The 288,358-nt window shown below is 44.0% G+C and overlaps 5 protein-coding genes across 6 annotated transcripts; 3 read left to right on the top strand and 2 right to left on the bottom strand.

Moving 5' to 3' along the window:
- The first annotated feature begins 19,347 nt into the window (after window positions 1-19,347).
- On the top strand, window positions 19,348-25,358 carry LOC144695915 (uncharacterized). The gene is made up of 2 exons (XM_078567002.1): window positions 19,348-19,681; window positions 23,562-25,358. Exons 1-2 carry the CDS (start codon window positions 19,348-19,350, stop codon window positions 23,666-23,668), a joined length of 441 nt encoding a protein of 146 aa, XP_078423128.1. The 3' UTR covers window positions 23,669-25,358.
- A 17,030-nt stretch (window positions 25,359-42,388) lies between these two features.
- On the top strand, window positions 42,389-51,932 carry LOC144695913 (uncharacterized). Its single transcript, XM_078566998.1, has 5 exons — window positions 42,389-42,538; window positions 43,949-43,975; window positions 44,881-44,916; window positions 45,758-45,919; window positions 51,266-51,932. Exons 1-5 carry the CDS (start codon window positions 42,484-42,486, stop codon window positions 51,370-51,372), a joined length of 387 nt encoding a protein of 128 aa, XP_078423124.1. The 5' UTR covers window positions 42,389-42,483; the 3' UTR covers window positions 51,373-51,932.
- Window positions 51,933-76,060: 24,128 nt separating this feature from the next.
- On the top strand, window positions 76,061-94,959 carry LOC144695908 (interferon alpha-inducible protein 27, mitochondrial-like). Of its 2 annotated transcripts, none has more exons than XM_078566993.1 (5): window positions 76,061-76,199; window positions 80,880-80,988; window positions 86,283-86,330; window positions 92,902-93,063; window positions 94,373-94,959. In XM_078566993.1, exons 2-5 carry the CDS (start codon window positions 80,937-80,939, stop codon window positions 94,558-94,560), a joined length of 450 nt encoding a protein of 149 aa, XP_078423119.1. In that variant the 5' UTR covers window positions 76,061-76,199; window positions 80,880-80,936; the 3' UTR covers window positions 94,561-94,959. The 2 variants fall into 2 exon arrangements, with proteins under 2 accessions (XP_078423119.1, XP_078423120.1); XM_078566994.1 differs by having other exon boundaries at window positions 94,100-94,959.
- A 4,771-nt stretch (window positions 94,960-99,730) lies between these two features.
- On the bottom strand, window positions 99,731-100,484 carry smim12 (small integral membrane protein 12). The gene has a single exon (XM_078566992.1). It carries the CDS (start codon window positions 100,454-100,456, stop codon window positions 100,172-100,174), a length of 285 nt encoding a protein of 94 aa, XP_078423118.1. The 5' UTR covers window positions 100,457-100,484; the 3' UTR covers window positions 99,731-100,171.
- Window positions 100,485-129,770: 29,286 nt separating this feature from the next.
- LOC144695906 (disks large-associated protein 2-like) lies at window positions 129,771-279,507 on the bottom strand. The gene is made up of 10 exons (XM_078566991.1): window positions 278,434-279,507; window positions 229,454-229,674; window positions 198,184-198,355; window positions 187,889-188,126; window positions 172,719-173,059; window positions 159,512-159,606; window positions 153,393-153,817; window positions 145,016-145,107; window positions 140,461-140,613; window positions 129,771-131,841 (listed from the first exon to the last, which is right to left on the bottom strand). Exons 1-10 carry the CDS (start codon window positions 279,463-279,465, stop codon window positions 131,623-131,625), a joined length of 2,988 nt encoding a protein of 995 aa, XP_078423117.1. The 5' UTR covers window positions 279,466-279,507; the 3' UTR covers window positions 129,771-131,622.
- Window positions 279,508-288,358: the final 8,851 nt, after the last annotated feature.

The following is a 288,358-nucleotide window of genomic DNA, read 5'->3' as shown; positions in this document are numbered from 1 at the left end:
ATGTAGTCACAGCAGATTTCCTCCCCTAAAGGGCATTAGTGAACCCAATGTATTTTTACAACAATCAACAATGATTTCAGGGTCATCATCAAACTTTTAATTCCAGATTTTTTTTTAAATCAAGTTCAAATTTCACAATCTGCTGTGGTGAAATTTGAACCTGGATCCCCAAAGGATTACCTTGGGTCTCCAGAACAACAGTCTAGCGACAGTACCACTATGCCACCACCTCCCCAAAGTCATCACAGACAAAAGGGCATAGCAGTCAGCACCTCCGCTGTGGCTATCAGGGATGCACCCAGATGCAGGGGTGGGGTTAGGGAAGTTAGAAAAATTTAGGAGCACAATTGTGGCATGGGCGTTCACAACATGTATATAATGTTCACAAATGTAAATAGAATTGCACCCATTTCACATCTCCTCCTTTTTATGATGAGCTATGTTGCTGTCAATCAGGTGTGATGTCTTCCCCCAACTGAACGCACATGTCGCTATCATGGGCCTCTTGTCTATGTAGCATGCTTCCGTGTCACCACAGTGTGTGCCCCTTTTTCAGATCATTCTCGATATCAGTGATGCCTCAACCTCAATGTTAAGTATGTTTGTGGAAGCAACCTCGTTCACATGCTTTGCAGGATCATGTTTATTCTTGGCTGTGTAAAATCGAGGCAGAGGTGTTCTCCTATCTCATCTGCATTCTTGAAAGGTGAAGGTGCGGTGTACAAGGAGTAATGTGTTTACGCATGGAGAAGGGTCATAGATCATGTAACTCCATGTGCTCTCTGTCATCCAGCAGGATTTTCACACTATGAGCCCATACTCAGAGCTCGTGTACACTGCTGTCTGCCAACCGCGTTTCTGACTTTCCAAGTGTACATCTGCTAATCTCACCAATAAGTGGGAGGACCTTGCCACCTCAAGGTGCCGAAGTTCTGCCCCTCTCAGCCACATTATTGTCCTAGTGCTTGAACCTGAAACCTTGAGCATTTCCCAACCTGTAATTGTCTGTATTGCGACCACAAGGCTCCCGTCACAATGTTAGGATGCAGCGCTGTGCATCCCATCACCTAAACATTTGCCGAGACGTGATGCTAATTGAAAATGGTGATTTTTGGCAGTCAACAGAGCCTTTGAGCATGCTCTGGAAGCGTGCTCTGGCACATTGCAGTTTTAGACAATGTTGAGGGAAATAATAGGGTAGGAGCGAGGGTGTACTGAAGCTGAATCTGCTATTTATTAGCAATAATTCTTCACCTTGAGGGTCTCATTGTGTCTGAGCATTTTGGAGTTCGCAAGGGCCAGGGCTGGCCACGACGGTACATTGTGTGTCGTAAAGAGGAGGCATTTTAACATCTGACACGCAAGTGATTGAATGTGGTCATCTTCAGGTGGTCCACATGCATAGTTAGGTGAGGATAAAAGAAGGCCAGCATCCCTAACTGAGAGTGCCAGGTATTAATGTGATAGAGAAGAAGGTGACACAGAGAACTGAGTCATCCCCAATTAGATGCACACCTGTAGAATGTCCTCGGCTGCCTTGCCCAAGTGTCAACTATCAGTTTCACCATCGAGGTTACACAGAATGCATTGACCTTTTGCTGGAGATGGACTTCCTTGAGGAACAATGTCACGAGCCCCCAAACTTTGTCATGATTCACTGGAGGTTGTGCGCTGCAATATCAAACCCACTGCTCCCTGAGCCGCGACAAATGTGAAAAAGTTTGATCAACCCACCCAATTGTTTAATTTAGGTTAACAGAAAACAAGCACCAAGTTTGTAAGCTTAATAAGTAAATAACTGTTTATTGAACAAATTGTCTTTAACCAGTGGCAAAAGAAAGAAATATGAACTGCTAATTTCTAACTCTACAACTTAAACTCTACCCCTTCTTAAATCCCTATACATGCACATAAAAGGCATATAAGACACACAAAAACATGGATTTTAGGGGTGGAACAAACCAATTCAATAGCACCAATTCCAGAGTATAGGAATCGATGTGTTGATTTTGATCGAAGTCTTCCAAGTTCCTTTCAGCTCTTTGTTGATGACATGAGGTGGTCTTCCAGCACTTTCAGTCTTTCAGCTGAGCACTTGCCATTCAATGTCTCTAACAGTGATTTTCCCCAGAGAGAGAGGGCAGGTTATAGAAATATGAGGAGGAAAAGCCAGCTAACTATTATTGTAGAATCACTGGAATCTTACACACACAGGAGAGCGAGAGGTTTTGAGTCTTTTTCCTTTCAGGCTAGGAGCTATTCTGCTGCACTGCTCTCACATAAAACCCAATCACCTGGTCAGGTGCCAATTAAAACATTGTTGCCAGGCAGTTCCCCATTAGTCCAGACTTCTCCTTGGCACAATCCTGTCTTTCATGGCACACTCTGTTCCAGGACAGCAACATTGTATATATCTCCCACACTGTTCCAGTAGACATATCCTTCAAACTGCAGCCATTGTAATTTTAATCCACACTCCAACAGAAAGAAAAAGATCTGTTCTTTACACACCACAAATTTCTAGAAATTCAACTTAATAACTGGGCAAATGGGCCTTGGGGAACAATGGCAATTTGTTTATCTCCTGAACCAAAAGATTTAAGGATGGAAATAAAAACAGATGAATGACTGAAAAGGAAATAGGGTGAATTAAGGGTCAAATTAGATATAGAAAGGTTGGATTGAGAGAGAGAGATAAAAAGACAAGAAAAGTAACAAAAACGTAAAAGTTATTTTTTGAAAGACATCCAGGGCTGTTTTACTACCTTTAGGATTGTTCCCTTTCTGAGATGGAGAGGTTGAGAGGCATTGCAGGAACACTAATTGCAACATGAAAAGGATCCTTATGTTGTTAAGCATGGGCACTAATTTTCTGCAGTCAGTTTAATTTGTTCTAACAGGGCTAATGCAGAATATTCCTAACACTCACAGGAGGCTGAGGGTAAGGTTTTGTTTTCACATGACTAAAGGCAGAGCAGCACAAAGTGTCTTCTAACTTGTGTCAACTCACACCTGACTTGTGACGGTCACATCATGCCTATAAAGATAATTGGACAGCAGACTCTGTATTTTCTTTAAAAAAAATGCAGAAAATGGAATAATGGACACTATGTCCTCTCAAAATGGCTGCTGGAAAGAGCACCCTGTATCGTTTCCAGATTGTGTGGTAACAAGGTCACAAGCTCACAGGTTGAAACAGGAAGGAAAGGAAGTTAAAAGGCGGGGAAAAGGTGTTGAAGTTCAATTAGCTGGCGCTGTCTTTGAAAAGATTGTTCAGGAAGAAAGAATAGAGGATAATTCAGTTGAGGTAGTTAGCTCAAGGCAGTTGGTGGAGTTGCAGAAAAAGGATCCACAAATAAAGCAGTTATATCAGACACCTTACTCAGAAACAGGCAGAATGTATTCCAGAATGTTATTACCTTAAGGGTGATGTGTTAATGAGAAAGTGGCAGCCGTATCAGGTTCAACACATGGGGCAGAATTTTCCCGTCGGGGTGTGGGGGAGGGCCACTTGACTCACCAATTGACACTGATTTTTCAGCGCCTGTGCAATCTTTGCACTGGTGCAACGGGCAGGTGGGTAGGACACATTTGTGTAAACCTCATCCACGGGCAGGATAAGAGGGCTCACTGGGGTCATAAGTGTGCTCTGTCAAGTACTGATTTTTCAAAGTTATTGAAACTTGCCTGGGTGATCTGCAATACTTCAACACACTTACCAGCTGCTTTGTCTGGACTCTTAACCTTCAGATCAGCACTCTGCAGTGAGGAATCTTTTTTGGGCCTGCAGGTTTCAGGAAGTTTTCCCTTAGCCTGGGATTAGGAGCTGAACTCTCCACTGGAGGCACCTCCTCTGAGGAGGGAGGGCTAGAAGGGGGAGGAGGCCAGGAGTGCACATTCAGTCTCCAGGGGAGCCACCTTTGGGAGGACAGGCACAGGCACAAGGGGAGCAGGGCCAAGAGGTAGACCGAGGCAGGCAGGGCAACAGAAGACGCCACTATCCTGCTGACAAGGTATACAGGCTTCGAAGCAGCTACCTCAATATGTCTGAGGTGCAGTGCCGAAGGAGGCTCCGTCTCTCAAGGGAGACAGTCAACTATATATTTTAGATGATTGGGCCTGAGATCTCCGCTAACTGTGTGGGTGGGCATCCCATGCCCGTGGGTCTAAATGTCACAGCTACCCTCACCTTCTATGCCTCTGGCTCCTTCCAGGGCTCGGTGGGTGACCTTTGCGGTGTCTCCCAATCAACTGTCCACACTTGTGTTAGGCAGGTTACAGACAGTCTGTTTAGGTGCGCATTGACCTTCATCCACTACTGTTGGGACCAGGCAAGCCAGACACAGCGAGCCAGAGGCTTTGCAGCGATTGCTGGCTTCCCCCGCGTCCAGCGTGCAATCAACTGCACACATGTGGCCATCAAGGCACCAGCAGGTTGAAAAAAAAAATTACAAGATATGAAATAAAGAGGAAAGAGGAAGTAAGCTAAGAAAATAGCCAGTTTCCCGTAGTCTACTGAAACACACAACGGACAAAAAGGAGGAATTCATGAAATGTTAACATCCTGACTGTGTTTAACTTGTACCTTACGTGCATGCAGATAAATGTTAAAATGAAATTGTAAGCTTTGTGTGAAAACCAGGAAAGTATTCTTGGAGCATAGCCAGAATAAAATGAACTTTCTGCATGATTAATTACATAAGTATGGTGGCCAGCTTGTTTTTTTAACTTCCCTGTTTTTTTGTGACTTCTCTATTCAATGTCTCGTAGGCTGTTGATTGTGTTCTAACTTGATGCAACATGTCTTGTAAACTATTGTCTTTGTAAAACTGTCTGTCTTGTACCTGATGTAATTACTTAGTTAACTTACCGATTACCTGACCTATTGTGAGATATAACTGCATGCATTGATAACGGTTGATGTATAACCTGATTGTTACATGATTATAACTCAGACAAAAAGGATCAGATGTTGTCTCATGGACTGAATAGTACATTGTTAGAAGAGATAAGGGACGATCAAGAAACTGTATGGGTAAACAAAATCAATTGGCTAACCTAATTATAAGAGAATAAAGAAGGGCAAGTTAATTGGATCACTGTGTGAATATGCTGGAGCCACATAATTGTACAGTATAAATACTGCTTGTTGAACATTGTAACGACAAGCAGATCCATTGTGATCTGCTCCCAATGGCCATTGTACGGTTCAGCGCTTAATAAATTGTACTCTTTCCTGAAGTAACCTGCAGTCGCTCTATTTATTCTTTGACAAGGTGAACCCGGTACCTTCGTCAACAGGAAGGGTTTCCACTCCATGAATGTACAGATAGTGCGTGATCACAGGATGCTGATTCTACAAGTCTGTGCAAGGTACCCAGGCAGCTCCCACGACGCCTACATCCTCAGACACTCCCAGATGCCAGGGCTCTTCAGTGCTCCAGCCCGGCTGGATGGATGGCTGCTGGGTGACAAGGGCTATCCCCTCAGAAGGTGGCTCCTGATGCCTCTCCGCCATCCAAGAACAGAAGCTGAGCAGCGGTACAATAGGAGCCACGGCTCCACAAGGGCTGTGGCAGAGAGAACCATCGCTCTTCTCAAGATGCGCTTCCGATGCCTGGACAGCTCAGGGGACGCACTCCAGTACCCCCCAGATCATGTCTCTGTGATAGTGGTTGCATGCTGCGCTCTCCACAATCTTGCGCTGAAAGTGGAGGGGGCGCAGTGGACGATGAAGACATTGATGCAGTGGCTTAAGCTGCACATGATGAGTCCAGCAGGGAGTCTGAGGATGAGTATGCACTGGTGTTCCTATACAAAGCAAATCATAAACATCTCATCTCGGGCCAACACAAAAGCACCAGTGAAAAACCCATGGTGTGCCTAAGGTGCTTTATGTTTATGTTTCCGGGTGTTACGTCTTGGTGCTGCCCCATCACTGGGAATGGCATCTGAGGCAGCCTGCTGACTCTGCTGTCCTGTTGGCCTTGATGACCTTGGCAGTCATCCTCTGGCCCGTGGAGCCTGTGCTGGCCCCGCCTGGGAGGGAGCTGCCAGTTCCACAGCTGGCATCTCCCCAGTCGTCGCAGCCTCACCAGATGCTACGGTCACTGGGAGAGGGGTAGACGAGCTGCCGCCCTCATCCAGAGCGCTCTGAGAGGTGCCCACAGAGATGACAGGCAGCTGCTGCTGAAACTACTGTCTCCATGGAGGACGCATGGCGCTCAGACATGAAGCTCATTGCTTCGGCGATAGTCCGCGTGGACTCCTCTACCATGGAGACCAAGCCAAGCATAGCTTCATGTATCTCCACCAGATGCTCCCGCGCACCCGGCCACGTTTCCTGCCCTTGCTGCGTCCCGGACAACTCCAGAGGCACAACATCAGGCACCGACTGAGCATGTGCCCAGTCCCCTGCAGTCCTCTGACTGCTGGCACCATGGGCACTCTCTGGCTCATCCAGTGACTGTGAAGTGCCCTCACCGCTGTGCCCCAGAACACTAGCTGATGTTCTAATTCCCACTGATGTGCTAGTATCTGCGCCAGTGCCTGCCTGGCAGAGATGGTGTGACACTGGTGAGACTTCAGGGCCCTCAGGTGAGAGAGGGGGCCTCTGCTGCTCCTCCTGCTGGCCCTGCTCCACTGATGCTGAAAGGAAGAACAAGGACAGTGGATCAGTTAATGTGGAGAAAATGTCAAAGTGCATCCCTGTCCCCCGGATCATTATGCACTCATCCTTCCATAAGCAATGGTCAAGCCATGTTCCTAAATTAAATTAATTAACATTAAGCACTGCTATATCTGTTGGCAGAACAATGTTGACCTCACTGTTGACGATCGCCGAAGCAATAAGCCTCATGGCCGAGTGCCATGCATCCTTCATGGAGAGAGTGGGGGCTCTTTTGGAGAGGCTCCTCCAGAAGACCCATCAGGTGACCCTGGGGATGCACTCTGACCAGCAAGCCCTCACATCAGCATTGACTTCATCTGGTCAGTGCCAGTGTGGGAGACGGTCTGGGAACCAAGTTTCCCAGCTCGGTGCACATCCACCCACGGTGAGCAGGGGGGTCTGAAGCGACCTCACATCGGCGCAGTAGCTGCCTATCATCTCTGTGGGCACCTCTCAGGGTGCTCCGGATGAGGGTGGCAGCTCATCTGCCCCTCTCCCAGTGACCATAGCATCCGGCGAGTCTGCGACGACTGGGGAGATGCCAGCTGTGGAACTGGCAGCTCCCTCCCAGCCAGGGCCAGCACAGGCTCCACGGGCCAGAGGGCGACCGCCAAGGTCATCGAGGACAACAGGACAGCAGAGTCAGCAGGCTGTCTCAGATGCCACTCCCAGCGATGGGGCAGCACCAAGACATAACACCCGAAAACATAAACATAAGGCACCTTAGGCACGCCACGGGTTTATCACTGGTGCTTTTGTGCTGGCCCGCAATGAGGTCTTTATGAGTTGTTGTGATTTTGAACACCATTGTCATTTTGTTTCCTAAAGTTTCTTTGCTTGTGATATTAAATTCAGACATGTCACCATGGCTGAGGGTACCACTTTTCTTCTGCAGGTGGATGGTTTCCAAAAATGTTATGAGTGTTTTGTGGAACCTTCAGCTTTATTAACAAAGCCCTTAGTTAATGTTCCTAACCAGGCAGATTTTGCACTTAGGTATCGAGTATGGAGCCTACAACCCAGGCTTGTTCTGGAGGTCCATCTGTGGCTCGCAGTGCCTGACTTGTCTGGTCCCAACGGTAGTGGATGAAGGTCAATGCACGCCTGAACAGAGCATCTATAACCTGCTTGACACAAGTGTGGACAGCTGATTGGGAGACACCGCAAAGATCACCCACCAAGTCCAGGAAGGAGCCAGAGGCATAGAAGTTGAGGGCAGCTGTGACCTTCAGAGCCAGTGGCATGGGGTGTCCACCCACACAGTTAGGGGAGATCTCAGGCCCAATCATCTGACAGATATAGTTGACTATCTCCCTCGAGAGATGGAGCCTCCTTCGGCACTGCACCTCAGACATATTGAGGTAGCTGCTTCGCCACCTGTATACCTTGGCAGGATAGTGGCATCTTCTGTGACCCCATCCGCCTTGGTCTACCTCTTGGCCCTGTGCCCCTCGTACCTACGCCTGTCCTCCCAATGGCTCCCCTGGAGGCTGTATGTGCACTCCTCGCTTTCTCCCCTTCTAGCCCTCCCTTCCTCCTCAGAGGAGCTGCCTTCAGTGAAGAGTTCAGCTCCCATTCCCAGGCTAAGGGAAGACTTCCTGAAACCTGCAGGCCCAAAAAAGATTCCTCACTGCAGAGTGCTGACCTGAAGGTTGTGAGTCCAGACCAAGCAGTTGGTATGCGTTTTGAAGTATTGCAGATCACACAGGCAAGTATCAGTAACTTTGAAAAATCAATATTTGACAAAGCACATTCGTGAACCCAGAGCCCTCTTATCCCCCCCCCCCGTGGATGAGGTTTATATAAATGTGTCCTACCCGCCTGCCCATTGCACCCGTGCGCCGACCCGAAGATGGCACAGGTGCCAAAAAAATCACCGTCGATTGGCGCCTCAAGGGCCTTAAGTGGCCGATTAATTAATGGCGGGCACACGTCAGACATCAACGCGCACCCACCCAACAAAATATCGCGATGGCACAAGGTGACGTCGAGGCGCTCACCAACGTCACCGTGCGTCATTTTACACGTGGGCGTGCGGGGTCTGCCCAAGCACACCAACAGGAAAATTCTAGCCTATGGGTCATAGCGTTCTCTGTCTTGCTCCCTTGGAGCCTCTAGGTCATCTGACACTGGGGCCAAGATTACATCGTCATTAACCACATTAAGATAACAATTAACACTTTATTCTACACAAAATTGAAACTAATGATCCAGGTTTGATTTCTTGAATCTCAGATTCATCGGGATCTTGATGAAAAAGCGGACAGTGAAGAAAATAAGTGACATGCCTTGACTTTCACTGCTAAACTGCAATTACGGAATACTGCGGGCAGCCTGTTAACGCTAAAAACATAATCTGTACCGTGAATGAGTCGTACCAATGAACTTTAGGACCTAGTAGACTCCACCCAGTTTGCTATATATTCTGCGATGCCACCGGTTATTGTATTGATACTGGATCCGGTTGAGTTTTTCTTTGGGTAAGTCTCACAGTTAAGATATCTAAGAGAAATTTGAGGTTGTAATTCAATGCAGTGTATCATTTTTATCAATGTGACTTTTCTATAACAGCAATTATTGCAACTTAACACCAATATATTTCAGAATAAACTGAAAACTCTATAGATTGAGTTGTTTGAAATTAGTTATTCGGATATTAACACGTTTCAGAATAAACTGAAAACTCTATAGATTGAGTTGTTTGAAATTAGTTATTGAGTGAGAATAAAAATATTTTATCAATTGTTTAAACGCATTTCGGAATCTAGTGAACAAAGGAATTGAGGGCAGCGGATTATGTCATCTTGTACAAACATTGAGGGGAGAGAGTTCAGCTCGAAGACGTAAGTACTTGCAAGTCATGGAGATGTAGGAAAGGGTCTTGGAATTGGGACGAGGATTGAGATATTGGTAAAGATTAGTGAATGTCACGGATTACTAGAAGCGTTTAACCCAAGGGGTGAACGGTGGGTACAGAAGGGGAAATGGTTCACCGATAAGAAAGTCACTTTGGTTCAAGATACTGACCATTGATACCAAGTGACCACAGGTGGGCAGGGTGGTTAAGAGGAAGCTTTTCTTTTTTGAAAAAACAGGAGTTACATTTTAAAGCAGCAAGAAGGTGTCAGGCACCTAATCAAATTGAGAGATACAGGAAAAGGAGGTTAGAAAGAATCTCAGCAACATAATAAACCATCATTTTCTGTCAAAATAACGTGCACCATAAGAGCACCAATGTTAGGCATGGAGCAAATGCATGTTTAAACTCCAATATCTTTGGAGTTGCATGTGCTTAGCTGTTAGCTTTATGAATGGCATCTTGCTGTCTGCCCCATGATTAAAATTCAGCAGCTTCATGCCATATTCAATGTATCTGCATGATGATTACAGACTTAAACCAATGGAAAATTCAATCTTGTTCATATTATTGTAAATAGTCTTTTAATAACCTGATTAGAGGATAGATGGCACAGTAACAGGCCTTTTGGTTCAAACCAGTCTATGCTGGTGCTTAGGCTCCAATCCATCTGAGCCTCCTCCATCTTTTCTCATCTAAATCTATCATAACCCTCTCTTCCCTTCTTCCTCATCTGTTTTTGATGCAGGTTTAGCAATACTTCGCAACTTTTCGATTCTGTCCCTCCTCGAAATAAAAGCCTAGTGCTTGTTTAATGACTCTACTAACATGTGACGCAACTTTGTATTTGTACTCCCCATATCTCAGTTTCTCTACCCACTTAGACTTGCTCCTAACAAATAATAAATGATTCATGTTAATTAATGACAATCAACATCTCTGATGCTGAAATTTAACTATTTGAGTGTGGTGTCAAATTCGTCCAAGGCTTTAATTGTTGGAGTTTTTGTTTTTTTTTACTTAGTTTTTATTTCTCTTTCAATTTCCCTTTTAATTTGATCTTCTTTCTCCTGCACCCCCTTTCTCTACCTGATTTGGCATTGAATGTACCCACACTAATGTACAATTCCTTCTCAGTCTTTGCCTTGTTCATTTCACAAGTGATTTGTTTACTCGGGTTCCGAATGTTCGCTCAGCGTGACGTCCACAGGTGGGGTAGGGGGATTTCCTGAGCCAAAAGGGTACTCATCTTCCTGAGGCTAAGTGCTGCCTCAGGGAGATAAGCTACACATTAAAAAATGTTAAACCAATGATAGCAATGTTTCCCTGACATGTCTCCATGTGTGACACCGTCACATGAGTTGGGACATGTCCACCACTTTTAGTTTTACTTTTATTAAATTTTTAAAAACCTGCCCGTGGATGAGGTTTCATGCTTTTCCCAATGCCCGCCAGGGCTCCCGGCCAACCTTAAGGTTGGACGGGCAGGTCCGCTAATTACATTAATTACTTTGTCAATGGCCTCAATAGGTGGGCGCACAGCTGATTCGGCTGAGCCCCCGCTGACCTGAAAATTGAAATGGGGTGACGTCGGGAGTTCCACCCAACGTGATCCTGTGTCATTTTACGTGTTGGCAAGAGGGCCCCGCTCGCCGCCCCGGGAAATCCTGGCCTGTCTCTCATTGCACCACTAGCAGCTCACACTCTGCATTTAAAAATAATTTTAAAACATAGATTTGCTCAGGCACATCTAATGGCAGAAGCCGTTAGATTAACACCAACAGCAAAATTTGGACCAATAATATACCGAAAGCAATAGAGGTGGGGTGAGTGAGTAAGCGAGATTGTAATTTTCAATAATGATGCTTGCTAAAGCAAGTTGTAGCGATTTGTTCTTAAAGTTGCCAATCACTGCTTTCCATTTTTCCAGGCTGTTTGAGTTCTTTGAAATCTGTTTATTGCCCAGCTGATCTAAATTAGATATTGACAGCTATGAGACCTCATAGTTCTGGGAGACTTTAAGAAATGCGCCACAGGGTTTTGATATTTCCAGCCAATGTCCCTCCTGAGAAGTTCTGATGGTTTGGGATGGTGGGGAGCCTCATTAAATCCAGCAGGTGGACTACCCACCCACCTCTTCCCTTACTGCAATTACACCAGCATCAGGGGTGATGTTGGACAGCCCATCCACCAATTAAGGTCCTTAAGTGGTCAATTAATGGCCACTTGGGGTCCTTATCCCATCACTACCATGATTTAACTGGCAGTGAGTGAGGCCCATGCAAAGCACCAGCTGAGGGTGGGTGCTGGTGGCAGGCAAGGAGGTCTCCCTCTTTAACAGGTCCCCTGGGCCCTTTGGTAGGCCCCTGCAAGATTTGCCCACCCCAACTACGCTCCCCCAAATGGGCTGTCGAACCCTGACCTCTCAGCCCCTTGCCTCGCTAGCTGGGACTACCAGTTTGGCACCTGACGAGACACCAAATCCTGATCGAATGCCACTTGCCAATTGGCTGTTATATAGCTGCAGAGCAACTGGTGTTCACTTGGTACCCCCTGATCATTTAGCTGGGTGGGGGCAGAAATCTAGGACTGTGTGTATAATGCAGCTTTATGTGTCAGCCATGCTCAGTTGGTAGAACCTGTGCCTCTGAGTCAGGTTGTGGGTTCAAGTCCTGCTCCAGGATTTGAGTGCAAAAAAAAATTGAAGCTATTGGTTCAGCAGTCAAACTGGAATGTCTTTTAGATAAGATAATAACTGGAGGTTCTGTCTGTCCCCTTGGATGGATGGGAAAGATCCCATGGTCATGGCACTATTTTGAAGAGGGGAGTTGTCTCCATTGTCATGGCCAGTATCTAGTCATTATTGTGTTGCTGTTTGTGGAAGCTCGCTGTGCATAAATTGGTTGCCATGTTTTCTACATTTTACCAATGACTTCACTTCAAAAGTACTTTATCAGCTGAACGGCATGTTAGGATGCCCAGTAGTTGTGAAAGGTGTTATATAAATGCAAGTCTTCCTTTCTTTCTTGTCTTTCCAAGATAATTGCCATGAACTTATAACATTGGGTACAATGTGTTGAAATGAAAGAACAATAAGTGTGCTTGTGTCAGGAGGGTGTGATATCTACAGTATTTCCCTTACAATGAGGTTTATAGGACTGGAAAGTTGAACATGAAACCTTATTCAGTTTGCAGAGTGAAAATCAGCAGAAAATCATGTTGCCGGAAGTTGGAGCTGCAGCTTCAGCTGTAAGTAAGTCCTGTTTTAAGCATACAGTCTATTGTTGTTTTAAAGTAATGGGCAACAAAGTCCTGGGGAGGGTGCCACTGAAGTGCATCTAGTTCTAGTAATGCCGTTTACTCAAATTGTGATAATGCTTTCAAAAATCATTGGTAGCTGGACATCTATGTCCAATCCCCACTTCAGAAACTTGGACAAATAGGATAGGCTGAAATATCTTTGCAGTATTGAGGGAGTTTGGAATTGCTAAGGATGTTGTCTTTCAGATGAGCTGTTCAATCAGGGTGCATTGAATAACCTGCTCACCAGTGCTCAGTTTAGGTTCTACCAGGGCCACGGCTCCAACTCATTACAGCCTTGATCTAAATATGGGCAAAAGAGTTGACTTTTAGCTCAAGCAAATTTGCCTGAGGTGTTATCAAGGAGCCCTAACAAAATTGGAATCTTGGGGGGAGGGGGGGGGGTGGAAATTATCCACTGCCTAGAGTCATAATAACTCACACAAAGCAAGATGCTCGTGGCTATTAAGAGGTCAGTCATCTCAGTCCCAGGATGTTGCAGTAGGAGTTCCCCAGGCCTAGCCCAGCTGTCTTCAGCTGCTTTATCAATGACCTTCCCTCCATCATAAAGTCAGAAGTTGGGACATTTGTTTGTTTGTGTTAATTCCTCAGATAATGAAACCATTTGTGCCAGCATGCAGCAACACCTGGACAACACCCAGACTTGGGCTGATAACTGGCAAATAACATTCATGCCAGGCAATAACTATTTTCAACAAGAGCCTAACCACCTCCCCTTGACATTCAATAGCACTATCACCACTGGATCCCCAACCTCAACATCCTGGGGGGGTCACCATTGACCAGAAATTTAACAGGACCTGCCATATAAATACTGGGCTCAAAAGCTGCTTTGGAGTGGGAATTCTGCAGCAAGTAACTCTCACCCCCTGACTCCCCAAAATCTGTCCACCATCTGAGGCAAAAGTCAGGAGTGTGATGGAATACTCTCCGCTTTTCATGGTTGAAATGAGGCTCCAATAATACTCAAGAAGCTCAGTCCAGGATAATGCAGCCTGCTTGATCTGCATCCCATCTACCACATTAAACATTCGATCCCTCCACCACCAACACACAGTGACTACAGAAGATGCATTGCATTTACTCGCCAAGCTCCTTTGACAGCACCTCCAAAAAGTCTGACCTCTACTACCTTGTAGGACAAGGACAACAGGCTCATGGGAACACCACCAGCTCCTAGTTCTGATGAAAGATCATCACCCTGAAAAGTTAACTCTCTCCACAGATACTCCCTCACCTGTTCAGTCTTTCAGCATCGCTTACTGGAAATCTGAAGTAAAAACAGCATCGGCAGGATTTTGCTTTTATCTGGTCATTATCTCATTGCGGTTTTTGGGACTGTGCTGTCAAAATTGGATCTCTTTACATTACAACACTGACTACAAAAAAAGTACCTCATTGGTAGAAGTGCTGAGGGTTTTAAAGTGCTAAATAAATGCACATTCTTTTTCATCAGTCCATATTTGTTACTATTTCACTTTCTCTCATTCTGTCTTTTCACTATCTCTCTTTTAATGTGCTTTTTTGCTTCTGTTCTTTCTGCTTACTTTCTTCTCCCCCAGAGGCAGTGGATAGTGGCAGCCATAGCCATTTCTTTCTCATCCCTTCCCCCAGATACTCCTGTCCCTTTTCCTCTCAGCATCTTGGAATGAAACTGGAAAACAGCAATTCTTGTAATATTACAGTACTTGGCACTTTGCAAGTGTAGCACTAGGCTCAGAGACTACCTACTGACCATAGGTAGTGGTGGTGGGATTGGCTTCGGGGAAAGTTTCCCTAATGTTCAGGAAAAGGGGTTTTGTGGAAATCTTAATGGGAGGCCAAAACTTTACTTGAGGTGTCCGGAGCAGTACTTTTTTATTCTTTAATAAGATGTGGGCATTGCTGGTAAAGCTAGGATTTGTTGCCCATTCCTAATTGCCCCTGAACTGGTGGCTTGCTAGGCTATTTCAGGGGTGGGGGGCGGGTGTCCAGTTAAGAGTCAACAACAATGTTGTGGGTCTAGAGTCACATGTAGACCAGACCCGGGTAAGGGTAACAGATTTCCTTCCCTGAAGGACATTAGCGAACTTGATGGGTTTTTCAGAATCACAGATTTGTTATGGTGCAGAAGGAGGCCATTTAGCCCATGTCTGCACTGGTTCTGAGTGTTATGACTCAGCGTTATTTTCTTGCCTTTTCTCCATAATCCTGCACATTGTTTCTATTTAAATACTCATCTAATACCCTCTTGAATGCTTCAGTTAAACCTGCCCCCACTGCACTCCCAGGCAGTGCATTCCAGACCCAAACCACTCACTGTGGAAAAGGTCTTTTTCTCGTATCGCTTTTGCAAATCACTTCAATCTGTGCCCTCCATTCTCAATCCTTTTTACGAGCAGGAACAGTTTCTCCCTATCTACTCTGTCCAGTCCCCTCATGATTTTGAATACCTCTACCTCTATCAAATCTCCTCTTGGCCTTCTCTTCAAGAACAGTCCCAACTTCTCCAATCTCACTTCATAACTGAAGTTTCTCGTCCCTGGAACCATTTTTTTTTTTTGTAAAACTCTTCTGCACTCTCCAATGCGTTCATACCCTTCCTAAAGTGTGGTGCCCAGAGCTGTGCACAATACTCCAGCTGATGTCTAACTAGTGTCCTACACAAGTTCAGCATAACCTCCTTGCTCTTGTACTCTATAACCCTATTAATAAAGCCAGCCTAGTATGCTGCATGCTTTATCAATCATTGCTCTCTCCACCTATCCTGCCACCTTTAATGACTTAAGCAAATATACATCCAGGTCCCTCTGCTCCTGCACACTCTTTAGAGTTGTACCCCTTTTATATTGTCTCTCCATGTTCTTCCTACCAAAATGAACCAGCTCTCACTTCTCTGCATTGAACTTCATCTGCCACCTATCGGCCCACTCCACCAACTTGTCTGTGTTCTTTTGAAGTTCATATTGTCCTCCTCACAGTTTACAATGTTTCCAAGTTTTGTATCATCTGCAAACTTTGTAATTGTCCCCTGCACACCAAAATCTAGATCATTAATATATCAGGAAAAGCATGGGTCCCAATACTGACCCCTGGGGAACTCTACTACAAACCTGAAACCTCTACTACAGCCTGAAAAATATCCATTAACCATTATTTACTATTTCCTATTATTCAGCCAATTTTGTATCCACGTTGCTACTGTCCCTTTTATTCCATGAGCTATAACTTTTTTTTTCTCAAGTCTGTGTGGCACTGTATCAAATGCCTTTTGGAAGTCCATGTATGCCACATCAACAGCATTACACTCATCAACCCTCTGTTACGTTTTCAAACTCCCAAGTTGGTTTAACATGATTTTTTCCCTTTAATCCATGCTGGCTCATCCTAATCAACCCACATTTTTCCATGTGACTATTTATTTTATCCTGAATAATTGTTTCTAGAAGTTTCCCAACCACTGAAGTTAAACTGGCCTGTAATTATTGGGTAGACTTATCCTTGCAACCTTTTTTTGTCAATCGACGACAGTTTCACCATTACTGAGACTAGCTTTCAATTCCAGATTTTAATTGAATTTAAATGGTTGAAGGAGAGACATGTTGAAGCTTTTGTCTTGCACTCATCAGTACAGGCACAAGTACCAAATTTCAAAGAGCATCAATTTAAACTGCAAGTGAAAAGGGTGCTGATTGTTGTTTGGCAAGTTGACTAGTCGAGAAATTTCTGTGGCGAATGCATCAGGGAACTATTGTTCCCCATTGCTTTCGACTAATTCAAAGAAAAATGTCTGAACATGTTTTTGCCTGCAGAGGATAGGTCCCTGTATGTGTAGCTTCGAGCAAGCATAAGTGAGCCACATCGCAAGCCCAACTGATGATAAATTGGTGGTTGGTATAATTCCTAGCACACTCAGCAAGTGCTGTTCAATCACAGAATTACAACTAATGTTAACCATTATGTTTTTGAATTTTGCAAGCGTGGGCTTGAGTCTGCTTATTGTGCCAGTAATTAAAGCATAAAGTCTATGTATATAGCTTTGCACTGGCACTGAAATTTGAATACCACATTCTGATGCAATATAAATTGTTGGCTCTTTTTGAAATTTGGCATTCTAACAGTTGTCCTGATAAGTGAAAGATGAAAATCTTCAACAGTGTCTCTTTTTTTATATATTTAAGCTCTGTATACCAAGTGACTATTTGACTTTAAATTCCACCAGCTGCTGTGGTGGGATTTGAAACAGTGTATGCAAAGCATTAGCCTGGGCCTCTGGGTTAACAGACCAGTGACATATCATTATGCCACTGTTGCCCCCTACATTGGGCCTCTTTGTCTGTAATTCATTCTCACTGTCTTCACCTCGCAGATAAGCTATAGGCCAGTAGTTGAAGTTGCAGATGGGGAATATCATGGCTAGTGGTAATGTCACTGGATCACTAGTAATTCAGAGACCCATGCTAATGCTCTGAGGACATGTGAAGAAAGTGTGGATAGGCTAGGGTTGTTTTCCTTAGAGCAGAGAATGCTGAGAAGGGAACTGATAGAGGTATACAATATTGAAGGGTGTTGATAGGAAGACGCTTTAGGTGTCAGCCAGGGGGCATAGATTTGAGGTAAGGGTCAGGAGGTTTAGAGGGGATTTGAGGAAATTTTTTTTTTATCTGGAGTACACTGCCTGAGGGGGTGGTAGAGACAGGAACCCTCACGACATTTTAAGTGTTTAGATGAACACTTGAAAGCGCCATAGCATAAAGGGCTATGGGCCAAGTGCTGGAAAATAGGATTAGAATCGATGTGCTTAATGGCCAGCATGGATACAATGGGCCAAAGGGCCTGTTTCTGCGCTGCATAACTCTGATTTTAAGACAGCTGGTGGAATTTAAATGCAATTCATAAAGACTAGAATTGAAAGCTAATCTCAGTAATGGTGCTTGATTTGTTGTTTAAGTCCAGCTGGTTCACTAATGTCCTTTAAGGAAGGAAATCTGCCGGGCGCCTGGCCCTACATGTGACTCCAGATCCACTGCAATATGGTTGACTTATAACTGCCCTCAGAAATGGCCTAGCAAGCCACTCAGTTCAAGGGCAATTAGGGATGTGCAATAAATGCCAGCTATGCCATTGATGCCCATGCTGTCCCATGAAAGAATAAATTGGGGGGGGGGGGGGTAGGGGGGGGGAAACAAACTTGGAAGTTATGAGCACAGATAAAAGCTTGGGATTTTTCAAAGTGATCAAGACCTGCTTTAAGCATATTTATTATGGGCAAGCAGCAGTGAGAAATGATTGAATCAAGATGCAGGAGGGGAAAGAGTGATATCAAAGCTTCCATAACACCTTGAAAGACATAGAATCATAGAACATCAGTTACTTAATTCTTTCAGATGGAAGTGCAGAAGGAATCAATATCCCAGTTGGGATTCATATTTTTTTTCTCAATGGGATGGAGTACTAATCTGTTTTGAAGTGCATCTTGTTAACTTTTAACTAATATTGAACATGTACAAAAGTCAGACACATGGCCTGTATGTTTGAATGTTAATGTGCCCCCTGATGTTGAGGGCCCACACTGAAAAGGAAGAACCCCTAGTGCACAAGTAGCCTGTAAACTAGTGGCAATTGATATTTAACTTGACTGATTTACCAATTTAATAAAGTAATCAAATGAGTAGCCTGTCTCACTGAATACTTGTCTAATGTTTGGCCCATGTATTTACAGGTAGGTCATCATTTGCCTGGTATGCAGGAGGAGCAGGTAAAGAAACAACTTGCATTGATATATTCCTCTAACTCTTCCTTGATGTCCTAAAGTGCTTCCTAATCAGTTGATTACATGCAGTCACTGCTGTTATATAGGGAAATGTGACAATCGGTGTACAGGAAGGTTCCACAAAAGTCAAATGACTAGATAATCTGATTTCAGTGTTTGCTGAATGCAAAATGTTGCCCAGAACAGCAGGAGAACTCGTGCTCTTTAAATAATGCCTAGCACCTTTTGCTACATCCACTTGTGTAAACAGATGGCAACTTGGTTTTGCATCTCTTCTGAAAAGTGGCACCTCTGACAACCTCAGCACACTCAGAATGCCACTAAATTCTCAACCCAGGTTGAGTGGTTTAGCAGAGACTTTGTTTGTATACACAAACTCATAAAATTAGAATTTGGACGTTTCTCCCTGGAAAAAGTGGTGGACGCTGATTCCATAAATAGCTTTGGAAAGGAGATGGATAGATACTTGAAGATGACAAACTTGTAGGTTATGGACAAAATGTGGGAGTAAGCATTACTGCTCTTCCAAAGAAATAACACCAGGCACAACAGCCCAAATGCAATATGTTCTCTGCAGTAAGTTTCTATTATTCTGTTCTGTGAATACAGGGCAGGGGTAGTCCCCTTTCTGTAAATTTGGAACTTGAAAGTGCAAGCTTGTGACATGATGATGAGTTATTTAAAAACAAGGACAGGGCTTTGTAATTACGCTGATGCAAAGTGAAGGGCTGCCTCCTTTCTTTCTGAATGGTTGCTAGGAGCATGGGTCATGGCGATCCCCTTTGCTCTGTTTCTTGCCACGTCATTTTTGGATTTGCTAGAGTTGTGATCTCTATAGCCACCAGCCCAAACAGGATGCAGTATCACTGCACACATTTTTGGTTCTCTTCTCAACTGAGTTTATTGTCCTATGTTTCAGTTGTTGCGGTGGTAGCTGCCCCAGCTGTGGTCGCTGCAGCTGGCTTTACTGGTGCTGGAATAGCAGCTGGATCCTTAGGAGCAAAAATGATGTCCGCGGCTGCGCTCGCTAATGGAGGAGGTGTAGCAGCTGGCGGTGTTGTAGCAACACTCCAGTGTATTGGTAAGATTCTACGTTTTTCATAAATCAAAAATGAGGGACAGCTATGAAGACTGATTTTAATAAAATCAATGGCCCAATGCCTTTAAGCCATCACGCCACGTACAAATGTATATAAAGTGGTGAAGTTCTGCATGTGGTTGGGGGTCTAAGGAAGTAACCTGTGGTTTCTCGGACAGGAAGTTTAGTCTTGACTGGGAGTAACATTGTAATTGCCTAATGGTTAATATTGGATTGCTATCATAATGCAACTCTAATGCTGCCAGGTTTGTTCAATTAGAAGTGAAACTGATCATTAAAGCAACTTGAAAAAGGTCTGCTATATTGTTTGTATTTTCAAATAAGTTCTAAAACTATAGGCAGAATGTTGAGATCGGCAGGCAGATGTGGTCGGCAGGAACAGAAACGACCCACTGCCCATGATCGGCTCCCAACCGTGATTTCACGTTAGCGAGCCAATTAAGGCTCACCCAGTGTGAAACGTGGCTCTTCACTGGTCGGGAAGGGCCGAGCGGGGGCGGAGGCCTGTTGGCTGCTGGGTCCAATGGCGACCCAGCGGTCACTGTAAAAACCGCTTTCTGGTGCGGGGCCCATAACTGGATGCAGTACTCCAGTTGAGGCTGAACTGGTATTTTATAAAAGTTCAACATAATCTCCTTGCTCTTGTACTCTATGCCTCTGTTAATAAAGCCTAGGATACTGTATATTTTATTAACTGCATTCAACCTGTCCTGCCACCTTCAATAACTTATGCACATATACACCCAGGTTCCTTTGCTCCTGCTTTAGAGATGTTTCCCTTATTTTGTATTGTCTCCCCATATTCTTCTGACCTAAAATGAATCACTCATTTCTCCACATTCCACTTGTCTATGTCCTTTTTGAAGTTCTATGCTAACCTCACAGTTCACAATGCTTCCAGCTTTTGTATCATCTGCAAATTTTGAAATTGTGCCCTGCTGCCCTTTGATGTCAAGGTCATTAATATATATCTGTAAGAGCAAAGGTCCCAATCCTGACCCCTGGGGAACTCCACTACAAACCTTCCAGCCCTAAAAGCATCCATTAACCACTACTGTTTCCTGCCACTCTTCTAATTGCGTATCAATGCTGCTTTTGCTTTTATTTCATGAACCTTATTCACAAGTTTGTTGTGCAGCACTTTATCAAAAGCCTTTTGGAAGTCCATCTACACCACACCAACAGCATTGCCATCATAACCAACCCTCTGTTACTTCTTTAAAACCTCCAAGTTAGTTGTAGTAACTGAAGGTATAGCCTATATCAGGGGTCACATGATGTTCTGGGAGGCTCTGACCAATGAGCTAAGCATGGGCAATCCAGGGGTGGGGCTTCCTTGACAAGAGTCCTGATTGCACATGTAGCACCGGAGAAAACCTCACTAATGAAGTTTTTTGTTTCTTGTTAAAACCTGTCTGCTCGGAGTCATTACATTAGTTAAACACAATTTTTTTCTTTTTTTAAAAAAAAAAAATCTGGGCTGCTTTCCTTAACCTACATTTGTCCATGTGACTGTTAATTTCATCCTGAGACTATTGTTTCTAGAAGTTTCTCCACCACCAAAGTTAAACTAATTGGCCTTTAGCTGCTGTTGAATAAATGTAATATTTGCAATTCTCCAATCTCCTGGAACCACCCCTGAATCTAAAGTCTGGAAAGCCATGGCCAGTTCCTCCCCAGTTTCCACCCTCACTTGCCCCAATATCCTTGGATGCATCTCACCTGGTCCTGGCACTTTTTTTTAAGTATAGACTGTTATGACATGGCAGGTGATGTGTGCCAGGTGGACCAAATCCACAAGGGAAACTTGTCACAATGGTTTTGCAATTTGTATTTATTATGAGAAGACTTGGGCACTGCATCAGAAGTAATGAGTCCACCACCGCCTTTAGAGATTTTAATAAATGTTTTTAATTTAGTTAAGATTTTGAGCACAAGATTACAGTTACTTGTTATAACAAATTCCTAATTAATGTGCCTCCCAATTACACACCCCCTTTAAGGCAACAGTCCCAAAATAGATTTAAAATTTAAATACACAAGCCAACAAGTTTACTGCAACACCCAGTTGACCAGCTTTTAGTTACTGGACACAGCAGACGTCCGCAAAAGTCGTTAGAGGCTTCCTCCAAGTCTGTCAGGCCTTTTCAGGATTCTACATGGCCACGCCCCTACATAGTCTTCCATCTGTCTTTATATATGTTTTCTCTCTAATCTGTAAATTCCATGGTTCTATATGTCTTTGGAAATTTCATTTTTCCATAATATAAAGAGCTTTCATGTTGCCAATATGGTCAGTATCTTTGTAGAAAATTAAACATACTGCTTGGCCTTATTAATTGTAACCATCTATCATCCCTTTGAAACCTAAACAGCCACTTCATTTATCTTAAATGCAAATTTCCTTCACACCCTACATGCTGCCCTCATCCATGCTTACTCATTACCATTTCGAGTGCCTTTTACCCCTAACTTTGATCATTTCAAACTTCCACTCCATCTGACTAATTCAATTAAATCTCGCAGACAGAACCACTCACACCCATAAACCTACTTTACAATAAACCACAACAATATAATGAAAAAATTGTTAGGCTGTTAGTAGGAAACCATCTAATACCTCATCCTCATCAATTTTTTGAATATTTGTAGTGCATTAATTACCACCTCTCACTGACCTGTGTAGCATCTGTCTTTACATAAATGAATACTTAGCATCTTCTAATACTTCAGCAATTCCCTCTTTCTCCATGCATAAATTCTCTTGGTCCCTAATTGGCCTTACTATTCCTTTTATCACCCTTTTACTATTCATATGCCTATAGAAGACTTTAGAATTCAATTTTATTTTGGTTGCCAGTCTCTTTTCACACTTCCTCTCTGGTTCTCATTTTCATTTTTATTTCCTCTTGTATCATCCACCTGGCATCTGTCATAAGTATCCCCTCTTCACCTTAATCTCTTTTTTTTTTATCATCCAGGGAGCTCTGAAATGGCTTGCCCTACCTTTCCCTTTTGAGGGAATATACCTTGACTCTGTGCAAACTATATCACCTTTGAAGATTGTCCATTGTTCAGCTACCATTTTTAATTATCTTTACTCTAGATTGTTCTTTGTCCTTTTTCCATAGCCAACCTAAAGCTTATGATACAATGATCACTGTCCCCTAAAATGTTCTCCTACTGATATTTGATCCACTTGGCCCATCTCATTCCCAAGAACCAGGTTCAGTAGTGCCCCTCCTCTTGTTGGACTGAACCTACCAGATTTTTGTGAACACTGAACACAGTCTTAACTCTCTGCCCAGATAATTAACATTCCCCCCCCTGCCCCATTATAGCTACTCTTATTATTCTTGCACCTCTCTGTAATTTCCTTAAAATTCCTCTACATCCTTGCCACTAGTTTGTGGCCTATAGGCTACACTAAGCAGTGAAATTGTACTTTTTTTTGTTCCTTAGGTCTAGCCAAATAGATTCTGTCCTTGACCCCTCTGGGATATCTTCTCTCCAGCACTGCAATGATCTCCATCAATACTACCACTCCTCCACTTTTTTCCTTTCCTATCTTTCCTGAACACTCTATCCAGGTATATTTAACATCTAGTTTGGTCCTCCTTTGAGCCCAGTCACAACATCATATTTCCACATGGCAATCTGCCTATAACTCACCAGTTTTATTTACTGTACTTCATGCATTCTCAGACATGCACAATATCCTGATTTAGACTCTATTACATTCTCCCCTACTCTAACCCCACCAATTAACTTACTATCACCTACTCTACTACTATCTATCACTCCCAGTATTCTGTGCACTTTGGTATTCCTTAATATATTTTTTTCTTTTTTATTCATGAAGGAGCTGCAGGACTCTCTACTGCTGGTACTGCTGTAGTTGGAGGTGTTGGTGCTGTTGCTGGCCGGGCTGCAAAAGCTGTTTTTGTGGGGTCGGGTAACAAACCCTAAAGTCCACATGCTGTTTTTAAAGTAGATACTCTGCAAAAGTTAGGCAGCTCATGAGGGTCAACTTGTGGAGGGGATGAAGTAGCATTTTGTGATTTATCTCCTGAATATTCTGAGTGGAAAATTTGCAACTGCTTTTGCAACTGCTTTTAATTTTAGTAGAGCAGGTTCTATCCTTTTGCTACTGTTTAGATACCCTGTTAGTAATCTTCTCAATTAGAATTGGATTAAACATTCTATACTGTTGCAGCCCTCGATGTTGGTTTCTGAGTGAATAGAAACATTCAGCTCTGTGACTACATTTCATAGAAATGACCAAGTGTTCTGTGGATGCTGTAAGTACACAGATGAAGGGTTCTCAAAATTCCCACATTTTTCATATCATCAACAAGGATATGACTTTTGGACTTTTACCTGAAACCAGACAATGAGAGGAGACAGAATATGCATTGTTCCCTTTAAAGCAATCAACCCAGAGAAAGACTTAACCTAAAGCCCATCAAAATCTTGCATAAGTAATTGCTACTAGCTACAGGGTTGGGGGAGGGGGGTGCAGGAAGACCACAATCAATGCAGTTATGTGAACCCATCAATACTCCACACATACATTGGCTTTCAGTTCAACACTAGTTACAGGGGTAGGAAGGCAATGATAAACATCACGTGAGCCCATTAAAAACAATGAGACATCAATCACCTGGGGAAGCCCACCAAAATCAAACAAAGAACAAACCTTGATTTGGACTGAGATAAGAAATTTAAAGAAAACAGTATAACTGGGCCAGCAGATCTGAAGTGAGCAGTTTTTTGGCAGTGACACAGAGGGGTGAGCAGTTTTGAAAGCTGACACAGGGCAGTGAGCAGTCTTTGGAGCGGTTTAAGCAGAGTTTAAGGAGGGAGCTGAGCCAAGCGGAGGAAGGAGATCTGGAGGTTTGCAGGCCCACAGGCAACATCATGGCAAGGGGCATGGCGTGGCAGGCTCAACCAAAGACAACAAGGCCGCCACCGTAGCCCTCCACGAAGATCGACCACACCCTCCACCCAACTGAAGAACCTTCGCAGATTCCACAGACCAGGACCACATGGGGACGGCAGGCCCCAGAGGACATGAAGAGTGTACCCCAAAGCTGCAACCGGCTTACCTGGCTGGATTTCTGGCTGGATTTCAAACTATCAAGGAACCCTGGTTGGTGAGCATGATCCCTGACCACCTCCCCTAGTTCAGTTTAGTTAGGTTTTGGGGTGGGACAAGGGTAAGGGGATTAGTAGTGTGATTTTTCCCTTGTTATGCCATGTGTTTCCCATTCTTAACTAAGTGTACTTTGTAGGTCTGTATAATCTCAGTGTAATCCTAACGTTATAAGTTCATTTGTGACTTCAGTAAACTCAGTTTCTTTTTCTTGCACCAAAACCTGCTGCACTTTGTCACAACCCCCAAATAAGTCCAAGGTCCAGAATCCAGGGAGGGGGAGCGATTCAAACCGCTCAGATGTCAGGTGAAGCTGGCACACACACCCTGCACAGAATATAACACCAATGCAGTTAAATTTTACCACAATATTTTTAAGTGCTCCTTAAAATGTACCTCCTTTGATCAAGCTGTTTCAATGTCTAAATGTCAAGTAGTGCCTGATTAATGCAGTTGTGAAGCCACATGGGATGCTTTTTTCCATTAAAAGTGTTCTAAGTGCAAGTTGTTGTTGCTGTGTCATATATTCCAACCCCGCCCCCCACCCCCTCAATTTAATACACTGCAACCTCTGCAGTCTAGAAATCGTGTTCAGAAACACCAGTTGTCCAGAATATTTTTCAGCAGACCCAAGCAACTTGTGCTGCCATTTTCATGCAGTAGTTTTGGAAATGGAAGATACAGTATTTGGATAAGTAGAAGAATTTTTATGATTTGATAATATTTTATATCTACAGCATTTTCCTATTCACACACTTGTGGTTAGACATTTTACCGTCATTCTCTAATCTAGAAAATTCAAAAATGACTTGGTCCCAAGCATTCCAGACAGGGAAAGTTAGTGTATTATAGGTTCCCAAACATTAGCAGTGTAGCCAAAAAGGCTAAGCAAGCTGCAACATTCATGGAGCATGATGGTAAAGGATGTCAACATAGCGCACATTCCATTCCTGCACCCTGCTTCTATCAGCAAAACGGGAAGGGGCGGTTGATTGCTGGGAACAGAAGGTACCCTTTCCCCCTTCCACTGGATGAATCAACACAAATGAGAAACTAGCTTCATCACAAGGAACAATGTAACAGATGTAACCTGTTTACACTTATCGCTAAGTAAACAGATGACCATGACTCACGTATGTGATTAGAATGTTCTCGATGTTGGGTGCAACTGTATAAACGAAGGAACTTTGGAGACATCGCCAGTGAACAGCCCTCTCAAAGTGGGCCCTGAGTCAGGGACTCAGTGACAAGGTCTGCTGCCAAACCAGAGACTGATCACCTCTCCTTGAATGGGTAGTATTATTACATTCCAAACTCTGTAAGCTTTGAATTATTTTGCTAAAGCGCTTTTGAGTAAATCTGTGATATAATAAAGTTGACTTAAAATGAACTACTGGTAGTAAGACTTGTTTGTCCATATGTCAGTTGTACTCCAAAGACAGAGTTAACAGCGGAGTATTTCTTTTGTCTCTAAGATTAACATTTTTATGGGGCTACTGAATGTTTTGGACTTTGTTGTTCAGTAGCATTTCAAACATGCTTGTACCTTGGACAGCAATGGGTTCAAACCCTCACTACAGCACTTGAATACACAATCTAGGTTTAAAAACATTTTAACTGCTTATTCATGTGGAAGAGGGGGAAAAAATAGCAGGGATGTTCCCCTGTTGGCTAACCAACACTTACTCCTAAACTAACACCATCAGAGCAACTTAACTAGTAATTTATCTCATTGTGGGATCTTGCTGTGCATAGATTTGCTGTCTTATATGCCAGCATAACCGACTGTGCTTCAAGATATTAATTAAATAGTTAAGTGCTTTGGGACATACTGAGGGCACAAAAGACGCTATAAAAATGCAAAGCATTTCTTGACTCATTTACTCACCTTTATTTATGATGCAATGTTTAATTGGTTGAGATAAGTGGACCTATGCCTTGCAATTGAAACAAACCCTACAAACAGTCCCATCACTGTTAGTTCAATACCATACTCCTAATTACAGTTAATGGAGAAAGATACATTGCTCAGTAAATTCATCTTAGTAATTCAAATTAAATGTAAGCTCCTTACTAACTTTAGTTTCTAAAATAAATATTAATAGTTGTTTGGTTGTACAGAACTTGAGCATAGCTGAAGAAAGACATTTTGTTGCAGTTTTTCATCTTGCACTCATCAGGACAATCGCAAGAATACCAATGTCAGGGGAAGCATCAACATTGTACTGTATGAGCAGAGAATGCTGATTGGTTGGCAAATGGACACTGGTAGAGGCGTTGCCATGGAGAATGCAGCAGTTAATGGTGACTGACTGCTTTGTTTGAAATTTTAAACCAGGCAGCTTGACTCTGGTCAAGGTAATGTCAAATAAATAATCATTCATTTAGATGAATGAAATATATCAATATTCACGATCAAACCTCCTAGATCTGCAGGCAGCAAAGATGGAACAGTGACTCAGTGAAACCTTTGAGCAGAGCACTTCTATTTCATCTTTGTGCTGTGGATCCGGCTACAGTCAGTCACACTCAGGCTCCAGCAAAGCAAGAGCCTTTCCCTCTTCTCAAGAGGACTGTCAAGAATTTTTTTTTTATATCAATATCACTTCTCCAGGCTGTGAATGATCATAGAATTGTGGTATCGTCACACCATTCGGCCCACACTATCTATGCTGGCTCTCCTAAGGAGCAATTCACAAATTGCCACTCCCCTGCCTTCCCCCCACATCCCTGCACAGTCCACCTTTTCAGATATTTAGAAAATGTTGAAAAATTTACGGCACGGGAGAAGGCCACTCTGCCCATCGTCTCTACACCGACTGGAAAATGAGCCACCCAGCCTAATCCCATTTTTCCAACCTTGGTCCACAGCCCTGCAGGTTAAAGCATTTCAGGTGCATATCCAGGCACCTTTTTGAATGAGTTGTGTTTCTACCTCTACTACCCTTTTCAAGCAGTGAGTTCCAGACCCCTACTGTCCTCTGGGTGAGACAAGTTCTCCTCATTTACCCTCTAATCCATCTACCAACCACTGTAAATCTATGTCCCCCTAGTCACTGGCCTCTCTGCTAAGGTAAATAGGCCCTTCTTCCATTCCAAGGAAAACAACCCCAGCCTATCCAATATTTCTGCAGCTGCAATTTTCCAGACCTCATAACATCCTAATAAATCTCCTCTCTAGTACAATTACATCCTTTCAGTAATGAGGTGACCAGAATTGCACACAGTACTCAAGTTGTGGCATGTTTTATATAATTGCAGCATAAACTCCCTGCTCTTACGGGGCAGAACTTCCAATGTCACCCCGCGTCATTTCCATTTTCAGGTCGGCGGGGGCACAGCCAAATCAGCTGTGTGCCCGCCGACCTGTCAACAGCCAATTGGGGCCATTTAAAAAGTAATTAACATAATTAATGGACCTGCCCGTCCAACCTTAGGGTTGGCGGGTAGGCCGGGAGCCCTAGCGGACTTAAGAAAAAGCATGAAACCTCATCCACAGGCGGGAGGGTTTTTAAATATTTAATGAAGGTTTCAGTAAAAGTGATGGACATGTCCCAACTCATGTGACAGTGTCACATGAGGGGACATGTCAGGGAAACATTGCTATCATTGGTTTAACATTTTTTTAATTTGGAGCCGATCTCCCTGAGGCAGCACTTAGCCTCAGGGAGATCTGTGCGCTGTTTTGTGCGCATGTGCGAAAGGGTGCACACTCAGCTGAGGAAACTCCCCCCCCCCCCCCCCCCCACCACCGGATCTGTGGACATGCACTCAAAGATCTCTCACTTATTGTGTATTCCTTTGCCTTGTTTGACTTCCCCAAATGCATCACCTGACACTTCTCCGGGTTGAATTCCATTTGGCACTTTTCTGCCCACTGGACCTGTCCATTGATATCTTCCTGCAGTCTACAGCTACAATCCTTATATGTCACAAACTAAAGACATGCCCCTTCAAGCCTGCCTTCAGGTCAGTGAATTTCACTGTTTTTGAACCTATCTGTTAACTCTTAATACTAGGTCCCATCATTGTCCACCCCATTAGCTCACCCTCACGCGCTCACGTGCTCACCCTCGTCCTGATACTGCTCACGACCCTTCTCCACCCCCGGGGGGAGCTGAGCAGTGTCAGGAGGGGGGTGAGCAGTGTCAGGGATGCGGGTGGGCTGAGCAGTGTTGGGAGGCAGATGAGCAGTATTGGGCATTTGGGGTGGATGGGCACTGTTGGGTGGGCAGTGTCAGGAGTCGGGTGAGGAGTGCTGGGGTATTGAGCATTATTGGGGTTCTGGAGGGGGAGGGCATTGTCAGAGGCGGGCAATGTCAGGAGAGGTGTGATCATTATAGGGGTTCAGGAGGTGGGTGGGCACTATCAGTGGGTGGCCACTTAGGCGGGTGGTGAGGAGTGTCAAAAGAGCGGCTGAGCATTATAGGAGGTGCAGGAGGGGAGTGGGCACTGTTGGGGAGTGGGCACTGTTGGGGGGTGAGCAGTGTTGGGGAAGGAGTATGATCAGTGTTGCGGAATAGGAAGGCTGAGCAGTGTCAGGGGATTGAGCAGTATCGGGTGTTCGGAGGGGGTGGGCAATGTCAGGGGATGGACAGTGTCGGGAGGGAGGTGGCTGTGTTCTCAAGTCCACTCTGCCATCCACTTTGACTCCCTTGTCTATCGAAAATCTGTCTAACTCTGCCTTGAGTAAATTCAATGACCCTGCCTCCACTGCTTCCTGGGGAAGAGGAAAAAACTCATTATGGAGTGGGGCCTTTCATCAGAAGACAGTGCATTTCTGTTCTTGTTTTAATCCTTTGTTTTCAAAGAAATTCTTGTACCTTTTCTAACAATGCAAACTGGATCTGAAGGAAATGTAGGAATGAGGCAAATCAAAAAGGAACTGGATGGGGGCTGACAAGAATTATCTGGGGCAATGTGACCGGGCATCCCTCAGCTCCATCATGACAATCCGCCCGGGTTACTCTGCCAACCCGGCAATCTCTATTGCCCAACATTGTGCCAGTCTGAAACCGGTGAGCTGCCTATTAGGGGTGGGTAGCTCAGTACAACTTAAATGAAGCCTGATAGTCTAAAATGGCTCCAGCTAGCTTGCTGTCAGGAAGCTTTGGCTTCTAATACCCTTTCACAGTAGACACAATGGGCGGAATTTTCCCAAATTTGCATTAAGTGCGGTAGTGGGCTTACTCACTGGCTGCAATGGTGGGTTTTCAAGCAGTATCGTCCCAAACCCGCCTCATTATTTATGCACTCCCAGGAAACGCGCTGTTTCCATGGTGGGCGGGCTCTCATTTGCCCACCCGCCATCACCCTACCGCTGCATCACGCCGGGCGCCATGTTTAAAGTCCAGCTGCAAGCACACATCTCACTGAAGACTGCAGCCTCCAGGATCAGCGACGCATCTCTCGAGCGACTTTTGGATGCCATGGAGGCCCGCCGGGATGTCATCTACCTACCCCCCCCCCCCCCCCACCCGGCTGCAGGATGGGCAGCAACAGCACTAACCCGGCTTGGGAGGCGGTGGCGGTGGTGGTCAATGCCAACGCCCTGCAAAAGAGGACAGACACTCAGTGCCGCAAGAGGATGAATGATGATCTCCATTCCGCCAGGATAAGTCACTCATCACTCAACTCACACACTCACAAACCTATCACACATCCACAGGGCACGCACTCACTGCTAGTTCAAGGGACATCACCATTCACTCTCACACGTCATTGTCCTCATCCTGTCCGTGGGACCACTCAACATCCACACAGGCCAGGTATACTTATCATCTGGCCTGGCAGGCACCCTACTTACACTTTCTCCATCTCTATTCATGCAGAACAAGCTGGCACACAACAAGAGAGAGAGGTCACAAGCTGGTGGCAGAATGCTCAAAATCAAGGTCCTCACGGACTTTGAAAACAGAGCCATCCAGCTGGCAGGGATCTGGACCTGTCCTGTGCTGATGGTGAGGTTGGCGCTGTTCAACCAAGTGAGGATCCAGCAGTGCAACATCCATCAGACAACCATGCTGTGAGTGATGTGTCCTCTTTCACAGGCCACTGCCAAGCGCTAATTCTGTCTTCTTGCTTTCGTAAGCACATCTGCCAAACAGCCGACAGAGTCCTTGAACCAGGGCCTCCGATCAAGCCCCGAAGGAACCTCTGAAGAGGAATTTGGAGGCACCCTCTCTGAAGTCCCATCACAGTGCTCACCCACACCCTCCACCAGCACACAGACATACATCTTGGTGGGGCCTGGCTTTAGAGTAACCCCAGGATCACAATCTGGTGAGCACATTGCACTGATCCATAGTAGGCAGCAGCAGGGACTTGTCTGGACCTTCAGACCAAAGTAATGATCTGGCCTCATACTCCCTGGACACATTACTGATGCCTGCACCTCAGTGGTGCTTGTCATTGCTGCCAGAATGTAGTGGGCAGGCGTCACAGAGTTCTCTCATTCTCCCAGTGTGCTCTCAGCACCTTGATGGAGGGGCTGGCCCCCATCTCTTCAGCATCTGTGACCACTGAGGCTGTGCTCCAGCTCCTCAAGGGCTCAGGTGCTGAAGGCAGACAAAGCAAGAGATGCTTCTAAAGTTTCAAGGCTGCGTCTCTATGACATGACCCTGATCACAGAACGCAAGCAAGCTGCCCTCGCACAGGAGTCAGACATTCTCAGAGGCTGTGTAAATATTTATGGAGCGTCCTCACTGCATGTCGTCATCATCCTCCACAAATCTAGCAGCTATGAGGGCCTCCCGAGTGTGCCTGCTTCGTGTAGCCAGTAGGAGGGCCTCATCCCTGTCATTGTCATCTCCAAGGAACCCCTCACCCTCATCCCTGTCGGCATCCTCCTCATCGGAGGAGATGTGCAGCTCCTCCATCTCCTCCTTAGCCAGTTTGTCTCCCCGTTAGAGCACCAGGTTGTTAGGGGCACAGCAGGCGATGATGATGCGTGACACCCTCTGCGGACTGTATTGCAGGGCTCCATCTGACCGGCCCAGGCACCGCAACCACATCTTCAGCATCTCGATGGTTTATTCCACCAAGTTGCAAGTTGCAGCATGAGCCTCATTATAGCGTCGCTCTGCTGCAGTCTGAGGCCGCCACACAGGTGTCATCAGCCACATCCTCTGTGGGTAACCCTTGTCCCCGAGGAGCCATCCCTGCAGCTTCTGTGGACCCTGGAAGACTCCAGGGATCTGTGACCGACTGAGGATGTAGGTGTCGTGCACACTCCCTGGAAACTGTGCACACACCTGCAGGATGCATTTCTGGTGGTCACACACCAGCTGCACATTCAGTGAATGGAAGCCCTTGCAGTTGATGTCGTCCACCGTGTGTTGCGACAGAGATCTGAGCAGCACGAGCAGTCCATCGCACCCTGCACCTATGGGAATCCCGAGGTCCAGGAGAACCCAATGGCCCTTGCATCCTGGCTGTCCTGGTCCCAGGCAAACTGCACAAAGTCATGTGCCTTCACGAAGATGGCATCTGTGATCTCATGGATGCATTTTTGGGTGGAGGCTTGAGAGATCCCACAGAGGTCACCTGTGGAGCCCTGAAAGGAGCCACAGGCATAGAAATGAGCGCCGCGCCAAATCCTGCAGTAAATGGCAGACATGAGCAACCAGTTCCCTACGGCAGTCTCCAGTGACACTGGATCTCGGTCATCTGCTGGAATGAAAGGCGGCGTCTATAGACCCTGGGTGTTACTAGGCACCGGCCAGCAACAGCTCACTGTGGCTCTTGGGCAGCATGTACGGGAGCCCCAGCCGCCCTTTCTTCATGAGGGCGCTGCTCCAGCTTCTGCGCAGCCAGGAGCCTCAGTCATTTTCTCCTCTGTCTTCTTCGCACTCTGTAGGCCATCAGGCAGACAGCCAGTTCACCAGGCTCCATGACCCTAATGTACTCTTCCTACAGGATGGAAGATAGAGACATGTGGTTAGCATGAGTGCACTAAGAACCTGTCCTGGTTAAGTGTCACAGCCCCTTAGTGCTTCCCGGAGTGTGCTGGCCACCACTTGGATGGTCAGAGATTAGTGCACTGCATGACTGCCCTGTTAGTTTGAACCATGAAGGAGACTGGTCCAAACTGGGATGCTGCAAGGGGCTTTGGCACCTCCAGCAGTGACTGCTACATGGCCAGCTTTAGCGAGGAGATTGTACAACGTGTGCAGTCGGGCCGGGGGGGTGTGTGGTCGGCGGGGTGAGCTCTGGAGAACTTGGTGGCACTTTGATGCTTCTGCGTTGTTTGAGTGGGCAGATAAACTAGGAGCCCGACCCAATCGTGTCAATGTGGCTGTGCCTGAACTGTCTCAGTTGCAGAGGAATGGTCATTTTCTACAGCTTTCCCGAATGTGTGGCCACTTCCCTCGCCCGCCCTACCCACCCCCCCACCCTAAATGCTTGTGTGCTATATTCAACAGCAAGGCTGCACTTGCACCACCCCCCCACCCCCCCTCACAAGTCACCCCAACGGCAAGGCTGCAGTTGCTAGTTGGGCAGGGCAGCACTTAACCCTGACCCAACCCCACCCCCTCCCAGTGCCCCTGAAGCCAGCAAAACAAAACAACATGGGACCCTGGTGAGCTCTGCAGAATGTTGTTGAGCACTCTCCTCCAGTTCACCCAAAGCTCAGGTCACCAAGTGCACGTCGCCTCTGTGCTGTTGCGAAACATGTCAGCGGGAAAGCACATCGACGTGGATCCAGCGGTGGGAGAGGGGTGGGGGGGTGGGGGGATGGGGTGGGGGGTGGGGGGTGGTGCAGGAGCCTGGAGGGATGCCCTGATAATGATATGTTGATGTATTATAATGAGGTGCCCGAGGACCGATGGCAGGAAACGCAGCTGAAGGGCTGAGCGGAAAATCGCGACCTGCCTTCCCGCCGTCGTGAAGCCGATCGTGCCGTATCGTCCGCTCACGCCGCCTGTCCCGCCCGCCGCCAGCGCGCATGGAAAATTCCGCCCAATGGAGTTGATTGTCGCCTGGGTGTAAATCTAAGCGATCGTGTTATTTAAACGGCCTGGTTTTCATTTCTCTTGAAATTATTGACCTCGTTTCACGTCAACGCGACAAATTAAAAACCGAGATAAAAACAAAAAGCTAAAAGCTAATGCGGATGCTGGAAATCCAAAACAAAAACAGAATTACCTGGAGAAACTCAGCAGGTCTGGCAGCATCGGTGGAGAAGAAATCAGTAGACGTTTCGAGTCCTCACGACCCTTCGGCAGATCTGAGTATAGTTAGGAGAGAGGTGAAATATAAGCTGGTTTAAGGTGGGGGGCGGGGGGAGAGAGAAGTTGAGGGTGGGGTGATTGTGGGGATAAGCAAGCAGTGATAGGAGCAGATAATCAAAAGATGTCACAGACAAAAGGATCAAAGAGGTGTTGAAGGTGGTGATATTATCTAAGAAAAGTGCTAATTAAGAATGGAAGGCAGGATACTCAAGGTACAGCTCTAGTGGGGGTGGGGTGGAAAGACTAACAAAGTTTTAGTTTTAGATTTAAAAATAATGGAAATAGGTGGGAAAAGAAGAATCTATATAAATTATTGAAAAAAAAGGGGGAGGGGGGGAGAAACGGGGTGGGGATGGGGGGGAGGGGGAGTTTAAGATCTAAAGTTGTTGAATTCAATATTCAGCCCGGAAGGCTGTAAAGTGCCTAGTCGGAAGATGAGGTGCTGTTCCTCCAGTTTGCGTTGGGCTTCACTGGAACAATGCAGCAAGCCAAGGACAGACATGTGGGCAAGAGAACAGGGTGGAGTGTTAAAATGGCAAGCGACAGGGAGGTTTGGGTCTTTCTTGCGGACAGACCACAGGTGTTCTGCAAAGCGGTCTCCCAGTTTGCGTTTGGTCTCTCCAATGTAGAGGAGACCGCATTGGGAGCAACGAATGCAGTAGACTAAGTTAGGGGAAATGCAAGTGAAATGCTGCTTCACTTGAAAGGAGTGTTTGGGCCCTTGGACGGTGAGGAGAGAGGAAGTGAAGGGGCAGGTGTTGCATCTTCTGCGTGGGCATGGGGAGGTGCCATAGGTGGGTTGAGGAGTGGGGGTGATGGAGGAGTGGACCAGGGTGTCCCGGAGGGAATGATCCCTACGGAATGCCGCCAGGGGGGGTGAAGGGAAGATGTGTTTGGTGGTGGCATCATGCTGGAGTTGGCGGAAATGGCGGAGGATGATCCTTTGAATGCGGAGGCTGGTGGGGTGATAAGTGAGGACAAGGGGGACCCTATCATGTTTCTGGGAAGGAGGAGAAGGCGTGAGGGCGGATGCGCGGGATATGGGCTGGACACGGTTGAGGGCCCTGTCAACGACCGTGGGTGGAAAACCCCGGTTAAGGAAGAAGGAGGACACGTCAGAGGAGCTGTTTTTGAAGGTAGCGTCATCAGAACAGATGCGACGGAGGCGAAGGAACTGAGAGAATGGGATGGAGTCCTTACAGGAAGCGGGGTGTGAGGAGCTGTAGTCGAGGTAGCTGTGGGAGTCGGTAGGCTTGTAATGGATATTGGTGGACAGTCTATCATCAGAAATTGAGACAGAGAGGTCAAGGAAGGGAAGAGAAGTGTCTGAGATGGACCATGTGAAAATGATGGAGGGGTGGAGATTGGAAGCAAAATTAATCAATTTTTCCAGGTCCCGACGAGAGCATGAAGCAGCACCGAAGTAATCATCGATGTACCGGAGAAAGAGTTGTGGGAGGGGGCCGGAGTAGGACTGGAACAAGGAATGTTCCACATACCCCATAAAGAGACAGGCATAGCTGGGGCCCATGCGGGTACCCATAGCCACACCTTTTATTTGGAGTAAGTGAGAGGAGTTAAAGGAGAAATTGTTCAGTGTGAGAACAAGTTCAGCCAGACGGAGGAGAGTAGTGGTGGATGGGGATTGTTGGGGCCTCTGTTCAAGGAAGAAGCTAAGGGCCCTCAGACCATCCTGGTGGGGGATGGAGGTGTAGAGGGATTGGACATCCATGGTGAAGAGGAAGTGGTTGGGGCCAGGGAACTGGAAATTGTTGATGTGACGTAAGGTGTCAGAGGAATCACGGATGTAGGTGGGAAGGGACTGGACAAGGGGAGAGAGAAGGGAGTCAAGATAACGAGAAATGAGTTCCGTGGGGCAGGAACAGGCTGACACGATCGGTCTGCCAGGACAGTTCTGTTTGTGGATTTTGGGTAGGAGGTAGAAGCGGGCCGTCCGAGGTTGGGCGACTATCAAGTTGGAAGCTGTGGGAGGAAGATCTCCAGAGGAGATGAGGTCAGTGACAGTCCTGGAAACAATGGCTTGATGTTCCGTGGTGGGGTCATGGTCCAGGGAGAGGTAGGAGGAAGTATCTGCGAGTTGACGCTCAGCCTCCGCGAGGTAGAGGTCAGTGCGCCAGACAACAACAGTACCACCCTTGTTAGCGGGTTTGATGACAATGTTGGGGTTGGACCTGAGAGAACGGAGTGCAGTAAGTTCAGAGAGAGACAGATTAGAATGGGTGAGAGGAGCAGAGAAATTGAGACGGCTAATGTCACGCCGACAGTTCTCAATGAAAAGATCAAGAGAAGGTAAGAATCCAGAGGGAGGGGTCCAGGTGGAGGGAGAATATTGGAGGTGGGTAAAAGGATCCGTTGAACGGGGAGAGGACTCCTGCCCAAAGAAGTGAGCACGGAGACGAAGATGGCGGAAGAAGAGTTCAGCATCATGCCGAGCCCGAAATTCATTGAGATGAGGGCGTAAGGGTATGAAGCTAAGTCCTTTGCTGAGCACTGAACGTTCAGCATCGGATAGGGGAAGGTCAGGGGGTATAGTGAATACGCGGCTGGGGCTGGGATTGGAAGATGGGGTTGGGACGGAGGGACAAGCAGGGGTGGAGGGTCCCAGATGGGTGTTGGTGTCGATGAGTTGTTGGAGCTTGCGTTCCTTAGCACTTGAGAGAAAGAGAAAAAGTTTCTTGTGGCGACGGATGAGGCGAAGAATAAAATGAAACTGGGGGCACGCGCAGCTTTGAAAAAGCTTTGCAGAAGACCTGCAGTCTGTCCGCAAGAAAGACCCAAACCTCCCTGTCGCTTGCCATTTTAACACTCCACCCTGTTCTCTTGCCCACATGTCTGTCCTTGGCTTGCTGCATTGTTCCAGTGAAGCCCAATGCAAACTGGAGGAACAGCACCTCATCTTCCGACTAGGCACTTTACAGCCTTCCGGGCTGAATATTGAATTCAACAACTTTAGATCTTAAACTCCCCCTCCCCCCATCCCCACCCCGTTTCTCCCCCCTCTCCCCTTTTTTTTCAATAATTTATATAGATTCTTCTTTTCCCACCTATTTCCATTATTTTTAAATCTAAAACTCAAACTTTGTTAGTCTTTCCACCCCACCCCCACTAGAGCTGTACCTTGAGTGTCCTGCCTTCCATTCTTAATTAGCACTTTTCTTAGATAATATCACCACCTTCAACATCTCTTTGATCCTTTTGTCTGTGACATCTTTTGATTATCTGCTCCTATCACCGCTTGCTTATCCCCACAATCACCCCACCCTCAACTTCTCTCCACCCCCCCCCCCCCCACCCCACCGCCCCCCACCTTAGATCAGCTTATATTTCACCTCTCTCCTAACTATACTCAGTTCTGCCGAAGGGTCGTGAGGACTCGAAACGTCAACTGATTTCTTCTCCACCGATGCTGCCAGACCTGCTGAGTTTTTCCAGGTAATTCTGTTTTTGTTTTGAAATTAAAAACCGACCCCCACACATTTTAAAGTCTTATATCTGCCAATTTAGCTGCACTTGTAAACAAAACTGCTCTGGAATTGCTAGTGGCGACGGGTGGATGAGACAGTTTCGTCCCTGATGAAACGAAACTGAAACGCAGGTTCAGTTTTCTTGAATTTCAGATTGCCCGATGTCTGGATTAAAAATTGAACAGTGAAGTAAGTGGCGTATTGCTTTTATCTGCTAAACAGCGGTTATTAAATACTAGGAATAGTTTGTTCTCACTAAAACAAAACTCTGTGCAGTGAAGCGAGCTGAAAGTTGAATGAGTCAAACCCACTGAGCTTTAGGACCCAGCAGAGTCCTCCAAGTTCGCTATATATTCTGCACTGCAGCAAGTGTAAAGCAGAACCAAGAGCGGCTGTCTTTCAGTTCACCTTTAGGTAAGCCGAATATTAGGTAATAACTAAGATATTTAAGAGAAATTTGAACTAGTGATGCAATGCAATAAGCTGCTCTGCAGTTTTTTAAAATCAATATTACTTTTCTATAATAATTATTGCAAGTATACAAAACACCAATATGTTCATAAAATATTAGTGTGTTTTCTTTGATGTTAGTTAGTCACTTGTGCGATGTTGATGCTGATAGCTGGCACTTTCCTGACAAACAGTAACACTCCCAGCTTTGTCTCTTCTTCAACTGCTATCTCCTGAAATTCCTCTCTTTGCAATTTCTGCGGAAGTGTTAAACCATCCGTTTCATACTCTGCGGATCTTGCGAAGAACGACGGCTTTAATCAGATAACAAAAGATGCTGATGGATATTTCAGAATAAAGTGAAAACCGTTCATCGATCAGTGACGTTTCTTTTATCAATTGTTCAAATATATTTCAGAATCTAGTGAACAAAGGAACTGAGGGCAGCGGATTATGTCATCTTGTACAAACATTGAGGGGAGAGAGTTCAGCTCCAACACGTAAATATTTGCAAATCATGGAGATGTAGGAAAGGGTCATGGAATTGGGACGAGGATTGAGATATTGGTAAAGATTAGTGAATGTCACGGATTACTCGAAGTGTTTAACCCAAGGGGTGAACGGTGGGTACAGAAGGGGAAATGGTTCACCGATAAGAAAGTCACTTTGGTTCAAGATACTGACCATTGATACGAAGTGACCACAGGTGAGGCAGGGTAATTAAGAGGAAGCTTTTCTTTTTTAAAAAAAACAGGAGTTACATTTTAAAGCAGCAAGAAGGTGTCAGGCACCTAATCAAACTGAGAGATACAGGAAAAGGAGGTTAGAAAGAATCTCAGCAACATAATAAACCATCATTTTCTGTCAAAATAATGTGAGGCTAATAGTGCTCACAGCTATTGCTGCACAATAGAAACACCAATGTTAAGCATAGAGTGGATGCACAGTTAAACTAACTTTCACCATTAGCTTCAGGAATGACATCTTGCTGTCTGCCCCACGATTAAAACATTGAGTAGTGTGAAGCTGCTGTATCTGCATGATACATACAGACTAAACCCATGACCATTTCAGTGAAAGTAAACTTTTAATCAGATAATTAGTGTTAATTACTGCCAATCAACCTCTCTGACACTGAAAAAACAACATTTACTATTACAAGTGTAGAGTCAAATTCTTTCATGTTTAAATTGGAGATTTTTAAAATGTAAAATTGAAACTTATTTTTTTTAACTCTACTTTTTCTTTTCCTTTTAATGCAATCATTCTTTCACTCTTTTTATTCTACTTTCTCTACCTAATTTGACATTGAATTCACCCACACTAATTTGCAGTTCCTTGTCAGTCCTTGTGCTGTTCATTTCACAAGTGAATACACAGTAACTTGTTTACTCAGGTCCCAGATGCTCCATATCTGTCACTGCGCCACTAGCAGCTCATACTTTTCATGTAAAACATAGACGTATAAGGGCAAATCTAACTAGTGGCAGATGCTGTCACTCTGACAGGAAAATTTGGACCAATAATGCACCAAAAGCAAAAGGCCTGGGGTAAAGGAGTAAGCGAGATTGTAATGGTTCAATAATGATGCTTATGAATGGCAAGACTAAAGCAAATAGGGTTCTTAAGGTTACAAACCATCACTTTCCTTGTAGAAAGTGGCTTTTCAAGTCCCTGTTTGTGCTGTTTCAAATCAGTTTATTTCTCAGTCTCAGCACCTAAAGCAGAACCAAGGCTGGAAAAGCTGATCTCTGTGCACAGATTGGACACCAGCAATTATGGGGACTTCAATTCCCAAAGATTGTAAGAAACGTACAGCAGGGTTTTGATATTTCCAACCAATATTGTTTCCCCTGAGAGGGCCTGTCGATCATTTTTTTCAAACACTGTTCCGAATGGTTGCACTGAATAGACCAGGAGACACACTACTAGTTGCAATAGATTATCTTACAGGAAATATGAAAATATTTTTCCACCTATCCAGTGACTTTCAGATTTATTAATATCCATGCAAATAAGAATAGAGCAGGTTCTGCTTGCATTTAGTTTTCTTTTGTCTCACAAAATGACTTGACATGGTACATGATAAATGGTAATCCAAATCTGCCTCAATCAAATCAAAGATTAACAATGGTTTCAAGATGATATGCTTTATTCTGGCAGTCACTTCATTATTGTGTGAAGAATCCCTCTGTCAAGACTATGACCATAAGAAGCTTACTATTTTACATACTTGGGGAGCTGTCAAAGTACAGTTGCTTACATAAAAAGCTTTTAAACTTCTGTTTAAATCTGTAGGAATAAGATCTCTTGAGGTTAATTAACCTACTGATGGATTAAGTTGTTGACTGATCCTGAAAATGATGAGTACTATTGAGACTTTGACCTTGTAGTCTCTTTTCAAAATCAGTAAGTGGTGACGGCCCCTGGCACTGTAACTAAAACAAAAACGTGAAAGGAAACTTACAAAATCAAATCAAAATGTCATTTCCAAGGGTGATGATGTACCCCAGCCCCTGCAGTGCCCACCAATTGTGGAAGGCCTCTTAGCTCACCGGTGGACATGCGTTCTCTCTCTCGCTTTCTCTCTCTCTCTCTCTCTCGCTTTCTCTCTCTCTCTCTCGCTTTCTCTCTCTCTCTCTCTCTCTCGCTTTCTCTCTCTCTCTCTCTCTCTCGCTTTCTCTCTCTCTCTCTCTCTCTCGCTTTCTCTCTCTCTCTCTCTCGCTTTCTCTCTCTCTCTCTCTCGCTTTCTCTCTCTCTCTCTCTCGCTTTCTCTCTCTCTCTCTCTCGCTTTCTCTCTCTCTCTCTCTCGCTTTCTCTCTCTCTCTCTCTCGCTTTCTCTCTCTCGCTTTCTCTCTCGCTTTCTCTCTCTCGCTTTCTCTCTCTCTCTCTCTCTCTCTCGCTTTCTCTCTCTCTCTCTCTCGCTTTCTCTCTCTCTCTCTCTCTCTCTCGCTTTCTCTCTCTCTCTCTCTCGCTTTCTCTCTCTCTCTCTCTCTCTCTCGCTTTCTCTCTCTCTCTCTCTCTCTCGCTTTCTCTCTCTCTCTCTCTCTCTCGCTTTCTCTCACTCTCTCTCTCTCGCTTTCTCTCACTCTCTCTCGCTTTCTCTCACTCTCTCTCTCTCGCTTTCTCTCACTCTCTCTCGCTTTCTCTCACTCTCTCTCTCGCTTTCTCTCACTCTCTCTCTCGCTTTCTCTCACTCTCTCTCTCGCTTTCTCTCACTCTCTCTCTCGCTTTCTCTAACTCTCTCTCTCGCTTTCTCTCTCTCTCTCGCTCGCTTGCTCTCTCTCTCTCACCACCTAGTTTTAGGTAAGTGTCCTCAGCCCAAACATCTTCAGCTACTTGCCTTTTTCATCAGGCCAGGGATGGGGATGTCAATGTTACTCATTTGCTAATGGAGCAAGTCATGCCAGCCCCCAACAGAACCTGGATAACATCCAGACTTGAGCTGAAAAGTGCAGGTAATATCCACATTACAAAGTGCTAAGTAATGACCATCTCCAGTAAGACCTTTAATGGCATCACCCTAGAACAGAAGCTTAACTGGTCCCACTATATTAACACTGTAGCTACAAGAATATAGCAGAGGCTGGGTACACCAAGTGGCTCATCTCCTGACCCTCTCAGTCCCTCTTCACTCTAAGGTTAGGTGGGTACAGCTATAGCAACATTAAAAAGCTTGACACCATCTAGTAAATGATTCACTTGATTGGCACTTGGGCTATAGATTCAATATCCACCCCTTTAATCATCAGAATCCTGTGGCTGCAGAATGTATGATTTACATGATGCATTGCATCAACTTACCAAGCTTACTTCAACATCCATCCTTGTGGCTTTTACCAAAGTTAAGAGCAGCAAGATTGGGAAAAAACTTCTGCTCCAAGTCACATACCATGCTGACTTGGATGCATACCCACCAGTTCTATATTGCTACTGGCTCAAAATCTTGAAAGTCAACCTAACACCATTTTGGGAGCACCATCATCCAAAGGACTGAAGCGGTTCAAGAGGAAGCATCTTGGGCAACTCTGGATAGATATTAAAAATTCAGTTTTTTCAGCATTGCTCACATCTCAGGAATGAATAAGAAAACACGACCTCTGACAGCAGCAGTGACTACATTATAATTGGAAGTTAACCACTGACACATCCCACTGAAAAGGAAGTATCATTTAGTTTTTACGTAGCAATCTCTTAATGAAGAGTTATATATTCTACTGAAGATTACTGTAGACAGAATTTTCACCTGATTTTTTTTTTCTCTTAACAATTTGAACCAACTCTACATGTATTTAGAAATTTGTTACCAGATGAAGTCACTACAAAGCACAGTCAGGACTTCCCTTGCAGCCTTTTTAATTGAAACTGCTTTTTGTCTTGATCCATGCAGGAGAGTCATATTGTATTCCAACTGTTATTGAAACGGCATTTCTTGTATCTGTCATTCTTGGAACTATCAGAATGATGTACCACCTGGCCTATATCACGTTGATCTTGTCTGCTTCTTTCAGCACAGGTGAGAGGTAGACTTATGTGGTCATGCTGATGAATTTTCAATAATTGCAATGTTATACTTGACCCTCCTGCAATCTTACTGAACCATCTTCTTTCTCTTAAGTAACTTTCATTTGAGAAACAATTGAGCAATAAAGGCTCATTAAGTTGCTAAGAAGCCTGAGAACTCTTGAATAGGTAGCTTTAGCCTCTGAGAACCAAAGCTAAACACTGCAGAAGGAAGGAAAGACACACATTTTGAGGATATGATCAGGGCTAGATACTTCCTTGGATTCTAGGGAGTCAGGGATCAAATCCACATGATGGTGATAAAACATCAAGTCAGTTGAACAGGTAGAAAAGATTATTGCTGAAAAAAGAGATCAAACTTTTAGTCTTTTATTCATCAGGACAGCTACACAAGATAAACCAACAGCAAAGGGAGCAAAAATTTATACTGCATGAGAAGAGAGTGCTGATTGGTTGGCAAATGGCTGTTCTATTTAGTGCAAGCTGAAAAGATAGTATGTCTCTTTTTCCAGCAATATTCACGTTCTGTAGTATCAAACTACTGTAAGCAGAAAAGAATGAAGTAATGGCAGAACGTTTTTTGACAATGACTTCAAAGATTAAAGTTGGTGGAGAAAATAAGCCCACAGTAGAGCTAGTGACTACACCATCAGCAAGGTGGAGTAGTGAAAAGAAGAATTCAGAGGTCATCAGAAAGTGGCTAGAAAGAAACACCCTGAAGTCTAGAAAGAACTGTTGAAGCTGCTTTTCCATTTAAAAAAAAATGCATTTAGCAATTGTACCAATTGACTTGGAGGTTATGAGCACAGATAAGAGCTTAGGATTTTTCAAAGTGATCAAGACCAGCTTTAAGCATAATATTCATTATGGGTGGGCAGCAGTGAGAAATGATTGAATCAAGGTGCAGGAAGGGAAAAAGTGAGATATCAAAGCTTCCATACCACCTAGAAAAACAGAATCACAGAACATCAGCTACTTCATTAGTTCAAATGGAAAGTGCAGGAGGAATCACAGATTATCCCAGTTGGGATTTATATTGATTTTTAAAAAAATATGGGATGGAGTACTAATCTAGTTTGAAGTGCATCTTGTTAACTTTTAACTAATCTTGAGCGTATGCAAAGGTCATGGTGGACACGTCCCTCTTGCTATGTATATTGTCTTTAAAATTAAATATCAGTGCCATTACAAAGTAATTCACAAATTGCAAAATGTTTTGGGTCATTTGAGGATGTAATAAGATGCTATATAAATGCAAGATGATAAACTCTGACTCACTGTAAGCAATAAGATGTGAGATCTGACTCTGTGTTTGCGTGTGTGTGTGTATTATGATTATGAAAATATTTTTAAAAGATAAAAATAAAACGTTCTCACTGTTATTGGTTGCATCCCTTTACAGGTTCATGTTCATCTTCACGTGATACAGGTAATTCCCCTCTACCCCATCCCTTTGCTCAGATACTCTCCACTTTGTACAGTGTGACCATAGCATCCATAAGGATTGTAAATTACCTCTATTATTTGTGTAGCAAGAGGAACTTCTTGTTTTCTCTTGAATGGTTTATCTTTTGCCTGTGTAAGATGAGGGATGGCAGAGCTGGGGGATGGAATATTTTCCTACTTTTTTTCTGCACCAGTATCGTTGATTGCATTGCAAAAGCATCAGTTGGACATTCCAGTTATTTTTGTACCCAGGGGCTTGAAAGAAAATGGCCCAATGCAGATTCTCTTTCCGAGCCACTAACCTTTGCCAATTAAGCAAACTTGCGTTAATGTTGCCTCCATCTGCATGAGACCTGGTGGCAGTAGCATAGCAGTTAGTAAAACAAAGTATCATAATCAGTGCCGCATTAAGGATTCTTGGGGATCTTTGGGGTCTGTCTACAACCCTGAACAACTACTTCCCCCTCATCTATTAAAACCTACTCCAAAAGGAGAAGACTGGGCTTCTTCCCTCCAGCACTGAGATTTGAGGGAATTCCTAATGAGTTTCTTCTCCAGTGGGATTGAGGATGGGGAAACTGCAGAGCTCCTTGAGTTGTGACAGATGGCTGCTTATTGGACATAGTTTGCAACCCCTGGAGGGACCCCCATATTTGGCCGAGATGGCTCGGGGCCTGTATGTTTGAATGTTAATATGCCCCCTGACGTTGAGGGCCCACATTGAGAAGGAAAAACCCCATGGCACAAGTAGCCTGTAAACTAGTGGCAATTGATATTTAACTTGACTGATTTCATGCATAACTGATTTACCAATTAAGAAAGTAATCAAATGAGTAGCCTGTCTCACTGAATACTTGTCCAATGTTTGATTGGCTGATGTATTTACAGATTGGTCAACAGCTGGCTGGATTGCAGGAGGAGCAGGTAACGAAACAACTTGCATTGATATAGTCCTTTAAGTGCTTCCTAATCAGTTGATTATATGCCGTCACTGCTGTTATATAGGGAAATGTGGCAACCAATCTGTGCACAAGAATGTTCCACAAATGTCATATGAAGAAATTACTAGATAGTCTGTTTTCAGTGTTGTTTGTTGAGTGAAAAATGTTTCACATCTCCTCTGAAAAATGGCACCTCAGACGACTCAGCACACTCTCAGAATGACACTAAATTGTCAAACCATATTGAGAGCAGTTTAACAGAGAGACTTTGATGTTCATATACACAAACTCATAAAATTGGAATTTGGAAATTTCTCCCTGGAAAAAGCTGATTCCATAAATAGCTTTGGAAAGGAGATGGATAGGTACTTGAAGATGACAAACTTGCAGGTTATGGACAAAAAAAATGGGGATGTGGGGGTAAGCATTACTGTTCTTCCAAGGAAATAACACTGGCACATCAGCCCAAATACAATATGTTCTCTGCAGTATGTTTCTATTATTTTATTCTGTGAATATATTGAGGGTGGGGTGGGGGAGGCAGACTCTTGAAAGTGCAAGCTTGTGACATGATGATGAGTTATTTAAAAACTAGGACAGGGCTTTGGAATTACGCTGATGCAAAGTGAAGGGCTGCCTCCTTTCTTTCTGAATGGTTGCTAGGGGCATCGGTCATGGCGATCCCCTTTGCTCTGTTTCTTGCCACGTCATTTTTGGATTTGCTAGAGTTGTGATCTCTATAGCCACCAGCCCAAACAGGATGCAGTATCACTGCACACATTTTTGGTTCTCTTCTCAACTGAGTTTATTGTCCTATGTTTCAGTTGTTGCGGTGGTAGCTGCCCCAGCTGTGGTCGCTGCAGCTGGCTTTACTGGTGCTGGAATAGCAGCTGGATCCTTAGGAGCAAAAATGATGTCCGCGGCTGCGCTCGTTAATGGAGGAGGTATAGCAGCTGGCGGTGTTGTAGCAACACTCCAGTCTATTGGTAAGATTCTACGTTTTTCATAAATCAAAAATGAGGGACAGCTATGAAGACTGATTTTAATAAAATCAATGGCCCAATGCCTTTAAGCCATCACGCCATGTACAAATGTATATAAAGTGGTGAAGTTCTGCATGTGGTTGGGGGTCTAAGGAAGTAACCTGTGGTTTCTCGGACAGGAAGTTTAGTCTTGACTGGGAGTAACATTGTAATTGCCTAATGGTTAATATTGGATTGCTATCATAATGCAACTCTAATGCTGCCAGGTTTGTTCAATTAGAAGTGAAACTGATCATTAAAGCAACTTGAAAAAGGTCTGCTATATTGTTTGTATTTTCAAATAAGTTCTAAAACTATAGGCAGAATTTTGAGATCGGCAGGCAGATGTGGTCGGCAGGAACAGAAACGACCCACTGCCCATGATCGGCCCCCAACCGTGATTTCACGTTAGCGAGCCAATTAAGGCTCACCCAGTGTGAAACGTGGCTCTTCACTGGTCGGGAAGGGCCGAGCGGGGGCGGAGGCCTGTTGGCTGCTGGGTCCAATGGCGACCCAGCGGCCACTGTAAAAACGGCCCAGTCAAACCCTGAAAGGCTGCCACAGAAGGACGTCTGTTCTGCATTGTCTTGATGGTGTCGAGAGCGGCTGGAGAGGCCAGGCGGGAGGGCAGGTGAGCATGTTGGCCTTAATGACCTTGGTGGGTCATCCTCTGGCCAGTGGAGTCTGTGCTGGCCCCGCCTGGGAGGGAGTGGTCAGTGGCATGGTTGGCATCTCCCCAGTCATCCCAGCCTCATCATATGCGACGGTCACTGGCGGAGGGGCGGAGGAGCTGCTGCCGTCATCCAGAGTGCCCTGAGAGGAGCCCGCAGAGACAACAAGCAGTTTGTGCGCCAACGCAAGGTTGCTCTGGACTTCCCTACTCACCATTGATGGATGGGCACCTAGCTGGTATACTGGGTGCTTCATCCATCTCCCACAATGGCACTGACCTCCTCAGGTCATTGCCTGTGTGAGGGCTTGCAGGTCCAAGCGCAAACTCAGGAACTCCTGATTCTGCCTCTCCATGAAAGTCGCTACTCTCTCAATCGAGGAAGCAGTGCGCTCGGCCATGAGGGTCAACACAGTGCTCATGCTCCACATGGACTGCTCCACAACGAAGACCATAGCATGCAGACCCTCATGGATCTCTGCCAGATCCTCCCAGATATCCCGCTGGACATCCAGCATCTACCGCCTAATGGACGAATCCAGAGGCTCATCATCTGTCTTCGACTGAGCATCGTCCTGGTCGCCAGCAGTCCTCTGACTGCCGTCGCCCTGGGCACTCTCTGCCTCCACATGTTCCTCAAGCAAGTATGGAGTGCCCTCACTAATCTACACCAACATTCTAGCCACCAATCTAATGCCCACCAAGGTGCTGGTATCTGCGCTGGTGCCTGGTTTAGAGAGTGGGTGTGACGCAGTTGCAAGTGAAGCCCAGTGATCCTCCAGTGTCAGGGGTGGCCCTTCGGGGTCCAGAGAGCAATCGCCTGCTGATGAACCTAAAAGGTAGAACAAGGACATGTAATTAGTTGAAGTCATCACACTGTCACTGTGCATGCCAGAAACCCTGGTGAGACAATGGAGATCTGCATCATGGTGCCATTGTCTTCCAATGATCACTGGGGACTCCAGGTTCGAGGCTTACATCAATGAAGAGACTACACTGGAATGGTTGCACAATCCAAAAGTTGCACCTCTGTGCACTGCACTTTTACCATCGTCTGGCACCCCCGCCTCCCCATCTCCGGTTTCACGGGGGCCGTGCTGGTTCTCGAGCTCTAGGACATACTGTTCGAGCCTGCTGAGCAGCAGCAGGTTGGGTGGGCCTCCACCTGTATGTGCCCTCTCTGCTTGGTTATATCCCGTCTTCTCCTGAAAGGACAGGAGGGCATTGATTAGTCCACTCTCTACCTGCAGCACCATTGCAGCCTGGCCAACCCCACTTGAGGAATACCTGGCAAGGCACATCCAAGTCATGGCCCTTGAGTCACAAGGCACTCAGTCCAAGCAGCCAGTTCATTTGACTGTTCCATTTCAAAGGTGAATTTGAGCGCAAGATGGAACCCTTTAAAACTTGCAAGGAAATCATTAAATGCAGCTACAAGGTGAAAAACTTCCACAAAAGTCTGTTTTCAGAACTACTCAGTTTTGTACTGACAAACGACTAATCACAGAATTCTTACACTGCGAAAGAGATCATTTGACCCATCATGTGCATTGACTCTCTGAATGAGAAATTCACCTAGTGATATTCCCCTGCTTTCTCCCTGTAACCCTGCCCATTCTTCCTTTTCAGAACAGTTTAATTCCTTTTTGAATGCCTCGATTGATCTTGCCTCCAGCGCACTCTCAACCCCATTCCAGACCCCAATCACTCGCTGTGTGAAAGCTTTATTTCTCGTATTGCTTTTGCTTCTTTTGCCAATTACTTTAATCTGTGCCCTCTTGTTCTCTGTTCTTTCACAAGTGATAACAGTTTCTCCCGATCTACTCTGACCAGACCCCTCAAGATTTTGATTCCCTCTATCAAATCTCCTTTTGCTTTCTCTTCTCCAAGGAAATCAGCCCCAACTTCTCCAATCTATCTTCACAATTGAAGTTCATCATCCCTGGAACCGTTCTTGTGAATCTTTTCTGCACTCTCGGAATGCCTTCACACCTTTCCTAACTCATGGTGCCCAGAACTGGACACAATTGAGGCCAACCTAGTGTCTTATACAAGCTCAACATAACCTCCGAGAAAAGCAAAATACTATAGATGCTGGAAATCTGAAATAAAAACAGAAAATGCTGGACAAACTTAGCAATCTGACAGCACCTGTGGAGAGAGAAACAGAATTAACGCTTTGAGTCTGTATGACCCTTCTTCAGAGCTAAAGAAAAGCAGGGCACTTCTACAAGTATTTCTCTTTAGGTCTGAAGAGTCATACAGACTCGAAACATTAACTCTGTTTCTCTCTCCACAGATGCTGTCAGACCTGCTGAGTTTTTCCAGCAATTTCTGTTTTAATTTCAACATACCCTATGCCCCTATTAATAAAGTCTAGGATACTATATGCTTTATTAACCATGCTGTCAACCTGTCCTGCCACCTTCAATGACTTATGCACATATACACCCAGGTTCATTTGCTCCTGCACACCCTTTAACGATGTTTCCCTTATTTTGTATTGTCTCCCCATATTCTTCTGACTAAAATTAATCTCTCACATTTCACCACATTGTACTTCATCTGCCACTTGTCTGCCCATTCCACCAACTTGTCAATGTCCTTTTGAAGTTCTATACTAACCTCCTCGCAGTTCACAATTCTTCCAGGTTTTGTATCATCTGCAATTTTAAAATTGTGCCATGCACATCAATGTCTAAGTCATTAAAATCTATCAGGAAGAGAAAAGGTCCCAAACTGACCCCTGGGGAACTCCACTACAAACCTTCTTCCAGCCCTAAAAGCATGCATTAACCACTACCTTCTGGCTGAGTGACAGGAAACAATCTCGTATCCATGTTGCTATTTTTGCTTTTATTTCATGAACTTTGCTCATAACTCTGTTGTGTGGCACTGTTATCAAATGCCTTCTGGAAGTCCATCTACACCATATCAACAGAATTGCCATCTTCAACCCTCTCTGTTACCTCTTCGAAAAACTCCAAGTTAGTTAAACACAATTTTCCCTTTTTTAAAACAAATCTGTGCTGCTTTCCTTAAACCCACATTTGACCATGTGACTACTAATTTCATCCCGAGATTATTGTTTCTAGAAGTTTCCCCACCACCAAAGTTAAACTGATTGGCCTTTAGTTGCTGTTGAGCAAATGTGTAACATTTGCAATTCTCCAATCTCCTGGAACCACCCCTAACTCTAAAGAAGCCTGGAAAACCATGGCCGGTTACTCTGCAATTTCCACTCTCACTTCTCCCAATATCCTATATAGCAGATGAGATGCATCTCATCTGGTCCTGGCACTTTATCAACATTAAGTAAAGACAGCCCATCTAATACCTCATCCTTATCAATTTTGAATCCTTGTAGTGTATTAATTGCCTCCTCATATGCTGTCACCCAGGTAGCACCTGTCTTTACATAGAAAGAAGATGCTAAGTACTCATTTAATACCTCAGCAATTCCCTCTTCCTCCATGAGTAAATCCTCTTTTTGGTCCCTAATTGGACCCACATCACCTTTTATCACCCTTTTACAATTTATATGCCTATAGAAGACTTTGGAATTCACCTTTTAATTTAGCTGCCAATATTTTATACTCCCTCTTTGATTCACTTATTTGCATTTTCACTTCCCCTCTGAGCCTTCTATATTTACTTTGGTTCTCCATTGTATCATCCACCTGACATCTGTCATAAGCCTCCTTTCTCTTCACCTTAATCTCTATCTCTTTTGTCATCCAGGGAGCTCTGAATTTGCTTACCCTACCTTTCCCTTTCGAGGAAATATACCTTGAATGTGCCCAAACTATATCATCTTTGAAGGTTGTCCATTGTTCAGCTACTGTTTTTCCTGCCAACCTTAGTTTCTAATTTATTCAGCCCTGGTCCACTCTTGCCCCATCTGAAGATGGCTTTCCCCAGGTGATTATTTTTAGTCTAAGTTGTCCTCTGTCCTTTTCCATAGCCAACCTAAAGCTTATGATACAAAGATCATTGTCCCCTAAATGTTCTCCTCCTGATAGTTGACCCACTTGGCCCATCTCATCCCCAAGAAGCAGGTACAGCAGTGCCTCCCCTCTCATTGAACTGGAAACATACTGCTGTAGAGATTTTTGTGAGCACTGAACACGGTCTTGAAACTCTTTCCCCTCTCTGCCCTTAACACTTCTACTATCCAGTCTATAATCAGATAATTAATGTCCCCCAATATAGCAACTCTATTATTCTTGCGCCTCTCTGTAATTTCCTTAAAAAATTATTCCTCTATATCCTTTTCACTAGTTTGTGGCCTATAGACGACACCAAGCAATGCAATTGCACCTATTTTGTTCCTTGGGTCTAGCCAAATAGATTCTGTCCTTGATCCCTCTGGGATATCCTCTCCCTCCAGCACTGCAATGCTCTCCTTAATCAATACCACCACCCCTCCTCCTTTTCTTCCTTTACTCCTATTTTCATACTCACTCACTTGTGGTTTTGGAAGTTATCCAGAGATGACTGTTTTTGAGGTTCACAACATAGAATGACCTGAATATAATCTGTGTGGGGAGGGAGGCTAAATTTAGGGAATATGTTATAGAAATTGTTATATATTAAACATTCTGAAGATTAATATATTTTTTTGTTTTTTATTCATGAAGGAGCCGCAGGACTCTCTACTGCTGGTACTGCTGCAGTTGGAAGTGTTGGTGCTGCTGTTGGCCGGGCTGCAAAAGCTGTTTTTGTGGGGTCTGATGATGAACCCTAAAGTCCACATGCTGTTTTTAAAGTAGATACTCTGCAAGAGTTAGGCAGCTCATGAGGGTTAACTTGTGCAGGGGATGAAGTAGCATTCTGGTGATTTACCTCCTGAATATTCGATAGAGTGGAAAATTTGCAAATACTTTTAGTAGAGATGATTCTATCCTTTTGCTACTGTTTAGATGCCTTGTTAGCACTCTTTTCAATTAGAATTGGATTAAACATTCTATACTGTTGCAGCCCGAGATGTTGTCGTCCTATAACTGGTCACTGAGTGAATGGAAACATTCCGCTCTGTGACTACATTTCATAGAAATGACAAGTGTTCTGTGAATGCTGTAAGTACACAGAATATAACACCAATGCAGTTAAATTTTACCACAAAAATTAAGCTTGTCTGCTGGAGATAAGGATGGGGTATATATTTCCTCTTTTTAAGGTGCTTCTTAAAATGTACCTCTTTGATCAAGTTGTTTCCATGTCTTTAAGTGTCAAGTAGTGCCTGATGGTGCAGTTGTGAAGCCATATGGGATGCTTTGTTACAATAAAACTGTTCTATAAGTGCAAGTTGTTATTGTTGTTTTTGTTATATATCCCCTCTCCCTATAACTTTTCCGTAAAGCATTGAGATGTAAGTGGACTATCATGTGAAGTGCGTGAGATTTTTGTGGGAATGTAGGGCTACTTCATAGTACACAGCTCAAAATACAAGTACCACATGACACACGAGTCTCAAACTCTACACCGACAATATCTCATGTCAGAATGATTTGTGACAGTAAAAGATTTTTAAAAAATCATTCATGGGATGTGGGCGTCGCTGGCTAGGCCAGAACATTGCCCATCCCTAATTGCCTTTCTTCAGGGGGCATTTAAGAGCCAACCACATTGTTGCGGGTCTGGAGTCACATGTAAGCCTGACCAGGCAAGGACAGCAGATTTCCTTCCCTAAAGGACATTAGTGAACCAGATGGGTTTTTACAACAATCGACAATGGTTTCATGGTCATCATTAGACTTTTAATTCCAGATTCTTATTGAATTCAAATTCCACCATCTGCCATGGTGAGACTCGAACCCAGGTCCCCACAACATTACCCTGGGTCTCTGGATTATTAGTCCAGCAACAATACCAGAATATTTGAGGATATACTTTTATATTACAAAAAACAAATCTTAGTAATTTTATGGAGCTAAATCTCTGTCAAATTAAACCTAAAATAGCACTTGTTTTGGTATTTTCTTTTCCCTTTAAACCCACCACTTTTGGTCCACTCTTAATATTTCCTTCTTTGGCTCTGATTATACCTCAATGAAGCTCCTTGGGATATTTTTCTATATTAAAGATGCTGTATAAATGCAAGCTGCTGTTATTTCATCTGTCTTGGAGGCTAACTATCCTGCTTAACAAACAGGCCCATCTCCCGCGCATCCGCCCTCACACCTTCTTCTCCCTCCCAGAACCATGATAGGGTCCCCCTTGTCCTCACTTATCACCCCACCAGCCTCCGCGTTCAAAGGATCATCCTCTGCCATTTCCGCCAACTCCAGCATGATGCCACTACCAAACACATCTTCCCTTCACCTCCCCACCCCCGGTGGCTTTCCGCAGTGATCGTTCCCTCTGGGACACCCTGGTCCACTCCTCCATCACCCCCTATACCTCAACCCCCTCCCACGGCACCTTCCCAAGCAACCGCAGAAGGTGCAACAACTGCCCCTTTACATCCCCCCACCTCACCGTCCAAGGGCCCAAACACTCCTTTCAAGTGAAGCAGCACTTCACTTGCACTTCCCTCAATTTAGTCTACTGCATTCACTGCTCCCAATGCGGTCCCCTCTACATTGCAGAGACCAAACGCAGACTGGGTGACCACTTTGTGGAACGCCTTCGGTCTATCTGCAAGCATGACCCAGACCTCCCTGCCACTTGCCATTTCAACACTCCACCCTGCTCTCATGCCCACAAATGTCCGTTCTTGGCCTGCTGCAATGTTCCAGTGAAGCTCAACGCAAACTGGAGGAACAGCACCTCATCTTCCGACTAGGCACTCTACAGCCTTCCGGACTTAATATTGAGTTCAACAATTTCAGATCTTGAACTCTCTCCTCCATCCCCACCCCATTTCCGATCCCCTTTTTTCCAATAATTTATAATTTTTTTTACAATTATTATTTTCTCTTCCCTCCTATTTTTAAATTTATTTCGATCTATTGTTTCATCTCCACCTTTTAGCCCATTTCGATCCCTTCCCCCCACCCCACCCCCACTAGGACCATCTGCCACTAGCTTGCTTCCCTTAATGTTTCCATTAGCACATCCTTTAGATAATATCACCATCGTCAACACCCCTTTGTCCTTTTGTCTATGACATCTTTGGCAGTCTCTTCTTGACCTCCACCTATCACTGGCCCCCTATCGAGCTCTCCTGTCCCACCCCCTTCTACCAGCTTATTTCATCTCATTTCTATATGTCTTAGTTCTGATGAAGGGTTATACAGACTCAAAACATCAACTGTATCCCTCTCCGCAGATGCTGTCAGACCTGCTGAGTTTTTCCAGGTATTTTTGTTTTTGTTCTAGATTTCCAGCATCCGCAGTATTTTGCTTTTATCTTAATGTACTGAAACCTCTGCAGACTGAAAATCTATTGTTTGGAAACACCAGTTATCCAGAATAATTTTCAGCAGACCCAAGCAACTTGTGCCATTATTTTCGTACAGTACTTTTGGAAATGAAAACATGGAAGATATAGTATTTGGATAAATAAAATAATTTTTACAACCGATTTATAATGTTTTATGGTTTAGGTAAATATTTATTTCCACAGTGTTCTCCTATTCACACACTTGTGGTTAGACATTGTAACATCATTCCCTAATCCAGAAAATTCAGAAATGACTTGGTCCCAAGCATTCCAGACAGAAGAAGTTACAGTGTATTACAGGTTCCCAATTTCTTTTGTCTCTAAGGTTTACCTTTATGTGGGGCTACTGAGTGTTTATTTGGGGCTACTTAGTCTTTGAACTTGGTTGTTCAGCAGCGTTTAAAACATGCTTGCACCTTTTGAATAATTTTGTATTAGCTGTCAGCCCATTACAAACGCTAGCATCAATAACAGAAGACAATTTAGGAGATTCACTAGGTGGTGCGTAGTTTAGAATAACACTGCTGAACATCAATGATCCATGTTTGAATCCAGAACAGACTGATAAGCCAAAGCAATGTGGAGGGAAAGTACTGTCTGTGCACTGGTGATGGGGAAACCAGCCAACCTGGTTAATTGGTAACATTCCCACGTCCAAGTCGGACAGCTATGGGTTCAAACCCTCACTACAGCACTTGAGTGCACAGCTTAGGTTTTAAAACATATTAACTGAGGTTCCATCTGCTTACTTAGATGTAAGAAAAAATGGCACTATTTGGGAAAAAATAGCAGAGGTGTTCTCCTGTTGGCTGACCAACCCTTACTCCTAAACCAATACCATCAAAGCAACTTAACTGGTCATTTATCTCATTGTGGGATCTTGCTGTGCATGGATTAGTTATTATATTTGCCAGCAAACTGTGACTGTGCTTTAAAATATTAATTAATTGCTGAGAAATGCTTTGGGACATACAGGTATATAAATGCAAAATCTTTCTTTACTCAATAAATTACCCTTATTTATGATGCAATGTTTACTTGGTTGAGAAAATTGAGATAAGTGTGCCTGTGCCAATCCTATGAACAATTCCATCACTGTTAGTTCAATACCATACTCCTAATAATAGTCATTGGACTAAGACACTTTGCTCAGTTAATTCATTTTATTAATTCAAATTAAATGTAAGCTCCCTACTAACTTTAGTTTCTAAAATAAATATTAATAGTTGTACAGAACTTGAGTATTGCTGAAAAAATACATTTTGTCAAAGGTTTTCGTCATGCAGTCATCAGGACAATCACACTGAATGGCAGAGGTGTTGCCATGGAGAATGTACAAGTTAAGGGTGACTGACAGTTAACTGCCAAGCATTGTTTGACATTTTTAAACCAGGCAGCTTGACTCTGATTGGTCAAGGCATTGCCAAATAAATATCCATTCATTTAGATGAATGAAATACATCAATATTCACAATCAAACCTCCTAGATCTGCAGGCAGCAAAGTGGAACAGCAACTCAGTGAAACCTTTGAGCAGAGCACTTCTATTTCATCTTTGTGCTGTGGATCCGGCTACAGTCAGTCACACTCAGGCCCCAGCAAAGCAAGAGCCTTTCCCTTTTAAGAGGTCTGTCAAGAATTTTTTTATTAATATTACTTCTCCAGGTTGTGAATTATAATAGAAGTATAGAATTATTACACCACAGAAGGCCATTTGGCCCAATCCTATCCATGCTGGCTCTCCTAAGGAGCAATTCACGTACTGTTACTCCCTCTCCCCACATCCCTGCATATTCCTCCTCTTCAGATATTTAGAAAATATAGAAAAATGTACAGCATAGAAGGCCACTCTGCCCATCATGTCTACACTGGCTGAAAAATGAGCTAACCAGTCTAATCCCATCTTCCAGCAATTGGTCCTTACTGCTGCAGGTTACGGCACTTCAGTTGCATATCCAGGCACCTTTTAAATGAGTTGATAGTTTCTACCTCTACTACCCTCTCAGGCAGTGAGCTCCATACTCGTACCATGCTCCGGGTGAGAAAATTTCTCCTCAATTACCCTCTAATCCTTCTACCAATCACTTTAAATATATGCCCCTGTAGTCAGTGGCCTCTCTGCTAAGCTAAATAGGCCCTTCCCATTCACTCCATCCAGACCCCTTGCAACCTCGTACATCTCAAGCAAATCTCCCCTCACCGTCCACTGTTCCAAGGACAACAACCTCTGCCTATCCAATCTTTCCTCATAGCTGCAATTTTCCAGTTCTTGCTGCAATATCCTCATAAATCTCCTCTGTACCCTCTCTCGTGCAATTATATCGTCTCTGTAATGAAGCGACCAGAACTGCACATAGTACTCAAGTAGTGGCAGAAATAGTGTTTTATATAGTTGCAGCATAAACTCCCTGCTGTTATATTCTATGCCTCAGCAATCTACAGCTACCGTCCTTACATGTCACAAGCTGAAGACATGCCCCTTCAAGCCTGCCATCAGTGAATTTCACTGTTTTTAAACCTATCTGTCAATTCTTAATACTAGGTCCCATCCTTGTCCACCCAGTTAGCCCTGATATGCTCACCCTCCTCCTGACACTGCTCATGATCCTCCTTCGCTCCCAGAGAGAGCTGAGCAGTGTCGGGGCAGGGGGGTGTGAACAGTGTCATGGATGTGGGAGGGCTGATCAGTGTTGGGAGGGAGGTGAGCAGTATTGGGGTTTCGGGGTGGGTGGGCACTGTTGAGGAGTGGGCAGTGTCAGGAGGTGAATTAGCATTATTGGGGTTCAGGAGCAGTGTCGGCCAGTGGGTGGGTAGTGTTGTGGGGTGGTGAGGAGTGTCAAAAGGTGGATGAGCATTGCTGGTGGTTCAGGAGTGGGGTGGGTACCGTCGGGGGTGAGCAGTGTCAGGGGAGGAGGGTGGGAGCAGTGTTGTGGGTGTGGCAAGGCTGAGCAGTGTTGGTGGGGTTGACCAATATTGGGGGTTCAGGGTGGGTGGGCACTGTCAGGGAGTGGGAAGTATTGGGAGTAGGGGAATGAACAGTGTCAGGAGAGTGGGGTGTGAACAGTGTTGTGGGTGCAGGAGGGCTGAGCAGTGTCAGGGAGATGGACAGTGTCATGAGGAAAGGTGAGCAGTGTCAAGGGGATGGACAGTGTCAGGAGGGGGGGTGAGGAGTGTTGGGGGTGAGCAGTGTTTGGGGGATGGACAGTGTTGTGGGGGATTGAGCAGTGGAGGGGGGGTGATCTGTGTCGTGGGGTGGACAGTGTTGGTGGGGTGAGCAGTGTGGGGGGGAAGGGTGAGCAGTGTGGGGGGGTGAGCAATGTTGCGGGGGTGGACAGTATTAATGGAGTGAGCATTGTGGGGGGGGATGGTGAGCAGTGTGGGGGGGGTGGACAGCATCAGGGTTTGGTAGGGAGGGGGCGGTGAGCAGTGCCGGGAGGTGGTGAACAGGTCTGCATGGTGGACTTTGTTGGGGGTGGTGAGCAGTATGGGGGTGGTGGACATGTTGTGGGTGGGGGGTATTGGTGAGCAGTGTCAGTCTCCTAGCAATGGCCTTACACCTGGTAGAAACAGTGGTAATAATTCAGGGTAAAAAACAATGTTATAACCAGGCAAACAGCCCTAGTGTATACGTTGATAGGTCACTTGGGGACCATCAGTGCGGGCTCCCATGGAGCCATTTCTGCCAAAGCTGAAGGTGGAGTTCCTGCATATGTCACTTCCCTGGAACTTCCAATGCCATCACAACCTAACAGCAGCAGACATCTCATTGTTTGCCACTATTATGATTGGAGGATCTAGGCCATTATCTGAAAACTTTTAAACACAACTCTCTTTTCCCTCATCCAAGTCATTGATATGGTGAAAACTAAGGACACTGTACAGCTCCCTCTAGGACACCACTTGTCATTTCCTGACACTTCATTCCGATTTTCTGTTTCCTACCTCACAACCAAATCCTAACCCATGTTGCAAAGCTGCTCCAATTCTATTGACTTTCATTTCTTCCACTAATCTCTTGTGAAGAACCTTATCAAATGCCTCTTGGAAGTACATGTAAGGGACAGCCATAGACAATCTCTTATTTGTGCCAGTGGCCTCCTCAAACTATGCAACTAGAATGTTGGACATGACCTACCGTTCACCAATCCATGCTGACTCTCTGACCTTTGGTCCTTCTGTCCCTCATGAATCTATTACTTTCCTACAACTAACATTAGACTGACAGATTTTTCCTTCCTGTCTTAAATAGTAGAGTGATGTTTGCAATTTTCCAATGCAATAGCATAATTTATGAATTAAGAGAACTTTGGAAGATAATGACCAACAGATCTGCAATTTTCTCATCTACATCTTTTAATATCCTGGAACGGCCAGGTCCTGGTGATCACTCCAAGTCACAAGAGGACAGTCACATCACTTTCACCATTGTCACTTTTTAAAGAAAATTCAGTAAGATCCGCCCTTGGTATATCTTTCGTTCCCTTGTACCAGTGATATTTTGTCCTCTTCCTCTCCTGTGAAATCAGATAAAAATTACTCATGATGATTTGCATTTTTGTATGTTAATTTAATTTAGCACAAAGTTACCTCAAAGCTCAGGTCTGCTTGAATCTTGGCCACAGTATCATCAAGCTGTAGAGTCTGTGCATCTGCAAGAAATGTTTCAAAACATATTGGAAAATCCAGAACTTCATTGGGACTGTGACTAGGGAGCTTCCTGTGCTCTGAATGGTTGTGTGCCATGCTGGACAAATTGAATAGAATAGCATCTTAAGCAGTGAAGTGTCCCATGTAGCACTGTCAGCTAATGTCAGTTATCTTTAACAATGGGGGTGGCTATACACCACCCCCAACCCCTTGCTGGCACATTTGAAGGCGGGGGGCATGTAAAATAAGATGAGTGGCTAGCATACTGCCTTCCCACCCACCCCAAGGTGTCCCCCATATTATGATGGGCGGGTAAGGCATCAGTCAGCCCATCCGTCCTTAGGCCTATGGGGGCCCTTAATTAAAACCAATTAGGGGCCTCTTTCCACCTCTGTCACCATAATACAGTTGGCAGGGGAAGGTGAAAAGAAAGTGGCCAGCCCGCTACTTTCCCAACTCAGAGTAAAAGGCGTGAAGGAGGGGGGGTACCTCCTTTGAGGAGGTCCCCAGTACCCATCAGGGGAACCCCCTCCCAAGTTTGTACCCCCACTTTGTGCCTTTTCCTTGGCCTCTTTAACCTGAAACCCCCTCTCCCGCCCCTTGCTAGTGAACAAACACGCCGGAATTACTTTTCAGTCCGGCATCCATGATCTTCTTCTCAGGATTCCCTTGGAGTCCCTGCAACACCCTATCGAGGGTGGGACTTTCTGTCTCCTTCTGGAAGTCCGAGTCTCACCTTGAGGTACCCCCAGCGTATTACTGCTGTGGGGCAGTTCTTTTTAAAGTCGCTGAACTACCAAATTTCAAACAAATGCAACAGTTTATAGTACAGGAGGAAAATGTGCTAATTGGTTGGCAAGTCAACTCTGATTGGCCAAGGCATTGCCATGGAGAAAGCAATGGTAAACTATAGGCTCCCCAAGCTCCTGGGTAATTTAAAAAAGACACAAGACTTGAACATCTTCCTTTCTCTCATAATAGGCAGAGTACAGACCGTACTCAACCAACCTGCACTTGCAAAGCCCAAAACAAAATATCTACTGCTAGATGTGATTCCACGATTGGACAGCACTTTCTGAACAATCCTGAGTGCACTAATAAGTACACGAACAACCAATTTAAGATAATCAGTCATGCTTGTAATGTGGCTCATTTATCCTTGTTAGAAACAACATACATTCATACATGTGGACCCACTCTCTGCAAACAAGAGGATTATGTTCAAGCATTGCACCTTTTGTAAATTACCTGGGAGCTTGGGGAGCCTATATTCCCTGTTGCTTTCGCCATAGCAATGCCTCAGCAATCAGAGGCAACTTGTCAACCAATCAGCACACTTTCCTTGCATAGTATAAATTGCAATAATTTGAAATTTAACATTCTTGCAATTTTTCTGATGTGTGTAAATCAAAAAGCTTCAGCAACATGTCTGTCCTTTTAGCAATATTTATAAATACAAGTAATTTTTGTTGTAACTCCCAGCAGGTTGTTCCATAGCAAAGAGTGTCAAGGTATCTAACTGGAAGGTCTGAGTGCCCTCTCACAAATTGCTATAACCTCAATACTGGAGTTTGATACTGGAGTTTGCTTTCAGTGCACTACAATCACTGCATTTCACATGGAAACTGATGCACAATGAAGTATTTGCACTGATGCCTATCTTGAGTGAGCCTGTCAGCAGCAAATGTTGGAGAGAAGCAGTTTGTGATTGGAGGAGCAGCAACACTGGTGGCAGCAATTGTGCTCCGGAAAAAAGAGGTATTGGCAGGGAGAAAGAGAGAGAAAGCAAGGAAGAGGCTGGCTGTAGGGTCAGGTGGGGGAGGAAGACGCTGCAAGGCCGACCAAAGGAGTTGGATGTGGTGGTGCGGGTGGGAGTGGTGAGGGTGAAGAGACTCGCTGCCTGGTGGCATGAAAGAGAGAGAGAGAGTGAGTGAGTGAGTGTGGGAGGGAGAGAGAGCGTGAGGAGTGTGTGTGTGAGAGAGAGTGAGTTAGTGTGGGAGAGAGAAACTGATAGAGAATGAATGAGTTAGTGTGGGAGAGTGTGTGTGTCTGTCTGGCTCACTCAGTCTCAGGATTCCCAATCATCCTCACCCCCACACACAATCACACCCACTCACACACTGAGTGAGGGTGAGTGAGTGAGCATCAAGAGATTGGGAGTGAGCCAGACAAACAGACTCTGTCCCGTTCACACTCTAATGTTGTTCTTTATTAATTGCTCTTTTTTAATTATCAATTTATTGCTTTGACATTGTTTTATAATTTTGCTTAGCAAGTTGTTTCTTTTCTTCATGCATAACTTCATTTTGAAATTCATGTTTAATGTTTTGCCAAATGTTATCTTTCCGAAATTTGCTCAATGGCCCCCTGAGTGTGAGAGAAATTGAAATGTGCCCCCCCCACCCCCCATCTCCCCACCTCCACACCTCTCCCCCCCCCCCCCCCCCCCCCCAAGTGAAAAGGTTGGACAAGCCTGTGCTACACTGAGAGACTGAAATTCTATGGAAATTAGCTCAATTATCTACAATTACTTCTGTGGTAGAATGACAGGAAAGTGGCATAAACAGCATTTCTGCTTTTTCCCAGGTTCCCATGGCTCCTCCATCAAAGTTACCCTGAACAGTAAGGACAAGCCATGTGGAAATTCCCTATCTCCATTTTCAAGCTGGAAACAGACTGGTGCTGCTCCCTGCCACCATTCATAACTGATTAGTTAAGAGCTAACTATTTGAAGTATTGATTGTTAAAAGTCACACCATCAACGTGAGGTCAATACGTCAAGATTGCATGGAAAATGGAGTATTCAATACTGTAGTGGCTTTTTAATCTCTCCCCTTCATTTTTACCTTTTATCTCTCTCCTTTGCTTCCCCTTTCTTGTTTTACTTTCTCTCCTCCTACAGTTCACTCTCCAACGAAAGTAAGAAATCACTGAAGCTTCAAATCCTGCTTTCAATTAGATGGAATCAGGCCACTTCTTAAACATTGCAACCACAGAACATGTTTAGAGAATAAACAAGGAGATAATTACAACGTTTCATTACTTCCTTGTGCAATCTCCAGCTGACAATTCTGTAGGACCAGGATATTGAAACTGCATGGATTCAGTTTCAAGAGGCTGTTGTTAGTTTCGTTTCTTCAGAAAACTGCTATGAGTCACTGACTGACTGTAGGGATCAGATTACATGTGGCAATATCATTTCACGTTCAGTAAACAGTCTAATCACATAAATTGCCAAACAGCTGTTGGTTTGTTTTTTTATCTGTATATTTTCTTGCTTCCTGGGGGTTCACCAGAAGGAGTACGGACCAAAATAAACCATTTCAATTATTTGAACAAATAGATCTCGCGTGGTATTGCCCAGGACTCCTGCCACCTGATGTTTGCATTTCCCTAATTTTCCCAGGCTCCCTCCACTCTATCTCCCATGCTGCATCCCTCTTTTCTCCAATCACTCTCGGGCCCCAGTCTGTCTCTTCTCCTCTTAATCTATTTTTTATTCTTCCATGGGATGTGGACATTGCTGGCAAAGCCAGCATTTTAATTGCCTTTGAACTGAGTGGCTTGCTAGGCCATTCCAGAGGGCAGTTAATAGCCAACCACATTGCTATGGGTCTGGAGTCACGTGTAGCACAGACCAGGTAAGGACAGCAGATTTCCTTTCCTAAAGGACATTAGTGAACTAGATGTTCGTTTTTTTTAACAACAATCAATGATAGATTCATGGCATCATTACTAACTATTAATTAATTGAATTTAAATTCCACCAGCTGCCATGGTGGGATTTGAACCCATGACTCCAGAACATTAGCTTGGGCCTCTGGATTACTCGTCCATTGACATTACCACTACATCACCATCTCCGCTAAACCTTTATTTAACCTGCGCAGATTCATCATAACCAGACATTGTAGAGCATTGCCATCACCAGTACACAAAGTGTGAATGCCATTAGATAGTTTTGCTAAGGGACATTACTCAATGATGGGAAATTGTTTGCATTGACCCCCCAAGGACATTTGTCATTTCACGAAGGTCTCATAGGTGACATCTCCAAACATAGCATGAATGGGCCTTTCTCCAATGCCCCAGGGCTTATTGCCATTTATCTTCTGGCAGTCTCTAGTACAGCTGGTAGTGCTAGCAGGAGACCAAAGGAACCCACGGTCCAGCCACTCCTCGATATATGTTATACGCAGGGGAGCAGCGAATATTGGCCAGCAGTCTTCCCTATGATACAGAGGAAAGGAGGGTTTAATTTCAACACAAATTCCATTTCTCTGCCTCTTTCCCTGGAGGTCTCTACCTGTCCGAGGGTTGCTTTTTCATTCTTGATTGCCTGCAGGAGCCCGAGAAAATGAAGACCTCTAGAATGAGTTTCCTAGAAAGGTTGCTAAGACCAAGAGACTGGAATCATTTAAGAAACAAATGGAAAGGGAACACAGTATGGTAAGTATTCTGGATGGATGTGATCAAGTGAGCTGAAGAGCCTGTTTCACTCAAATCCATCTTTTGGAAAATGTCGTCAAGGAGTTTAATATTCTGTTCTGTAACTAACATTTCTGTTCCCCTTAATAACTCTTACTCTCTACAAAGCTCAATCAATCCAAGATTTGATTACTACAGTATCATAAGTACGTAAGAAATATGAGCAAGAGTAGGCCATTCGGCCCTTCAAGCCTGCCCCGCCATTCAATAAGATCACGGCCGATCTGCCCCAGGCTTCAACTTCTCCTTTGTGCCAGCTCCTCACAGCCCTCAGTTCCCCAATATTTCAAAAATCTATCTACCTCCTCTTTAAATACTTTCTGTGATCTAGCCTCCACAACTCTCTGGGGTAGAGAATTCCAGACATTCACTACCCTCTGAGAGAAGAGATTCCTTCGCATCTTAGTTTTAAATGAATGTCCCCTTATTCTGTAACTACGTCCTCTAGTTCGAGATTTCCTCACTAGTGGAAACATCTTCTCAACATCTACCCTGTCAAGCCCCCTTAGAATTTGTATGTTTCTATAAGATCACCCTTCATTCTTCTAAACTCTAATGAATAAAGGCCTAACCTGTTTAGCTGTACCTGATGGGCTGAATCTTCTGCCTGTTGGGCGGGCTGGTTGGGAGCGGGCATGGACGGGCGCGGAGCCGATCGCCGTCCGCGATTGGCTGCTACATGTGCGGGCGGAGGGAGGAGGGAGAGTCAGGGCATGCGCGTGAAAGAGCACAGAAATCTCCCTGAGGCACGGAGCTGCCTCATGGAGATTAAGTTCAGATCGAAAGTTTGAAAAAAAGAAAGATTAAAATTATTCAGACATGTCCCCTCATGTGAAAGTGTCACATGAGCTGGGACATGTTTATGAAATGAGCAAAATTTATTTATTAATTTAATAAAACCGCCATGAAACCTCATTCCACCCGTGGATGAGGTTTCATGAAAAACACGATGACCGCTTGGGCTCTTCGCCTGCCCACCAACCTTAAGGTTGGACGGGCAGTGTTGATAATGATGTTAATTGGTTTTTAAATGGCTTAACAGGCCTTTGACAGCTTGGCAGGCACGTGCCCGCCGAATGAAAGATCTGAATGACACGCGGTGACGTCGGGATGCACACCCGATGTCACCGTGTGTCATTTTACGTGTCGGTGTGCAGAGCCCGCCCCACACGCCAACGTGAAAATTCTCCCCCTTAAGTCAACCCCTTCATCCCAGGAATCAGCCTAGTGAATCTCTTTTGAACTGCCTCCAATGCCAGTATATCCTTACTTAAACACAGGGGCCAAAACTGTACACAGTAATCCAGGTGCGGCCTCACCAACACCTTCTACAGTTGTAACAAGACTTCCCTACTTTTAAACTCCAACCCCCTCGCAATATAGGCCAAAATCCATTTGCCTTCCTAATTACTTGCTGCACTAGCATGCTAAATCTTTGTGTTTCATGCACAAGAACACCCAGATCCCTCTGTGCTGCACTTTTTTGGAGTCTCTCTCCATTTAAATAATAGTCTGCCTTTTGATTTTTCCTACCAAAATGCATGACCTCACAATTTCCTATATTAAACTCTATCTGCCAAGTTTTTTTCCCACTCACTCTACCTATCTATATCCCCTTGCAGATTCCTTATGTCCTCATCACAACATGCCCTCTCATCTATTTTGGTATCATCAGCAAATTTGGTACACTACACTCTGCCCCCTCCTCCAAGTCATTAATATAGATAGTAAATAATTGAGGCCCGAGGACTGATCCTTGTGGCACTCCACTGGTTACGTCTTTCCAACCTGAAAAAGACCCATTTTAATCCTGACTCTCTGTCTTCTGTGTGTTAACCAATCCTCAATCCATGCTAATACATTACCCCCAATATCATGAGCTCCTGTCTTATGCAATAACCTTTTATGTGGCACCTCATCGAATGCTTTCTGGAAATCCAAATACATCACATCGACCGGTTCCCCTTTATCAACTCTGCTTTTTATATCCTCAAAGAACTCTAGAAAGTTTGTCAAACATGATTTCCTGTTCACAAAACCATGTTGACTCTGTTTGATTGGGTTAAGCTTTCCTAAATGTCCTGCTATTTCTTGCTTAATAATGGACTCCAGCCTTTTCCCAACGACAGATGTTAGGCTGACTGGCCTTTAGTTTCCTGCTTCTTGTCTGCCTTCCTTCTTGAACAGGGACATCACATTAGCGGTTTTCCAATCCACTGGGACCCTCCTGGAATCCAGTGAGTTCTGGAATATTTCAACCAATGCCTCCACTATCTCTGCAGCCACTCCCTTTAAAACCCTTGGATGCAGGCCATCAGGTCCTGGCAATTTGTCTGCCTTTAGTCCCATTACTTTGTCCCTCAGGATAGAGACTGTTATAAGATCTTTTCTCCCATTAGCTCCTTGCTTATCTGGTCTCTTTGGGATGTTTATGGTGTCCTCCACCATGAAGACCAATGAAAAATATTGGTTTAAGTTATCTGCCATTTCCCTGTTCCCTGTTATCAATTCTCCAGTCGCATTCTCCAAGGGTCCCACGCTCACTTTAGCCACTCTTTTTTATATACCCATAGAAGCTCTTGCTGTTTGTTTTTATATTTCTTGCCAATTTACTTTTATAATCAATTTTCTCCCTCTTTAGTAGCTTTTTAGTCATCCGCTGCTGGTTCCTAAAACATTCCCAATCCTCTGGCCTACCACTAGTTTTTGTGGATTGCATGCCTTCGTTTTTGATTGGATACTTTCCTTGTCCACCTTTGTTAACCACGGGTGGTTCATCCTTCTCAGCGAGTCCTTCTTTTTGACCGGGATAAATTTTTGCTGAGCATTATGAAATATTTGCTTAAATGTCTGCCACTGATCAGCCACTGACCTTCCCCTTAGTCTATTTTCCCAGCCCACTTTAGAGAACTCTTTCTTCATACCTCTGTAATTGCCTTTATTTAAGTTGAGGACACTGGTTTGAGACCCGAGTTGCTCGCCCTCAAACTGAATTTGAAATTCTACCATGTTGTGATCGCTACCCCCTAAAGGATCCTTAACTAAGAGATCTCTTATTAATTCCATCTCATTACACATTACTAGATCTAAAATTGCTTGTTCCTGGGTAGGTTCTGCAATAAAAACAAAAATAAAAATACCTGGAAAAACTCAGCAGGTCTGACAGCATCTGCGGAGAGGAATAGAGTTAATGTTTCGAGTCCGTATGACTCTTCAACAGAACTAAGGAAAAATAGAAGAGAGGTGAACTATAATCTGGTTTAGTGGGGTGGGACAGGTAGAGCTGGATAGATGGTTCTGCAACATATTGCTCTAAGAAGCAATCCCTGATGCACTCTACAAATTCACCTTCCATGTTACCCCTCCCAATCTGATTTGTCCAGTCAATATGCAGATTAAAATCACCATGACAATTGTAGCACCCTTCTTATCCACCTCCATTATTTCCCGATTTATACTTTGTCCTACAGTGAGGCAACACTTTGGGGGCCTATAGACGACTCCCACTCATGACTTCTTTCCCTTGCTATTCATTATTTCCACCCAAACCGATTCCACATCATGATTAAGTGGGACCTGAGTCTGAGTCTGCAGTTGTCCATTAGGCAGATATCCAGCGTGAGGTGCATGGAGATTTGGCGGGTATACCAGAGGGGCTGCTGGACTGTGGAGGTGTCCATCCAGGCCATGTGCACTGTGATCACCCACTCTTAGGAGCGCCAAGCTTCTTCCATGGACAGACTGGTGACTTGACATGAATCCTACATTCCCCATGGAATGATGTTGAGACACATGCAGTGCACACATCTCTGAGGCTGGGACATCCTAACCTATTGGAACCTCTGCCTTATCAAGGCATCCGTTGTGTCACGGCTATCCATGTGGTCACATCCAGGGCCTTGAACCCCTACATCAGGTTGTTCCCTCACGTTGTCTCCATCCTCATCCTCAGATGAATGGCCACTATCTGGCGTCCCCTCTTCCTCAAAGGCATCCCCTCTCTGAACGGCGAGGTTGTGGAGGGCACAGCACACTATGACCATGAGTGACACTCGCAATAGAGCATACTGCAATTCCCCTCCTGACCTGTCAAGGCATCTGAACTTCATTTTCAGTCGCCCAATTGTGTGCTCTATGACAGCCCTGGTGTTTCCATTGTAGCTCCTCTCCAAGTCTGTTCTTGAGGCCCTCACTGGAGTCATGAACCATCTCTTCAAAGGGTAACCCTTGCCACACAGAAGCCAACTACCTAGGGCATCAAGGTCGTTGAACAGGTCTGGAACCTGAGAGTTAAGCAGAATGTATGAGCCAGGGCTGCTACTTGGGTACCTCACGTATACCTGCATAATCCATTGATTGTGGTCACAGAACAGATGGACATTCAATGAATGAAATCTCTTTGTGTTAATAAATGTACAGGGCTGGCCAGATGGAGCATTTATGGCGATGTGAGTGTGTGGTCATTTGCTCTCTGGGCTCTGGGGAAACCAGCGATTGCTGCAAACCCTCTGGCTCTTGTCATTCGTTTAGATTCTTTTCTCAGCTTTAACCCCCAACTGCTTCCTTACAATCTTTCTTTCTCCCTTTATCAGATCGACACTACTGTTATCCTCTGAACTTCCTTCTTTTTTCCTTTACTGAGAAAATGTTCTTCTTTCTCCTGCACCTTGAAATCAGGTCTCATTTCCCAGTATCTGACTGTAAACTTCACTTCCTGGATTCCAATGTCTTGGAGCTCCATATCTTTCCTAACTCCCACAATCTTGAGACTTTTTTTAAACCTAAGATGGCAATTATTAAATCATTGCTTCCCGATTTATCTGCCTGAAATTTGATATGATCTTTTTTATCTTTTTTATCCATTTTTAAAATTTACATTGAATTGTTGAATAATTAAATTTTAGTTGTGGTACAGCCATGCACATTAGCTTTTTACCTGAAATAGATAGTGAACATATAAACTGAAATAATGCTGGTTCAAAATGAGAAGCGGTTGGAGGGTGTTTCCACATGCAGATCAAAGTTTCCTTTCCAACTAATGGTGTTAAGCCATATCAAGAGGAAGAAAAATTATTCATCTGTTCAATATGACTAGCCAGTAGATTTTTGCACAAGTGATCTAAAATCCCCCAGAGTAATCAACAGCATGCTTTGAACTGTTTGTCTTTTCAGTGGTTTGTGCTTGCTAACAAGGACTTCTTGTGCATTAAGCCAGTTTCACTTCATTCATTTCGAAACAGTAGCATGTGAGTTCAGAGGAAATCAGTCCAAAGTATAGTTTCTTGCATTATTCAATTCCTCCTAGACCTGTCACCGATAATAGTCTGAAAGAAAGTTTCAGGAGGAGGTAGACATTGCAGTCAAGCCCTCTGCCAGTCATAAAACCAACCAGACTCTTGCTCCAAGGAGTCCTAGAGACCTACTGAGGCGGCAAATTTGATTTTACAGTAGGAATTCTAAGGGAAGTCTGATTTTTGTGATTCATGGAGAAGCATTGACCAACAAAAGTTATTTGTAATTTACATTCGTTTAAGCTGTGCACAATATATCAGCGCAACAATCTGGAATAGAAGCATTATACCTTTGTTTATTCCAAGATCCTAATATGATTTATTTTATTACATTCTTACCCTTGTATATTTTTTTCTAGTAGCATGGGCCAAATCAGCATGAAAGATTGTAGAATTTTAAATGTAAATGAGTTGCAGTAAAGTCCTGCAGTTTGCGACTTCTTCCGTGATCATGTTTACCCACGTGAAAGTTCTTGTTAAACATGAAAACAAATCTTTGCCTAGCGGCAATTTAATTCTTTTGCATCCAACCAATTAGACTAAAGTAACAAAATGAGGGATAAAATAAATGCAGCCCCTTAAGTTAGGGAGACTGCAAAACCAAAAACAAAATTTAAAGGAAACTTACAAACATCAAATCAAAATGTGTTTAAAGGGATCAATAAAGCACCCCAGTCCCCGCGGTGCCCCTATCCGCGATTTAAGCAAATTAAAAACAAGTACTTGTAACAAGCCAGCTTTTACAGTGAAACATTAACTGTGTTCCTCTCCGCAGATGCTGCCAGACCTGCTGAGTTTTTCCAGGTATTTTTGTTTTTGTTCCAGCTTTTACTGCACGTGTGAGTGTATGACACTGGCAGGGGAAAAAAACAGATGCAGGTTAGCAGTTTATGTGCATACGTTTATATAGAGATGTTTTTATAAGCGAGAGAAGGTTAGTTAAACAGTGTATATGTCCCCCAGTCATTACAGTCTGTCTCTTTGGTTTCTCTCGGCTCTTGCTTGGGCCTGGCAACCAATGATGGTCCCTGTTGTAGTGGCAGCTTCTCACCCTCATCCGAACAGGAGAGAGAGGAAGTATGAGAGAGAGAGAGAGAGAGAGAGAGCCAGCAAGCAGCAGCAGCAGCTTCTCCTTCAATCCTTCTTGACTGTCACTTGCACAGCAACAACCAGCGACAGAACAATAAGTAGCAAATTTTTAAACAAACAACTTCTCTCATCCCAGCATTTGGCCATAGTTAATTGCTGGGGAGAGGAGAAGTAAGACGGTTAAATGCCGGGATTACAGGTGGTGAGCTATCTCCATAACAGACAATAATGTGATGTCAATAACTTAAGAAAGAGAGAGAGAGACCTAGTCATATTTTCATCTCTCTCGCTGTAATGTTGGAGTGAAAGGAATCAGCTCGGAGCTCAGACCTTGCTTTTTGCTTTTGGTTTTCTGTCATGAGAAAACAAACAAGCAAATAAATAAGGAGAAAGGGACGGGGGGAGCTGGATCGGAGAGAGAACCATGCAAAACGGTGAAGGGATCAGCTAGTGCCTTCAGCACAGGAAAGTCTCTCAGTGAGAGAGATAAAACCCGATTAGCATCCAAATTTTGGGATGGCTGGAGCCTATCTAATACACTCCCATTATAAAGTATGTTCACCATTCGCTGTTTCGCCTTTTGCAAGAATTTGCAGGAACCTAACGCCGCAAACTGCGGGACTTTACTGTACTCCCAAAATGTCACACACTTGTGTTTGTGGCAATCTTTTCCAGTGGTTCAAGATTCAGTTTGCCCACAAAACTGACTATGATGCGAGTTGAAATTGTAAGATTCTGCTGAATGCACTGGTTTGGGAGGGCTCTTCAAATTGCACCCATTGGGCAGGATATTACTCTCTTTAAAAATAACTGCTGGTCAGGACCGTTTCAAGTCCGGACCTCGCACTTGTCAGCAATGCACCTCCCAAATGGGAGGTGGCCTCCTAATTGTCATCCTCTGCATCTGCTGTCCAATTATGGGTGGTGGCTGGGTTCCTGAGGCTGCAAGCCCAATCAGAGGCAGCTCCACTGGCAGAAGTGCACGCTGGCGCTGCAGCATAGAGACCGTGAGGGTGCCTCCATCTTCAGGAGTCCTCTGAAGTGCTATTTAATATTTTAAAATAAACTGTTCCCATAGGTGACAGGCCATTCCTGTGGTGCGGCAGTCCCTCTGCCGAATGGCCTGTGACTGCAACCATGGCCCACTGATCCCTGAGCCTCCAGATTGGGGCGGGGGCGGGTGGGGGGGTGGGGAAGCATTGAGTTGAAAGGGGCCTCACAGGCCCCCCAGCCTGCCTTTGGCAAACCACCTCCTGTCAGGCCTTGGCCTCAGCGAGGGTCCTGCCTGCTGCTGGACAGGTCCTGGGGGTATCCCCACTCTGCCTCCTACTGGGCCCTTAAATGTTTGACCATTGCCAGTTTCACCCCACCTCTATCAAGATCAACCAGAGGCAGGAATGTGCAGGCCCACCAACCCGCCCCCTCCCAGACCTGCCTTCAAAGTTACCTTAGCGGGGCCAGTAAGATTACAGTATGCCAGACACACGGGCACTAGTAAGCATATTTTAAAAGTTTTTTATATTAAAAAATATTTAATATACTTAAAGAATAAGTATTTACATCAATAAACCTATTAAATGGTACAGTATTTTCTTAGTTATTTTAGATCGTATTACTCACAGGTGGATGTCTGGACATCATTGTTAAAAATGCTTATTTTTTGGTGCTAAGCCTACTTTCAGAAGTAATGTTAAAACTACCTGTTATGTTCCTTCTCTGTTGGGTCGCTTTGCTCAGCGAACACGGTTGCACGCCCAACTACTGGTGAGTGAGTTGGCAAGCAATACGCTGCAGACACAGAGACTAATGTAAGATAAAGCACATGCTGTTTATTAACACAAGTAACAGAGCACTAACACTTGCATGCTTCTCCATCCACATAAATGAAGTTTCTCATCCTTGGAACCATTCTCGTAAATCTTTTTTGCACCCTTTTCTAAATCCTTCCCGTTGAGGCTGAAGTGGTGTTTTATGAAGGTTCATAACTTACTTCCTTTTGTACTCCATGCCCTTATTTATAAAATCCAGAATTCAGTATAATTTATTAACAGCTTTCTCAACCTGCCCTGCCACCTTCAATAATTTATGCACGTATACACCCAGATCCCTCTGTCTCTGCATTCCTTTTAAAATTGTACCCTTTATTTTATGTCAGCTCTACTCATTCTTCTGGCCAAAATGTATCACTTCACATTTCTCTACATTAAATTTCACCTGCCATGTGCCTGTCGGTTCCACCGGCCTGTCCATATCCTCTTGAACTCTATCACTATCCTCCTCACAGTTCACAATACTTACAAGTCTTACATCATCTGCAAATTTTGAAATTGTGCCCTGTACATCCAGGTCTAGGTTATAAATATAAATCAAGAAAAGCAGTGGCCTCTCTATATACCATCCCCCAATCAGAAGTAAGCTTTTCTGCAATTCATGCTTTTAAATAGGCTTGAACTAAATAATTAAACTGTTGCATAACGAAAACCTAGCTATGTTAAAGACTACTGATTCAAAATACCATATGGTTCAAAATAAAATACCTACCAGCAGTAATATTTTTCACTTAACAGCATAGTTTTACTGATGTTTGGGGACTCAAATGATTAATACATAGTTGATTTAACAATGATATGGCCAGCACATTTTCTTCGAGATCTGGCACCTTAAAATTAGGCACTACGCCCCTGTCTCTATTTGTGGCTTTGTGTGCTCTGGCAGTGTCTACAGCCTGCAATATTGTGAGCTTATCTTTCCCGATTAGCACTTTCTGTACTTCAAGATGCACAGAACCCCAAATTAGCTGATCTATCAGTCTGTCCTTAAAATTGCATTTTCTAGCTGCAATTTTTATTCTTGTTACAAAGTTATCAATAGACCTGCCTAATTCCTGTCTGAGGCCTTGAGATTTATACTGGTAGATCCAATGATTCAATTTTAGCTGGAGATGGTTGCTGAATCTTTCAAAAAGGTTTTTGCTCTTCAGAAAGCTCCCAGCTGTTAAATAAATTTAATCCTTTATCTCCTGCTCACAGAAGGAAACCCTCTCTTCGTTCCTGGTGCCTGATAGGAAACTACTGAATATCCATGTACTTCTGTTTAAACTTTGCAAATTCCACTATGACATCATCAGCTTCCCAACTCATTGTTGTACCAGTCGACATTTCGTTTTTATGCTTTGCACCATTCAGTCAGATTTTCTTCTGGCTCTAATGTAGGTCAATTTTCCAAACCAATAACAAATTAATTTACTATGCTTTAGGTTTACTCAAGATACTCATTGCCACCATGTTATGTGTAATTGTTGCCTTTTGGATACCTGATGTTGGTAATAATCATACTTTAAGCTTGGAAAGATGGGCCAGGATCTTTAGGTTGGCTAGCGGGGGGCAGAGCCCGCTCGCCAACACGTAAAATGATGCAGGATGACGTTGGGCAGAAGTCCCGACGTCACCCCGCGTCATTTCAATTTTCAGGTCAGCAGGGGTGCAGCCAAATCAGCTGTGCGCCCGCCAACCTGTCAACGGCCAATTGAGGCCATTTAAAAAAGTCACTAAGATCATTAATGGACCTGCCCATCCAATCTTAAGGTTGGCGAGCAGGCTGGGAGCCCTGGTGGGCTTCAGAAAAAGCATGAAACCTCATCCACGGGCGGGATGAGGTTTCATGAGGGTTTTTAAAAATTTAATAAATGTTTGATCAAAAGTGATGGACAAGCCCCAACTCATGTGACAGTGTCATATGAGGAGACATGTCAGGGAAATTTCATTTTTGCCCCTTCACCATTTTTAAATTTGGCGCCGATCTCCCTGCGGCAGCACTTAGCCTCAGGGAGATGAGTGTGGTTCGCGTGCATGCGCGAAAGAGCAGACTCTTGGCTGAGGGAATTCCCCCCCCCTCCACCACCCGCACAGGGAGCACATAGCGCTTCCTGGCGGATGTCACACTGGGCGGGCCTTAATTGGCCTGCCCACGTAAAATGGCAGTGCGCCCCCAATTGGGGGCACCAATCAGAGGCGCGCCCGCTCCTGAACTTCCCCCCAACAAGGGGAAAATTCTACCCATGAGAGTTCTTTATGTGCTGCCTTGTATAAAAAAGATTGGTTCGAACTGGTTCTGTTACACATCACATGATGCTCTACTGCAGCCGTGAAATGTGGCCCACTGGAACACTTACATATAACTATTAGTTCCTCGCTAATGAGTTCCTAGCTCTTTGCAGACATTTACAGATAATACTATAATATATAACAGTGGGTTTCCTGCTGCCTTGGAAAGCCAGCCAAGTAAACCACCTCCCGGGTGGTCCCTCATAGTCAAGCACTCTACCTGAGTGAGGGACGCAGCACTGGGCTGAAAGCACTGAAAGTCAACACCTACTCTCACCTCCAACGCCACCCACCCCCCACAATCTTTCCCACTACACCTGCCCTGTGGCCCCCATCCCACCCTCACTCATGTTTGGCCTGGGGTCCCTCACCGATCTTGTGCCCCTGATGGGTGCATTACCAGCAGCTGCCACCACTCAAGGTGGCATTGGCTGCAATGGCAAGCTGCTGACCTCTGATTGTCTGCTAGCTCTCGGCAGGCAGGTCTTGTGCCTCTGGGCATCTCAATCTCTCTTAAGGGCACTGGATTCCATCTGGCCTCCCCACCAGTTTGCCGGCCAGTGGGTGTCACTTCTGAAGATAATTAAAACCAGGCAAACTCTGCACTTTTAGGACAGGCTAAATTACCAATCAGTTTTATTTAGAGTTATTCACAAAAGCGAAGATCTGGACCGTTCGTGTGCTGACAGTGAGGTCAGCAGTGCTCAACCATGTGAGGATCCAGCACTGTCACATCCATCAGACAACCATGCTGTGAGTGATGTGCCCTGTTTCACAAGCCACTGCCATGCACCAATTATCTTTCCTTTCTTCCACAGGCAAATTTGAGCAGCAGCCAAGGGGGTCCATGAGCCAGGTCCTCAACTCCAGCCCTGAAGACTCCACCATAAAGAGGTCCACAGACACTGACATTGAAGACCCATCACAGCGCTCACCCACATCTTCCACCAACGCAGACATACACCTTGGTGGGACCTAGTTCTATAGTAGCCTTGGGGTCACAATCTGGTGAGCACACTGCACGGTATGATCCACAGCAGGCAGAGGTAGGGACATTCCAGGGTGCTGGCATTCGGAGGATTGCCGGGGGCCAGGAATCTGCTGAGTCCGAGTCAGATGAGGAACCTCTGGACTCTGTCATACCTCAATTGCTGGAGCTGCAAAGACAAACTTGGGAACGACGGGAAGGAATGTCTGCTGCACTCCTCAGATTTCAAGGCATGATGGAGTATTCCATCCACCTTCAGGCTGAGGTAATAGTGCCGGTATGCCAATGCACAGAGGTCAACATTGGTAGGATGGCGGATGCCATGGAGACCTTGGTCCAGTACATTGTCCTGCACTGCTGGAGCTGCATTCCATCCCTGAGGCCATGAGCCTCATTGGACCTTCTCTCAGCAGCAGTCTAAGGCCACCACATGGGCATTATCAGCCACGTCCTTTGCGGGTAACCCTTGTCCCCGAGGAAGCTGTAAATCACACCATTCTAAAATCACCCTGACAAGGGATTTAAATTTGCTGTGGGGGGACGGGGGTGATTTCGGCGTGTTTCCACAATAATAAGATGCAAATGTATTCAAATTAAGTTCACGATGTCCGACGGCGGGAAGCCATTGAGGGGGGAGGGGACAATGGCTTCCCCGATTTACGTCACCGGGATACGCGCCTAAGGCCTCCTCACGAGATTTTACGATCTCACCACCGAACACGTCTGTCCTGATCGGGCACAGAAAATCCTGGCCTATCTGTATCTACCCCTCTCTCTTATTCCTCGTCCAAATATGCCTTTCTTACAATGGCCGTACTGTATACCTCCTGTCAGTAAAAGGTAGTGCAGGCCAGGTGATTAGCTGTAGGTTTTTGCCCATGAAGGAGGCATAGGGCAGCATCTAAATGAAAGAAGCTGTGCCATTCCCCTCCTATCTGAACTCCTGCAGCAGTGTGTTCTTCCTTAAGAAGGTTCAGCATTCCATTCAATGATGATGCGTACTTATTGCTGAGGTCATCCGTTTTTAGTTGTACGTTTTCCTCAAAAAAAAAACCCATAAATATTCAGCTCCTGTGGAGTTTCAGCCTTTTATTTCTATCTTTTTATCTTCTCTCGATTGTTGACGCACTGTGGTCATGAGATTGCAGTTTGGATCTAATCATACACAATCTCTCAGAGATCTCACCTCTTCCTCTCACACACACACAAGCACAGTCCTTGGGACACGGAAGGTGTTCCCATTCTGTGGTCAATAAATAGATAAGGATCGACCAACTGTAGTTTTTATGTGGGATTATTATAAATTACATATCCTGGTATCCCATACTTGTCCTGGCCAATTTTTATCTCTTAACCAACATTACTAGAACAGAGTAAATAGTCATTCTCTCATTCTTGTTTGTTGGGTCTTGCTTTGTGCAAAATTGGCTGCTTTACAATAATGCCTACATTTCAAAAGTGCGTCATTGGTTGTTTTGCTTTGGGGCATGAGGGAAACGCCCAATAAATTCTTTAATTCCTTCTTCAGAGCATGGTCTGGCCCTGCTGCACCTGTAGAGGATACAAAGGAAAGGAATGACTGGTAAGTAGTGGGTAAGGTATTTACTACTTTAATCACTTATAGTTTAACGTCTTTTTGTGGTTTATAATTTGTATATTCTACAGTAACGAGGATCAGGAAAGAAGGTCCCTAGAGTAATTGATTTAAAAGGTTTAATTTAAAGGGATAAGTCATAGCAGAAGCGCTTAAAGCCGTGGTGTGCTCCTCGTGCTCCATGTGGGAAGCCAGGGATATTTCCAGTGCCCGGGACCAGCATGTGTGCAGGATGTGTGTTCAGCTGCAACTCCTGGAAGCCCGGGTTTCAGAGCTGGAACGGCAGCTGGGGATACTGTGGAGCATCCGCGAGTCTGAGAGCATCGTGAATAGCACGTTTAGAGAGGTGATCACACAGCAGATGAAGGGACTTGAGGAAGGAAGGGTATGGGTGACCACCAGGCAGTCCAAGAGAAACAGGCAGGTAGTTCAGGAGTCCTCTGGGGTCCCGCTCGCAAATCGGTATTCCATTTTGGAGGCTGATGAAGGCGCTGGTTCCTCCAGGGAGTACGGACAGAGCCAAGCTTCTGGCACCACAAGCAGCCTGTCTGTACAGGAGGGGAGGAAGGGAGGAAGAGCAATAGTAATAGGGGATTCTATAGTCAGGGGAACAGATAGGCGCTACTGTGGCCATCAACGTGACTCCAGGATGGTATGTTGCCTCTCTGGTGCCAGGGTTCGGGATGTCACTGAATGGCTGCAGGGCATCCTGAAGGGGGAGGGTGATAAGGCAGAGGTCATGGTACATGTTGGTACCAATGACATAGGTAGAAAGAGGGATGAGGTCTTGCATCAAGAATTCAGGGAGTTAGGCAGTAGACTAAAAAGCAAGACCTCTCGGGTTGTAATCTCTGGATTACTCCCAGTGCCATGTGCTAGTGAGCTCAGAAATAGGGGAATAGCGCAGATGACTATGTGGCTTAAGAGTTGGTGCAGGAGGGAGGGTGTTAGATTCCTGGATCACTTGGACAGGGTTTTTGGGGATGGTGGGACCTGTACAAGCGGGACGGTCTACATCTGAACCAGAGTGGGACTAACATCCTTGCGGGTGGGTTTGCTAATGCTGTTGGGAGGAGCTTAAACTAATTCGGCAGGGGGAGGGGACACAGAATGTTAGCAGAATAGGGACACATCATAATACAGTAAAACAATCAAGTCAGTGGGAATACAGGGGCATTAAGTTTCAAGGGAGTAAGGCAAGGCTGGATGGCCTCTACTTTAATGCCAGGAGTACTACAGGTAAAACGGATGAGTTAAGGCTGAGGATTGACACGTGGAATTGTGATATAGTAGCCATCACTGAGACGTGGTTGAGGGAGGGGCAGGATTGGCAGCTCAACATTCCAGGTTATAGAATCTTCAGGCGAGACAGGGGAGGGTGTAAAAGTGGAGGAGGTGTTGCATTATTAGTTAAGGAGTCAGTTACTGCAGTAAGGAGAGATGATATCTTGGAGGGGGCATCGAATGAAGCTTTGGGTAGAGTTGGGGAATAAAAAAGGAGCAGCCACATTGTTATGTGTTTATTACAGACCCCCCAGATAGTCAGCGGGAAATTGAGGAGCAAATATGTGCACAATTTGTGGAGGTGTATAAAAACAATAACAATAGGGTAATTATATTAGATGATTTCAACTTTCCCAACATTAATTGGGATAGGCATAGTGTTAAAGGTTTGGATGGAGTGGATTTCTTGAAATGTGTACAGGAGAACTTTTTAGGTCAATATGTAGAGGGTCCAACAAGGGACGGCGCAGTACTGGACCTAATTCTTGGGAATGAAGCCGGGCAGATGGCTGAGGTGGTGGTGGGCGAGCATTTTAGTGATAGCGACCACAACATGGTACAGTTTAAGTTTGTTATGGACAAAGAAATAGACAAATTGCAAAAAAATGTTTTGGATTGGGGGAGACCGGATTTTAGTAAAATAAGGCAGTATCTGGCTAAGGTAGACTGGGAACAGCTACTTGTGGGGAAATCTACAGAGGAGCAGTGGGGGGTGTTCAAAAAGGAAATGGGGAGGGTACAGGCTCAACATGTTCCCTCTAGGGTGATAGGAAGGAGTAACAAGCCCAGAGAACCATGGATGACCAGAGATATTCAGGATAGGATGAGAAGGAAAAGAGAGGCTTTTAGCAGGTACGAGGGAAGCAAATCAGCGGAGACATTAGTGGAGCACAGAAAGTGCAGGGTGGAGCTTAAGAAAGCAATTAGCAGAGCAAAGAGGGGATATGAGAAAGTTCTGGCTGGTAAAAGGAGGGAAAATCCCAAGATATTCTATATGTATATCAATGGGAAGAGGATAACCAGGGAAAGAGTAGGGCCCATAAGGGACCAAGGGGGCAATCCATGGCTGGAGCCAGAAGACATCGCTAGAGTGTTGAATGAATACTTCACATCCGTCTTCACCTAAGGGAATGAGGATGAAGGTATCGAACTCGGGGAGAGAGACCGCGAGGTTTTTGTACAAATTGATAAAGGGAGTGACAAGGTATTGGAGGTGTTGGCAGGCTTAGATGTGGACAAAGCTCCAGGTCTGGATGATTTGTGTCCCAGACTGTTGAGGGAGGCAAGGGAGGAGATCGCAGGGGCTCTGACCCAAATTTTTAATTCCTCTCTGGCCACGGGGGAGGCGCCAGAGGACTGGAGAACAGCTAATATGGTTCCGCTATTTAAGAAGGGTTGTAGAGATAAGCCAGGGAACTACAGGCCAGTGAGTCTCAAGTCAGTGGTAGGGAAACTATTGGAGAAAATTCTGAAGGAGAGCATCTATCTCCACTTGGTGAGGCAAGGTTTGATCAGGCATAGTCAGCATGGCTTTGTCAGAGGGAGGTCATGCCTAACAAATTTGATTGAATTTTTTGAGGAGGTGACCAGGTGTGTAGATGAGGGTAGTGTAGCTGATGTAGTCTATATGGATTTCAGCAAAGCCTTTGACAAGGTCCCACATTGGAGACTTATAAAGAAGGCAAATGTACATGGGATACAGGGTAATTTGATAAGGTGGATTCAAAATTGGTTTAGTTTTAGGAGACAGAGGGTGATGACAGAAGGATGCTTTAGTGGCTGGAAGCCAATGTCCAGTGGCGTACCACAGGGATCCGTGCTTGGACCCCTATTATTTGTTATTTATATAAACAACATAGATGACTATGTGGGGGGTAGGATTAGTAAGTTTGCGGATGACACAAAGATTGGCTGGGTGGTTAATAGTGAGGTTGAGTGTCTTGGGCTACAGGAAGATATAGACGGGATGGTCAAATGGGCAGATAAGTGGCAGATGGAATTTAACCCTGAAAAGTGTGAGGTGATACACTTTGGAAGGAGTAATTTGACAAGAAAGTATTCAATGAACGGCATGACACTAGGAAGTTCTGAGGAACAAAGGGACCTTGGCGTGTGTGTCCATAGATCTCTGAAGGCAGAGGGGCAAGTTAGTGGGGTGGTGAAAAAGGCATATGGGACACTTGCCTTTATCAATCGAGGCATGGATTACAAAAGTAGGGAGGTCATGTTGGAGTTGTGTAGAACCTTGGTGAGGCCACAGCTGGAGTACTGTGTGCAGTTCTGGTCACCACATTATAGGAAGGATGTGATTGCACTGGAGGGGGTGCAGAGGAAATTCACCAGGATGTCGCCTGGGATAAAAGATTTAAGTTATGAAGAGAGGTTGGATAGACTTGGGTTGTTTTCGTTGGAGCAGAGAAGACTGAGGGGTGACCTGATCGAGGTGTACAAGATTATGAGGGGCATGGACAGGGTGGATAAGGAGCTGTTGTTCCCCTTAGTTGAAGGGTCAGTCACAAGGGGACATAAGTTCAAGGTGAGGGGCAGGAGGTTTAGGGGGATGTGAGGAAAAACTTTTTTACCCAGAGGGTGGTGATGGTCTGGAATACACTGCCTGGGAGGGTGGTGGAGGCGGGTTGCCTCACATCCTTTAAAAAGTACCTGGATGAGCACTTGGCACATCATAACATTCAAGGCTATGGGCCAAGTGCTGGTAAATAGGATTAGGTAGGTAGGTCAGGTGTTTCTCACTTGTCGGTGCAGACTCGATGGGCCGAAGGGCCTCTTCTGCACTGTGTGATTCTGTGATTCTTAGGGACTACCCAGCCTGGAACACCTTGGGATTTTTATAATGTACTTGACACCGGGTTCAAATCTAATACTTCATTTATTTTTGATAGACCTTTTCAATTGATATGAAATACACTAACAGCAGTTGTATAATAAATTTTGTCCGTTGCATAGAAAGATTACAATGAAGCTTTCTGTTTACTGTATTTTAATAACAAAGGGAAAAATTGGATCATTTGGAAAAGCTTCAGTTTCTCCCAACCGCAGCACCGGTAAGGTACAATTGGAATTCCTAAGCATTTTCTTGCACACTTGCATACATGGAGAAATGAAGCAAAACAACCTATGTATACCCAATACAAAGTCTATTAGACCAAAAGAAATGCAAGCATTTAGCTCAAAAACAGAACTCTCACTTCACACACTAACTGTGATCAGTCACAATAATAATCAGGTGCCAAACCTCAGAATTTTCCTGCAGCTTGCATTATTTTACTCCCACAATAAACTTCTGAGTGATGTTTACTGTTTCCTATAGGATATAAACTATGGCTCAATGGTTGTGTTATTAAACCCTTCTCTCCATTCCTGCAGGTGACGGATTTTGATCACAATCCTAATTGAACACTAGCATTTGGGCCGTGGAGAAAAATGAAAAAGTATTATCTGGCCTTACTAATACTGGTCTGCTTTTTCTCTACAAGTGAGACATTATAATCAATTATCAGCACATACAATGGTCAAATAAAGGAATCAATGCCTCTTCTGTTTATTTTCCAGATCGATATACATTTTTAAATGTAGGATACACAGGCAAAGCTGCATTTATCTCTGATAAAAATGGTTTTGGGCCTTCTCTTTGAACTGCTGGAGTCTTTTGCGGTGATTGTGCTCCATGATAATGATACGTAGAGACTTCTAGGATACTAACTAAGCTGCCATGAAGGAATGGTAATACGTGCCCAAGTCAGGATAGTGAAGGGGAACTTGCAGATGAATGTGTTTTTATGATGTTGCTAATCTTTGCTTTCTTGCTGGTAGATAATGTAAGGTTGGGAGGTGGTGTCAAGTTGGTGCTTGGCAAGTTGATTTTTTTAAATTCATTGATGGGATGTGGGTGTCACTGCCTAGGTCAGCATTTATTTCCCATCCCTAATAGGCCTTGAGAAGGTGGTGATAAGCTGCCTACTTGAACCGTTGCAGTCCCTGTGGTTTATGTACACCCACAGTGGCGTTTCGGAGGGAGTTCCAGAATTTTTACCCAGCAACAGTGAAGGAATGGTGATATATTTCCAAGTCAGGATGGTGAGTGGCTTGGAGGGGAACTTCCAGGTAGTGGCATTCCCATGTATCTGCTACCCTTGTCCTTCCAGGTGGTAGCGGTTGTGGGTTTGGAAGGTGCATCTAAATGATGCAGTGCATTCTGTGGATTTTACTGCTTCCATGGCGTGGTTGTGGTGTATGACTTGTGTTACAATCCCTGTAGGGTCAGATAATTTTTTAAAAGAGATGTGAATTTCTCATCAACCAATGGAAAGAATTGCACAACAGATTTCATGTTTCAAGACTTTTATTGTAATGAACAAACTAAAATCAATATCAACTAAACATTATGTAGTAGGCAACTCATTCAATAAACCACAGAAAAGGTATTTTTCCCATTAACAAATTAACACAACCAAAAACCCCACACTGCATTTATATATCGTGCCACACTCTCAGCAGACTTGTAGCCCTGCAACTAAACCAAACTCATCCCAACTATTCAATAGACTTTCTTCTCTCTGCCACACCATGGTGAGTCTCCCAGTGTGTTCTTTGAAATTCCCTCCACTCAATCTCCTGAGAATTATCAAACTGACTTCCAACAGCAAATACCCTCTGGCACCTCTTGGGGTTTTAAATCTTTACCAGTTCCATCTATTCAAACAGGGAGTCCATTCTCACCAGAATTCTGCTTGGCGGTTAAGATAAAAGTAGTGTTTCCCTCTGCTAGGCAAAGCAGGAATTGTGCTTGGTTTCCCTCTCCAGGGCTCTTTGTCTTTCTGGGAATTTACATGAAGAAAGGCCAGCTGCCATTCTTATGTCTCAAGGTGTGAAAACTGGCACTTGAGTTTCTATAGGTTTTGGCCTGGCCCTGTTTCCCCATAGCAACCCAGGTTACATGGACCTGTCTCCAGGCAGATTCTGGTACAATTTCACTAACCCCATTCCAAGACATTCTGTTTTACCTTAAATGAGGCAGTTTAAAACATGAGCATCTTATAGGGCAGGATTTTGCGAGTCGGCGAGCGGGGGCAAGGCCCGCTTGCCGATGCGTAAAATGACGCGTGGTGATGTCGGGGGGGACTCCCAACATCACTGTGCCCCATTTACATTTTCAGGAAGGCGGGGGCACAGCAAAATCAGCTGCGCGCCCGTCGACCTGTCAATGGCCAATTGAGCCCATTGACAGAGTCAATTATGTAATTAAAGGACCTGCCCGTCCAACCTTAAGGTTGGTGGGCAGGCCAGGAGCCCCGGCGCGAACTAGAAAAAGCATGAAACCTCATCCACGGGCAGGATGAGGTTTCATGTAAGGTTTAAAAAATTTTAATAAAGTTATTGTGACAATTATGGACATGTTAGGGAAATTTTACTTTTCTATTTTTAGATTTTGTACATTTTGAGCCGATCTCCCTGAGGCAGCACTTAGCCTCAGGGAGATGAGTGCGCACTTTCATGTGCATGCGCGAAAGAGTGCACTCTCGATTTTGGGATTTGGGATAGCACTTTTTGGGAAGCATAACGCTTCTGTGTGGACGTCACGCTGGGCGGGCTTTAATTGGCCCGCCCACGTAAAATGGCACCACGCCTCCGATCAGGGGCGTCAATTGGAAGCACGCCTGTGCACGCCCGCCCTTCAACTTCCGCCTCGACGGGGGGGAAGATTCAGCCCATAAAGTCTCATCTTCGCAACACATGGATATTGAGTTCAGTGGCAGGGGTACCAATTAAGTGGACAGCTCTGTCCTGAATCTTATTAAAATTCAATTGTATTTGCTAATGCATCTTTCTCCTACTTTTTCACAGGATGCAGCATCAAATGACTAGCGGATAAGCAACCTTTGCTTGAGATTCTTTTCAAAGGGAAAGTTATCAGGTCACTTCATCTTGATAGTGACCTTTCCACAAACTTATTGCTTTGTTCTTTTCATCCCAAACCTTCTACTTCAATGCTGATACCATTGCCTGAATGAATGAAGGTGTTGAAAATCTGCTCCTTGGCCCCTGTCAATGCTCTCTATAACTGTACACTGAGCAGCTCAGGACAACTTACCACTTGAACATCTCACCATCACTCTCTCTCCTCTGGAGAGATCTTCTGCCTTCTGCACGTTTTATTGATATGAACCAAAACTGGAAGCTTGGCATTTGTGGAGAATCACTCCATGGTGCAACACATTAATAGATCAACCCAGTAGACTCTTCAAATTTCACTCCATCTCCAAATCCCTTATTTTGCTATCTAATCTGTCAGAAGCACTGAGTCTGCAGTGGTCAAAGTTATCAACTACATCCTTTTTGGGTGCAGCTATGTTGTATTATCCTACTTTGTTTGCCATTCATCAATCTCTCCTTGTCCTCACATATATCCCAACCTCAGTAGGAAAATTGACTTCTATATTTATATTGATGACTCAGCTTTACATTTCTACCACCAACACCATTGACCCCATTCCTGTCATTTTGCAGTCCGATTGCTCCTCTGGCATCAAGCTGATTGTGAACATGAACTTTTCCATCATTACATTGCCAAGCCTTTCTTTTTGGTTCCTATTTAAAACTCCTCACAGAAGCCTAATTCAATATCTTTTGTCAGCTGCTCCCCTAAGATCATCTCAGCAGTCTGCAAGCTCACAACTTTGCAATAACTGCTGCTATGTCCTTACCTCACCCCTTTTGTCATGGGAATTCCCATCCATGTCTCTGTCAATTTCAGGTCTATCTTGTCCATTTTGTTCCTTGCTGGAATTCCATGTTCTTCTTTGCATAAACTTCAACTCATCCAAACCTCTGGCACCTGCATTGTATCTTGTGCTAAGCTCTACCACATTATCCTGTCTATCCTCAGCAACTTCCTCTCTGCCAATGAATCAAATTCAAAATCCTTGGCCTGAATATTTGCTCCAGGGTTGGGAGAACAGAGTTGGGACAATTCCCAGCTCCACAAATCCAACCCATGAGAAAGTGTCCCAGAAGTTCAGATTTTCATTCCAGAGTGTGTGTGTTGTGGGAGGGGGGGGCGGGGGGGGAATGAAAATAAGAGTCCTGACCCCGACCCCTGGAAAGAGTTCAGAGCCTGCCGGGTGTAGACAGGCTGGACAAAAAATGCTCCGGCACTTTGTTGAAGCTATGAAAACAAATGAATAAAACAAAAGCAGACCTTCAGCCTCACCCCTCAGCCCTCACATCCTTCACCCAGTACCATTTGACCTGACACCCTCCATACCAACTCACCCAGTAGACACCATTGTCAGATGTCAGTACTCATGCTGAGATTAAATAAATTTCTATTGATGAATTCACTATTTGAAAAAAAACTCTCATTGATAAAAATCCATTCACTAATTTTAACTTCCTCTAACACCTTATGAAAATAAGCATTTGTATTTGTAACCCCACTTCAAAGACTTAATAAGCATTTGGAGCTGTCTATCAAACTGTGATCGAACAGGCACCCCACTGTGATAATAATAGGCTGTGAAATAATTCATACTACATTAATCCTTTAATGGTAGCCCACAGGCTTATGTCAACAGATTGAAATAGTAAGCATTGGTCTTTTTAACACTGCAGCTTTTAAAAATATATAAATTTAAAGGGCAGGAGATTTAAATTTTTGACAGCTCTCTTTGACAGCTCACTTTGACAGCTCTCTGGATAGGTCTCTTTATAACTCTCTTAACAGTTCTCTTGAGAATGTCTGGACAGCTCTCTTGACAGTTCCAATGAGCTTATACACTTTTTACACTCATTCATATCGACTTTCAATAATCTCAAGGGGCACTTGACCTCTCCCAAAGGGCATCTTACCTTTCCCAAAGGGCATGTGACCTCTCCCAGATGTGTCTTGGGACAATTCCAAAAAGGCATCTTACCTCTCCAAGAGGGTATCTATCATTCCAAAGGTCTCTGGTAAGCTGAGACCTTCTCCTACCAGGTCTAAAGTGCACAAGTCATGTTTTGGACATCCCAACAGCGAAAATCAGGTCTCACTAAGGCAGCTGAACTTTAATGTGTCCAATTATCTACATGAACCACAGATGTGCTGTTTAGAATCTGCCCCCTCCGCACCACCGCAAAATGGTGGGGAGCAGGTTCAGGGGTGGGGGGTGTTGGTGTGACTTTTGGATTCGTGCCTCTGCAGCCATTTTCACTAAGATGGACAGCCTCTCTGTCTGTGTGAAAATTCAGGCCCCTGTCTTTGTTTTTAAGGCACTCCACGGCCTTGCCCCATCCTACCTTTCGGCTCCAACTTTACATACCAGTGTACACTCTCTGACTGAGAGATCATTTGCACTTACCCTTGCAACTTTACGTTTGGTGATAGAACCCTCAGCCTTACAACCTGGGATTCCCTCCCTAAATCCATTCACTTTCCTATATCAATTTCCTCCTTCTAAAGCCTTCTCAAAACATTTCTTTTGGAACGTGTCTTTAGTTACCCCCGGTACTTTTCTGCTACCACTGCCTAGCATCATTTCAGTCTGTGAAGTTCTTTGTAATGTTTTATTGCCTAACTTTAGTATATAAATACAATTTCCAATCCTTTATAATTGAGTTACTGTTTCGTAATTATGGAGTACACAAGAAAATTAATTACTGATTATAAAGGAATATAAGTTAATTACAATATCATCACACATGCACACACCTCTCTATTTCACATTGCTTGGTATCGCTCAATACTATTGTGCTGTTTTTTCTGATTTGAACATTTTTAAAAATTTACAGTGGATGCTTCACCAAGATCTAAAGTTCTGTTGATGGGTTTAGGAGCAGGTAAGAGAACGATTTGTCAATATCAGTCAATTTGCTACACATTCACAATTATTGCTTTATTTTGCTGCATTTTTTCCTATTCTCCATCCCCTCACTCCCACGTCATGTACTATTTCCTGGCTGAGAGGATGAGTTAATATCAGGTATCTGCACTGCCATGTTTGAACCATCTGACAGGAGGCACAAGAGAATAACAGGAGGTTGTGCTTCCTTCTAACCCTGAGTAAGCACAGAATCTCCCAGATGGCTTAGGTGAGAATGACCATAATTAACGTGCTGAGAATACAAACGCAATGTTATCATTGTGGCTCTCAAAAGATACTTATCCTCATGCTCAACACAACAGCCAATTCCCATATACAGGCCTGTGCACATTTTGAATCAGAGCATAGTGCAAAGTAATATGAGATAGTACGCCCTGTGTACATTAGTCTTGTATATTGTCTCTGGATTAGATTTCTATTACATCAGATGACTAGTATATTTTTGAGAAGCAATTCTGCAGCAAACTAAGACTAGTTACTTAAGCAATAAACAGCAACTGTGAGTTATTCAAGTTGGTCCAAATATCGCAGCAGCTTGGGATCAATTCATGAAAGAGATAAATGCATCATTCAGTCATTTGAGTTCCTTTGAGTGGCTTCTTTTGTCTATTGCTTGTTTTAAAGATCAACAAACACATCTAAGAATGGAGTAGCTGCATGATCTTTACTAGCTACTGTCTTTCTTGAAACTTTGCTGGCATTTTTTTACCTCCATGGCCAGAATTTTACATCCCGCTGGTGGGGGTGCGCCTGACCAGAACGGGCATAAAATTGCACGAGATGACGTTGGGCAAGCGTCCCGACATCATCGCGCACTTGCGCGATATTTTGCTTGGCGGGTGCACGCAAAAGTCAGAAGAGCGCCTGCCGACAATTAAGCAGGCCCAATTAATGGCCCAATTATAAACGGTTTTTCATGGCTGTCCAACCTTACAGTTGGCAGGCAGGCCAATCGGCCAGGCGGGCTTTACATTTTAGGTGAAACCTCATCCAAGGGTGGGATGAAACCCCCGTTAGGATTTAAAATAAAAATAAATATTGGGGACTTCTTTTTATGAAGTCTGCTTTCAGGTGCTTGATTGTACTGCATGGACAGTTTTGCAGCATTTTTGTGCTTTCTGTTATTATTTGGAGGTCGGCAGCCGCCGGAGGCATTTGTCTGCCTTCAGGGAGCTCAGTGGAAGCGCTCACCAGCACCTGCGGTGACGTCGGTGCCCGACCTCTTCCTGCCCCCACCGGCAGTGCAGAGCCTTTCTCCGGGCACATTTCAGGCTGGATGGCCATTAATCGGCCAGTCAGCATGAAATCGCGGTCGGGGGCCGACTGTGGTTGGGGGATGGTTTCCCGTCCACTCCCAGGCCCGCCAATCGCGTGTGCCTGACGAGCGCAAAATTCAGGCTCATGTGTATTGTGGCAAGGTCAAAACCGTAGCTAACTACATCTGTCTGGTCTTGATTATCCCTAAAACCTTTTAAATACAGGCCAGAATTTTAACCTAACCTGCCTGCTAAATGGGAGCAGAGCAAGTTCTGGTTGGGCTTTCATTTTATACCCCATTGTTTATACGGCTTCCATTGAAGTTAATAAATAAAATCAGACCAAGTATATAATGTGTTCGACCCAAACCCACCCACATTTCCATTGGGCATGTTAGGTTAAACTTATCGCTACAGTCTTTGAGAAATTATTTTTTTATGAGTTAGTCACCATACTTGAACACCAAACAGCCAACTCAGTAACGCATACTCATAGGCACACTAACAGTTCCGTCTGACAATGCTTTCCATGTCCGGGCTATCCCCTTTAGATTGTATTATAGTTTAATAGTCCAGTGATGCATTTTAATTGCTTCTAGCCTTTGGGTGATCACTAATAACCAACACTATAGGTTTAACTGGTTTCTTTCTGATTAGCTTCAAGCACAATCAAATCGGAGGTAATTGTCCATCATGCAGAAACCATTTTGAAAGTCGTATTTTTCTTAAAAGGATGGAGTTCCATTGATGATGGATGAGGTTGGATCAATTTTGAAACTTGGAAAATACACATTGTGTGTACTCTGTGTTTGGACTGATGAAAAAGTAAATAGCAGAACAAATATAAAGGACATTGAAAAGCTACAAAAACAGAGATTAAAAAGGTGAGGAGGAAGCATGAGAGAAAATTAGCAAAGAACGTGAAAAGGACAGATTAGTGTAAAATAATAATCAAGCTAGAGGTAGAATTGCTAAAGGATAAAGGAAGCAGTTTAATCAAGGTGAATTGGGGATAAAATACCATTTCAGAGTAGGTGGGTATTGGGATTATAAAACCATTAGGGAATATTGTAAAATAGCTAGTGAAGGTGATTAGGCAATACCAAAGAAGTTACTCAAACTTAAGTCACCAAACCCTGATGGTTCACTTTTATGAATCATGGGGGAAGTCAAGTGAAGATGTAATGGAGGGTCTGGCTATAATTTTGCAAAGTTCTGAGGAAGGAAAATTGTGCCAAAAAGCACAAATAGCAAATGTAAACCTTCATAAAAAACATGACTAAACCAAGAAATTACCAGTCTTAGACTTAATTACCAACTAGACTTACTCCAGTTAATGGGGTAAACTACAAGATAAAATTACCAAGCAGCTGGTGAAATAGGAGTTAACCAAGGCCTGCCTGCATGGTCTTTTTAGAGGGCAGGTTGTGCTTCACGAACTGCATAACATTCTTTGAAGAAATAACAGAGAGGATAGACAAAGGAAATACAATGGATGTGGTTATAAATTTTTGAAAAGTACTTATTAAGGTACTGTATGAGAGACTTAGGATAAAGATAGTGGCCCAGATTTTGCAATAGTAATGACGACAAACCTGTCAGCATTCGCCACCATTACGCCTCTGAAACTGACAACAACTACTTGAGTCTGCACATGCACAGTTAAGTACAAAATCCAGAAGCTGTGGCCAACGATGTTATACTTGTTCAGAGGGAGTTTGCAATCAATTAGAAATCTACGAATGATGAGAATTTCAACTCTTATGCACTTAGTCTTCTTGTAAAAATGCATGAAAATGTTACACCTTGTTGAATGAGGTGTAACTGAGTTTTAACAGCATACTAAGTTCATAATAACCAACCTCGCTGAAAGGATAATTTTATACTTATTGAATGTCAATTTTCTCCATTATTACAGAAAAATTCACATTTAAAAGAAAATGCATTTTCAAAGTTTGTTTATGACATCTTAGCTTCTACCTTAATCTCCTGAGTATGTCCCAATCATTTATTTTGCCATCTGTAAAATTTAACAATTAGAAATTAAGTGCAGGGTTTTTAGTTTGATGGGCACGCTCGATCACTGAGCCCGGGCGCAGCCGGGGAAGGGCCCGCCGACTGTGATTGGCCCTCGACTGTGCTGCCGGGATGGGGGTGGGAGGAGGGCAAGCGCTGACGTAAGCGCGAGCTTGGGGGAGCGCGGAATGAAAGCTCCCTGAAGGCAGAGAGCTGCCTCAGGGAACTGAAGAATTTAAAAACAATCAATAAAGATTTTAAAATCCAGAAAAAAATATCCACACATCAGAGTCAGTCACCTTAACCTATCGATGATGAAAGTTCTGTCCAAACATTTTTATTTTTAAAAATTTAATAACGGAAACTTCATCTCGCCCTTGGATGAGGTTTCATCAAAAATGCAAAGTCCGCCTGGCAGATTCGCCCATCTGCCAACCATAAGGCTGTATGGCCCATGAAAAATCGGGACAATTGGAACTTTAATGGGCTTAATTGCCCTCTTAATTGTCGGTGGGCGCGCTTCCGACTTTCGCGTGTGCCAGCCGACTGAAATATCGCACGAGCACAGGATGACATTAGGAAAGCCCCTCCCCGTCCCCCATCGTCATCATGCGCCATTTTACGCTTGAACGGGTCGAGTGTGTGCTCGCGTGCCAAACTAAAAATTCTGCCCTAAGAGATTCAATTACTTTTTACTTCCTGGTTTGCTATCTGTGATAACACTTCATTATGATTGGTTGCTTACCCTGCTGGATGACATGCCTTGGACTGGAAAGTGATGTGTGATATCCCACAGGAGCCCGCTGTGCTGTTTTTGTTTAGTATGTGTGTTGGATTTAAGAGTGGAGGGAGCAATAAGAACATTTGGTGATTATCCCAAATTTGTGGGTATAGCAAGTTATTAGGACTGTGAAAGAAAGTAGAAGGACATACATTGGCTTGGATTATGAGCAGATAGGTGGTGGATGCAGTTCATTGTAGAGAAATGAAATGTAAAAAATTTTAGAAGTAAAACTAAAGGAAGCATATCTTGAAAAGTAAGATTTTAAACAGAGTAGATAAGCAGAAACAAATGGAGTAGATGTGAAGGTACACTTGGTGGTAATGTCAAGTAGATAAGGCCATCTTAAGGCATATGGAGTCTTTGGTCATGTCTAGAATATATAAGCAAGGAGTTAAAGCTGAATTTACAAAAGCTCTTAGTTAGACTGCTGTTGAGATATTGCATTTTGGTCATCTAATTTCAGGAAGGACACATAAGAATAACAGAAAAGGTCCAATGTAACTTCACAAAGATGTTACCAGGGACTAGAGTTTACAGTTATGACGAGAGACTTAAGGAGTTAAAAGGCTGAGAAGATTAAGGGATGGTGTGAAATAGGTCTTCAAAATTATGAAGTATTATGACAGGGTAAATTGTGTTAGATTATTTCCATTAGTGAGAGGGTACAAATTTAAAACAATCACAAAAACTATTAAAGAGGAAGTTAAGAAATAAATTAAAACAAAAAACTACTGCGGATGCTGGAAATCCAAAACAAAAACAGAATTACCTGGAAAAACTCAGCAGGTCTGGCAGCATCGGCAGAGAAGAAAAGAGTTGGCGTTTCGAGGCCTCATGACCCTTCAGCAGAACTGAGTAAAGTTAGGAGAGGACTTTACTCAGTTCTGCTGAAGGGTCATGAGGACTCGAAACGTCAACTCTTTTCTTCTCCGCTGATGCTGCCAGACCTGCTGAGTTTTTCCAGGTAATTCTGTTTTTGTTAAGAAATAAATTCTTTACACAAAAGGTGGGTAGTATGTAGAATTCTCTGCCACAAATTGTTGTTGAAGTGGAGTCCATATGCACTTTTAGAAAGCGATTTAAAGAAGAATATTAAAGGTTTTGAACAGTAAATTCACACTGGGAACAACGAAGTGACCGAATAGTGCAGAAAAATAGGTGGAGAAAAGTAGATTTGGATGGGCAGAATAGCCTGGTTCTGTGCTGTAACATGCTACAATTCTACAACCCATGGAGAAAAATACTCCATTTTTCTCATACCTGCTCCCATCATGCTGTAGCAGCCAAATTATTTTTTAAACAAACTAAGCACAAGAGTTGGATCCCAGTTCTAAATGAATTTCTGCCTCAGGTAAAGAGAAAAATTGAGATTTAAGTGTCAGAAAACCATATTTTTCAATTGGTGGTAGAACTACAATATCAATTTTCAGTGCATTAGCTCCAATTAAACACCATCATTGCTTTGTGTTTCATTTACTTAACATCTCTATAGTTATAATGCTAGTGTTGGGTTCTGACTTAGGAGACCCAGTTCAAATCTAAGTTACAATGAGCATTGCTCCAGCTGGACAAATTCTGTCAGCCTGTTGTAGAGTGGTTTACGTTGTATTCAGGAAGTTCCCTCTTGTTCTTCTTTGAATGTGCTGAATGGCTTGTTTCTCTTTAATCCACTGTCTTAAAACGCTTATCACTGAAGTGCCTGTCACACATAGTCATAGCCTTCAGATTCCATATCATTATCTTTATTGTCTTTGTTATGACACCAGCTCAAGCTGTATTAATTTGATGCAATATTGACTATAGTTACTTAACTGGGATGAAGGCAGCTCACTATTACATTTTTTGTTCCAGGTGAATTGTTTGTATATATCAAATTTTATAGATGCCTACAGCATTGGAAGTGGCTGCTTGGCCTATTGTGTCTGTGCTCTGGTTTTGGAGTTTCAGATTGTGAACTGTCCTGTAAGCCATTGTATAAAATAGCCAATTTATTGTTATTATCATGTACTGTTGGTCCTGTCACATAATGCGGCATATCTTTGTAACCTGGTAGAAAAATACACTTTAAATTAAGATCGATACTTTGCAAAGGATTACCAATTCCGTTGTGTCAATGGAGGCCTCAATCAGATTATTTACTTGTAATCACTCCTACCTATTCACTCTCTATGAAATAATGTTGCCCAGCATCTTGAGGTTCACCACCAAGATCATACCAGGATGTTCTCCACAATACCAGCTGAGATAGCAGTGTATTGGCAGACTGGGTCTCATCACAGGAAAGCTATAAAGTAAAAATCTCGACTTGAATTGCGATCACACATAGAAGTGCATCTCAGCACAAATCATCACCTCCAAGAGAGGAGGAAAGAAAAAGGGATGCAAAAATAGAAGGGAAAATTGATATATAATTAGTGTCACCACTTAATTATTATAAAGCTTCAAATTAAATTTAACACTTTCATTTCTAGCTTTTGCAATTTCTGCTGCTCAGTGTTTCATAGCTGCACTTGGATTCACTGCCACTGGAATAGCAGCAGGTTCTTGGGCAGCCAAATTAATATCAATCGTTACAAGTTTCAGTGGAGGATCAGTGCCACCTGGAAGTTTTGTGACCACACTTCAGTCCATTGGTAAAATATTCTCTTCCCTTTTTACCATCTTACTAAGTTGGCCTAGTGTAACCATGCTATTCTTGCTCAAGAGTCTGTGAGCCCACTGACAGATTTGGATCACTGCTGCATTTAATAATGTAGGGAAAGAGTTGTTTTTCCTACTACAGCATAGTACATAGTGTGCTATGTGGCAAGCTGTAGTGGGAATTAACATACATTACCTAGCCTTCTATTCCTTCAACAGATATTCGCTTGAGACTGACAAAACTCACCAAGGAAGAGGAATGTCTATTGAAGTTAAAGTTTGAATTTGAGTCCCATAGTTAGGACCCCAACACTCCAGTATTATATCTGTACAGATGTTATAGTAATATATCATAAAGGAATGATGGTTCTTAATTAGGGTTCATGTGGTTTAAAATTTTACGCCCAATTCTTTAAAAAAGTGAACTTAAAGGTGAATTTCAGTTTTAAGTGCAATGACCATGTCAGAATTCATCTGTGGTAGTCACTTGAGTTTGAAAGCCTGTAGCCACTATGGAAATATTCAGGTGAAAGAGAGATAGGAGTATATTGGCAGAGAGAGAGTAAATTATAATATTATTGAATAAAAAAGCAAATTGGAGATGTATGCCTTCTTTATATAAATCTACACAAACAATACAAACTGTGGGGTCGATTTTAACCACTTGCACAAAGTGGAAATCATGTGTGGGAGCAGTTAAAATCAATGGAGCTCACTCATCATTCCTACAAATGATCTTCACCAACTTTGAAGTTGGTTGAGTCTCTTGGTTCAGGCAGATGGGCTGGGCGCAGGCTGAAGGTAGAATGGGGAGGGGGTGGAGGAGGGCATGAGGGGGTGGGGGCTGGTTGGTGGACCAGCGGGGTTAGGCCAGGGAGGTGGGCATGAGGGGGTGGTGGGTGGGGGAGGGGCGGTAGGCCGGATGGGGGTTGGTCTGGAAGGGACCCAATTTAAACCCTAAAATCATCAGTGTTTTTGTACCAGTGTTGATATTCAATGCTTCTGTTTCTTATTTTATTTTCCTGAAAGATACTGCAGGATTCGCTTTCTCTACCACTGTCATGTTGGGAGTCATTGGTGCCCTCATTTCCATCATCATCAGCATTAAACTGAACATCTTCTGAAATGAAACAAGTTGTTACTGCTGAACGCGGAATTAAGTTACCTTTTATCAACTAGGAGTGCAATGAGAATGCCTTTTTGCATGTAAAATTCTCTTTTTATGAGAGAAATACTTTTAAAGCTATGTATGGTAAACCAGTTTAAATCTACAGGAAATGCCTTCCATATTTCTGCTTCCAGACTGCCTACCCACAAAAGCTTGCGACATCATGCCATTCATGTGTGACATGGACTCCTCCAATCTCTCTGCAAGTGTTCACAGTCTGGCTGGAAAGCCAGCCTATACATTGCATATTCTCTGCTGCTGCTCCAGAACTATCCTCTTCATCAACAACCCCAAAGTTCAGCATCTTCGTCAAGCTGAGTAAAGCTTGGAGTATATTACAGCTGCTGACACAGACTCTCCACTGCTGTCCCTTTCTCCACCATATGCTCTTGCTCACCAGTGACGTGTGAGATGCCAGGTGAAAACCCAACGATCTTCCTTGTTGGTCGCACCAAACTGTATCTGTGATGATGTCTTGCAGAGAGTAACCACGTGCGTGGACCATCAAACTTGGCAATCAAATACATGTGTCCAGGCCATCACCAATGGCTTGCACACTATGAGTGCCACCTTAAATGGCCCTGGCTTTTCATTGCCCTACTGACCAGCGACAAAGTGCTCTTCAGCTTGTTGAGGTCAGAGATGTGAGGGTGGGCCATGAAAGAATGATGGTAAAAGGGTACATGGAGAGAAAGTCTCTGTTCAAAGTATGTACACTTCTTGTCAGCTGCTCCAAACTCACCTCAGTCAGTCCCTGACATGTTGCCTTGTATCGCTATCGCCAAGTCTGTTCTCACACAGTTGCAGGTGAAGCAGTCTTTCACAGAGTCCTCATCAGTTGCAAAACTCAAGAGGATTTTTCCAAAAAGCATCTCAGCAGAGCAGCTTGCCTCTACCTCACAGGAGTTGAACCATGTAGATACGCTAGTAAGACAAAGGGTAAATATTTGTAGTTGCAAAAGGGTATGGACATGCTTGTGCTACACAATTGTATTGGATTGCTAAGTTAATGTTTCATTTATGAAGCATAAAGGTTATTTGTTTGCACCACTTTCTTGTCTTGCCCATTCTTGCCTCCTGTCTGGCAAGTGGCCTTCACACTTGTGATGACTGGTAAGACAAGACTTAGTGCTGAGCAATGGGTAGTTGTGAAAGCGATACTCAGTTGATTGCTTTGTGCTGGGGTAATGGTAATGGTAGTGGAGGGGGGTGGTGGGGATTGTGGTGGTGGCGGTGGGAAGGGGAAGTTGTGGTCGGTAGGGAGGGGTGGTGGTGATGGTGGGAAGGGGAAGTTGTGGTCGGCAGGGAGGGGTGCTGGGAAGGGGAAGTTGTGGTTGGTGGGGAGGGGTGGTGGCATGGTGGGGGGGTGTGGGGGATGGGTGGCAGTGGGCTTAGCATGTGACTGCCAGATAGGTGCACTAGTACAACCTAACTGAACCTCACCATTGTGAAAGCATCCTGGGCAGCAATTTCAGCTACTGCTGTTGTATTGGCCACATGATGGTCATCCTCCTCCTCCTCTGAAGAGGCTCTGTGTTCTGCACCTTGCTCATCCTGATCGTCCAAACCTCACTATTATACAATCTTGTGTTAACTACAGCACACCATGATCATCCTGGACATCCTGCCTGCTGCGTAATGAAGGGTGCTTTCAGATCTTTCAGGGGCACCTGAAATGCTTCTTCAGCATGCTAATTGTTTGTTCAATGACAAATTGCATTGTTAAATGGGCTTTCATTGTAAATGCTGGCCCAGCCAGCGAAGCCCACATCCCATGAATGAATAAAAAAAAAGCTCCTGCACCTTATTGTTTGGGTTCTTTATGGGTGTCAGATTTTAAATGTGTACTCCTTGTCTCCAAGCAACCAGCCAGTAGGTTTAAGATGCAAAGAAATGGCATAAGATGAAAGTATCATGGCTGTCACGCACACCTACATGAGCATCTTTTTGTGGTTGCACATTGATGAATTGAAGCCCTTGTAGTTCCTGAATACTCTTGGTGACCTGGGGGGCCTTGATTGTCACAAGCGTGCAGTCAGTGATGCCTTGCAACTGGGAGAAGCCAGCCAGAGCTGCAAGACTGAGTGGCACTCATTCTATCTGGGATCATCGGTAGCAAAGTGTACATTATAGCCTGGCTGGCAAACACGGCATCAAGTCACCTGTGAGCAGCCAACTGCGAAATCCTACAAATGTCTTCCAGCAGAATGCAAATGTCTGCCCCGATCTGATGCAACAACACCCCGAGTCTTCTGAGACCCTGGTGTTCAGTCATGTCCTTTACCTGTGCACCCTATATTGCAGATATAACCTCCTGCAAACTACACCATGCTGGTCAACCCCCATCCTATCCCCTGTGGAGTGACAGGTCTTTGAGAAGAAGGCTGCTGCTGCCCCTGCTGATGGTGCTCATGCTGCTGGTCATCTTGCTCCCCATGTGAGGCCCGAGCTAAAAGAGCATAAGCAGAATCCACGCTAATCTATCACAGATGCAAAGTGGAAATCAGACGCACAGATTTAAGCAGAAAAAGTCACCTCCAAGATAGCAAAAATCACTTCCAAAGTAATAAACGACTCCAAATTAGTAGAAGTCACCTGTGAAGTAGTGAAAGTAAACTATCTGAACAGGTGCTGTGAGAAAAAGCCTTTCGCCTAGTTAGGCAAGGAAGCAACTGCGCGGTTTCCCTACGTATGAGAATTTGTTTTGCCATTTCTTCAGTCCCCTCAACTGTTGCTATGCTCTCATCTTGCTTTCACTGGTGAGTTTCAGAAAGCCCAAAGAACCCCGTTAATTTCAAAACCCCTGTTAAAGTAGCTCTTAATGAGCTACTATCATTCTTAAATTGTCCACATGCCTCTCTCTACAGGGTTGCTAGCACGCAGCCTAACACACTGCTGTTAAATGTGGAAGTCAGTAGGTTGGAGCCAGCTTCCCAAAGTATTGTCAGCTTCAGTGATTTTCATCCCCACTGGCCCCACCAGCTCTCAAACCCACTCACTGTCAGAAGTTAAAATTCTATTCAACCCCCCGACCCTCACCCAGATGTTAAAATACTGCATGAGACACGCTATAAAGCAATGTTTGACCATTTCAACTGACTTTGCTATTCTGCGTGGTCCGAATATAACTACCTTATTTTCTTTGTTGACAAAATGTTTAATAATTCCAGACTTGCCACAGCTCCTTCCACTGCTATCTCTTCAAAATTTCTGCTACATAAAATATCTTTAGGGTTTCAGAAAAAGCCTTATGGAAAATACATGTTTCTGGTTTCTGCCAATGCTGATTTTGAATGAGGATGAGGGCAATTCAGCTTCAGAGTCTACCCTCCTTCTTCTAGCTGTCTGTTTCCTATTCCTTCTCAATGACCTGGTTGAAATTCTGATCTTGAACTGTACCAATGAATCACACGTGTAAATCCACACCCAATAATCTCATGGCACAGTGAGCTCTGCTGTGGGAGGAAAAACAACATTGCCAACACTATTACATCAAACTGATTATTCTTGGGTAGTGTTCAGCTGTCAATAAAAGGTTTGCGTGCAGGGAGTGTTCAATATTCCTACTGCAATGAGAAGATTCCATATAGTGAGGTGCTTGTTGCAAATATCTCCTTTCTTCTGCAATTTCTAGGAAGTTAAGTATATGCAATGCAACTTGGAGGAATAGTGAATGGAGCACTGTGTTCTCAACACCTGAAATGCCTTGAACTTCTGTAAGGAATACTGACCCAAGTTTGGACCATACTGGCACGAAAGTGTCATCAACAAACAAAAACTTGCAGTGCCCGTAACAGTAAAACTTCCCAATGTGCTGTACAAGACCTTTAACAAACAAAATTTGACACTAGAACATAAGAAATAGAAGCAGGAGTAAACCAAACAGCCCATCAAGCCTGCTCCACGATTCAACATGTTCATGGCTGATCTTGGACTTCAACTCCATTTTCCCCACCTGCTCCCCATATCCTTAATTCCCTGAGACACTAAAAATCTGTCTAACCCAGCTTTAAATGTTCAACGATGGAGCATCCACAACCCTCTGGAGTAGAGAATTCCAAACATTCACAATCCTTAGAGTGAAGAAATTTCTCTTCATCTCAGTCCTAAATTATCGGTCTCTTATCCTGAGACTGTGCCCCCATGTTTTAGATTCCCTGACCAATGGAAACAATCTCTCAGCATCCATCCTATGAAGCCCCTTCAGAATTTTGTAGGTTGCAATGAGATCACCTCTCATTCTGTCAAGCTCCAGAGAATATGGGCCCAATTTTCTCAACCTCATCTTGGACACAGAGCCACATAAGGATATATCAGTACAGGTGACTAAAGTTTAGTCAAAGAGGAATGCTTTAAGTAGAACCTTAACAGAGGAGGGAGACATGGCGAGGCAGAGAGTGTAGGAAGGGAATGCTAGAGCTTAGAGTTTAAGCAGCTGAAGGCATTGCTGCCAATGTTAGGTTCATGAAATTTGGTGATGTGCAAGAGGCCAGAATTGGAGGAGGGCAGAAATCTCAGAGGATTGTTGGGCTGATGAAGTTTACAAAGATAGGGAGTGGCAAGGCTACGGTGGGATTTAAAACATGGATGAGAAATTTTAAAACGAGACATTGCTGAACCAGGGGCTAATGTAGGTCAGTGAACACAGGGGTGATAGGTTAATGGGACTTGGTGCAAGTTAGGATGCAGGTGACAAAATTTTAGTCAAACTCATGTTTATGGAGGCTACAGGGTAGAAGGCCACCCAGGAGACCAGTGAAATAGTTGAGTTTACAAATACCAAAGGCACAATGTGAGCTTCAGCAGCAGATGAGCTGTGAAAGAGACATGTTCTGGTGGTCTGGTTCAGTCTCAGTGGTCAAAGACTAAGATGGAGCTGGTGGCTAGGGAATGGAGCTTGTGATAAGAACCAAAGTCAATGGCCTTGGTCTACCCAATATTTAATTGGAGGAAATATTTGTTCACCTCGGTCAAGCAGCATGACAAATCAGAGGCAGTGCAGGGCGTTATGTTTTTCCATTAAACGTAAACATACTAATCATACAAGAAGGATTGGTAAAACAACAATGTGGGTTCTTTATTTGAAGATAAGTCTATATAAAGACAGCTAACTGGGAGGCTGTGTTCCACTACTGCTGCTGTAGACTGTGTTCTGAGTCATGGGACTAATACATCACGTCATTTGGTGAGGCGATAGTGATTGACAGCAGCTTAAGATACGCTGTATTAAAGGTACATGTGCATCATATCACAACACAATGAGTCAAGAGGTGGTGGGGAGATGGAGGTGGCGGGGGGAATGGAGGTCCAGAGCCCAAAGCATGTCCCCTCCACAGTGCACTGAGTTAGAGATCCCAATCCCAACCCCTCAAAATCCAACCCAATGTATCTGTAAGGTCAAATTCTCGCATACAACCAAATGAAAGGGGATCTCAAGCTGGTCTATATTTGAGGGGATTTGTAAGACTTGATAATACTCTGTTTGCAAATAGTCATTGTTCAGTAATTTTATTTTCAATGGTAACCCTTATCTAATCCAACTATAATACTTTATAATTAAATTCATAACAAGTCAGGAATTTTGACATTTCATTTACTTAGGACAAGATGTACCAGTCAGGGGATAACAACTGGAGACCTGGTGTTGTAGTGGTGGTGGTGGGGAGGGGTGGAAACCACACAGAAAGAGATTCTTCAGGATAAATCACATCAGGAACTTTATAGCTTTCGGATCTTGAAGGGTCAATAAAAGCCTGGAAGCTACAGAATTTTCATTTCACAGGAAATCTGGGGAACAAGCTCCAAATAATTATTTCTCGGTGAACTCTGCAACAACTCAGTTGGACAAATGTTCCAACTCCAGTGCACTTTGTACCGTCCACAAACTGCATGTGGGGGACCGGTTGTTGCTCCGCTGCATAATTTTTGGTGGGCTAGCTATTACTGGCCTTGTCCGGTCGATTCCTGTTTAGCACTGCCCTTGGCGTGAACTCCAGTTTGTCCTTTAGGCTTAGCACTTTGGTGCAATCTTTATTTGTGATCTCAGCAAGCTTTCTCTCTTCACGCAATTCAAAAATGCTCTTCTCTTCGACTGGTTGCTGTTGGTCCCCACGAATGAACCACTCTAAATTGTAGCCCACAACCCCAACCACAAAGGCCACGGGAAAGGTTACATAGGGTGCATACGTGCGGACGGCAGCCCACAAGAGAGGCCACATGATGTCTGCAGAGAGAGAACATTACCTTAATATGGAGCTTTTAATTTTTCATAATCCTTAAATTTCTACGTAAAACTAGACCATCTTACTGCTGTCACCAAGACCACATTGTGACAAAATAACAAAAAGGCCACTAATTTTTGAAAGCGGTCACTACTTCTCGGCCATGGGTTAAAAGAAAATCTGACTTGCTGCCTAACTTGAGCAGAATTCTTTCCAACCCACTCAAGCTGAAAGTCAGAGCAGGTTAACCAGCTTGCAGCTGTGTTTATCTCCATCACCAACTCTTCATTGGGTTTTTAGTTTTTGGAGGTAATACCAAACTTCTATACGACATTAGCTAGGCTTCAGTCGAGTAGTTTTGGTCACATTTTACAAGGATACAAGGGCAATGGAAAGGAGCAGTATAGTTTCAGCAGGATATTACCAACAAGGCTGCGAACAATATTGTCACTGGAAGGTTTGCTCGCGCTGTTGGGAAGGGTTTAAACTAGCTTGGCAGGGGATGAGAACCTGGCCATACATTCAGAAGGGACAGAAGCAAAGCTGGAAATGGAAGGCAGGAAATTAACAACAAGAGTATGGAAGGCAAAAGAAAAAAGGCTAGAAAACACACAAGGAGTTGTACAGTGATTAACAGTATACACTTCAATGCAAGGAATCCATTGAATAAGGCAGATGAGCTCAGGGCACAGATAAACACTCAAAAGTATGATATCATAGTTATTACTGAAGCATGGTTTGAGGGCAGGAATGGAAACTCTGCATTCCTGGTTACAAGGTTTTCACACAGGAGAAAGTGGGTATAATAAAGGATGTGGAGAGGAGTCACAATATTGGTTCAAGAAACAATCACAGCTGTAGGCGTGTAATTTAAGTACTAGAAGGGTCATCAAATGAGGCCATATCCGTTAAATTGAGGAACAAGAAAAGGAAGATTACGCTGCTGGGAGTATATTACAGACCCCCAAATAATAATAGGAAGATAGAAGAGCAAATATATAGGCAAATTGCTGAGGAGTGCAGGAACAAAAGAGCAGTAAAAGTAGAGGATTTCAGCCACTCTCATATTAACGAGAATAAAATCAACACAATCATATGGAGGGCACCGAGTACTTAAAATGATATTTATGAGAAGTTTTTAACTAGTACATAGCAAGTTCAACAAGAGAAGGGCAGTTCTGGAATTAGTTTTAGGGAATGAATCTGTGCAGGTGGAAGGGGCATCTGTGGGAGAGCATTTTTGTGTTAGGGATCATAATTCAGTTTGATTTACTGTTTTCTTTATATTCATTCGTGGGATGTGGGCGTCACTGGCTAGGCCAGCATTTATTGCCCACCCCTAATTGCCCTTGAGAAGCCCTTGTAGTTATGGAAAAGGACAAAGTTGGACCAGGAGTACAAGTTTTCCATTGGGAAAAGGCCAGTTTTACTAAGCTGAGGTGCAATTTGGCAACAGTAGACTGGAAACAGCTACTTAAAGGTAAGCGTCAGAGCAGTGAGAGGCATTCAAGGAAGAGAGATGGTTCTGAACAAATTTGTTCCCACAAAGGAAAAGGGTAGTACTCACAAATCTAGGCCCCTCTGGATATCAGAGCATAAAAGGTATGATAAGGCAAAAAAGGGAAGCTTTGCCAGATACCTAACACTCAGTACTGCAGAAACTTGAGGAATATTGGAAGCGCAGGGATGAAATTAAAAAGGGAATGAAGAAAGCTAAGAGAAGGCATGAAAAATGCTGGCAAATAAAACTAAGGAAAACGCAAAGGTCTTTTATAAATCCACAAAGAGCAAGAAGATAACTAAGGAAAGAGTAGGGCCAATTGAAGTCACGAGCATGGTTCTTAATGAATACTTTACATCTGTCTTCACAAAAGAGGACAATGCAGAGATTGTAGTTAAGGAATGCAGTATAATGGGTTAATAGTTATGGTAATGGATGTAGGTCATGATGTTATAGTGACATCAGCAGTCATGTGCTAGAGACTCTAGGGCAGATGGACTAGTCTGTACTCAAGAGAGATGTGCCGACCTAGTAGCTCATCGCGTACACAGTGTGAATAAGGCAGTATGAAGTAACCCTCTTGTGTCAGATCAGTTACTCAGGTTACGATAGGCCACACAACCAACTTACAAAACAAGGATAAGGATTGTGAAGTATTAGATGGGAAAAACATGGTGAGAAAGGAAATATTACAAAGTTTAGCATCTGATAGTAAATAAGTCACCAGGCCCGAGTGAAACGTATCACAGGCTAAGGGAAGGGAGGAAATAGCAACGGCTCTGACTATTACTTTCCAATCCTCCATGTATAAAATACAAGTTAGGCTACAGCTGGATTACTGCATTTCACTCTGATCACTGCATTGCAAGAAAGATGTGATTGCACTAGAAAGGGTACAGAAGAGAACTACGAGAATGTTGCACAGGTTGGGAAATTATAGGTATGGGGAAAGATTGGATGAGCTAGGATTCTTTTCTTTGGAACACAAAAGATTGAAGAGCCCAGGTAGAATGGATAGGAAGGAGAGATTAATAACCCAGAGGCAAAGATTTAAAGCAATTCGTGGAATAATTAGGGGAAAGTGGATTTTTCTCATCAAAAGGTTGCAGGAGGGTCTGGATCTCTCTGCCTCAAATGCTGGTAGGGACAGAGACACTCATTGCACTTAAAAAAAAAACAAAAATAAAAATACCTGGAAAAACTCAGCAGGTCTGGCAGCATCTGCGGAGAGGAACACAGTTAACGTTTCGAGTCCGCATGACTCTGTTGAAGACAGAGTCCGTATGACTCTGTTGAAGAGTCATACAGACTCGAAACGTTAACCGTGTTCCTCTCCGCAGATGCTGCCAGACCTGCTGAGTTTTTCCAGGTATTTTTGTTTTGGATTTCCAGCATCCGCAGTTTTTTGCTTTTAACTTAAAAAAAACACTTGGAAACTCTTTCGAGTTATCAACAGTCACAGATTGCAACTCTTTCGAGTACAATCACAGTTCTTGGTTTCCGGGAGTGGGACATGAACCCACAACCCTCTGATTCAAAGGCGAGGGTGCTATGAACTGAGCCACAGCTGAGCTGTAACCTAAATGGCTATGACCTATGAGCTGGGAAGTGAGATTAGGCTGGGTAACTCATTACAGCTGGTACAAGCAGGATGGGCCTAATAGCCTCCTCTGAGTCGCAAAAGAGTCTTGATATATTGAGCCAACAGTAAAGGACTCTGTCAGCTAAATCAGGACGGGATGATAGAAGTGGTGTGCTTTATGGCATTGAACAAACTTTACTAAGGTGGATTTCTTGGTAATATAGTTCAGAAATCCTAGGGTGCCCTCTAGTGAGATATCCAAACAAACAGGAGGCATATTAGGAAATGCAGGTTAACCCCAGCACGGTTTAGTTATTCCCAAACTCTACACCTGAATCACCAGCAGTAAAATCCAGGAGAGAATTGGGTAAATACTTGCAGGGCTATGGGGAAAGAGCAGGGGAGTACAAGTTGGAGGCAGCACGGGCACAATGGGCCGAATGACCTCCTGCTGTTCTACACCATTCCCTGATCTTAGACTGTACCACCCATCAAGGGGAACCACCCTCCCCCATCACTATTCACGGACCATGCCGCCCAGAGGACAAGGTGCCCTAGGGCTCTGGCATCAAGGCGGATAACTGCGGCCTAGTCGCCACTGCAAAGCCCCGGACTCGAGTAACGCCCTAGCCGCCTGAAGGGCTCCTGCCGCCGGGTTGCGCCTCCGGGGGTGGTAGGGAGGGAATAAACCAGGATAAATACAGCCGCCGCCATCCTCCCCCTCTCAAGCTCAGCCGCCATGACTGGGACTCTCCTCCCCAGGTCTCTATCCCCACCCTGACCCTGCACCCACCTTCCTTCCTCCCCTCGCAGCTCAGCCGTCAAGCGTCCCGCCCCCTTACATCCACCTGATTGGTCAGCCCTCGCCCAGCCCTCCAAGCAGCTCATTGAACAATCCACCTGTCAGTCACACTCTGTCCCCGCCCATCAGAGCGCTGCCTGGTGGCTGCACGCTGCAATTGCAGCCTTTGTAAAGTAGGATCCAAACTGTTCAACATTTCCTTCTCATGCTTTCTATGTTTCTCACAAATAATTTGAGGGTGATTTACACTGAGTCGAATTTTCCGAGGAGTGGCAATCACCATGGGATTGCCACTCCGCTCCTATCTACTTACCTTGCACTGGAGCTCCACATTTCTCACCTGGACTTCTGAACTGAGAAATGTCCTGCTCCTGAAATCCTTTCTTCGGAATGTAGTGGAAGCCAAGCCATGTCCCCTTTTTAAGGCACTAGCTGCCATATTTGGTAAGTTTAAATGTCCCAAAGACACTTTGAGAAGATACGGAGTGAAGGTAAGTGTGTAAGTTAAGTGGGTAAGGGGCTGGAATGGGAAGTGAGTGGGTCGGGGGAGTAGTTGGGACAGGGGGTAGTCGGAGGGGCGGGTAGTCAGGGGCATTGGGTAGTTGGGGGCAAGGATATTCGGGAGTGGGAAATAACTGAGTGGTCAGGGTTAGTCAGGTGGTAGTCAGGAGGTCAGGGGTAGTTGGGGTGGGGATAGGTGGGGGTGTGGTCAGGGTGTGTGGGGTGATAGTCGGGGGGTCAGGAGAGGGTAGTCGGGGAGTGGGGTGCTACTCGGGAGGTCCAGTGGAGAGTCAGGGTGCGGGTGGAGGGGTCAGTAGTATAGTTACTCAAGAGTTATAATTGGTTTAGTGGTTTTAATCTTACTAACTTTTCCTGCATAACTACTATGGTAAGTGAGTCAGCACCATATAAAGTCTCCAGGCGGAATTGTCCCAGATTTGCACTAAGTCTGGTAGCAGGCAGGTAAAATGACGTTTTACCTGCAGGCCGCGATGGCAGGTTTTCATGCTGTATCGTCCCAAAGCTGCTGCATTACTTATGCATTCCCAGGAAACATGCCGTTTCTGTGGCAGGCGGGCTCTCATTCACCCACAACGCCATCACCTCACTCCTTCATCACACTGGGCACCATGTTTACAGTTCAGCCGCATGCACACATCTCAATGTCCACGAAAGGCAAAAAGACTACAGCCTCCAGGTTTATTGATGTGTCACTGAAATGCCATTTGGACACCATGGAGGATGAGCAGTGGCATCACCAATCCAACATGGTAGGCAGTGGCAGTGGTGGTCAGTGAGAAGAGTTTGATCATCCAATGCAGATAGTGGATGAATGATCTCATCCATGCAGCCAGGGTATGGCAACCATTTCATTAATCTAAACTCACACACTCAAGCCCATCACACATTCACTGGCATCTCACTCACTACCAGCTCAAGGGACACCACCACCCATTCTCACACACACACCCTCACGTGTCCATCTGGCCTCATCTCCCCTGGAGACTGCCTTCTCAGCCCTCACCATCTTGAGGCCACTTGCATAGATCAACATGTGCCCCACACACACCCTGGGATACCCTCCTTCCCCAGTACAGCCCTCATCCTGCAGCCTCTTTTCTTTCCTGAGGCCAGTTCTCCCCCTTCCCCAAGCAAAAACTTGCCCTGCAGCCATTGAAAAGCCACCCACATGTGGCTGATCTGGTAGGTAGAGACCTATCCGTGAGTCCCCCTAAAAATGATGTGGTGCTGTCTGTGAAGCCTGGCGCTGATGACTGTGAGTGCTGACCGAAGCAAGGTAGGCAACCAAACCTTGAAGTCCCGAGCGAAGTGCAGCCCACCAGGTGCACGTCGCTTATGTGCTGTTGTGAAACACGTTGGCATGTTTTCCCGCTGATGTGGGCGGACGATCCAGTGGTGGGTGGGTGGGGGGGGGGGAGTTGAGTCAGAGGGGGGGCTGGCCTTATAATGATATGCTGATGTATTACAATGAGGCTCCCGATGTCCGATGGCAAGAAACGAGACCTGCAGGCTGAGCAGACGATTGCAAACTGGTTTCACACTGTTGTGAAACCAATTGCGCCATATTGTCCGCTAATGCCACCAAACACGCCCAACACTGGTGGGCACACAAAATCCCTGCCCCTGAACAGAAAGTCGGGTCAGCCGACCTGGGAAAAACATCAGAGGCAGCCAAAGAGGCTGCCGAGTGTGGAGGAGGGTTGTTTAATAGGCCTGCCTTAGTGTTGTGGGACTTCATCCCAGTTATAATAAAAACAGAAATGCTGTCCTGCCCTCATCCCTCACACCCCCACACACTGCCCGTGACCCATCCATACCACCTCATATCCATCATGCCAAGATATGACCCCCAACCACCCCTATGGTCCCTAATGCCCCCATGCCAAACTATGGCATTTCCATGCCCATTCACCCACTATACACAGTATAGAGCCAATGAGCCCTATAGTGACCATAGAATGTGTAAAAACAGTTATTCATTGATAACTGTCCACTTTCTTAAAAAAGTCCTTTTTACTACAGTTTAATAAAAGTGTCAATCATCTAGACCCTTTAAAGTATCAATAGCAGAAATTTCAAGCACTTGAAGTCTCTTTATCTTGTGTAAATAACATTGTGCACTTGACAGCATAGGTCAGAGTGCCAGAGCTGTTAATAAAGCAATGTTTCCCCTGGGGCTCAGTTGCTTCAGCAGTCAAATGGATGTCAGGGCTCTCAGCCAAGAATACATAATGAGGCTTGTCTTGATTGCTACTCTAACTAGTTTCTTGTCGGGTGATCGAACATTGTGCCTATCTCCTTGTCGCTTTTTTTGCTTCTTCCATCATCACAACATATGTGGAAGTTTATGGCTGGGATTTTCCAGCCCCGCCGTGGCAGGACCCACCGCGGGGGATGCGGTGGACCAGCCAAAAGTCCATTGACTTTCAGCGGGACCAGACAATCCCGGCAGCGGGTTGGACCGGAAAATCCCACCCTTTATTTCAAAAATGGAAGCCTTGTTCCTACTTGTTTCACAATTCTACCCGTATTCTTCAAGCTCATATTTTATGTTTGCACTTCTGCCAAATGTTTCTGAGGCTCTTCACGCTCTTGTGAGAAGTTCTACTTGCTCTTGCCATTCTAGGTTCTTAATTTTCACCTCTCCATATATCTTTTTGGAAATATAATGTTTTCCCAACTTTCTTCCAAATGTCCAACCATTTTCTTCAGCTCTGTAGTCTCTCTCTTGTACCTCTTGCCTTCCTCCTGGAATTTAGAATATTCCTGAATCTTCTCTGCCAACTGATTCTTCAGTTCTTTCAAGGCCACAACTTCTTTGTGTGCATTTTCTGCCCGCTGTTGTGCCTGTCTGTATTTCTGGTTGAGTTTTCCCAACTCCTGCTTCGATTTGCCAACAATGGAATTCAGAGTTGTTATTTCCCCCTGGTACCTTTGTGACATCTCAGAAATTTCTTTGTTCAGAACAGTTTGGTTCATTGGTTTATTGTGTGTTTTCAAAGGTATATACTCAGCTTGAATTTTGTGTTTCAAATCTTCCAATTCAGCATGGATGTGAACATTTTGCAACCTTATTTCATTTTCCTTTTACATGGTTTGTGTATTTTGGATTTCATCAGATAGCTTTTCTTCATTCACAGTCAGCTGTTCACCCTGCACTGCCACCTGCTGTTACAGTTTGGGCAATGTTTCAGGTTTTCCAAAAATATATATTTTTGGGACTTCTGAAAAGTTCGCCTTTCTGGTGCCCTCATGTGGTTTGCTTGGGTAATGTCTTTTGTCCTATTTTAGCTTTGCTGGGGCTTTTCTATCCTCTTTTTAAGCTCTGTGCACTCCACAACTTGAAGATTTAAGATATTCACCAAAGGCTTTGATTATTTCATTGACGCTAGTTGAGGATTCATCAATGCACTGCATTAGGATTACTTCATCCAAAAGTTCACCAAATCAGTATAAAAAGGTATTAATCTTGACATTTTCTGACTTTATACTTAGACCTGATGTACTCCAGTAGTTCAGAAATTCTCTTTTCCAGACACCCAATCTTTCGTGGGTTTAGCCCTTGGGTAATTGTTCTGGAAGAGTGGAATTCTGATCCATGGTTTAAAATTTAAAAGTGTCGATCATGCTCAGTTGAAAAAAAAAGTCAACAATTGTTGCCTGGATCAATTGCCTGAAGAGTTCTCTTGCCCAGTGTTTTACTTTTAAGTCATAAACATGTTGAATCCTGGCTTTTGCATGCTCTCAGCTGAATTTAGAAGTTGTGAATCTCCTGGAGTATTTAATTAATTTGTTTTTCCGCTTCAGAACGAGCTTGGATGCCACATATTCAGGCATCAACTTAGGATCTGGTTTTAGCAATGGGTTTTTTCAAACTGCACTTCTGACTCAGAATAATTTAAAGATTTCTCAGGACTTGCTGTAGCCTGGAGTTTTAAAAGATTTAGCTCACCCCTGCCAGATATGCTGACTCTGCATCGGGGATTAGAAGCTGGACTTCCAAAGGAGATTCAATGGAGTCTTCTGCTGCAGTAAGGAATTTTATATTTCTGCCCTCAGCTTCCAAACCTATCTTTGGCGCTCTTTCCTGGCGCTTTTTCCTTTGTGTCCCTGCTTCTGGAGATTTTTTTCAGGTCAGGCTGCTTTGATAAATTTATTTCTCAGTCCTCCAGCATTTTAGTTTTTCTCTGTATTTTCTGCAAGGTCTTGGGTTTTTCCACAAGCTGCCACCATGTTGTAAGGTGTTGGTTACAGTCCAGTAGGCCTGAAGAAGTCTTTGCAGTCACACGTAGGTTAACTGCAAGTCTTTATTGACTCTTAAAATTACTTACAAATATACCCTAAAGGGTACAAGCTATGTGTTGTCTCCATGCTTGCTGGTACACACGGCTCTGCCCAACACTTACCTGACTCTGGGTGCGGGTCACTTGTTCTCTTACATCACTGTGTAGGCGGTACTGTACTCAGTCCCACATTAACCCTACATGTGCCAAACCCTTATACGACAATCTACAGAACTCTAGCTTTGGATGTCCACTCTTCCCTCCTTCTAGGAAGATGCTTGGTTTACAGCGGAAGTTACTCTGCCTCAAAGGCCTGCTATTGCTCATTTATTGTTTTGCTGGCCAATATTTGTTTCCTACTCCGCTTTGCTAGATTTAGCTAGCCTCCTAAATTTGGAGTAAACGGATTGGCTTGTTGATGTCCTGCTCACCTTACCAAACCCATCCATTGACCTGGACAAAAGGGTAGGGAGGATCACACACCAATAACAGAACACTTCTAATTTTCCTTCAATTTACATTTCTGCACTTTGGACCACTTTAATACATTAACGGCATGATATAAATGGGAAGATGCTGTTGTTGCTCTGCAACAGATGTGTTTCTTTGACCTGCTCAAAGTTCCTCCTGCGTTCAATTGATACTGGTGAAAACTTACATGTAATGTCTTATTTTATTAAATACTTGAACTGCTAGGGAGTGAGATAGTGCAAAAGGCTGTGTGGAATTTTCATCACAATTAAATCACATGCAACAAAATTAGACACTACAATGTGGTTTGTGTCACTGCTTTATGATTCTTGGTAAATACAAGGAAAAGGAAAATATCAAATGTTATTGGCTGGCGTACCTTGCTGTTAAACACGAGTATCAGTTTGATGCAAAACAACATTATGGCATGAACATGCTGGTACATGGGATTGGCCAGGTCTGGCCACAGTTTGCATCTTAATGTACCAAACATGCAGAAATAGCAAGCTCTGATTCTGGTGTTGGCCTACCTGGATGTGAGAACCAGACGGTGGTGACAGGTGAATAGCAAACATAGGTTGGTTTAAACATAGTGCAGTCCCCATCTAAAATAGATCAGTTTGCACATGTCTGAAAGTATGTAACATGTTCATTATTTTATTGTTCTTCAATGCCTTTGAAAAGTGAACTTTTTACACATCTTTTTCTTGCATTTACCATTCGCTGTTTTGCTTTTCCTTGTGTAACCAAACATCGTAAAGCAGCGACACAAAGCACATTGTAGTGTCTAATTTTGCTGCATGTGACTTAATTGTGATGGAAATTCTGCACAGTCTGCACTATCTCAGTCCCTAGCGGTCAAAGTATTTAATAAAGTAAGACATTACATGTAAGTTTTCACCTTTATCAATGGAACGCAGGAGGAAATTTGAGCAGGTCAGCGAAACACATCCATTGCAGAGCAACAACAACTTCCATTTATATAATTCCATTAAGGTATTGAAGTGTTCCAAAGTGCAGAAATTTAAATGGCAGGAAAATTAGAAGTATTCTGTTATAAGTGCGTGATCCTCCCTATCCTTTTCCTTTGTTTAACAACCAGGCAGTAAAGATATAAATCTACCCCCACTTGTCTGACTATCCGTAACCTCTGTGATTACTGTTTGTCTGACTGTCCGTAACCTCTGTGATTACTGTTCCAACGCTGAAGCTTATTATACTGCACTGGTCCAATATTTCTGTATTCACTGTGGCTGAAGACTGGTAGATGAAAGGCAAAATAAGAACATTCCCATTGGAACCAGATTCATTTAAAATAGTATTATAATAGAAAAAAGGTTTACAACATCAATAGTATTACATCCTTATGAAATAAACACATCACAGAGTACATTTTCTAAATTCCCAATAGCTTACATTAAGCATGTTAACCTTACAACTGAAATTTCAAAGGAAGTGGCTTAATGCTATGAAGTATATTTCATTTCAGAAATTAATGTGTTTGAAAAGATTATACAGTGACCCTGTTCTTTTGGATATAGAGATACAGTTTGAAGAGGAGTATTATAGTGGTGGCGGTGTTTGAGGCAACAATCATTGTAGTCTTAGAGAAGGAGGAAGGACAGGCATAATTGAGAAGCTTATTAATGCTGGTATGATTTTTTATCAGTATCACAAATATAAAGCTAGAACACTAAAATTGTTAAGTGGGCATTTCTGGTATACTTGAATCTTATTTCTTTTTGGTCTTTATATATATCAGTCTCATTATTTATACATATAATTTCAAAAAGACTTATTTTCAATAAGAGTATCTTCAAAGATATCGCTGTTTACAAGTGGAATCATATCATAGGCTACAGTGCATGAAAACTGCAACGCGAAATATAGGCTTAAAGAGAAATCATTCTGTGAATTACAGAAGCAAAGCTCCTTGCCAACAAGTGACAATAAATAGTGAGAATGACATTCCTTTCTTTGTGGGAAGATGTGTGATTCAGTTGTCAGGAAATTGACAATAAAATTGGAAGTGAGAGAAGTTAAAGGACTAAAATTCCAGTTTCAAAAGGAAGGATAGGCTAAACTAACTAGGCAGCATTCTGTGATAATTGATTCATGTGCTTGCTTTTAACCCAGCATTTTATAAAGCTAAGTGAATTTCACAAAGAACATTATCTTGCGGAAGTATGTTTAAATAACTCTTTTCGACTTTTATTTGTAATATTTTCTCCCGTTCCTGTTGACTTTGACAGACTTGTAATAAAATAACTTTGCTCAGTAAATTGATACTTTTTTAAACTATGCACATTTCTGTTTGTATTGTATCATGTAAACTTTAAATACTATTTTAATAACAACTTGGAAACATCTAGGCCCATAAATAGTTTGGAAAACTTTGATGCAATAGCCAAATGGGTTTGTTTCAAATGTACACATGTCATAGGAAAATGCTATTAGTTTAACATTATCTGGTCAAAAAACAGACACCCATCTCAGCCTGATGTCTCATTGTGCAAATAATGTGGCTGTCCTCAATTCTTTTGTCAAATACATATACAGTATAATGTAACACAATTGGTATCGCTACAAAGAGATCCACAACACACACGTTTTAGCTCATAACTGTGATTAAATGGAGCTTTTGAAAGCTTTTTTTTCCTGAATTTTGCCACTGACCCCAAGCGGTATGGTATTTTAATTCCCAGGAAAGAAACAGTTTCTACTAAAGGTGCCTTGTGCCACTGTCAAACATTTCCAGTGCAGGTATAGCAGAACATTGATAAATACCCACTTTCTCTGGTCTGTTCAACAACATGCATTAACCCCAACCTCGGCAAAAAGAGGTCCTTGTATTTCCCACAACAACCATCCTTGAGTCCTACCTGAGTGAGATTGCCAAATTAGTACCAAATGAGGAACAGTTCTTTGTTCTAGACTCTTCCCGACTCTAAATGGATTGAAATTGCCCAAATTTATTTTGCTTAGGACCCTTATAGTTGGTGTAGAAGGAAGACTTTCATCCTATCTCTCTTGGCTAGATTCAAGCCCAGGCCCAAGAAGTGTAAAAGTCCATTCTTCTTCAATTTCAAATTGTAAAATAATAGGTAGTTCAAAATTCCTTTGCTAAAATTGTGTGTACATAATCATAATACAACATTGGGCCATCCATTACTTTATGTAACAGATACACAACATATTAATTCTGATGAAGGTTGAGGTTTCGTAAAATGCAATTTATCAATAGGATGAGGTCAGCGCTCCCAGACAGTAACTTCATGGAGGGGAGAATTTCGAGTTGGGTGCCAAATGGGCACGATATTGGTGGAGCACCCACTGCATCCACCAAATGCAGCAGTTGGGGCAACACAACCACTTTCAGCTTGGGTCTCATTGACATTTCCTCAGCAAACATCGACTTGCTGGTCTGGTGAGGAGGAAAATTAGCCGCAAAATAACTGCGCAAAATTCCCAGCAGATTTTGAACTGCCCGACGAAGCTATTTTCTTTCAGGTGAGAAACAGGTGTCGACTATTGAAAATCTCCCCAAAGTGAATTTGTCATATCTTCCTGCATCAGGGCAGGTGGTGAGTGCAAAGGGTAGACAAATCAGTGAATGCGCCATCCCTAACTCCACTCAGCTTCCTTCCTGCAGCCAAATACAGAGTTGCATTGGCAGAGATTTAGGAACAGGCCCACTCTAGTACCCTCTGAACAGTGACTATCAAAGTGTTGGAGTTTAAAAACGGATAGAATCTTTCTAAACAAAAAAAAGCAATGATGGACAACTAGACCAGACAGAAATGTATAGGTTTATTGATGTGTACTCACATTCTGAAATTCTGAAATAAATAAAATGATTATTTTCTCTCATTTGATGTCAAGTAGAAATAATTAAGATGCTGTGTGTGTTTATGTAATATTTTAATGCTGAGGTAAACTGTACCATTTATTTTATCAGCCAGTTAATTCTTATGATGCCCACAGTACAATTTGAGTACATTGCTGATCTATGTAGGCAACAGGAACAGACTCATGTTTCATCAGCACTATTTTGCCAGTATTCTCAGCTCTGCATTATTACTATAATCAAATCAGATTATATGCAGCCTTGAACAAACCGAATTGCAAAACATAACAGTGCATTATTACTAATTAAACATAACACAGACTTCTGCTGCTCTACCTTGCGGCATTCTGGTTAAATTCTTTCCCCAAAGTTTATTTTTGTATACAGGCAAGCAGGCTGTAAGCTTAAACTGTATATTTTACCTATATATTTGCCTCTCTGTTATAAACAAGGGGCAAGATTTTAACTCATTTAAGACCTACCCACTTGCACAGGGTTAAGATCAAGCCCAAGGACTCCACAGCATAAATACGTTTTGTCTGAGTTCATTTCTAGCCAAACACCGAGACTGATAATTGGGGAACAGCCAAGTGGTCTGGTAAAAAAGCAAAGGGTAATGCCATATGGATGAATTTATTGTTGTAAAGATAGATAGACAGGCCGACTGACCAATAGACAGATGGACAGACTGAATGACAGGCAGACAGAATGAAAGAGTTTTTCAAACAGTTAATAAGAATTCATATCTAAAATTTTATGTCACAAAATCTATCCTGTACATTTATTTAAATGTTTCTTTTACATAAGACAATGTTCAATATAGTTATAAGCATTGCCACTTGTCTAATAGTTAGATTATATCAATATGGGTATATTATGGCATGGAGTCATAAAGTCATAGAGGTCTACAGCACAGAAAAAGGCACTTTGACCCATCGAGTCTGCGCCGGTCAAACAAGTACCTAACTATTCTAATCCCATTTTCCAGCACTAGGCCCATGGCCTTGTATGCCATGGCATCACAAGTGTACATCCAAATACTTCCTAAATGTTATGAGGGTTTCTACCTCTACCACCCTTTAAGGCAGTGAGTTCCAGATCCCCACCACCCTCAGGGTGAAAGAGTTCTTCCTCACATCCCTCCTAAACCTCCTGCCCCTTACCTTAAATCTATGCCCCCTGGTTATTGATCCTTCCACCAAGGGGAAAAGTTCCTTCCTGCCTACCCTATCTATGCCCCTCATAACTTTATACACCTCAATCATGTTCCCCCTCAATCTCCTCTGCTCCAGGGAAAATAACCCCAGTCTATCCAATCTCTCCTCATAACTAAAACTCTCCAGCCCAAGCAACATCCTGGTAAATCTCCTCTGCACTCTCTCTAGTGCTATCACATCTTTCCCGTAATGCGGATTCCAGAACTGCACGCAATACTCTAGCTGTGGCCTAACCAGTGTTTTATACAGATCCAGCGTAACCTCCCTGCTCTTATATTCTATAACTCGGCTAATAAAGGCAAGTATTCCATCTGCCTCCTTAAACACCTTATCTACCTGTCCCGCTACCTTAAGGGACCGGTGGACATGCACACCAAGGTCCCTCTGATCCTCGGTACTTCCCAGGGTCCTACCATTCATCGTGTATGCCCGTGCCTTGTTTGTCCTGCCCAAGTGCATCACCTCACACTTCTCTGGATTAAATTCCATTTGCCACTGATATTAATATTTCATGAAGTAATGATTTAATGATAGATCCTTGTTCCCTTTTGACATGAAGAATCGCATTCCCATATCTGGACTGAAAAGCACCACATTACTGTACAGCTATTTGTGAAAGGCTTTAACTGTTCAATCAGCCTTCCCATTTTAGACACCACCTGATTTTTCTTTCTATTGAAGTCAATGGAGAGTAAATTCGGGCAGGTTATAATATGGTCAGATGACCAAAACCATTCAATTTCCCACTCAGCGGTTCAGGTTAAAATGACCAAAACCATTCAATTTCCCACTCAGCGGTTCAGGTTAAAATGACCCCACCTAAGGTGTCACAGCTAGTAATAGATTTAAGTACAGTTACACTATTTTCCTCTTATTTGTGATGTATTTACATCTACATAGTGAAAAGACACAACCAAATCAATTTTTTAACAAAGCAAATATTTCCATGAAAACAGAATAATCACAGCAAAGAAGTATTGCAGTTTCTACATAACTACAGTTGAGAAGTATATTTTGCATGTTCAATCAAAAGAAATAGTGGTTGGGTAATCTCCTGAAAGGCACCTTTCACCAGAAGCTGCACATAAAGAAATGTTAATCTCAGCTGATGAATTGGGTACAAAGTCATAAAAGTGCAAATGTTTTATGTATTTTTTAAGGGGTGATTTTGTGCGTTATGGTGAATAATGTCAGTGCTGGTGGGAAATGAATAATTGAATACTTTTCACATCCATTGGAACATTAAACACTCCCAGCACGTTAGATACAGAGTTAATCTTCGTCCATCCCAATCCAATAACATGCCCTAGTGTCCTATGTCAGAAAAGCTACTGTCTGCAGTACCAATGTTGCATTTTGGTTTCCCTTACCAGGCAATCTCATGTCCTGTCAGAGTGCAGCTGCCAATTTAGTGGCAATGAACACAGTTCTGGGTAGGTTTGTATTCTGAATTTAAGTTCATTGGTAACTGGGGAAGATTATCCAAACTAACTACAGACATTAATACAAGAGGCTTCCACATCCCACTTTGAATTTGGGTCCAGTTACCTGACCCAACATGGCATTTTGCTAATACACTATGCCTCTCAGGCGCCAACAGAAATCTTTCCTATGTTTGGACATGAAGAATCACTGCCTTTGTAGCATAAATATATAGCATCTGTTTGGTCATATAGTAATTGATTTTAGCTTGAAATAGTGTAAAATACAAGTGCAGTGTCAGTGAGATCAACTGCTTTTTGTAAACTGAAGGAAATAGGACAAGCACAGTCAAGAATGTTGGAATCACCCCAACACTTAATCCTCGGTTTATAAACCCTGGTGAAAGCTCTCATAAAATACTTCAATGGAATATTAATCAGGACAAGGATCTACAATAGCCTTGTCTATTCTTTAGTATTTTCAGTCCTTTCCTCTTTACCTAATTAAAAAGAAAACCAAAAAAAATTTCTAAACTCACTAAAAAACTTTCAAATGGAATAGTAGAGACAGTGGCACTGGAAGCTAAACAAAGGAAATTCCAACCAATCTTTAAAGAAACTTTAAAATATGATAGTGCAAAATTAAGGCTTTATGGGAGAGAAGGGAATTCTTTTGGTGAACAACTTTTTAAAAAGCAAATTGAGATGTTTGTTCATTCAAGAAGTGCTGCATAGATGCAAATTGTTGAGGATAAGGCCTTTTGCGATAGCAGTGACTTATCCCTTTGTGCGTGAGTGAGTAATGCACTTTTGGTGCAGTATCGATCACTGCATCGCATAACAAAAGACTATTAGCAGACTGACAACTGCTATACATTAAATGGGTTTATTTTCTACAACAAATAGAAAATGACCCAATCAACAGAGCAGAATTCTCCCTTATCAGATTAACTCTGTTATAATCAGCGATGCCCAGAAGGTACGTTTTATCTTTAGCACATTAATGGTCAGAGGGTTAGGTGCTGTCTATACTCCAAATAGGACGCATTTACAAACTTCATGCTAATGTGAGTTAATAAACTGTATGTTAATTAAAAAGCAACAGTGTCATTTGCAATGCTATGAATCATTCAAAGCTGCATACATATGCATTTATTTAGTTAACCAATCTCTAAATTTAATAAGTTACTTTGCTATTTGCATTACATCTGTTGTTTTAATAAGAAGGAGCTTCATTATAAATGGCAAATGACTCTGATTCACAGGTAGCTGCTCAGTTTTGCAGTGCATCGCTCTGTTTTCCCCCTGTCAGTCTCTTACATTACATTAAGGATGATGTGAGTGGCATCTGTCTCCAGAGCTCATCATGTTCCAATGAACCCAAATACTCCTTCATTGTGGGTGTACTGCAATAACTATTTCCTCTTGGGAACTGAGTTTAAATATTAAAATGTAGGTTGTTTTTATATGAGTTTAATGAGGAGATTGGAGCTAATGTATGATTCACAAAGAAACTTCCACTCTTTTTATTTGACACATCAATTTTCTCTCCTTCCCTTCTCCTGAAGGCATTGACTGAGGGAGATTGCCAGTATTATTGGTCACCTTCTAATAAAAAACAATGTGCATTTATATAGTCCCATTAGTGTAGAAAAACATCCCATGGAACATCACAGAGGGGTAATCAGACAAACATCGAGGTTCAACCGAAGTGCGAGTGTTAGCAGGCAATTCGATCTCAAGGAGTGTCACAACAGAGGCTGATTCTCTCTCTAACCAATGTTCACACACACATTTTACAGCAGGGGTCATTAGTTAGGAATGGATACTCTGAATGACTGGCTTTAAAGTCCAGAATCATCCCAATAAGGTCAATTGAACCATATACTATCCTCACCTGACATCCACCCGAGAGTACTGCCAGCAGAGGCTGCTGCGAGCAACTGTAATTTTTATTAAGTCCCTCCCTAAGCTACGGGTTCCAGGGCCAGCACTGCCACTGTGTGTCTGGATAATAGTAACTCATTCAGCTCAGTTCAGGAACTCAAGATTGAGCTTTCCTGGTCTCCTCTGGCTTGGTTACACACTGAATATTTCCCAGGTATTTTGGTGTGAATATTTATTGTCTGGCTTGTATTTATGTACACATGACTGCACATCAGTTGCTGAGTGTAGAGTAAAGGGCTGATATCTAATGATAGTTACTGAGCATGTGTGTGAGGAGCTTTGGCACAATGATGTCAGTCACTGGGAGAAGATGACTGAGAAGCATCTTAGGGCGTAGCTCCGGCTATGTCTTGGTCTTGTTTAACCTTTGTAAATAGTATTTAAATAAATGTGTTTTCAACAAAAGCCCATTACCTCCAGCAAGATCTCTTCTAGGGTAAGAAGTTAACAAATCCCGAGATAAAACCACGATAACAGATGGTGGCAGCAGTGACTACACCTACAGAGAAACAGTAGAAAATGGCGGGAAAAGCCTCAAGTGAAGCCCAGCTGGTGCAGCTCAGCGGGTGAAGGACTTCGAGGCCAACCCAGCAACTACACTGGAACTGACCAAATAATGAGGGCAGACCAGCGACTAGCAAGACAAGCAGTGCGGGAAAAGACAACCTCGAATCAAGGTGAGAAATGGCTGCTACTTTACCCCTGCCAGAATCATTTCAAAATATAGAGGGCCCCATGCAGGCTGAGCAATGTGAAAACTGGTGAAGATGTTTTACCCAGTACCGCAACGCCTCAGGTTTTGCGAGTAAAGAGAACAAAAATCACTTTGTTATCTGCTGTTGGGAGCGTAGCAGACCACGTTCTGGCTAGTCAGGGGGTGAACAAAGAGACAGCATCCTGTCATCAGAGCCTTTGACTCATACTTCAGTTTTTGTAAAAATATTGTAATTGAGAGGGCAAAATTTAATCAATACAGTCAAAACAGGATGAAGGGAAATGCCCTGAAAGGGCACCAGTCACCATTTTCCAATGTCCCTGCTGTGGCAGGACAAAGGTCCACAGGTGGGAAGAATGGCAGGCCCAAAATGCACAGTGCCATGGCTGTGGTAAGTTAGGCCATTTTTCTGTGTTTACAAGGCAAAGGGAGAAATCTATTAAAGGAGCCTCCATTCAACAAAAGCAAGGCCTTGACAACCAGGAAAGCACCTTCCTGGGAGGAATAAAGGAAAATAAAAACCAGTATTGGAGTGCTGACATTGGTGTAAATGGGCATCTGACCGAATTCAAGCTAGACACAGGAGCTGGTGTCTCAGTGCTATCTGACAGAGTTTCATGGCTAAATACAGTGACGCTGCAAGCATCCTCCATTCAACTTCAAGGTCCTGGGGAATCAAATTAAATGTCCAAGGCCGGCTAGATCCAACACTGAAGTACAAAGATAGAGAAATGTCTGAAACATTGTGCGTTATCAAGAATGCTCTTTGTTGAGCAGAAAAGCCTGTATAGCTCTGAACCTACTTCTAAAAGTTGGTGAGGACAATGCAAAACACAAGATAATGAACTTGGAGGAAATTCCCTATACTTTTTACAGGCTTGGGAAGCTGAAAACTGTGTACCACATTGCACTTAAGACAGATGCTAAGGCCGTTTGGTGCTCTGGTATGGAAGCAGTCCTGAAGCCTAATGGCTGCATTCGTAATTGCATTGATCTAACACCAGATATGCAGTTGAAAGAGAAATACATCCAATGGGATCAGTAGATTAGAACTTGGCCAAACATGCAAAAAGCACCATCTTCACCAAATTTGACGCCAGCAGTGGGGTTTTGGCAATTGCCATTGGACGAGAAGCTTAAACTCTTAACTACTTTCATTACGCCCTTTGGACGGTACTGCTTTAACCATCTGCCATTTGGCATCTGGTCAGCCCTTGAAATACTCCAAAGGACAATGTCTAATATACTCCAGGGCATTGACAGCTCTATATGCCACATGGATGTCATCTTGATCCATGGGTCAATGGAACAGGAACACGACAAATGGGTCAGGGAAGTCTTACTCATGCTGCAAGAGGCTGGCTTGATGCTCAATGACAGAAGTGAGTTTTATAGGCCCACAATAAAATTTCTAGGGCACATTATATAAGCTGCTGGGATTACTGCAGCCCCACAGAAAACAAAGGCAATAAAGGAACTCCGGCCACCTAGAAATATAACAGAACTACAATGGTTTTTGGGCATGGTCAACCAACTAGGCAAGTTCCTGCTTCACTTAGCCCAGATAAATGAACCCCTCAGACATCTTTTATGACAGGGCCAGTTGTGGTGCTGGACTGAGCATCAGCAGCACTCATTTGAACAAATCAAAATGATACTAACATCCTCAGAGGTCCTAGACCACTATGACTAGAGCTTCCCACAATTGTGGCAGCTGATGCATCTGCAATGGGATTGTGAGCAGTGCTTTTGCAGGTCCAAAATGATGGCAAAAGAAGACTTGTTTACTGTGCATTCAAGCCATTAACCGAGACTGAACATTGCTATGCTGTGATCCAAAAGGAAGTCCTCGCAGCGACTTGGGCATGTGAGAAATTCTCTGATTATGTACTGGGCCCGCATGTTGAGACTGAGACCATTCACAAGGCATTAGTAACATCGCTGAACACAAAAGAAATCTCAAAAATGCCACCCAGGATTCAGCGATTCCAACTTGCACTCATGCGACACAATGCTATTATGTAGTATGTACAGGGTGAATATCAGACTATGGCCAATACGTTGTCCAGGATACCTGCCACTTACCCAGTACAGGAAGACAAAGCCTTGATAGTAGAAGGTGAAGCCTTTATAGCTTTGATGATCAAATACTTGCCGGCAACAGACCAGAAGTTGCACGAATTTTGTACAGCCCAAAAGACAAGATGACGAATACACCCTGTAGGATGGCCACTGTACATCCCATGAAACCCTGTCCTGAAGCAATATTTTGAACAATGGCACCACTTCAGCGCCATAGATGACCTCCTGCTGCACGACATAACAGTGGTGGTACCACAAGACCTCCACTTGAAAGTCCTCCAGAAGATCTACCAAGGGCATCTTGGCATAACCAAGGGTTGAGCAAGGGCAGGAAATCAGTATGGTGGCCAGGGATTTTACACTTCAGTGAACAGATGGCCTCAACTGTATAACCTGCACCATCCACAGGCAGGAACAGAAAGAGCCATTTCTGCCCTCCTCCTTCCCGTCAAGGACTTGGGAATGCCTAGGTATGGAATTGTTTGACTATTTCTTGCAGTGGTATGTTATTATTCCCATTGGATAGACGTGAAAAAGCTACATGGCCTCATCTCTGAAGCCATTATTGCCTCTTTGAAGAGAAAGTTCTCTACACATGGCATTCCAGACATTGTCATCTCTGATAATGGACCACAATTTGCCAACAAGTCCTTTCAATCCTTTGCAAATTTGCATGGATTTGTACATGCCACAAGCTTCCCAAAATACCCACAGTCCAACGGAGAAACTGAGCGAGGAGTACGCAGTGTCAAAGGCCTCTTGAAGAAAAATTATGATTTTGCGCTCGTTCTGCTTAGATATCGTTCCACACCATTACATAATGGGTATGCCCCATGTGAGCTTCTGATGGGCTGCAAGCTAAAGACCCATACCTTACTACCAAATGTCACGGTGGAAGACCGTGATCAAGCTAGGAAGCAGAAAGAAGCCTATTGAGCATATTGAGCTCATACATTTAACCAGAAACACAGGGCTCAAGACTTTCTTGGAAGGGGAGAGGAGGTATGGATCAAGACCAGAACAGTGCAGAAAGATAATTGAGAGGCTACAGCAGCCAAGATTGTATCTCGTCAAGGTCCAGTCGGGCATCAATCGAAAGAACAGATCTGCCTTAATTTCAATGGACAGAAAACCATTAACAGAATGGGAAGAGTACCAGGAATCTCAAGAGAGCGTCACACCTACTGAACTACAAATGAGGGAAACCAGGAGTGATAGCCCTACAAACTGACCTCAGAGCAACAGGATTCCCATCTACCTTAGAAGGAGCTCCGCACTCATTCAGGAAGACTGGTGAAACCACCAAACAGACTTTCCCTTTAAGAGAAGAGACTTTGCGGGGAGGTGTAGAGAAATGTCTGTATAATTGTATGGGGATAAAGGCTCGGGATGAGATATAGTGGAAAAGGTTAACTCAAATGATAGCTACTGAGCATGTGCATAAGGAACTATGTCACAGTGATGTCACTCACTGAGAGAAAATGACTGAGAAGCATCTGAGAGAGTAGCTCCAGCCATGTCTTGGTCTTGTATCACTTTTGTAAATAGTATCTAAATAAATGTGTTTTCAACAAAAGACCATTGCCTCCAGCAAGACCTCTTCTAGTCAGAAGTTAACAAATCCTGAGATAAAACCATAAAATTAACAGACATCGGTGCCCAAAAGTCCATTGTCTGTAATTGGAGATCATAGCAGTACAGTGAGGACTGTGTTGTCAGAGCCGTTACATTGAATTTGAATTCTGTTTGCTGCTATTCCTACTGTTATTTGCACGTGCAGGATTGTAGGAAAATTTGGTCTGTTTAGTTACATTAATTTATAGAGGTTTCTGTACATTTCCATCACTGATGCAATGTTTGTTGTAAAGTGAACAGTAAAAGGGACAGAACATCTGCTGGCATTGTAGATGCCAATTCCCAACCTTACCCCAGAATTTCCATCTGCCCCCACCACAGATAGGGCCTTGATGCAGGATGATGTAAAGGCCAGGGCATGTGGAGTCCCTGTCGTAGCACTTCCACATGCCTGCACCTTCAAAAACCCGGTGCAGGATTGCTGGTTGGCCTGTCTGGTGAAACTAGGCACATTAGGCTCTAATGGTGGACATTTGAGGTTCCAGGCCTTTGAGTGTTCAGCCCAGGGGTGTAGCCTGAGTCTCCGAAGAGGAAATCTATTTTGTAGTGCAGTAATTCTTAGGCATATGAGGGAAGCTGTGATCATTCCAGGGATTTCTTGACATCCACCTCCTTCTTCAACCAAACTCCAAAATGTGGCAGACAACCTAGATCTGGCCCTAGTGGCACTAATATCTTCAACAGATATTGCAACGGGGGCCACCCTCTGACCCCAGAAAGTCCACCTGGGTCATTGATGGATGATCCGATTGAGCGTGATCCAGCCGTCATCACTTTTCCCTGAATTTTTGGCCTACGCAGTGTTTTCAGATTGTACAATCTCTGTCTGGTCATCCACAATGCACAGAAAAACACATTTGGCAGACATGGAGTATGTGAATAGAAGGTTTAATTTATTAAGGACAACAATGTACAAAATGAAGAAGAATACCTGGATCAAATAAGCTACAACTTGCGCAAAGGGTTTTATATGGAAAGAAGTTAAAGAAAAAATGAATGATCTTACATATATATGGCAACTTTCATGACCTCAGGACATCCCATGCACTCTACAGCTAATCAAGTACTTATGAAGTTTAGCCACTGTTGTAATGTAGGGATGGAATTCACTGAAGGTCGATGGCAATAAATATAACGTGCCTCTTCTTTTTTACAACAAGTCCATATGAAACAATATGAACACTTATATGGATTTTTGTAGAGATGAAAATAATTTTACAATACCACTCAAATTAATGTTTTTTAGGACAAGTGTTCTTAAAAACAGTTCTAATTTCTGAATGTATCTCCAGGTGTTAAAAGCGCTGCAATATATAACGTAATCATCACTTTTTTTGGTGGAGGAAAGAATAACCAGGTAAGGGACATGCTCAATGCAATTTCTCAACCGGCATATCTGGTACTTTGAGTTACAATTTGGTTTTTAGTTTTATGACAGTAAACTAACATATTTTATTCTGCCAAATGGTTACATTCACCTGTAGCTTTGTTTACTTGAGGTGATGAGACTCAATACTTTCAGCCGTGTTTTACAAGGCAAAAAATGGAAAGTCCCTCAAAGTATTTTGGAGACCACTTTTTCACCACTGGGGGAAAAAGGAGAAATTCCATGTAACATTGAATGGCTGAATGGTAGTCAAATACACATGACTGTACCATGTCCCATTCAGCCACTCAACCTCACCCTTCCCATTCTGTGGAATGCATGGTGTGAGTAGGATATTGTTTTATTTTGCTGCACTTCTTGCTAAACCACTCTGTAAGTGAAACTCGCTGCACATAATGCAATCAGTTTCAAAGGATGGAAAAGGGACAATTCCTACATATCTTGATTTTATTTACAGCAGTGCTGTGCTTAAATACGTCAAATCCCAATAGCTCACTTTGGGTTCCTCCAGGATCACTCAGTGCCTGACCACATTACAGCCTTGGTCCAAGCATGGACAGAAGAGTTGAATCCAAGAGGTGAGGTGAGGTAAGAATGACTGTCCTTGATATTGAGGCAGAATTTGACCAGGTGTGGCATCAAGGAAGCCTGGTATAAATGAAATCAATGGGAATCGGGGAAACTCTCCACTGGTTGGAGTCGTACTTTGCACAAAGGACGATGGTTGTGGTTGCTGGAGGTCAATCATCTCAGCCCCAGGACATCACTGCAGAAATTCCTCAGGGTACTGTCTTAGATTTAATCATCTTCAGCTGCTTTATCAATGACTTTCCCTCCATCAGAAGGTCAGAAGTGGGGGATATTCGCTGACGATTGCACATTGCTCAGACCTATTCATAATTCCTCAGATAATGAAGCAACCCATGCCCGCATGCAGGAAGACTTGGACAACAGTCAGGCATGGTCTGAAAGTGGCGCCTTCCAAACCTGCAACCTCTACCACCTAGTAGGGCAGTGGCAGCAGATGCATGGGATCACTATCACCTTCAAGTTCCCCACCAAGCCACATACCATCCTAACTTGGAACATCACCGTTCGTTCATTGTCGCTGGGTCAAAATCCTGGAACTGCTTACTGAACAGCCGGAGTACCTTCAGCACATGGACTGCAACGGTTCAAGAAGGAGACTGACTGCCACTTTCTAAAGGTCAATTAGGGATTGATAATAAATCTTGGCCTTGCCAGCGATGCGTACAGTGCATGAATAAATAAAGAAAACCAATGAGAAGACATGCTACAAAAACAAAGGTACCTAATCAACAGAGTTGACATTCAGAGCATGTCTGCTCCACCTACAGGTCAAGTCCACTTGTTTCAATCAGAGGACATTTTTGTTGCTGCTGCAAAATCCCTTTCTTTTTCCAGCTGGAGAGTTAGTCCTTAAACCTCGCTCGTCTGTGTTTGATGTGCAGTTCAGATATCCAACAAAGATTGACTTTTACTGTAACATTTACTGTGCACATCAGTATTCAGTAAATTTTGCTTTTTAATAGCAGTTGGATTAAAAGGGCTTGACTGAATTACAACCAGTGCATTCAGTGTCGAGAATAAATAGTACTTTTTTCATTTCAATATGCCTGCATAAAAAGAGAGGCTTTCTTAATTTGAGCCTTTTACATGTGGACATTTTGTAATCAATATGAGTGTGAAATCTGAGCAAAAAGTCATAATATGTTAACAGCAATTATATTTTTATGTGAAAACCCGATTTGCTCTAAGTGCATCATACTGATTCATAGCTTCCGTAATTAAATGTAGAATATATTTGCAACTTAGAAGTTATCTAGAAACAGGGAAGTGCTGGTAACTGAATTGTTTTTTGACTCCGGTAGTATGTTGTGTCAATAGCAAAGAAGCAGCACACAGCAAGCATTGATATGATAAAGAAGAAAGGGAGAGGATTTAAAAGAGCAATGAATAATATAAGACATGAGTTAATTGTGCAATTTGTCTGAGATAAATAGTTATTTTAAAAAGGTCAAATCTAACGCAAATAGAACAGGTTTTGACACACCTAACATTGAATGTCACTGCAACATAAAGGCTGCATTATGTAAAGATGTTTAACATTCTAAATAATTCAATGTTTGCTTTTCAAAGCTGAGTTCAGCTTCTGATTAAATGTTTTGACAAAAATTCATTACAGATCCTATAAAGAAGTTGTTCTCAGTTTCTTTGCTCGTTGTCTTGAATATAAGATATGAACAAATAAACTCGATACTGGAAATTTCTTCATTGCTTTTGTATTAATGTTTAATTCACTCGACTTCTCTTCAAGGAATGCTCACTTTGAAGGAGTTCTGCTCTTAGCTCTGACAGGATCTCTGTGGCTCACTTCTGTCTGCTTAGCTATCCACCAAATTCACTTTCACAGCCACATCTCTTTCATCAGCAACTGTCTTCATCTCTGATTTACGCCACATGGATTGTAAATGAAATTCCATCGAATGTTTCAGATCTACTAATGATTACAGATATCTCCAAGATATTTGAACCACCGTTTGCTACACTCAAGACCAAATGCACACTCTCAACCTCTCTCTTTAGTGGTACTGACTTACTCTATCTCAGAGATGCCCAGGTCCACAGTTCCATCCTTCTCCTTATCAGATGTTTTAACTTAAAACATTCTTTTCTGACTTTCTGGTGTCAAAGATCAGAAGTTTCAATGATTCATGGATACCAATGCCTCTCTGGTTCCTTCTTCTCCTTAACTTTCCTCTGACCCATCCCTTTTTCCAATCTTATCCTTGCTGAATTTTCACTATCCTGTCTGAAGTTCCCCTCTCTTGACCCCAAACAATCAGTCCTCAGCAAAAGCCTCAGCTTTATGCCCTTATGCCCCTATCTTAATTAATTTTAAGCTTGGCATGGCACTGAGCTCTTCTTCCATCACCTTTGCCTCTGTGTCCACTTCTTTGGCCAGGACTCTTCCCTGCGCACAATGGAATCTTTCTCCCAACTTCAGAATTCTCACTCCAACTAGACCCCTCCCTTTTGCTTTATCTAGATTGAGAACTGCTGTTATGAGTCCGGCTCACTTTCTCTGCTTCCCTCACTTACTCTAACCTACCTTGCTCTGAACTCACAGTGCTCTGATCTCTCAAGTCCATTCCTAGTATTGTAATCAAACCTGCTGACAAAGTTGGCACTGTTGTTTGGTTTACAGATTTCTAGCCAGCAGAGGCTGAACATCAACTCTCTGACACCTCTTCCTAATCCCTGTGGATTGTGGTCCTGCCATCATTTCCAAGGCTGTCACTGACTTCAGCTCCTCTGGAGACCTTCTCTCCACAACCTCCAATCTTATCTTTTCCCAATACCGCAAAGCTCATTTCTACCTCCTTCCCAAGATCCACAAACAGGACTGCCCTGGCAGTCATTGTTTCAGCCTGTTCTTTCCACAGGGAATTAATTTCTTCCAATCGTGACTTTATTTTATCTCCCCTTGTCCACTCTTTTCCTACCTACATTTGCAACTCTTCCTATGCCCTCTGTCTCTAATGATTTCCAGATTTCTGGCATTAACCATCTCCTCTTCACGATGGACACCCAATCTTTCTAAACCTTCACCTGCCACCAGGACATTTTGAGAGTTCTCCACTTCTTTCTTGAAGCCTCAATCAGTCCCTATCTATCACTAGTCTCCTGCTGTCTGGGCTTATTTTCACATTAAGCATCTTCTCATTTGACTGCATTCACTTCCTCCAATTGAAAGTTGTTGCTATATTGCTTCTGTTGATCCTAGCTATGCCTACATGCCCATCTCTTTGTAGGTTGTGTGGAACTTTGTTCAAGTTTTACTCAGGTTTCCTTCTTAACTTGTTTTTCCAACACATTGAAGACAGGATTGGTATTGCTCCCTGCTCTTGCTCCAAAATGGAAACTTTTATCAACTTTGCTTCAAATTTTCATCCTTCTCGCACCTTCATAAGGTCCATCTCAGACTCTTTCCTTCCCTTCCTTGACTTCTATGTCTCCATTTCTGGGGATAGGCGGTCGACAAATATTCATTGTAAGCTGACTGATTCCCACAGCTACCTTCGCTACATTTCCTCACACTCTGCTTTCCTGAGGACTCTAATCAAGTTTGCATGTTTCTTGGCAACAGTTGCATTTATTTTGAAAATGTCATTTTCTATTGCTTCAAATAAATCTTTTTCCTCAACTGAGGATTCCCCTCACCTGGTTGACAGGGCCCGCAACCATGTCTGTTCCATATTCCCACACTTCTGCTCTCAAATCTGCCCTCCCTGAACTAAGAATGGGTTCCCCTTGTCCTCATCCTCCAACCCAGAAGCCTCGACATTCAATGCACCGTGCTTTGCCATTTCCGCCACCTCCAGTGTGATATCACTGCCAAACACATTTTCCCGTCCCTTTTCAGCAAAGGGACCACCTATTCCTCAATCACCCCAAACACACCTTCCCTTCTAATGGTACTTTGCATGCAAGTGCAGATATGCAACACCTGGCTCTTTTAGCTCTTTCCTTTCCATCATCCAGGGCACCAAATACACCTTCATGGTGAAACGATGATTTATTCATATTTCTTTCAATCTAATATTCTGCATTCACTGCTGAAAATGCAGCCTCCTTTGCATTGAGGAACCCAAATACTACTTTGCGGAATACCTCAATTTGATTCCACAAATGTGACCCTGAGTTTCTGATTGCCTGTCATGTTAATTCTCCGTTCCACTCCCATTCTGATCTCTTTGTTCTTGGCCACCTACACTACACCAATGAAGTGCAATGTAAGATGGAGGAATGGCTCCTCATCTTTCAATTAGACACTTTACAACCGTCTGAACTCAACACTGAGTTCAAGAATTTTGGATCATAACCTCTGTCCCCATTTTCTCGGAGAGCAGCTATTGGTGATGATTCTGCTTTTCCCATTTACACCTCTTATCCTAGCTTCTGCTTCTTTATTTGTCCCATTGACATCTACTCTGGCTTTGTGCCAACCTTCCTTTTGTCATGTAATCTCCCCTGCCTTCCCCCTTTCATAGGCTTTCCCTGTTGTCCTTTCCTTCCTTCCACCCTTACCCTGCCTTTGTACCTGCTTAAATCCTATTACATCTCTAACTTTTCTCATTTCTGATAAAAGGTAATCGACCTGAAACATTAACTCCGTTTCTCTCTCCACGTATGCTACCAGACCTGCTGAATGTTTTCAGCGTTTTGGACTCATTACTCCCGTCCCTTTGCATGCAGTCAATAGATGGGCTGCCAGATGTTGGAATGACAACCAGATTTGGAATCTGTGGGAACATTAGTATAGATTTGAAACTGGAAAATTCCATTATTAAAGCCAAATACTGAAAGTCTGAAATAAACCATAAAATGTTGGAAACACTCAGAAGGTGAGGCAGCATCTGTGAAAAGAGAAACAGAATTATAAAATTTTAGGTGTGTTCTGATGAAACATTATTGATCTGAAATGTTAACTCTATTTCTCTCTCCACAGATGCTGCCTGAGTACTGTATTTCCAACACTATTTTTTTAACTCAGTTATTAACTTGCCATGTTAACAATTGATACATAAATTATACAAGGACATTATGGCTCTTACCCTGGTATATTGTAAAACAAACCTGCAATTAGGTCCTTCAAGCATATCTGTACTGTGTATGCATGTAAGAAATGTTCGAAGACTCTGCATTGGCATCTTCAAGTACAGAAGCCAGTGCCGACTTCAGATGTACAAAAACAGAAGTCGGAGAAGAAGAAAAATCAGCTGAAGGCCTCCAATACAGACAAGAATTGCACTGTTCTCTGAAAGACTTTAATATAAATCAGTTTCATCAATAAGAATCTTTGTCCCAGTGATAACCACCAAGTAGGAATATTATCTACTCAAAATTGTAGCAGTCTCAGTGATAAGGACCTCTGTAATCCCTCTGCTGCCACCCCTTTCATGATTTGCCTTACAGAACTGGAATTTACAATGGATTAGTGGAACCTGCTTTTACCATGCTGTATAATATCATAATACCACTTGCTATTGTAGAATTCACAAATACTGTGCATTCATTCCCATCGAATTTCCCATTAGTTTTGCCATTACATAACCTACTGCATATTACACATTTTTCTCGGTTAATACATCCCAGCAAGTCAGAATTACCTTAACATGCAAGCACAACTTAAACCTTTTCACAATCTCTATATGTGCAAATAGGCCTACCATCAGTCCCCATGAATACATCGAACATCAGCAGTCTGGACCTATTGGCTTAAACCTTCGATCCCTTCTCTCCTGTTTTGAGCTCTTGCCCTCAATCCTTTTCACCATATCTTTTGGTATGCTTCCTATTCCCCATTTTAGTACTGTTCCAACCATTATTTCTTCATCTTTAATCCAGTATCCGCCAGGTTTCACCAAGTTTGGAGGTGACATTTTATTAAAATTGACATTAATTAATATATCATTGATTTTTGTGCTCAAGGTGAGCTAATGTCAATGATGCAGAAAGGAATATGTTCCCTCTTTGTTCCCACCCACTGTCAGTATCATTCAATCCCAGGTTAAATACACCAACAGGAAGATGGAGTGCAAACCTTCCTCTACATCCTCCTAACAACTTGCTTTAATTGTGACCTCTGATGGGCATCCCCACATGCACAACTGCAATATTTTCCTATTCACACCAGCTTGGACTGCTAATTCAGCAGCTGTGAGTGCCAAGGTACGGGCAAAGTTTTGTGCTGTGGACTCATGCTTACTGAGAACTCAGTTGAGTCTTTTAAAACTCATTTCATGTCGGCTTCTTGCAGCCGGTTTAGAGAGAGACAGAGGAAATGCCTTTTACAAATGGCACTTTTTTTAGTTCTGCTTGTGTGTTTACGTCGCTAATACCACGTTGTTTTGTACAGATAGACAGGAGGGGGATGTTGAGGGGAGTGTTTCATCCTGTTCAGCTGGGCTGCGTTCAGATCCAGGTCCCCAAAGTAAAGGGATAGTTTTCCAATTGTTAGTGCCACCCAATCCCCAGTAAGAAAGGTTCATTGTAATAGACAACAAGGAATTGCTGGGTAGTAGAATAATTTGAAATTCTAACTGAACTCAGCACTTTCCAGACCATTTCCTTTGCAGAGTCAGATTTTTGGAACGCTCACAGTTTTGTATGTAAATCTTAATTTTTTTAAAAATCTATTTTCTAAGACCAGTGACAAATTTAGCTACAGTCACAATGCCTCAGTAAAATGTATCACATTAAGAATACACCACTGGTAAGTACCAGAATGGAAAGATAATTCCAGCGAAATTGAATGATAAAACTTTCACTGACTTGTAGGTCTGGCATTTTGTCCTGGTGAACTGCAGTTTCCTAATGAAACAAGGTTAAAAAATAAGTTCAAATGACTGCGGGATGCTTACAGCAGCATGCTTCTTGGATCTGACCAGAACTCTCTTCATATTGTTCTTTCACTTGGATGCATTATAAAGAACTTGTGCACAAAATATATTAGACTGCAGCTTCATTTAAAAACTGAAGAAAATATAATTGGTCCACCGTGACAACATAAAGGAACACAAGAGGAATGTTAACGCTTGCTAGTGCTGAGACCACCAGACAGCAGGATTCAAATTATGCCCATAGCCTGGCTTTGTCATCCCTTGTACACAAGAAGTAAAGTTGAAATTAAAGACAAGGCTCCTGCCAAGTGGCACTGTGCAATGTCAAAGCCTTGTTTGGGCTTCGGGGATGTAGATTTCGATGCTATCTGCACTTTCTGTGGCAGAGTTTTGCCGATATGAAGCTGCTCGCTTAGCAGCCATGAGCCGTTTTCTTGCTTCCTGCCTGTGTCTGTCAGCAAGTTCCAATGACTTCTCCCGCGCCGCGGGTAGCCTTCCCTTTGACGGTTTCTTTGGTATAGGAGGGGGGATCTTCGTTTCATCCTATCAACAAAAAGCATTTTTAAAAGAATCAACAAAGTACAATTTCCTGCTTACTTCTTTATTTCCTCTCTTCAAAGTTAATTCATTTTCACTTTTTACCAACCAATTTCCTCTCCTGCAGACATAAATTCAAGCCGTGGCAAGATTGTATGTGCATCAGTTGCCCTATGGCACCTTATCCAATTGCACTGAGACATGCTATTTGACCATGCCAAGCATCACAACTGAAATCAGCCCTGTCCCCAACAGACATCCAGACATGTGCACTTTCAAACAATGTTATTTATAAGGATGAAGTGTGACAAACTGGGATGATCTTTAGCTTCGCCCAAATGAAGGGCTCCTTCCCTTTCCAACCAGATCAGCCAAATCAACAGAAGTTGGAGGTTGAACTTGCAGTCTTATTAATCTGTATATGGCAGACTCACACTGAGCAGTGCATTTGCTATCTATGATAATGGGTAAGCTTAATTTATGTTTGTTTGAACCTTCTGCCCATTGTTATCATATATGTGGGTTAATCTGCCCTGAGATTACCAATAATTCCTTAACCATGGAAAAGTGATTATTTGAGATGTCTGCCATGTTTTTCAATTTTCTCTAAAAGGTAGTAAATATCATATTATGAGATTAATGCATTCAGGCTAAAACTAATAGTGGGATTTATTTATGATAAGACAATACAGAAGAACCAGCAAGAAACTAGCATAGATGTTGACATATAAATCAGCATTTGAAGCCTTGAAAAGTTCCTCCAAAAATTAGGGTTGACTTATATGCTGAGTTAAAGTGAACCGCTGGCATGGGTGTGGTTGGTTGCCACCTTTGTTGTTTGCCACGTGAGGCCTGCTCTGTATGAGCAATGTCTTAAACTCCTGTGCATCTTCGTTATTACCTACTTGATCCCTTGCACCAGTTATAAGGTACTGGTAAGTAAAACATCTATTTGTGGGGTGAAAAATTGAGGCCAACCACTAATGCGAATATTGTATGTCGTGGTATAAGGGGAGTCGACTTAGACTCCGAGCAAAAACATAATTTTTGGGTCCTAATAATGGGGTCTTCTTATACTCCAGGTTGACTTATATGCTGTGATCTATGGTAATCCATGTAACAATGCATGTAACAAAATAGAATCAGTCCATAAAAAGTTAAGATTAGGCTTACACAGCTTGATAAACAACTAACCTTTTCCATCTATGCTCATGAGCAATGTAATTTCTTTACTACTGCCTTGGAATTCATTGAGTAAATGCATGAGTGAAGCATTACATAGATAAAGTGCAGCATGCTTGAAAGGAACAGGTGACTTTTTGGTTTCCAAAGTTTTCCATCCTTGGCATTTTGCTCACATCATGTCTGAGTCTAGTGTAAACCAATTACTATGATTAGTCAACATTTTCATTATTGACTGATAGGATAGTAGAAGGCAAACTAGATGGACCTTGGTCTTGTTTTGTGTGGTAATTTCTATGCTCTTAATTCATGTTCATAAAAGATATTGAGAGAAGACTAAACAAAGGACTGAATAACAATTAATCAATGAAGTTCAAAGACACAATGGTTGTAGATATCTGCACTTTAGGAAATTGGGTGATGAGAGTGCATCCTTGTAACAAGAACTACTCTGATTTTCCTACCATTCATCACAGTACCCTCTGAGCCACCTGATTTTTACTTATACAGGGGTTCCACGGTGCCTGGGTGCAGATCCAGGAATTATCTCCCCCCGCCACAGGCTTGTTAATTTACCAAGGATTGGCCAATGTTTTAAATAACTGAATTCATCAAGGGATAGATGCGGTCGGAACCCCATTATCAAGTGTCCCGATGAGCCAGGAACATTTGATTCCCCTTAAATTGCCCCTCTATGCTTGTTTGGATGGGCTGCTATGTAAGAGGTTCACAGGGTGCTGCTGATCTTTGGCTCTGTGAATCATGTATCAATTGGTCAGTGTGGAACTGTTGGCTTCCCACCAGTTAGTTGGCTAATATTGTAAATAATTAGGTTAGGTCCGCGATTTGACTAAAGGCCCTGATCCTCAATTTGCTTAGAACCACTTCCAGAAAATTATTTCTGAATATTAATTCATCATTTCTCCCCCTCTAACCACACTTTTAGTACACGTGTCATTTCTATCAATGGACCTGTATGATTACAATCCTGAGTTGTCAGCAACACTTTCAATTATTCAATTAAATACTTTTGGTATGAAGTCAAATACAGCAAAATCATTCACCTTTTTGTTATCATAATCCACAATTGATCTGCTGGTAAAAATGCCTGAAGCTCTTGACTGTTAAGTGTGGTGCCTAGCTTTCTGCCAATCTTTCTTTTGTTCACCTTGAGTGTTTTGTAACAGTGCAAAATAAACTCTCTGGGTCTTCCCTTTTCTTGGTATAATCTTAGAACTGATAAAGTTATTATGTGTAGAGTTATGAGCTAAATCAACCGTACCCTCCAGCATTAGCCTCATAAGCATCTCTCTGGCAGGCTGGTTCCTTTTCCCCTTTTCTCCCTTCCTTGGCTGGCGCTCTGACTCCTTCACTTTGTGTTGTGTCTCCCTGTGCCAGTGTCATCAACTCCTATCCTTGTTGTACGAACATACGTATAGGAACACCATCTACAAGATGCACTGCAGCAACTCACCAAGACTCCTTCGACAGCAACTTCCAAACCCACGACTTCCACCACCTAGAAGGACAAGGGCAGCAGATGCATGGGAACACCACCAACTGCAAGTTCCCCTCCGAGCCACTCACCAACCTGACTTGGAAATATATTGCTTTTCCTTCACTGTCACTTGGTCAAAATCCTGGAACTCCCTCCTTAACAGCACTGTGGGTGTACCTACACCACATGGATTGAAGCAGTTCAATCATCACCACCTTCTCAAGGGCAATTAGGGATGGCAATATAAATGCTAGCCTAGCCATCGACACCCATGTCCCATGAAAGATTTTTTAAAAATCCAAATTCAGAGCAGGAGTAGGCCATTTGGCCTCTTGAGCCTGCTGTGCCATTCAATAAAGTCATGACTAATCAGAGTGTGGCCTCAACACTACTATCCTGCCTACTCCCAGTAACATTTGACTCCCTTGTAAGTCAAGAATCTATCTACCTCAACTTTAAAAATATTCAGTGAAACTGCCTCTACCACTCTCTGGGCAGAGAGTCCCACAGACTCACTATCTGCTGAGAAAAAAAAAATTCTCCTCATCCCCATCTTAAATGGGTGACCCAAACAAAAACAAAAATTGCTGTAAAAACTCAGCAGGTCTGACAGCATCTGTGGAGAGGAAGAATTAACGTTTCAAGTCCAAAGACTCTTCTTCAGAACTAAAGAGAAATAGAAAAGTGGTGAAATATATACTGCATAAGGGGGGTGGGACAGATGAAGCTGGATAGAAGGCCAGTGATAGGTGGAGGCAAAGGAGAGATTGCAAAAGATGTCATAAACAAAAGGTCGAAGGGGTGTTGATGGTGGTGATACTGGCTAAAGGAGGTGCTAATGGTGACATTAAGAGTAGAAAATCATTCACTAAAAGCTTTCCACTTTCTTAAAAAAGAACTCCTTTTTATTACAGACCAATAAAAGTGCCAATCACCTTTAACCTATCATCAGCCGAAACTGGGGCTGAGGCTCAGGTGGTTTAGTGCTCTAATGGATATCTGGGAACTTAGCCAAGAATACATAATGAGGCTTGGCTGAAAGCCTAGGAATACATTAGCCTATTAAAAGACCTGATTCCCAGGGAAAACATTGCTTGATTGACAGCTCTGCCCCTCTGATCTATGCTGTCAACTTCACAATGTTTATTTGCACATGACAAAGAGGTTTCAAGTGCTGGCAGTTTCTGCTATTGAAACTTTAAAGGGTCTGCATGATTGACACTTTTATTGGCCTGTAGTAAACTGAGTGTTTTTTTTAAAAATAAGTGGAAAGTTATCAATGAATGATTTTTAAAGCATTTTTATACATCCTATTGTCATTGCTTCTTTACAGTGTATAGTGAGTGATTGGGCATACGAGTGCCATAGCTTGGCATGGGAAGCATGAGGGGCCATCAGGGGTGGGTGAGGGGCATACCTTGGCATGTGGGGCATGAGGGCTATAGGGGGTGAGTGGGGGGCATGTGGAGGCATGGATGGGGCATGGGGAGTGTAAAGGGGGTGAGGGTGGTTGTGGGTTGGATGGCATTTCTGTTTTTATTATAATTGGGATGACATCCAACAGCACTGAGGAGGGCCTGTTAAACAACCCGCCTCTGCATCCAGCAATCCCTGTGGCTGCCTCTGAGCTTTTTCCCAGGTCAGCTGGCCCGACTGCAGCCTTTATCTGTGCCCCACAATGAAAGTCCTGTCCTCGTGGACATGTTCCCCTGAGTTGGGCTGGGAATTTTCCTGATTCCCATTACCTGCCTCGAGGATGAAAATCTTGCCCAATATGTTGGAAGCAAGGTGGCCAACAATGAAAGCATTGGAAAATAAAAGCAGGCATTCGGGTTTCAGCAGCTGAATGGGGGACAGGCTGGACAGAGGCAGTGGAAGGGAAACAAGGTAGTGTTGGATACACTGGATGTGGGGGGTAGAATTTGAACAATGCATCAAGATCATGTGCCTCTGAATTAAACCCTGGAGGCAACATGAAAGGGGGATGGGGTTGAGGCTGGAAGCAGTTAAATGTTTGCAGGAACCCAGGAGAATTGGCTTCAGTGTTGTCAAACTTAAACTGAAGAACGTTCTGGCCCATCCAGGTCTTGATGTCAGATAGTTGGTGACAATAGCGACAGTCATGGGATTAATGGAGGAGGTGGAAATGTAGAGGCAGATGTCATCAGCATACTGTTCAAAGATGACAACATGCTTCTGGGTAACAGTACCAGGGCTAGAATGTAAATAATGAGAGGGGCAAGCCAAGGAAAAAATTGAGATACACTAAATGTACATAAATTTCAAGTGACTTCTATGATGTAGTATCAATAATACAGGCCACAGTGCAGGTGACTGCTTGAGGAGAATGGAATAGGTGACAGTGACAAAGGCAGTGGAGAGATGCAGGAGGATAAGGAGAGATGACAATGTCATTGGGGACTTTGACAATGTGCTATCAGTGCTGTGGGCTGGGGAGAAACTAACTGGAAGGTTTGCAATGGGAAGTGGAGAGAGATGCGAGTGTGAGTTAACATATTATGTAACTTTATAAAGAAAAGGGAGGCTTGACATTGGATGGAAGTTAGAATTGTGCATAGGGGAGCAATGGCAATACTTATGAAATGTATAAAGACTGAGCTGAGGAAAGGAACGGGTTGATTCTCTTTGTTATTGTGGGACTGAGAAATGGAAATTGGATGGTAAGGAGCTGGGAGGGATGGGGTCAAGGGTGCAATTAATTGGTTTCAGGCAAGAGATACATTTAGTAATGGTAGTGCATGGCAGGTGATGGCAGGAGTAACATAGAAACTAGGAGCAGGAGTAGGCCATTCGGCCCTTCGAGCCTGCTCCATCATTCATCATGATCATGGCTGATCATCCAACTCAATAGCCTGCTCCCGCTTTCACCCCATATCCTTTGATCCCTTTTGCCGCAAGAGCTACATCTAACTTCTTCTTGAAAACATACAATGTTTTGGCTTCAACTACTTTCTGTGGTAATGAATTCCACAGGCTTACCACTCTCTGGGTGAAGAAATTTCTCCTCATCTCAGTCCTAAATGGTCCACCCCATATCCTCAGACTGTGACCCCTGGTTCTGGACTCCCCCACCATCGGGAACATCCTTCCTGCATCTACCCTGTCTAGTCCTGTTAGAATTTTATAGGCTTCTATGAGATCCTCCCTCATTCTTCTGAACTCCAGCGAATATAATCCTAACCGACTCAATCTCTCCTCATATGTCAGTCCCGCCATCCCAGGAATCAGTCAGGTAAACCTTCACTGCACTCCCTCTATAGCAAGTACATCCTTCCTCTGATAAGGAGACCAAAACTGCACACAATATTCCAGGTGTGGTCTCACCAAGGCCCTGTAAAATTGCAGCAAGACATCCCTGTTCCTGTACTCGAATCCTCTGGCTATGAAGGCAAACATACCATTTGCCTTCTTTACCGCCTGCTGCACCTGCATGCTTACCTTCAGCGACTGGTGTACAAGGACACCCAGGTCTCATTGCACATTCCTCTCTCTCAATTTATAGCCATTCAGATAATAATCTGCTTTCCTGTTTTTGCTACCTAAGTGGATAACCTCACATTTATCCACAGTATACTGCATCTGCCATGCATTTGCCCACTCGCTCAGCTTGTCCAAATCACACTGAAGCATCTCTGCATTCTCCTCACAGCTCACCCTCCCACCCAGCTTTGTGTCATTTGCAAACTTGGAGATATTACATTTAATTCCCTCATCTAAATCATTAATATATATTGTGAATAATTGGGGTCCCAGCACCGATCCCTGCGGTACCCCGCTAGTCACTGCCTGCCATTCTGAAAAAGACCTGTTTATTCCTAATCTTTGTTTCCTGTCTGCCAAGCAGTTTTCTATCCATCTCAATACACTATCCCTCAATCCCATGCACTTTAACTTTACACGCTAATCTCTTATGTGGGACTTTGTCGAAAGCTTTCTGAAAGTCCAAATAAACCACATCCACTGGCTCCCCCTCGTCAACTCTACTAGTTATATCCTCGAAAAATTCCAGTAGACTTGTCAAGCATGATTTCCCTTTCATAAATCCATGCTGACTCTGTCCAATTCTGCCACTGTTTTCCACGTGCTCAGCTATTAAATCTTTTATAATGGACTCTAAAATTTTCCCCACTACCAACGTCAGGCTGACTGGTCTGGGTGGTAGTTGATAGAAGAGAGACAGTGGAGTAAGAGTGTCTGAGTGATAAGTGAGCAAGGGTGAGGGTTCTGAGTGATAGTAGGAAGCATCAGAGGAGGCAGAAGCAGCACAGCAAATGTGCTCAATTTTGGACATATAAAAGTTCAAAGGTTTGGCAATGAAGGTGCAGTGGAAGGTGGTCAGGCCTGTTGGGTCTAATGACTTTGGTCTTGTTTTTAAAATGTCTGCCATTCTTATTTGACTTGATGGATAAGCCTTGATGAGAAAATTAGCCCCCGTCACACCCGTTCTGTGGGCAGAAAATGAGGATTCATGGCGATGTATTGCAGGAGGTACTATTTCTTGCCTGATTTCAAACTTCTGAGTGTCTAGGACATCCTGGAAACAGGTGTCAGCTCTTTATAGATGCTATGCTAGGTTCTAGCTTGTTTTAGTATTCCACTCTCAGATTCAGAAGAAACTGGCTGGAGCATCCAGCTGCCCCTGGCCTGTTCAGTTTTTTGGGCTTTCTGTGTCCTGTTTATGTGCGCCCCAAGGAGGAGCAGGAATCTGTCTGCTGCTTACACAACAACACTGCAGGCCACTGCCAGCATCAGGTGCCTGCAGCTCACCAGTTTTATGGAAACAAAGCCCAAGGCCCAATTAGCAGTGAACCTCAGGCTGTCACCTTCTGGCACATGTTCCAGATACGTGCCTACCTTGTACCCATTTCTGGCACAGAACCAATTTCCTGGCCCTTGTCGGCACAGTATTGATACAGTCAATGTATGGTGAATGCAGGAAAGGTGTCTTCATCAGGGGAGAGAGAAGGTCATCACAGAACTAAAAATTGGCATTAAATGGAGTATGTCCTCATCCACCATTTCATCATCACCGTCCTCTGCAAGCCCCAACTGCACAATACAGTTCAGTGAGTTGGATTCAAATTTATTGTACTCACTTCTAAATCCCATCATAACTTTGCTTTATCCTATGTAGATGATCTCTTCCTGCCTTATATTTCTGCAAGCAACCTTATTATCTCTATCATTGAGCTACTTTGTGTCTCTTATTCGCTCAGTTCTAACAATAGCCAGTGCTCATTGAACAGCTAAACATTTGCCCTCTCTGGATTTTCCCTTGTAATTTGCCATGCCATCCTGACTTTCAAAAGCTTCCTCAAAATCCTTCTCTTCAACTGTGACTTTGATTCCCCCATTCTAACCCTGTCCATTTTCTCTTCCCCTGTTGGGTTGCCGACTGTCTTTGTCATATTTAATGTAAAGCAATTGTGAGATATTTTCCTGCAGGGAAGGAGCATTACAGCTATTATTGGTCTTCCTGATGTGCCGCATCATTCTAAATGGATATGTAAGTTAAATATTGTTGGTGTCTGTGACATTTTCCATTTATAACCATTTTAAAACACATTTCTCCTTTTATAATATTGTAACTGTGGAGATATTGCCCTTTATAGCTTTTCACTGTTAAATATTGGATTGCAGTCATTAAAGGAAACATCTCGCAAGAAATATATGTTCCATTTCATTTTTCTCTCTATGCAATGTTCTCTCACTCCGTTGGGAAAAAAGAGAAAATGCAGACTTCAACCAAAATCCGCCTTGCAATCTTATAATTTCATAAGAAAATACATGTTGGATCCTATTTTTATTACTGCGGTGATAGAATTCCTCAAAAGTATATCCATGAGTACTTTAAGATTCAGTAAACAAAGAACAAAACCAACAACAGCACAGTTGTGACATATGATGGGCATGTGTGGACCTACCTTTCTATCTGAAGCATCTAGCAATTTCCAGTTATTGGCCTTCATCTGCAAAAGCTCATCAAACTTCAAAGTCACATCCTCAACCGACAGCTGCAAGAGATCCCAGAATCCGGCAAGATCCTGGGAGGTAGGCAAAGGAAAAGCATTCGGGTCCTGAGAGCACAAAATAAGCAACAAGAAAGAAATTACAATCAAAATTTGTGAATAAGTGCAGCCACGAAGGAAAGTGTCCCAATAATGAAAATTTACATTTCTGATGCTGGCGGATCCCCAATAATTTTTTTTGTGCGAGGTTGGGGAAGGGAAATGAGGAGATGACATTTTTTAATACATGCTACCCTTCCTGTCCTGAATGCAACAATTCATGCACTTATTAGAGACACTGGTGAACCTCAAATACTATATTCAAGTAACCGTTCTTCATGTTCGAGCCAAGGCTGTGAGTCTAAGTAGGGCTCTTGTCTCTTTCAACATCATGGGGATAATTTTCAACTTCAATGGGGGAAGTCAATAGAAAGGGTGCATAAACTGCCAATTCACTGCCTCCTCAGTTTTCTCATCAAAATTGAAAATTACCCTCTCACTGATCCTCCTCAACACCCACACTCCTTCCAGCAGGTATCATTATCTCTTGTCTCATTCTTCCTTCCCCTTGCCTGAAGCCATTGAAACCAATTCCGACAGTCTTACTGCTCTCCCTGCAGTTAGTTAGTGATCGGAATGAGCCCAGGAGTTTCTAGTTAAAATAATCAGCTGATACATAGTTTCCCCCTTGTTTTTACTTATGCGTTACACCTGTATTCAGGTGCCTATGCACAGAATGCGCTGATTTTGCCCCCCGGTCCTTGGAGGCAGGTATTGAGGGAATGAGCAAATTCTGAAAAAAGACACCGGGCAAGAGCTGGGGTGGCCTGCTTATCGGTCTCCCGTAAAATTAGGCCAGTGACAGTGAGCTGGGACTGGACCTGGAAATAGCTTCCTCCCAAATATTTTCAAAGTTCCATACTGCATCACTGTTTTTTAGGATCGGTGTCAAAGAATAATATATGATGAGAATACAGGCAAATCTTAAGAGATTTTCTCATTTTCACTCTTCTGTCCCTACCCCCAGCCTGGACATAACTGAGAAAGAATCAGTGAAAAGGCTACTGTAAATTGCTGGCATTTTTTCCCAAGGGATTTACCAAAGGATTTTTTTTCCCACGGAGCCACCTATATAGGACTAGTAATAGGAATATCAAGAGTCAGAAAACACTGGTGGGAATAGTTTATAGGCCCCCTTACAGTCATTATACCATTGGACAGAGCATTAAACAAGAATTGATTGGAGCTTGTAACAAAGGCAATGTAATAATTGTGGGGTAATTTAATCTTCATATAAACTGGAACAATCAAATTGACGAGGATGGTCTAGAAGATGAGCTTGAAGAAAATTCTCATGACATTTTCCTGGAACTATATGTTGTGGAACCAATTAGGGATAAAGCTATCTTAGATCTAGTATTGTGTAATGAGAACAGGGTTAATTAGTAATATTGTAGTAAAAGATCCACTGGGAAATAGTGATCATAATACCTTTGATTTTCATGGTAAGTTTGAAAGCGATATATTCCAATCAAAAGCAAGAATATGAAACTTAAACAAAGCTAATTTCATAGTTACGAGGGAAGAGCTGGCTAAGGTTGAGTGGGTAAACAGGTGAAAAGGTATGGTGGTCAATAAACAGTAGGAAACATTTAAAGGAACAATTCAAACTATTCAACAAAAATAAATTCCATTGAAAAACAAAAGTGCAGCAAGAAAGATCCATCCGGGACTCACTCAGTAAACTAAGTATAGTACTGGGTTTAAGAAGGAGCTTAGATGTGTTGCAAAGAACAGTAGCAAGACTGGGAATTGGGAGTGTTTTAGAAACCAGCAAAGGGCTACCAAAAAGTTAATAAAAAAGGGAAAAATAGGTAATGTGAGTAAACTAGCCAGAAATATAAAAATAGATTGTAAGAGCTTTTAAAAATATATAAAAAAGGGAGAGAGTAGCTAAAGTAAACAGAAGGAATTATCATGGGGAATGAGGAAATGACAGACATTGAACAAATATTTTGTGTCTGTCTTCACAGTAAAAGACACAATTTGCATACAAGAAATAGAGGATAACCTAAGGGCTAGAAAGAGTAAGGAAATTAAGGTAATTATTATCTACAGAGAAAAAGAACTGTAGAAACTTAAGGGACTAAATTATGACAACTCCCTGGAACCTGATGGCCTCCACCATAGGGTTCTAAAATAAATAGCTTCAGAGATAATGGGTACACTAGCTATGATATTCTAAAATTCCTTAGATTCATGAACAATCCTATCAGATTGGAAGTTGGCAAATGTAACACAGCTTTTCAAGAAAGGAGGGAGAGAGAAAACAGGGAAGTACAGGCCAGCTAGCCTAACATCTCTTGTTGGGAAAATGCTGGAATCTATTGTTAAGGAAATCTTAACAATGCACCTAGAAAAGCATAGCATGATTTGAACAAGTCAACATGGTTTTACAAAAGCAAAATCTTGTTTGACAAATTTATTCAATTTTTTTATGCACGTAATTAGTAGGGTAGATAAAGGGGAACCAGTAGATGTAGTGTACATGGATTTCTAAAAGGCATTCAATAAGATGCCACACAAAAGGATAATAGGCAAGAGAGAGGTTCATGGAGTTGGGAGTAATAAATTAGCATGGATAAAGGATTGGTTAATTGACAGGACGCAAAGAGTAGACATAAAAGGGGCATTTTCAATTTGACAGGCTGTGACGAGTGTACTGCTACAGGATCAGTGCTGGAGCCTGAGCTATTTACAATCTATATTGATGACTTAGATGAAGAGACAAAGAGTAATGTATCTACATTTTCTGATGATACAAAGTTAGATGGGCAGGTAAGCTATGGGGAGGACACAGAGAGGCTGCAAAGAGATATAGACAGGTTAAGTGAGTGGGCAACAAGGTGGCAGATGGAATATAATGTGGGGAAATGTGAAGTTATTCACTTTGGTCGTAAGAATAGAGAAGCAGAATATTTCTCAAAAAGGTCTGAAACTTATAACTGTTGGTGTTTAAAGAGACCTGGATGTGCTTGTACAAGGAATACAGAAAGTTAGCATGCAGGTACAGCAAACAATTAAGAAGACAAATGGCATGTTGGGGCTAAAATAAATAGCATCAGAGATAATGGATAGACTTGCTACGATTTTCTAAAATTCCTTAGGTTCAGGAACAGTCCCATCAGGTTGGAAGTTGGCAAATGTAACACCGCTTTTCAAGAAAGGAGAGAGAGAGAAAACAGGGAAGTACAGGTCAGTTAGCCAGGTTCTACAATTCTACAAGGGGCTTGGAGTACAAGAATAAAAAAAAAATGTTGCTACAATTGTGCAAAGCTTTGGTGAGACCACATCTGGAATACTGTATGCAGTTTTGGTCTCCATATTTAAGGAATGTTATACTTGCATTGAAGGCGGTATTGCATTGGTCAGCATCTGAAAGAACAAACTAGATTAACATGACAGGACCCTGGATCAGGATTATGGTGCCTGTCCCATACAGAAATATTAAGCTGTCTTTCTCTTTCAGATGCTGACCAATGCAATATCGCCTTCAGTTCTAGAAGCCCAAGTACAAGAGTGACATTTTCTCCCATATTACCAGTAAATGAGTTCCTCCCTGTTCTATACAGTTGTCATCATTCCCCAATACTGGTTCACATACTTAATTAACGAGATGGTGAGCTGGTCCAGCTTTCCTGGTTGTCTACCATATTGCAGTATAATGGGAAAAAATAAGCACAAGGAATATAGAAATGTTGAATTTATTTCTGTGTGCACTCAGCACTTTTGATAATTGAGATGTCTGTGCAAGAAGAGGCAGCAAAGCGTCACACTTGTCACAATTAAGCAAAAAATGCAGAACCTTAAAGAGGGAGTCTCATCATTAGTACCATTTATTAAAACACTGAAAAGAACTATCATTAATTTTAGCATCCTTTATTCCCGTGGGTGGAACATTTTGTTAAATGATGAGTGCTGAGAATCCTTTTAGGGAACTTGGCTTGGAGGAGTTACTGAGATGTAAAATGTGTGAAGCAACTCACTTCATTCACACGCACACGCACACTTGAATCTTGCATATCCCAGGTAAATCGCTCTTCTAATATGAAGATATCCTCATCCTGTTGAAGTCAGTAACTCCTTGAAAGAAAATCCCCTGATGGAACATAGGAAAAGGAGTAGGCCATTTAGCCCCTTAAGCTTGTTCCACCATTCAATGTGATCATGGCTGATGGCAGCATCCTCAGAAACATTGCAAATTAAAGTATGCTCTTTGAAAAAAAATAAACAGAAGCACAGATTGTGATTAATGATAATTCCTTGGAACTCAGTTTTAAAAGTATTGGAGAGACTCACTCTTTAAAGATGAGGCAAGCAGTATGGCACATGTGAATAGCTGTTGCAGCAAAACCCCGGGAGAGACAATCCCAATTGCCCTAAACAAACACGCACGCCCACTGTGATTTACCATATTCTGCTGGCACAGTCGATAAAACTGCTGGAACTTCTGTGACATTAGAAGCTGGGCACTACCCACTGCGCTGCGAATCTTCTCCAGTACTAAAACAAAAGAGATAGTGCATTAGATTCTGGGTACAATCATTGCACCAGGACAGAGAGTTGTTAACTATAAGTAACTGAAGATCTTCTGATCTCTTCCTGAACACGAGTCAATCTCTAAATGAGGGGAGAGGTCAAGCAGTCTGTTCCCAGGACTCTGCCAAAAGCACTCTTAAGCTACTATTAGGAGGCAAATTGCCCAGTGCAGTAATATAGGCAGAAAGGCATCATCTCACATGCTCATCCCACCAGTTGTACAGCCCTGCAAAATGTCAGGAGACCGAGAGGAGAGAAAATAAGTCAAAGGATAGTAAAAAAGATTTAAAGGGGATAAACTTTGTCAGTATTCTGATCGCTCCACATGATCCAGAAGATGATAGATGTCGTTTTTTTATGAGACATTAGCAGTATCTATTCAATGTGATTTATGCAATAGCTTGGTACAATCTGGATTGCGCTGCTTGAGAGGGTGGTGGAAGCTGATTCAAATAGCAACTTTCAAAAGGGAATTGGTTATTTAACTTTAAAAGGGAAAAAGAAACGGCAGGGGTTATGGGAAACAGCTGAAAAGTGGGACAGAATGGATATTTCTTTCCAAGAGCTAGCACAGGCATGATGGTCCACATGCCCTCCCTCTGTGCTGTATGGCTTTACGCTACAGGTTGAATCCATGTGTTTGTATGAAAATCAGAGCCAAAGCAAGTCCACATTCATTTAAATTTTTGGGTTATTCTTAAAAGGAAAAAAATAATTTGTTTTTTGCACTTAAGGTGCTCATGTCTCCACAATTTTACTGTTCACCTTCATTAACAGCAAAATTGTGGAAATTCTCTGGTACCTTGGCGAGTTCAGCCATTCACATACTAAGGTCCTATTTCTGATCTTCAATCTGTGAGGAGCTAAGGCATGCTTACGCCCATTCTGAGAAGTGACCAAGATTTTTTTGCCTTTGACCACAAATAGACGTCAGGTAAGGCTAAGGTTGGATTTTGCTGTGATGGCATGCACAGGCAAACAGCCTGTCAACATCCATTGTAACGTCTCACACATAAACAGTGACCGCTGGGCAATATGATTGGAGGGTGAGTGGAAATTGTAAAACCACATTCTGGGAAGAACCAGCAACTTCAGAAAGGGGGAGGGAGGGGACAGAGGAGAAAATGGCACAGGAGACTTTTCAGCTCATTTATATTTCCTTGGTGAACTGTGTGGACTTTGTATTTGATCAACTTATCCACAGTAAATGTATTAAATATCCATAGGAAGAGAGAATGTTAGGAAGAGAGAATGTGCCGGCACTGTTTGCTTTCAGGTTCTCACTCATGATTCTTGACATGGTGGGCGGGAATTTCCTGGAAAGGTTTGGTGTAACTAAGAGCAGAGCTGGGCCTTATCTTCCTGAGGACATTTATTGGTGTAACTGATTTACACAAGTTTTTACCCTGAAACATTGCTGCATGTCAGTCATTAACACTAGCTCACCTCCACACGGAAAAAGACAAAGAACCTCAGTTTCCTGTGCTAATGCCAGTTTGGAATGGATGTAAATTTAGGTGGAACAAGAGCTAAAGTCACTACTCCTGGCACAAACTAGTATAGCTTAATGGCTTTTATGATATCAGAATCAGCTACGATAAAAATCTTCCACAATTGCATTTTCTTAAACAAGCTGGCGTAGAGTTCCCGCTCGTTATGTCAGCATAATCCAGACGGAATCGGCCAAAGCAACGCAAAAGATCAGAGAACTTTAAATACAAGTGAGTTATGCCACAATCTACTTATACTTGTGTTTTCTGTCACCTTTTAAGCCGGTTCAAGATTCAATTTGCCCGCATCAGGCACTGCCCACAAACTGACCACGCCTCCTGGTCAAAATTACGAGATTCTGCCAATTGCACTGGTTCAAGAAAGCTCTTTAAATCGTGCTTGTTTTCTTAAGCTCACAGGCACGTTTTGAAAGACATTTCATATCAAAAGATGTTTGATCTACTAAGAAATTGACTAGTGTACACTGGTGAAATTATTAAATGCTTCAATATAGTTTTTGTTAAAGTCATTTTCAGTGACTCAAATTCAGGTTAGTCATGGGTGAAGGACTAAACATCTCTTATTAAAAGTCCTTACCTTTATGGTAAACCCATTTTCAGCTGTATTAATAAAACTGCACCAGGTTACCATTTAAATACATCAAGGAATATAATTATGTCCAGTTGTTTTATACTATTGTTTATGTCTGGCATATACCAGGCAGGAACTTGGTGTGTAATGGTGAGAGACTGCAGAGCTCTGAAGTGCAGGGGGTTCTAGGTGTCCTGCTGCATGAATGGCAAAAGTAAGTATGCAGGTACAGGAAGTAATTAGGAAAGCTAATAGAATGTTATTGTTTATTGCAAGAGGAATTGAATACAAAAGTAGGGTATAAACTATACAGGGTATTAGTGAGACTATGGGTGGAATTTTATGAGTCCGCTGGTGGAAGGCGTTATAGGTGGCGTGTGTGGAAAATATGCTGCGACCTGCTTCATGACAGCGTGAAGGCAGGGTGCGATCGTCCGCTCAGCCCACCAACAGCAGGCCGTGGTTCCCGCCATCAGTCGACTGGGAGCTAATTGTAATACATCAGCATATAATTAAAAAGCCATCCAGCCAGACTCTTGGAACCCGGCCGTATCATCAGTCCACGATGGCGGGAAAGCACGCTGACGTGTTTCACAACAGCACACAGGCGACCTGCACTTGGCAGCCTTCACTTTGGGGGAACTGAGGTGAGTGAGCAGCAGTGTTCTCCACATCTCGCCTGTTGTTTACAGGCCTCAGGGGCACCAAGGGCAAGTGTGCTGGCCAGCCTCGAAGACGACTGCTGAGAGGGGCGGGGAGGTGTCCAGGGGAAAGTGCTGGCCAGCCTCGGAACCAACTGCTGTGGGGGTGGGGGAAGTCTGGAGGCAAGTGCTGGCCAGCCTCGGAGACGACTACTGGGTGGCGGGGGGGGGGGGGGGGGGGGGGAGGTGGGTGTGTCTGGGGGCAAGTGCTGGCTAGCCTCGGAGGCAACCGTTGTCAGTGCAGTGGGGGGTCAGGTTTTGCCCTGACGCTGCATCCCGCACACAGGCAATCGAGGTGGGGGTCAGGGTAAGCGAGGGAAGTGGTGCCATGAAGCTATTAATGTATATAATATTTTGGAAAATATTGTTCTTTTAAAATAGAGGTTTAGTCTGTGGGTGTGTCTTAATTAGATTAAAGTCAACTAGTCTGGGTGCTTTGATGGGTACTAGTTTTGATATGGGAGAGAGGTAGAATGTATTTGCATTGTTAAAATAGAGCTTTCAAGAAGTGGGGTGAAAACTTGATGCCTTTCTAGCAGCTACCAAGCAATATGTTTATATCACTTATAAAATTTGGTACAATGAATGGGGTTTCATTGTTAAAAGGTAAAGCTCAAAGGGACTGGTGAGACAATGAGAATTTGAATTCAATCAGTGGTGGTAGGTATAAGTTCAGTAGTTTTTGGGTGTGCAGGGCAGAGGCAATGTAAGGTCAAAAGGAAGTTGCAAGCCTCCTACTGGCTCCACAGTGAAAGGAACCTCATTTTGAATTCATAAGGTGAAAATGCTTTGCCTGGTGTCTGGTTAAGTCTATGGGTTGCTGTTGCCTTAATGGAGATTAGTTTAGGAATTTGTTAAAAGTTATGATTTGTTAAAAGTAATAATTTGAAGCCATGTGTATATATTTTAACCTGTGTAAATTAACAAAATGCTTCAATTAGTTTAATGTAAAACCTCGAGAACTAGTGGTCTGGTTCGTGAATTTAGAGTCGCATCTCAAACATAACACTTAAAAGGCGATGAGCGCTGTGCTGGCGGCTGCCTTTTAACCATGGTGGCCTGCATGATGCAACAGCAGGGTGATGGTGGGCAGGTGAATGAGACCCCGCCCGCCAAGGAAACAACGTGTTTCGTGGGATTGAATAAATAATAAGGTAGGCTCGAGACGATACGGCGTGAAAACCCGGCATTTTCATTGGCGGGTAGGACTCCATTTTACCTGCCCGCTACCACACTTAGTGCAATTCTGGGAAAATTCCGCCCTACATCTTGAGTACTGTGTACAGTATTAGTCTCCTTATTTAAGGAAGGATGTAAAAGCGTTGGAAGCAGTTCAGCGAATATTTACTAAATTAATACCGGGAATAGTGGGGTTGTCTTATGAGGAAAGGTTGAACAGACTAGGCTTGTATCCACTGGAGTTTAGAAGAGTAAGAGGTGATTTGATTGAAACATATAAGATCCTGAGGGGTCTTGACAGGGTGGATGTGGAAAGGATGTTTCCTCTTGTGGGAGAATCTAGAACTAGGGGTCACTGTTTTAACATAAAAGATTTCTCATTTAAGACAGAGATGAGGAGAATTCTTTTCTCTCAGAGGGTCAGGAATCTTTGGAACTCTCTTCCTCAAAAAGCAGAGGAGGCAGAGTCTTTGAATATTTTTAAGGCAGAGCTGGATAGATTCTTGATAAGCAAGGGGGTGAAAGCTTATCGAGATGGGAATGTAGAGCTGAGGTTATAATCAGGTCAGCCATGATCTTATTAAATGGTGGAGCTGGCTCAAGGGTTAGGCCTACTCCTGCTCCTAATTCGCAAGCTCATATGCTCATACGTATGTTCGTATGTAAGTTATTATTGGCAGGATCACCGTGGAAAGTGGTTTAAATTTCAGTGCAATTTCTTTGCAAGTCTGATCCAAGTAACTTCTGGTCTTATGTTCGAAACCTTGGTTATGTTGTAAGTGGGGCAGTGGGGAAACAAAATACAAGAATGAAACAACACAGCAATTCCTATGCATGTCCTAGTGACAGTATATAAGGCATTCTGGGCAGAGGCCTAGAACAGGTTGACTGAATTCATTATCACAAGGAGGTTCTAAGTATTGAAGTTTGAAAAAGTAACCAAAGAGAAATGCACGAAATGGGTAAAAATTATAAAAAGTAAAAATACCTTGTGAACATTTTTTACTCAATAATATGTATCATATGACCTAATCTTGTGAAAATAAGAACATATTAATTGTGAAGGACAGAAAAATGTTCTCTGGTCCATACAATCTGTCCCAGACAATTTGTGATATTTTGTACATCACAGTATCTACACATCCTACTCTACGCAAAACCATAGGGTCTTGTGGAGTTGGCAAAAATCAGAAAATAAAACCAGGCCCTTCCAGGAAAGATAAACCTGGGGATTTCCTCTCTAACATCCTTAGCCAATTGAAAGTAATCCAGAGGCTGAATATCAGCCCCCACCCTTGCTGGGCCTGTTTTCAGTGGGGGGAGGGGTGGGGGGGGTGGGTGGCATGTAAAATATGTTGGTGGCTAGCCCACCAACTTCCCATCCACCCCTAACCCATTCCCCATAATAAGGGGAGAGTGGGTAAGTCACCCACTAGGCCGCACATCCTTGGACCTATTGAGGCCTACTGAGCCCCTTAACTGCTCAATTAAGTGGTAATTAAGGGTCTCAATCTATCTCCACTGCCATCAAATGCTGGGCAGTGGCAGGCAGGCCAGAGGGAAAAGGCCATTTTTAAAAAAGCATTTTTGAAAAGGCAGAAAGGAAGGAGAGAAGGGGGATGCATCAATCGGGGAGTGCCCAGTGCGCATTGGGCCAAGATGTCACCCTGCCTTTGCTCCTCCCTGCCTGGCTTCCAAAACCTAAACCCACCCCCTTTTTCTCACCACGTCCAACCCCCTTGCTGGGTGCCCAATCCCTTCACGCCCTAAAACCCTGGGACCTACCTCAGTCCGGTTGCAATTGCTCTTATTTTAGAGATGTTTGCAGTCTTTGGCAGTGCCCACTACTGAATTCTGGCACTGCTGGGACTGCTAGAGCTGCTGGCCAATCTGATTGGCTGTCTGCTCTCAAGCGCGGGATTCCTTTCCAGGGATGGAGGTTCGACCCTTAGCCTCGTTATACAGCCCCCAGCATGTTATCGTTGTGAGGCAGGCTTTTTAAAAGTCGGTCCATTTGTGACTAACTTTTCTTCAGGGGATAAGCTGGAAGGGTGGTAGGGGTGGGAAGCTGGGGTTGGGCCGGGGGGGGGGGGCTAGAGGGGGTTGGGGGGTTGGCGGTGTGGGGGGAGGGTGGCGTTCTAGTTCAAGTTGATGATCTTGCATCGGAACTGAAAAGAACTGGAGATATAACAGGTTTTAAGTATGTACAGAGGCAGGGAAAGAGGGTGTTGGGGGAAGAATAAAAGGGAAGGTCTGTGTGAGGGTGGAATCAAGGCAGAAGAGATTAAATTACAAAAGGGATGATGGTGCAAGGCCAAAGGAGATGGTAATGGAACATGCAAGGAAACAAAATATAGGCCTAGAAATGGGAAATAGCAGAACCATTATCAGTATCTGTTTTCCAAAAGATAGGGCTGGGCGTCATGATCTGAAATGTTGAACTGAATGTTAAATCTGCAAGGCTGTGTAGTGCCCAATCCAAAGATGGAGGAGCTGTTCCTCGAAATTAGGTTATGCTCCTTTGGAACAGTCCAGGAGGCCAAGAATTGAGAGGTCAGAGTGGGAGTGGAGTGAAGAATTAAAATGACAGGCGATTGGAAGCTTGGTTTCACACTTCTGGACTGAATGGAGGTATTCTGCAAAGTGATCACCCAACCTGCATGTGGTCTTCCCAGCATAAAAGAGATTGCTTTGTGAGCAGTAAGTGCAGTAAATTGCATTGGAAGAGGTACAAGTTGCTGATTCACCTAGAAGGAGTGTCTGGGGCTCTGGACAGTGGAAAGGGGGGTGGTAAAGGGGCAGGTGTTCTATCTCGTGCACTTGCATGAAAAAGCCACAAATTCTCACAGCTACCCTGACACCAGTTCCACCTATCCTCCTTCCTGTAAGGACTCCATTCTCACAGTTTTTCCATTGGATCTGCTCTGACAATGCTACATTCCACACCAGTGCTTTCAATATACAATACTTTTTCCTCAACTGAGGAATCCCCTCCGCCATAGTTAACCAGGTCCTTGACCGTGTCTGTCCCATTTCTCGCACTTCTACTCTCACCCCTTTGCCTCGCTCCCAGAACCATGGTACCATTCCGTTGTCCTCACCTTCCACCCCATCCGTCTCCACGGATCATCCTCTGCCTTTCCTACCATCTTCAGTGTGATCCAACCATCAAACACATCTTCCCTTCTCCTTTCAGCATCTGAATGGACCATTTCCTTGGCAACACCCTGGCCCACTACTCAATCAGCCCCTGACTCCCCTTCCATTGCCCATGGCACCTTCCTGTACAAGCACAGGAGATGCAACACCTGCCCTTTTTTTTCCACATGTCACAGTGTCCAGGGCCCCAAACACTCATTCCAGGTGAAACAACGATTCACAAGTTTTCAATTTATTGCACCGTATTTGCTGCTCACAATGCAGTCTCCACTACATTGGGCAGATTGGGTGATCACTTTCTGGCTTTTGTGATCTCTGTTCAGTCTACAAGTGTGTTTTTGGTTGCCTGTTATTTTAAATCTCTTCTCTGTCGCACTCCCACTCTGACCTCTCTGTCCTCGGCCTGCTGCACTGTTCTAATGAAGCTCAATTCAAGGAAGAGCACCTCACCTTTCAATGAGACAGACTGCATCCTTCCAGACTCAACACTGAGTTCAACAATTTCAGATCATAACCTCTACCCTTATTTTTTTAGAACGGCAGCTGTTGGTGATGATTCTACTTTTCGCATTTGCACCTCATCCAAACTCATTTTTTGTATATTTACATGTCCCATTACCATTCCCTTTGGCCTTATGGTATCATCCCTTTTGACAATTAATCTCTCCTGTCTTTCATCCTACCATAGACCTTTTCTTTTGTTCTTTCCCCCACTCCTCCTTTTTCCGGTCTCTGTGATTGCTTAAAACTGTTACATCTCTAACTTTTTCCAGTTCTGATGAAACCGTTAACTCTTTCTCTCTCACAGCTGCTGCCTGACCTGTTGAGTATTTCCAGGATTTTCTGTTGCTGTTTATGAGTAAGGGGGCTGGTTGGCTCAATTGGTGAGATAGCTAACATGCTGTTCAGAATAACGCCAATGGCATGGGTTCGATTCTCATTCCAATTGAGGTAGACTTGGAACCTGCCTCCTCACCCCGCCCCTGAGAGCGGAAGGCAATGGCAAACCACCACTGACAAAACCCGCTGAGAAAAGAGTTCAAGATGAAGAATCAGCAGACAACGAACCAAGAACCTGCCTTCAGACAGAACACACATGGAATGGAATGGCTTTACGAATAGGCTCACCCTCTTCAGGTAGGTCATTCTCCTCTGCTTCTCTCTCCATCTGCTGACACCATCCTTCCAATCGTTCTACTTCTGCCTGCAGCAGTTTGATAAACCAATCACCATCTCGGTGGCATGGAGATATTCTGCCAGGATCTGGGAGGCTGTGAACACTGGACTCTCCCCAGTGGTCCTGGCGCTGGGTGTCAGCACCATCATAGCGCATTCTGTAATCTTCCTTGTATGCCCATTGTCCTTGTGTGTGAACAGTTCTGAATGAAGTGTACTCATTGGATTGCTCTGGTTCTGAGGAATGCCGCTCAAATGATTGACCAAACTGAAAACCCTTGTCCTCTGTGCTCACGCACAGCCCAGGGATACCTTCCAATTCAAGGTCCGCCTGTACGCTTGTTGTCACACTGTTTGAACGCTTAAACCTGGCATGTCTAGAAGAGAAAAAAGAAACCATAATAAAAACCATTAGCATGCAATCTACAATACCTTTTGGCTTTTTTCTCACTCCCATTTCCTGACCTCCTCTGATGAAGATGATACCCCATAGGAGGGCACAGATTTGCAGGTTCAGGTAGTCAGTACCCCCCACCCCCACACCCCATGCTTCAGTCAAATGACTAGTCTTTATGTACAAGTCCAGATGATGAAAGATGTGGCAATCAAGTCTGATCATCTTCTCACATGAAATCCATGCATGTACATTTTACACCAAATAGATAAGAAATGGGATCCTAGGTTGATTTGTTTCCTTCTTAGGCCAGAGGAGCTGAGGAAACTGTAGATCTGCACTCCAGTGTTGATCGGTTAATTCAGCGCAGACCAAAATCAGCTCAGATCTGGAACAGTCTTGGCCAGTAAGGCTCAGTACCATGCCAGGCAGTGCTTTTTTGTCACTGAGCCATTTTGGACTTTTGGTCACTAAAAGAGTAACCACAATAAACCCGACCCTTCATTGAGACATATGGGGCCCGGATTTTATCTCCCAATGGAGGTGTGAACTGGTTCATGAAATGCTGAACTTTGTTTTTTTTCCGCTAGAGAAACAATTTTCCGCTGCCTTCCCAACCCCACATTATTTTCATGTGGCCTTTTGATCAGTCGGGAAGGTCTTGGGTACAAAACTCACACATACACCTCTTCCAGGGTCAGGGCCCCCATTGTGAGGACCACAGCAAAAACATATTTCCTCCCACACGCTATTTTTGTCTGCTGGTTTGGGTTTATAAACCCTAGAAAACATACCTCATTAGAGAGTTTGTGACCACGGGGGTGGGGGCGGGGAGCCTGCTGAGGAATTAGGAACATTCTGAAAGGTAAGTGTAAAATGTTTTGACACCTTCAAAAGTCACTATTAGATGCTTTTTTGTAATGTGGATAAGTTTTTAATGCAATGATTCATTATAGGGATCTGTCCTACAAAGGTAAGTTGACCCTCTTCCCCTGCTCACTTCTTCTCGCCACTCCCTTGGCTGCTCCCTCCCGCTTACGCAGTCACTGGCAGGCAGCAAGAAGCATAAAGGAGACGGCAGAGGTATCGGGAGGTGGGAGGGATCGGGAACTGAAGGCAGCGGGGCCAGGAGGAAGTGGCAAAGGGAGAAGTGGAGTGAGAGGTGAGCAGAAGCAAGCAGAGGATGGGAAGAAGAGGGAGGGAATAAGAACAGTATTATGTGTTCTTTTCACTCTTTGTTTGGTTTGCACTATCTTTGATGCAGGCAGCTACCTGGGATATTGCAGCAACTGCATGTGTGGGGAATACATCCTCTGCAGCGTCAACAAACGCAGCCATTTCAGAAAGGATGATTGATAAGAGCCAAGGTCCAAAACCTGGGGCTCCTCAGACCTGATTTGAGTGCAGGATGTTAATGCCGTGCAGGTGAGGTGCCCAAAAATCACCATCCCCAAATTCCTAAGCCCTTGTTTCCATGTTGTAATTTCTATGGAGCTACCCTCTCAGGATCAGCAGTGCCAATCACTCCCAGAATTGGAACCTGTGCCCCTTACAATCCAACATTATGTTATGTTACTGAACTAGCAATCCTAAAGCCTGGATTAATATTCCAAAGAATATGAGTTCAAATCCTACCATGACTATTTGAGATTTGGAATTCTGTTCGAAATATATGGAAATAAAAAGCCAGTAAAGAGACCATGAGGTATATTGTCTTAAAAACCCAGCTGGTTCATTCATGTCCTTTAGGGAGAGAAAGCTGCTGTCCTTACCCAGTCTGGTCAATGTGTGATTCCAGTCACACAACAATGAGGTTGACACTGAACTGCCCTTTGAAGTGGTCCAGCAAGCTATTAAGATGCATCCAAGTGCTACAAAGAATATTTCTAATAAACTGTAGCTGTTCAAAAAGAAGACTCATCATCACCTTGACAAGAAACTAGGGATAGACAATAAATAAGTGTCTTAGCAATGATCATATCCCGAGAATGAGTTTTTAAAAAATCTTGCCCCGTTTCACCCAGGGGGTATAACAATCCATTCCCCTTGATGCATGATCTTTCATGATGCATGTTTCTTTCACATATGATGCTCAACAGGTTTTTCAATCTTTTCTAAGGTAAAGAATGATAAAAGATTTGGTAAACCAATATCAGATACAAATTGTTAAGCTGATATATTTCACATACACCACTTGCATACATTAAGGAAAAATTATGCTTGGAATCACTTAATTTAACCCTTATAAATTGTCTTTATGCATAATGTAAAATAATGAATGTGCAATACTTTTTCACATCAGTGGGCTTTCTTGCTTGACTTAAAAGAAAACTTCTTTACTACCTTCTAACCTATTTTAAAATAGGACTTAGGACCGAGAAGTGGAGAAATTTTTTTACTTAGAGGGTTGTGAATATTTGGAATTCTCTACAGAGAGTGGTGGAAGCTCAATCATTGAGTATGTTTAAAGCAGAGACTGACACATTTTTAAAAACCAATGACATTAAGGGAAATGGGGATAGTGTGGGAAAAAGGCATTGAAGTGGATGATCAACCATGATTGTATTGAATGGCAGAACAGGCTCGACGGGCTGCATGGCCTGCTCCTGTTCTTATGTTCCTAAAGTACAATTCTTAAAAAGCAAAACAGGAAAATCAAAAATCCCAAAATGTATGTGGTACTTTCACAGCTGTTTTCTTTGAAAATCCATATTCACAACATCCACAACACTTTCTTCTCCAATAAATGCTCTCATTTCCTCAAGAAGCTCTTAAATTTGCCAGATATGACTTGTCTTTAATAAATCCATTCTGGCTATCCTTGTCTCTTGACCCATGTCTCTCTAAGCGAGTATTGATTTTATCTCTTGATATTCGGCTGACTAATCTATATCATTAGCACTCTTTTTGAACAGAAATGTTATGGTTCTCTTGCACAAATTCCACATCTAAGCATGTTTGAAAGATTGAGGTGTTTCCTCTCTGGCTTCCCGAAGGAGGCTAGGATCACACCAGCAGAACTCAGTGGCTTTTCCACCACTCTTTTCAGGACTTTTTTTATTAGTAGTTATCCTAACCAATTGCTCCACCACCTCCTCCTGGACCCATTAATCTACAGTATCCTAAGCTTCTGTGAAAATCAAGATAAAGTGCTCGTTCATCCTCCATTAGGAGATTTCTGTTTTCATTTCCATTTGATCCTAGTTTTTCTTTAAGTATTCTTTTACTTTATGTGTGTTTATAAACGTATGCACCTGGAAGAAATAGCTGGTACAGGTGAAGCAAGTTGGTGGTGATATTAGGGCGAGAAGAACAAAGACATTATAGTTAATTTAATGAGGCACAGGAAGCCACGGGTAGAGGTGGTCAGGGCATGGGCCTATTCTAAGCAGTTCTGACAGAAGGTCTTCGACCTGAAATACTAACTGTTTCTCGCTCCACTGATGCTTCCTACCTAACCCACTGAGTATTTCTAGCATTTTCTGTTTTGATTTCAGACGCTGAGCATCCAAATCATTTTGCTTTCGTACTTGGATGAATTGCATTTTGCTGACATTTAGCAGGAGAATGTTTCAACTCATACAGATCTTAATATTGGCCAAGCAACAGGAAAAAAATGACAATAGCCTTGGGCTTGGCAGAGGAGGAGGTGCTGAATGTAACACGTGGAAGCAGAGCTTTATTTCTGAAATCTTTCCTTATCACATTGAGAGGTTAAGCAGGCAACTTGCTTCTGGGAATGCTTTTCTGTAATCAGCAGTATGAAGGACTGTACATTACATAACTCTCGCTGATGATCATTCCATGTTGGTGGGTAATCGGGTAAATGAATCATCCTACTTTCAGCAGAGAATGTTTATTTCACAGCTGCATGGGAAAACGATTTTGTGTAGGAAGACACTGATCATCCACAAAAACTACTGCTGTGGGATGGCAGCAAGGCTGAAGGGAACTTCATACCTGCTTGGGTTAAAAGAAAGACTCTGGGGACTAATAGGCTTTCAATGACTCGCATGAATCAGTGATTGGGTGCTGGCAGGTGAGCAGATATACTCCTCTTTCTAGCTTCTGTGCTGATAAAATGGGAAAATTCCAAGTGTTCCAAATGGAAATTGGAGGATCATCCTCTCGACTCAAACCTTTTGAGAGTGGAATTTTCCTTTATAGAAGCTCTGTGTCTTTGCTGGTGCTATGATTTGCAAGATGGGAGATGGCGGGGTAGTGGTAATGTCAGTGGACTAGTAATCCAGACGCCTAGGCGAATGGTCTGTGGGCATGGGTTCAAATCCCACCATGGCAGGTGGTTGAATTTAAATTTGATTAGTAGAATCTGGAATTAAAAGCCCATCTGTTTTATTAAAGCCCCCTATAGGGAAGGAAATCTGGCTACATGTGACTCCAGACCTACAGCAATGTGGTTGACTCTTAATTGCCCTCTGAAATGGCCTAGCAAGCCACACAGTTCAAGGGCAGTTAGGGATGGGCAACTAATGCTGGCCACATCCCATTAAAGAATAAAGAAAAAAAATTACAATTCCAGGACCAACTCTTACAACAAAAGGGGCCACTAGCTCCTTCCAGTGGCCTTGTGGGCAAATGCAGTGCTGAACCATGTCAACCACTTTGGATTCCCACACAGTACTGGGTTCTCAGCCAGCACAGCAGGGTCACAGATTACAGGACAGCAATTGGACATTACACTTGGCTTCAGTACCCTGGGTTAGGCAGTAGGAAAATAAAATCTGGTGGGGTTTCTGACAGCTATCCATTGATTCTTACTGGATTGTGTGCATGTATAAATATTAGATGAGGACAGGATCAGGCTTGGCTATGGTGGCTATGCTGCCTCCAATTATCCAGCTCACACAATAAGAATGGCTTCACTTGAGTTTGGCACTGGAGTTTGCCTGACACCAGTGGAACCCACAGCCCAGAATTAAGACAGTCCCATTAGAAGAGGCAGCAAAAGATGGTGAGAAAAATGAAACAAAATTCTGTAAGTTGAAATGAGTGTCACTAATGCCATCACAAACCATACTTTAACACATTACACAAAGCAATTTACTGATTCTGCAATCCCGGGAAGGAAGTGTCAGTCACAGGAATGAATACGATAAAGTAATATTAATTTGCTGGCCAGCGCTCCCTTTGAGTGTTGATTTAGCGAATTTACCCAATGGTATCTCAAGAAAAAGCATTTGGCACACAAATATGATTGTTTACACATACAAGATGAGCCAAAATATTGTACTGTGCTGTTTGTAAATGACGTAATCTCTTGGAAATGGCATTTATTACCTGTTCACTATCATCAAGAAGAAATGATGCTAAATAATTTCTATGTGCTCAAGACATTTTCATATGACACAGAAGTTGACTTTAAAATGGAAATGCTAATCAAGTTTTTTATGCAGCGAGTTATTCTGATCTAGAGTGCACTGTTTGACATGGTGGTGGAAGCAGATCGAAAAGTAACTTTCAAAGGGAGTTACATATATACTTGAAGAAAAAGATATATGGTTATGAAGAAAGAACAGGCGAGCAGGATCAATTGGATAGCTCTTTCAAAGAGCCAACATAGACACAATGGGCCGAATGACCTTCTGATCTGTATGATTCTATGATCTGAGTAATAAATGAATGGGCATGTCTTGTTGAGTTGAGGTGATGGACTTACCGTTTATTATCTTCAACCTGCACTCCAATAGAATGGAACTCTCGAAGGCCTTTGCTATCTGTGTCAGAATCAGTCATAGTCTCTGAACTATCCACCTGATACATTAAAAGACAATGAAATCTTGTTATCACTTCTGCATCACACTAAACTCGTCAAGAACAAGGAACAGCCTTTATCAGCCATGACTAAACTGAGCAAATTGAGTTAGGAAACAATTGATTATACAGTGAGATGTCACAGATTGCACTCACATATATGACAAAGATAAAGCGCTTTTATCTTGGGATTTTTATTTTATTCTTTTCCCTTGGTGCATAATACACACAGAATTAAAATTAAGGTTAGCTTAAAGGGAAAAAAAACACAGGTATTTCGATAGATATCATGTCCAGAACCATACAACTGTCTGATACAGATGTAGATGTCCAGGAGACATACATATATAAACCTGAGAATCTATACCTGCTTGCTTGCGACCCATTAAGTTAAAAATGTCATTACTAATCTGTGTTAATATGATTCTTCTAGCAGCAGTCAGGTAGGGCAGGTTAGCATATTTCGCAGGTAGATGGCCCAGCCATTCGATTTGAAACACTTTTGTGTATATTTTAAGGTACATATTTGATTGACAAATCTGACTGAATTTGAGAGGTACACTTGTACATTTCCTTTGTTCTGCTATATCTTAAAAGATATTTTATGGTGTATTCATAGCTGATTTCCTCAACCATTCTAAAGCCATCTTAGAAAGGGGCAGACGAGGGATTCCTCGGGTGGTCAGCAGCAAACCACCAGGTAAGCAATAAACAGCTAAGCTTTAGACCCAGATTATAGTGAAGATAACAAGAAAAGCAACAGCAATTTAGCACGTTTAATGTAATGAAACATTGCACTTCACAGGATCATTATAGAAATAAGTATGACAGTGAGCCACATAAGTCAGATGACCAAAAATTTGGTTAAAGTGGTAGGTTTTAAGGAGTGTCTTAAAGGAAGAAAGTAAGACAGAGGGATGGAGAGGTATAGGGTTAAAGAAATTGCACAACTGAAGACACGGCTAACAATGTTGGAACAATAATAATTGGGAATGCACAAAGAGCCCAGAATTAGAGAAACACTGATATCTCAGAAGGCTGAGTGGCTGGAGAACATTGCAGAAATAGGGAGGGGCAAGGCTATGAGGGATTTTAAAATAGCCTAAGAATTTTAAGTCAACATGTTGCTTGACTGGGAGCCAGTGTAAGTCAGTGAGCAAAGGGGTGACATGGAATGGGGCTTGCTGCAAGTTAAGACACAGGCAGCTGAGTTTGGATGACCTCAAGTTTACAGAGGGTAGAATGTGGCAGATCAGCCAGGAGTGCGTTGAAATAGTCGAGTCTAAAGGTAACAAAGGCATAACCGAGGGTTTCAGCAGCGGATGAGCTAAGATGGGGGAAGTTGGGTGATGTTACGGAGGTGGAAACAGGTGGCCTTAGTGATAGCACAAATATGAGGTCAGAAGCTCATCTCAGGATCAAATGCAACACCAGAGTTGCGAACAGACTGGATTAATCTCAAACTGTTGCCAGGGAAAGGGATGGAGTCAATAGCTAGGAAACAGAGTTTGGAGTGGGAACCGAAAACAATGATTACAGTCTTCCCAATATTTTATTGGAGGAAATTTCTGCTCATTCAGTACTGGGTGTCGGATAAGTAGTCTAATAATTTAGTAACAGTGGAGCAGTTGAGAGAGGTGGTGGTGAGGTAGAGCTGGGTGTCATCAGCATACATGCGAAAACTAACACTAACTTCGGATGATGTCACCGAGGGGCAACATCTAGGTGGCACAGGAAAACCATTTTTGTTATTATTGATATTCTGAGGAACAATAGTAAGTTCTGTATTATTGTAATTCTACTTCTTGTAGCCAATATATTCATTTACTTATGCATGGTTTGGCACTTTCTAGCCAAATCTACATTCTAACAGCATTTACCCATCCACCTTTACTAAGGAAACCACATTGTGACACAAGATATATACAGTATGCCTAAATATAGAGGTAAAAGTTGCAGTGTTCTGCTGAACGGTGTCAGGAGTGCATATTGGAAAACTCTGCACTCCCGGGCCATGATTTTGCTGCTCTTTAAAAGGATAGAAAGTGGTAGGTTGGGTGTGCTCGATTGGTGATACTGAGCAATTTGCTTTTGAATCACACTGGATATCTTTTTAAGGAGGAGAAAAACCAAGAAAACTTTCAACAGTACAGATACACCCTTGATGATGTTGCAATGACTACACTGATGTCACAACATTCATTATGATATCATGAAGCAACTAAATTACCTTCAGTGTTTCAACATATTTAGAGAGATGGTCTTTTAAAGGAGTCTCACCATCAGTATTCCCCTTATAATGGCATTGTTTTGGCAGAAGTGTGATAGCAGTCAGAACTACCGTACGACAGTTTCATGTTGTTATGTCATGTAACTGATATGATGACATTTTGTGATGTAATCATATGTTTCAATGCGACTTGTGTCATCATGTGAGGGCAAACTTAGAAAACAGATTTCCTAAAACTATTTGAAGTATATTTTAAAAGATGAGGTCTCACCAATGTTGTTTCTTCGATTGGCATTAACACTGACAAGGGAGTAAAACCTGCCATCTTTAAAATCAAGTGTCTGACATTACTAGTCCATAATGTAACATACAGAAATTTTAGTGGAACCACTCTGGCATGCCATACTCCTAAGTGATGTCTGTCAAGTAACTGGTAGGGAAAAGTAGCAGTCAGTCATAATGATGAGGCTCTGTAATGCTGATGTATGAAGTAGTGGAGAGACTGGAACACATTAGAGGTGGGTGGGGTGCTCTGATAACATGCAAAGAAAGAACTGAGTTGGTCAAAATATCATTGACAACATTAGCACTGTCTCCTCTACCTGGAGGATCTGGCAGCATGGAGAAGAAAGTGAATAGTTCAAAGGAAAACACAAAGATAAGGCATGATTATAACTGTAAAGTCAAATGATAAATATGACCTGTCCAATCCCACATGCCCAATGAGGACGTTGTACTCAAAGGAGTGTAAGCCAGGGATAGGGCTGCAACATTGTGGCTCCAATTCTCTGGAAGCGAGTGATCATTGTATGCAAATTACACATGCTGGAAATAACACATGATGAGAGAAATTTCCACGTGCCCAATTACTATGTGTTAATTTCCAAAGTTTTTAATTTTAAAGGCAATACTAGTAAACAGTAGAGGGGCCAGCATGGCAACAGAAAGGCCCTTCAAACTGAAGCTTTCAAAATAATGACCTGGAGAAGTTGTATTTCCTTTCCTGCCCTTTCCCACATTTTAATCATGCTGTCTTGTCACAGGACAATAATTGGGAAATTGCATATTTATTTTTCAAAACTGCATACATTAACATTTTGTCATGGAACCAAATCAAAGGGAAACTTTAGAATGGTAAGCACGTGAAATGTCACTCAGTGGTCCCTGAGCCCAAAAATGGGGAATTTGAATTAATATGACACATATGATCTTTAATTTATGATGTGCAGGTGTAAACTCAGCTCCCTTGCAGTCAAGATCTGTAGCCCTTGACGTAGCCCGTCAGGGATGAGTTAATAGAGACACTAAAATTATTAGAAAAGGGAAAAGTGCCAGAGGACTGATGGACATGTATCTATTGTTATTCCAATATGTAAAAATGGTTATAGAACAACAGACTAGTTAGCTTAACTTTGATGATCGGAAAGATAATGAAATATTTGCTGAAAGGTGTGCAAATAACCTAGATACTGAAAGTATGATAATCAGGGGTCAGCACAGGTTTCAAAAGGGAAGTTCGTGCTTGGCCAACCTTATTGAATTCTATAACAAAGCAACAAAAAGAGCATACAAAGCCAATATAGTGGATGCAATATATTTGGATCTTCAAAAGACCATCAGAAAGGAATCACTTAGTAGACACATTACTCAAAGTATGTCAGAACAGTGAACAGATAATATCATGGATAGCAATTTGGCTACAAATCAGAGAGCAAGGGCAAAAGGCTGGGGGAGAATTTTCTACCCATCGAGCAGGCGGTTCGGGATCGCCCGCGATTGGCTGCACGCCGCCGTCTTGCGTGGGTGGGCCAATTAAGTGACGCGCACCCGGAAGCGCTCAGCGCTACCTGTGAGGGCAGGGGAAGGAGGGAGAGTCGGGGCCTGTGCTCTTTCACACATGTGCACGAAAGAGTGCAGAAATCTCCCTGAGGCAGCTCCGTGCCTCAGGGAAATTAATTTAAGAATAAAACATTGCAAAAAAAATTTTATAAAAATATTCAGACACGTCCCCTCATGTGACAGTGTCACATGAGCTGGGACATGTTTATGTATTTTAATAAAAATTTTATTTAATAAACCTTCATGAAACCTCATCCCGCCCGTGGATGAGGTTTCATGAGAAGTGCGAAGGCCGTCTGGGCTCTTCGCCTGCCTTAAGGTTGGGCGGGCAGCCCTGACAATCAGCTCAATTAGGTAATTAATGGCCTTAGGCTTTTGACAGTTCGGCGGGCACACAGCCGACTCCAGTGCGCACCCGCTGAACGGAAGATCGGAATGATGCGCAGTGACGTCAGGATGCATGTGTGTCATTTTACGCATCGGAAGATTCTGGTCCTGGTGAAGGTGAGAAATGGCATTCCACAGGGATTGGTGCTGTGATACTGTTCACAATTTACATTCATGATTGCGACTTATCAATTGAAGTACAATTTCAAAATTTGGAGCTGATAACAAATTGGAAGATGTAATTAATAAAACAAATCATCCAACACTTTATAGGAAGGAATTAATAACTTGCCATTCACTAATTAGTAGCAATATAGTTGTGGTGTTGCATCTTGATAGGAAGAATAAGGAGACCCCATGCTGCTTTTATAATATAAATCTAAATGGGATGGAAGAACAAAGGGATACAGGTACAAAAATCACTAGAAGTAGCAACACAGTTTAATAAGACCATTAAGAAGCTAACCAAGGACTAGGGCTTATTTCTAGAGGGATAGAATTAAAACAGAAAAGTTCTGCTATAAAACCTTGGTTATAATACACTTGTACAGCTTTTGTCTCCATATATTATTAGGGTTAAAAGGGCATTGGAGAAAGTGCAAACCAATTCACACAGAAGATACTGGAACTGAAAGGAAAGGATGAAGAGGGTTTCCCTAGAATAGGGAAGACAGAGGGGTGACTTGATAAAAATCTTAAAGATAATGAAAGGGCTTGATTGTGTTGCTGTATAGAAAATGTCTTTATATGTAGGGGCGTCCAAAATTAGAAGTTATAAATATAACTTAGTTACCAATAAATCGAGACGCAGATGGAAGGTCAACGACCTGAAACACTAACTACAAACATACAAATTGGGAGCAGCAATAGCTCCTCGAGCCTGCTCAGCCATTCAATAAGATCATGGGTCTGATTGTGGCCTCAATGTTGCTTTCTAGCCTATCGCTGTTAGCCTTTGATTGTCAATCAAGAACCTATCTACCTCTGCCTTAAAAATATTCAATGACCCTGCCTCTACTGCAGTCTTGGGGAGAGAGTTCCACAAGCTTTCCGTCTTAAATAGGAGAACCCTTATTTTTAAACTGTGTCCCCTAGTTCTAGTCTCTCCCACAAAGGGAAATCTCCTTTCAGCATCCACTCTGTTAAGTCCTCTCAGGATCTTATATGTTTCAGTAAGATCACCTCTCAATCTTCTGAACTCCAATGGATACAGACCCAACCTGTCCAACCTTTCCCCTCATTCCAGGAACCAGTGAAGCTTTTTTTATTAATTCTTGGGGTGTGGGTGTTGCTGGCTAGGCCAGCATTTATTGCCCTTCCCTAATTGCCCTTGTAAAGGTGGTGGTGGGCTGCCTTCTTGAACCGGAGGTACACCCACAGCACATGGACTTTGAACAGGTCTCTGAACTTCTTCTAACGTAATAATATCCTTTCTTAAATAAGGAGACCAAAACTGTGCACAGTACTCCAGATATGGTCTCACCAATGCCCTGTACAACTGTAGCAAAACATCCTTACTTTTATAGTCCATTCCCCTTTCAATAAATGACAACATTCCATCTGCCTTCCTAATCACTTGCTGTACATGCATGCTAACGTTTTGTGATTCATTAACCAGGACATCCAGATCCCTTTATACCTCAGGGTCCTGCAATCTCTCTCCATTTAGATAATATACTACTTTTCCATTTTTCCTGCCAAGGTGGGCAAGTTAACATTTTCCCACATCATACTCCATCTGCCAAATTTCTGCCCACACACTTAACCTATCTATGTCCTTTTGCACTTATGTCCTCTTTACATCTTACTTTCCTACCCATCTTTATGTCGTTAGCAAATTTAACAACTATACATTCGGTCTCTTCATCCAAATCATTGATATGGATTGTAAATAGTTCAGGCCTCAGCACTGATCCTTGCGGTACTCCACTGGAAACATCACCCAAAAATTACCCATTTATGCCTACTCTCTGTTTCCTGTTAACTCTGTTTCTCTCTCCAGCTATCTGACCTGCTGAGAATTTTCAGCATTTTCTGTTTTTACTTCAGGAGATACTGACAGGATTAGATGAACAGGGATGGAAGGAGGCACGTGTGGAGCATTATTTTGCTGGCATAGACAGCCTCTGTATAGTAGAATCAATGATTTTTAAAATAATAATGTTCAAAAGGAAGGAAAAGGAGGCTTTTGAAAGAAAGGAATGAGATAGCAAGGTGGAGGAGTTTTGAGAATTCAAAATTTGATACTAAGACAGCTGAAAACTCTGACACTCAAAAGATGACGAGCAGACAGTGAGATGTGCAAAGAAGGCCAGAGTTGGAAGAGCGTAAAGTGCACCTTAGCACACAGTGCTGGAAGAGACTGGTGATATGGTGTGAGCGGTGAGGTGGTGGAGATTTGTAATGAGACAAAAGTTTTGAATTTAAGACATTAGGAGACAGGGTGCCAAAGAAGGTTTGTAGGATGGAATGATCCAAGTCTGGGATGTAGTGCGAGATATGATTGAGAGTGACAGATTTCTAGACAAGTTGCAGTTTAAGAAGGGTAGTCAGGAAACTCATGACGTAAGTGCTGGAGAAGCTTGTAGGTGATGAAGATGTGGGTGAGAATTTTGGTGGTAGTGAAGGTGAGGTAAGACCAGAGATGAATGTAAATCTGGGTGAAAATTACTAGTCTTGGATAGGATTTGTGGTTTGAAGATCAGCTCAGGATCAGTTTTATAATGCATAATATGAGATGTTGAGGCCATACTATGCATTAATTTACTTTATTCATTTACGGGATGTGGGTGTCGCTGGCTGGGCCAACATTTATTACCCATCCCTAATTGCCCTTGAGAAGGTGGTGGTGAGCTGCCTTCTTGAACCACTGCAGCCTGTGTGATGTAGGTACACCCACAGTGCTGTTACGGAGGGAGATCCAGGATTAATATCTGTATTTCTACATCAGTCCCAGCTTTTATAAGGCACACTTAACACTCTTTACTTTTTGTTGTAAAACAACTGGAATTTGAATCCTGTTCTCCGTTTTGCTCTTTGAGCTGATCTCTTGGGGCTGCTGGGCTCCCTCCATAATATGAAGACCCAGTAAGCAAACACACATGGGACCAAGTACACTTGATTGAAATTGGTGCCTTTAAAACAGTGGCACATTCATAGATACACATTTTTGTGGGTGTACAGTGCTGTCAGCTCTCTGAATGATATGGAGTACCACTATTGAGGGAGTGCCAGATGTCTGCCTCAGCTTTAATACAGGCACTAATCCATATTGAAGCTGGCACAGTGCAGCTATATTACCTGATTGTTTACTGAAATGGTGTTGCAGGAGGCACAGTGCCCTGTTCACATTCTCTCCATCTGTCTTTATGCAGGACGAGATTGGGCACAATAAATGGAGCGGTCCCAGGCCAGGGGTGGAGTGCCAGACATCAATGTCCTCACTGCCTTCGAAGACTGTGTATTAGAGCTAGCCGTAGAGGACGCGGACCATTCCTGTGGTGATGGGGATGTCAGTGCAAAGCATCCAAGTGAGGATCATGCACCAGATCATCCCTCTGACAATTCAACTGAGAGTCCACCGTTCTATGTACCGTGGTAGCTAAGCACTAATAATCTCTGTTTTCTCTCATAGGCACATCTGCCACATCACCCTCAGGCAACCTTGGCCCTGACCTTGGCACCGACAGCACCTTGGATGAGGACCCTGAGGACAGCACTCTTGAAGTGCCCTCACAGTGCTCACCCACACCCTCCACCAGTGCAGCGACACACACCTCGGCAGGACCTACATGTACAGCAGGCACGGGTTCACTATCTGGTGAGCACTGCACACAACCTGCTCCACACCAGGTGGAGACAGGGACATCCGAGGTCACTGGCTCTGGAGGACCGCTGGAGGTAAGGAACCTGCTGAGTCCGAGTCAGATGATGAGCCTCTGGACTCGGCCCTCAATCAGTTGGTGGAGCTGCAGCGACAATCACGAGAACATCAGGAAGGGATGTTTGGTGTACACCTCAGATTGCAGTGGACGATGGAGGAGTCTGTCCGCCTTCAGTCCAAGGTGATCGTGCCATCATGCCAACATACCGAGATCAACATTGGCGGGATGGCAGCTGCCATGGAGACCTTGAACCAGGATGTTGCTCCTGCACTGCTTTGTGGGCTGAACTCCATTGCTGATGCCATAGTGTCAATGTGAGAGGGGTGCGAGGCCGCTCGATCTCACTTCAGCTTCCCCTTCTCCTCAAGGAGTCAGACAGGGACCCTTGGGCACCCATAGGGAGGAGGATCAGCAGATGCAAGCCCTGGGGCCATCCATCCACGTGATTCTGGGAGTGTCCGGCCAATCCGAATCCCCTCTTCCTGTGACTCCAGCAGCTTCAGCAACATAGGCCGAGGAGGGTGACACTGCCACACAGCAGGACCCTGAAAGCAGGCCGGAACCCTCCAGGTCTCGGCCCTCCAGAGGACACCCACCACAGTCATCACAGGCAGGGTGCAGCAGTCAACAGGCTGCCTCCACCTCTGCTGTGGATGTCCGGGGAGCACCAAGACGTAGTGGCAGGGTTAGGAAGATTAAGAAGATGTAGTTACACAGCCTGCGCATGGGTGTTAATCGCTTGTACATAATGTTCACTATTGTAAATAAACTCTCAAGAATGTCTCCTTGCCTATGGCTTTTTGTTCTGATGAGGAGTGTTCGTGTCACTCAGATGTGAAACCTTGGTCCCTGCACAAGATAATGGCAGGTTTTTCAGTCCAGGGACTCTTCCCTGTGCTTTGTGCAACCTTCCCAGCAGATTGATGGTGCACCTTCGCAGTTACTCTACACATCAGTCATGCCTGCACCTCGATGGGGCTTGTCATTGCTGCACAATGTCCTGGGCTGTTCCTTCGTTCTCTCTGTGCGCTCCCAGCAGCTTTGAGTTACGGCTGGCCTCCCATCTCATCAGCATCTGTGTCCGGTGACATTGTGGTCCTGAAGGGCTCAGCTCACAAAGGATGTCATAGGATCAGGAGAAGTTTAAGTTTCATGGCTGCTTCTCCATGACATGACCCTGTTCACAGAGCACAAGCGAACTGCCATCAGCAGGCAGCTGCCAGACATTCATATAAGCTGTGTGAGGATCCATGGAGCGTCCCCACTCCATGTCATCATCATCTTCCTGCTGCTGCTGCCTCTCCATGACAGGAGCATTATCATAGAGGGTATGTTCACTGCCATCAGCCAGACTGGAGTCAAACATTTACACATGCAATGTGAGGATCTATGGTGTCTCCTCACTGCATGTTGTTGTCATCCTCCACGAGTCTCGCAGCTATGAGGGTCTCCTGAGCATGCATGCCTCATCTGGCCAGTGAGATGGCCTCATCACCGTCCTCTCGCCTTCGAGGTCTTCCTCACCCTCATCCTCATTGATATCCTCCTCTCGGAGGAGACATGCTGCTCCTCCATCTCCTCCTCAGCCAGCTCCTCTCCCCACTGCAGTGCCAGGTTGTGAAGGGTGCAGTAGGTGGCGATGATGCATGATACCCTCTATGGACTGTATTGCAGGGCTCCACCAGACTGGCCCAGGCACCAGAACCTCATTTCCAACATTCTGATGGTTTACTGCACCAAGGTTGCGTTATAGCATCAGCCTTGTTGTACCTTCTCTCTGCTGAAGTCTAAGGCCGCCGCACGGGTGTCACCAGCCACGTCCTCTGTGGGTAGCCCTTGTCCCCGAAAAGCCAACTTTGCAGCCTCTGTGGACCCTGGAAAACGTCAGGGATCTGAGACTGACTGAGAATGTCGGAGTTGTGGACACTCCCTGGGATTGTGCGCAGATCTGTAGGATGCATTTGTGGTGGTCGTGCACCAACTGAACATTCAGCAAGTGGAAGCCCTTGCGGTTGACATAGTTGACCATTGGTGCCATGGAGATCTGAGCACCATGTGAGTGTAGTCGATGGTACCCTACACCTGTGGGAAACCTGAGATCTGGGCAAATCCCAGCGCTCTTGCATCTTGGCTTTCCTGGTTCCAGGTAAAATGCACAAAGCTCTGTGCCTTTGTGAAAGTGGCATCCATGACCTCATGGATTCATTTGTGCATGGAGGCTTGTGATATTCCACATAGGTCACCTGTGGATCCCTGACAGGAGCCACTGGCATAAAAACTGAGTGCCGTGGTCACTTTCACAGCCACTGGCAGTGGATGCCCTCTACATCCCCGTAGCACCAAATCCTGCAGCAAGCGTCAAATGTGATCGACCAGTTCCCTGGACATGCGCAGTAATCGGCGACACTGGTTCTCAGTCACCTGCAGGAATGACAAGTGCCGTCTATAGTCCCTGGGTCTAGCTAGGTGCTGACCAGCGATGGCTCACTGTGGCTCTTCAGCGACACGCACGGGACCCCCAGCAGCCCCTTCTTCTTGAGGATGCTGCTCCTCCCTCTGTCCAGCCAGGCGCCTCGGTCACTCTCTTCTCCTTTGTCTCCACTCTCTGAATGCCACGAGGTATACAGCTAGGTCACCAGGCTCCATGCTACTGATGTACTCCCCCTGCAGGATGAAAGGGAGAGACACGTGGGTTAGCATGGGTGTACTAAGAACCTTTCTTGGTTAAGTCCGAGGGCTCCTTAACATATCGCAGAGAGTGCTGGCCATCGCTTGGATGGCCAGAGTTTAGTGCGCTGCATGGCTGCCCAAAATCCCACCCACCTTCGCCCCACTCCACCTGACCGATTGATGTCAACGTGTCAATGGCGGCAGCTTCTCCCACAGCACACTGTGCTCTCAGCTCAGGCACAGGCATTCTGCTAACTGCACTGCAAGGCTGCACTGTTAGCTTTAACCCTGGGGGAGACTGGTCCATACCTGAATGATGCCATTGCAAGGGGCTGTGAGCACCTCCACCAGTGACTGTTTCACAGCCAGCTTTAGCAAGGAGATTGTACCATATGCCCAGTCATCCAATTGTTCTGCAGTCCACTAAAATGCTCATTAGTTTGCAGTCTGTGCCCTAGGAGTAAAAAGTTCTGGATCATTTGGTGGAACCCTCATGCCTCTGCATTGCTTGAGTGGGCAGACGAGCTAGAGGCCTGACTTTAAGCATGTCAATGCGGCTGTGTCTAAACTTTCTCAGCTGTGGGGGAACGGTCACTTCAACAAAGTTTCGCTAATGTGTGGCCGCTTCCCTTCCCGCCTCCCCCTACACGTGCTTGTGCACTACCATCAACTGCAGTGCAGCCCTTGCCCCCCCTCAGCTCATCCCAACCACAGTACAGCACTTGCTCTGGCACCGCACTGTCAGCCAGACAGGGAAAAGTGACTTGCCTATGCCCTCGGCTGAATGTGCAGCGCTTCAGCCTTGACGTCCAACAGGCCACCATCACAAGCGCTGCGCAACATTATTGTGCACTCACCTCCGGGGTCCCCTCAAAGTGCAGCTTGCCAAGTACACACCTTACAAATGCTGTTGTGAAACACGTCGGCGTGTAACCACACTGACATGCCTGGATGATCCAGCGTGTGGGGATGATTCCAGTAAGCAGGGCTTATAATGGTATGTAGGTGTAATAAATTGAAGTTCCTGACTCTGGTGGCGGGAAAGGCAGTCCACCATTGATGGGCAGAGCAGACAATCAAAAACTGGTTTCACAACAATGTGAAATTGATTTTTGGCCTTCCCGCCATATTGTCCACTTACGCCTGCCATGACGCCCGACACCAACAGGCATGGAAAATTCCACCAATTATCTTTTCCTCTTCTTTACTAAGTGGGGGGTGGGGTGGGGGGGTTGGTGGTGTTAGGGTTGGAGACAGATGGGCTTCCAATCCCATGCTCATGCTGTTTGAATCAGGAACTGCAAGATGCAGCTCCCCTCCAAACAGAGGTGATGATATCGTCCTGTAATAGGGAGGGAAGACCAGGAGAGTAGGGCATGCCTAGTAGTCCAATGCACCTCCTATTTGTCCATTATGGGTGTGTGTTTAGTGCTGTCTAGGAGCAGGTCAATAGCCCATCCTTGTAGTTGCAGACTTGTCTGGCTAAACAGACTGAAGAAGAGGAATGTTATCTCTTTAAATTACATTGAAAAAGTGTTAAGAAAAATAAAATTAACTTCTAATGATGAGATAAAGTTCATGTTTCTGCTAGATGCATATACCAGCACATTTCTAAATCTTAATATTATCTGCATTGTACACCGCACATAAGCCAGAAAAGTTCAATAAAGTAAATAAATAAGACTCAAAGTAAGAGAACATGAATGGTGACAGGTCTTAAATTAATGTAGAGTGAAGGGAGACCGAGGAAATACACTCTATTCTCATCACAAAACAGCTGAGGGACTGAGTGAAGATTTTAATATATTCAGAGTGGGTGCAACATTGTTGTGTTGAAGAATTAGAGACAGCCACGGAAGCACTAAACAAAAATTATCCTAGGGAGTAACTATTTTGAATGAAGCATTCAAAAGGAAAAGATAATGGTAGATTCTCAATTCAATGAATAGGAGAGTATGGATGATACCAAAGCAGCAAGAATTTGGCAGGATTCCAAGTGGGTCATGCACACACACCTAAATATTAGAAGGAATAGTTGGACCAACTTGTTTTATCGCATTTGACAAAATAGAATTTTAAGTAAGAGATAAGCACTTGATTACCTGTATCCCTACAGATGAACGCCATTTTCTTTGGCGTGGCTGTAGCTTTGGTTCATCGCGATTCAGAATGCCTTTACTAATTCCAGTTCCATCGGAGCTCTTCATTGAAGAACGGCTTGGGGCAAAGGACTCCAGCGCCAGGTGCAGTGCTTTGCTACTATCAATACTGTCCGTTGAATTGCACTGGGATTTAATATCTTTTGACCAGGAGGTGGACCGATGTATCTCATTCTGCAGGTATGCATCCTGGGTTGATTCTGTGCTGCTCTGGGCTGTTACTGAGATAATTGGTTTTGTTGCCATCCGAGGAGGAATTGGAGGAGCTTTCTTGTAATTAAATGCTAGAATTGAGATTCAAGATAGACACTTATTAGAATGCTTCATTCCACCATGTTTTGCATTTAGAATGACATTGTTCATTACAGTCATCATGGTTCATAATGCAATGATTCATCTCCTTAGCACTGATATATGACGGGCACTGCATGGCTCCCATTTTATGTGAGGCTGAAGCCTGATCCATTCAGTGTTATATTTGCCTGTTGCATAATATTGCTCCCTTGAAGCATCCACAATTTTCAGAGCCAGCAAGCTACCCAAGGGCACATTCTAGTCATGGTTAAGATATAAATGTGGGGCCCTACCCCAGTATAGGACAGAAAGACCTGGGCAGTAGTTCAGATACAAATTGTCCATTTGGCCCAGATGCTTTAGTGGAGACCTTTCCAAAATATACATATTTGCTTGCAGGTGTGACATTCTCTCTGACATTTCTCTTCTTTAGCTTCCAATGTGTAATCAATGAAAGGTGGTCCTTGTAGCCCAAGGAAATCATGGAAAGTACTTGGCAATGCAAAAGGGTAGCCAGCAGCTCTTTCATTACTGCTGATGCTTTGACATTCCTGTCTGGTCTCAATTGTACTCTCAATATGTTACTCTAAATATCAAGAGCACCATAAAAGTATGTCAGTTAGATAGTATAGCTTTATCATATGCAGTCAACTCTTTTTGATGCCTGATAGGCAGCAGTCTAGACAAATGCTGGGTAGATTTTTACTTTGAATGTCCATGTCAAGGTGAGCAAAAAACAATGCAGGGCAAAATAAAAGGCTTTCAGAATGCTGCCAATCAACAGCAGCATCAGATGCAACAGTAATGGCCTCTATCTTCTAGAAGAACAAGAGCGCAGACACATGGGAACACCACCACCTGGAAGTTTCCCTCCAGGCCACTCACCATGCTGACTTGGGGATATTCTGCTGTTCCATTACTGTCGCTGGGTCAAAATCCTGGAACTCCCTCCCTAACAGCACTGTGGATGTACCAATGCATGGGTTAGAGTAGCTCAAGAAGGCAGCTCACCACCACCTTCTCATGGGCAATTCGGGATGAGCATTAAATGCTGGCCTAGCCAGCGATGTCCACACCCCATAAATGAATTTTAAAAAACATATATCATGCATATCAGCATCCATGTATCTCAACACTTTCCATGACCAAAGAAAATAAGTGGCACCAAGTAGGAGATGAAAGCAAATAAGAGAAAAGATTGAGAGAAGGAGAGGTGAAGGCATGAATGAAGACTAGGGCTCCGAATTTGTATGTTCATATAATCATACCTCTTTAAAGACAGGGTGGGAGATGGCAAGCTACAGGGATATGGGGGGGACTTCGAGAAAGCAAGTGTGTAGTAGTTAAAAGAGCTGCCATGTATAGTGAAGAATACCCAATGCATCGGAGAACATTTACATTCTCTTTGCTGTTTCTCTAGGCGATACCGCACAGAATTTGGTGCAGAATCTCTGTGATGATCTTTAATTCATATTCAGGTAAATAGAAAGCATTTTACTCCCAGTTGGACTTAAATTCCCTCCAATATTCTCTCCTGAAGAGAGAGTCCAACTGGTGAATGGTTCCATAGGAAATAGTGATCTTTAGTACTTTGTCTAAACCTAAATGGCTATTAATGAATGAGCTTAGAAAGTAACATCACGTTGAGCCCAATCCTATTTCCAGCAGATGTCCACATAGCAGTACAGCAAAAGTTCACTAGACTGATTCCTGGGATGAGAAGGCTGTCCTATGATGGCAAGCTGAGTAAATTGGGCCTAGGCCTTCTGGAATTTAGAAGTGATCTCATTGAAAGATACATGATTATGAAGGGGCTGGCAGAGCAGACACTGAGAGATTGTTTCCCCTGAGCAGAAAGTATAGAACATGGGGGCACAGACTCAGGATAAGGCGTTGATCATTTAAGACTGAAATGGGAGGAAATTTTTTCACTCAAAGGGTTGTGAATCTTTGGAATTCTCTATCCCAGAGGGTTGTGGAAGCTCCATCATTGAGTACATTCAAGGCTGAGATAGAAAGGTATTTGGTTTCTTGGGGAATCAAGGTATATGGGGAGCGGGAAGGAAAGTGGAGTTGAGGCAGAAGATGAGCAATGATTGTATTGAATGGTGGAGCAGGCTCAAGGGGCTGCATGGTCTACATCTGCTCCTATTCCATATGTTCTGATGTTGTAAAAAGTTTTAAAAGGAGTCATGGACAGCAATCAGAAACAGGAACCCTCATTTCACCCATATCCCAGAACAGTTCATGCCCTGATCTCCTGGCTAAGGATAACTAAGTTAACTAAGCACAGGCTCAAGGTTGAAGCTGGCCTCATCCTGGTTTTGTTCAACTCTTAATAGCACATTTACCAACTAAGCTATTAGGAATGTAAAGCAGAATTGCTTTTGTAAGCTCTATAACTGGACCAACTTTTCAAAGGCCTAAATTTGATCATTCCGTCAGAAATTTAAAATACACTCACACCTCAAGATAACAAATACTGATATTACAAACAGAAGGAAAATACTGCAGGTGCTGGAAGTTTGAAATCAAAACAGAAAATGCTGGAAATTCTCAGCAGGTCAGGCAGCAATTGTGGAGAGAGAACTAGAGTTAATGCTTTAGGTCGATGACCTTTCATCGGAATTGACTACAAATTTTGTGAATACCAACTTGCCTGTTGTTTTTTATTTAGCTGTGAAAGGATAGAGGCTGCACAGTGGATTAGAAAACTTTGTTTTCACTTCTGAGTTTTAGGTTTAATCCATCCCAGATCAGTGTTAATAACTGACGATGCACTGTAGAGTGCTTGCTCAGACTAATCCTGATATACATAAGAAGATAAGAGCTTGCTCTGTCTTGAATCCAAAATATCTGACAAAGGTATCTGAGAGCTTTGAATATTATCTTGATGGTTTCTGATCAAAAATGTTTTATGCAGTGATTTAAGACCATGCAAAACACTTTGCAAAATGACTGCCAAGGATTTGGCCATTCATATTTATACCTTCATGCATTATTACTTTTCTGTACTGTTCATGACATTTCCAAGGCATTTGCAGAAGAGTCCACAATCACTTGTAAATGCACATACAGCAGATGTGGAGTCTTTGGTCTCCAGTCTTCAAGAACCTCCCATGTCCAGTTTTAACATGCTGGAGAGTGATTTGAAGAATAACAAGGGTTATTGTTATGCTGAGGGCTGTTTAAGTAACAGTAGCTGTGCCAGAAATTGGGCAGGATCATGTACACACTGCAGGAGTAGATATGGACAAAGCAGTTGCCGCACCCAGCAAGCGGGGGTTCAGGGCAACCTCCCGTTTCTTCACTGGGGCTCAGCAGCTCGCCACTTATTTTCAAAGGATTCTCTTAAAAGGAGCTTGAGTTCTACATGTTATATACTATCACTAAGGGAAAGCACAAGCAAAACACAATAGGCATGTGCACTCATCACTTTTAGGGTGTTAAATGTGGTTGTACTTTAATTTGACTATGTTGAGAGAAGGTTCTTCTAATGGCGCAAAATAATTAAAAAGCAGATCAAAGTACTGGCATCCCTGGTGATCAAGTTAGTTCAGAAGGCAATCTTGAAGTGTATTGGGAAATTATATTTTATGCTCGTGGACAGCTCTGGACAGATCAGGTACTCCTCCCTGCTAAAATATCAGGTCTTCTGGGCCATCAGGATCCCAATTTCCCCTTGGCTGTCAGCAGATCTCCTCCTTACCTACCCCAAGGCTAGACCTCCCTGGATGGCAAAGCTGTGCAGCTAAAATTGCAGGCTTGTTCTTCAATATGGCCCAATAATCAATCCAGGGATATAAAATGTTGCTTCAAGAAGCCTATATCATGCTCAATAATTATGCCAGTAGCTGCACATGCTACGTTGTATCTTTGCTCTGGTGGTTGTGTTGCTATTACAATGGTGCCATGATGCCATAGCTGACGATGACAGTCTTTGCCTCCTTGTAGCTATAGTTAATAGTTTAATGTTTGAAGTAAATGTTGATAGAATGTTTCCCCTGGCTGGTGAGTCTAGAAGGCTTCTCCTTCAACAAGCACAGCAAATTGTCTTAAATTAAGGAATCTTTACTGTTGCTTAGGAAGCAAGTTTTCACCTGCATGATCTTCAGTGTTGATCACTATCCACCTAACTAAACATTGATGGATTGAAACCTCTTAAGCCTGAATTTTCAAAATGGCGTTGCAGCCCCAATTCCGGAAGTCCCGCCCCAGAACCTGGTATCCACCATTTTGCCGTGGAGGGAATGAGAGGGCAGGTTGCAGTTTGTACATCTGTGATTCACGGAGGTAGCTGCACATGTAAAAGTGCAGCTGCCTCCAAACAGATCAAACTTTCATTAGTGAGATGTCCAAAACATGACTCGTGGGCTTTACACTTTTCAAGAGAAGTTCTTTGGAGGGGTAAGGGATGCTTTTGGATTGGCCAAAGGACACTTTTGGGAGAAGTAAAATACCCATTGGGAGAGATCAAGTGCTGTTTGGGAGATGTCAGGTGACCTTTTGGATTGTTAAAATTAGATACGAATGTGCGTAAAAAGTGAATAAATTCACTGGAACTGTCAAGCTGTCAAGGCATTTAAATTTCTTGGCCTTGAAATTAAACAAAAATAGGCTGTAGTTTATAAAAAAAATCAGTGCTTCATATTTCACTTTGTCTATTAACATTAGCCTGAGTAGTATTTGTGCTGCATGACTGATTCCACAATCTATAATTATAAGAGTGGGGCGCCTGTCAGTTCACAGTTTCATTGATAGCTCCAAGTGGTTACAAAGTCTTTGATGTTGGGTTATGGATACAAATGCTTGGCTTCATAAGGATCTAGTAGTTGAATGAATTTAAATGTAGTGAAAGGGGTTTTTTATCAATGAGAGTGGCTTTTTAAATAGTGAAGTCATCAATAGACACTTAAAACTTTATTTTATTTAATCTCAGCATGGGCCCTGAGATCTACCCATGCTGGATAGGAACATAGGAGCAAAAGTAGGCCACCCTTTCACTGAGCCTGCTCCACCATTTAACTAGATCATGGTTGATCATCTACCTCAATGCCACTTTCCCAAGCTATCCTAATATCCCTTGATGTCATGATTATCCAGAAATCTATTGATTTATGTCTTGAACATGCTCAGTGATTGAGCTTCCACAACCCTCTGGGATAGAGAATTCCAAAGATTCACCATCCTCTAAGTGAAGAAATTCCTCCTCATCTCAAATGGCCTACCCCTTATCCTGAGACAGTGTCCTCTGGTTCTAGACTCACCAGCCAGGGGAAACATTCTATCAACATCTACCTTGTCACGCCCTATAAGAATTTTGAAAGTTTCATTGAGATCACCTCTCATTCTTCGAAACTCTAGAGAATACAGGCCCAGTTTCCTCAATCTCTTCTCATAAGACAATTGTGCCATGCCAGGGATTAGTCTGGAGAACCTCCATTGCACTCTCTCCATGGCAAGTATATCCTTCCTTAGATAAGGAGATAAAAACTGTACAGTCTCACCAAGGCTTTACACTGTTGCGGCAAGACATCTTTACTCCAGTACTCAAATCCCCATGCAATGAAGGCCAACATACCATTTGCCTTTCTAATTGCTGCGCCTGCATGCTAACTTTTAGTGACTCATGAACAAGGACACCCAGGGCCCTTTGGATATCAACACTTCCCAACCTCTTACCATTTAAGAAATACTCTGCCTGTTGTTTTTTCTACCAAAGTTGATAACTTCACATGTATTTACATTATTTTCTATCCGCCAGGTGCTTGTCCATTCACTTAGCTTGTCTAAGTCTCCTTAAAGCCTCCTTGCATCCTCCCCACAACTTACATCCCCATTTAGTTTTGTGTGATCAGCAAATTTGGAAATATTATATTTGGTCCCCCTATCCAAATCATTTATGTAGATTTTGAACAGCTGTGGCCTAAGCACTGATCCTTGTGGTACCCCACTAATAACAGCCTGCCATCCTGAGAATGACCTGTTTATTCCTACTCTCTGTTTTCTGTCTGTTAACCAATTTTCAGTCCATATCAGTATAATACCCCCAATCCCATGTGCTTTAATTTTGTTTACTAACCGATTGTGTGGGACCTTATCAACAGCCTTCTGAAAATCCAAATACATCACATCCACTGGTTCTCCTTTATCTATGCTATAAGTAACATCCTCAAAGAATTCCACAAGTTTGCCAAACATCATTTCCCTTTCATAAATCCACATTGACTCTGCTCAATCATATCTTTATTTTCCAAGTGTCGAGGTATCACATTCTTTATAATAGATTCCAACATCTTAACATCTTCCCCACTACTGATATCAAACAGGTCTGTCATTCTCAGTTTTCTCTCTTCCTCCCTCCTTAAATGTTGAAGTTGCATTTGCTACTTTCCAAACTATAGGAACCTTTCCAGAATCTACAGAATTTTGAAAGATAACCACCAATCCATCCACTATCTCTTGTCACCTCCTGCAACATTCTGGGATGAAAATCATCAGGTCCAGGGGATATATCAACCTTCAATCCAATTAATTTTTTGAGTACTACCTCTTCATTAATATTAATTTCAGTTCCTTATTTTCCTATACTGGGTGAATTATCATGGAGGGTTTATGGACAAAGGGTGGAGGGTGGTGGGGGGGGACATGGGTTGACATAAGTTAGCATTCAGTTGGCATAGGGACAACAAAGGGACATGGGGGCAGGGTAGAAGGGCATAGATTGACAAGGAAATGTATGGGGGTGAGGGGGTGTAAGGTGGTGAGAGCTGGAGGGATGGTTTTTGCTTTCTTCTGGAGGGTTGCTTTTTTTTTTTAACTGCTGGGACAAAGTGTCAGATCACCGAGGCTGGCCTTTCAGCCATCCCCTGTGGCTACCTCCACAGTGTTTCTGGGGGGGGGGGGGGGGGGGGGGGCGCAGGCCTGATTCCCATTAACAACTGATTATGGGATGACAATCCAACTGTCTGGGGCCTTTTCTCCCAAGTCAGCTTTGTGGAGTGTGGAATTTTCCTGGCTCTGCTTTGCAGTTTATCAAGGGATTTCTATCCTATTATAGGGATGGGGCTGATAATCATACGGGTTCCATCATCACCTGTGCCATGCAAAATTGAGGATATTCATAGTTTTCAATAAATTCAGGGTTCTTCAGAGCAGCTAAGACAAATGAGTGCAGCTGAGGAACTGAGTGCATACCTGACAGTTTGGTGAGTGGGGGAGTTTGGTGAGGTGGGAAAAGGAGGTGTTTGTTTCCTTTTGCTTTTGCTACCTTTCTCACCCTGTAGGAATTGGTACTTACTCGATGACAGGGAAAGGAGCTAGCTTTTTGGTGAGTAAATGGCTAAGATATGCTCCAGTCCTAAGGTTTAAAATAGTATACAAACTGGCGGTAAGGTTAATCAAATATATAAAAAAGCAACCTAAATAAGTGAACAATATAATTAAGTAATTAATTAAAACACATTAAGGATGGCAGGACAGGTGATCTGCCAGGGCTGCAGCATGTGGGAGCTCCTGGATCCAGGGCAAACACATCTGCAGTAAGTGTTTGTGGTTCAGGGAGCTTTGGCTCAGAGTCATTGAGTTGGAGGCTGAGCTGCAGACTCTGCAACATCTCAAGGAGGGGGAAAGTTACGTGGATGCTTTGTACCAGGAGGCAGTCACACCATTTAAGATAGGGTCTTCCGATTTGATCAGTGGTCAGGGACAGGGGGCAGGTAAGGGAACCCAGAGGGCAGGAGTGCAGGGGTTTCAGCCTCTGCAATTGTCCAACAGGTTTGAGGTTCTCTCAGCTTGTTTGGATGAGAGTGGGGGCTGCAGGGTGGATGAGCAAACTGACCATGGCATCGTGGTACAGGAAGGCATTCAAGTGCAGGGAGCAAAAGGAATGTAGCGGTAGTAGGGGATAATATAGTGAGGGGGATTGACACTGTTCTCTGCAGCAATGAGCAAGAGTCCAGACGGCCGTGTTGCCTGCCAGTGCCAGGATTCAGGATATCTGCTCAGGGCTGAAAAGGAACTTGCAGTGGGAGGGGGAGGATCCATTTGTTGTGGTCCAATAAGTTACCAATGACATAGGTAGAACTAGGAAGGAGGTTCTGCATAGAGCGTATGAGGAGCTAGGCACCAAATTAAAAAGCAGAACCTCAAAAGTTATAATCTCTGGGTTATTACCCGAACCATATGCAAATTGGCATAGGGTACATGACATTAGAGAGGTGAATACGTGGCTCAAAGACTGGTATAGGAGAAGTGGGTCCTGGTTTGTGGGGCACTGACACCAGTACTGGGGAAAGTGGGGGCTGTACCGTTGGAATGGTCTACACTTGAACCATGCTGGGACCAGTGTTCTTGCAAACTGCACAACTAGGGACGCAGAGAGGGTTTTAAGCTAATAGTGTGGGCAAGGGATCACATGTGGGCAGATATGGTATATCAAAGAGTAGAGACAAGGGGAGAAAGGAAGGTATTAATGTGGAAAAAAGTTAAGCAGATTGTGACAGGAAGTGACAGAGAGTATGTATTTAAGAGTAAATCAACAGATAAGACTAGAGGTTACAAAAATAAGAAAAGGACAAAACTTAAGGCTCTGTATCATAGCATTCAAAACAAAACAGATGAATTGATAGTGCAAGTAGAGATTAATAAATACGATCTAATAGCTATTACAGAGATATGGCTGCAGGATGGCATAGACCTGAATATTGAAGGGTATATGACTTTTAGGAAGGATAGCAAGTTAGGAAAAGTTGCAGGGTGGTTCTGTTAATTAAAAACATCAGTACAACACAGAGGGATGACCTAAATTCAGGAATCCAAGATACAGAAGTGGTTTGGGTAGAGATGAGGAATGATAAAAGCAAGAAGTCACTCGTGGGAGTAGTGTACAGGCCCCCCAACAGTAATCACAAGGTAAGACGGGATATCAAAGAAGTAATAGTGGGATCTTGTTAGAAAGGTACGGCAATTATCATGGATTTTAATCTACATAGAGACTGGAATAATCAGATGGGTGAAGGTAGCATAGATGACAAATTCATAGAATATTCATAGAATGGGGTAATTTCTTAGATCAGCATGTTCTGAAGCCAACCAAGGCACAGGGTATACTAGACCTGGTATCATGCAATGATATAGGATTAATTAATGACCTCATAGTGAAGGCACCCCTAGGTAGCAATGATCATAATATCATCGAATTTTGTATTCAGTTTGAAGGAGAGAGGAGTGGGTCCAAGACTAGTATTTTAAACCGAAAGAAGGGCAAATATGAGGTCACAAAAGCAGAGCTAGCGAAAGTGAATTGGAAATTTAGGTTAAGGCATAGGTCAATAGACTTGCAGTGGCAGACACTTAAGCGGCTATTTCAGAATACACAGAACAGATACATTCCGATGAGAAAGAAAATTCCAAGGCCACCATCCGAGGCTAACTAAAAGTTGAAGTTAGTATCAAACTTAAAGGAAAGCCATATAATTGTGCAAAGATGGGTGGCAGGTCAGAAGTTTGGACAGAGTATTAAAAAAAAACAAAGAATGACTAAAAGATTGATAAGAAGGGAAAAATTAGGGTACGAGAGAAAGCTAGCTAGAAATTTAAAGATAGTAAGAGTTTCTGTAGATATTTTAAAAAGAAATGAGTTAACAAAGTGAGCAATGGTCCTATAGAAAGTCAGTCTGGCGAGTTAATAACGGAAAATAAGGAGATGGCAGATGAATCAATATATTTTGCATTGGTCTTCACTATGGAGGATACAAGTAACATCCCAAAAATGGCTGTATGTCAGGAATTGGAAGGGAAGGAGGAACTCAAGAAAATTGCAATCACCAGGGAAGTCATACTTAGCAAATTGTTGGAACCGCAGGTCAACAAGTCTTTAGGTCCTGATGGATTTCATCTGAAGGTCTTGAAAGAAGTGGTTATTGAGATAGTTAAAGCGTTGGTTTTAATTTTCCAAAATTCACTAGATTCATGAAAGGTTCCATTAGGTTGGAAAATAGCTGATGTATCTCCTTTATTCAAAAAGGGATGGAGACAGAAAGCAGGAAACTATAGGCCAGTTAGCTTAACATCTGTCATAGAAGCTTAGAAGCTATTATTAAAGAAGTTATAAAGTGCACTTAGACAAATTCAAGGTAATCAGGCAGAGTCAACATAGTTTTGTGAAAGGGAAATCATGTTTGGCCAAATTATTGGAGTTATTTGAAGAAGTAAGAGGTACTGTAGATAAAGCAGATCTGGTGGATGTACTGTTCTTAGATTTTCAAAAGGCATTTGATAAGGTGCCTCATCAAAGGTTATTGTGGAAAATAAAAGTTCATGGTATAAGGGATAACATATAAGCATGGATAGACGATTGGCTACTTAACAGGAAACAGAGTAGGCATATATGGATCATTTTCTGGTTGGCAGGATGTGACAAGTGATATGCCACAGGGATCAGTACTGGGGCCTCAACTTTTAATAGATCATATAAATGATTTGGATGAAGGGACTGATGGCACAGTTGCTAAATTTACTGATAGGAAGGAAAGTAAATTGTGTAGAGGGCATAAGGAGGCTACAAAAGGATATAGATAGGTGAGCTGAGTGGGCAAAGACCTGGCAAATGGTGTATAATGTGGGAAAATGTGAGGCTGTCCATTTTAGCAGGAAGAATAAAAATGAAGCATATTTTCCAAATGGTGAGAGATTTCAGAGCTCTGAGATGTAGAGGGATCTGGGTGTCCTAGTGCATGAATCGCAAAATGTTAGTGTGTCAGTGCAGTAAGTAATTATCAAAGCTAATAGAATGTTATTGTTTATTGCAAGGGGAATTGAATACAAAAGTAGGGAGGTTATGCTTCAGTTATACAGGGCATTGGTGAGACCACATCTGGAGTACTGTTATACAATATTGATCTCCTTATTTAAGGAATGATGTAAGTGCATTGGAAGCAGTTCAAAGAAGGTTTAATAGACTAATAATTGGAATGGGCAGATTGTGTTATGAGGAAAAGCTGGACAGGCTAGGCTTGTATCCGCTGGAGTTTCGAAGAGTAAGATGTAACTTGATTGAAACATGTAAGATCCTGAGGGGAGTTGACAGGGTGGCTGTGGAGAGGATGTTTCCACTTGTGGGAGAATCTAAAACTAGGGGCCACTGTTTAAAAATAAGGGGTCACCCACTTATGATAGAAGGTGGTTGAGGCAGTGTCTTTGAATATCTTTAAGGCAGAAGTAGATTAATTTTTGATAAGCAAGGGAGTGAAAGGTTATCAGGGTAGGTATGAATGTGAAGTTGAGGTTAAAATTAGGTCAGCCATGATCTTATTGAATGTTGGAGCAGGATCGAGGAGCCGAGTGACCTACTCCTGCTCCTAATTCGTATGTTTGTATTGTCTTGGTAAATTATGCACCAGCAAGTTTCTCCTAGTTGGAATGCAACAGAGGTCTAACAGTTCAGCAGTTTGATGGCCTTTATCGCAAAACTCCATCATTATGCCCGGATAAAGGCAGATGTCTGCAGATGTTCCCAAATAAGTGATCTCTGTGATCACAGTCATGCGGGTAAAAGAATTCTGCTTCTGGTGCAAGTAAATCTGCCTTGCATCTCTCTTTTCCTTCCCTTCCTCCTCTTCCAAGAAACACAAATGGAAAGTACCACCAACCTCAGGGGCTGAGGGATAGAGACATAGAAAATTGGAAAGAAAAATAAAAGCAACTGCTCTGAGTAGTGCAAGAAAGTATCTTTGATCGGGAATAGAATGTTAATAGGTTGACTTAAATGGGATGATCTTGTTTTGGGTGGAGTATTCATGTTCATTTTGATTCAAATGCATGTTCTGATGAAATCTGAGTGACATTCAAATGGTCTGAATCCAAATCTGAATCCGACATGATAGGCTCTATGTACAAATCTTCTATTCTGGAAGAATGGGGTTTTTGAAATACAAATTTCTCTGAATGAGCTAAATTGAGAAATGTTTCAAGTCAATCTGAATTGGTTCTTCTGCAAAATGGCTTCAGAATGGATCACTAGTTATTATTCTGAGGATGTTGTCAGCACAGTCGGTTGAACTGCTGAGGACAATTCTTCATGGACAATATCAGAGAGGAACAAAAGAAAGAGGGAGTCAGAACTCTGTGATCATCCTGCAGATCTATTGATGCACAATAAATCTCCATACCTCGCTGAAATTCATTAAATTCCTCTTAGACAAAGCTGTGACAGACAAACCGAGAACATCACAGCATATTGAAACTAAACTTAAAAAAATAAAAATTTGGTGCAGCTGTCAAATTCCCAACCATTGCTGCCATGTGTAATTACCATGAGTCTGGATGTTTCAGAAAATAATGTGGTTCTTACAGCAAGCTGAAAGGGTAAAATAAAACATGCGGTTTACCTGAAAATAAATGTTTTCAATTTGTAACAGTAGCTTTTGTAATGTATTTACGCCAGTCTTAGGTTTTTAGTAATATTGAGATCTATCTAGAAACTTTCACATTACATTTCCGTATCGATTGATTTCTCTTTGACTTTCAATTATAATCCGAAGCACAAAAAACTTTTCTCAAAGCAAATATTAATGTTTCCCACAGCAATGATAAACAGCCTCCGATATCATTCTAATTGAAAAATCTACCTCCAGATCCACTTACTAGCTTGGCAGCTGCAATCTTGTCAGGCAGCACAATGTAGACTTGATGGCTTCTATTTTAAACTAAATGCTGCATTGACAACTGGAAAGTGCTGTTCAGAGACCTAAACAACAATTCAGCACCATTCATGCATGGCTAAGGGTGAACGTTACATAGCTGGCACTGTGTTGGCTGCCTGTCAAAGTGAAGGGACAGTTGAATATGCTCATGTTACAAAACATGTTGGATAGACAAAATTAATATTGTACCCTGACATTTGCACATTGTTCATGAAGCTATTCCTTTCCAGTTTGGCTTCTGTGAATTTCATTATTTATTCCTGCTAAGCTACTTTCAAAGTTTTCAGCTAGAAAGTTGCTGAGGCAGAGACGATGGACCCTGCATACAGCAGAATGTACAGTCAACACAGATCTAGGCAGGAGCCAACACTCTGCTCTAAATTTCTAATGGCGTCATTTTTTGAATCTCAATTGACAGTCAGTTGTTTTACAGTGAGCTTATGCCCACATGGAATTGAATTGAGTCTGTCTAGACTTATTTGCAACCTGACCTACAGCTATCAGTCTGGAGCTTGAGCTAGGACCCAGCAGTATAAGACAAGTGTGTAACTCACTGCAGCAAGCCCTCGTGTTACTTTGCACATATTCCTCACATGCATTATACATATCTCATTAAATAGCACCAGGCACTATTCCAAGAAAGGGCATTAATGCTGTTGTAATGATAAAACAATGAAATCATTTTTGATCTTTATATAATTTGCTTGACAACTGGTAATCTTAATGGTCAAAAAGTAATCTGCATGAGAATCCCATGCATAGTTTACTCATGTAAAAGTTGATCTTGTGTAAAAGTTGACCTCATGACTTTGGTCTAAAAAAGAACCTAACTTATCATATACCTCATGTCTGTGCAGGCTAGGGATGGTGTATGTTAATATTTTAATGTGTTACAGCACCAAAAAGGTCATTCAGTAACAAGACACTAAACCATATGGACTAAAAAGCGAAAAAAAAAGCAAAGGAGATGTTGTTGCAGAGAAATAAACACCATAAACAACTGCATGATGTGGATCCATCTTGTATCATACATAACCATTTTAACCCAAACCTTCCATTCAACAAGAAAAATGATACCAGGATCTCCTGACAAGGTATGACAATGCAAAATTAGAGCAGCAGATTGCAACTCTACTTTCAAACAGACCTGATGGTAAGGAAGAAAGTAAAAGTTATGGGATCAACCTTGACCGGAGACATGATACTGGAGGAGATGGAGGAGGTAGAGTGGGTGGACATTGACACTTACTCTAATTCAGCCTGTCCTTCTCTTGCTGATAACCTTGTTGTGTTCCTGCATTTAGATTACGAATTTTGATAAATTGCAATGCATAACTGGCTTCCTTGATACAGTGATTGATGTGATTCAGTTGTGTGTAATCCATCACATGCCTTGTCATTCTGCTTGCTGAACTGGATAAATTCAGAATAAACCTGCACTGATCTGAGTAAGTCCTTGATATGTATTATGAAATTACATTAATTTTAGACCTTATTTGTCGTGCTTATAAAAAGAGGGTGGTATTACTGCATTGAGGTGCTGTAGAGCAGGGGGATTTTGTGGAAAAGCTTGTACCTGATAAAATAAATACTCAGCAAAGACTGAATAACAAACAATGAACAATCATCCTGCAAACAGACCAGTCGCAGTCCTCTTCCATTGTCATCAATGGCAAAGAGTGGCTATATTGAAAATTCCTGTGGCCTGTGCCACTCCCAACAGATCAGATCCTCTTAACTAAATGAATATAAGCTTTCACAGAGAATCATAGCAAATATAATTTTTAAAGAATCGAATAATGAGAAATCAAACTACTATGGATTTATATCGAGGGTCTTCTTACCGTCCCCTACATTCATCCCTAAAGTCCTATACAGAAATATGTTTGACCAAATGTGGTATGGTTATGCAATATTGTCCTGCTGTTAATTGTGTTAGGCCAACTCTAAACATAGAAATTTGTGTTGCAAACCCTGTTTCCATGGTGACCACTTCCCGTTAAAACACTGATAGCTCAAACTGAGTCTAGAAGGTTGGTCTGTAGAATTGATAACTCACAACACTTAAATTTAAGATGAGCAATTGGTTTCATCATCCTCACTGTCAGTACTTACACATGCTGGATTTAATAGCACCGACACTCGTGGCAGGCATCATGGGTGCTGACATAGAAAATACAGACAAGCAGTCATCATCCTGTGAGCATCCAGCTTGAATGGCACGGAGATAGCTGTGGCTTCGCATTCGAAAGCAGCCAGGCAGGTCGAGAGCCTCCACAGCTTGGGATTCCATTTCACCAAAGACTGACTCACACACCACTTCGAATTGTCTGTTCTGATCAGCCTCACCAATCTGCAGTAAAGCATATAGGTTCCTTATTAATGGAGGTAAAATTGTTTCATGTTAGGTTATCACATTAAACATTTAACAACGTTGACACCAAATACAGAGAGCATCCAAGCTGTGAGTTGCTCTTCCTAATTCACATTATCTTTATGAAATATTTTTAATATCTTCAATCCCCCACCCTGCGTTCCCACTCTTCTCAGGTTAAAACTCCCAGCCACAGTATATTTTTTGCACTATATTTAAGTATATTTTGAGGGCAGTAGGTGGCAGAGTGGATTACACACTGACATTTCATCTCTAGAATACAGGTTCAAGTCCAGGCCAGATCGATGGAATGAAATTGTCCACTGTCTGTTGTTGTATGAGTTCCGTGAAACCTAGCAATCACCATCCAGTCTCGAGCAATCTGGTACAAATTGACATTTAATTAAAAATCTTATCTTGGAGCCCAGAGGAGGAATTGAGTGGAAGACAAGAAAGTGTCACACTGGTGTTGTAGAGGAGGTCCGCTGAGACTAGAGTCAAGGCACGTTTATGGGGCAGACTCTGCATCTGAGCTATACTTGTGAGCGCTTGCAGGCACATCAACATCGATAAGGTGAAAAAATGGGTGAAAAGTTTGGGCAGTGACCACAAATGCTGACAGATATGCTGTCGATTTCCAGCATTTTCATTTTTTTTAATGTCAGTGTGTACTGTTTCTCTCTTTTAGTCTATAGCAAAGCTTAATGTTGACACAAGGCACTCAAAATATAAAAAAAAGATCCCGCCTGGAATTTCTATAGGGGACCACTGGTTGAAGATTGGCAGGACCTGTGGAAAAAAATGGCCGTTTTACTAGGATTTCTGCCAACCCTCTGCTGAAGCTACCAGATGTGCACAAAATTCAGCACAAATAGTAAAACAAGTACTTCAAAATTTAATTTTATTCTTAATTTGCACAGCTGTTTTAAAAATTCTAAACTAGGTCTCAAGAACATTTTTTCTGGCAGTAGGGAGTTCTTACCACCAAAGGGTTATAATGTCAAACCCTGATCCACATATTGTCCATCACCATGGTGAAGCACTAACAACTGTAATGTAATCTCATTCTCATTCATCAACTGATAATCAACTATAAATTAAAATAAATAATATATTCCATTTGTGTTGTAGAGTAGAAGCCAATTACGTAGGTCATGGATAAATGAAATGTCATTTTATAGGGGTGATCACCTCTGGAATGATTTCCCTTAACGATGAAAACCCATTCATCCAGATAGATGGACTGCAACAGTTCAAGAAGGTGGCACACCACCACCTTCTCAAGGGCAATTAGGGGTGAGCAATAAATACTGGCCTTGCCAGTGACACTCACATCCCATGAAAGAATAATAAAAAAAAGATGGTATGATTGTTATTGTGTTTTCATGATTTTCAGCTTTGTTTGGGCTCCTGTGCATAATGAAATACGATACAAGCTGATTGAGAATCCAGAAAACAGAGATCATCGAGTTTTCCTGATGGCTGTAGTAATGATAATATTTCTAATTCTTAATTAAGATTCAGATTTAGAAACTTGTGTTATGGTCCTTGTTATGGTTCCAACATAATTTCCAGAGACTTTAATCAGTAGGTAGTTGAAATATAAACAGCATGTGGAATATTTCTGCTCATTCAAAGAACTTTTAATTAAGGTACTTTTGGAACAAAAGCCAATGCAGACACAAGAAGGCACCCAAAGAAACACTTGGATTATCATCTTGACCCTTAAAGTTATAAACCTGGCCTGCACCAAGAAGCAACATGGTGTTCTCAGGATAAGTAAAAGCAGATTCCTGGGTCTTATCTCAGTACTGACAGGAAATATCAGTGAGCTCACCAAGAATGCATTCATCACCATGGGCGGGATTCTCAGGTCGGCGTGCAGGCACAATCGGTGGGCCCGGGAGTGGCCGGGGAATGGACCGCCGACCGTGATTGGCCCCCGACTGCGATTTGACGCTGGCTGGCCAGCGTGAAGCCCATGCTGAGATGCTCAGCACTTCTGTGGTGGAGGCAGGAGGAGGGCGGGTGCTGGCGTAAACGCGGGCACAGAATGAAAGCTCCTTGAAGGCAGAGAGCTGCCTCAGGGAACTGAAGACTTTAGAAGTATTAAACGAAGATTTTGAAATCAGCACAAAAATGTCCAAGCATCACAAACAGTCAGCTGAATATATACATTATAAAAATTCTGTCCATAGACTTTTTAAAAATTTAATAACGGCAACCTCATCCCGCCCTTGGATGAGGTTTCATGAAAAATGTAAAGGCCGCCTGGCCGATTCACCCGTCCACCAACCACAAGGTTGGACGGACCACGAAAAATCAGGGACAATTACAAGTTTAATGGACTTAATTGGTCTCTTAATTGTTTGCGGGTGCGCTTCTGACTTTTGTGCGTGCCCGCCAACCAAAATATCACGCAAGCGCGGGATGATGTCGGGGCGCTCGCCCCACGTCACCACATGCTATTATACGCTCGAGCGGGTGAGGCGCGCACCCGTACGCTGACCCGAAAATTCTGCCCCATATTACTGATATAGTAAGTGTTCTTTTCTACCACATGTGTCCATACATCAAGTTCAACAACCACATAAACAACCAGCTGGAGAGGTTGACCCAAAATTATTAGTTATGCAGCATTCACAATGCACGGGTATTATTGATTACAAATGCATCCCTGCATCTGAAGCAGATGAAAATACAGGTCTATGAGACTAGTTTTGGATTGCTCTAACAAGGGGCTAGTAAAAAAACAATGGGACAAATGTCCTGCCTCTGCACTGAAAACATTTATGGTTCATGTACCTGCTGTTTTGTTGGGTTGTCACTTCCTGTGGTGTGTATTGCTTGGACACCATTAAGCAATCTTTTAGAAGTTCCCAAGAAGTCTTTATTAACATAACTGAACTACGTGCATATTTACAGTAGAGGGTACAGGTATGGAGAGGACTCCATGGCATGTCCTTACATGTTGCTACCTAGCTCTATACTGTTGACTTAAACTCTAGATTAGGTGCCTTTTTATACCACTGCACTTAGTCCCAGATTAACCCTTAATGTATTGGATCCTTCTACTAAATCCCCCTGCCCCCAAGTCTTTATCCCCTGTATATGGACTGACAATAGTTACTTACAGTTTGCTTCAAGTCTTGTGATGTCATAATGCTTGTGTACTTAACTTCAGTGTTGCAACTATAACTAACTCTAAACTACTTTGTGATTAACATTACAGTATTAACAACATTTATTAACAGAGTTCATACTACCGCATCTCCCCTCTTCAAGTTTTTGAAATCAGGGTTTAAGGCGGTCTGGAGGTCTTGTACCCCTATCACAGCTCATTTGCCATCTGGTCAGGAGAGTGGTAGGATCTAGGGGCTGTTGATATTGGTGGTGGATCGTTGTTTGGAGCCAGGTGCAGACATGGCTTCATGCATTTTTTCCATTGGTGAATGTTGCACCATGCCTGGTCGATCGGGTTGCTGCGGCGGTGATTTGGTATTGGGAGTGGTGGTCGTTTCTTTCTGGGAGGACAGGAGTGGTATCAATTGTGACCTGACAGTGGCTGTCAGTTGCGCCCCTTCTTCTGCCTTCTCCGGCACCTGGAAGCCTTCTGGGGTTGAGGGGGAGCTGTCCTGTAGATGGAAGAAGAGTGCAGAGGCGGCTCACCTTTGCTGAGTAGTGTTTGTGTCGGGCTGGTACCTAGTTCCAGTGGACTCTGTTTTCATAACACTGGCTGGCAGTTGCTGGGGCTGTGTTGGCTATCATCTCAACCAACTGCACTATGGCCACTGGTGGAGGCAGATGCTCTTCTGGAAGTCATTCTGGCTCTGGCATTACTTCTACTGGGGGTGTTGTGGTGACCTCCGGCGCTGTGGGTTGGTCTGACCCTTGGCTCAGTTTGGGGACCTGGAAAGGAAAAGAACAGACCTGCTCCAAGAACAGGGGAGAGAGATTATAAACAAAGTCTACATTGGGTTGCTGCTTTGTAGTTGGGCTTTCAGGAGGATGAGCTTCTGGCTGCATAGGGGACTGTTGTTGTCTTCACATCTTCTGCCGGTTGAAGCAGGTCGAGAGCTATGCTGGCGTACCTACCAAGGAGTGAAAAGGGCTACTAACAATAGCCACTTTGGATAGAAGTTTCTACCAATGCTAACTAATTGTCACCCAGACACCATGTAGTCAAGTCATTGAGAGTGTGATCATATATAGCAGTGCAAAGTAACTTCAGTGATTCCATTGCTTACCTTGGAGCCTTTCTTCAAATCAAGCATCTTCTTTGCCAAAACCTTCTGAGCACAGTGGGGCTGTGCTAATCTCCCACCTGATCTCTTCCAATGCTTGCAGGAGCCTTTTGGTAGCAGTTGACTACTTAATGTGTCAATTAAGATGGGTACCAGGCAATTGAGCAACATTACTTTCATTTTGCAATGATTGCCTACTCAGTTGCGTTGATTGTAATGTATCTAAATCCCCAGAATTCACTGAGTACATTCTTCTATTATTGTAAGTGTGCTAAAGAAATGGAGCAAATATTAACTCTGATTTAATTCATAATAGTGCAACATATATAATTTGTTCCCCCAAATGATTCCCAGCACTTTTTTTCCATTAAAAACTTTTAGCTCCTCATAACTGTTTGTCACGTCCTGACAATGTGCTTACAAATATCTTCTGTGTGTTTATTTTAACAAATGCAAAAAAACTGGGATATCCTGAAACATTTGCAATTAGACACAGCTATCTTTGTTTATGTTAAACCGCTCTGGTGGTATTACATTTGCGTGATCCTTATAAACGAAAGAAACTGAAAACTTATGTTCAGAAAGCAGCAACTCACCAAGGCCCCTTCGACAGCACCTTCCAAACTTGTGACGTCTACCAACTGGAAGGACAAGGGAAGCAGATAGATGGGAACACCACCGCCTGCAAGTTCCCCTCCAAGCCACACACCATCGTGACTTGGAACTATATTGCTGTGTCTTCACTGTCACTGGATCAAAATCCCGGAACTCCCTCCCTAACAGCACTGTGGGTGTACCTACACCATGGACTACAGTGGTTCAAGAAGGCAGCTCACCACCACCTTCTCAAGGGCAGCTAGGGATGGCCAATGAAAAAAAAATGCTGGCTGAGCCAGTGATGTCCACATCCCGTGAAAGAATTACAAAAAACTTTAGCCTGAATTTTACCCTTGGTGGGCAGGCGCGATTGGCGGGCCCGCCTCGGGTTGGGAAACGGGTCACCGCCTGCAATCGGCCCCTGGCTGCGATTTCATGCTGGCCGGCCAATTAAGGCCCACGCAGTGTGAAATGTGTCTTCTCAATAGTTGGGAAGGGCCGAGTGAGGGTGGGGCCCTGTCGACCACTGGGTCCAATGGCGACCTGGCGGCCAGTTTAAAAACAGCACAGGCAGCTCCTTGAAGGCTGCCAGGGAAGGACATATTTGAACACCAAAGTTATGGTCTCAAGTGCGGCTGGAGACATCAGGCAAGAGGGCAGGTCAGGTGGGCACCCGGCTCCCCGGTTTTCGGACGAGTGACCCGTGGTCCTCCTGGAGGAGGTGGCTGACAGGAGGGACACCCATGTCACCAGAGCTGGAAGGAGGAGGCCAGTGCACCTAACAAAAAGAGCTTGGGAGGAGGTGGCAGTGCAGGTCTGCAGCCATGACGTTGTGTGGCGCACATGGGTGCAGTGCCACAAAAGGTTTAATGACCTGCTGCGCTTGGGAAGGGAGAGTATCGTGTTGGTATGGATCAGTGGGGTGAAGTGTTAAGGGCTGGCTGTCCACCCCCCCGTGGAGCTCAGAGGTGTCTATGTGCCAAATGTGAATGACGCCGGAGTTGGCCAAGGGGGTGAGTCCTGGCTGCTTGGACTGAGTGTCTTGAGGCTCGAGGGCCACAACTCGGATGCGCCCTGTAAGGTGCTCCTCAGGTGGGGTTGGCCAGGGTACAATGGCGCTGCAGGTAGCGAAGGGACTAATCTATGCTCTCCTGTCCTTTCAGGAGAAGACGACCCAAAACAACATTGAAAGGTCGCAGACAGACGGAGGCCCCCCAGACCTCCTAATCGTATCCTGATTCAAGCAGGACGACTTGGAGCTGGAGAGGTGCCTCGGTCAACCGGCTGCGGAGAGGCTGGGGTGTCAGATGAAGGTAAGAGTGCAGTGCACAGAGGTGAGAGTTTTGGATGCTGCAAACATTCTAGTGTAGTCTCATCATCAATGGGAGCCTCAAAACTGGAGTCTCCACCGATCATTGAAAGACGATGGCACCATGATGCAGATCTCCATGGTCTCACCAGGGTGTCTGGCATACACAGTGACAGCGTGGTGACTTTAACTAGTGACATGTTATTGTTCTCCCTTAGATTTGCCAGCACCCACTCAATCACAGGACCCCGAAGAGCCACCCCTGATTCCAGAGGACTGCCAGGCTCCAGATGCACCTGCGTACCCACTCTCTGAACCAGGCACCAGCGCAGATACCAGCACCTTGGTGGGTGTTAGATCCTTTGCTAACATGTCGGAGTACTGCGGTGAGGGCACTTCACACTCACTTGAGGAGCAGGCGGAGGCAGAAAGCGCCCAGGGCGACAGCAGTTGGAGTACTTCTGGAGACCAGGATGATGCTGAGTCAAACGCAGATGATGAGCCTCTGGAGCCGTCCATTAGGCAGCAGATGCTGGATGTCCAGTGAGATGTCTGGGAGGATCTGGCGGAGATCCATTAGAGTATGCGTGCCATGGTCTCTCTTGTGGGGGTGTCCATACGGAACATAAAAACTGCCTTGACCCTCATGGCCGAGCGCACTGCCTCCTCCATTGAGCGTAGTGACTCTCATGGAGAGACAGCAGGAGTAGAATCAGGGGTTCCTGGGGTTGTGCTCGGACCTGCAAGCCCTCACACAGGCAATGATCTCAGGTGGTCATTGTCAGTGTGGGAGATGGATGAGGCACCCAGTATCCCAGCTAGGTGCCCGTCCATCCAAGGTGAGCAGGGAGGTCCAGAGTGAGCTCACGTTGTTGCACGAGCTGCTTGTCATCTCTGTGGGTTCCCCTCAGGGCACTCTGGATGACAGCAGCAGCTCCTCCAACCCTCTTCCAGTGACTGTGACACCTGATGAAGCTGTGGCGATTGAGGCGATGCCAGCCACAGCACTGGCCACTCCCTCCCAGGTGGGGCCAGCACAGGCTCCACTGGCCAGAGGACGGCTGCCAAGATCATCAAGGCCAACAAGACACCAGAGTCAGCAGGCTGAGTCCAATGCGGCTGCCAGCGTGTGGTGGGGATACCAAGAAGTAGCACTTGCAAACATAAGTTTAAGGCACCATGAGTACAAGAGGGGCTGGACACGGGTGATCTTCTGTTGTGTAATGTTTTGTTTATTTCAACTGGTCTGGGAATGAAGACCAGAGAAGGTTCTGTTAATTTCTTTTGATTGTCAAAATGAGATAAATTTTGTTTTTGTCGTAATGGCCTGAGTGTACTTCACCTTTTTATTTTTGGTGCAGGGTATGCTGGTATGTAATGCTGGACGTGAGTGGCTCTAAACTTTATTGCACAGGCACTGAGTGGACTTTGGGTTCAAATGAAAGGGTCATTTCAGAATCTGGGATGGAGGCAGCAGCCCTGGCATGAGGTGGAAGCAGATCTTTGGCAGCCTAGCTGAAGGAGCGTTGGATCAAGGCATCCCTGCTGTCCTTACCTCTCTGAACAATACAGAGATCTGCCTCCATGCCATCTGCGTTCTCCTCACCGAGCTCCTCTTCTGACACACTATTGGATTCATCCTCTGTGGCCTGTGGAGCTGCATCAAGATCCTTTTCGCAAGTGGGTCCCCCCTTGCCAGTGCCAGGTTGTGGAGGGCGCAGCATGCAACCAACTATTAGTGACACCCACTCTGGGGGGAATTATAGTGCTCCCCCTGAACAGTCCAGGCATTGGAAGCGCATCTTCAGAAGACCCCTGGTCCTCTCTACTACCACCCTTGTGGAGGCATGGCTCCTATTGTAACGCTGCTCTGCCTCTGTTCTTGGATGGCAGAGGGGCATCATGAGCCACCTTTTCAACGGATAGTCCCTGTCACCCAGCAGCCATCCATCCAGTCAGGCTGGAGCACTGAAGAGCCTCGGCACCTGGGAGTGTCTCAGGATATAAGCGTCATGGGATCTGCCAGGATACCTTGCACAGGCTTGTAGAATCAGCATTCTGTAGTCACACACTATCTGCACCTTCATCGAGTGGACTCCCTTCCTGTTGACGAAGGCACCCAGCTGACCCGCTGGTGCCTTGAATGCCACGTGTGTGCAGTCTATTGCACCCTGGATGTGGGGGAACCCAACAATTGCTGCAAAGCCTTTGGCTCGCTCAGCCTGGCTGGCCTCGTCCATATGGAAAAGAATAAGTGTCATTACCCACCTGAACAGAGCTTCTGACACTAGCCTGATGCAACTGTGGACAGCTGATTGGGAGACTCCACACAGACCCCCCATTGACCCCTGGAAAGAGCCAAAGGCATAGAGTTTGAGGGTCACTCTGACCTTCAGTGCCACTGGCATGGGGTTTCCACCCACACAGTTGGAGACGATCTCAGGCCTGATTATTTGACAAATGGAGGTCACGGTCTTCCTGGAGAGGCAGAGCCCCCTTCAGCATTGCACCTCGGACATATTGAGGTAACAGCATCGCCGCCTGTAAACCCTGGCAGCAGGATAGTGGCATCTTCTGCAGCCCCTTCTGCCTTGGACTTCCTTTTGGCCCTCCACCCCTTGTGCCTGCGCCTCTCCTCCCAGAAGCCACTCCCCTGAAATCTGCATTGGGACACCAGCCTCCTCTCCCTTCTGCCCCTCTCTTCCTCAGAGGAGGTGCCATCGGCAGAGACCACAATCCCCATTAGCAGCGTAATGGAAGGCTGTCTAATACTTGGAAGGATCCACACGATCAAAATTCTCCAGGGGCCTTGGAGACACCAATGAGTCCTGAAATGAAGCGTAGAAATGCTAAACCTGAAGCCAAGAACAGAGATGAAGCTGTCAAGTTCAAATAAGCAACCAGCAGCAAACTATCTCCTAAACTCCTCACTACTCATAATGGCAATGCTACTGACCCTTTTTATCCCGCCCTTGGATGAGGTTTTGCAAAATGTGGGCTGCCCACCTGCCCATTTTGCCCATGCGACAAGCACAAAATCGCGTGGGCAACGTAAAATCGGGTTCAATTGGCTTTTTCATGGTCTTCAGTGGCCTCTTAATTAATGGTGGCAACGGCTCCAACGCCCACGCACGCCCGCTGACCTGAAGATTGAGCATGTGTGGGATGACGTCGGGATGCTCACCCGATCTCTCCTCGCGCTATTTTATGCCCGATCGAGTCGGGCACGCGCCCGCCCGCGAGGTGCAAAACTCTGCCCTTTATCACATGTTGAATTGTCTCAAAACAGTTCACACAAGAAATAACTGGAGGGGAGGACAGCAGCCTTTTTGCGCCAGGACATCTCACAAGCATCGATGAGATGAATAATCACTCAGTCTGTTTCTTTTAAGAATCAAAAGTTGCCAGGCCAACAGCAGAAATCTTACTTTTCTTCATATAGTACCACGGGAACATTCAGCTGAACGCCGGATCTCATTCTAACGTTTCATTAGGAAGAAGACACATCCATAAATGCAGCAGACCCTCAGTGCCAGCCCGGTGTGGCACTCAAATTTGCAACCTACTGCCCCAGAGACAACAGCTAATCTGGCAGCTGAATTAGCTTTTCCACAGTCTACAGATATTATTAAACAGATAAATAAATGTAATCTACAGCTCTTAGCTTCCAACAGATGAACCACTTACTGTACTCATAAAATAACACACGTCTTTCAGTCGCTAGAAGCAACTTATTATTTTGCATGGGTCAAAGAGAATCTTCTTGGTCCTTTAGGCTGGTTCCCATAAAATATATGAAGTTGCTACAAACAGGTTTTTGTCCTATTTAAAAAATATTTAAAAATCTGTTAGCTGCTTTACTGCACAGTTTCATACCTGCTCTTACCTGATTGTTGGCATTGAGCATTCGACTGTAACCCTGACCCCTGGGGAGAAGCTTAGGTGGAGTGCGGAGACTGGATCGGTGCAGATTATCCAGGCTGTAATTCATTGCAGTTTGTCCTTGTAGGTAGGAGTGGCTGCAAATGTATGGATCAGAGCAGTGCTTACAGCTGAACCTGTGTGGGTAAACAGAAATGCATTATTGCGAAAGGTATAACAACAGAAAAATATTGGAGGTGACAGTGGTCTTTGCCAGTCGCCTGAAATCAGCGATAGCAAATCAGCAGCCTGGTTTATGGAAAAAGAAATTGAGGAGGGGTTTTTGATTCACTCACCCAATTTCATGTTACCAGCGAAGGCCAATTTCACCCAATTTTTTTTCAGATTAGGAAAGGATTATAACATTTTATTTTATGATTTTGGTTAATGTGATTCTAAACTAATAGATGCCAAATTATTACTTTGGTACAGAAAAAGAGCTTACATTTATATATAGTGCCTTTCACATCCTCAGGATGCCCCAGAGCACTTTACAAAAATTGCTTTCAAAGTGTAGCCACTGTTACTTTGTGCAGCAGCCAATTTGCGTACAGCACGTTCCCACAAATAGCAATGACATAAACCACCAGTTAATCTGTTCTGGCGATGTTGGTTGAGGGCTAGTCTTTTGCCAGGGCTTTTAGAAAAGAGCAAATCACCCTTGGTACCACACTGAAATATCAGACTGAGTTATGGGTACATATTAATTCTGAAATTTGTTGAGTCGGGCGGAGTGTTATCACTGAGCTACGCTAACACACAATGACATAACCACAAACAGAAGGGAAATCAGGTGGAGTGCGTAATGGGCCAATTCAATTATACCCTTTTACACCATTACCAAAAGTTAACACAATCCCCCGCTACTTTCACTGCTGTCCAGTGATAGATTGAAGATGACAACTTTCATTCTCTATTGAATCAGGGAGCCACATTTTCCCCTTTTGAGGACTTCAACTGAGTTTACATTTTAATAGGGTGGCAGATCTTTATGGAATGACTGGGGTGGTATCATTGCCTCCTGTTGTAGACACTTAAAAGTCCAATGACGATATTCCAGTATCCTCTGGGTGGCGGCCAAGCCATTTTGTTCCATTGTTCTGAGATAATTGCCAGGTCTTCTTTCATCCTATCTCATAATTCTAATCACTCCCAAAAATTTAACTTGGTCCACTCCCCACCCCTCCGCTTTCGGTTCCTTGGCTGTTCTCTGCTGAAATCAAGACTCTTCGCATAGTCTCCTACCAGCTCAATGTTTCCATGGGGTTTGCAGCTTTTCCCTCAGGCCTTTCACCCCTTTCACTAACTTCAAGTTTTGAAAACTAAGCTTAGAGTCACCTCATCACTATGACCTGGTTTGCTGTAGTTCCTTTACTCTTTTTAACCCCATGATATCTGTCAACGTGGGCTTTGGTTTCTCATTAAAATAATTTATCATCACACCTGGTGACACATGAACCAAAAGCTATTCAATATGAAATGGTCGCCTGCCCTGGTTTTTTTTCCCCCTCTCCCCATCTTTAAGGACGATGTTCACAAGGTTCATTGTACCAGCAATGGAGGCCAACAATGTTGATCTACATGTACAAAGATGTGCAAAAGCAGATATGGACATTTTACAAATATTTCCTACTGCTCCAGGTTGCTGTAATCATTGTTTTATATTGCAATCTGTGAAAAATGACTTGAATTCAGATCTTAAAGTGCCAAATATATTTTTTAAAACACTTAATTTGAGCAGGAGGTTCTGCTAGAGATATAAAACTGACAATGTTTGCTGCTGCTCTACCCAGGAAAGTTGTTGTTAAATGGGGCAGAATAGTGGAGGAAATGCTAATCTGCGCCCCCTGGTGGATTTGGTGGTATTCAGCAATTCTCACTGAGAGAAATAACGAAAACAAAAATACCTGGAAAAACTCAGCAGGTCTGACAGCATCTGCGGAGAGGAACACAGTTAACGTTTCGAGTCCGTATGACTCTTCAACAGAACTAAGGAAAATTTTTGCTTAGTTCTGTTGAAGAGTCATACGGACTCGAAACGTTAACTGCGTTCCTCTCCGCAGATGCTGTCAGACCTGCTGAGTTTTTCCAGGTATTTTTGTTTTTGTTTTGGATTTCCAGCATCCGCAGTTTTTTGCTTTTATCTTAGAGAGAGATAATGATCTGGGTTTTCCAACGAGTGGCAATCATCGCCGCTTTGCTCGAGCTTTGCCCCGACTCGACACTGCTTCACATTCCTTACCGGGTCTTCTGAGCATTACCAAAGCATCCCTCCGAGAGCATTATAGAGCCCGGTGAGGGAGAGGGTGGGGGAGAGGGTGACACAGGACACTCCCCCTTTTTATGGCACTGGTTTCTGTATGGGAAGTTTAAATGTCCAATGTGAATGTTCGTGAATGAGTGAATTTGTGAATGAGTGAATGGGTAGGGTGGCAGGATGCGTAGGTGAGTTAATTGGTAAGTGGGTAGGGCGGGTGAGCTGGTGGATGGGAGGGTGGCAGGTCATTGAGGTGGTAGGCGGGTGAGGTGGTGGGTGGCTAGGGTGGCAGGTGGGTGAGTTGACAGGTGGGTGAGTTGACAGGTGGGTAGGGTAGTAGATTGGTAGGGTGGCAGGTGCATGTGATGCTAGGTGGCTAGGGTGGTAGGTGGGTGAGGTGGTAGGTGGGAGGGTGGCAGGTGGGTGAGGTGGCATGTGGGTAGGATGGTAGTTGGCTAGGGTGGCAGGTGGGTAGAGTGGTAGATCAGTAGAGTGGCAGGCAGGTGAGATGGGGTAATTAAGGTGGCAGGTGGGCAGGCTGGCAGATGGATGAGGTGGCAAGTGAGTGACGTGGCAGGTGGGTCAGGAGGGTTGGTCATGAGGTAGACAGGGGATCAGCGGAGGTAGTTTGGTGGTCGCGGAGGGGTTGTTGGGTCGGGTCGGAACTGGGGTAGTTGGGCAATCAGGGAGGGGTAGTTGCGGGGGTTGAGGGGGGAGTCAGCGTGAGTGATTGAGGGGTCAGCTGTGTAGCTGGGAGTTAGAGTAGGTTTTTTCTGTCTAACATTTCTTTGGTAACTATCTATGTAAGTTCCATGGAACTGTCCGAAGTCTCTGGCTCTAGCTCAGAATGTTGGAGACATTCATGGAGGGTCCCAGCATCAGAGGAAATTGCCCATTGGAAGTTCGAACTTCCCGAGGAATTCCCACGTGGGTCAATGCGTCAGGAACTCCGTGGGGTTCCGGCGCACAACTTGGGTCATATGTCTGGTCTCCAACGATCTGGAGAACGGAAGATCTGGGCCAAAAATTTACTAAAATTATTTATTTCCCATTGCTCAGTAATACCAATTGACGACTTGTTAGTAACTCAGAATGCTGACTAGGGTTGTTTTTTGGGTGCAATAAATTCTCCATAGCTTTCTGTTACTCCTGATTACTGAGCTGGCATCTTTGGGGTAGAGATTTGTATGTGTTGTGTCTGTTGTTCAGGTGTCAAATGCAAAGTATACATTCGAACATTCCAAACCAATTTAGCAATGGAACAACCTTTGCTCAATCTGCACAGTTGCTGATCCCACTGCTAAATTCATGTTTTTTTCAGGCATTCTGGGCAGCCAGTCAGCACAGCCCTTCTTGTGGCATTCCACAGCTCTTGATTTTTATGCTAATGTTGATTTCCAGGCTCCTAAAGAGACATCACAAGGATGATCCATTATTCAGTGCAAAGGACCATGAAACAGGTGACTGATGTGCTGTCCAGCCATACCGGATGTGACATCAATATTGGCTCTCAGCAGCATGAGCAAACTCACAGGTAGAAGGACTGCTTGCAAGTTGTACAGTCCCCACGGATTCAGGGAATCAAATTTCAAATTTACCTTTTCTGGGTCTCTCCCGCCCCAATGCGCTCACCTGACCTGCCAGGAAACTGACCGCCATTTCTCATTCAGGCCTTTGACTGAGTGATGCAGTCAGGCCCTGATGGTGTTATCCCAACCCAACATGTATGTGATAAGAAGGATCAGGCTGGCTTTGGGAAGCCATTATTGCCACCTGAGGTGAAGATTCTTTCAGGTCTTCCCAAGGGGGGGTGCATGGGTAAAGGTCCATTTTAACTTAATTGTCTACCCACCCAGTTTCCACCAGGCGGGTAGGGTTAACACACTCCTGTCATATAATTGACATATACATAGTGGAGCTTTCTTCTTAACTTTCATGTTTTGACAGAATTGGCAGAAACTGAAGGAAGATTGCTTGGGATTCAGGCTCAATTACCCACTTAGCAATGTGATTTATGATGCTAAAAGGCTCCACTAAGTGGAGGCTGGATGTGGCAAAAAGGAAACAGAGGGAAACTGATCCCTACACTTCAGTTTTGTGATTTTTAGCAACCAACTCATCATCCCACTGATATTGACAAAGGTTGATTCTCATTCACTCTAAGGCCATTCAAGACTGCAGGAAGTCTGAAGAAAGTAAGATTTGATACCTTTGCAAAAATCAGGAATGAGAAGGCAGTAACAGAGTTTCACTGCACCAGCACGTAGCAACTCAATCACACTTTTTAGGCTGCAAGTAATGAGGTTTGTCTTTGTTAAAGAGCATATTGATCACACCGCTCTTTCAATTACGAGTGCCTTATGCTGTGGCTGGTGCTTCACATAAAGCTCCCTAACCATAATCATAGCTACCCCCTCAACCATACCATCTCAAACGGCCTCTCTGCTTCCATCACATCAATCACAGGTGTACAGGAAGTGCCACCAGCTGGAGCTACTTGAGCTCCGGGTTTCGGAGCTTGAGTGGCAGCTGGAGGCACTGAGGTGCATCCGCAAGGCTGAGAGTTTCGTGGATAGCACGTTTTTAGATGTGGTCACCCCACAGCTTACGGAAGTGCAGACAGAGAGGGAATGGGTGACCATCAGTCAGAAGAAAGGTGTGAGGCAGGTAGTCAGGAAATCCCCAGGGTGCATCTCGCTCGAGAGCTGTTTTTCTGTGTTGGAAAACGGTGAGAGTGACGGTTCCTCTGGGGAGTGCAGCCACGTTCATGGCACTGTGAGTGGCTCAGCTGCACAGCGGGGGAGTAAAAAGAGGGGAAGAGCAATAGTGGTGGAAGACTCAATAGTAAGGGAAACAGACAGGTCTTTCTGCGGCCGTAGACGTGACTCCAGGATGGTATGTTGCCTCCCTGGTGCCAGGGTCAAGGATGTCACTGAACGGCTGCAGGGCATTCTAAAGGGGGAGGGCAAACAGACAGAGATCATGGTACATATTGGTACCAATGACATAGGTAAAAAGAGGGATGAGGTCCTGCAAGCAGAATTTAGGGAGCTAGGAAGCAGATTAAAAAGCAGAACCTCAAAGGTAGTAATCTCTGGATTGCTTCCGGTGCCACGCACTAGTGAGTATAGAAATAGGAGGTTAGTCCAGATGAATGCGTGGCTGGAGAGATGGTGCAGGAGGGAGGGCTTTAGATTTCTGGGGCATTGGGACCATTTCTGGGGGTGGTGGGACCTGTACAAGGCAGACGGATTGCACCTGAACCAGAATGGGACCAACATCCTTGCGGGGAGGTAGGCTAGTGCTGTTGGGGAGGGTTTAAATTAACTTGGCAGGAGGATGGGATCCTGAGAGGAAGTTCAGCAGGGGGAGATGCACAGCCAAAATTAGAAGAGAGAGCAAATGAGTCTGGAAGGCATAGAAATTATAGGCCAATTAAGGCACAAGGGAGTTTGGCAAGGTTGGATGGTATTTATTTTAATGCATGGAGTCTGACGAATAAGGCAGATGAGTTGAGAGCACAAATTAACACATGGAAGTATGATGTCATTGCTGTCACAGAGACATGGTTGAGCGAAGGGCAGGATTGGCAGCTCAATATTCCAGGATATCGGGTCTTCAGGTGAGACAGGGAAGATGGTAAAAGGGGATGGGGTATCACAATATTGATCAAGGAATCAATTACAGCAGTAAGGAGGGATGACATCTTAGAAGGGTCCTCAAATGAAGCCATATGGGTAGAACGGAAAAACAAAAAAGGAGCAATCACATTGCTGGGAGTGTACTATAGGCCCCCAAACAGTCAGAGAGAAATAGAAGAGCAGATATGTAGGCAAATTTTAGGGAAGTGTAAAAATAATAGGGTAGTAATAGTGGGGGAGGTTTCAACTTCCCCAACATTAACTGGGTTAGTCATAGTGTGATAGGTACAGAGGGAGTGGAATTCTTAAAATGCATTCAGGAGAGCTTTTTAAGTCAGTACGTAGAAGATCCTACAAGAGAGGGGGCAGTCCTAGACTTAATTTTAGGGAACGAAGCCAGGCAAGTGGTAGAGGTATCAGTGGGGGAGCATTTTGCAGATAGTGATCATAACTCCGTTAGACTCAAGGTTGTTATGGAAAAGGACAAGGATGGGCCAGGAATCAGAGTTCTAAATTGGGAGAAGGCCGATTTTAATAAGATCATATATGATTTGGCCAGAGTGGACTGGGAGCAGCTACTTTTAGGTAAATCTGTGTCAGAGCAGTGGGACTCATTCAAGACGGAAATAGGGAGAGGACAGGGCCAACATATTCCAGTAAAGACAAAGGGTGGGACCAACAAATCCAGGGAACCCTGGATGTCGAGGGATATACAGGATTGGATAAAAAGAAAAAGGGAGGCTTATGGCAGATACCGAGGGTTCAAAACAATGGAAGCCCTAGAGGAGTATAGAATGTGTAGGGGGGAACTTAAAAAGGAAATTAGGAGAGCCAAAAGCGGGCATGAAAAAACATTAGCAGGTAAAATAAAGGAAAATCCAAAGTTATTTTACAAGTACATTAAGAATTAGAGGATGACTAGGGAAAGAATAGGGCCCATTTGTGTGTGGTACCGGAAGACGTAGGTAGGTAGAGTTCTAAATGAATGCTTTGTGTTGGTGTTCACAAGTGAGAGGGATGACGTAGGTATGGAAATCAGGCAGAAGGACTGTGATATAATTGAAGAAATTAGCATAGAAAGGGAGGAGGTTCTAAGTGGTCTGGCAGGCTTAAAAGTAGATAAATCTCCAGGCCTGGATGAAATGTATCCCAGGCTGTTGAATGAGGCAAGGGAGGAGATAGCAGGGGCACTGGCAATAATTTTCAATACTTCTCTGGCCACAGGAGAGGTGCCAGAGGACTGGAGGACAGCCAATGTGGTACCGTTATTCAAGAAATGAGGAAGGGATAAACCAGGGAACTACAAGCCAGTCAGTCTAATCTCAGTGGTGGGGAAGCTATTGGAAGCAATTCTGAGGGACAGAATTAGACTACATTTGGAGAGGCAGGGATTAATCAAGGACGTTTTGTTAAGAGGAGGTCATATCTGACCAATTTGATTGAATTTTTCGAAGAGGTGACCAGGTGTGTAAGTGAGGGCAATGAAATTGACATAGTCTACTTGGACTTCAGCAAGGCTTTTGTTAAGGTCCCGTATGGGAGACTGATAATGAAGGTAAGAGCCCATGGGATCCAAGGCAATTTGGCAAATTGGATCCAGAATTGGCTGAGTGGCAAGAAACAGAGAGTGATGGTCGAGGGGTGTTTTTGTGACTGGGTGCCTGGGTCCAGTGGGTCCCTTGCTGTTTGTGGTATATATAAACGATTTAGACTTGAATGTAGGAGCGTTAATCAGTAAGTTCATGGATGACACGAAAATTGGTGGGGTAGTAAATAGTGAGGAGGATAGCCTTAGATTACAGGAGGATATAGATGGGCTGGTCAGATGGGCTGATCAGTGGCAAATGGAATTTAATCCAGATAAGTGTGAGGTGATGCACTTGGGCAGGACAAATAAGGTACGGGAATACACGATGAATGGTAGGACCCTGGGAAATACTGTGGATCAGAGGGACCTTGGTGTGCATGTCTACCGGTCCATTAAGGTAGTGGGACAGGTAGGTAAGGTGGTTAAGAAGGCATATGGGATACTTGCCTTTATTAGCCAAGGCATAGAATATAAGAGCAGGGAGGTTATGCTGGAGTTGTATAAAACGCTGGTCAGGCCACAGCTAGAGTATTGTGTGCAGTTCTGGAATCCACATTATGGGAAGGATGTGATTGCACTAGAGAGAGTGCAGAGGAGATTTACCAGGATGTTGCCTGGGCTGGAGAGTTTTAGTTATGAGGAGAGATTGGATAGACTGGGGTTATTTTCCCTGGAGCAGAGAAGATTGAGGGGGGACATGATTGAGGTGTATAAAATTATGAGGGGCATAGATAGGGTAGACAGGAAGGAACTTTTCCCCTTGGTGGAGGGATCAATAACCAGGGGGCATAGATTTAAGGTAAGGGGCAGGAGGTTTAGAGGAGATGTGAGGAAGAACTTTTTCACCCAGGGGGTGGTGGGAATCTGGAACTCACTGCCTGAAAGGGTGGTAGAGGCAGAAACCCTTATAACTTTTAAGAAGTATTTGGATGTGCACTTGCGATGCCATGGCATACAAGGCTGTGGGCCTAGTGTTGGAAAATGGGATTAGAATAGTTAGGTACTTGTTTGACCCATGCAGACTCGATGGGCCAAAGGGCCATTTTCTGTGCTATGGACCTCTATGACTCTATGGCTCATTTTCTGGCTGGCAGGATGTGATGCATGGTGTGCCACAGAGGTCAGTGCTGGGGCCTCGACTCTTTACAATTAACATCAATGATTTGGATGAAGGGTCTGATGGCATGGTTGCCAAATTTGCTGATGACACTAAGATATAGGAAAGTAAGTTGTGACGATGATATAAGGAGGCTACAATAGGATATAGATAGGTTAGGTGAGTGGGCAAAGACCTGAAGTATATTGTGGGAAAATGTGAGGTTGTCCATTTTGGCAGGATGAATAAAAAAGAAGCATATTATCTAAATGGTGAGAGATTGCAGAGCTCTGAGATGCAGAGGGATCCAGGTATTCTCATGCATGAATCACAAAAGGTTAGTGAGCAGGTACAACAAGTAATTAATAGAATGTTATTTATTGCAAGGGGAATTAAATACAAGAGCTAAGAGGGTATAATTCAGTTATCCAGGTCATTGGTGAGATGACACCTGAAGTTCTGTGTACAGTATTGGTCACCTTATTTAAGGAAAGATGTAAATGCGTTGGAAGCAGTTCAGAAAAGGTTTACTAGACAAATACCTGGAATGGGTGGGTTGTCTTATGAGGAAAGGTTGGACAGGCTAGGCTTGTATCCGCTGGAGTTTAGAAGAGTAAGAGATGACTTGATCGAAATATATAAGATCCTGAGGGGACTTGACAGGGTGGCTGTGGAGAGGGTGTTTCCCTTGTGGGAAAATCTAAAACGAGGGGTCACTGTTTAAAAATAAGGAGTCACCCATTTAAGACAGAGATGAGGAAAAAGATGTTTTGAATATCTGTAAGGCAGAAGTAGATAGATTCTTGATAACAAGGTTGGCAGGAATGTGTAGCGGATATTAAAATTACATTAGCTATGATTCATTGAATGATGGCACAGGCTTAAGGGGCCAAGTGTCCTACTCCTGCTCCTAATTCGTATGTCATATGTTCGTATTCACTACAGCATTTCTATAGCCATCATAACCCTACCACCACCACCATTGCCTTTGTCCCCATTAAACCGTTACTCTTTCTGATCCTGATCATATCTACACTGCAGCCCTCATCTTCACTCCCTTAAGTCAAAGGCACACAGATTTGAATATTTATCATGGGTAACTGGGTTCTCCATTACTTTTTCTCTGCTGACATTAATTTCCTCACATTTTTTAGCCCCTAGGTTACTGTCTATTTCTGGTATAAAACTCATGTCTTATACTGTGAAGACAGGCAAAATATTTGTTCAATTTCTCTGCTATTCCTTCATTCCTCGTGATAATTTCTCCTGTCTCTACTTCTAAGGAACCTGTCTCTACCTCTCAGGGACCAATGTTTACTTGAGCTACTCTCTACCTTTTTATATACTTATAAAAGCTCCTAAAATCTGTTTTTATATTTTAGCTAGTTTACTCTCTTATTCTGTTTTTTTCCCCTTTTTATCAACCTTTTGGTGGCCCTTTGCTGGTTTGTGAAGCACTCCCAATCCTTAGACTTGCTACTACTTTTTTTTTTGCAACACTGTAAGCCTCTTATTTTAAACTAAAACTAACTTTAACTTCTTGTTAAATGTCTGTCTTGCTACGTTTTTGTTTTACAATGGAATATATTTTTGTTGACCATTTTGAATTGTTTATTTAAATGTTTCCACTCTTTATTTACCACAATATATTTCAGTCTTATTACCCAATTAACCTCAGCAAATTCTCCCCTCATACCAATGTATAATTGGCTTTGTTTAAGTTTAAGATTCCTGTTTGTGATTGGAGTATTTCACTTTCAAACATAACATGGAATTCAATAGCATTATGATCACTATTTCCCAGTGGATCTTTTACAATGACACTATATATTAACCCTGCTTCATCACATAATACTAGATCTAAGATACCTTTATCCCTTGTCAATTCCACAACATATTGTTCCAAGAACATGTCATAAAAACATTCTACAAACTCATCTTCTAGACAACTCTTGCCAATTTCATTACTCCAGTCTATATGGAGTCCCCCACAATTGTGAATCAACTTGCCAGTTTGACTGTCTATATGAAGTCCCCAGTTATTACGTTGTCTTTGTTAGAGGCTCCAATAATTTCTTGTTTAACGCTCTGCCCAACAATATAACCGCTATTAGGGGGCCTATAAACTACTCCCATCAGAGTCTTCTGACTCTTGCTATTCCTCATTTCCACCCATACTGATTCTACTTCATGATCTTCTGAGGCTAGATCCTTTCTCACTAATATCTTATGTCATCCTTTACTATCAGGGCTACCGCTCTGCCTTTGCCATTCTGTCTGTCATTCCAAAATACTGTGTATCCTGGAATATTTATTTCTCAACTTTAATCACCTTGTAGCCATGTCTCTGTAATGATAATTATCTCTATTTGTGCCATTAGTTCATCTATCTTATTGTAGGTGCTGCACACATTCAGATTAAGGATGTTTAATTTCATTTTTTTACTTCTATTTCCTACAATTATCTCATTTGCTGATGTACAATTTTTGTTAAACTCTGCTCCTTCCTATCCCACTTTGCTTGCCTTTACACGCATCGCTATACTGTTCTGATGCCTTGACCCTTTCTCTTTGAATATCTAAATCTCCCTTCACCTGAATCCTTCCCGGCTTCTGTTAGTTTAAAGCTTAAAGCCATGTTTACAGCTGTAGTTATATGATTGGCCAGCACACTGGTCTCAGCCTGGTTTAAGTCGAGCCCATCCCAATGGAATAGCTCACTCTTCCCTGAGTACTGATGCCAGTTTAATACTCCTCCCTTGCCTCCAGCACTTAATTTGCAGCAATAAATGCATGCGGCTCATAGATTTCTTTGTCACTGAGAGCGAGACCATTGATTCAGCTGTCTCAGCTGCTGCTATCCCTTCCCCTAACCTACCATGCCAAACTTCTAATGTTCCCTCCTGCACTAGTCCTGAAATTGTATTCTCTACTTTTTCTCCTTTCTACTCTCATCCTAATCCTAGTTCATCTTGTTCATGAGACCAACATCCTGCTCTGTCAACCCTTTTCTCACTGAACTGCTGCTCCCCCACCCCAACACCTCACCTTCCTGGTCTAATGTTGGCTGATATCATTAACAGTTCCCTCTCTTCAGGTACTGTTCTCCTCCCCTTTAAGTCTATCATCGTAGTGAAGGAATCCATGTAAAGAAAGTGGTTAATCTGTCGTAAAAACAGATAAACTCCTATTCAGTAACCACATCAAAGACATCTAATCCTTTAATAGCCTCTTAAAACTGTCAATCAAAATGTGAACTCAGCATCTCTGATGAGATAAGTGGTTTTAGAGCTTTGGAAACTCAGTCAAAGGTTCTTAATGGGTTCAGCTGTAAAAACAGCCCTTGGAAAATGTCAACAATAAAGTCAAATGGCACAAGAGGAACCGATGGTAATGTTCTTTTCCTAAGTTATACCAGATGGTCTATCAATCGCTGCATTTTAGAAGACTGTTGTTTTTAAAGGCCTGGGGGTTTAAATAATTTCAAATCATGAGACTGAAATAGACCTTATCCACCTTTCACAATTTTTTATGCCTCCTTCAAAAATGTGTGACTCCTGCATTGTGTGCTAAGACCTTTGCAACAGCCAAAATGGGGTCTGTTTGAACTCAGCACTAATTTCAAATGACCCTGCTGAGTTTAGGTATCCACCCCTGTGTGATCGTGCTTTGCCCCCTTCCCCTGCTGGCATTTTTGGAATCTGCTGGAAATGGGGCGGGACGTCTGCATCCAAGTCCTATCTGCCATTTTAAAACATCTCCGGAGTTGGCTCAATCCTGCGAAAACTGGCCCTTAGTTTCCGCTTCAATTATTAACAATGTTAAAGTTAGATACTTCGGGAGAGAAATTTGTTTGCATAGCGTTGCTTCTGGCACAACTATGCTCACTATGTTGATTCCCCCAGGGGCAGTCAGCATCGTGGGGCTACTACCCTCATGGCTTGGATGGATTTCTTCAACGATATCAATGCATTATGAAAACAAATTTCTCCTCCTTTGCTTTTAGTTTATAATATTGTAAATGAAGAAATGTTTTGTGGTAAAAACAAAAAACTACTGCAGATGCTGGAAATCCAAAAACAAAAACAAAAACAGAATTACCTGGAAAAACTCAGCAGGTCTGGCAGCATCGGTGGAGAAGAAAAGAGTTGATGTTTCGAGTCCAATGACCCTTCAACAGAACTGAGTGTAGTTAGGAGAGGGGTGAAGTATAAGCTGGTTTAAGGTGGGGGGGGTGGGGTGGGGGGAGAGAAGTTGAGGGTGGGGTGGTTGTAGGGACAAGCAAGCAGTGATAGGAGCAGAGAATCAAAAGATGTCACAGACAAAAGGATCAAAGAGGTGTTGAAGGTGGTGATATTATCTAAGAGAATGTGCTAATTAAGAATGGATGGCAGGACACTCAAGGTACAGCTCTAGTGGGGGTGGGGTGGAAAGATTGACAAGGTATTAGTTGTAGATTTAAAAATAATGGAAATAGGTGGGACAAGAAAAATCTATATAAATTATTGAAAAAAAACAGAAGGGAGGGGGAAGAAACGGGGTGGGGATGGGGGGAGGGAGTTTCAGATCTAAAGTTGTTGAATTCAATATTCAGCCCGGAAGGCTGTAAAGTGCCTAGTCAGAAGATGAGGTGCTGTTCCTCCAGTTTGCGTTGGGCGTCACTGGAACAATGCAGCAAGCCAAGGACAGACATGTGGGCAAGAGAACAGGGTGGAGTGTTAAAATGGCAAGCGACAGGGAGGTTTGGGTCTTTCTTGCGGACAGACCGCAGGTGTTCTGCAAAGCGGTCGCCCAGTTTGCGTTTGGTCTCTCCAATGTAGAGGAGACCGCATTGGGAGCAACGAATGCAGTAGACTAAGTTAGGGGAAATGCAAGTGAAATTCTGCTTCACTTGAAAGGAGTGTTTGGGCCCTTGGATGGTGAGGAGAGAGGAAGTGAAGGGGCAGGTGTTGCATCTTCTGCGTGGGCATGGGGAGGTGCCATAGGTGGGGGTTGAAGAGTAGGGGGTGATGGAGGAGTGGCCCAGGGTGTCCCGGAGGGAATGATCCCTACGGAATGCCGCCAGGGGGGGTGAAGGGAAGATGTGTTTGGTGGTGGCATCGTGCTGGAGTTGGCGGAAATGGCGGAGGATGATCCTTTGAATGCGGAGGCTGGTGGGGTGATAAGTGAGGACAAGGGGGACCCTATCATGTTTCTGGGAGGGAGGAGAAGGCGTGAGGGCGGATGCGCGGGAGATGGGCCGGACACGGTTGAGGGCCCTGTCAACGACCGTGGGTGGAAAACCTGGGTTAAAGAAGAAGGAGGACATGTCAGAGGAACTGTTTTTAAAGGTAGCGTCATCAGAACAGATGCGACAGAGGCGAAGGAACTGAGAGAATGGGATGGAGTCCTTACAGGAAGCGGGGTGTGAGGAGCTGTAGTCGAGGTAGCTGTGGGAGTCGGTAGGCTTGTAATGGATATTGGTGGACAGTCTATCATCAGAAATTGAGACAGAGAGGTCAAGGAAAGGAAGAGAAGTGTCAGAGATGGACCATGTGAAAATGATGGAGGGGTGGAGATTGGAAGCAAAATTAATCAATTTTTCCAGGTCCCGACGAGAGCATGAAGCAGCACCGAAGTAATCATCGATGTACCGGAGAAAGAGTTGTGGGAGGGGGCCGGAGTAGGACGGGAACAAGGAATGTTCCACATACCCCATAAAGAGACAGGCATAGCTAGGGCCCATGCGGGTACCCATAGCCACACCTTTTATTTGGAGGAAGTGAGAGGAGTTAAAGGAGAAATTGTTCAGTGTGAGAACAAGTTCAGCCAGACGGAGGAGAGTAGTGGTGGATGGGGATCATCCTGGTGGGGGATGGAGGTGTAGAGGGATTGGACATCCATGGTGAAGAGGAAGCGGTTGGGGCCAGGGAACTGGAAATTGTTGATGTGACGTAAGGTGTCAGAGGAATCACGGATGTAGGTGGGAAGGGACTGGACAAGGGGAGAGAGAAGGGAGTCAAGATAATGAGAAATGAGTTCCGTGGGGCAGGAACAGGCTGACACGATCGGTCTGCCAGGACAGTTCTGTTTGTGGATTTTGGGTAGGAGGTAGAAGCCGTCCGAGGTTGGGCGACTATCAGGTTGGAAACTGTGGGAGGAAGATCTCCAGAGGAGATGAGGTCAGTGACAGTCCTGGAAACAATGGCTTGATGTTCCGTGGTGGGGTCATGGTCCAGGGAGAGGTAGGAGGAAGTGTCTGCGAGTTGACGCTCAGCCTCCGCGAGGTAGAGGTCAGTGCGCCAGACAACAACAGCACCACCCTTGTCAGCGGGTTTGATGACAATGTTGGGGTTGGACCTGAGAGAACGGAGTGCAGTAAGTTCAGAGAGAGACAGATTAGAATGGGTGAGAGGAGCAGAGAAATTGAGACGACTAATGTCACGCCGACAGTTCTCAATGAAAAGATCAAGAGAAGGTAAGAAACCAGAGGGAGGGGTCCAGGTGGAGGGAGAATATTGGAGGTGGGTAAAAGGATCCGTTGAACGGATCCACCCTGTTCTCTTGCCCACATGTCTGCCCTTGGCTTGCTGCATTGTTCCAGTGACGCCCAACGCAAACTGGAGGAACAGCACCTCATCTTCCGACTAGGCACTTTACAGCCTTCCGGGCTGAATATTGAATTCAACAACTTTAGATCTTAAACTCCCTCCCCCCATCCCCACCCCGTTTCTTCCCCCTCCCTTTTGTTTTTTTTTCAATAATTTATATAGATTTTTCTTGTCCCACCTATTTCCATTATTTTTAAATCTACAACTAATACCTTGTCAATCTTTCCACTCCACCCCCACTAGAGCTGTACCTTGAGTATCCTGCCATCCATTCTTAATTAGCACATTCTCTTAGATAATATCACCACCTTCAACACCTCTTTGATCCTTTTGTCTGTGACATCTTTTGATTCTCTGCTCCTATCACTGCTTGCTTGTCCCTACAACCACCCCACCCTCAACTTCTCTCCCCCCACCCCACCCCCCACCTTAAACCAGCTTATACTTCACCCCTCTCCTAACTACACTCAGTTCTGTTGAAGGGTCATTGGACTCGAAACGTCAAAAATGTTTTGTGGTGCTGCTTAATCTTTAATTGCAACAGTCCTGTACAGATTTAGAGTTGTTGTGATGACTGTCACTTGAAAATCAGTTTAACTGAGTAGCGGGTCACTTGATTTGTTCAACCAATGTGTGGCTAGCGCGGGGGAATAAATTAGAGGGAGGGGTTTCCTAAGAAGAAGATGGCTGTATGGGGGGATGGCTTGAAACAAGCAGCCACGGAAGCTCTCGTGTAAATAAAGTTTGTGTTGTTTTTTTTTCATTCGTTCATGGGGTGTGGGCCTCGATGGCCAGGCCAGCATTTATTACCCATCACCTTGTGGCCCTTGTTCAGGGAGCATTTAAGAGACAGCCACATTGCTGTGGGTCTGCAATCACATGTAGGCCAGACTAGGTAAGGGCGACCGATTTCCTTCCCTAAAGGACACTAGTGAACCAGATGGGTTTTCACAACAATCGACAACAGTTTCATGGTCATCATCAGACTTTTAATTCCAGATTTTTATCAAATTCAAATTCCACCATCTATTGTGGCAGGATTCGAACCCGGGTCTCCGCAGCATTACCCTGAGTATCTAGAATATTAGGTTACTAGAATACTTGACGAAGAAGCCTCCTAGAGTATGTTTCTATAGGTGTGGCACACTAGGAATGCACACACAGACTTATCTTACTGGCAAGATTTAGTAGACCCTGTGACTTCTCAACACTCCGAAGTTCAAAGTTATAATTATGAAACTAGGTGATTATTAAAGTGGGGAGAGGTCAGCAGCACACTATTTTGCTGCTTAAACACTTAATTCACAGTTCACCACACGGCCAACCCCACAATCGGCACAAGGCATTTCCCAGAGAAGCGGCAAGAGGCGTCTCCCATCCGACATGGATGACAAGGGCAGCAGCTCTTCGGATGATGAAGTGCCAGGGCGGCACCGACAGAAGAGGCGGCAAAGCTCCAGGGCGTTGGAGGACGAGACACCCGAGCTCCAGAAAATTGGAGACAACAAGGAGACCAGCGCACCCCAACTTTGCCTGCAACCTGAGGAGGCCAGTGCACCACAGCCCCTGGAATCTGGGAGCAGTGAGGCAATCATCGTACCCCAGCTCCAGGAAGCCGGGAACAGCAACACCCCGGAGGGGGTGAGTTTTGGAGAAGCTTCTCCAGCAAAGGTCATCTCAAAACCCGCTCTCTACGTGAACCTCCAGATGCCACCGGAGCAGAACACTGCCAAGGAGATCTACCTCAGCCCATCCAAAGTGAAGGAATTTGAGCTCACTACGGGTATGAAGGAGCAGACTAAAGGTCTGGGACTCTCAGAGACAGTGGGTTTGGTAGGAGAATAAATGCTTTAAAATGGGTTTAAAGATTGTATCCATAAATGTGCGTAGCATTAAATCTACTACGCGATGTGTTGCGACCTTGGACTACCTAGCCAAGGTCAAAGCTGACCTGTTGTTTCTGCAGGAGTGTGCGATACCGCACCTCAGCTCCTACAGGCAATGGTCACGATGGTGGTCCCATGGGCCATCGATCTGGTCGGGCGGAAACGACTCTCGTTCCTCTGGCCTGGGTATTCTGCTGCGGGGAGGCAACTTCACCGTCTCCGAGGTTAAGGAGGTGGTGGGCGGGCGACTCCTCGTAGCAGACGTAATGTACAAGAACGCTCCACTCCGGTTAATTAACGTGTATGGCCCGGCACAAGGGGCTGAGCGGCTGGAGGTTTTTCAGCAGCTCCCACTGCTGCTGGCGACCTCCAGGCCGGTCATTCTGGGCGGTGACTTCAACTGCATCATCGATGCGGCTGGACGATCCGGCAGGGCCGGCAGCAGATTGGACGCTACGTCCAGATCCCTGATGGAAACAGTTAAGGATGCCAAGCTGCACGACGTCTTCAGCAACCCTGCAGACGGAGCGCAGCGTAGATACACCTGGTCGTGGCCAGACGGGTCCATTCGTTCCAGGATAGACTTCCTGTTTGTGTCCCGTGCATTCACAGTCAGATCCACCGAGGTCAAGCCGGTGTTCTTCTCTGACCACTGCCTCCTACTGGCGGACTGCCACTTGGAGAAGGACCTGAGGGTGGGCAGGGGGGCATGGAAGCTAAATGTGCAACTGCTGACCCCAGAGAACAGCGAGGAGCTCAAGAGGGATTACAAAGGTTGGAGAACCGTGAAACCCCTCTTTGAGTCCCTGACACACTGGTGGGAAGCGATCAAGGGAAGCATCAAGAGGTTTTTCATCCTCAAAGGCACCCAGAAAGCTAGAAAGGAACAGAGGGAAATGTCCCGACTCCAGAAAAAGATGCAGAATCTGCTCCGGCTGCAGTCGATGGGGGTCGATGTCAAGGAGGAGCTCCAAGAGGTGAAGGGCCAGCAAGCCTCGCACTTTGCCTCGGAGGCCTCCAAGATCATCTTCCGTTCCAGAGTCCGCTCCGTGGAGCAGGATGAGACGTGCTCACGTTTCTTCTTCCAAAAGGTACACAGAGAGCGCTCTGTGATCAGCAGCCTGAAGGAAGAAGACGGCTCAGTAAAGTCATCACGGTCCGACATTCTGAGGATCAGCAAATCCTTTTATGCCGGATTGTATGACGTGAAGCCCACGGACAGCACGGCCTCCCAGTCCTTCCTGTCCTCTATCACGGAGGTCTTAGACCACAGTACGCGGGAGAGCCTGGACAAACCGCTAACTCCTGATGAACTGACTAAGGCCCTCGAGTCCTTCGAGAAGAGTAAAACCCCCGGAAGCGACGGCTTGCCGGCGGAGTTGTATTCGGCTCTGTGGGACTTGATCGGCCCAGACCTGCTAGGAGTGTACGAGAGTATGCTCCTGGCCGGTAGTATGTCAGAATCCATGAGGAAAGGCATCATCACCCTCATCTACAAGCACAAGGGAGAAAGGGAGGAAATTAGAAATTGGCGACCCATTTCACTGTTGAATGTGGACTATAAGATTCTGTCCAAGGTCATCGCCAACCGGGTCAAATCCGCTCTGGAATTGGTGATTCACCCTGACCAGACCTGCTCTGTGCCAGGCAGGAAGATCTCTGACAGCCTGGCGCTGCTCAGGGATACGATTGCCTATGTACAGGACAGGGGTGTGGATACCTGCCTCATCAGCTTGGATCAGGAGAAGGCCTTTGACAGAATATCGCACACCTACATGGGGGATGTGCTCTCCAAAATGGGGTTTGGGGAGGGAATTCGAAATTGGATCCAACTGCTCTACACTAACATCAGTAGCGCAGTCTCAATCAATGGGTGGGAAACAGATAGCTTTCCGATTAAATCTGGAGTCAGGCAGGGCTGTCCTCTCTCGCCTGTCCTTTTCGTGTGTTGCATAGAACCCTTTGCCGAGTCCATCAGGAAGGATCCGGGCATAAGAGGAGTGACGATCCCAGGCAGTGGAGGCACTCAGGTAAAAGCCTCCCTGTACATGGACGACGTCGCCGTCTTCTGCTCGGATCCGCTGTCGGTGCGCAGACTGATGCACATCTGCGACCAGTTCGAACTGGCCTCGGGAGCCAAGGTAAATCGTGGGAAGAGCGAGGCCATGTTCTTTGGGAACTGGGCTGACCGATCCTTTGTCCCCTTCACTGTCAGGGCTGACGGCCTGAAGGTGCTGGGGATATGGTTCGGAGGGACCGGGGCATGCGTTAGAAACTGGAAGGAGCGAGTGGCTATGGTGAAAAGGAAACTGGGCATGTGGGAGCGACGCTCCCTCTCCATTGCGGGAAAGAACCTGGTCATCAGGTGTGAGGTACTCTCGCTGTTGCTGTACGTGGCGCAGGTCTGGCCCATTCCAGACTCCTGCGCGATGGCGATCACTCGAGCCATCTTCCGCTTTATCTGGAGGTCGAAAATGGATCGTGTCCGCAGGGACGCGATGTACAAGCCTCTAGATAAAGGGGGAAAAAACGTGCCCAACATCGCCCTCATACTGATGGCCACCTTTGTGTGTGGCTGCATCAAGCGGTGCGTAGACCCTCAGTACGCAAACACCAAGTGTCACTACGTGCTGAGGTTCTACCTGTCCCCGGTGTTGCGAAGGATGGGTCTGGCCACGCTGCCGCGGAACGCTCCAAGTAGTTGGACCGTGCCGTACCACCTGTCCCTGGTGGAAAAATTGATGCAGAAAAACACCTTTGACCACAAGTCCATCAGGCAGTGGTCAGCACGTAACGTCCTAGAGGCCCTGAGGGAAAAGGAGAGGGTGGACCCTGTGGGATGGTTCCCCGAGCAGACTGTCAAAGTCATTTGGCAGAATGCCTCATCGCCAGAACTTTCCAACAAGCACCAAGACGTAGCTTGGCTGGTGGTGAGAAAGGCCCTCCCCGTCAGATCCTTCCTACACGCCAGGAGGCTCACCCCCTCTGCACGTTGCCCTCGAGGTGGCTGTGGTGGGGAAGAGACCGTTGTTCACCTCCTTGTGGATTGTGCCTTTGCAAAGAAAGTCTGGAGAGAGATGCAGTGGTTGCTGTCGAGGTTCATCCCGAGCAGTTCTGTGACACAGGACTCTGTGCTCTACGGGCTGTTCCCAGGGACACACACCGAGACAAACATCAACTGCAGCTGGAGGATCATCAACTCGGTGAAAGACGCGCTTTGGTCTGCCCGAAACTTGTTGGTCTTCCAGCACAAAGAGTTGTCCCCGACCGATTGTTGCGGACTGGCACAATCCAAAGTCCAGGACTACGTGCTGAGGGACGCACTAAAGCTTGGGGCAGCTGCCGCAAAGGCGCAATGGGGAAGGGTCGCTGTCTAAGACCTTTCTACCACAGCGCACCGAGAGACTGGGAACTGTTTAGAGCCCCTCGGGCTGTACAGATCAAAATGAAAGGCTGTAAATGATTGTAATATTGTTTGTACTGATGCATCTGGTGATACATTTTGTAAAAGTTTAACCTGGATTGTACCCTTGTAATGTTGTTTTTGAAATGGTTTGGAATGTGATTGAAGATATTTTATGAATAAAGTATATTTTTACAAAAAAAACACATACACACATGGGCCTGAATTTTACCCTTGGTGGGCGGGCGCAATCGGCAGGCCCGCAACTGATCAGGAAACGGGCTGTTGGCTGCAATTGGCAGCCCCCCCCACCCCCGACTGCGATTTCAGGCTGGCTGGCCAATTAAGGCCTAGCGTGAAATGTGTCCTCACAATGGTCAAGAAGGGGCATGCGGGGGTACCCGACGGCCACCAGGTCCAATGGCGACCTGGTGGCCAGTTTAAAAATGGCACCGGCAGCTCCTTGAAGGCTACAAGGAAAGAATGTATCTTCTGCATTGTGAACATTGAAGTTAAGGCATCAAGTGCGGCCTGAGACGCCAGGTGGAAGGTCAGGTCAGGTGGGCACTTGGCCCCCCGGTTTTCGGACGAATGACTTGAGGTCCTAATGGAGGTGGTGGCTGCCAGGAGGGACACCCTTGTCCCCAGGGATGGAAGGAGGAGGCCACCGCGCCTGACAAAAAGAGCTTGGGAGGAGGTGGCAGCGCAGGTCAGCAACCACAACATTGGTGCAGTGCCACAAAAGGTTTAACCAGCTGCTGCGCTCGGGAAGGGTGAGTCCCGTGTTGGCATGGATCGGTGGGGTGAAGTGTTAAGGGCTGGCTGTCCCCCCATGGAGCTCAGAGGTATTAGAGTCTATGTGCCAACTGTCAATGATGCCAGAGCTGGCCAAGGAGGGTGAGCCCTGGCTGCTTGGACTGAGTGCCTTGCGGCTCGAGGGCCATGACTCAGGTGTGCCCAGCAAAGTGTTCCTCAGGTGGGGTTGGCCAGGCTGCAATGGCGCTGCAGGTAGAGAGTGGATTAATCTATTCTCTCCTGTCCTTTCAGGAAAGGACAACCCAAAACAACATTGAAAGGTCGCAGACAGACGGAGGCCCCCCAAACCTCCTAATCCTATCCAGATTCAAGCAGGACGACTTGGAGCTGGAGAGGCACATCGGTCAACCGGCTGCGGAGAGGCTGGGGTGTCAGATGAAGGTAAGAGTGCAGTGCACAGAGGTGAGAGTTTCGGATTGTGTAACCATTCTTGTGTAGTCTCTTCATTGATGGGAGCCTCAAAACTGGAGTCCCCATTGATCATTGAAAGACGATGGCACTATGATGCAGATCTCCATTGCCTCACCAAGGTGCCTGGCATGCACAGTGACAATGTGATGACTTAAAGTAATGCCACGTTGTTCTCCCTTAGATTTGCCAGCACACACTCAATTACAGGACCCCGAAGAGCCACCCCTGATGCCAGGGACCACCAGGCTTCACATGCACTTGTGTCATGCTCAGTCTCTGAACCAGGCACCAGTGCAGATACCAGCACCTCAGTGGATGTTAGATCCTTGGCTAGAACGTCGGTGCACTGCGGTGAGGGCACTTCACGTTCGTTTGAGGTGCAGGCAGAGGCAGAGAGTGCCCAGGGCGCCGGCAGTCGGAGGACTGCTGGAGACCAGGACGATGCTGGGTCGAAGGCAGATGATGAGCCTTTGGAGTTGTCTGTTAGGCGGCAGATGCTGGATGTCCAGAGGGATGTGCAGAAGGATCTGGTGGAGATCCATGAGGGTATGCGTGCCATGGGCTCTGTTGTGGAGGAGTCCATACGGAACATAAACACTGCCTTGACCCTCATGGCCGAGCGCACTGCCTCCTCCATTGAGAGAGTGTTGACTCTGATGGAGAGGCTGCTCCAGTAACAGAATCAGGGGTTCCTGGGGTTGCGCTTGGACCTGCAAGCCCTCACATAGGCAATGACCTCAGGTGGTCAGGGCCAGTGTGGGAGATGAATGAGGCACCCAGCTAGGTGCCCGTCCGTCAATGGCGAGCAGGGAGGTCCAGAGCGACGTCATGTTAGCGCACGGGCTGCTTGTCATCTCTGCGGGTTCCTCTCAGGGTGCTCTGGATGATGGTAGCAGCTCCTCTGCCCCTCTGCCAGTTTCTGTGACATCTGATGAAGCTGCGATGACTGGGGAAATGCCAGCCGTGGCACTAGCCGCTCCATACCAGGCGGGGCCAGCACAGGCTCCAATGGCCAGAGGATGACCATCAAGGCCAACCAGCTACCAGAGTCAGCAGGCTGAGTCCAATGCCACCGCTAGCAGTGGGGGGCGGAGTGGGGTGGGGGAGGCACCAAGACATAGCACTCGCAAACCTAAGTTCAAGGCACCATGAGCACAAGAGGGACTGGTCACGGGTGATCTTCTGTTCTGCCATGTTTTGCTTATGTTTTCTGGCCTGGGAATTAAGACCAGAGAAGGTGATGTTAATTTTTCTGGATTGTCAAAATGAGGAAAATTTCGTTTTTGTCGTGATGGCCTGAGTATACTTCACCTTTTTAGTTTTTTGGTGCAAGCTATGCCAATATGTCATGCTCGACATGAGTAGTTCTAAACTTTATTGCACGGGCACTGAGTGGACTTTGGGTTCAATTGAAAGGGTCATTTCAGAATCCGGGATGGAGGCAACAGTCCCGGCGTGAGGTGGAAGCAGATCTTTGGCAGCCTAGCTGAAGGACCATTGGATCAAAGTGTCCCTGATGTCCCTGCCTCCCTGAAGGATACAGAGGTCTGCCTCCAGGCCGTCAGCGTTCTCCTCACTGTGCTCCTCTTCTGACTCACCACTGGATTCACCATCTGTGGCCTGTGCAGCTGCATCAAGATCCTCTTCCTCCAGTGGGTCCCCCCTTGCAACTGCCAGATGGTGGAGAGCCAGTAAGTACGCAACCACCAGCAGTGACACCCACTCTGTGGGGTATTGTAATGCTCCCCCTGAACGGTCCAGGCGTCGGAAGCACATCTTCAGAGGACCTTTGGTCCCCTCTATCACCGCCCTTGTGGAGTCATGACTCCTATTATAACGCTGTTCTGCCTCTGTTCTTGGGTGGCGGAGAGGCATCATAAGCTACCTTTTCAATGGATAGCCCTTGTCACCCAGCAGCCATCCATCCAGTCAGGCTAGAGCACTGAATAGCCTCGGCACCTGGGGGTGTCTCAGGATGTATGTGTCATGGGAGCTGCCAGGGTAGCTTGCACAGACTTCAGAATCTGCGTCTTGTGGTCACAAACTATCTGCACGTTCATGGAGTGGAAGCCCTTCCTGTTGATGAAGGCACCGGGTTCACCTGCTGGCACCTTGATGGCTTCGTGAGTGCAGTCTATAGCACCCTGGACACGGGGAATCCAGCAATCGCTGCAAAGCCTCTGGCTCGCTCAGCCTGGCTGGCCTCACCTATATGGTAAAGAATAAAGGTCAGTACCTGCCTGAACAGAGCTTCTGTCACCAGCTTAATGCAACTGTGGACAGCTGATTGGGAGACTCCACACAGATCCCCCACTGACCCCTGGAAAGAGCCAGAGGCATAGAAGTTGAGGGCCACTGGGACCTTCAGAGCCACTGGCACACTGTGGGGTGGGGGTGGTGCACCCACACAGTCGGAGCTGATCTCAGGCCCAATCATTTGACGAATGGAGGTCACTGTCTCCCTGGAGAGTTGGAGCCTCCTTTGGCATTGCACCTCAGACATATTGAGGTAGCTGCATTGCCACCTGTAAACCCTGGCAGCAGGATAGTGGTATCTTTTGAGGCCCCTTCCACCTTGGACTACCTGCTGGCCCTGCGCCTCTCCTCCCACAGGAACCTCCCCTGGAAGCTCCATTAGGACACCTGGCCTCCTCTCCCTTCTGACCCTCTCTTCCTCCTCAGAGGAGGTGCCACCAGCAGAGACCACAATCCCCATTACCAGGATAACGGAAGGCTGTCTGGTACCTGGAAGGGTCCACGCGGTCTGAATTCTCCGGGGGCCTCGGAGATACCAATTAGTTCTGAACTGAAGCCTAGAAATGCTAAGAAGCTCAGGCTGGAGATGAAGTTGTCAAGTTCAAATAAGCAACCAACAGTAAAGTACCTCCTAAACTCCTCACTACTCACACTGGCAATGCTGCTGACCCTTTTTATTTCACCCTTGGATGAAGTTTTTCACTATGTGGGCTGCCCGCATGCCCATTTTGTCTGTGCGACGAGCGCGAAATCTCTCAGGCAACATAAAGTCAGCTTCAACTGGATTTTTAATGGCCTTAAGTGGATTCTTAATTGATGGCGGGCTTGGCTCCGGCTGCCGCGCGCACCCGCCGACCTGAAGATTGTGCGCGCGTGGGATGACATCGGGACGCCCCCCCAACATCCTCTCGCACTATTTTACGCCCGATCAGGTCGGGCGTGCGCCCGCCCATGAGGCGTAAAATTCTGCCCACGGGGTTTTTTAAATCCAACAGGACATGGCAAAAACGATGAATGGTGAAGCAAAGCTAGGATAGTAAAAATAAACAGCCACATTCTAACAGTCAGCAGGGAACAATGGTGCCGAAATCTAACAACAGCTTGTTTCTTAAAGCCTCTGAGGTGGGAAATGATGTGTTGCACAGAAAAATGAATAATCAATATTTGCAAGATCTTGTCTCAGAGTCAGAGGGTTGTAGGGTGAAGTCCCATGATAGAGGCTACATTGATACTGAAGGCTGACACTTCAGTGCAGTGCCAATGGAATGCTGCATTGGCTGAGATACCAGCTTTCGGAAGAGAGGCTAAACGGAGGACCTGTCTGCCCCCCTCAGGTGAACGCAAACAATGATTATTTCAAAGAAGAGCAGGTGAGCTCTCCCCTGGTGTTCTGGTCAACATTTCCCACTCAACAAGCGCTGAGGTAAGAAAACAGATTGTCTGGTCTACCACATTGCTGTTTGTGGGATCGTGCTGTGCTCAAATTGACTTCTGTGTTTCCTACATTAAAATAGTCAGTACACATCCAAAATATTTAATTGGCTGTAAGGCATTTTGGGACATCCCGGGGTCAGGAAAGATGGAATATAATTGAAAATCCTTTCTGTGCTTTTGCAGGGGAAAATCAAAAGAAAACCAGAGCTTCTCAAGCACGTTGTAGCATCTTCAGCCTGTGGAGAAAGTGTCAGGTAAAATGTCATTTAAATGGGCCTATTTCATTCATACAGTTCCTAAAATAAACTTGGCAGACGACAGCTATATTATTACTGTCACCCTTAAGTAGACTTACAATACTTAAATGCCTCTTAAAATGACAGGGCTGGGATCTGTCCAAAAACATCAGTGCTACTTGTATTACTGGAGTCAGCTACAAAGACACTTCCTCTTTCATTTCAGTTGTGTGCAAACGCACAATTAGGAAATGGATTGGACGTATGATCCTAAATGGAACAGTATTTTAACTAATAATCACTTTACAGCAATTCAACCAACCCTTCCAATACCCCTAAAACCCCTCAATCATACAGTGTGTTCACTTTCAACCATACCCTCCAGGTGGCAGCACAGAACAACATATTAACGGTTAAAAAATAATCAATTGTACATTTTAAATGAAAAATTCTAGAGTGGGCTAGATATAAATGCTGATAGTTACCATAAAAAATATTTGCACAATTCTGACCAGTGGTCAAAAATGTGAGGGATCATTTATAGGACAACATCTGACTGCAATTAATTTAAAATGTAAGGGAACTTTTCAGCAGTGTGGCAATTATATATTAGTACTCAAAACAAGCAAGTCCTCCTGGGAGATAGAAGTATCAACTCAACAATAAAATGTTGGCTGTAAACTACTTTGTCAAATCTTGTCCAGAATACAACAGTGCCTCTCGTTCTGGTCCAACAAACAAGATTTCCAATGGGAGATTTTAAAACTAATTTTCCGGCAGTGCTTAAATTTTCTGGCTTCACAACAATTGTAGTTATTAAAGTAGAAAATTACAAGTGGGCAGCAATTGCCTCCTATCCGTTCCCTGACTGATATATTGGCCTGGATTTGCAGCCAGCAGCGAATGAGCATGCTAACTGTTCATTTTTAAAAATTCATTCACGGGGTGTGGGCGTCGCTGGCTGGGCCAGCATTTATTGCCCATTCCTGGTTGCCCTTGAGAAGGTGGTGGTGAGCTGCCTTCTTGAACCGCTGCAGGCCATGTGGTGTAGGTACAGCCACAGTGCTGTTAGGAAGGGATTTTGACCCAGCTACAGTGAAGGAACGGCAATATATTTCCAAGCCAGGATGGTGAGTGACTTGGAGGAGAACTTCCAAGTGGTGGTGTTCCCATCTATCTGCAGCCCTTGTCCTTCTAAGTGGTAGTGGCATCAAAGAGCCCTAGCAAAACTGGATTCAATGGGAATCAGGGGGCAATGGCCATGGGTTTGGAAGGTGCTGTCTTAGGAGCCTTGGTGAGTTTCTGCAGTGCATTTTGTAGATGGTACACACTGCTGTGGCTGTGCATTGGTGGTGGAGGGAGAGAATGTTTGTGTATGTGGTGCCAATCAAGTGGGCTGCTTTGTCCTGGACAGTGTCCAGCTTCTTCAGTGTTGTGGGAGCTGCACTCACCCAGGCAAGTGGGAAGTATTCCATCACACTCCTGACTTGTGCCTTGTAGATGGTGGACAGGCTTTGGGGAGTCAGGAGGTGAGTTACTCGCCACAGGATTTCTAGCCTCTGACTTGCTCTTGTAGCCATAGTATTTATATGGCTAGTCCAGTTCAGTTTCTGGTCAATTTCTGGGATTCAGCGATGGTAATGCCATTGAACATCAAGGGGCGATGATTGAATTCTCACTTGTTGGAGATGGTCATTGCCTGACACTTGTGTGGCATGAATGTTACTTGCCACTTGTCAGCCCATGCCTGGATATTGTCCAGGTTTTCCTGCATTTGGACATGAACTTCTTCAGTATCTAAGGAGTCACAAATGGTGCTGAATGTTGTGTGATCATCAGCGAACATCCCCACTTCTGACTTTATGATGGAAGGATGGTCATTGATGAAGCAGCTGAAGATGGTTGGGCCTAGGACTACCCCGAGGAACTCCTGTAGTGATGTCCTGGAGCTGAGTTGACTGACCTCCAACAACCACAACCATCTTCCTTTGTGCTAGATATGACTCCAACCAGTGGAGAGTTTTCCCCCTGATTCCCATTGACTCCAGTTTTGCTAGGGCTCCTTGATGCCACACTCAGTAAAATGCTGCGTCGATGTCAAGGGCACTCACTCTCACCTCACCCTCTTACTCTTATACTTGCCACAGACTCTCTGTGACGGATTTAACCCAGCGCATGTGCCTGAAAGCATGGTGGCCGGGCCCACTTAATCATGGGAGGGGCACCGCACCCGTCTCCTGGCGATGGTAAAGCCTTCCCTGATTAGGTCGGAGGGCGGAAGGGGCCGCCGCTGGATTCCCAGCTGCCGGCGGTGGGGTGTCAATTAGGCTCATTAATGAGCCAACTGACCCCATTATCCCTGAGCCCACTGCAGCTCTCAGAGGGCATGCCTTCTGCCGCTGGGGACCTCAATCATGGTGAAGGCCTGCTGGTGGCCACTTAAGTGCCTGAAAGGCAGTAGATTCCATCAGGACTCCACCACAGAACTAACAATGGTCCCCTGCCAACTCTCCAACCGTTGGCGAGACGCCTATTGGCCTGAGAAACCCCTGTCGGTTTTTATATTGGAACCTGCAGTTATTAGGGAGCCAAAAGAGCACCACACTCTCTATAGAAGGATTGGGGATCTGTTGAACAGGGCAAGCATTGGTGTGTCTGCTTAACTAGTTAAATTGAAGAATCCTCACTGAGGCATGCAGAATCCAAACCAGCCAGTTTCAGATAGAATATTTAATTCAATATCAACTTATGTACAGAAAGCAAAACAAAGAGAGGGAAAGAAAGATGGGGTTAGGAGAGGGAGGGAAACAAAGTGGAAAAGTAAATAAAAAATACAAACTTTTACTGTTTTAAAATCTCCAACAATAATTAAAATATGAATGAACGAGACTTCACAATTGCAAAAGTTACTTTGCAACGCCAGAGAGGTCGTTTGACAGTAATTAAGATTTATCAAGCTGTTTAAAATGTACTTACACTTGAATGGGCAAAACCAGTAAATTTTGCTGGCAAATTTACTGGGTATCTACTACATAAGTACTGTAACTTCACATCAATCCATGTGTTTCAATGCTGGCTCTCTTGGCGAGATGTGGGTATAGCACAGTGTTTTGGGGGAGAAGAGCAAGTCAGAAAGCAACTGCCTGATCTCCACATTTAATTGTGTATGTGTGGCTCCTGGAACCAATTTACTCTTAGCCTCACCATAATTTTTACCACAAAATGTGGGCCATTGTGTCTGCACAAGCAGTACGCCATTCCAATTCATGTCAGTGGAGAATGATGTACAAGATAAGACTTTGTAGCTGAATCCAAAAATAAGGTGGCAGCTGCACTGATGACCTTAAAAAACATCATGTGAGCTTTAAGTTACTAACAAAATGTTCACTGACTGATGTTAGGTAGCTCAGGATAGATCAGAGATGTGATACTTTCAGTGTACCAGTGTGTTGCACAATGGGGTGCTGGATGTATGACCATCACATTATCGTTTCCCAGTATTGAGGGTTTTTGATCTTATCTGGGTTGGCCAGGTGCAGGGGAGGGAAGTTTTTCCCTAGGTGGACTAGAATAGGTGGAGCAAATTGAAGCAGCATCTGTTCGGAATATATTGTGTACGTTTTTTCTTGGCAAGTACCAGAGTTATTGATAGAAGTTAGTAGACTGGAATTTTGTTTGTGTGGCAAGAGAGAGGATGGATTGGGGTGGGGGAGGGGGGGGTGGGAGAGTGTAAGGCAGATAGTCCCTCTCTTGGTTGCAGAATGGCGTATAGTGTGAAGATGCTGCTTCTGTTGTGCATAATTGCTTCACCAGAGCAAACTTATGTGCAGCTCTAAATAAAGAACACATATAAAACAATAACTTCATGACAGCCTTGGGTCCCAAACATGGGTAAAAGAGCTGAATTCCAGGGGGGAGGTGAGAGTGACTGCACTTGACATCAAAGCAGCATCTGACATATTGTGGCATCAAGGAGCCCTGGCAAAATTAAAGCTAATGTGAGCCAGGGGAGAACACTCAAGAAGCTAAAGTGTACCTACAACACATGGACTGCAGTGATTTAAGAAGGCAGCTCACCACTACCTTCTTGAGGGCAATTAGGGATGGGTAACAAATGCTGGCCTTGCCAGGAATTGCCACATTCCATGCAAGAATAAAAGAAAAACCTGTATATAGATTTCAGTAAAATATCAATCACAAGTTAGTCCCTGCACTTTCAACATCATCAGGAGATTGTTGGGTAAAAGGAAAGGGTTAATACTGTTATTTCACGCAAATATTTTACACAATGTTTCGTGACTATTGTGATCCTCAGGGTGAAGATTGTCAGTGCTGGGGAATGGGGCATTTCGTCGCTTGTTGTGCTTCAGCGGCAGTATCAAGCACTCTGGGTCAAGTACCATGCAGCTGACTGGAAAGTAAAGCTCCATCTACACTGCTCAACAAGATGTTTAAACACAGGTTGGAGCAGCAGCCATCCCTTGAAAAGCTCCACAATGCTATTGCCTGTTCGAAAAGTGATCATCCTTTTAGCCTCTCTGAGTGAATCTGTCAACTGTCATGCAGAATTATTGACAGCTTTTCTACCATAGACAACAGCAATTGGGAACTGGGCAGATTCTGTCCAAACTCATTTTATCAGAGGCCCTTCCATCTGCCAGATAGGGGATATTTATATCCATTGTACCTGACCAGAATACAAGCCCAGGTCAAAAATATGATAACATTTTACTAAGCATTTACAAGTTTAAAGGTCCATTATGATCAAGAAATTCTATTGAGTACAATAGAACTGCAGCCTATAAATTTGAGTTAATCATCAGAAATAAAAACTGCAAACGCTTGCTGCCATTTTTATAACAAGGTGATAAATCATTATTGTGAAAATTAAGGCACCTTTACTTGGTTGCCATTATTTTGGATTTCCCATATTGATTATCTGTTCATGTGCAGAAATTTATACGTTTCCATGATAGAAATGGCTCCATGCAATGCACCTTTTAGCTGTAATAATAATCAATCCTGGCAAAAATTCTGAATAAGCACACCGATATGTTAGATATTCTCTTAAGTTCAGCATCATACAGATTTTTTACCCCAATAACAGGTAGTGTGTCCCTTACCATCAAGTATTTTCCTTTAGTGCCCAATAACTAACCTATGATAGCTTGACCACTGTGTGGCTATTAACTACAGGAAGTACCACACCCAACAAAATCCTGATCTTACTAGTCATCCACAATTGCACATTTTTTGCAAATGTTAATGGATAGCAATCAGGTGTGAAAAGCCTGGCAATTTTTCCTCTCCCTATTCCAGCGAGACATTGAAGCCAATAGTAAAACCCCTACTGTTGCACACATTGCATTCAGATAACTCCACCATCCCAGCTAAGGGTAGTAGCTATATAAATTGAATCTCCCATACGAACCATGCATCTCTGTTGGGGAACTGGGCATGCACCAGTAATATGCTGCTCATATGAAACATTTATGATGTTTGTCAGTTTTTACGCGATGTGTACTACAGGTCTCTGGAATGAAAGTTATGCAATCCAATAATCAAAAACACGACAACATAGCCCAAGCTGACTGGGACTCAGCAGGCTGCGTTAACCTTACTTCGAACGACTCTGCTCAATGCTGCTTCCTGCACCCAACAATTTCGGATAGTTCTCGTGCTGAGAAGCTCCCTTTGGTGACATCTTTGGGCTTGCATCTGAGTCGCCACTTTCATCATCTCCCATTGCTTTGATGTAGCTGCCACTGCGCATTCTCCGACAAGGAATTTCGCCGTCCTTGTTCACTCCTGGATACCCACCTCCCCATTCATCCTGGGGCACCTACAAGCCAAGATAAAATGGAACAGATGAAGGAGTTAAATATAATGCTCTAAACAACATTTCTGACCGAAACGGTATATTTTTTATAGAGTGCCCATTGTTTCTTGGATAATAATATTTCATTTTGTAATAAATTACATTGGTTGCCTGCATGTGATCTCAGTGACTTGTGTGCCTTTAGGCTATACAGCTTTTTGAAAAGGCGTGCAGGCCTTTTTAACAAGTTTTTAACAAGTGGTTTCTTAACAAGGACATAGATATAGTCCATAGCAAGGTTTCCTCCTGCCTTTGGACATGACGTCCACTTTTTTGCCTTCAATCAATCAATGGGAGAAAATACCAGTACAACAGGGAAACATAGTCATTTGTGACATGCAAGGCTTTATAATCATCACAGTTTGCTCATGCACTTTCAATGGGGCATCTCTGCTCTGTCGGTTATCTGGACATAAAACACCGTTCCTTCATTGTCGCTGAGTCAAAATCCTGAAATTACTTATCTAGCAGTATTACGGGAGCATTTTCACCACAGCGGGTGCAGCAGTTCGAGAAAGCCTACCATCACCTTCTCAAGGGTAACTAAAGGTAGCCAATAAACGCCTGCCTTGACAGTGGAGCCCACATTCCAAGAATGTTTTTAATTAAATTGGCTAACTTTTCTTTCAAAACCCTCATTTTCGAAAACTCTTTATTTTTTAATTCTGTTTAAAGCTGCTGGAAACAAACTTTTACCCATTATCTCATTATTACTTCAAATAAGTGAAATCCATCAGTACCGATTTTTATACATCAGGAATCAACACAAGCCCAGGATAATACTCGCTAGAAATTAACCAGCATCAAATCTATTCCTTTGTTTTTGATAAAAGTCGATTGTATGTTTCTCAAAAGCAGTAGACAGAAAATGTAGACAAATATACACACATTAATCCAATTTGTTTCCAAATCCAAATGATACAAGTGATTTCTAAATGTCCAGATGCATCAGAGCTGCATAGAACCCATTTCCAAGCACCCATTCCTTCCACTGATCTGTACTAATGCTCCTTATCAATCAAATGGACTTTGTTATCATGAATACAAAGAATTTTATAAGAAGATGATGTATGTCAAGGCAGAGATGGTGGCGTGGTGGTAGTGTGGCTGAGCGAGTGATCCAGAGGTCCAGGCTAATGTCCTGGGAACAGAAACAAAAAAATAAAACTCAGCAGGTCTGAAAGCATCTGTGGAGAGGAACACAGTTAACGTTTTGAGTCTGTATGACTCTTCATCAGATTGTTCTGATGAAGAGTCATACGGACTCGAAACGTTAACTGTGTTCCTCTCCACAGATGCTGTCAGACTTGCTGAGTTTTTCCAGCTATTTTTGTTTTTGCTTCAGATTTCCAGCATCCACAGTATTTTGCTTTTATCTTAATGTCCTGGGAACATAGGTTCAAATCCCACTACAGCAGGTGGTGGAATTTAAATAAGTTAATAAGTTTGGAATGTAGAGCTAGTCTCAGTGATGGCGACCATGCCAACTATCACTGACAGTTTTAAAAACCCTTCTGGTTTACTAATGCCCCTTCAAGGAAGGAAATCTGCCATCCTTACTGGTCTTGCCTGTATGCAATGCCCAGCAATGTGGTTGATTCCTAACTGCCCTTTGAAGTGGCCTAGAAAACCACTCCATTAAATGGCAATCAGGAATGGACAGCAAACGCTGGGCTTGACAGTGACACCCACATCCCATGAAGGAATTTTTTTTAAAAAGTCAGTGGGGGGAACCTTGGTGTGCATATCCACAGGTCCTTGAGGGTAGCAAACAGGTAGCTAGGTGGTTAAGAAGGCATATGGGATACTTGCCTTTATTATCCAAGGCATAGAATACAAGAGCAGAGAGCTAATGCTGGAAATGTATAAAACACTGGTTAGGCCACAGCTGGAGTTTTGTGTGCAGTTCTGGTCACCACATTATAGGAAGGATGAGATTGCACTGGAGATGATACAGAGGAGATTCACCAGGATGCTGCCTGGGCTGGAGGGTCTGAGCTATGAGGAAAGGTTGGATAGGCTGGGGTTGCTTTCCTTGGAGCGAGGTTGAGAGGGGACCTGATAGAGATGTATAAGACTATGAAGAGCATAGAGTGGATAGGAAGGCACTTTTTCCATTAGTAGAGGGGTTAATACCCAGGGGGTATAGATTTAAGGAAAGGGATAGAAGGTTAAGAGGGTAGTTGAAGAGAAATCCTTTTCACCCAGAGGGTGGTGGGAGTCTGAAACTCACTGCCTGAAAGGGTGGTTGAGTCAGAAACTCTCATAACATTTAAGAAGTATTTAGATATTCACTTGCATTTCCATAGCTTCCAGGACTATGGACCAAGCACTGGAAAATGGAATTAATGTAGTCAGATCTTTGTTGACCAGCGTGGACAGGAAATGATGCACGTTGATGTTGGCCGAGCGTGGTGACGGCAATGCGCAGTTGCGCGATAGTTCGGTCGGCGGGTGCACCCGCTGACAATTAAAAGGCCTATAAGGCCATTAAGTTAACAATTAGCATAAAGTTTTCATTGCCTGTCCAACCTAACGGTTGGCGGGCAGGCGAAAAGGCCAAGTGGCCTTTACATTTCTTTGCAAACCTCATCCACGGGCAGGATGAGGTTTCCAAAAGCAAATAAAAATAAAATAAAAACTTTAATTTTTCATTAACAACATGCCCCTGCTCGTGTGGCAGAGTCAGACAAGGGGACATGTTTTATTACATATTTATTTTAAAACATTTTTTTATATATCTTTTCATCTCCCTGAGGCAGCTCCGTGCCTCAGGGAGGTTATGCAGCGCTCACTCGCGCACATACCGGCTCGCGCTCTCCACCTACCCCGCCCCCCCCGCACAGGCTGCACTGAATGCTGCCACTTGCACTTCTTGCTGGGCGGGCCTTAATTGACCCGCTAACGTGAAATAGAAGCGCGGTGCTGAACGCGGGAAGGGGCGGCTGGGAAACCCCTACTGAGCACCCCCGCAAAGGGCAAAATTCTGCCCCATGAGACTTGGATTACATATTTAATTGTTTTTATTTTTCAAATGCTGCATCAGTTTGGCTCAGTTGGCAGTTGAATCAAAAGGTTGTGGGTTCAAACCCACACCTATCGAAGTCAATGGGCTTTTGGCTGGTTTGCCACATCTGCCGCAGGGGAACCCACAGTGGCGGGCCAGAAAATCCCGTCCTCGATAACGTAATCCAGGCTGACATTTCAGCGCAGTGATAAAGGAGTGCTACACTGTCAGATGTGCCCACTTTCAGTTGTAATTATTCCCCAGTTGTTGATGGAACAAAAATATTGCAAATAAAAGAGACGTCAAAATAAATGAGCAAGAATATCTTAAGCAAAAACAGAATTACCTGGAAAAACTCAGCAGGTCTGGCAGCATCGGCGGAGAAGAAATCAGTTAACGTTTCGAGCCTTCATGGCCATTCGGCAGAACTTAAGGTTCTGAATATTACAAATGAGTTTATTTTTGTGTGACGCACCCATGCTAATCTTCGTAACTGGCAGGAGAAACGGCCGTTTAAGTTTTTATTCAACATAAGTGAGAGGGACATTTGTCTCCAAGTGTTGAATTTAGATTTCTTCTTCTGCCGCCATTCATTCTAGAGATGCAACAACTTCTTCAAAAAGGGTTTAAAAACTGGCTGAAAACAAATTTAAAGCCAAATAAAAGCTTAGGTTATGAAGACAGAACGTGAAAGAATTGTCTCAATATTTTTGTTAAATTGGCCGTTGCTGATGATATAATTAGACCAATAGTCACCGAGCAGGTATTGAGCCTGACAGTATCGGGGGGGGGGGGAGGGGGGGTAGCAGTGGTGTGGCGGGGGTGGGGGCGGAGGGGTGGCAACTAATTTAATGTACACACTTTTTAACAGGAGCAGCTCCGGACCTGAGTTTCCAGTGAGCCTCTTATTTTCATGCTAAAATTTACAATGGCTTGACTTCACTGTTGGGGCAGGTGCCTTCTCTCACTTTTCAGCCACCAGTGACAACAACTTGCATTTGTATAGCACCTTTAACGCTGTAAAATATCCCAAGGTGTTTCACAGGAGCATTATCAGACAAAACTTGTCATCTAGTCTCATAAAGAGATATTAGGACAGGTGACCAAAAGCTTGGTCTAAGCCATAGGATTTAAAGAATGACTTACAGGAGGAGAGAGAGGTGAGGTCATGGCAAGGTGTAAGGAAGGAATTCCAGAACATAGGGCCTATGTCACTGAAGGTGCAGCCACAATAGTGGGATAAAGGAAACTGGGAATGCACAAGAGGCCAGAATTGAAGAGCGCAGAGATCTTGGAGGGTTGCAAGGCCAGAGATTGTTACAGAGATGGGTTTGCCAAGGCCATGGGAGCATTTGAACACAAGGAGGGGAATGTTAAAATTGAGGGATTGCCAGGCTAGGTCAGATTGTACAAGGGTGACAGATTAATGGGACTTAGTGGGATGTTACAATTGTGGGTGAGCTTATGTTTACAAGGTGAGTGGGTGGCCAGGAGTGCATTGGAATAATCAAGTCTGGGCATGGGTGAGGGTTTGAGCAGCAGATGGGTTCAGGCAGGGGCAGAAACATGCAAAGTTAGAGAGGTAGAACTAAATTTCGGAGATGGTGGGAATAATGGGGGCAGAATTTGATGGGTGACAGGGTGTCCTGCTATGCAACCTGCAGAGTCAGCGAGATTATGTCATTTAATGCTCCAAGGACCGTCAATTGGCTGGAGGCAGGATATCGGCTCCTCACTCAGGAGAAAGTCCCGCCTCAGAAAGCCCTGTGGTCCCAGGAATGCCAGCAGGAGCGGTGACTACTGCTTGACCCACAGGCAGTTCCCAGCTGCAGATTCCCGGAGCCCAGAATGGAGGTTAGTGTGTGGGAGTGCAGCAGGGATGGGAGGGGAGGCCCAGGGGTGGTAGGGAAAGGGTACATGGCATGATGGCAAGGTCAGGTGGGTTGGAAGCATCCAGAAATGGAGGCATTTCTTTTGGGGGCGGGAGGGGGGTTGGCATGAGGGGAGTACCTTATCTCTAAAAGGGGGCTAGTAGCGGAGGTGCCCCCCAACTTTCTGCCTGTGGCCAGAGCTGAGTGACCTACCAGGCTTTCCTCTGACCCTGAACTCCTCCCACTGGCTGAAAAATTGCAGCCAGGCAGGAATTGGCTCTTGCATGGACAATAAAGGGCCTCAACTGGTGCAGGATGGTGGGCCTCACTCGTCACCCATAAAATTGTGGCGGGTCAGGGGCAGACAGGAAGGCCATCCAGGGAATTTTATGCGCCTGTAAACCCGCGGGGGGTGGAAAGTAAAATCCTCCCTTGGGGTCTGAAGCTTCGCTCAGGGTTAATTAGCATCCTGAGGTTGCAAGCTGTCTGGTTCAGCATCAGACAGAGGCTAGGGAGTAGAATTTATGGTAGGGACCGAAGATGAGGACTTCAGTCTTCCCAATAGTTCACTGGAGGGCATTTATGCTCATCTTATACTGGTTTGTGGAACATGCATACAGTGGAGTGTTCAAGAGAGGAGGCGGTGAGGTAGAGCTGGGCAACATCAGCGTACACGTGGAAAGTGATCTTTATGTTTTCAGCTCATGTCACTGAGGGGCAGCACGTGGATGAGAAATAGGAGGGGGGTCAGATAGATCTTCGGGAGACGCCAGAGGTAACGGTGTGGGAGCGGGAAGAGAAGCTGTTGCAGGAGATTCTCCATTTACGGCTGGATAGAATAGAAGCAGGTGAGTGCAGTCCCACCCAGCTGGACGATAATACAAAAATCCACCATGTCTTATCTCAAAAGGGGGCTAGTAGCGGAGGTGCCCCCCAACTTTCTGCCTGTGGCCAGAGCTGAGTGACCTACCAGGGTTTCCTCTGACCCTGAGGAAGCAGTCCCTTTATTGCAGTCCAATTCTCCAATCCTTGGTACTGGTCAACTTGTCTGATATAATTTGCTACTCTCGGTTTTGCCAATACCAACTTTCGCTGAGCCAGATCCAGACGCTGTGCACTGTGTATTTGTATAATTCCCTGCAGCTTGGCCTTATGTTTTCTCACAATCTCTGTCATTCACCATCTATCTAAAAAGCTTCACACTTGAATTCCAGCTGCTAGCATTTATTGACCATGCAGGTGATCCAAAATCACGGCTCCTCAGTGACACATGAATTGGAAAGCTGTCGGACAGAAATATTCAAAGTTGTGCAGTTGGCAGCTATTCAACATTTGAGGTCCAACTTTTCAATTTATAGGTTAAATATATACAGTCAGGAAAATATAGAAAGCAAAAAGCCAACAGAGAATTGCATGAACAGCTCTACAGTCTGTTGGCTGATCTTTTATGACGGAGTGGGTGCTATTTATCCTTCAAAGTCAATACATGAGTTTTCATAAATTGATTTAATATATAAGGCAGCAGTGAAGGAGAGACATCAAAGCCAGAAATGTATAGCTTTGATATGAAAATTCATAGACAATCTTAAATTAATGAATGCGCATTACAGACTTTCTTCAATTAAGTTATGAATCTAGAAATTGCAGCGCATGGCATTAGTCAAATGAACCTTTAATGTATTCATGTGACATTGCTCTGTCTCCTATATTGGTGACTTTTAAATGAGTTAAGGCCGACATTAAAATAGCAGAAAGTGGAACATTGTAAAAATAAGGTGAATGTTCATTTGCTGCATTCACTAATGGTAATCTTTGTGCTATATTTGGGAAATGCAGAAATACATTGAAATCACATGTTCTCTTTTACTCCTGTGCATCACGTCTACCAGGCCAAAAATTTGTTAGGCTTGGTAGAAACATTTCTGCCTCTGAATCAGAAGGTTATAGGTTCGAGACCCATTCCAGAGCTTAAGCATGTCATTTAGACTAACATTTCAGTATATAGCACTGCTCTGTCAGAGAAACCAAGTCTCCCTGTTTGAGTTGGGTGTAAAAGCCTCTTTGGCATTCTTCAGAAGATGAGCAGTTCTCTTGGCCGTTCATCCGTCAGCCAACACTGCCAGAAACAGATTAACTGTTCATTTATCTCATTTTGTGTGTGGGATCTTGTTGTGCCCAAATTGGCTGTCACATTTGACTACAAAGCATCAGAAGTAAACCATTGGTCAGGCAGTGTCTTGAAACATCCCGAGGCCATGAAAGGTACTTTTTACATATGCAAGTTCCCTCTTTAAGTCTTGAAGGTGATTTGAAGCCAGGCATTTTTTAACATGACTCAGGTTCTTATAGCAAAGGAAGAGGCCATTAGGTTCATCCTGCCTGTGCTGTCTCTTTGAAAGGACAATCCAATTAGTCCCTAATTGTCTGCTCTTTCCTCAAATCTGTGTAGATCTTACCCTTCAAGTAAATGCCCAATTTCTTTTTTCTCAGGAAAGTCATTTAGTAAAACAGGTAACAAAATACACCAGGGCACTGCTAGAACACAGTCCTTGGGGACCATATCTTGAGACCATGTTATAGGTGAGACCGTGTATAACAAAGTCCCTTCAAAGATGCCAGTCTAGCAGCCAGAATAACGTAGGTCAACTTCCGTTTTTTTTTATGTTAACATTTTTGCGTGTGTGAATTATCTAGTTCTAAATAACTTATTGGAAATGCATATATACCACAACTACTGCATTCCCTTTAGTTATTTCTTCAAAAGAAATTCTACGATGTTATGCAATGAAATTCTATGTTACTTGCCTTTGTTAAACCCATGGTTTATATATCCACTGATTTATTGTCTCGTGAACTTCTAAAGACTCACTGATTTGATCCTGAAATTTGGATTTGCAGCTTTTGCCACAACTGAGTCTCAAGCTAACTTGTCTGTAGCTACTTAGTTTATCCTTCTGTCCTTTACTGAATGATGTGACGCTGGCTACCAGCCAGCCACTCAGTTAGCACTGTTCACACATCTAAGAAAATCGAAGAATTAAGTTCAGAGCTGTTGACTTCTTTCAACAGTCTGAAATGCATGACATCAGGTCCTAGTGGTTCATCCACTGAGTTCTGTTCATTTTTTTTCAGAACCGGGTCCTTTTCTACATTTGTCGCCCAATTGATATTCGCCCCCGCCACCCCTTTCTCTGTAAGTACATTCATACTCCTAGTTTCATCATGATTTATAAACACTGATATAAAATACTGAACTAAAATCTCCATGGGTAGGATTTTACGTTCCACAGGCGGGCGCGCGCTCAACCCGATCGGGTGTAAAATGGCACGCCATGATGCCGGGCGGGCGCCCCGATGTCATCGCGCGCTTGCGCGATATTTCGGTTGGCGGACGAGCACGAGAGTTGGCAGTGCGCCCGCCAACAACTTAGAGGCTTATTAAGGCCATTAAAGTTTCAATTAACTGCCATTTTTCGCTGCCCTTTCACCGTTAATTGGACAGCAAGCGTGAAATCGCGGTCGGGCAACAAATGCGGGCGGTGGCCTCTTTCCCGGCCACTTCTGGGCCCGCCCGACGACCTGAAAATCCTGCCACACGCCTCTATTATGCTTTTTTTTTTGCAAAGAGATATATTCCTCAGAAGTCTTGTGCTATCTTTAATTATTTCACTTTTTACATGCATGTCAAAACTGGCACTATTTCCTTTTTTGTTAATCTGTTAACCATTTTGGGCTCCAATATTGACCCATGTTATTCGAGGCCGCAGTGCAGAACTTTGTGCAACTTTACCTTAGGCCCTAATTTTAATGAAGGAGATCCAATGTTAAAACCTGCATTGTTCAAACCTGACCATTTGGAGTCCACATGTGACATTTTCATAGTCCAATAGAACATTAGCCCAGGAATTCCACCTTGTGATAACAGTGTACATACACTTAATGGGCAGAATTTAATGCCCTGCCCAAGGCGAATTTGGAGGTAGGGAGGACATTTAATTGGGAGTGGGGGGGATTCTGGGTGGGGACCCTGCCGCCTTCCCGCCTCTGACCTGATTAAGTCCATGTTGGGAAGGTTCAGGGATAGCCTTCCTGCCCCGCCACCAACTGAGTCATTCAACCAGCAGTCGCCACGTGGGAAGCCCGAAAAGTAAACACTGTCAGGGTTGCTTGCAGGCTCCCAGGGAGGGACACTCATTCAAAGGCACTCAGTGCCTGATCGAGGGACCTGGAATTGGGAAGGGGGGTTGCCCGCTGAAAGCCACCCACCCCCCTTCCCTTGCTGCAGACCCCCTTCCCCCCCTAACCCACCACCCTCATCCTACAACCCCCGTCGCACCCTCACTCACCTATGGCCTGGGTCCCTCAGTGATCCTAGGTTTCTCCGTGGGTGCACTGCCAGCAACTGCTACTGCTCCCACTGGCGCTGTTGCAATGGACAGCTGTCAGCCTCTGATTGGCCAGCAGCTTTCAGTGGGTAGGATTTCCACCTCTGGGATCCTTAATCCTGGGGAAAGCTCACCGCTGGCCACCCAAGCACCTGTTCGGCACTTAATTCGGTGGGCCTTTCCCAAAGGAGGTGACGCTGGGCCCACCAACTCTCTAGCCAGTGGGCAAGACCCCCATTGCCTCAATTAAATACTGCCCAGTGTGTTCCTCTCTCCACTACTTTAGCAGTGGCATTGGCTCATTTACTGTAAGTGAATTGACATCTCTTCTAAAATAGAAGGAAGAATGCATTAAGCTTTCACACACTTATGTCTTAATATCACAGGGCCTTTGCATTTCAACGATTATTTGATAATAAAGCTAAATCTGCCTTTCCCTCTTCCAGGTCCCAGAATTGCCACTGGTCTCACCCACAACATTTCATTCATTGTTGTGCCCCTGAATTACATCTTCATCTTTACTGTGACTGAAGAACACGTAGCTTTCAGATATGGGTTCAAAGGAAAAAAGGGATTTAGACTCATTCTATCAGGTCTCTGTGGCCCACAGTGTTGCTGAGATTTTCTGCATTTCCCAGCTTCTGTCACCGTGTGTGTGTCTGGAGTAGGTGCAGCTCCAGTGTAGGCATGGAGGAAGCATGCCTGGCATTCCACCTCACTCTCCTTGGCTTCAGGCCATTGGATGCCTGAAAAAATCTGGCATTGGGTATTGCACCAAGACCTCTGTTGACATAAAGACCTGCAAAAGTCCCCAGTGTCGCCTAAAGAAGGGTCTCTTTAACTTCATGAAGGAGTGCCCTTCCAAAATAACCTTCAAGGCTCAAGTTCTTTTGGTTGTTGACCTGATGTTGGACAGGGGGTCTGCAGTTTCTGTTTCCGTTATATATTCCATATCCCCATCATAAGGCCCTGCTAGAGAGCAGACCTGTGCCAAGAGTGCACTTGGGACACAGATATGGCACAGGCTAGGAAAACAGGAGCATCTCTGTCCTTGTTTATGTTGCTGTGATTGGAGGATTGTGGGCGATTGTGGTTGAATGCTGGGTGGGTGGGCGCTCTGAAAGTAAATCTTCTCAACCTTAAAAATGATAATCCCATTCCCAATAAGACCTCCATTTAGCCCTTTGCTGTAAAAGAGTCAATCAGCTGCTTCTTTCCAACTACCTACCAACCTACAAAAAATACTTTGTTTCTAACATCTAGCTTCGTTGCTCATTAACACCTGGGGTTAACCCATTCACGTTAATGCTTGATCTGTATAGGATCACTGTTTAAGTTAGGAAATTTCATTCGTACTTTCAAGCATTTTAAAAATGTCATTCATGTGCCTCCCAATTTGTATTTTGCCACTGGAAAAAAAATCAATTTTCTTGAGACTCTCCTTACAAATAAGAACCAGAAGTGCCCTTGCTGATGTTCTCTGAACCTTCTCCAATAAATCAGTAGCTTTTGAAGGCTGTACATCATATTTTAAATATAGCTTTATAGAGTTAGAGTATTAGGTTTTAAATTATAATAAATACTCTCGAGATATATCCCAGTACTTGATCAGGTCTCCTATTCACCATTTATTGCTTGGTCAGTACCTCAGTCAGGATCTTTCTCCTTACTCAACATTATCAATGGACTTGTCTTCCAATATGCATCACACACATATACACACCTCATCATACCTCACATCACCCACTCTAAATTCTACTTGCAACTTTTTGGACAATGCAATTAAGTTGTATTTTTCACACAATAAATCTTGTCTGCGCAAGTCACCTGACCACACATTTGGAATGATCAAATTTTGTAATATTACAAGTAGCACTCTGCTTCAGTGTAATTTTGAATAACATAAACTGGAATGATCCCAGACTAGATCCCTACAGCATGATACTAGTCTCTGTCCACGTATAAACTCCTCCCCACCCAAGCCATTAATCATCACCTTTTGCTTTCTATCACCGACCCAATTTTCAATCAAGTTATTTAATATTAATGTTCTTGCATCACATACTGAGTTTTATTAGATGTCTTGAGAAATCTGTCGAGTGGATGATTTACTTATTTAGTAACCCACTGAACAAATTCCAGCAAATTCACAAACAGTTCATACTTTCTAAGACAATACTGATGACTTCTAACCTTCTCAAATGCTGACAATCACACCTTGAGATGCCCTAGAGTGTTTATTTCACTGGTGTATTATTCGCTGATCCATGTCTTATTCCTTTTTGGAATGACAAGGTTACCTTACTTTTGGCTACTGACCCTGTATGTAATCTGGTGCTTTCTGTATATTATGTACACAATCTCATAAAGCCATTTTTAAACTAACACCTATCTTCGTAAACTCAAAAGACATTACAGAAAGGATCCAAAATGTCCAATCCAAGTTTATCTAAGACATGAAAAGGCTATTCTAATATTTCTCTCATATTACAGACAGAATACTAAAAATGCTTGTCATCTGATAGCCACTGTTTCTTGCGCTTCTTACTTCCATCCTGTTATCTCTATTGCAACGATTCTTGTGTCTATGTCAGCATGCAATAGTCAGCCTTCTTCTAGACTCTTGGTTGTCCTAACATCCTTAGACTTTACACTTTTCCTTCTCTTCACATCAAAACAAAGTAAAACATGGGCTCTTTCTTGAGGTAACTTTGAAATCAAACCTGCAAACTGTGCAGTATAAAAGCTGAATTCAAATATAGCTGAGGACCAAACTGACAAGGTGGGGGCAATGACTCACTGCACATCTCTACACTTTAAATCGATACAGCGGCTCCATTCTTTTGCTGAAGTTTATGTTGAGAATCTTTAAAAGGTTCATTTTTACAAATAGCAAATTCTGGAGATGAGAGTCCTGTGTCATAGGAAGTATAGCACAGAGGGAGCCATTCAGCCCATCGAGTCTGCGTCAGTTCCTTTGAACAGCTCTGTCCCATTACTCTCCTCCTTCCTCATCCCTGCATTTACTTCTCTTTCAGGTATTTATCCAATTGCCTTTTGAAAGTCACAATTTAATCTGTTTTCACCACCCTATCAGGAAGTGCGTTCCAAATCCTAAACTCATGTATAAAAAACTGTTCATCATGTCACTTCTATTTCTTTTACCAATCACCTTAAATTTGTGCCCCCTGGTTGTCACACCTTCAGCCATTAGCAATAGTTTCTCTTTATTTATTCTATCTCAACCTTCATAGTTGAAATATTTCATGTCCTGGGACAAACTTTAAGGTAAGCCCCTAATGTTTTCTTTGATCAGCTGAATGCATATTACCCTGAATATAGCTTTAATCTAAACTTGCCCAGAACTTTTTAATAGCATTGAATAACACATAATCAACTAACTCTACTCTCTGAACATAAATTATTGAAAAAGTTGCTTGTCATATCTCTAATCGTGTGCTATCTGATTGAGCCTAAAGGACTAATTCCATCACAAATCGGGGTCAAATGGATCAACTAGTGCAAAGTGTCCCTTTATAAAATGCTTAGGAAGACTGAGAAAGAAGACTAAACTGATCTGCATCAGGAACAGTTTGTGGCAAATAAACAGCAAAGCTGTTTTCTTCCTGGCTGCCAGTAAGAATGAACTTTGAGCATGAAAATGGCTGATCAAAAAGTCAAACCCTTCTTAAATCATGAAACCTACTTCACCACTGGTTTCTTGCCACCCATTTATTTTGTTAAAGTAAAGTTAAGAGTGATATACCATTTTCATTAAGGAAAAATTTAATGGGAAAATAGTTTAATAAAAGCCCTGATTTATGGTTAAATAGAACCGCTTGGTACTCTACATGTTCCCAAGATATTTGGTGATATTTTGTATTTTTAAGAATATAAGAACATTAGAGATAGGAATAGGTGTAAGCCATATGACCTGTTGAGCCTGCCCTGCCATCAAATATGATCATGGCTGATCATCAGCTGCACTTTCCCGGCTGCTCCCCATATTCCTTGATTAACAGCTTCAGGATGTTTCAAAGTACTTCACAACCAATGGAGTACTCCTGAAATGTAACCACTACTATGTGGGCAAACATTGCCATCAATGTTCAGTAAGGTCATTGGCATTGCAAATGATTAAATGGCTACATAATCAATTTTTGGTGATGTTGACTCAGGGAGGAATGTTGGTCAAGACACTGTGAGAACCATCTGTTCATCTAGTCATTCGATGAGATCTTTTACATGCTTAGATCTGTGATGGAATTTGATGCTACTGTGAAGGAATGCAGCTATAAATACGGAGTTATAAGATAAAAAAGAGTGAGATTCCTATGAAATAGGGATTAAAAATTAAAAGCGCAGATCATCTGCTGGACAGAAAAAGGTTCAAAATTTTAAAAACATGCCTGGGCATAGTTGTGTGCTCAAGGACACCCAACATTCTGTGGCATAGGATACAGTGTATCCCCTCACACAAGGCAGTTCTTGTAAAAACAGGTATTGGCCTCTACACCACCTCAGCAAGGCACTGATAAATTGTAAGATGCCATAATCTAACGATGGATAACCTTGAGGATGACTGTAAATCACTTGTCAGTTGAATCCTGGAAACTGAATGTAGCAAAGTAATGACTGCCATCTGCACTTCTCAGTATCCTGCTTGCTTGAAGGGTGTTGACTAAAATGAAGGATGTTGACTAAAACAAAGGATGTTGTCCAACATGTGTGCTCAAAAATGCTACTTGCTGGTTCAGCTCTTTTCTGGTATAAATATTGGAGCCACACAGTAGGATTTTTATATTCATTGGATTCACTCCAGCGTCTCTCAAGGTAAATGTATGGCTAGTGTAGCAATGATAGTCCTCCCTTTAATTGGGATAGCGGTATCTCGCTAAACATTGTAGCTTTCTATTCAGGGATTTAAGGTAATACTACTTTAAATATTGATGGATATCTTAAATATCTCTCTGTAACATTATTTAATCTTTGATTTTCCAGTAGGAACAAGATTATATTTACTTTTCCTAGAACTATCAATGTTGTAAATATCATCAAATGTGAACTGCATGTTCAGTTCTTTAATAGACATATATATATATAATTTAGAAAATATATTGTCTCGTATTGTCTTCTGTATCCAAACTTGAGAACCTATTTCCATATATTCTTCAGTGGAAAGGTGCATAATTGAGAAGACATGCCTGGACCCTTATAATATCTGGATTGTTATAATCTGGTTAAAACTTGTTAAAAAGGCTGTCTGGAGGATGGTAATATTCTCAGTGATTTCCTTCCCTTGGGACGAGTTAGATCAGTTCTTCAGGCCCATTTAAGTGTCTGTGAGGCCTGTCTTTCTCAACCTTAAGTGAGGGTAACCATCCGAGGAGTACGCCTGATCGGGAGTTGTCCCAAAAGAGGGCTCAGATTATAATCCACTTCAGCTACAACTTTCTGTATCAGAAAAGAGACTACTACCAAATGAACTAAGAAAATATTCAAGGAAATATTAAAATTATTTAAATTTTCTTTTTATATATTTGTTATTAAAATCCACATTATAAACAAATTGTCTGTAAAATAGTAACTAAGGACGTCTCAAAAAGTTACCAACAAGGACACAGCAGTAAAAAATAGCCCAGGGAAAGGTAAACTGGCGACACTTTTTGAAAACTCTAAAGCTACCACCCTGAGCTCTCAACAAACTAGAAATTTACCATTGAATATAATGTTTGTAATTAAGACGTACAAAATCACAATCACAAAAGGTTATTAAACTTACATACATAAAGGGCAAAAAACAATTTGTGCAATTGACAATTGTCATTGTCACCCAGGTCACTTTCCAGCTACCATGCCATCTTAACCTCAAGCAGTCTCTTGCTCCTCCCTCTCTTGAAGTGGCAGAGTGCCATTTTAAGTTTTGACCCCCCGGTGCAGAGTGGCCATCCCTATTGCACTGTTACGGATGTCAAAATCAGAATCATAGATCTAACTAATATTATCGTAAGGTTGCTTTTTCCTCATGGATCCTGCAGATGTTACAAGTTGATCTTCATGTTCAGAGTTAAATACCCAGATCGATTTGGGTAACCTGCAGCCCATGGGGCTGTTGAAATCTATAAACAAAAAATATCTTCCATTGCCAGGTACTCAAAATCCAATGACTTAATAAATAAAAGCTTGCAATCATACTAAAAGCTTTACCTGCAGCAATTACGAACATAATGGAAACATAATTACATCAAATGATTACTCAGACACAGAGCAATTGGGTATTAATAATGTATCAGGCAAATAATTTTTTCCCAATTGTAACCCACTTGACAGGATAGGTTAGAAAATGAAAACACAGTCTGTTCCATTTTGGTGAATGTACAAAAAGTGAAGATTTTGTGTTAAAGTGAATAAAGCTGAAAATCCAATTTATTTGATGAAATTGCTAATTTTGCCATTCAATGACTATCACAGAATAGGTGTTGATGTGCTTGCAGACTGAACTGCAGATCACTCTGGGTGACTCAGTGGGCTTGTAGAAGAAAACCTCCTTGATTACAGTTCTTCCCACCCTGCTTCCTGTAAGGACTCTACCCCATTCTTCCAGCTCCTCCATTTCCGTCACATCTGTTCTGATAATACCACCTTCCACCAGTGAAAAGAAAAATAAAACAGAAAGACTTACATTTATATAGTGCCTTTCACTGCCACCAGACACCTCTAAGTGTTTTACAGCCAATTAAGTACTTTTTGAAGTGCAGATGCATATAACAAAAGAAACACTGTACAGTAAGGGGTTAATGGTTATGTTAATGAGACCATGATAATATTAATGATGTAACCATGACATCAGCAGTCAGATGACCAAGAGGCTCCAGAGAGCTAGAGGCAGAATAGTCCGTGTCCTGAAAACTATGTGGTTACCCCGAGGTCTTCGTAAAAAAATTCTTAATAAATTGTTTGAGGTTAAACTATACTGACCATCTCATGTCTTTCATAGGGAAGCAAAGCCTCATGAAGGTACAGTAAGTCTAGAGAGGATGGTAATAGTAATACCTCAAAAAATCTTGGCAACAACATTGAAACATGGTGGCAGCGCTGGAGGCCCCAGTCTAAGAAACTGAAGCCACAGATTAGCGACCCATGCATGCAGAGCTGGAACACCACAGTGCTGAAGATCAAAACCAAGTAGCACCGTGGTGAGAGGACAGAGAGACTTGCACAATGTTGCTAGCCACTGAGCAGCCACTACCACTTCCACGACCTTTCCAACAAATCAACGGTCCACTGCAAGGACAGTGTTGGGAGCTCTGGCAGAGACAGTTCAAAAGGTACTGAGTGGATTTGGGTTTACAAGGGGAAACTCAGAAACACAGGTCTATACACTTTTATATGCTGTGAGGGCTATAGCTGATGATGACCTGGTGCAGCAAGGCATTGAGGAAGTCCAGGCATCGTACGAAGAGGTTAAGGGGGCCTTTGATAAATGCTTCAGCTCAAAGAATTTAGTTATAGAAAAAGCAAAATTCAAAGGCTGGGTGATTCCATTGATTCCTTCATTAATGATTTATATCAGTTGGCTAATACCTGCAGTTATGGAGTCTTAAAGCATGAGTTCATTCACAGTCGCATCTTTGATGGCGTGCTTGATAATGCACTGTTAGGTTGTTTGCAATGCAATCAGAATTTGACCTTAGAAAAGGCTAAACAGATCACGAGGCAGGCTGAATTGCAATGCCAGAATCGGGGTGTTATTTGGGGCAACATTGAGGTTCGGGAGGGCTCGGTCCAGTAAGTAGGCCCAAGGTCAGGAGCCCTGCCCACCGAAAAGCCCACCAAAACCACTGAGGGGGTGTGGCAAACTCTTCCACCTATGTTCAAATGCCCCAGATGTGGCGGTAACAGACAACACCGCCTTGAAGACTGCCAGCAGGGGGAGCTGAATGTTTTCTCTGTAGCAGGACTGGTCATTTTAAACAGTTTTGTAAATCTAAAAAAACATTCAAGGGAAGAAAGCTAGAACATGTTCCCAACCATTTTGAGGTCCAAGGAATAGGAGATACACTTTTTCAATCTGATGATTTCGTAGGAGAGATCAAGGAGGCCAATAAATAATTCTGATCTTTGGAGTTGGTAGTCCAAGGTTACAGAATGGAATTTAAACTCGATACTGGGCAGGAGTCTCTGTCTTATCAGACAGATTGATTTGGCTTCAAAGCTGGCTTAAAGAAGTCAGAATCAAACCATCTGCCTTAAAACTACAAGGGCCTGGAGGCTCAGATTTCCCTGCAAAGGGGCAGTTCACTATCATTCTTAGGCATGAAGAAAAATAATGAATGAAACCCTTGATATTTTACAGAACTAGCCAATTTCTCTGTTCAGCAGGTCAGCATGTTTAAGACTGGGCCTTATACATAAGCTCGTTGAGGTATCTGTAGAGTTCAGTGAAGTAATACTCAAGGATGAATAATCAAAGTTGGTTAGAGGACCCATAGACTTCAATTCAGCAGCAGCACTTGAAGTTCACTCATTACACAGTAAGTAGCTCTTTCTTGTAGTAGGAGCATCTGCTGGACCACAGGAGAAGACAGAGACAGAGAGAGAGTTGTGGGGGGTGGTTAGAGAGGCAGGGAGAGGGGGACAGGGAGAAAGAGATTCAGACAGAGAGAGAGACTGAGAGAGAGAGCGAGACAGAAGTTAAACTATACTGACTATCTCAAGCCTGTTATCGGGAAGCAAAGCCTCATCAAGGTACAGTAAGACTAGAAAGCATGGTAACAGTAAAACCTCACTGAAGCTCAGCGGCAACATCGAAACAAACACTTCTGATATCACTTCCTTTGTCCTCAACGAAGGATTCCCTCTCGCCCTAGTTGACTGGCCCTTGACAGTGTCCACTCCATTTCCTGCACTTCAGCTTTCACTCCTCCTCCAACCCAGGATCATGATAGGATTTATAGAATTCCTTCTCACCGTCAGCTGCCATGCTACCAGCCTTCGCAATCAACAAATAATCCTCCACCATTTCTGCACCTCCAGCCACTCCTCAGTCATCCCCGACGACACTTTCCATTCTTATGGCACCTTCACATGCAAGTACAGGAGATGTAACAGGTACCTTTTCATTGAAGTGAAATAATATTGGAACTGAAATAGACTGATGCACTATCACATTAACCCACTTTAATTGGTTGGGAAATTCAGAAGTCATATGCAAGTTTTTATTCATTTATGAGATGTGGGCATCACTGACTAGGCCAGCATTTATTTCCCATCCCTAATTTCCCTTGAGAAGGTGGTGGTGAGCTGCCTTCTTGAACTGCTGCAGTCTATGCGGTGTAGGTACACCTACAGTGCTGTTAGGAAGGGAGTTCCAGGATTTTGACCCAGCGATAGTGAAGGAATGGCGATATACTTCCAAGTCAGGATGGTGAGTGGGCTTGGAGGGCACCTTCCAGATGTGATGTTCCCATGTACCTGCTGCCCTTGTCTTTCTAGATAGTATCTGTCATGGGTATGGAAGGTGCTGCCTAAGGACCTTTGCTGAGTTGCTGCAGTGCATCTTGTAGATGGTACACACTGCTGCCACTCTTCACCGGTGGTGGAGGAAGTGAATGCTTGTGGCCAATCAAGCAGGCAGCTTTGTCCTGGATGGTGTCAAGCTTCTTGGAGCTGCACTCTTCCAGGCAAGGGAAGAGTGCTCCATCACACTCCTGATGCAGTGGCTGGGTTATAAAATTAATGAAAAATGAACTGCTGAGATTTTTGTGTTCCCGACACATTGTCAGTCTCCCCATGGTGGGTCTGATAGTTAAAATTAAGCCCATTAACTCTGCTTCTCTCTCCATGCATGCTGCCTGACTTGTGTATTTTCAGTATTTTCTGTTTGCTGTGTATATAAACAACCATCTCAGATACAGCATTTCAGTCACTCTTCCAAATGTCATACATGCAAAGTGGATAATACAATGTCACTCAGGTTCACAAATTTTATTCCGAAACGTGCAACACCTCACTGTTACCGGAATAAAGGCATTCGTCTGAAATATAACTTAATAAGTAAGACAGGAGATAAGAAACATACCAATGAACAAATAGTTCCCAAAAAGCAAACTAGCAAGAATGTGATGAGGAACTGTTGAAATTATCAAAAATTTCCTTTTCATCTTGTTTTGCCAGTAACCCAAATATGTAGCATGAAAGATAAGACTTGCAACATACCGGATGCATAAAAATAGAAGTAATTCAGAAACAATGAGCACAATCTTCTGCCCTCCCCCATGGTGAGTTTGGTGTCGGGGTCCAGTGGGCGGGGTCCTGCCACCTTCCCGCCTCCACCCCGATTAAGTCTGTGGCAGGGAGGTCCATGGACCACCTTCCCGCCCCGCCGTCAATTGAGGCCCTCAGGTAGGCATCCCATCATCATTGGTATCAACCCAATGGTGGGCGAGGGGTGGGGGGGGGTGGTGTGGGGGGTGGTCCTCACCATGTGGGAAGCATGACAAATGAACCTGTGCTGAATTGCTTGCAGGCTCCCAGGGGCCCTCTTGTTAAAAGGCACTCAGTGCCCGATCGAAGGATTCAGCTGGCATTGGGAAGGTGGGGGGGTCAGCTGAGACACTCCCCTGTCTTGCTGCCAACCTCCCTTCACCCCCTCCCCTACAACACTCACCCTACCCTTCTGCCATCACTTTCCTCTTGCCCGGGATCCAGCGACCATCCTAGGCCTTAGGTGGGTGTCATACCGGCAGTAGCCACCGCCTCCCAGTGGCACTGCTGTTCAATTGCCAGCCTCTGATTGGCTGGCAGCTCTCAGTGGGTAGGACTTCTGCAGGGCCTGTCATGTGCCTGAATGGAATAAGATGCTGCAGACTGTCCTGAAAAGAGGCGACATGGAGCTTTCACTGGCTCTCCAGCCGACAGCCGAGACTCCCAATGCCCCCACAAGATTCCGCCCAATATCTTTCAATTAACCCTAAAACTTTCCATGCTCTGCTGCAAATCCTTGCAATATTTGCTTCCAGAGGTTTATCCTCTCCAGGGGCCTGAAGTTTCAATTTTACTATTTTATGGTAACTTGCTTTATACACCTGGGTATTCTCTGCTGATATTCTTCAGGTCTCTGTGCACATACAACTTCAGTGTCCAGCGAAGTGCTAGAGCTGTAATCTTTTTAGTTTAGGTCATTAAAATATAACACATTTTCAGTAGGCGCACCTGGAAGCTTCTCACCCAACTCAAGGCTCAGAGCCCTAAGCCTCAGACGCTCATGTTAAGCCCTAGTTTAATAAGATTCCTGAATGGTGCCTGTGAGCAATGCCATCAGGAATCTTCTGTGCAAGCGCACAAATTGGATACAATTTACCACACAAAGGCTTGCTCAACCCAAGCACATTCATGATCCCAGTGACAAATTCTAATTTAGCTAGCCACTGCCAGCTAACTCATATTATATAGAATTCCTGATCCATGCATAAATCTTAAATACAATTCTGATCCATGCAGAAAGTAGTAACCCATTATATTGTTTTGAATGCTCAACACATTGAATATAGTGAATCCACACCAAATATCAGCAATGGTCAAATCTTAATCATTTTTGGGTGAAATATAAGTTGCTGTTGGATTGTTTGCAGCTGAACAACTGATGGGACTGGACTATGGTACATACATTTTCCAATTACCTGTTTTTATCTGCAATTTATAGAAGCCTTGACCCAACTTCAACCCCATTTCTTCAGAAAGCATTCAATTTTTATCTGAAAATGACTGTATAGAAGGGAATCTTGCTCCAGATCCATTTGTTCCTTGTTCAGTCATTCTTATAACATGCAAATGTATCATCTAGCTCCAATATGTATCTTCTTTGTGCACTAGACTCTGAAATAGTTCTAACTAGGGGCAAGGGGTGAGCCTGGTGCTGGTAAGATAAGTATCAGGTGCGGCTAACTGAGGTCTGGATTAGTCTAACTCCCATAGCCTGTTTAAATTACTTAGATCTGACTCGCACCTGAAGCTGATGTCAATGATGTAGTGTTGGCATGCAGGAGCGGGCAAGCAAGGGAGAAAGCCGGCACCAGGGATTTGCCAGGATACTTCCCAGCAAACATACGTCTAGAGGACGGGGATATGGAAGCAATCGCTGGCAGGGGAGGGGAACCCTGGGACGGCAGAGGCCCTTGGATTTCTTGCGGGACTGGAAAGAGAACTCTTGCTTCCCTTGGTCCAATAGGAAATCTTCCTGTTTAAATAGCTTACCTTTCTGCTTTTTTTCTGCGCCTGCTGTTTCTTGGTGCCTGACGTTTCTGGGGAGGCCAGTCTCCGTGTTGAACACACAACTGTGCACTAAAATGTCACTGATGTCTGAATTGTGTTGTGCGAGAGCTAGCATTTACTTGTAAATGAGGCCTGTGGCGAAGGCTTCACACTCCCGAAACCTTGGAGCAAAAGTCATGGCTGACAAGTGCTTTTATTTTAAACCTGTGCCCGTCCACCCCACTGCATGCCTTGTTTGTGATGGGAGCGGCGGGGGGGAGTTAAAATTAGCCCTTTAACTTCATTAGACTTCTGTTATAGAAGGGCAAAGCTATATTCTTATTATAACCTCCAGTTAATCAGGCGGTGGCGTTATTCTGCAACGATAAGACAACATTAATCTCTCACAATCTTTAATCAAGATCATTTTACTTTGGTGTATGCTGAGCTTGATTTCCTCCTTATTAAGATATGAGTCCACACAATACAAAATTATAGCTGGTAGAATAATAAGCTATAATTTAATCCTGGGGTTCAGGTGATGTGTCTAAGGCTCTTCAATGATGGTTTGAAATTACAAAGATATTAAATTGTAGACTCACACTGCTCTCACTCTCCCCTCCTTTATCTAGCAAAGTAATTTAATTGAAACATTAATAATGAGCTTCTTTTGTCGAAGTAAAGAAATGGATGTTTTGTTTGAAGGGATCCGAGTACCGTGTGTGAGACACATTAGATGATGATAAATGGTACCACTGATGGAAATTGCTATTGAGTCCCAGTCGCCCAGTTGGAACCACATGCTTGTTAGTCCAGCTGGAGGGAAAGGTGGTGCTCTATTGATTGAATCATTCTGCATCTTCAGAACTTTCATTTTCAAATTTGTGCTAACTGAGGTGAAGCAAATGCTGTAAACAGTTGACGGAGTGTGAAGTTGCTCGTTTAACACACGAGAGGCCATTTGTCTCTCAATCAACAATAAGTAAATGCTATGCAAGCCTCAAGGAGAACAAGCGTTTACTTTGTTCTCCTTGAGGCTTGCATAGCTGGAGGGCGGTCATCACATTAATCAGGCTCCTCCATTTGCGGTTTTGCTCAAAACAATGGTTAAGGGCTATTTACTCCAATTGCCTGTCCAACCTACATAATAGCAAATCAAATTTAACTAAACTGTCATATGCAAAGTGCGGTACAGTGTCTGGATGCAAGCTGGTTTCTTTCACTCTGGCATTAGTCCTGTGTTTCATTATTTTAAAACTGTCAGCCGCGAGCATATATTTTGTGAAATTGTGGTGTAAGAATATGTTTTAAGATTTAATTAAATTTGCTGTAAAGCTATGTGGAAATGAGCTGACAATTCTCAACACATTACCAAGCACTGCAGAAACCAATCAGAGATTGCCAATTGAGTGGCTCAGAGCGACTGAGCATGAGAGCAGTTGTCATGCAGCCAAAGTATAAAATCAGGCTGAAAACTCTCTTCGAGATGGCTTGGGAGCGAGAACTTCAACAGGAAAAGTCCCACTGGAACTGATCAGTCCTAGTCAGATCGGATCCAATCGGCCTGCAGTCCACCTAGTCTGACTAACCACGGGTAGCTGTGTGTTTTCAATCACCCTGTATTGTTTTCAAGTTCAAGGTTTTGGCAATAAAACTGTTGGATTTGTGGTGAATTTTGTGGTCAATTGTGGATCTCAATCTCTCAGCCATTACAGTGAAATTTAATGAAGACAGGTATAAAGTACTGCACAAAAGAAGGAAATATGTAGCACATGCAATTCCAGGAAAGGTGTTGAAATAGTTAAAAATAATGCTGAAAAAACTTAGGTCATTGTCCAATAATGTAGAGCAGCGATCAATGTTGAACTAGATAGCCAAAACAGTAAAATGCATGTCAGAGGATTTCATTACTGAACTGTGTAGTATTCTGATCAGATCAGGCCTTGAATATTGAATCCCATTCTGGTCATTATGGTACAAGGGAGACATTCAGGACTTAGACACACTACAAATAAAAGTCAATGGGCTGGTCTCTACTTTCAAATGTCAAAGAGCCACAGAGTCATAAGAGCACAAAAGGAGACCATTTGGCTCATTGAATCTGTGCTGGCCCTCTGTAGCCCAATCAAGCCGCTTCCATTCCCAACTCTATCCCGTAGCCCTGCAAGTTTGGCCTATATTTTTGCAGAATCATGAAGACTCCATGGGGGCGTGATGCAGATTTGGAGGTCCTGCCCTCATTTCCAACAGGTCCTATTTTTGCCAGTGGGGGAAAAGTAATGGGACATGAGGGAAACCCAAACTCAGCAGAGCCATTTTAACTCAATGCTGAGTTCAAATAGATTCAATTTTCGCTATAGTAAGAGCCTTAGCCCTCAGAGTGGGAGTGAGGAATTTTTATTCGGAAATGCTCTTGAAGAGCAGATAAGGTCTGTAGGACTGTCAAGCTGTCAAGTTATTTAAGCCCAGGCCCTTTAAATATTAAAGAATCAGCTTGCCTGTGAGTTGTGAGTTACTTAAATCCTCAGCTCTTTTAAAAAAATTGAAAAAAAGTCAGAGCTGATAAAAATTGTTCTAGCAATTACAATAGATATTTGTTGACATTACCCCAAGGGTTATCATGATATCATCATTAGAGTTGCTTCTTTCTACAACCTACAATTATCCCAGCAGCGGGGTTTATAAATTCCATTTGATTGACAGCTCAAAGAGGCTATTAAAGGATTAGCTGTCTTTGATGTTGGATTATGAATATAAATCTGTTTGTTTTGAAAATGGATTAAGTGCCTGAGGGGCTTTTAAAGCTTTGAATGGACTTTCATGAATGGGAGCTTTTTTATTATAGTGAAAGCTGTAAAAGATATTCAGATCTTTATTTTATTTCATCTCAATATGGCTCCTGAGGTCTGCCCATGGTGGATATTAGGTGGGTTGTCATGAACATACAAACATACAAATTAGGAGCAGGAGTAGGCTATTTGGCCACTTGAGCCAGCTTCACCATTCAATAAGATCATAGCTGATCTGGTTTTGGCCTCAATGCCATTTTCCTGCCTATCCTCTATACCCTTTGACTCCCTTGCTGGTCAAGAATCTATCTACCTCTGCCTTAAAAATATTCAGTGACCTTCCCTCTACTGCTCTCTGGGGAAGAGATTTCCACAGACTCACGATCCTCTGAGGGGAAAAAAATTATCCACCTCTATTCCTAAATTGGAGATCCCTTATTAAATCCAGGAGGATATTGAGAGGGGTTGAGGAAGTGAGAGACCTTGGAATGCATGCCCATAGGTCCCTGAAGGTGGCAGGGCAGATGGATAAGCTGGTAAAGAAAGCATATGGAATACTTCCCTTTATTGGACGAAGTATTGAATACAAATGCAGGGATGTAATGATGCAACTGTATAAAAGGCTGGTTGGGCCACAGCTGGAATTTTATATATAGTTCCGGTCACCACATTACAGGAAGGACATAATTGCCCTGGAGAGAGTACAGGGAAGATTTACAAGAATGCTGCTGGGGCTTGACAACTATGAGGAAAGATTGGATAGGCTTGTAACAAAAATAAAAATAGCTGGAAAAACTCAGCAAGTCTGATAGCATCTACGGAGAGGAATACAGTTAACGTTTCGAGTCCGTATGACTCTTCATCAGAACTGAGGAAATATAGAAATGAGGTGAAATATAAGCTGGTTGAGGGGGTGGGATTGGCAGAGCTGGATAGAGGGCCAGTGATAGGTGGAGGCAAAGAAGAGATTGCCAAAGATGTCATAGACAAAAGGACAAAGGGGTGTTGATGGTGGTGATATTAGCTAAGGAATATGTTAATGGGGACATTAAGGGTGGAAAGCAGGACGAGCAAGTGACAGAAAGCCCTAGTGGGGGTGGGGTGGGGGGGAAGGGATTGAAATAGGCTAAAAGGTGGAGATGAATCAATGGATGGAAATACATTTAAACATAATGGAAATGGATGGGAAAAGAAAAATGTATTAAAAAAGATAAACTATTGGAAAAAGGGGGATTGGAAAGTGGGTGGGGATGGAGAAGAGAGTTCATGACCTGAAATTGTTGAACTCAATATGAAGTCCGGCAGGCTGTAAAGTGCCTAGTTGGAAGATGAGGTGCTGTTCCTCCAGTTTGCGTTTGCGCAATGTTACAGCCTGCCGGACTTAACATTGAGTTCAACAATTTCAGGTCATGAACTCTCTCCTCCGTCCCCACCCACTTTCCAATCTCTCCCCTTTCCAATAATTTATCTTTTTTAATATATTTTTCTTTTCCCACCCATTTCCAATATTTTTAAATGTATTTCCATCCATTGTTTCATCTCCACCTTTTAGCCTATTTCGATCCCTTCCCCCCACCCCACCCCCACTAGTGCTATCTGTACCTTGCTCATCCTGCTTTTCACCCTTAACGTCCCCATTAGCACACTCCTTAGCTAATATCACCACCGTCAACACCCCTTTGTCCTTTTGTCTATGACATCTTTGGCAATCTCTTCTTTGCCTCCACCTATCACTGGCCCTCTATCCAGCTCCGCCAATCCCACCCCCTCAACCAGCTTATATTTCACCTCATTTCTATATTTCCTCAGTTCTGATGAAGAGTCATATGGACTCGAAACGTTAACTGTATTCCTCTCCGTAGATGCTATCAGACTTGCTGAGTTTTTCCAGCTATTTTTATTTTTGTTTCAGATTTCCAGCATCTGCAGTATTTTGCTTTTATCTTTGGATAGGCTTGTGTTTGTTTTTCTTAGAACAGAGGAGGCTGAGGGGAGACCTAATTGAGGTGTACAAAATTATGAGGGGCCAAGATAGGGTAGACATTAAAGACTTGTTTCCCATAGCTGAGGGGTCAATTACCAGGGGCATAGACTTAAGGTGATTGGGAGAATGATTAGAGGGGACATGAGGAAAAGCTTTTTCACGCAGAGAATGGTGGGCTCTGGAATTCATTGCCTAAATCAGTGGTTGAGGCTGAAACGCTCAACTCATTTAAAAGGTACCTGGATCTGCATCTGAAACACTGTAACCTATAAGGTTACGGACCAGGTGCTAGAAAGTGGGATTAAAAAGAGTGGCTAGTTTCTTTTTCATCCTTTTCTGGCTGGCAAAGACTGATGGGCTGAATGGCCTCTTTCCGCACTATAACTTTTCTACGGTTTCTATGTTCCCGAGTTCTAGTCTTTCCCACAAGGGGAAACATCCTCTCAGCATCCAGTCTGTCAAGTGCCCTCAGGATCTTATATGTTTAAATAAGATCACCTCTCATTCTTCTAAACTCCACTGGATACAGGATCAACCTGTCCAACCTTTCCTCCCAAGATAACCCCCTCGTCCCAGGAATGAGTCAAACGAACCTTCTCTGAACTGCTTGTAATGCCGTGTAGCTGCCTCCAATCTATTCCGAGGACAGGGGCGGGGTGGGGGGGTGGCCTGCATCCATCTTGCACCTGCCACTGCTTCCACTGCCACCCCCAACCCCCAGCCCCACCCCAGTGAAAATCAGGCCGTTCAGACACTTTGTCCCAAGGTTAGCCACGAGATTTCTCAACTCACTCATCTCACTCTTCCTGAATCCGGATGAAAATCTGGGCTTTTATTTCCCTCGGGCATCCATCCAATTTCTGAGTTATGAGGAAGGTTTGGAGAAACTAGGGCATTTCAGTCTTTTAACGAACTATCTAAGCATTAATCTTGTAGAGAATTATATAGTTATGGGAATGGAGAAATTAAAGTAAATCCAAAGTGTTACTTTAACTTCAATCACAGGAATGGGACAGGGCAAAAAGGTTCAGACTAGGAAAAGGTAGACTTAGGGCGGACGTCAGAATATTCTTCTTTCTAGAGTCCGTTCTCAACAATTGGAATGCATTTCCAGAAATAGTGGAGGCAAAAACCCCTGGAATAGTTTAAGAACTAACTGGATACTGAAATGGAGCAACATTTACATTTTTCTGGATGGGTGAATGAAGGTGAGCCAAATATCCTTTCTTATTTAGAGCTAATTCCATGATTACACCTGGAGACAGCGAGCTGGATATGGATTCTCCATTTGTGTAACCTCCAATGTGGCTTTGGGCCGGGCAGTCTAGTTTTTGAATGACTATTTTTCACAGGTAAACTGTTCTTTCATAGAAACAAGTCTTATAATACCTTTCCTTACCTCTATGCCACATGATGCAGGACATGATTAATTACTAGTGAGGGCAGGTAGGAAATATATTACAGCAATCATGAGCGATTTCACCAATGGAATGGGAAGATCACATACAACCTGAAAGTAGGGATGAGAAAATAAACATATTCCCTGAGGCAAATAAGGATTGTTTCCTCACACACAATGTGAGACTGGCTACTAAAACAGAAGTGTTGTCCAATTTAGTGTTTAATAGTCCATCAGAGCTGTTTCATAACCTGAAGATTGGTAAGGACCCAGGATCTGGTGATAATTGCATCATTACAGTTGATCTTTTAGTTAAAGCGGAGGCCAGAAGCAATCATGTGGTGGCACAGGAGCTTGGAAAAGCAAGTTTTGGAGCTATGCAAAGAATTTAGGGCCAAGTGACTTGGGAAACCAGAAGATTTCAAATGGGCCAGGAAAGAAATAGAATCTATTTAAGGATATTACATGGAATGTAATAGACATAGGGCTGAATCGTCCCAGATTTTCACGAAGAGTGGTAGAGGGCGGGAAAAAGGAAGTTTTACATGTTGGCTGCAATGGCTGCTTTTCATGCTGTATGGTCCCAATCCCGCCCCATTAATCATTTATTCCCGGGAAAGACGCCGTTTCCATGGCGGGCAGGCTTTCATTCACCTGCCATGCCATCACCTAGCCACTTCACCACGCCAGGCGCCGTATTTAAAGTGCAGTTGCGTGCACGCCCCTCAGTGCTTCCAGCCCACATCTGCTGCAAAGATGACATGGCCCCAAAAGGCAAGAAGACTACAGACCCCAGGTTTAATGACGCGTCCCTTGAGCACATTTTGGATGTAATGGAGGTCTGCCGTGATGTCCTCTACCCCCACTCTGGGTGAGGTCCAGCAAGCAAGGTCACCAATCCAGCATAGGAGGCGTTGGCAGCAGTGGTCAGCGCCAATGCCCTGCAAAAGAGAACAGCCACCCAGTACTGCAACGAGATGAATGGTATCATCCATTCCGACAGGTGATTCACTCTTCTCATGACTCTCACACACACCCTCACATGTTGATCAGGATTATATACTCTCAAACCCAGGTCTTCGTCATGTCCATGGCTCCGCTCACCACACAAACATTCCATGCAGTGCCCTATGCCCTGCTCACACTCGCTCCATCTGTTTTCGTGCAGGGAAAGCTAGCTGCCAACAGCAAGGAGAAGTCCCAGATCAGGGGTGGAGTGGCCACATTAGGTCCTTCACTCACTTTGTGGAGCGTGCCATCGCACTATCTGGTGAGGACATGGACCGTGCCTATGACCACGGTAAGGTTGGCGGTGAACACCCACATGAGGATCCTGCACCACAGCATCCCTCTCTCAAGGCAAATGTGAGTGCTCTCTCTCCCGCTGACATGCACTAATTATCTCTGCTTTGGTTCACAGGGAGATCTGCCAAGCGACCAACATCCTCAGCCAGCCATTCCCTCAGCTCCATCCACATCTTTACTCCAGCCAAGAGGACACCTCCTCCAATGAACAGCTAGAAATAAGCAGCCTGCAAGACCTTCACAGCGCTTACCCACACCCTCCACCAACGCAGAGACACAAACCCAATGGGAGCTAGATCTAGAGCAGGCTTAGGTTCACAATCTGGTGGTCACTACATGAACATGTGTCCACAGCAGGAGGATGCAGGTTCAGCCAAGCTCCCTGGCACTCGGAGGACTGCTGGGGAAGAAGCATCTGCCAGGTCTGAGTCAGAGGCTACCCTCTCCCTCTGAGTCCCCTTTGCCTATGACTCCCCTCGTCCTCTGTCACCGCAGAGGGAGCAGCTGGCCCACAGGTGGATAGCCAAAGCAAAATAGGGCCCCCAAGGCCTCGGCTCTCCAGAGAACCCATGTCGAAGGCATCAGAGGCAGCAGGGCCGACCATTGCACAGGATGTCTCCACTCCTGCTGCGGATGTCAGGGCAACACCGAGAAGTCTAAGGCATTCAAAAGTTAACAGATTCTGATCACAGATGACGGGTGAACACATTTTATCACTTTACAATCAGAAAATATATTCACTTTCACTGAATAATGTGTAATGATGTCTTTCAGCTTCATTGACAGGCTTCGCAAGTCCTCCCACTGCATCCACCCCCAGCACCCCCTCCCCCATCGCCACTAGCAATTCAGCTGCACACAGCCGGCCCATGAGTGATTCTGGTGGGAGGAGTGTGTGTGTGTGTGGCAGGGCCTTTCGGAGCCTTGTGCAAGCACTCTCCCATGCCTGTGGATCCTTCACATATCACACTCATCTCAAAGTCCTGAGCATTTTCAATGCTGCCTGCTGGGGTTGGCTTTCAGTTGCCCATCTGAGCTGACCTGCATCTCCGCCCACCCACTGATCACACTCCCATGCAGCACCTGATCTCGCCCACCAAGACTCTCCTTTCACTTTCGATTTAACAAGTGTGATGCATCTAAAATTTTTCTTCATTTCCCCCATCCTTTCCTCTTCCCCAGTCACCCATTTCCTTTCCCCCATCACTGTCAACCCCCCTGGCATCACCTTCCACCTCCCCACCGTCACCTACCAGCCACAACCATTTTCTTTCGGGGCTGTCCAGGTGAAAGTGCACATTCCCTTCCTTCCCGAAAATCCCACCCCCATCCATATTAACCTCCTTGACCTCCTCCTTCCCAACCCCCAGGGTCCCTGCCTGCCTCCAAGACCCCACAAACCACGCTCGCTGTCTCTTCTACTGATACCGTCGCAACCTCACTCTCCCACCCTACAGCCTCACTCTGCCCTCGGTCATTCTCCCCATTCCCTCATTCCACGCCTACCCTCAGTTCGCTCCCCTGGAGGCAGTCACAGGTTCAACAAAGCCCTTTCTTTCATGTTCAACTGGAAGTCCCCCTTCCAGACTCCTCCCCCTCTTGGAATTTCACCCATCCCCCTCCACCCCCCGCAAACTTGGACTTCCTCCCCTTAGTCCTTCCTGATTCCTTCCTCCACCCTTACTCCTTCCTCCCCCTGGACTCCTTCCCCTCTCCGGACTCTTTCCCCCTTCCGATCTCCTTTCCTGACACGTTTCTGCCCCCTTTACACCTACTGCCCCAGTTGCTGCCTTCTCTCCCATTATCCCCTCCCCCCTACCCTCATCGCCCACTAACACCTTCATTCCCCCCTTCCAACTTCACTCCCTGACACCTTAGATTCACCCCCCCTCCCAGCTTCCCCCACCAGACATCTTTATTCCTCCCCTCCCAACCCCACCCCCTCCGACACCTTGTTTCCCCACTTCCTAACCTCACCACCCCCCAACATCTTCGTTCCACGCCCCAACCTCACTCCACCTCCCCACCCCCAGATACACCTTACTCTCCCAGTCAAACCTAGACCTTCATCTCCCCACCCCCCGGTGCATCTTCCTCTCCCAAACACAGCTGGACCTTCCTCTCCACCCCCTTGACGATCATCCATTGTGACCAGATCCTCAATGGTGATTTTCCACCTTCCATGAGCTGCTTTGTGGTGGAGCCATATCATGAGAATCCACCCAGCATGCGATGGACATTCCCCTGTGGGGTACTGTTGCTGTCGAAAATCAGCATCTTCTGCTCCTCGGATGTCCGCGATGTGAGGAAGGCCCTGATGCAAAGCCCCGACTTCTGCGCGCCACACTTGTCAAGACGTGTTCTGCACCAGCGTGTTTACCCACCGAGGTGCTCGGATTATCCAGGGTGGTGCGGGGGTGGGAATGATTCTGGTGGGCTGGGCTTATAATGATATGCAGACGTATTACAATGAGATTCCTGACATCCGACGGCAGGAAACACGGCCCACCCTTGACGGGCAGAGCGGACAATTGCAAACTGGTTTCACAGACATCATGAAACTGAATTTTGGCCTTCTCACCATATTGTCCGTTCATGCCACCAAGCACACCCACGCCAGTGGGCATAGAAAATTCCACTCATAGTCTGTTTAAGAAAAGAGCATAGCAAGACTTAGATTACAGTGGTTTGATAAGGAGATTTTAGGCACCCTACTTCAAAATGGAAATAAACATTGAATTTGAAATTCGTCAGAGAAGAATGACGAGGGAAATTCCAGGCTGAAAGGACTAAATTATGAAGACAGGTTAAAATTTTAGCTGGAGAAAAGAATGAGAAGAAACTTGATACAGGTCTCCAGAATAATGGAAACTATTGCAAAGGTTGAAGTTAAATTAGGCTGAAGAATGAGCTTAGAACTAGAGACTCAAAAGACTTCTCAGATCTAGAGATGCAGGCAAAGCACATGCTTACGTCTCTCTCGCTCATAACACCTGCTTTGTGTTGGAAGGACTTGTAGGTTGACTATCAACCCGCTTGGCTGCGTTATGAATGCACCTTCCATGGCTATCAAGCCCTGGAGTGGGATTCATGCCCAGAGCTTCTAGGTAGTGACACTACCCATTGCATCACAAGACCTCTTTAGAGCTAGAGGTCACAGGACAAACTCACAAGCCTCGAAAAAGATCAGAAAAAAAAATTCTCCTATAGGATGGTGAATATGTACAACAAACTCCCAAAATAGTTAACTGATTTAAAGCCAAGTGGTTCTTTCAGAAAGGAGCTAGATTGATATCTGTTGCAAATGAACATTGATGGTTAGAGAAATATTAAGAACATTGACTTTTTGTGAGGGGTCAGGAAATTAACAGATGATATGTGAAGGGAAATCCAGGAGAGGAGAATCATCTTAGATCATTGGATTAAATAAGCTTGATAGGTTGAAAGGCATCTTTTTCAATCTAGATGTGCTTATGAATGTTCAACATCAACTAAGCAAACTCATGCCGAATCTCTGATGCACCCTTATCTCATACACCATCTGTATTTGAGTTTGGCAAAAATAGCAAGGAGTCAGTTAACTCAGTTGGCTAGAATGTGGTGCAGATAACACCAGCAGCATGGGATCAATTGCCATACTGGCTGAGGTAGTTCTTGGGGTCTGCCTCCTTGCTTTTCCCCATGCTGATATCATGGCGTATGCCATGTGCAGTAATTGTAGCTTTAAGGAATGTAGGACTGTAGCTTTAAGACTTATTATGCTGTATAGTATCACGTGACAGTGTGTGAATCAGCTTTAAGTGCAGGGAAACTTACAGTGGGAGTTCTTCTTCTAGTTGTGGAGCTTGATGGAACCATGTAACTGCTGCTGCAGCCTGTAAATAAAGTTTGATGTTTCTAATGAGAAACTTGTCTGGAAAATCAAGTCAATAACAAACTGGCGACGAGGATAAATTGGGTCCAGCATTGTCCCTCACTCGGGAACTGTGAGTTCTTGATTAAACAGAAGAAAAGGAAGATATGCTCATCAGATATGCTACATCTTGGCAGGATTGACCCCTTCGAACCATCCACAGAGGATTGGTGTCAATATGTAGAATGCCTCAGGTTCTATTTCCAGGCAAACAAAATAACAGGGGAGGAAAAGAGGAGAGCAATTCTCCTAAGTGTTTGCGGGAGTAAAACCTACAATTTAATCCAAAGTTTGACGGCCCTGAACACCCCCGATTTGAAGACCTTCAGTGAATTAGTAGAGCTCGTTAAGGGACACTTTCAACCCAAACCCTCTGTCACCATGCAGAGGTTTAGGTTTAATTCAAGGGTTAGAACCCCAGGGGAGACCATTGCTACATACGTAGTGAAAATGAAACAACTGACTGAACACTGTGACTCTGGGGTGACCCTAAGCGATACGCCTAGAGATCGTTTGGTCTGCGGTATGCAAGATGATGCCATTTAACGTTGAACGGGACGTGTAGCTTCATAAGGTGCACAAAATGGTGCTGTTTTCCAGTAGGGATGAAAACAGACAGCTGGGTGTGGTGTGAAAAGCCGCGACTCTGCCACGAAGTGGGAGACAGTTCCCGCTATTCGAAAATTTAAAATAAATACAGGAAACAGCTCAGCAACAAATCTGAAAATAAATCAATGTGGAAACAATCATACTCCTGAAACTTTCTGTTTTAAAGAGATGGAGCGCTGTTTTTGCCATGAAAGAAGGTACATAATGAAGCATTGTAAAGTAAGATTGAGACAGACTCCCAGGCAGCAGTTAATTGGAGTACGTAATGTAGAAGAACCAGAAACCACCAATTCTGATATTTACTTGCTATTTAATGTAAAAGTAGAGAAGACAGAGCCAATCACTGTTATTCTGCAGGGAAATGGAAAACCTTTAATGATAGAAATGGACACTAGTGTTTCAATCACTGTAGTGGGAGAGCACACTTTCAAATATTTAAACAAGCGTACTCAACAATTGAATTTGGAGCAGACTTCAGCCAAATTGAAAACTCATACTGGCGAAGCTATCCAAGTAAAGGGTATTACCCCTGTACCTGTTTATTATAAGCGCCAAACAGCACAACTCCCAGTGATGATAGTGGAAGGAAAAGGACCAAACCTTCTAGGTCACAATTGGTTGAGGGAAATTAACCTTGATCGGCCAGTGAGATTTCAAAAGGAAGCCGGAAGAGTTCCTGAGTTGGTAAAGGAACAAGGCAAAGTACTTCAGAGTGAGCCTGGAGAGTCAAAGGACCTTAACAGGACGTCAAGGAGTGTGTAGCCATTCATCAACCTGAGGAAATGAAGACTGTCTTAAACAGCAGCATGGAAGAACAGCAGAAGAGACTCAAGGAGACTCTGTTGAATTTCAGAATCCAAGATGAAGCAAATGAGCTTGGCAAAGAACAGGAAAACCTTTTGAAAGACCTTTACACACTACAAGGATCCTTCAGGTCAAAGTTTGTAACTCTGTAAAATTACGAACAGAAGCAGAAAGAATTTAATGTCAGTCTGAACAAAGTGAAGGACCAGTTGGCAGAGAAGACGCAGCAAGGTTCAAGGCTCAAGGCTCCAGGAGGAAGCTGACAGATACAAGAAGGAGACAGAAGAGCTGAAGAATCAGCTGAGTGAAACAAAAGAAGCATTAGAAGGAAAAGTCATGGAACTTTCTAAAGTGTAAGTGGGTGATGAAGCCACAGGTAGCTCAAACCCTGAACAGGACCAAGTTGAGATTTCGCCTGAGAGAAGTCTGGCTGACTGTGAAGTCAAAATGAAGGATGAGACTAAACTTTGTGGTAGACAGAAGAAGACAAGATGGAAGATGGTTCAGAAAAGGCCTCCCCACACTCCTACAGGTTCAACACCTTCAGAATTATTTATGAAGCAATACCTTTGAACGAGATTTAGCCTGGTACTTCCAATTTGGAGGGGAAAGTAGAGAACAGTCAAGGGAATCAAAAAGCAACTCATGATTTTCAAAGTCATGAGGGAGAATTTACTGTTGGTGAAGCAGTATACATACGAATCTTCGGTGGTGGATCAAATGGTTACCTGGTGATTGGACCCTTGTCATACCACATAGAAGTGGAGGGCCGGGTCACCCTCAAACACATGGATCATTTGCGAATAAGGGAGATAACCCAGCAAAATAATGTTCCATCTGTAATCATTGTAGAACGACTCTGTTGAAATTGTTCAACCAAGGAGAGACATACCAGATGTCTCTGTCAGAGTAGATAACACTGAAGTGCCTGAGCCTAAAGAGGTCCCTGAAGTTGCTGCGGTTCCAGATAATGTGGGTCCTGTAAGAGATTCGAAAGTAGTGGAGCTACAACATTCCACCTGAATTAGGAAACCACCTGAGAGACTGAACTAATAATTTGATGACCCGTGTATATATTTGTAATGTCATGAAGGTATATGTTCTTGTAAATACAAACTGTACAAATAATTTAAAGTGGGATGAATGTAGTAATTGTAGCTTTAAGAAATATAGTGACTGTAGCTTTAAGACTTATTGTGTTGTATAGTATCACATGACAATGTGGAAGCATCAGCTCTAAGAGCAAGGAGCTTTAGAGTGGGAGTTCTTCTTCTAGCTGTGGAGCTTGATGGAAGCATGTAACTGCTGCTGGAGTCTGTAAATAAAGTTCGATGTTTCTAATGAGAAACCTGTCTGGAAAATCAAGCCCATAACACCATGATTAGCAATCCTCATACAATGAAGATGTTAAGTGAGGAAGGAGAAAGCAAATAGGGCAATCCCTCTCTCCATTCAGAATAGAGGGAAGTTGACTAAAAGCTCTGCTCCTTATATGCTTCTGACAGTGATTTTTCAAACATGTAAACTGAGAATGAAAAAAAAAATGACTGAGAAAGATCACCGTATGAACAGATTTCTTCCTTCATGGCATCTTGGATATTGTGACAGTGTGGATGAATAATGCATGTCCTTATTCATGGCCATGTTCATCCAAGAGCTGTATCTGTTTAATTCCATTGAACTGTAATGACTGCCAATCTTGAATGGCAGAATTCATTGGCATTCCTCTCTAGAATTCACACACTAAACTATGTTTAATTAAATACCTATTTTGGCTTTTTATCGTTTTAAGTTACTGTATGCAATTTATTTTGCACATAAACCATCACGAACCCATTGTATATGTCAGCTAATCTCTAACCCACTCGGTATTTTACTTGTTTTTGAATGAATGTTATTTTAGACGTGATATAAATTTAGAATATGTGCACTGTGTCTGCTGTGAATGTAGATTCTGGGATTTTCAGTTAAAAATTTGCATTTGCTCCATTTTATTAACAGCTTGCTGCGATGTATATAGTGGCATAGACACAGAAATCTTTCAATTGGAAATAAATGGCAAAAAAAATAACAATTGGGACAGATTATCTTGGAGTTTGGAGTGAGGATGAAGTAAATGAAAAATTTATTGTTATCGTTCATCTTAAACTAGAAAGAACAGCCTTTTTTTATAGCACTTTCTGAGCTTCCCAGCTGGAGTTTTACAATCAGATGCATGTTTTATGTTCATCTCTAACCATCCATATTATGACTACTCAGTTTCAATGTGTGGCTCATTCGGGTTACCAATCTGCCCTAGTCCTGCCGACAACCTCATTAAGCACTTGTTGTATGTGCAGCCCTGGGATAATGCCCCATTCAGGCACAATCCTGTTTCTAGGCAATCAGATAAGATATACCCATCAATCAGGTGGTCAGCATTTTCAAAATGCTCGATTTGTATGACAGCTGTGTTTTTTTTGTTGAAACAGCATAATGCAGCAGGGGAAGACACTCAAAAGCAAGGTGGAATAAACAGAATATACAAGGGGAACAAAGAGACACTGAGGGCAGAATTTTACGCCCTGCAGGTGGGCGGGTATAAAACCACGTGAGGTGATGTTGGGCGAGCATCCCGACGTCATCTCGCACTCGCACAATATTTCGCGCGGCGGGTGCGCGCAAAAGTCGGAAGCACGGCTACTGACAATTAAGAGGGCAATTAAGCCGATTAACTTCGCAATTGTCTCCGATTTTTCGTGGCCTGTCCAACCTTACGGTTGGCGGACAGGCAAATCGGCCAGGCGGCCTTCGCATTTTTCATCAAGCCTCATCCAAGGGCAGCTGAAATCTCCGTTATGAAATGAAATAAAAATAAATATCTATGGACAGCATTTTTATTAGGTATATTTTCAGGGGCTTGATTGTGATTCATGGTCATTTTTTGGCAGCTTTTTACACCTTTATTTAATTATTTGAAGGTCTGCAGCTCCCCGAGGCAGCTGCCTGCCTTCAGGGTGCTCTTTCGCAGCGCTCACCCACGCCCGCGGTGACGTCATCGCCTGCCCCCACCCCGGCAGCGCTGAATTTTTCAGCACACTTTTCACGCTGGCTGGCAGTTAATTGGCCAGCCAATGTGAAATCACGGTCGGGGGCTGATCGCAGTCAGCAGTTCGTTTCCCGGCCGCTCCTGGGCCTGCCAATCACGTGCGCCCACCATGGGTAAAATGCAGGCCTGAGTTTCTCCCCATTCCACCTTGTGCCTTTGCAGGTTTTGAATTATCAGACATGATCCCAGCTTTCTCACACTCTGCTTTCTCTGGGCCCCAAGTCATCTTGTGACAGGGAAGAAAGCGTCACAGTTAATTACTGTGAAAAGCCATTGCATACCTCAAGCTGTGCAATAAGAAGAGCAAGTATTTAAACTCAATTCTCCACCCCAGTATTTATAATGAGTTTTGTCAAGTGTTATAGCTGATTGCAGTGTTCATGTATAGGCTGTACATGCAGTCGCTCTTCAGACTGACTGTTATTAAAGATTATCTCTCACTGTCACAAGATGAGCTGAGGAAGAACTTGAGAACATTGGGACAGCAAGCAGATTGCAGCTTGTTACAATATATACATACAGCTGTGGCTGGCATGAACTTCATGGCCAGAGTTTGTCCCTTGTCTCGCGGGCTCGCGGGAGTGGTCGGGAAGCTAGCCGCCGCCCGCGATCGGATCCGCAACACGATTTCACGCGGGCGGGCCAATTGAGGCTCACCCTGCATGGATCGTGAGCGGCCGCGCTGAGCGCTGCCTGTGCGGGCGGGGGCAGGAGTGAGAGCAGGCCTGGCACGCAGTTCGCACATTCATGCAAAAGAGCGCCTCAGCCTCCCTGAGGCATGGCGCTGCCTCAGGGAGATTGAAGCGCTTTGTAAAAAAATTAATGAAGGCAATAAAAATTTAATGAAACATGTTCCCTCATGTGACTGTGTCTGTGTCACATGAGATGGGACATGTTGTTAATGTCAAAATAAAGTTTTTGTTTCATTTGTCTTAGCTTTAGGAAAGCTCATCCCGCTCATGGATGAGGTTTCCTAAAAAATGTAAAGGACCTGCCCGCCAACCATTAGGTTGGACAGGCTGCGTAAATATGAAGTTAATTAGCTCGTTAACGGCCTTAATAGGCCTTTCAATTATCGGCAGACGTGCAGCTGAGTCTGGTGCGTGCCCGCCGAACGAAATATTGCGCGAGTGCATGATGACGGGGGGGACGCATGCCCGATGTCATCACACGTCATATTACCCTCGTGCATGTCGGGCCCGCCCCTGCATGCCGAACGTAAAATTCTGTCCCATATATCACGTCATAACATTCAGAAAACGACGGGCTGAATTTTATACAGTGGCTGGCGATTTCGCCCCCTCGCTTAAAAGTCAGTGGTGACCCCGCCTTCACTTAGCTGGCTTGCCCCCCCCACCCCACCTTTAAATGGCTGACGGCCCTTTAATTAGCTTGGGCTAGAAGTCTACCCCAAGGGGAAGTCCCGTCTCAGTGAGCTGCTGGCCAGTCAGAGGGCAGGCAGATCTCATACCCCAGCAGTGACACTGGGTGCAGTGGCCACTGCTAGGAGTGCTGTGAGGCCAAAAATAAGGCATTCAGTGTTGGAACTGGGATGTAAGGTGTGTCTGGGGTCTCGATGGGGCTAGGCTTTCTGGCCCCGAGGAGAGGGTAACGGGGTAGGGGGCATGGTTGGAAATGTCAAGGGGGTAATGCGAGGTGGGGTGGGGGCATTAAGGAGGCAACCCACCAGCTTCCGCCCCCCACCCCACCCCCCCTTTAGGCCGGCACCAAGGCTCACCAGGTTATACCTGTCAACCTGGTGACCAGACTTGGGCCTTTCCCACCGCGGGTAAAATCCCAGCATTGCCGGGGGGTGGGCTTAAGCCTCTTAAGGGCCTCAATTGGCCCAAGGGCAAGTGGGCCGCCCGGCGCTCCCTCTGTCGCTGGTAAAAATTGCAAGGCAGGCAGGGGACGTGTGGTGCAGGAAAGGCATCACAGGCATGGCACCCAATTTTACAGGCCCCCCTCATTGCCCCACCAACACCGCCTGCCGCCTGGTCCATGTTTCAAAAGTGTTTACAGTATTTAAACAGAATCTAGAATTAGTTTAAAAAATGGGTATTTCTACAAAGGGGCATGATCTCATAAATATGTGAGCAATAGATTGTTGTTCTAATCATGCTCAAAACCCCCCATCTTAGTTCAATTAGTTTCCATCGCTTAATCTGATGTTCCATAAGATTCCTTAAAACTTATTGAGGATGTTATGAGGTTCGAAAATAATTTTTAATTGAGCGAAAAGCAAATTTAAAATAGTCATTGGGAAAATCTCTTTTACTCAAAGGATGATCATCACTTGGAACAATTTGCCTGCCTGGCACAGTAATAGAAGCAAATGGACATGAAATATTCAAAACGTTGCAGGATTTTATATTGGAAGAACTAGGCTACTAAATGGATGAGCTTTAATAGGCTAAAAAGGCCATTCTTGTCATTACTTTTTGATATGTATTTCCATAATGTAACTCTTCTTAATAGGTACAAGTCCAGCCCCGGCTGATAGGATAAAACCTTCCTCACCTAGACAGCGATAAATGTTCAAACTGGGAGGTTAGGTAGTCCAAATCCTGTTCACAGTATGAGTCCACATCACAAAATGGCACAGAAATCAGCACAAACCAGCATGACATTAAGAATCACACTCACAAAGGGCACAAGACTGGCTGATCTTGCTCTTTGAGGCTGATGTGAAGGGCTGAGGGCTGCTGGGGTGCTGGTGAGCGATTAAGGTTTATTATTAAGGCAGGGTGCAAGGAGATGATCTGCACTAACTGATGGTGGTTGAAAAACATGAAAGAAAATGTTCCTTTCCCAGTATCAAAATAACAAAGAGCTCGGCGAAAAGAAGTCAGAAAAAGCATCGAGAAACTCCATCAGGATGCTGCACTGACTGACTGGAAGGTTTGATTCTTCACACTGATTGATAGCAATATTCTTTGTCGTCCTTCTAGAGTGTGTCTATTTCTGGTACGAACAAATTAAGAACAGACTATAAATATTATAACTGCGCTGGAGGGTTTTTAACTGTAAATGAAGCACTTTGTCCCTTATTAAAGTAATGATTTTTGCTAACGATTTCAGTCCTCAGTGCAGTGATCTGTTCTGGGATGATTCGTATCAGTTATTGCTTAGGTTCTGATGCAACCAGCCAGACAGTTGGCACTGCAACTTATTGTCTCATTCATAGCTAGAGGATCATCAATCATTCTGATTTGGGGAGATCACAGTAACCAATCCTTCAAATTTCTTGTGAATAGGACTTGAGATGATTTAGCGTTGAGGAAATAATTATGGGAAATAAAAAGGAATATATATTTTAAGGGGGTTAAAAACAATTTAGATGATCTCTGCTAAGATTGATTCCAATGCTGCAATGTTCTCAGTGGTTAAAGTACGGAAAATTAAAAGCTCTTTCCCAAGTTTTTCCTTGAGGGCTGCTCCTAATGCAGCTCTCTCATGACCCTCCTGTGATTTTTCCTTACTCTCACTGTTAACAATTTTCCACTCAGTTGTTTCTTCGCAAAAGTTCAAACCAGTGGCCTGGATTTTCATCGTTGAGGCGAGTAGCGGGAGTCGGGAAAATTCCCGGCTTGACCTCCCTGCCTCAAGAGAAAGTGCCAGTGAAGCAGGGATTTTCATTCCGGGGTGGGGGCGGTTGCATGTTGCAGTCAGGCCAGTCGACCCAGGAAAGAGCTCGGAGGCAGTCACAGGGGATGCCCGGTGCCAAGATGGGCTGTTTAAAAGGCCTGCTTCAGTGCTGTGGGACATTGTCCTTGTTATAATGAAAAAAGTAAGGCCCTCTAGCCCTTACCCCTCTAAGGCCCTCATCCCCCACATGCCCCATCCATGCCACCTCATGCCCCTCACCCAGCCTCTATACGCCCTCATGCTCCCATACCAAAGTATGCACCCCACCCATTCCCTATGAGCCCTCATGCCCCCCTCCATGCTGAACTGGCCTACAACCCACTCCTTTTGGCCCATCCCGTCACCACCCCCATTAATTGATAGCTTTTCACTTTCTTAAAATAAAAATTATTTTTACTACAGGCCATTAAAAGTGTCAATCACCCAGGCTCTTTAAAGTATCAATAGTAGAAATTGCAAGCACTTGTAACACCTTCATCTTGTGTTTTCTTTTATTCATCATGGGTTGTGGATGTCGCTGGCTAGGCCAGCATTTATTGCCCATTCCAAATTGCCCTTGAGAAGGTAGTGACGAGCTGCCTTCTTGAACCGCTGCAGTCAATGTGGTGCAGGTACACCCACAAGGGTGAGGGATTTCCAGGATTTTTCCCCAGGGGCAGTGAAGGAATGGCGATGTATTTCCAAGTCAGGATGGTGAGTGGCTTGGAGGGGAATTCCCAGGTGGTGGTGTTCCCTTCTGTCTCCTACCCTTGTCATTCTAGATGGTGGCGGTCTTGGGTTTGGAAGGTGCTATCAAAGGTGGCTTGGTGAGTTCCTACAGTGTATCTTGTAGATGGTACACATTGCTGCCACTGTGCGTCAGTGATGGAGGGAGTGAATGTTTGTGGATGGGGTGCCAATCAAGTGGCTGCTTTGTCCCGAATTGGGTCAAGCTTCTGGAGTTTTGTGGCAGCTGCACTCATCCAGGCAAGTGGAGAGTATTCCATCACATTCCTGACTTGTTCCTTGTAGATGGTGGACAGGCTTTGAGGAATCAGGAGGTGAGTTACTCACCGCAGAGTTTCTTGCCTCTGACCTGCTTTTGTAGCCACAGTATTTATATTGCTAATCCCGTTCAGTTTCTGGTCAATGGTAACCCCCAGGATGTTGATAATGGGGGATTCAGTGATGGTAATACCATTGAATATTAAAGGGTGATGGTTAGATTCTTTCTTTTCGAAGGTGGTCATTGCCTGGCACTTGTGTAGCATGAATGCTACTTGCCACTTGTCAGACCTGAATATTGTCCAGGTCTTGCTGCATTTGGACATGGACTGCTTCGGTATCTGAGGATTGTGCAATCATCAGTGAACATCCCCACTTCTGGCCTTATGATGGAAGGAAGGCCATTGATGAAGGAGCTGAAGATGATTGGGCCTAGGACACTACTCTGAGGAACACTTACAGTGCTGTCCTGGAACAGTAATGAGTGACCTTCAACAACCACAACCATCTTCTTTTGTGCTATGTATGATTCCGACCAGCGAAGAGTTTCCCCCCGACTCCCATTGACTCCAGTTTGCTAGCACTCCTTGATGCTACACTTGGTCAAATGCTGCCTTGATATCAAGGGCAGTCACTCTCATCTCATCTCATCTTTTGTTCACCAAGGCTGTAATGAGGTCAGAAGTTGAGTGACCCTGGCGGAATGCAAACTGAGTATCAGTGAGTAGGTTATTGCTTGGTAGCACTGTTGATGACCCCTTTTATCACTTTACTGACTGGGTGGTAATTGGCCAGGCTGGAGTTGTCCTGCTTTTGTGTACAAGACATACCTGGCCAATTGTCCACATTGCCAGGTAGATGCCAGTGTTGTAGCTGTACTGGAACAGCTTGGCTAGGGGTGCGGCAAGTTCTGGAGCACAAATCTTCAGTACTATTGCCGGAATATTGTCAGGACCCAAAGCCTTTGCAGTACCGAGTGCCTTCAGCTGTTTCTTGATATCACGTGGAGTGAATCAAATTGGCTGAAGACTGGCATCTGTGATGCTGGGGACCTCTGGAGGAGGCCGAGATGGATCATCCACTCAGCCTCCTAGCTGAAAGTTCTTACAAATGCTTCAGCCTCATCTTTTGCACTGATGTGCTGGGCTCCCACATCATTGAGGATGAGGATATTTGTGGAGCCTCCTCCTCCAGTGAGTTGTTTAATTGTCCACCGCCATTCATTACTGGATGTGGCAGAACTGCAGAGCTTAGATCAGATCCTTTGGTTGTGGAATCGCTTAGCTCTGTCTATCACTTGCTACTTATGCTGTTTGGCATGCAAGTGGTCCTGTGTTGTAGATTCACCAGGTTGACACCCCATTTTTAGGCATGTCTGGTGCTGCTCCTGGCATGCCCTCCTGCACTCTTCATTGAACCAGGGTTGATCCCCTGGCTTGTTGGTAATGGTGGAGTGGGGGAATATGCCAGGCCATGAGACTACTGATGGACCACAGCACCTCATGGTTGCCAGCTTTGAGTTGCTAAATCTTTTAAAAATCAATCCCATTTAGCATGGTGGTAGTACCACACAACACAATGGAGTGTATCCTCAATGTGAAGACGGAACTGTGTCCTATAGGACTCAGCCAGCTCAGCCTGTAGTGTTACCATCAAGCCATTCTAGGTGATGGACATTGAAGTATCCCACCCAGGGTACATTCTGTGCCCTTGCCACCTTCAGTGCTCCCTCCAAGTGGTGTTCAACATGGAGGAGTACTGATTCATCAGCTGAGGGGAGGGGGATGTTGGTAAGTGGTAATCAGCAGGAGTTTTCCTTGCCCATGTTTGACCTGATGCCATGAGACTTCATGGGATCCAGAGACAACATTGAGGACTCCCAAGGCAACTCCATCCCGACTGCGTACCACTGTGCTGCCACCTTGGCTGGGTCTGTCTTGCCGATGGGACAGGGCATACCCAGGGATGATGATGGTAGTGTCTGGGACAGCATCTGTAAGGTATGATTCCGTGAGTGTGACTATGTCAGGCTGTTGCTTGACTAGTCTGTGAGACAGCACTCCCAATTTTGACAAAAGCCCGCAGACTTAAGCAAGGAGGACTTTGCAAGGTCGACAAGGCTGAGTTTGCTGTTGTCTTTTCCAGCGCCTAGGTCAATGCCAGGTGGTAGGTATTTCAGAGGGCATTTAAGAGTCAACCGCATTGCTGTGGGTCTGGAATCACATGTAGGCCATACCAGGTCAGGGTGGCGGATTTCTGCGTTCTTGGCTGACAGCCCAGAAATCCATTAGACTGTTGAGACAGCTGAGCCCCAGAGAAAACATTGCTTGATTGAGAGCTCTGACTCTGATTTTTTTCTATCAATTGCACAATATTTATTTCTGCAAGATAAAGAGGTTTCAGGTTCTTGCCTATTAACACTTTAATGGGTCTGGATGATTGACACTTCTATTGGCCTGTAGTAAAAAGGAGTTTATTTTATTATTTTTCACAGGACATTAGCATCCCTGGCTAGGCTAGCATTTTTATTGCCCATCACTAATTGCCCTTGAGAAGGATGAAGTGAGCTACTATTTTGAACCGCTGCTGACTATGTGGTAGGTACAACCACAGTGCTGCTAGGGAGGAAGTTCCAGGATTTTGACCCAGTAACAGTGAAGGAATATTATATAGTTCCAAGTTAGGATGGTATGTGACTTGAAGGGTAACTTTAGGTGGTGGTGTTCCCATGCATTTGCTGCCCTTGTGCTAGCTGATAGAAGTTGTGGGTTTGGAAGGTGCTGTTGAAGGAACCTTGGTGAGTTGCTGCAGTGCATCTTGTATGTGGTACACACTGCTTTCACTATACGTCGGTGGTGGAAGGTGTAGATGTTGAAAATAGCAGATCAGATGCCAATCAAGTGGTCTATTTTGTTCTGGATGGTGTCGAGCTCCATGAATGTTGTTGGAGCTGCCCTCATCCAGGCAAGTGGGGAGTATTCCATCACACTCCTGACTTGTGCCTTGCAGATGGTGGACAGGCTTTGGAGAGTCAGGAGGTGAGTTACTCTCTGCAGAATTCCCAGCCTCTTACTTGCTCTTGTAGCCACAGTATTTATATGGCTGGACCAGTTCAGTTTATGGCCAATGGTAACTTCCAGGATGTTGATAGTGGGGGATTTAGTGATGGTAAATGCCTTTGAATGTCAAGGAGAGATGGTTGGATTCTCTCTCTTGTTGAAGATGGTCATTGCCTGGCACTTATGTGGTGCGAATGTTACTTGCCACTTATCAGCCCAAGCCTGAATGTTGTCTAGGTCTCGCTGCATTTGGACACAGACTACTTCAGTATCTGAGGAATTGTGAATGGCAATGAACATTGTGCAAACATCCGCAAACATCTCAACTTCTGACCTCAGAATGGAAGGAAGGTCATTGGTGAAACAACTGAAGATGGTTGGGCTGAGGGCACTTCTCTGAGGAACACTTTAAGAGGGTGGAAGGTTATCAAAGAATTACGTTTTTTTCAAGCTTTCTTTACACATACTATTGTCATTATAGGGTTCATTGGTTCTATACAGTGTATATGGGTGAGTTAGCATAGAAATGTCATAGTTTGTCATGAGGTCCTACAGGGATGGGTTGGGATATGCCTAGGTATGGGGCATGAGGGACCACGGTGGTGGGTGGGTGAAAATCTTGGCATGGGAAGCTTGAGAGACCATAGGAGGTGGATGGGGATATATTTTGGCATGGGGGTGCATAAGGGGCCATGGGGGTGGTTGAGTGCATATCTTGGCATGGGGGCGTGAGGGATCATAGGGGATGGGTGGAGGCATATCTTGGCATGGGGGGAGGGGCATGAAGAAGACCTTTTGAACTTACCTTTCCAAAGGTTCCCTCATGCAGGCGTTGGTTCAGAACACCTCTTCAGCGCTGTGAACCACGACTCTTTCAAAAGCTGGCCTGACCCCATAAACTTTTGGGAGGACAAGGACATTCCTATCCCTGCATTGAGCTGAATTGGTTCAGGTCATAAGCCCTCGTCCTTAATAGGCACTCCCAAAAGTCGGAATCCCTGAGAATGGGGTCAGGGATCCCGAAATTATGGCCCAGTCGTCATTTTCAAGCCTCCACGGAATCTCCCTGACTCCATGAAAATCCAGCCAGGTAAGCTCACACTGAGGGTGACATCCTCATATGCTTCAATTAGCAGCAGAGGAAACATTGCATGTGGATGTAACAGGAATTTAGGCCAAGAAATTGGTTAAGCACCAGAAAATCAATTCCCCTCCTACGAAAATTAAAATTTCTCGTCCTTTACTTTGTTCCTTTAATCCAGTTGGGAAAAGAATTCCTCAGGTCACTGTAAATGCATTTCCACCATTTATCCATCTCTCTATTCCAGGGATGTGCCCAACGCATGTTTGCATTTAAACTGTATTGACAATTTCACTACAAATAGCAAAGAAAGATTATCTTTTTAAACATATTAAATCTTCGCAAACATACTTACAAAGTTACAACACAGTGAGCAGATGAATCCTCCACCCTTGTTGCTTTTATCAGGAAATAATGGGATTGGAAGGAATGATGGAACAGCTCCACAAGTTTCTCCAACTCAGGACAGGGGTTTAATTTACAGGCTATTCACCATTGATACTTTAGGAGTTTGTAAATGTAAGTCTGTTTTAAATGGATAGACTTCCCTATTTTCAAAATCAAACTCTTATAAATCATTAAGATCAAAAAACTATAGATGTTGGAAGTCTGAAACAAAAATAGAAATGCTGGAAACATTCAGAGGGTCACACAGTCTCTGCAGAGAAAACAGATGACTGAATGTTTCTGGTGTAATCTCTTCATTTTGGCGATCCTCACCACCATTTTCCCACCTTTCACCCTACATAGATTTCAGCTAGTCCCACCCCGCACCACGTTCAGCTCATCCTTTTCACTTAGGTCAGGGTTAGGGTTAGGAGAGGTTCTCTGACCTTCACGGCTCACACTCCCATACTGCCTCAAATTTAACATTCTCATTGTTGCGTTGCAATCCCTTCGTGGCTTTGATGTTCCCAACCTCTGTAACCTCCTCCAGTCCCACAACCCTCAGAAAATTCGCTGATGCTGACCTCTTGTCCATCTCCCCTCCCTTTTCCCAGCCATCGATAGTTATGCCTTCAGCTGCCTAGGCCCCACATTCTAAAATTCCTTCCATGTCGCCCTCCTGTCTTAAGACCCTCCTTAATAACCACTTCTTTTACCAAGCTGTTCATCACCACCACCAACGCCCCCACCTCCCCCTCACTAATATCTCCTTCTTTGCTTGGCATCTGTTTTTTTCCTCTCCAAAATGCCTTTGGGCATTTTTCTACATTGAAGGCACATTATAAATGCAAGGTGGAAACAACATTGCATATATCATGTATAACATGCCTTGCATGATCTTTGTGCTGGAAAGGAACTTGAATATTTTCTCTTTTTTCAGTAGCCACATTGGTGTCAATAACTCTTACTTCTTAGCTGATTCAGGCATGTTTTCGAAAGGGACCCTGGTATATAAGTGAATATGGTTATACTTGGGGTGGAGCACAATTTCCTTGGTCTCTCAAGTGTGTCATTGAGAAGATTCAGTGAAATTTACTGCACACAATAGCATGTGTGCAATATTTGAACAAATATGTGCAATATTTAAACTGTAAATGAAATACAATGAAATAAAATATGTACACAGCAGCATACATGCAGCAGTTTTTAAGTATTACGTGAAATAATTCAATTGCAGTGAATGTTAAATCGATACAATTTTCTTCATCAAGTTGTAGGATTCAGTGGGTCATTTTTAAAATTACATGTTTAAGCTTCGTGTTATGTCTGCTATCATTATCTAATTCCACAGTGCAGAGGGCCATTTTGCAGAGGCAAATGAATATTGATCAGTCTATTATATATTGATATTGGTCTGTCAGAATGTTGCCAGTCTGTTTGAGGGATGGCATCAAATATTTCACTTTCCTGTGGACATTCTACAATTGTGATGCGTCAGTTAGTAATAAACACCATGGCCTTAGTACAAGCAGTGCATCCTCTTATGAGGTCAATGGGAAAAAAAAATTGCACAGAAGCAAATGTGGCGTGGGGAAGGCTGTTGATAACACGCTAGGTCCATGAATTTATAGCACAGAAAATATATGCATTTCAAATGTATTTTTATGATGCGACAGAATAGAACTCAATCCCTGCAATATCACAACTGTAATATCACAACAATTAATTATGGCTATTCTAGCGTGGTATTAATTGTAGTGAGGCCTCCAATTCTAGGGAGTAAATGCAACTGTTTGAATAAAAGGGATTCGTGCTCACTTCCAAATAGGAATTTTCATCACAATTTGCTGCAGTCTCACCTCATTTATGGAATATAGCAGAGAGCCCCGAGGGGAATACTATAACTTTAAAGGAACACAATAACATAAAAGGTAGAGTGTCTGATTCAATATTCATATGTAGGAAGTTTCCATATGTTAAATCAGGCTGAGTATGTCTCCGATATTGTGATAATTAAAACAAATGTGAGGGAAGCCATATGAGAAATGCACAGAGGGAGGAAAGCAAGGCCTTTGAATGATGCAGTGAACATTTATGGTATTTATGTTTTGATGATACAACTCATTCCTAGCACTCTCAATTATATTTTAACGCTTACCTGAAGATAATGGTAAGCCCTTTCTTGTGCCTTGGTATCCTGAAGCATTGAAGGTTTGTCTTGGCTCAGTCCCGAGCTAGGATAGGCCTCTCTGGCTTGATTTACCGTCATAGTGGACCACATACTTCTTTTCATGTGTTGTGAATCAGCCAACATTGGCATAGCTGCACATGCTGAACATTTTCCTTCACTGCTGCTTTTTAAGCTCTTCAGGGTCAGATCTCTGCAGGCACTTTCAATAGGTTCTGTACAGTACTGGGTGGCCTGTTCCATAGAGTGCCTACTGGCTCCAGCGGCCACCATATAACTGCTGTCACTGTCAAGGTTGTCATCTGAGCTCCACCAACCAGTTATCTTAGCTCTGTGCTTAGAGTCAGATTTGCGCTCCTTGCTTTTGCTCCTCTTTGTTGATCTTGACTGATGGTGGTGCTGGTGGTGTTGGTGGTGCTGATGGTGATGGTAGTTGTCCCCACCTCTTCCCTCCATCTTTGTACCATTTATATTTCCTTTTGAAGGAGCTTCCAGGGAGTGAGACTTGGCAAAAAGCTTCTGCACAGAGTGAACCAGGTGCCGAATCCTGCTGGGACTCTCACTGCGCTGTTCAGCTGAACTCGCCCGTTGGTACTGAAGTGTGTGAAACCCATCATGATGGAGAGGCAACTGCTTCTCAAACTGGTCCAGCAGGTTGGCAGGTAGCCGATTGATCTTGCTGGCAGTGTGGGTGGCAGCCATGCAGTCATCGCATGATTCATACTGTGGGTTATGGTGCATCCGAGGAAATGTACTGCTTGAGGACATCTGCTCAGTCATGCTAAGTGGTACTGCAGCACATTCAGAGGGCATGTTACTCCTGGACATGCAGTAGTGATGGTCCATCGAACACGATTCTGTAGGGCTAAGCATATAAGACTGCCTAGGGTCTTGGCTGTGATGTAAATAATCATGGGAATGATCACAATCCTCAGGCATACAGTGGCATGTGTGCGCAGAAGAGTGCTGAGACTGGCTACGACTTCCATTGTATCCCTTCATTGTGTTAAAACAGTACAGAGTCCATCTTCATTCTTCAGGATAGTGCTGAATAGCTGTCCCTGTCATCTGTAAAACATCAAAACCATTATTGAACATTGAAAATTATGAATGTAGATTTTGAATCTTCAGAGAAAAGATACTAGTGTAAAACAACAAAATAAAACTGACAGGAATACATCAAAACATTAAGTTTTTTTAATCTTTGAAGCTTAAGAAAAACACCTCTATGATGGGAGCTCAAAGGCCGAATTTAGTGAGCCATCCTGTTGGGGTACCCCCATAAATCAAGCAGGCATCTAACATAGTACCTCAGGGAGTCCCAGCTTTATTTGAGATTTCTGGCATGGCCTTGTAACAGGTGGAGCCCCTGCTTTTTCTGATGAGACCACTGATGCAAGAGGACAGGTGCTGCGGCCAGAATCCTCTACAGCCACTAAGGTGGACAGAGCTGTGGTTTAATGTCTCCTTGGATGGACTGCATCTCTCACAATGCAGCACTCCTTCAGAAATGAAGAAAGCGTCAGCCTAGATTATTTTCTCAGTCAGTAGTGAAGCTCAAATCCACAACCGACTGAGTGAGGGACAAGAGTCTGACCCGACCATTTGAACCAAGTGGCAACTTGGTCATTGTACGGTGTCGCCAAACATATTTGCTTAGAGACACAGAGGTAGATGCCCAACTTTGTTGCCTGAATGGTCGAGTCTTGGCATGGATACCTCAGCCTTTATGAAACGGCCTGATTTTCATGCTATTGAAAGCAATGCCCCACCAATTATCATCTGAGTGACAAAGACTAAAGTCAACATTGGAAAAATATTAGGTATGAAATGTATTGAAATCCTTATCTTTCAGGGAGGTAAATCAAAGTCCGTTACATTCTTAAATGAAAATATTTTGCTCAAAATTAGGTCTGATAATGGCAAATATTTCACTGCAGAGAATCAGTCCAGATTGCTCCTACAAGGCCTAACCAAAATTCAGATGTTCTATACATTATCTGCCTTATTTTGATGACTATTTGTGTTATCCTAAGTACCTTACTTACCATTAATACTTATTTCTGCTTGTGAAGGTATAGAAGGGGATCAATAAATTTAATTCCCACAGACTGTTTAATATAAAGAGCTTGCAACCAGCCAACTGATATAAAGTATTTCTTTTTATTTATTCTTGGGATGTGAGCGCTGTTGCCCATCCATAGTTGCCCTTGAGGAGGCGGTGGGGAGCCGCCTTCTTGAACCACTGCAGTCCTTGCTGTGTAGGTACACCTAAAGTGCTTTTAGGGAAGGAGTTCCAGGATTTTGACCCAGTGACAGTGAAGGAACAGCAACATAGGATTCTGTGTAACTTGAATGGAAACTTGAAGGCGGTGGTGTTCCCATGTGTCAGCTACCCTTGTTCTTCGAGGTGATAAAGGTCGTGGGTTTGGAAGATGCTGTCAAAGCAACTTTGATGAGTTGCTGCAGTGCATCTTGTAGATGGTACGCACTGCTGCCACTGTGCCCTGGTGGTGGAGGAAGTGGATGTTTAAGGTAGTGGAAGGGGTGTCAATTAAGAGGGTTGCTTTGGAGTGGATGGTGTCAATCTTCTTGAGTGTTGTTAGAGCTGCACTCATCCAGCAACTGGCAACTCCATCACATTTCTGACTTCTGCCTTGTAGATAGTGGATAGGTTTAGGACAGACTGCTTCAGCATCTGAGGAGTTATCAATAGTACTGAACACTGCAATCATTAGAGAACATCCCCGCTTTTGGCCTTCTGAGGAAAGGAAGGTCATTGATGATGCTGGTGAAGATGGTTGGACCTGGGACACTACCTTGAGGAATTCCTGCAGCAATGTCCCGATTCTAAGATGATTGCCTTCCAACAATCAGGACCATCTCCCTTTGTGCTGTATATGACTCCAGCCAGTGGATTATTCTCCTTAACAATTATCAAGGAGCACAAACTATAAATAAGAATATCACTGTCAATAGCTTGAAAAATAAAATGATTCTTTGAGGATTATAGGGGTTCTCTCATGTTATGGGATATAAGGGTAGAAATTGCATGATTCAAGAAATGCAATGCTTCCATATATCCAATACAGGTACCATAACCTGGGGAGGAAGTCAAGTTTTTTATTCATTGCTGGCTGTCAAGGAAATTGCATTCCAGGAGTGAGGATATTCCTTGTGCCTGCATCCATTGTTAATATTGTTAAATAACTCTGAGGGTACTTCTGGGATGCTTGGCAATGAAAAGCACAGTACTGTGTCACCGAATAATAGGATGTAGGAATGCTGCAATTCCTTGCGGTGAATTCTTGCCTTTCACTGTATCACTGGGGACAGTACTGATTAGAGGTTGGGTGCTTCCCCATAGTCCAGCCAGTAAAATCAGATCACACTGCACTGCTTTCAACCCCCGCTGTCACCACCGTCTTCTTCTTCTTTCCAATTCTCCCATTTAACTTGGGGTCCTGCAAATTCAGCAATTCTCAAAACTGGAACAGATAATTGGAAGTAGATTACATCACCATGCCAGTCTTTAGTGACAAAACAAAAAGGAATGGATTAGCATGCATTGAGAATTGGTTGACAGACTGGAAACAGAGAGTGGGAATAAATGGGTCTTTTTCCGGATGGCAGGCGGTGACTAGTGGTGCACCGCAGGGATCAGTGCTTGGGCCCCAGCTATTCACAATATATATAAATGACTTGGATGAGGAAACCAAATGCAATATTTCCAAGTTTGTTGACGACACAAAACGGCAGGGTTGTGAGGAGGATGCAAGGAGGCTTCAGGAGAATTTAGACAAGTTGTGTGTGTGGGCAAACTCATGGCAGATGCAGTATAACGTGGATAAATGTGAAGTTATATGCTTCAGTGTGAAAAACACAAGGGTTAGAGTATAATTTATATGGCAATATATTGGGAAATGTGGATGTACAAAGGGATCTGGGTGTCCTTGTACACCAGTCAATGAAAGTAAATAGGCAGGTGCAGCAAGCAATTAGGAAGGCAAATGGTATGTTGGTCTTCATTGCAAGAGGATTTGAGTTCAGAAGCAGGGATGTCTTACTGCAGTTATACAGGGCCTTGGTGCGGCCACACCTGGAGTATTGCAGTTTTGGTCTCCCAACCTAAGAAAGGATATATTTGCCATAGAGGGAGTGCAGCGAAAGTTTACTAGGCTGATACAGGGGATGGCAGGACTGTCGTATGAGGAGAGATTGGTTCGCCTGGGCTTGTATTCACTCAAGTTTAGAAGAACGAGAGGGGATCTGATTGAAAAGTTTAAAATTCTAACAGGGCTAGACAGACTGGATGCAGGGAGAATGTTTCCCCTGGTTGGAGAGTCTAGAACCAGGGGCCACAGTCTCAGGATAAGGGGTAGGGCATTTAGGACTGAGATGAGGAAACATTTCTTCATTCAGAGGGTGGTCAACCTGTGGAATTCACTACCACAGAAGGCTGTGGAGGCCGGGCCACTGACCATATTCAAGAAAGAAATTGATCATTTTTTGGCTATTAGGGCCATCAAGGGGAATGGAGAGAAAGTGGGAATATGACGTTGAGATAGAGGATCAGCCATGATCATATTGAATGGCGGAGCAGGCTCAAAGGGCCAAATGGCCTACTCCTGCTCCTAGTTTCTATGTTTCTACGTATTTGAGGGTGCCCAAGCCAAATTCAAACGTGTCAATGTCTTTGGTAAAATTATAGAGAGAAGTTTCACCTCAGACAGCAGTCCTACTCAAGGGACTCAAACACAAAATCTAGGGTGACACATCAGTGTAGTACTGAGCGAGTGTAGACCTGTGGAAGTGTTGTTTTTCGAATGAGCTGTTAAACTGAGATTCAGTCTGCTCTTTCAGGTGGACATAAAAGAATCCATGGTATGATTCCAAAGATGGGCAGGTAGTTCTCCCTAGGGGTGTCCTGGCTATTACTGATCCTTCAGCCAACATCACTGAAACACATCAGTTGGTAATGAGCACAATGCTGTTTGTGGAACCTTGCTGTGCACAAATTGGTTGCTGCGTTTCCAAGATTACAATTGTGTCTACACTTCAAAAGCACTCAGTTAGGCTGAGGCACTTTGGGAAATCATGAGGTGCAAGTCTTTTACTTCTATACAACAATATGGTCAAAAGTGACTACAACTCCAGGTATTTTTAAGTACTTGATTTTATTCCAATCTCAATTTTACTGCATATTCAGCATCTTTTCAAACACAATAATTGCTAATACTGAAAGATGTACAAAATTGGACAAGTAATCTTAGAGTTACAATTTTTTTCTATATGTCAGTGGATCTTTAATAACCCCGTATAAGTTTAACAAGATATTTTATGCTTTGATCAGGATTTCTAAATGCTACATGTAGATATTGCCTGTCTGCAATACATATTTTCATTCTTTTATAATGTAAATTCTAAGAGCAAAAGAAGAGCCTCATATCAATGGCCAGCCAGCATGAAAGGCACGCTCAGAGCCTCAGAGCTGCCGGGGTGGGGGCGGGAGGAGTGCAAGTGCTGAAGTCTGCGCATGCGCGGGGCACACTCAGTGAGAGCTCCCTGAAGGCACAAAGCTGCCGCAGGGGACTGAAGATTTTTAACATTACAAGAGTTGAAAAATAAGGAAAACATGTCCCCTCATGTGACTCTGTCACATGAGCAGGGATGTGCTAAAAATGAGTTTTAAAAGCTTTTATTTTTTTTTCACCAGTGATCGAAGCCTCATCCCGCCCATGGATGAGGTTTTGCACAAAATGCAAAGGTCAGTTGGCCTATTTGCCTGCCTGCCAACCGAATGTTTGGTCGGGCAGTGAAAAATTTGATTTAATTAGATGATTAAGGGCCTTAATAGGCCTCTTAATTGTCGGCGGGCGCGCTGCTGCCTCTTGCGTGTGCCCACCGAGTGAAATATCACGAGAGTGCGCGACGACATCGGGACGCTCGCCCGACATCATCGCGCACTATATAACTCCCGTTCGGGTCGGGCATGCGCCCACCTGATGAGGGAAAAATTCTGCACTTGGTATTTATAAGTCCAGAGTCCTAAACCTACACTTTTTATGTGCTCTCCAAGTTACATTGGCCCGTACTTTTAATATGAAATGTTCTAACCAATGAGGCTATTGGCTGGACACAGTGAAGGGCGTGGCTGACATCTTAGTTGGTTCAATTTATTCACGAAAGAAGGGTAAACTTTGGCAGTATATGTCTAAAGGAAAACTTTCTTCTCACAAATGTGTGATTTTAAAAAAATGGTGCTTCAATTAGTGAAAGCATAACCTGGTGCAACACTCATGTGTATAGATAAGGGAGGGCCAAGGGTCAGTCGCTGATGTTCGCTGAATTGGCTTCTGCATCCATTGACGAGAGAGGGGAAAGACAACCAAGGCTCACTTTACTGCTTTCTGTCCAATAATGACCCTTGATGGAAGGTGTACACATATTCATGCAGATCAAAGACAGGATTTGGGCTCCACTATCCCTGTGGTCAAAATGTCTGCCAATACTGCCTAGGCTTGCACATAAAGAATAATTATGGCCGGTCATCAGAGTGGGGCTTCCCTTTCAAAAATGCATGATGGGCTGAATGGCCCTCTTCTGTGCTGTCTGGTTCCATGATTTTACTTCAGCAATTTACTGGAAGGGTGCTTGCATCCACGGACCAGTACCCCAGCAAAAGTCAGAGCCTTCAGAAAGATGGGGACAAGCTGTAGAAAAGATAATCTTGAAAACTCAAGTGACTCTGTACTTTCTAAGATCAACTTAGTTAGATTGCTAAATTTTAACCAAAACACCATTGATATTTGAGCAAGGTTTCAAAACAGTCTTCCTCAAAAGAGATGATTATGCCCCTTTAAATCAAAACCCTTTATTCCGATGGTTGCAGGATTAAACTAATATGACACGTGTATTTTAAAAGAAATTTATAGCATATTAAACTATAATTCCAATGCATTATTCACAACTAGTGTCATATATGTTGAGTATTTTGAACTGTATTTGGCTGCATTGCTTTAAAATCATTTTGTTTGACAAGATAATGTTGGAGGGCACACTGCACAGTGGATAGCCCCTCTTTTCCAGAATGCATTATCTGAATCGATATAAGGGTGTCCGCCCACATGGGGGGGAATTTTCTCCCCGTCAGGCGGGCCGGTCGGGAGAGGGCGCGTGCACGCAAAAGAGTGCAGAAATCTCCCTGAGGCACGGAGCTGAAACGATGAAGAAAAGAAAAAATAAAATTATTCAGACATGTCCCCTCATGTGACAGTGTCACATGAGCTGGAACATGTTTTTGAATTTTGATAAAAAATTTTATTTCATGAATCAATCCTTCATGAAACCTCACCCCGCCCGTGGATGAGGTTTCACGAAAAATGCAAAGGCCGCCTGGGCTCTTCGTCTGCCCGCCAACCTAAAGGTTGGACGGGCAGCCCTGACAATCACTTTATTTAGTTTATTAATGGCCTTAGCAGGCCTTTGACAGTTCGGCAGATGCACAGCCGACTCCGGTGCGCACCTGCCAAACCAAAGATTGGAATGATGCGTCATTTTACGTGTCGACGTGTGGGGCCCACCCCTGCACGCCGAACAGAAGATTCTGTCCATGGTTTGGAAAACTTGGGGCTGAATCATCCCAGATTTGCACTAAGTGTGGTAGCGGTGGAAGAAGGACATTTTACCAGCTGGCCGCAAAGGCTGCTTTTCACACCTTTATTGTCCCATTCCTGCTTCATTAATTACGCAGTCACAGGAAACACACTGTCTTGCTGGCGGCCGGCATCTGGTTTTCCCATCATGTCATTACTTCGCCCCTTCCTCACGCGCCATATTTAAACTGCAGCTGTGTGCATACTTCTCAGCGCTTGCAGCCCAGGAGGGTACAGGTGAAGACATGACCCCAAAAGCCAAGAAGAATGCAGCCTCCCCGATTCAGTGACACATCCCTGGGACGCCTTCTGGACACCGTGGAGGCCCGCCACAATGTCTTCTACTCCCATTTTGACGGAGAAGGCCCACTGGTCTCACCACTCTGGCTTGGAGGTGGTGGCAGAGGTGGTCAGTGCCAATGCTGCACAGAAGACACAAAAGGTCAGCCACCCAGTGCAGAAAACGGATGAATGACCTCATCCAGGGTAATCAACCTTCTCACTACTCTAAACTCACACACTCACAAGGCCATCACACATTCACTGGCATCTCACTCAATGCCAGCTCAAGAGACATTACCACTCACTCTCTCTCACACACACTCACATCACCATCTGACATTATCTTTTCTGGAGACTGCCTCCTCAGCCCTCACCATCTTGTGGTCATTTGCACAGATCAACATGTGCCCCCACACACACCTTGGGATACCCCCTTCCCCAGTACAGCCCTCGCCCTGCACCCTCTTCCCGTGCCTGACACCACTTCTCCCCCTTCCCCAAGCAAACCCTAGCCCTGCAGTTGAGCAGTTGAGAAGCCGCCTTACAGCTGGCCTGGTAGGTAGAGACCTGCCCGTGAGCCCCGCTAAAAGTGATGTGGTGCTGCCTGTGAAGCCTGGTGTTGACGACCGCGAGTGCTGCCTGAAGCAAGGTGGGCAAACAGACCTCGAAGTCCCGAGCAAGGTGCAGCTCGCTAGGTGCATGTCATTAGTGTACCGTTGTGAAACACGTCAGTGTGCAATCACGTCAATGTGCCCGGATGATTCAACATGGGGGGATGATTCCGGTGAGCAGGGCTTATAATTAGATGCAAATGTATTAAAATGACATTCCTGACGTTGGACGGCGGGAAAGGTGACCCACCATTGACGGGTGGAGCGGACGATTGCAAACTGGTTTCACAACGGCATAAAACAGATTTTTGGCCTTCTCACCATATTGTCCCCCACACACCCCCCCACCACCTGCCTTGACGCCTGGTGCCAATGGGGACAGAAAATCCAGCCTTAGTTTTTTTCAAAAAAACAATATTATCTATACTTAAAAAGAGGGGACTGAAAGTGATCTCAGGGGTTTTGAAAATTGTTAACAGGATGGAAAGGATATGTTGAGAACATTAAAGAACCCATGGCTCTAGGACAAGGGGGCCACAGATTCAAGCTAGTGAAAGGCAAATTTAGGGCTGACGCTGGAAGGTTTCCTTTCACATAAAGAGTGATCAATGGAAGGAATGAACTTCTGATCAGGGTCAAGGAGGCACAAACTGTGCAATAATTTAAGAAACATTTGGTGATGGGAGAATTGTAGGTTCTTTCTGGAGACAGTTAATTTTTACTGGACCAAGTGACCTACCTCAACTGTACCTATCTGGTGATTTTGTGAATTTGCAATGGTAGAGAGCGATTACTGCATCAATGATTCTCCCATCTTATAGTCAGTGAATCCCTGATCTCAACAGGAAACGGTGAAGGACTCCCCTTGAGAGATCCAGTAAATCCCCATCTTACCTTCCAGTTCTTAGATGGCTGGGAACATCTCCCAAGCCTACAGTTGTGGTGTGTGTGGTAATTAATTAGGAATAATGGATTGTGACGTAGGAATTATTTAACCTTTATAAGTTAACATTTAAAAATATTCCAAAAGCATGCAAAGTGAAGAGGGGAAACATTAAAAGAAACAGTAATCTAACAGAGGTGAAAAGTGAAAACATTATCACAACAGCAGGACTAAATTCATCCTCATTGAGTCAAAAGCTGCTTTACAAAAAGAAAATTCAACAAGATTTTGAATAGAATTGACATTAAAATATAAAATGCACTACAGCTTAAAAATTACCGTTTGATATTTTAACAAGTGAGTGCTTAATGTTTTTGTCTGAAATTCCTTTCTGGTATTTTAGTGGCAAGTTAACTGTTTATATTAAATAAAGTAGATTTGCATTATATAGTGTTCACATAAAC

This window comes from Cetorhinus maximus, chromosome 21 (assembly GCF_964194155.1).
Source record: "Cetorhinus maximus chromosome 21, sCetMax3.hap1.1, whole genome shotgun sequence".
Taxonomy (NCBI): Eukaryota; Metazoa; Chordata; class Chondrichthyes; order Lamniformes; family Cetorhinidae; genus Cetorhinus; species Cetorhinus maximus.
The sequence above is the reverse complement of the archived record's forward strand: the minus strand, read 5'-3'. Positions and strand labels throughout refer to the sequence as shown.

What these genes read in the sequence shown, in the direction of transcription:
- LOC144695915 (XM_078567002.1), top strand. Translation starts at nt 19,348, where the DNA reads ATGGTTGCTAGGAGCATGGGTCATGGCGATCCCCTTTGCTCTGTTTCT. An exon ending in AGCAACACTCCAGTGTATTG is followed by an intron (nt 19,682 to 23,561) that starts GTAAGATTCTAC and finishes TTATTCATGAAG; the next exon opens with GAGCTGCAGGACTCTCTACT.
- LOC144695913 (XM_078566998.1), top strand. Translation starts at nt 42,484, where the DNA reads ATGATGTACCACCTGGCCTATATCACGTTGATCTTGTCTGCTTCTTTC. An exon ending in GTCTGCTTCTTTCAGCACAG is followed by an intron (nt 42,539 to 43,948) that starts GTGAGAGGTAGA and finishes ATCCCTTTACAG; the next exon opens with GTTCATGTTCATCTTCACGT. An exon ending in CTGGATTGCAGGAGGAGCAG is followed by an intron (nt 44,917 to 45,757) that starts GTAACGAAACAA and finishes CCTATGTTTCAG; the next exon opens with TTGTTGCGGTGGTAGCTGCC.
- LOC144695908 (XM_078566993.1), top strand. Translation starts at nt 80,937, where the DNA reads ATGAAAAAGTATTATCTGGCCTTACTAATACTGGTCTGCTTTTTCTCT. An exon ending in GTTGATGGGTTTAGGAGCAG is followed by an intron (nt 86,331 to 92,901) that starts GTAAGAGAACGA and finishes TTTCATTTCTAG; the next exon opens with CTTTTGCAATTTCTGCTGCT. An exon ending in GACCACACTTCAGTCCATTG is followed by an intron (nt 93,064 to 94,372) that starts GTAAAATATTCT and finishes TTCTGCTTCCAG; the next exon opens with ACTGCCTACCCACAAAAGCT.
- smim12 (XM_078566992.1), bottom strand. Translation starts at nt 100,456, where the DNA reads ATGTGGCCTCTCTTGTGGGCTGCCGTCCGCACGTATGCACCCTATGTA.
- LOC144695906 (XM_078566991.1), bottom strand. Translation starts at nt 279,465, where the DNA reads ATGAAGGGATACAATGGAAGTCGTAGCCAGTCTCAGCACTCTTCTGCG. An exon ending in TGCTATTAAATCCAGCATGT is followed by an intron (nt 173,060 to 187,888) that starts GTAAGTACTGAC and finishes TCTCAATTCTAG; the next exon opens with CATTTAATTACAAGAAAGCT. An exon ending in GTTCATCTGTAGGGATACAG is followed by an intron (nt 159,607 to 172,718) that starts GTAATCAAGTGC and finishes TTAATGTATCAG; the next exon opens with GTGGATAGTTCAGAGACTAT.